At 38.2% G+C, this 261,802-nt stretch overlaps 12 protein-coding genes, 2 long non-coding RNA genes and 5 other non-coding genes across 25 annotated transcripts; 3 read left to right on the forward strand and 16 right to left on the reverse strand.

Moving 5' to 3' along the window:
* Window positions 1–27,748: 27,748 nt before the first annotated feature.
* On the reverse strand, window positions 27,749–46,480 carry eefsec (eukaryotic elongation factor, selenocysteine-tRNA-specific). The gene is made up of 7 exons (XM_028446769.1): window positions 46,177–46,480; window positions 43,025–43,232; window positions 42,738–42,834; window positions 41,113–41,277; window positions 39,322–39,966; window positions 35,707–35,863; window positions 27,749–28,479 (listed from the first exon to the last, which is right to left on the reverse strand). The coding sequence occupies exons 1-7, from the start codon at window positions 46,478–46,480 to the stop codon at window positions 28,304–28,306; spliced, it is 1,752 nt and encodes a 583-aa protein (XP_028302570.1). The 3' UTR covers window positions 27,749–28,303.
* ruvbl1 (RuvB-like AAA ATPase 1) lies at window positions 46,449–54,672 on the forward strand. The gene is made up of 11 exons (XM_028446770.1): window positions 46,449–47,330; window positions 49,196–49,282; window positions 49,381–49,513; window positions 50,217–50,368; window positions 51,445–51,534; window positions 52,165–52,314; window positions 53,165–53,228; window positions 53,303–53,501; window positions 53,574–53,676; window positions 53,764–53,855; window positions 54,368–54,672. Exons 1-11 carry the CDS (start codon window positions 47,190–47,192, stop codon window positions 54,525–54,527), a joined length of 1,371 nt encoding a protein of 456 aa, XP_028302571.1. The 5' UTR covers window positions 46,449–47,189; the 3' UTR covers window positions 54,528–54,672.
* Window positions 54,673–56,367: 1,695 nt separating this feature from the next.
* mustn1a (musculoskeletal, embryonic nuclear protein 1a) lies at window positions 56,368–57,811 on the reverse strand. 2 transcript variants are annotated; one of them, XM_028447350.1, is made up of 3 exons: window positions 57,656–57,811; window positions 57,450–57,573; window positions 56,368–56,857 (listed from the first exon to the last, which is right to left on the reverse strand). In XM_028447350.1, the coding sequence occupies exons 1-3, from the start codon at window positions 57,662–57,664 to the stop codon at window positions 56,760–56,762; spliced, it is 231 nt and encodes a 76-aa protein (XP_028303151.1). In that variant the 5' UTR covers window positions 57,665–57,811; the 3' UTR covers window positions 56,368–56,759. The 2 variants fall into 2 exon arrangements, with proteins under 2 accessions (XP_028303151.1, XP_028303152.1); XM_028447351.1 differs by having other exon boundaries at window positions 57,450–57,567; window positions 57,656–57,778.
* A 2,969-nt stretch (window positions 57,812–60,780) lies between these two features.
* rft1 (RFT1 homolog) lies at window positions 60,781–69,932 on the reverse strand. The gene is made up of 10 exons (XM_028447081.1): window positions 69,731–69,932; window positions 69,569–69,654; window positions 66,264–66,386; window positions 65,414–65,705; window positions 64,085–64,219; window positions 63,712–63,972; window positions 62,568–62,712; window positions 62,395–62,500; window positions 61,273–61,522; window positions 60,781–61,182 (listed from the first exon to the last, which is right to left on the reverse strand). Exons 1-10 carry the CDS (start codon window positions 69,791–69,793, stop codon window positions 61,018–61,020), a joined length of 1,626 nt encoding a protein of 541 aa, XP_028302882.1. The 5' UTR covers window positions 69,794–69,932; the 3' UTR covers window positions 60,781–61,017.
* A 1,193-nt stretch (window positions 69,933–71,125) lies between these two features.
* prkcda (protein kinase C, delta a) lies at window positions 71,126–100,978 on the reverse strand. The gene is made up of 18 exons (XM_028445782.1): window positions 100,827–100,978; window positions 92,687–92,834; window positions 92,381–92,580; window positions 92,234–92,300; window positions 91,893–92,049; window positions 90,015–90,046; window positions 89,772–89,857; window positions 89,167–89,296; window positions 88,973–89,073; window positions 87,261–87,357; window positions 85,141–85,271; window positions 84,888–85,061; window positions 84,725–84,816; window positions 81,140–81,202; window positions 75,813–75,951; window positions 75,368–75,556; window positions 72,594–72,722; window positions 71,126–72,514 (listed from the first exon to the last, which is right to left on the reverse strand). Exons 2-18 carry the CDS (start codon window positions 92,793–92,795, stop codon window positions 72,356–72,358), a joined length of 2,055 nt encoding a protein of 684 aa, XP_028301583.1. The 5' UTR covers window positions 92,796–92,834; window positions 100,827–100,978; the 3' UTR covers window positions 71,126–72,355.
* Window positions 100,979–103,097: 2,119 nt separating this feature from the next.
* LOC114462792 (uncharacterized) lies at window positions 103,098–108,992 on the forward strand. The gene is made up of 3 exons (XR_003674033.1): window positions 103,098–103,199; window positions 108,458–108,549; window positions 108,656–108,992. It is a non-coding gene; the product is annotated as an uncharacterized LOC114462792 (long non-coding RNA).
* Window positions 107,182–142,894, reverse strand: fgd5b (FYVE, RhoGEF and PH domain containing 5b). 4 transcript variants are annotated; one of them, XM_028445778.1, is made up of 21 exons: window positions 142,738–142,894; window positions 139,068–141,522; window positions 133,089–133,233; window positions 131,944–132,002; window positions 131,829–131,859; window positions 130,026–130,177; window positions 129,687–129,843; window positions 126,717–126,807; window positions 126,562–126,612; window positions 126,083–126,141; window positions 125,244–125,315; window positions 125,058–125,126; window positions 122,369–122,452; window positions 121,999–122,078; window positions 121,796–121,892; window positions 115,860–115,997; window positions 115,672–115,774; window positions 111,823–111,959; window positions 109,546–109,671; window positions 109,272–109,426; window positions 107,182–108,746 (listed from the first exon to the last, which is right to left on the reverse strand). In XM_028445778.1, exons 1-21 carry the CDS (start codon window positions 142,745–142,747, stop codon window positions 108,710–108,712), a joined length of 4,308 nt encoding a protein of 1,435 aa, XP_028301579.1. In that variant the 5' UTR covers window positions 142,748–142,894; the 3' UTR covers window positions 107,182–108,709. The 4 variants fall into 4 exon arrangements, with proteins under 4 accessions (XP_028301579.1, XP_028301580.1, XP_028301581.1 ...); XM_028445779.1 differs by lacking the exon at window positions 125,058–125,126; XM_028445780.1 differs by lacking the exons at window positions 121,796–121,892; window positions 121,999–122,078.
* On the reverse strand, window positions 116,909–117,018 carry trnal-caa (transfer RNA leucine (anticodon CAA)). The gene is made up of 2 exons: window positions 116,981–117,018; window positions 116,909–116,954 (listed from the first exon to the last, which is right to left on the reverse strand). It is a non-coding gene; the product is annotated as a tRNA-Leu (tRNA).
* On the reverse strand, window positions 117,855–117,964 carry trnal-caa (transfer RNA leucine (anticodon CAA)). The gene is made up of 2 exons: window positions 117,927–117,964; window positions 117,855–117,900 (listed from the first exon to the last, which is right to left on the reverse strand). It is a non-coding gene; the product is annotated as a tRNA-Leu (tRNA).
* trnal-caa (transfer RNA leucine (anticodon CAA)) lies at window positions 118,636–118,745 on the reverse strand. The gene is made up of 2 exons: window positions 118,708–118,745; window positions 118,636–118,681 (listed from the first exon to the last, which is right to left on the reverse strand). It is a non-coding gene; the product is annotated as a tRNA-Leu (tRNA).
* On the reverse strand, window positions 119,422–119,531 carry trnal-caa (transfer RNA leucine (anticodon CAA)). The gene is made up of 2 exons: window positions 119,494–119,531; window positions 119,422–119,467 (listed from the first exon to the last, which is right to left on the reverse strand). It is a non-coding gene; the product is annotated as a tRNA-Leu (tRNA).
* On the reverse strand, window positions 120,203–120,312 carry trnal-caa (transfer RNA leucine (anticodon CAA)). The gene is made up of 2 exons: window positions 120,275–120,312; window positions 120,203–120,248 (listed from the first exon to the last, which is right to left on the reverse strand). It is a non-coding gene; the product is annotated as a tRNA-Leu (tRNA).
* Window positions 142,895–168,719: 25,825 nt separating the features above from the next.
* Window positions 168,720–173,749, reverse strand: ccdc174 (coiled-coil domain containing 174). The gene is made up of 11 exons (XM_028447117.1): window positions 173,598–173,749; window positions 173,306–173,407; window positions 173,121–173,221; window positions 171,827–171,885; window positions 171,584–171,737; window positions 171,378–171,473; window positions 170,320–170,456; window positions 170,154–170,248; window positions 169,816–169,963; window positions 169,519–169,677; window positions 168,720–169,370 (listed from the first exon to the last, which is right to left on the reverse strand). The coding sequence occupies exons 1-11, from the start codon at window positions 173,634–173,636 to the stop codon at window positions 168,775–168,777; spliced, it is 1,686 nt and encodes a 561-aa protein (XP_028302918.1). The 5' UTR covers window positions 173,637–173,749; the 3' UTR covers window positions 168,720–168,774.
* A 1,154-nt stretch (window positions 173,750–174,903) lies between these two features.
* On the reverse strand, window positions 174,904–182,990 carry tatdn2 (TatD DNase domain containing 2). 2 transcript variants are annotated; one of them, XM_028447491.1, is made up of 8 exons: window positions 182,926–182,990; window positions 182,769–182,825; window positions 180,730–181,030; window positions 180,185–180,604; window positions 178,604–179,422; window positions 178,401–178,528; window positions 175,626–175,809; window positions 174,904–175,462 (listed from the first exon to the last, which is right to left on the reverse strand). In XM_028447491.1, exons 3-8 carry the CDS (start codon window positions 181,018–181,020, stop codon window positions 175,322–175,324), a joined length of 1,983 nt encoding a protein of 660 aa, XP_028303292.1. In that variant the 5' UTR covers window positions 181,021–181,030; window positions 182,769–182,825; window positions 182,926–182,990; the 3' UTR covers window positions 174,904–175,321. The 2 variants fall into 2 exon arrangements, with proteins under 2 accessions (XP_028303292.1, XP_028303291.1); XM_028447490.1 differs by lacking the exon at window positions 182,926–182,990 and having other exon boundaries at window positions 182,769–182,918.
* Window positions 182,991–187,461: 4,471 nt separating this feature from the next.
* vhl (von Hippel-Lindau tumor suppressor) lies at window positions 187,462–193,037 on the reverse strand. The gene is made up of 3 exons (XM_028447541.1): window positions 192,556–193,037; window positions 191,565–191,687; window positions 187,462–188,101 (listed from the first exon to the last, which is right to left on the reverse strand). The coding sequence occupies exons 1-3, from the start codon at window positions 192,740–192,742 to the stop codon at window positions 187,908–187,910; spliced, it is 504 nt and encodes a 167-aa protein (XP_028303342.1). The 5' UTR covers window positions 192,743–193,037; the 3' UTR covers window positions 187,462–187,907.
* A 2,166-nt stretch (window positions 193,038–195,203) lies between these two features.
* Window positions 195,204–196,841, forward strand: avpr2b.1 (arginine vasopressin receptor 2b, tandem duplicate, 1). Its single transcript, XM_028447540.1, has 2 exons — window positions 195,204–196,136; window positions 196,292–196,841. The coding sequence occupies exons 1-2, from the start codon at window positions 195,230–195,232 to the stop codon at window positions 196,501–196,503; spliced, it is 1,119 nt and encodes a 372-aa protein (XP_028303341.1). The 5' UTR covers window positions 195,204–195,229; the 3' UTR covers window positions 196,504–196,841.
* Window positions 196,842–200,441: 3,600 nt separating this feature from the next.
* On the reverse strand, window positions 200,442–218,774 carry crbn (cereblon). 2 transcript variants are annotated; one of them, XM_028448108.1, is made up of 12 exons: window positions 218,650–218,774; window positions 214,794–214,976; window positions 214,473–214,573; window positions 213,764–213,966; window positions 212,240–212,389; window positions 210,965–211,121; window positions 209,182–209,244; window positions 209,002–209,086; window positions 208,793–208,908; window positions 205,255–205,319; window positions 203,062–203,193; window positions 200,442–201,917 (listed from the first exon to the last, which is right to left on the reverse strand). In XM_028448108.1, the coding sequence occupies exons 2-12, from the start codon at window positions 214,873–214,875 to the stop codon at window positions 201,737–201,739; spliced, it is 1,335 nt and encodes a 444-aa protein (XP_028303909.1). In that variant the 5' UTR covers window positions 214,876–214,976; window positions 218,650–218,774; the 3' UTR covers window positions 200,442–201,736. The 2 variants fall into 2 exon arrangements, with proteins under 2 accessions (XP_028303909.1, XP_028303910.1); XM_028448109.1 differs by having other exon boundaries at window positions 218,661–218,735.
* Window positions 218,775–223,224: 4,450 nt separating this feature from the next.
* Window positions 223,225–226,136, reverse strand: LOC114463600 (uncharacterized). Its single transcript, XR_003674108.1, has 4 exons — window positions 226,086–226,136; window positions 225,958–225,984; window positions 224,156–224,178; window positions 223,225–223,551 (listed from the first exon to the last, which is right to left on the reverse strand). It is a non-coding gene; the product is annotated as an uncharacterized LOC114463600 (long non-coding RNA).
* A 2,743-nt stretch (window positions 226,137–228,879) lies between these two features.
* On the reverse strand, window positions 228,880–257,106 carry erbb3a (erb-b2 receptor tyrosine kinase 3a). The gene is made up of 29 exons (XM_028446438.1): window positions 256,757–257,106; window positions 246,471–246,628; window positions 243,733–243,919; window positions 243,262–243,387; window positions 241,628–241,693; window positions 241,377–241,495; window positions 240,639–240,780; window positions 240,419–240,532; window positions 239,200–239,317; window positions 239,043–239,116; window positions 238,853–238,943; window positions 238,714–238,731; window positions 237,300–237,520; window positions 236,403–236,535; window positions 236,226–236,319; window positions 235,164–235,318; window positions 235,025–235,078; window positions 234,800–234,941; window positions 234,599–234,712; window positions 234,406–234,504; window positions 233,448–233,633; window positions 233,186–233,341; window positions 233,030–233,105; window positions 232,771–232,917; window positions 231,730–231,827; window positions 231,453–231,635; window positions 231,278–231,346; window positions 230,927–231,188; window positions 228,880–229,954 (listed from the first exon to the last, which is right to left on the reverse strand). The coding sequence occupies exons 1-29, from the start codon at window positions 256,848–256,850 to the stop codon at window positions 229,191–229,193; spliced, it is 4,260 nt and encodes a 1,419-aa protein (XP_028302239.1). The 5' UTR covers window positions 256,851–257,106; the 3' UTR covers window positions 228,880–229,190.
* Window positions 257,107–261,802: the final 4,696 nt, after the last annotated feature.

Below are 261,802 nucleotides of genomic sequence, written 5' to 3' on the forward strand. Positions count from 1 at the left end.
TATTAGCAGACAGCATGTGCTAAATATTATTCTGACTCTGATGCTATCACTCTCCTATGTAATGAGATACAGGCACTCTTGAACACTCATATCATGAGCTTTTTCTCTTCCCCTCCAACACCTCCTGACCCTGCATTTACCTCAAAGTCAGTGTGTATGTTTGTGTGTCTGCATGTGTGAATACACCACGACACATGGGATGAAGGGCTTTTTCATCCTTGGAGAAACCATTAAGAAAAAAATATTGAGACCAGAATGAAAGAGAGCATCCATATTTCTATTGTGCATTTAATATCAGAGTTAGCAATGTCTCTGTCCCCAAGATACCATGAACTCATTTCCGTTCCAGGAGTTTAGCACCTCGTGGCTCACTCTCATATCAGCCTCTTGTCGATTTAGAGAATTATTTAAATGAAGGGAAAACTTTGTCCGATAAAGACCCTCAGATGTTTTTTTGAGGACCTTTGAAGGTTGCAAATGAAGAGGGGAATCCTCTGGAGTCGCTTCCTCATTAAAAATGTAAATTGAGATCTGGATGGGTCTGATACACTGTGCAACACTGAAAGTAGAGCCTGATCTAGGGACTCAAACAACCCACCATAGGTCATTAAAACAATATTCTACTATGTATGCAATAATACCTTGTTTTCTGGTTACATTAAATCAGACATGGGCCACTGGTAGCCAGCTGACCACATTCAACCCTCGGTCTAATTTTGTGTAGCCCCCAAAACAATACCCAAAATGTAAAAGAAAATATACAAAACGACATGAAAAATACACAAAAGGATAATAATACAAAGACAATGGGAAATTAGACGAAACCCTTTTGTTTTTTCCTGTATTAATGGTCAGATTGGTTATTATTTCTAAACGCTGACATAAATTTTGACGTATGTATGTATGAGAAAGTGGGTGTATATCTATGTAGGATGGATGTAAATTAAATAAATTATGTAGATGTACAGGTGTACATACAGTATATAGGTGTGTGTATATGTATTTATGTATATCATGTTTGTATTTATATATGTAGATATAAATATAGATATTTGTAGATTGGTGAATTACTTTTAGGTTTTTCCAATAGACGTGTAATAGGCCTACATTTTATTATCAGACATAACCATTTAGTCTAGGAAGGTTAAGAGTTTACTAATTCTTGCTCCTTGTCAAATATGTATTCAAAGTGCTATGTTTAAATGTTTAGTTTTATTCCACATTTTATCATTTTTGTTAGCATGTATAGAATAAGAGAATAATAAGACAATCCCAGTTTTGTGGCCTCCACGGTGAAAAAAGTTGCCCATCTCATTCGTTCTAGATCAAGTGCTGAAACAAGTATCTGCGACTTTCTTGAAGTGAACGTCTGCTCCTGATTGGGAGCTGATGTGTAATTTTTTCAGTCTCCTGTGATTAGTTAAAACTATGTTAATGACATTGTGTCTCCAATGAGGAGTGGAGAGGGGCGGGGCTACAAACACACAGCACGTTGTGCTGCACACTGAACAGGAGGGAGTGGGAGACGGGAGAAATATTTAGACAAACTACACATTCTAGGTGCTACCCACTGCTCTTTCACTTTTTATTTATTTGCTAATTGTTGTTTGTTCATGTGTGTTAATGTTTTTCCCCTTTAGTCAGGCCTGTGACATTGTGGATTTTGATAGGTTGTGGTGCCATATCAATGTTTTTTGTACACAATAACAAAAATTGGCAACACTTTACTATAAGGGTCCCTTAATTAACGTTAGTTAATGCATTCTTAAGCATAAATTAACAGTTTAATATTATGTATTAATAATTATAATGTATTACCTAACAAACCCTATTAAATTAAGGCAGTGGCTATCCATACGGTTGCCGTATCAATATACCGACATCCTATCCATACGCAGTGCCCCTATTTGGTCAGTTTAGGTCACATGACTAATACTAAACCTTACCCTAAACCTAACCGGAACCCTAAAAATTGTTGTGACATTGGGGTTATATTCTAACCCTAATCCTAAGATGCTACGTAAGTGTATTTCGGTAACCGTACCAATAGCAACAGTACAAATAGACACTTTCTTAAATTAACATATCAATTAAAGCTGATATCTGGAGTTTCTGAGAGGACGTCTCGATGTCATGCCCTCAACAGCCTCACTTCCTCCCCTTGTCTCCGCAATCTACCAGAAGCCACGCCTCTACTTTTTTGCACGCGGATCGCGGAACATAACGAGGTCACATCGGGTCGCATTGCTGTTGTGACGCGCGGCCTTGTTTCCGTGCACAGTTCCGCATTCACTTTGATTGACAGTCTCCAAAACAGGAAGTCAAAGCCTATTGGCTGGGCGCACTCGACGATCTTATCCATTTGTATAGGGGTCTATAGGACGAAGGATACATTAATGTATATGAATGACCACCAGCAGTAGACCATAGTAAAAGACTAGTTAAGTATTTTTTTGCATTTCAAAAGAATCATACATAAACATAGATTTCTCAGAAACTCTGGATATCAGCTTTTATGCATTAAATAATCAGTTAATTTGTGCTCCTTTTCCAGAATGTGAAGCAATGGGTTTGAAGATGTAAAACAAAGTGGTAGGAGGGAGTTTACAAGACCGTTGAATATACCCTCCAAGCAAATCCAAAGCCGAGCCAAACGGAGATCACACAGGCTGTAATTATGCAATGATGGAGCTGATAACACGTTACACGCCTCTGGGCTGGACCTAAAGTGCCGGTGATCCGAACCTCAGTTCACCAAATTGCCGCCAAGCTAGCGTCCTTGACTTCTTTCAAAGCTGCTTCCCTGATGTCACGCACAGGTCATGGGCAGGAAAGACTTGTGAAGTGTGCATGACAATCAAGACTTTTCATCTTACAGACGGCAACGGTTCATTTTCTGTGATTGTATGTTTGTGTTTGGGTGGGGGGGTGTCTCTTGGGCTGCAGCCATGGACAGCACAGTGTGCAGCCTCCGGGAAAAGAAACCTCTGTAGTATTTTTTTTTAAACAAATAAAAAGATTGGCTTGAGAGCACTTTATTTAAATTTAATTTCAGAGTTTGAATCATGTGCATGAAGCACGACATGAGTTCTCACAGCTGCTGAGTCTGTGGCTCATGGACTCTTACAGATGTAAGACGTTTTGATGCATGTGTAGTGCGTAACATCTACTTCACCCATCCTTACATCCATCTGTGTCAGAAAACCAAAATGACAACAAAAATGCACAATACAATAAAAAAACACACAGAGTGAAAACGAAAATACACAAACAACAGAAAAACAAAAGATGAAAACAAAAATACCTTAAGATACACAACACGTGAAAAATGAATAAAAACGCACAAACCAAAAACATAAGAAATACACAGTACAACAATAAAAATTCACAATATGACCCCAAAAAATTTTTGGCGATATAAAAAATTACAATATCGCCTATTATATCGATATATATATATATATGTACATATATTTTGAAATAAAATACTTGTCTTAGGAGTTGTTGCTTTTATACTTCTCAGAACAGCATTAAAAGCACAGTTTGATGGATTTCTGAGTGCATCCTACACTACAGAACTCACTCACACGTGCTGTCCCTTATAGCAGTCGAGTCTGTTAGGAGAACAATTTGTGAATTTGTCTATAAGCATGAAATTGGGCATATTTGCAGTTTTTGACCTGCTGAATTCAAATCTGTGTTTTTTCTGTTACTAGCCAACCAAAAGTCACATAATTAAAATCAAAAACACATTTCTAAGGTTCTAAATATGATGCTTATTTGACGGTAACCTTGACTGGCATGAATCGCCATATTGGAAAATCCAATATGGATACCTGTGAATATTTAACATTGAATATTTACTACCAAAAATGTCTTTATTTTACATCATATTTCTATATGCCTGACATATCAGATCAAAGTATCCGACCTTAATTTCTAAATTTATCAGAACATATTCGTGTGATATATAGTTTCTAAGGTAATTCAACGTAGATTATGATTTTACGTCACACAATTTCAATTGTTTTACTCGGTGGAAGCGAGTCATTTAACTGAATTCATGGTACGTTACGCGAAGCACCAGCCGTAGTTCATCCGAAATTGTTTTAATTTGACATCGTACACGTGTTCATTGTTATATAGTTTTATCACATTATACAGATTCTAACTAGGGTTGACGGCATGTAAATATTTGGTGGGAATTAAGTTGTTTTTCATAGCTAATTTGTGGCCACATTATTATTATTATTATTATTATTATTATTATTATTATTTTTTTTTTTTTTTTTTTTTTTTTTTTTTTTTTTTTTTTTTTTTTTTTTTTTTTTTTTTTTACCATGTCATGTCTACGATCTCGGGCTACGCAAAAAATACACAAAATACCAAAAATGCACAAACAGACAATTGGTCTCTAGTGTATTAATGCTCAGATTGGTCAGTACTGGTACTCTAATTTCTGACTCTCCTTAATGTGGCCCTTGGCTCAGACATTCTCTGTCTGACTTGTGGCTCCACACGAACACATGAACACACACGTACATACACACTGTGCACGCAGTCACAACTCACCTCAATCTCACCCCTCTTCGCTGGGTGGGAGTCCATTTCCGTCTCTTGATACATAAATAAATAAAGGGACATATAATGCCTTAGGACTGGGATGGAAGACACTGTGCAAAGGCAAGAAAGAAAAGAAAAGTGAGAAAGGGGGAGGATGGGGAGGAGACAGGGAAGTTGTAATTGTTTCCCAGTGAAGGGAAGTTCAGTCCTGAAGCGACTCAGGCATTTCTCCCCATGGAGCCCACCTCTCTCTCTCTCTCTCTCTCTCTCTCAGACCCCAGAGCGGGGCCTCAATCAAACACAAGAGCCACAGAACATGACCTGGCAAGTTCAGCAGGAAAACAGAGAGGAGGAGAAAGTTAGTGTGAATTGATTGAATTACACTTGGCCTAAAACACCATGTGTGGGGCTGAGAGCTGAGGGCGGGCAGACTGACAGGCTGTGGTTAACAAAGTCAGCGTGCACTGGGATTGCTTTAACCACCGCTTATTTAACTTTAAGCCAGCACTGTGTGAGTGGAAACAGAGGTAAATATCATAAATAGCTCAAAACTACTCATTTATGTGTTCTCAAAGTAACCCATTAAAAAAGACAAATAAGGTTAATTAGGTCTATTTAGCTTAGTGCCAATCTAATGAAGCCTGTTGGCTACAGAATGAGAAAAACACGAGCAATCTGTATTTGTTTTCTAGGGATCGGAAATGTCCTCCATCTCCTTCATTGCACCCCCTTCTTTCCTACAGAGGAGAATAATAGCTCAAAGCACCAAAAATAATTATGCTTCCAAAATTATTCTTCTAATTTAAAGTTTTCATCTGCAGAAAAGCGTTGTGTGAGGGGAGGTCCTTCTACGCTAATACTAGCTCTAAGTGTTGATCGTCGTCTTCCTCTCATCAGTTTACAGGAAAGAAGGAAAACTTAATCTGTCAGAAAGAAATGAGCTATAAGCAACAACAACAACAACTGCACATTAGTGAGGGTGAAGTAAAGGAAACTCCATATGGTCGGTACTCAGAATTAATGCTGTTAATTACTTTAGGTATAAAATGTCAAATCAACAAAAAATAGTTATTTGTCTCATCTCCCTTCCTAAAAAGTCTGTGGCCCAATTGAAAGCAAGCTAATCTGTACTTGGCCTCTGAACTGATTAGAGTTGAAGTGTGGAGAATATTTATTCTATTCATTATCTCATGCACACATAGAACTGGATCCATCGATTCTTATTGGATCGCAAGAAATCGTGCATGATGATGTTCCTTTACATTTCACACCATGTTGGTGCAACTCACCTGCACTACCTATTTTACTTAAAGTCCATGAGGCTGACTAACAGACTGTTAGTATATCACAATAGTAATGTAGTATAATTGGGATCGTAATTGCAACATGATTTAAAAAAAGCTATTGTGCACATCTACATTAGGTGCAATAGCTGGGTATTTGGATTCAAATGAGCCAATTTTTCTTTACTTAATGGAGTGTATATATAGGCAGGACAATGGGGGCGTCGATTGTATAGCTGGGCATGCTAAAATAAACATTTTGCAACATTTAGCAACAAACCATGTTTAAAAAACATGTGAATTTTTCTATGTTACTTTTGACCAGATTTACAGCAATATTTGTGATATTCTTTTCTCTCAATGTTACTGTAAATCTAAACGTTAAATCTAAAAGTTAAAAGTTAAAAGTTAATTGTTAAATCTAAATCTAAAAGTGAAATCTAAGTGTTAAATGTTGAATCTAAATCTTAAATCTAAATCTAAAAGCTAAATTTAAATCTAAATATTAAATGTAAATCTAAATATTAAATGTAAATCTAAATGTCATGGGTAAAACTAAATATTTAGCTAATATGCAAATTCACCATTTAGATTTAGTATTTAACATTTAGATTCATCGTTTAGATTTACATTTAACATTTAACATTTAGATTTAACATGTATCACTCAAATTTAGATTTAAATTTGGTCTTCACATTTATATTTAAATGTAACAATTAGATTTACTGTAGATTCAACATTTACATTATATTTCCATGAGAAAAAAAAATCACAAATTTAACAAATATTGCTGTATCTGGTCAAAGGTAACAAAAAATAAATTCACATAAATTTTGTAAACATAGTTTGTTGCTAAATGTCGCAAAAAGTTCCTGTTTATTTTAGCATGGGCAACTTGACAATCAGCGCCCCATACTGGACTGCATTTGTTAATTGATGATGTTTGTTCCTATTTATAGTCATTTCGATGTGATCCTTATGATAACTGGACAATGCTATAATGGTAAGGTGGTGTTAATGAAACATTTGGTGAGTATTTTTGTTAGAGGACGACCCATATGGGATTTTCAAAGGCTGTTGTTGCATTTTTTTTTTTTTTTTTAAATGAATGAAATAAATTAAATAAATAAATAAATAAATGAATAAATAAATAAATAAATAAATAAATAAATTTAAAGCACATTGATTATGAAAGCCACCACCATTATACCTAAGCTTTGCACAACCACAACATCACATCTCACTTGGGATGTAACAATTCACTCAACTCCCGATACGATTTGATTCACGATACTGGGTTCACGATACGATTTTCTCACGATCTATTTTACAAAATGGGACTGTAGACAAATGATGATTGAAAAATATTCCTTTATTTTTTGGGGGGAAAAGAACTAGAAAATACGGTACAATTTTCTTTTTATTTCACATTGTCAAAAGAATCCCTTGATAAACTATTCAAAACAATGCAATTTAACTAAAAAAAAATCTTGAATGAAATAAATAAAGGAATAATACAAATGAAGAAGAAGCCACTTAATTTAAATTATGGTTCAATAGTAAACAATGCAAAACTACATAATAGTTCTTTTTCTTTTTAAAAGTGCAACTGAAAATGTATTTTGTGCCTTAACAATTGGACTTAAAAAAAAAAACATTCTGCTTTGTATTTACGTCAGATATTTGTTTGGACCAGCAGAGGGCGCTGGTAACCCAGTGGTCGGTTGGGATGCAGCTATTCTGTGCAGTGAAGAAGAGATGCTATGCGCTAGCAGACAGAGCTAATAGAAAAACGCGACTTTTACAGATATTCACGTAATATTACAGATATTCACGTAATATTACAGATGTTCTTTCAGTGCTAAAGGGGTAAGGAATCATTTATGAATATGTTTAAGAGTATAAGGCGGACAGAAAGAAAGTAGTAGCAGATTCCGCCCGCCGCCTCAACATTTGGACAAGAGGATAAATATATAGCGCCCTCAGCTGTTTACAAAAAGAAAATCGATGTGAACCGTGATACCTATGAATCGATTTTTAACTGCCTTAGGATTAATCTTTACATCCCTACATCTCACTCTCACTTTAAAGTAATAAACTCTTCCTCACCCTTTCCATTTCCTACCTTGAGTCTCTCCTCTCTGTTCCCTTCCCCTTCACTTTTTTTTTTTTGGCCGACGGCCGATATTGAAAAAAGTCCATATATCGGCCCGATATATTGGTCGACCTCTAGTTTCCGTGTTCACCGTTGTTTTGGGGCGTGGCATGATGTTAGCGAATAGTCTCTGTGAAGGGCCAATCTATCTCAGTTTGAATCTGAGGAAATTAGAGAGAGAGAGGGAAGAGCAGCTGGAGCGGGAAAGGACACAGGGAGAATTGTTCCTTTGAGTGACAGTCCTTTTAGTCTTATCTCCTCCCGTTCCTCGTTTGAAAAACCGGGGGCGGCGGGTGGGGGGGGATCACTCACGTTTGGCTCCCACGTCTCTCTCTTATTCTCTTTCTTGTTCCACCTCCTCCTGTGTTATCTATATATTTGTTTTTAATCCAAAACAATGACAGAAGCCATCATTAGACAATAAAAATGTAATTATGAGTCGCAGATTGGGACCTTTAAGGGTCATGAGAATGACACAATGTCTGTCAGAGCATAATTTTTAACCCAGTAGTAAATATTACAGTGAAATCATTGATCATTAAGGATGAACACCCCTGTTGTGGAATTTAGTTAAAAATCAAAGAGCCAAAGATGAAGAGCCACTGGTCGGATGCAGACAGATGATTTGTTGATACAGTCCTGCAAGTACAACAAGCCCGCCTGGAGATCCGGCAATGCTGAACATGGCAGACAAAACAAGGGGAAGGCATTTCCTTTGAAGGAGTTGTAGTTAGTGCCACCTTAAATAGTGGCTGTTGTTTACATTGCTGGACATGTAGTCCACAGACGAACTAGGAGAAGGTTGAAGGTCTATCAGGATTGAGTTAGTAGTTCCAGATATTTGCTCTGGAATAAACTTTTAGCTCTTAGTTTGCACCTGGTTAATAGGAAGCATAGATAAATGGACATTTTATTGGCTTTAGTGGGATTCTAATATTATAGAACCAATTTCTCGAATCCTGCCAGTTGACTCCCCTGTCTTACATGTGTCTTAGACAATTAGTGGCTAAAAACGGACTTCAGCAATGTTGGGCGATAACGCGTTATTTTCTAATGCGTTACTGTCCCAATGTTACTTTTGACAGTAACTAGTATTCCAACGCAATAGTTTTTAAAGAAATAAACTCAGTTACTGTTACAATATGGTATGTTTGTTTGTTACTTGGCTGGCTGCAGTATACTTCCTGTTTACATATTTTTGTAGGTTGCCGTGCCAACTACAGTAAAACAGAAGAAGAAGAAGCATTGTCGGCGTGTCTCTGTTTACTAGAACGTGCGCTAATCATGGAGAGTCAATGCGAGAGCAGGACGAGCTTCTCACAGTGGAAATACACGCATTATTTTACGAATCTGCCTCCAAACGATACATGCATCAGTGAAGCTCTAAGCTAGCGCTGTGTTGGTGGACGTGAGGGAAGCCTCTGCACCGAAACAACAGTGGCTGGATTTTAACGGGACTGTGATTGTCATACAGAGACAGATCAGCAAAGTTGATGCTCAGTAGGTTGTTATAAATATGCAGCCTGTCGTTGCTGTGGAGACACCGCTTTCAGCAGCTCGATAGCCTGATATCATGTCCAGTGCATTACATTGTGTGGCATTGGTGATGAAGCGTTCTAAACTAATGAGAATGAGTTCACACACATTTCTCCCTATTGCCTTGAAAAGATTGTGTGATACATTTTGTACTGTTGTTCTGGACGTGAATTTCCCTGCGCAGTTTTGCAGACGTGAAGTCAAATGACGTTGACGCGGCCCAATACCGGAAATGAAAAAGAATGAGAAGAAGACGGCTTGGAAACTGAAAGAAGACAAGCACAGTGGACTAAACTACTGTTTGGTTTCACAGAGGCATGTGCACAGGTCTTGCAGTAAACAGTCACATGAACGGCGAGTAAATAAATAACCGTGTCACAGTAGGAGAACTGATAAGTCGCATTTTCTTGTCCAAATCCGACCCGACAGTGAAAACCCCATTTTTTTGAATGAAATGACATATTTACGTTTGTTTTAGTGGTAAGCACCAATTTTATTAACAACTGTTAATGTCAACATCAGATCAGCGCACGGGTAACAAGCGAAAGTGAAAAAAACGGGTGCAGGGCACGTAAGAGACCCATTAGATCTATTTACATAAACCATGTATCAAAGATAAAGATAATCCGTGTTATTGTGCAAAAGGAATGTTTCAACGGTGTATTCCTTTATAATTGTCCACTGCTTCATTCTACGTCCACCACGGATCACAGCTCTCACTGTTACAGATAAAGTTTCTTCAGGGCTACAGCTGCTGTGGCTACTGCAGCAGGAAAGGAAGAACGCTGTTTGCAAACGACACTATGTGACCGAACACGACCACCAGTTCTAAATATCTGTCTGAACTCGACCCGTCTGGTGCCATAGGGTCCGTTAGGGTTTGGTAGGGTGTCCATCCTCTATCCACAGTATCAGCTGTGCTCCGGTGATAAACAAACAGTTGATGCGCGCCCCCGGGGAGGCTTGGCTGATAGCTGCAGTTACACAAACCACGGTGATATACATCCCTTTAGCCTCAATCAGAGGACCAAAGTTGAAAAAGTTCTGTTTCCTCCCTCTCTTGCTATTCCACATTTTGTAAAAAGTCAGCTTCAAACGGGCGAGTTGGATTTTTCTCGCACTGTGACATCACATCACCGAAAATCCTCCTCCTGACAATCCTGGCTCCTCCTACCCTACAAGAATGTGAGCTTATAAGGTAGGTATCTCAAACTACATCACAGGTAAAACAAACACTGCAGTTTAATAAAGAATATACAGGTACATTATATGTTATTGTCATATATGTAAAGCTACATACACAAAATGTGTTCTCTGTATTTAACCCCTCCCTGAGGAGCAGTGGGCAGCCACGGTGTAGCGCCCAGGGAGCAGTTCCACTTTTAGGATCCGTTATACCACCTTGTATCGCATCTGACAAGATCTGACTTATTTGTGACCCAATGCGATGCAGCGGTTGGAGAAAACAAATGATTATCACCTTAAATGCACTAACCCTGTGGTTATCAGAGCTGAGGAGGAGAAGAAAGTGACTTAGCAGACACTTTGGTGAATGTTTGAAAGAGCGGAATTACCCCGCTGCTGCTGCTGCTGCTGCTGCTGCTGCTGTGATAAACACAAAGCCTGAAGCAGCTTTTGTTGGACTCACAATCACAATAGCCGCTTAAATAGCCATATGTTTTACTGTAATGTGCAGTTTTTTGGCTGAAAACAATAACAAGAGTGTGTGGATAGCAAAAGAAAATCGCTATGGTAATAAAGCTGTGGTGTGGAGTCTGCGTCTACAGACACGCCTACTCATGAATATGCACGAAGGCCCCAAAACAGCCCGTTTTTAGAAGTGTCATGAAAATGACTTTTCGGAGGGCTAAAACTCTGGAAAACAGGCGACTCAAATACTATGTTTTTAGGATTCTTAGAACAAATGGCGATGGGTGAAAAATAGCATAATACTGGACCTTTAATGTTGTCTTAATTTTCCTTGTGTGGACAAAGTTCCCTTTAAGTTTTACCAATAGAAGCAAAAAGCTTAATTTCTCCCACTACATTTTAGCATGCACACTAATTCAGTTGTGCAGACACAGCAGTAATTTTTTTAGACGTTTTGAGCATCACCTCCCTGGCAACTACTGTGAGACCCTACAACCATACTCCACACAGTCATTTCCCAAAAGACATCCTGTATTTGTGTCCTTTTGGAACTTCATTCACTGTCCAAGCAGATAAGGCAAAGCACTTGGGCGTCCCGCTTTGATACTTCACCCTCCCCTTCCTCTTTGTATGCGACCTCCAGGTCAGCTGGGAGTCGAGGGTCAGCGTCTGAGCTCCTGAATGTTTATAAATGGAAAACAGTCGCTGATGAACACAGATAGCACATAGTGAGTCAAATAAAGCAAAGTGCTTGGATTATTGACAAGATAGGGGAGGAAAATGAGTTTTTGGGCTGAGAAGGTTAAAAAGACTAATTATAGCAGCTGTTTAGAGATAAATGGTAGCAGCTTTAATTACTTTGTAACCAGTGGGAGATAGTTGGTCTCCTAATGTGCTTTCATTTGCTCAAACACATGCTTCATTAATATATATTCCTTTTTTTATTGTTTGGTGGCATAATTTCCAGCCAATGGTTTATAACCAGTAATAACTGGTTATAAACAGTCATCAGTCACTGAGCAATCAGTTCAATGCAGCAGCTGTTCTCACAGTATCACCCTCTCTATACAGAGGATATTTATTCCTGATTATTGGACCACAGAAGCCCCTCCATGTCATCAGTCAGCTTCATTGTACTAATGAGCACCGACACCGATAGGATCAAACTCTCCTCCTCCCAATCCTCTGAAATCTTGAATGCAAATATAATTAGCTGTGATTAAAATGAGTAGATTTTAATTAATACCTCTGCAGCCTTTTTGAAACCGACTTGTCCATTTCCGCTGCTGCTTATCTGTCTCCACCCTTTGACTGTTTATCCCTCCATATGTCTTTCCTTATATCATACACATTAATAAAGATTCATAGCCTAAATATATTCTTTCCAGGCAGGAGTTAGGCAGAGCTGGTTAATATGGGCAGCAAACTAATGTTGTGGCAGTTCCTGCCCTGAAAATATGAATAAATCTAAAACATTAATGGCCAAAAGCACAGGGCTAATTATACAAAACAAAGGGACCCGTAATACACACTGAAAATCTGTCTATAAAAAGAAAATGTATTTATGTTATAAGAAAGCAGCAAAAACATGGCAACTGCAGAGATGACAGAAAGAGAAAAAATTCACTTATGTACATAATGCCAAAATTGCAAGACCAATATTATTACAGGAATATAGTTATATAGTTATTTAGTTTACAACAATAGATATTTTACAAAACTGTAATATCAGAGTGTTTTAGCTAGAAAACTAAATAGTTTTGAAAGTTATAATAGTTACAATATTATATAATTGTTATAGAACATATATAGTTATAACAGTTATAATAATATAGTGTAATTTAAAAATCATAAGGGATTACAACATGTATGCAGTTGTATAACTATGTTGTTATAGTTATATGGTTATGGATATAAAATAAATAATACGATTGTTTTCAGTCTGTTACTATAGTTTAGAAAGAGTTAAGTCAAACTCTTCAATTGTGATATTTAAGCATGAATTAAATTATCAAATTTCTGATATTCTACACAAGGTAAGAGCTGATAATACAGTAAAAAAAAAGAAAATAACTAAAAATAATTTACATCACTATCACATAGCTATATTGCATTGATTACAAATGGCTTAACTTGAGGTGTATTAATGGAAGCAACAGTGCCTAATCAATACCAATGATTGTCGATCCCCCCATCTTTTTTTTTTTTTTAAAGATAGCAGTTTTTGTTTAAAATATTTAAGCAACATAAGGATTTTAATTCAATTTTCAACGAGTGTATTGATCACAGTGTGTACAGTCATTGCGAAAGGCAAAAAGCAGAAGTTGGTGTTCCTTGTGGAAGAGGAAAGCAACAAATGGATAAATGGTGTTTAATGTTTTATTTTAACATATGTAATATTTTCAGAGTCAAAGCTCGTTGTGCATCCCGTTCATCCTCCATGTTTACTGTTTCAACGTTAACTTTAACCTGTCCAGCAGGACACTCAACAAAACCATCTAACCATCTAACCATCATCAAAAAGCTTATTTTTCCTCCTGATCGGGTCAGAATGCCTGAAGTATCCAACTCTAACTATTGGTAAATATCAGGAATTTGGTTTGAGTTCCTGTGCATGGACAAAAATGTTTTCCATAATTATGTTAAAACAACATTGTAATGGATTTGTAGGAAAGGCCTGGAGCAGTTCCCTTCTCAGCGTTCTGTTACCGCTGACGGGACTTGGAGCAGCTGCCAAGACGGTCTCAAACTCAGGGTCCAGCTGTGAAGCCGCTGTAGGGTCATGTGAACAGCCCCTTACACTCTGGATGACCTTAAAATTGATGCCAAACTGTTTTTGAATGTTTTACTTGCAACAAACAAAAGTGCTGAATACTGATGAAAGTGCAGAAAACAGGAAAGTTGTTGACCATTAAGTTAAAAAAAAACAAAAAACAAAACAAAGCAAAGCAATAGCTGAATGCTTACATTTTGTAAAAAGCTGAGTAAAACTGGAAAGATATGTTATAAATAGTTATCGGGAATCACAGTTAGTGTCTCAATTCTGTTGTTTTGCTTAGTGATATAAAAATAATGAGCTGTAGGAGCTTTAGAAAGTCAATGTACGAGTTTTCCTAAAGGCACAATATTGGTCAGACATCCACCTCACAGCAAGGTGGATGTAAGCCCTGGGGTCATACAAATACAAAAACAAAATCACTCAAAAAATACACAAAATGACTCCAAATACACGGAAAAACATGGGGAAAAAACACAAACTAATTAAAAATAAATAAATAAATAAATAAATAAACCATGGAACTTTTTATACCTGTGCACTTATTTGGATGAACTTTTATTGATGAACTTTTTATTCTAACAGACTTTTACTGTACCTTATGTTGTTTTGGACTCTTTTAAAAAGCATTTGAAGACCGCGCTCTTCAGAAAAGCTTTTGGTTAAATTGATTTTTTGACTTTTATTATCCTTTTATGATGTTGCTACTGTTGTTTTAATTTCACCTTTGTTTGTACAGCACTTTGTGATTTTTATCTGCGAAAAGCACTATTTAAATAAAATTTACTTACTTCTTTTCATGATAACTGTGTCTGTTTGGCTTGAATCTTTGAAGTGTACTTAAAGGGAGGAGCATGCGCAATTGTGTTGTACTTTGAAAATAAAAGGATTCTATCTATTCTATCAAAAACAAGTATAGCCCACATTCAAAAAAGCTTTATTTCCCTTTTGTTTTAATGCTCAGATTGTCATACATGCTGACATGAATGTTGATAATGTGGTCATCAGATCAGTAATAATCACATTTCTCTGATAAAAGTTTCCTTTTCCTGATGTATATATACTGTGTTGGATTGTGTATGGATGTGAATGTGAGGTTGTGGGTTTTAGTGCAACACAAATACACAAGAAAAAATTCATAACGTCTCTTTCTGATTCAAACAGGAGTTTAGATTGTATTTATTTTTGCTGACCCTGTGTGTATACAGTTGATCATGGTCCGACTGCTGTGGCTTGTCTGTCTGGTGTCACCGTGTATGTGCAACAGCGCACGGATATCTGCATGGTTCTGATTTGAAGCCGTGCACTGACAGGTCAGCCCAAACACAGGGTGATGGGGCTTTTAGAGGAGCAGCGTGAGTGACAGAGGTTTAGAGGAGCTCTGACACTGCAGCCTGTCGTGCTGCAGTTTATGTTTGTTCGCTGGTCAAAGCTGTGGCCATTAAAACAATGGCGTGCTGCCCATCAGATACAGACTTCTGTGACGGTAACAGCTGGTTCGAGAGAACGAAACAAAGACGGAAACAGAGGAAGATGAGTAAAAGTGAAAGAGAGACAGCTTAGCAAAGTGAATATTCAAACCATGTGTGTGTGATGCAAATGTGCGCTGAAATATCCCCTCAAACGTGCTTTTAATCAAACTTTCTGAAATTTCCTTTCATCTTCGTTTGTGTCAACGTTTCTGCTTCTCACTGAAACTCCTGGATCAAGCTGAACATACTTTGGCCCTTCCACTAATCCTCTCCTGCTTTTAATTGGGTTTATTCCCTCCGACGGCCCCTTCAGTTGTCTTTCTCCATAATTAGCTCACATCCCTCTGGTTTGACAGATTGGCGATATTGACATGCCTAAAATCAAAAACAGAAAGAACTCCTATGACCTCGAGTATCACACTGATAAACTTTGCTCACTTTCAAAGAGTTTAAATTGCAGATTTGTTGCTTATTGATGCCTGTTTTTTTGTTTGAAATTTTGTTAGCTGCTAAGTACAGTGAAGCTAATATTTGTTGTGTTTTAACAGCAAATACTACACAGCTTGTTGTTATATCTGTAATGTCCCTCTAATCTACTTCCAGTCATCATTTCTTTTTGGTAAAGGGAAATATACTAGTATTTCAGCACATTAGGATGTTTTAGCTTTCACATCAGGATAGTCCAAGACTGTTAGTCACAGGTTATGGGTTTAAGTCTCGATAGTGCTCTTTGTTAATGATGTTTAGTTTAGTTTAGTTTTTTTTTTCTGTTCTGTGAGGTTCTAACTCTTAGTTTTGTCTTTGTCGTTTGCTGCTTTAAGTGCAGCTAACTAGCATGATAGCTTGTCCAGGCGGCACATGGCCATTGGGAACTGAAACATGTAATATAATAACAATAACGATATAATAAGTAACTAGTACTGTATATGCCAAGTGTAATGGCTGTTTGCTATATGAACTGCTATGTTGTGTGCCCCTACACTGCTGCTCTATACCGTTATATTTGTACTTGATCATTTCAGTGTTGAAGAAAAAGTCCAGGAGAAACTGCCTTTAAAAGTTCACATTTCAAATATTTTAATATACAGTATCAATGTTTTTTTGTTTTTTTTGCCTGCTTTCATTTATTTTTCTAATAATCCCCTCAAGCACAAGTAACATTGTTTGCCGTCTTTGATTTGCAGTCATGTTGTTTTCACTGCAAGCGCTAATTAACCTTCAAATGGAGGATTTATAGTTAATGCAGAAGGGGAGTTTTCACTGCACATACACACACAAATAGAGACACACATTCTTTTTCTCGTCTTCCATTATTTCACGCTCTTCCTTTATCGACTCGTGTCGGTGTGGAACCACACAGGTTCAAAGACGTTGGATATCTGTGTCCCGCTCACAAACAGTCCATCCTTTCACTATAGTTCACTCTTTCTGCAGCTTTTTTCGTCCTATATGCAGTAAGTCTCCTTCATGAGCGTTTACGCTCGCTCCTTACATCTTGTACGACATTGTACCCGTTTTGAAATGGGCTCTCATTAGCTGTTCAGTTTAATTAAAGAAGCTCATTCATATGAAAATAAGAGGCGATAGCACTTTCTCTTCCTAGCAACTATCTTTAACCCTGCACAGTGACTCTTAATTAGGAACCAGTTTGATTGACATCAAGCTTGCAATGTATACACACACGTACATGCATACAGGGACATTATTAGGGGTGCACTCATACTGGCAATACATGCTGTGCAAAAGCCAAATCACCTCCCTTCAACGTTCCACGGAACAGTTCCACTCAATAACCAAATAATCCAGACTTTAGGTGACAAACATGCTCATTGTGCCCTTCAGAAACAGAACAATAGGCCAGAGTAACATAGGTACTGTTAGAAGGAAATATGACTAAACATATACTGTAGCTGACGCTGTCAGTCTAAGTTGCCATGACAACATGAGAGGTTGATTTTATTTACGGTTGTCAAATTATTTAATTTTACAATCAATTATAAAATGACTGCATTGGTACTGTCATTTTAATGCCAAGTTATTATTTTATTTATATATATATTGCCCGTGATACTCGTTCTGTTATTAAAATTTATTGAGAGTGACATAAAGAATTTTACGCGGTGTCAATTCTTGATCCTTTCCCGGGAATGCTCCTGGATCCTTTAAACGCATGCGCGTAGACTACGTCACTTCCTTCACTCGCAATCTTTACGACAGAGCTCCTGGGACGTGATATTTAAATGTAAACCAACCATACGACATTTGGTAAATATTTAATAGTACACATGTAAATATGTGACCGTGTTTGTGGTGTTTTTAATTGTTCATTAAAAAAAAAGACAAAAAGGAAATACCTTTGCAAGACGCTATCTACAAAAATCGATCAAAACACAATACACAACATTGACAACCAAAAACCAAACAGAAAATAAAGTAAAAACAGAAATAAATCGGAAGTCACTCGAAACATAAATTTCTAATTATTTTTTAAATAGCAGGGTTTCAACCTTTTAAATAGTACACGAACTGCCAAAAAATAGTCCGACAAGATGCAGATGCGTTTTGCGAAAGCGTTGAAAGTATCCGAAACGATCAGGCCCGCGAAAGGATTGGGCACTGACGTGGATTTCAGCATAGAAAATATACACCTGCTGTTATATTTTGCTCCCTTTTTCTTTTGGTCAAATATTGTTTATTTAAAGCAACACCGTGTAACTTGTGGCCACTAGGGGCGCTAGACCTGTGACTTTCACATCAAGCACCCCTAGTCGCAAAAATCAACAGTCAGTCAGTAGGGCCAGACTCCCTTGTCTTTTGATTGTGTATGCAGACAGTAGTTGACATGTTGGTTGAAGAGAGATCATCGACTCACTATTAAAGTTAGTTTTATGTAAATAGGAATCTGTCGCTTGCGCAAAATGCCTGCAGCTCCTTCCTGCTCCCTTTTGCTACAGTGCAGACAGCTGCTGTGGAGGGCTGTACTTCACTTTATCAATTTATCAGGGCAAAATGATTATATATAACTTCTTGAATAAGCCTACACTCTGAGTGAACTCATCCTTTAGTAACTCCGTAAGTTGATCATTTAAATCGTAAAAGCGGAGCCGTCTATGATAAGTGCTGTAAACGTACGACCGGAGAAGAAGAAAAAGAAGTGATCAGACGTTTCCACACGCACACACACACACACACGCACACACACAGTTCCCTGGTTATCGCGTCAGTGGAGCGATAAAACGACGGAGTGGCCAAAAAACACTGAGTATATCAGAAAGTGAAACATTCTCTAGGGCACATGACCTGGCCAACAGCGGTCTGTCTTCGCCAAACTTATAAGAGCGGTATTTCAAGAGGGAAGCCCTGCTTGGAGCATTGATACTGTCAAGCGCTGTATATTGGCCTGATGAATCATTTAAAATAACTCATATGCGTAAACTTTTTGGGTCACAAAGTCCGCGGTGTTGTTTTAATATTTATGAGTGGTTTAAAATGTACGTGTGACATTTCATACGGTATGCTGTCTTGTTATTTCAGTTTTCTTCTGTAAAGATCAAACCTTTGAAAGGACATCAGTTTGTCTCGTAAACTTTTTCAATGACCGACAGTTATAGATATTATCACTATATTATGTCCTAGAGATCATTTTGGTGCAAGTTTTCACTTTTGTGCCACATCTTAAATATCTTCTGACAACGGGATACACTGGTTATACTCCTCCACTTTATTTGTTTTCCACTCACATCTACTTCTTCACCGAGTTAATTCATGCAGTGTTTACTGTCCTACAAAGATTCCCATCATGTTTTTTTTTTAGCCTGTTCTTCTTTCACCCTCTGCACTTCTTTTCAGAGCTTCATCACTGCATATTAATCATCAGGTGTGTGTGCACAGTGTTGTTTGTTTCACACACTTGTGAAACGCACACAGTATGGGGACAACAGAAGCAGAGACCGTTCAAGGGCAACAGTGAGCGGCAGATACAGCGAGTGATAGTGCAGAACAGAATATCCTGTTCTTTTACTTTAACACAATGGACCTGATGCTCTGCATAGCAGTGTGTGACACCAACGTTGATGCTTTTGATACAATGAAGTAAGTTTGAGGCACATCTACAGTATTATCATTACATATCTATGAAAGTTTGGTTCAAGCTATACATGTGAACTCATGCTCATGCAGAGCCACATACATACGTACATACATATGTTAGTTGTAGTAACAGTAGGTAGCACAAAGACAACTTCTATGTTATGAGTGTGTGTTATGTGAAGCCCCAGCACGTAGGATCCTTGCTGCCAAGGAAAGTTGCTAAATTCTCAATGAAGTTATTCTTAGAGTAACTCTCATTCTGAGATACACTCTGTGTGATATTATTACAGTTAAAGATGCAGGTTGGGTTCAACCTACACATAGGGGCCAGGTCTGTGACATCATTCAGATACAGTTATGATGATAGGCTTAAAAACTGGCAGAAATTTGAAAATTGCTTGTTTTTCACGAGTGAACAACAATGCAAACCCTTTATCTTTGTGTCCTTATAAACATTTTTAAATTAAAGTTAAAGACACTCTTTTTCTCTACTGCATATGATTGAGAAGAAGATTTTCGGTATGATTTTAAATGTTTAGTTGCCAACTTCAATGTTTTTATTGATTTTCAGCTGTTGAATGTTTTCTGTTGCACTTTTTGATCATGTAAAGCACATTGAGTAGCCTTGTGTAAGAAATGCACTATACAAATACATTTGCCTTGCCTTGCCTTATAAACAGGCTCAGGTTTTAGTCAATTCAGAACATAAATGGTCAGAATATGAGCTGAATGAAGCTACATTGTGTCATTTAGTATCTTTAATATTTAGTATTAGTTTTTTTCCTGTAACTAAAAGGTTGAAAACACCTGATTTAAAGAACCCAAGGAAATGTTGTCACTTTGGTTGAATTCTAAACAGCGGTTGCTATTATATGTCTAGGCCAGATATATATTAGGAGTACAATAGCAGACTTGTTAAAGATGTTAAGTGAGGTGTGGATCAAATATAATCAAACCATCAAGGCGTTGAACCATGGTGCAGAACATTTGCAGCTATATAAATATAAAGATGTGTAATATTAAACAAAACTGGCCATAATGACGGTTTCTGCTCAGCCTTTGTTTTTCTCTTTGGCCAAAAATTGAATATCATCTGATCTAATTAAGAAATTATGGTTAAATAGAGAGTTAAAGATGATTTTCATTGATTATCAAATTCCAACAAAATGTCTAAAACTATGTGTTTTTACATATTCAAACAGCTTTTACAGATTACTGTTTAGGGGATAATAAAAATGCCTTTGACTATTGCATGATTGAATAAACATGAGACGGTGGAGTGATTCTGCCACTGATCTTGTTTTCTGTAAACACCAGCAATGAAGCACCGGAGCACATTCTTCACCCTTTATTTTGAAAGAGCAGAAGCTGCCACATTTGATATGTTATGTTGTGTTTGTATCTTCATGGTTCAGCATCAGCCCTCATTGCGATAGGAGACGGAGGAATGCTTCCTGTTTAGTTCATAAACACAAAACGTGTCAATCTCAGCTTCAACCATTAAACCTTGTCCTTATGACAAGTGACAACGACAACAGTGGTTTGGGTTTTCAGTACATTATTATTTTACTTGATTAGATTTTTTCTTCTGCTGAATATCTTTTAAAGACAGTCTTATCTTTGAAAAGATAAAAGATTGCACATTCTCTATATTGCAGTAACCATTTTCTTTTTGTATCTCACCAAAAAATGTTAAACTACAAATAAAACACATCCATCAGTCCTTCCGGACACAAAACATGGACAAAAAATTCTTGACTTAGGCGCACATTTTTCCAAAATGGTTGCTATGATTATGCCATAGATACAATTTAAGTCATTTAAACTGTTTTGTTGTTTGTTGTTGCATGTTTAACAGTTGTTAATGTAAATTAAATAAATTGTAAGAATGTATGCAAAAAATAAAATCAAAACCTCTCAAACTCCCCACAATTTCCCTTTGGCTTTATTATTACCTTATCATTTCTGTTCTAATATATGTGATCACACATCTTGTGTTTGTTTTAAAGAAGAAGAATCACAATTGTTACCTTTTTGAATAAAGGTTAAATGTTTTACCTATTTGGTTTAGATTTGATATTTTTCACTCTACAAAGGGGGCTGCAATATTAAAGGTCACATGTCATGCTATTTTTCACCCATCTCCATTTGTTCTAAGACCCCCAAAAACATATTATTTGAGGTTTATTTTCCCAAACTCGCCTGTTTTCCAGAGTTTTAGCCTCTGAAAAGTCACTTTCTGAGTAACTCTACACAAACAGGCTGATTTGCAGCCTACTCATGAGTGGGCGTGTCTATAGACGAGACACTGACTTCCTCCTCCCCGCATGGTGACGTGGGGCCAGAGGACGGCCCACCCTCCTCCCACCCACTCCGTAGCTGAGCTCATGCTGCTTTATAAACATGAGACAGAGCGTGGGGGCGGGGCGTTCGCCGGTACTTACAACGACTGTATAAAATACATACATAGCACTGCCCGAAGGACGCTGAAATGCTCACCTTCGTGGGCGTGTCTGTTTACATGTCGATCATGGCAGAGAGCGTCCTGGAGGCGCGGCTTCTCCAGCTCAGTGCCAAGTCTGATTTGTCATCAAAGTGGGAACGCGTCATCAAATTGGAGCGAGATGTTTGGGCTCACCCTGTAGTAAGAAAGGAGCAAATCACCCTCTAACTAACCACTGAAGGAATCAATGAAAAAACACTTTGGGCATGTGTATGAAGCCCAAATAGAACTTTTATCATGTTTAAAGCACAGAAAAGTCGATTTAGCATAACATAGGCCCTTTAAATAGACATAAAAGTGTTACTTTGTAAACTAAGCATTAATCCAAACACTGCATATACATTTATATACGACTACTAAGTGAGTGTAGTTAATAATTATCGTAATGACTTGGATCTTCCATTGTTCCTTTACGTTCTCACTCTCAAACTACTGAAAATGTTCGTATGTCTGAGTGAATTGTCTCATTTCCTTCATTCTAACATGATGGAAGGAACAAAGTAATCCCACTGCAGGCTACAGACCAACCAACACTGAGTGTGACGGACTGTGTAGAAGGAAGGACACACATGAACAATTACAATCAACGTTCTAACTACTTTGATAAATTATTCCAGGACTCTAGGCTTTAAATCAGATAGTTTTTGTGATGAGTTGAAAATGCGATATAAAAATTAATGACTCACACCTGCAGCAATTATCAAACCTGCTGAAGAGATAAGGCAGTCATTAGTGCAATACGATCATTTTATGGCCCCACCAACAATTAGAGTGACAGCTCCTCAATGATAACTACATCCAATGCATTCCATGCAATACTTCCTCTTTTTAAGGCCTGTCCACAGCGTGTGGTGGAAGATATTGTGTGTGGGTCAGAGAAAAGGCAATACATGTTAACTGTGCCCGACATCCTCAGCATCCATTACTGCAGAGAGCATTGTGGGGAATGGATGGAGATGAAAAAAACTGTTAGATGAAGGCAATAAGATCAATAGTAGCAGAATGGAGGATTGATTCAGGCTCTTAGATTTTTCAGATTAGTGGCTTGATTGGAGACAACTATGGGGGCTTTGCAGATGATGAAAAGATTTTGCACTACAGAAAAAAACATTTACAGTTTGTCCGACCCAGTTTCCAATGAGGCTGGTGCAGTCAGTGTGAGTCAGTGGGCGTCAGTGCGTTTAAGTGTCTGTCAGTGCTCTTTATCCTACAAAAAATCTGTGCTTTCACTCAGACATATAAATATAGTCATATAATGTTTGACAACACTAAAACTGGCTAAATAAACAAGGTCAGCAACTGTTATAGCAAATGCTCAAGCATGCTTGCACACATACACACACACACACATTCAACTTATTGCTGACCCACGTTTCCACAGCAAGGGCCAACAATTAATCATAAAGGTAATGTCTTTCAATCTAATTTTAAAAAAATGACAGCACATTAGCTAATCTTTAGACAGCTTGAACTAAAAATTATTAGACATCAAATATAAATTTGGTGTGTGAATGCTGATGATCTGCTATCACATCTGATAAAGAAATGGACATTTTACTGAACCTAAACCAATCCCAGTGGATGGTACAGCATGTGATGCACATTGAAAAGAATCCCAGTTATGTGAAGGGTTAACACAGAGTGAAAGGTCAGTATGCAAACATCTGCACCACTGACAGGGTCAGTGTAACTATTAATCCACAATCTAATTTAAAAGTTATTTGGTCAAAGCCCCTATTTTATTAATTTTCAATAACTATGTTTTTCATGATTTAGTTCAAATCAAAGTAAGGTGGCTTCAATCAAGGAGAGGATTTCACCTATTTAAAGCTAGTCAACTTTGATTTGACTCATATCACCTGAACTAAATATGTTGCTGAAAATGTATAAAAAAGGACTTCTCTGCTTTTGCAAATGAACTCTTCATCCATAAATCCATTTTCCAATCCGCTTGCCCCTTTTCAGGGTAACTGCAGTCTGCTGGTGCCTATCTCCAGCTCTTATTGGGCGCTAGGCAGGGCACCACCCTGCAAAAGGGCACCCGTCCATCACAGGGCAACAAACACTATACGGAAAACCATTCATAATCCCATTCAGTCCTATGAAGCAGTCGGTGTCAATTCCATCAAATGTCTGTGCTGTAAACCCCGCCCCCACAATGTCCCCTTCAAAATAAAAGGGTTTTGATTGAGAGGCGCCTTGGATAGTGAAATGGCGTACAATGGCGACAATCATGTGATGACTGCTTTAGGGGTCATTTTGTTTCGACAGCCTCAAACTGTTCAATGCTTCAGTTGAGAAGAAAATAAAGGCTTCAGGTGATCTGCATCTCTCCAGTGTAAAGATGTGTCAATCAAATAATAAGCAAATACTTAATATGTGCCTGTAAGAACGTTATCTGTTAGCACTGTTTGTAAGAACTGGTCTGACTGGTGGAATAAACAATCTCAAGCATCAAAATAGAGATAAGAGAAGGTGTTCATTGGAGCAAAGTATATAAAATAGATAGCACTAACTCCTGAGAACAAATGTTACAATGTGATTGAAAGGTACAGGAAAATATAAACATGGGAATTCTAAGAATAGTTTCTTTTTGAGTTATGTAAAATGTAGGAGGAAGTGATGGACAGGATTTGGATATGACGGATTATTTAGCATTTCAAGCCAACAAGATCCTCCTTGTATGTACAGTACATGAAGTATGAATATTTATACAAGAAGGCTTTTTATACATTTACAGTTTTTATGCAAACATTCATTCTTACTGTCATGTCATTGTTCTACCCAAGTCATATGATTTACTAATTCAATCTTGCAGCACTGATAGTTTACTGAGAACTACTCTAAAACAAGCCCACAAAGCTAATTTCACTAGCAGAACATACAACTGTAGTATCACCTTGCTTACAGTCCTAATGGCAATATCTTTAATGCCACAAATATTTATTAACAGCTATTTTACAATTACCCATTTGAAAAGTGCCAAGAATCACAATGTGTGCTCCTTCTCCTGCAGCAAGAGTAACAACACTTCTGACTTATTTATCCATGTATTTCTGTTTGTTTGGCCATTTTTGTATTTCACCTTAATACCTTAAGGCATGCATACATTTTTAGAAAACTTAAGTAAAACACTTGATTATCTTTTAAATGTATTGGAGTTGTTTCTTCCCACTGTCGCTAAAAGCTTGTTCATGTGGATCTTGTTGGGTGTTTTCCTTCTTATTATGAATTTTATATTTTGATAGTGCTTTAAGATGACTTTGTTGTAATTTGCGCTATACAAATGAAGTTGAAAGTTTAATTGAATTGATGTTTCCACATACTACCATGTGTCCATATAGGGCCTGTGTTACTAAAGGTTTGCATACATAAAACGTCTGCAAACCAGTCAATGCTCACGAACACATATTATGGTTGATCTACTAACTTGATGAAACAGAGATTGTGTCTGTCAAAATGTGCAAAATACCATGAGTAATGAGTAATATCATGCAATCTATAGCGCTGTAACAAGCAAAATATTGAAAGACAGAAAAATTGATCAATTTAGCGCACAGTGATTAAGCAAAGCTGGAGCTGAAGGAGGCGCCCGTTTTAATACGTATTTAGCGCATTGGACAGGCAGGTCTTAATTGTCACAGCTTTTCTCACAGATGGCTACAATTATTGTTCGAGGAGATGTAGGTAGAACCAAAGGCTGCGGATCCTTTCTGCTGAGGCATCCATCCATTCATTTTCAAACCCACTTGATCCACTTGGGTTACGGGGGACTTTCCTTGGCCTGCCATTGTGACTGAAATCACCAGGTGCCGCTATGAAGAGAAAAAGTTTCACATTTCCAGGGGCGCTCCGAGGCAAATCCTCCCCGTCTGTGGAGGGGAGGTCTGTGAGGGCTCGCTGGGATGCGGTCCTCCGCCGTGCTCACATAAACAACTTGGAGCTGTCAGCGGTGTTCCGCTCACTGATCCACTTTCTTCCGTCTCTGAGGGGACATCATGTCCTGGTGAGAATGGACAACACCACGGCTGTGGTGTCATCAACTGCCATGGAATGTGGCCACTCTCTGATCCTGGTGGTTCCGCATTGGCTGACCACGCACTGGTTGGCAGAAACTTACCAGCTGCTGAGTGCTCCCCCCTGGCAGCTCCCGCTGCGCAGAGACCTGCTGTCGCAGGCGAGGGGCACATTTTTTCATCCATGCCCAGAGCTTCTGGTGCTGTGGGCTTGGCCCCTGAGTGGCTCAATCTGTCGGTCGTAGGGTTATCACAGAGCCTGATGTCTACCATACAGAGCGCCCAGGCCCCCTCCACTAGATCTCTTTATGATTGCAAGTGGAAGGTGTTTGAGGAATGGTGTCTCCAAGGAGGCCACATTCCCTTTCAGCACCCGGTAGGTGTGATCCTGTCATTCCTGCAGGGCCTGATTGACAAACACAAAGCCTTTTCCACTGTTCCAATGTGTGTATCATGTGGGCTTTGGGGACAAACCGGTGAGTCAGCACCCGCTGGTGTGCCGGTTTATGAAGGGTGCGCACAGGCTCCACCCCGTGTCCAGAACGATGGTTACACCATGGGATCTGGCAGTGGTTCTGGAGGGACTTAATGGTCCCCCGTTCAAACCAATGGGTGAGACGGACCTGAAGCTCGCCGCTCTTAGAGCTGTCTTGTTGCTGGCTCTGGCTTCAGCAAAGGGAGTTGGTGACTCGGTTCACCCGTCATGCGCTCAGCTTTTCCCAGGTGAAGAGAGAATCATTCAGAGGCCCAACCCGACTTTTGTGCTGAAGCTGGTGGGCTCATGTTCTCCCATCAACCTGCTGGCCTTTTCTGTCTTAGAGGGTGTGCGGCGGCCTCATTTGTTGTGCCCTGTTTGTGCGATCTGCACTTACATGGGCAGGACAAGGTGCCTCAGGAGGAGCGATCAGCTGTTCGTCTCCTAGGCCAATCCCCGTAAGGAGATGCCTGTCACTAAGCAATGCCTGTCACACTGGGTGGTGGAGACTATTGCTTTGGCTTACTCGTGTCAAGGTCTGCAGCCGCCTACGGGTCTGCGTGCACACTCAACTGGGGGTCTTGCCACATCCTGGGCTTTGTTCAGGACATCTGTGCGGCCACAAGCTGGTCCTCGCCCCTCATATTTGTCCGCTTTTACATGCTAGATGTATCTGCCCCGTGCATGGCACGGGCGGTTTTACTGTCCTGATGTAATCAGACTTCTGCCCTAAAGGCTGGTGTCGCTCAATAAGCCTGTCTACACTACGGGAGTTTCCATATCCCATAGTGAGACATCTCACAAAATATTATGAAATAGAATATAGAATTTAGGTTACTCTCGTAACCCCAGTTCTATGAGTAATATGAGAGAGATGTCTCACCAGACTATCCTTCTTTCTCAAACGAGGAGAAGAGATTTGCTTATTTGAAGCAGATCTCAGTGAATCCACCCTTCAGACATAACTGCTAATCTTTCAGGTCACATTATACTAAAATTATATCCTGGTATTGTTCTAATGGCTACCAGGAAACAATTTAAGTAAAATGCATGTTTTGTTTTTTTAATGCAATGCACGAGTGTTGAAATGAAAACACACAAAAAAAGGACTATTTAAGCGTGCAAACCAATGATAAGGAACATTGAACCTGAAATGGGTCACTTCACCTCTTTCACTGTAAAAATCTCCACCGACGATAACAGATGAATCACCACTCAACACAGCAGTTGTGAGATTAAACCAGCTTTAATTGTTGTTCTGAGAAATACAACAAACTGTAATCACAGTGATCGACTTTAAAGTTTAGAGTTTTCCACAATTCTGGTAAGACTCCTGTCTGTGTAAAGCAAGAGCTGAGATTAGAGGAAAGTGTGAGATTCCTGTAAAGCTAAAAGGCTGCGCTGAATTAAGGAACACCCAGAGAATAATTGACTCAGACTTTATCAAAGTAGTAAAGAAAAACAAAATAACAGATTTTTGAGAAAAGAAGAAAAATCAAACGCAGCAGAAAGCTTCGAGCCGCTTTCATCCTTGTGATGGAGCAAACAGGATTAAGTCCAACTCCTTACGGGAAGATAAAACAATCACCGTTTCACATGCGCTCAGCGTTCCACAATCCCAGCATTCATGTAGACTGTCTCCATCAAAGGGAAAGACGGCAATGAGCGCTAACATAGCTTTGATGGACTTGCTGCTTTACCTCAGCTGCACTAAACCTCTGAAGCTGCGCTCATTCTACTGCCTGTGCTTTAACAAAGCTTCAGTCTCAGGTCGCCCTGCAAAGGTCACGACTGAACCATCTTTTTATGGGGATCAAACACGTATCGTTTGAAATGTAGATGGATGCTAACAGCCTGAGCTTCAGCTCTAGGCTCATCTTCGGTCCCGGCAACACCCTTGGCTCCAGACTTGGCCTTTTTCTTGGAGGACAACAGCTGCTTGGTTTCTTGGCTAAGACCATCTGAAGAAGATACAAACAGTGATGAATTAAAACCATAAGCAACCCATCACATGAACACACTTTAGATAATCAGTCTAAAGCTGAATTGCAAAACTGTTGGAACATGGTGGAACACATAACATCCCTTTAAAAGTGAAATGTCAATATTTTGTAGATTTCAGTTAACCAGAATTCACAAATCATGTTCTTGCGCATGAGATGTGCTCTTTGCATTTCCGCTGTCATAGAAAGTCTATGGAGAGACGTCATTTCAATCTCACCTTTTAGGGCTTAGTTAGTTTGAGTCAGCCACTTCCTTGGACAGTAACACGTTATTCTTAAGAAGAATAGGAACATTATGGTGGACAGTTTTGAGAAGATCTGAGGCACACAGAGGGACTGTAAAAAGCCTTTATTCCAAGAGGGCTCCAGAATCAGTCTTTATCGGGGCAGTGATTACGGTGGACAGATTTGGGCGTTGGCATTTATCAGAAAACGGGAAATGGGACTTTAAAAATGTTGGTGGCCAAAGCATTTAGATGCAACATGTCATGCATGTAACTACAGATCCATGCATGCCTTCCTGCTGAACAAGGAAGATACCTTAAAACTGGTAAGTCTACATAACCACATAAAACCAGTTGGAGTTACATGAACGGTGCACTTCCTTGAGTAATCAATATGTCACAGTTCGTCAAACATGTCGACCTCCACAAGAGTGCATTTAAGGTACTTGTTGCATATGCAGCTTCTAAATTGCCTCTCATTCACACTGGTAAATAGTCATTTTAAAGGAGACATTTCATGCATTTAAGTCCTTCCTTTTTTACATATAAATCATACAGTTGTGGTCTATATAAAGCGGAACTGCAATGCTTGGGTCTGAATTCCTCATTATTATAGCTCCACAGGCCCCTTTTCTACCCCTTTTCTGATGTGCTTCTGAGAGCAACTTGTTTTGGTGCGGTCTCTTTAAACGCAAATGAGACACTTCATACCCCGCCCCCTCTCCAGGTTGCAGAGGTGACACTCGGTTCAACTCCACCCTGTTCGGCCATTTTTGTAGTTTGATAGAAGAGATACGATTATGTAGCGGCGCAGAAACTTTTTATTTTTTTCTGCGCCCCCCCCCCCCCCATGGACTGTGTAATTAAAATTGGAGGGATTAGTAGGGCAGCCAGAGGTGGGAGTGCCGCCCCCGCGCCACTACTTAGTAGCGCAGGCGGCGGCCCCCTCCACCCCCAGCCCCACCATCCAGCCCCCCAAGGGTTGGGTATGTGAGTGTGGTGCAACAAGTGGGTGAGCCAGACCAGCTGGGAGTGAGTGATGTGAAGTGTCCATGTAGGAGGCCTGTCTGGTAGGAGCCCGGCCCGTCCGCACGGCTGGCCACCGGAGAGGGCAGACGGCGCAGACGGGCACACGGCACCGCGGGCCCCAGAGACGCGCCGAGCAGCACAACCGGAGACCCCCCGCGGCACCCCCCCGAACCGCGGCGGCCATACGGAGCACGGCGGGACCCCCCCCCCCCCCCCCCCCCCCCCCCCCCCAGGCGGAGCCAGGCACCAGCCACATCCCCCAGCAGTCCAGGAGATAACCCCCGCCGCCAGCCGGCCCAGAGAGGACGCCACCAACCACCCAAGCAGGGCCACCCCGCCAGCCACGGACCGATAGGTAGGCGAACCCATGCTCCCCCAGCCAGGCACCGCAACCCCACATCAATGTCGCCAGCAGAGCCCCCCCCACCCACGGAGACCACCCCCAATCACCCCCGCGCCGACATGAGACACCCCACTTTTCTGTACTTCTAAACACTCTAAGAAGACAACAAAATGCATTTAAGGGCTAAAAAAGTAGATTTAGCATGATATGTCCCCTTTAAATAAATCTTTCAGTTAAGCTGCCTGTCTTCGTCATAAATACTCAGGTCGTGGAGGAGGCTCTGCAGTTCTCCGCAATGATTTCATTATGAACCATCATGTGCAGTATTTAGTGATATTTGCATTTCATTTTAAAGCACATGTCAAACTCAAGGCCCGGGGGCCAAATCCGGCCCTTTATTTCATGGGAATTATTTATTGAAATTAATTTTAAATCCCTATCATATCCAAACATAAACATTGGCATCCATGCAACATAATACACTTTAAAAAATGAGAACATTTTAACAGTTTTATTTGGAAGTAGAACTTTACAATTATTCAAGTGGAGTTTCAATGAAACTCTACAATATTTGCAGCGGTTGGCAGTTTCCCCATGCTTGTATAATACAATGGAAGTCATTTTTAATCTTAAATTGTTGAAATAAACCTAATTTTTCCAAAATCCTGCTCAATTCTCAAATTATTTGACTAAAATTCCCCAAATTAAAGAACTATAGTCACTAACTGTTACCTATTGCTCAGATATTGTAGGTGTAATGTCGAAATTGTTCGATTATCTACCTCTGTGGCCCTCTTGAGATCAAACTTATCCATATTTGGCACTTGAACTAACATGAGTTTGACACCCGTTTTAAAGTATTTACATGCAAAAACAAAAGAAACCCCTGCAGTTAATACACTTATCCTGGCAAGTAGTCCCTGAAGTACTCACACTCAATGTCATTCCTCAATCTAAGTGACACAAATTTGTTGTCTTTAGTTTTGTGTAAAAATAAAATCACAAGTCCGATTTTTTTTGTACCAGCCTTCTTGTCTGACTTTGCCTCTGGATCAGGACAATTGTACATGTTGTGGCTTTCATTGGTTTACACCCATCGAGTGTGATCTCACGTACATTGGCGCCAGCATTCTTCTTATCATTACGCCACTGTGACGGTTGTTATGGTTGCAGAGAGGCCAGATATTTTCTCTGTCTTATCTATGATCAGCTGAAAAAGTGTGTTTGCCACCACAAAACACGTTCAACTCAAAAATAACTTGGGTATGTGGACCTGACGATGAAGGCGGTTTTATAATCTTGGGTCAGAAGTCAGCCAGGATTCTTTTGTATTTGTCTGAGCATCTATTCATGACAAATAAGGTTTAAACTGCACAAGGAATATCACTGATAAGAATAAAAGTGAATGCATGTATGTATGAAAGGCCTACAGAATAATATGAAAAGCCTCAATTTAGTTTTAGGTTTGCGTATATGAATTCAATAGTTTAGTAATAAGGAGGGTGTGGTCTGTTCCACAGCTCCTGTAGCATTTTCTCATTCAAAACCAAATAATAAAGCAAGCAAAATGATAGCCGTGTGGAAAGTGCCAAGAGTCATTATTAAAAACTGCCAAGTCACTGTGATTTTATTAATGCTGCCCTAGGAAGCCTAGCTTCAGATGCTGCACAACTCTGAAACTGAAACTACATTACTGTCACACACACATTATACAAAGATTACAGTGATCATCATTTACATCTAGTCAAAATGAAGCTAGGAAAGAGGAAATGGAATAAAACTTTCCCATAATTCCAAGCAAATTCATGACAGTCATATTATTATGTTAGCTTGTTTTGTATTTGAAACATTTGATAGATTTTCACATTTATGTGATTAGTCTGCTGTACATGTTGCAGCGTTCAAGGTTTTTCTTCTTCTTTCTTCTCGATTTCTTATAGAACTCAAGAAGAAAGAGAAACTGTTGACTATATTTTTATGACACTTTTCAGGTTTCTTAAATAACACTCAACATGCACTATATGGAAAAAGGCATCTGCCCACACTTTGTTTTTAAAGGTAGGGTTTGGGCCCCTTATATCCAGTTAAGCACAATGTTAAAGCTTTTTGGACAATGTTATGCTTTCAACTTTGTAGGGACAGTTTATTAAAAGCCTTTGTTCATTTTGTTTGTTTAATTATCCCTGACCTGGACTCTATCCAGCACCTTTGGGAAAAACTGGAAAGGAGGTTGCGAGGCAGGCCTTCTTGTCCAATATCAGTGCCTGAACCCATGGATCCTCTAAAGCAGTGTTCCTCAACCTTTTTAGTGCCACAGACCACTTTTAGACCATAGTTTTCCGCAGACCAGAGAGTGTATGGCGCTGCTTCAACCCGCTCTCGGTGCACGCAAGTGTGCGTCTGTGAGCATGTGTGTGTGTTTGATGTAGGGTTGAACGATTTTGGAAAACATTCTAATTGCAATTTTTTTCCCCAATATTGCGATTTAATATACGATTATTTTTTCAAGTGCCTCTTGTCATGTATTTTTCAATGAACATAAGCAATAAATCTGTTTCATAATAAACCATTTCAGATGTATTTAAACTTTAAATAAATATAAAATATAAATTTTAAAGCACAGATTACAACAATAAAGCAAACAAATCTGTGGCTTTACCTCTTCAACATATCTAACTAACTTCACGTTTCATGAAACATGTAAACATGTGGACTGCACTTCTTAAACATTCTCTGAACTTAACAGAACAGTACAAGACAAGACAAGAAAAACAAAAAAAATTTGCAGCCTATGCGATTAGAAAATCACGTTTTATGATATTGCGATATCGCAAATGCAATTAATCTTTCAGCCCTAGTTCAATATGTGCTTGCGTCACACTCATCACAGTCAGAATGTGTGTATGTAAAGCATCCAGCCCATTTGAGGTGTGTCACATCAAGTGCAGGATTAATGATGAAGATTAAATCAGAGGTAGGATTTATTTTTTATTTTTTTAGCTCAAACACCCAGAAATTAGATACACATATTTTTCATTTAAACTTTATTCTTTCATTGTAGACAAAACCAAATGGTTGATAGCTCAGTAGCTGGGAAACACTGCTCCTCAAACCGAACGGACACAGTTTCCTTCAAAAGCACTCCAACATCTCATACAAAGCCTTCAAAGAAGAGTAGGAGCTGCAGAAGAACAAACTCATATTAAATCGTATGGATTTAAGATGCATGACTGTTGGTCAAACTGTCATTTATCCTTAAAGTGTGACATCATGACAGATAAAAAAATATATATCTTTTTGACTTTATTATTGATCATTATTATTACTTAATCATAACTGTTCTAAAATATGTGATTGCACATTTTACATTCTTTCCACGAGTTTTCAAGAATAGTCACAAAATTTTGAGAACCCCTGCTTTAGTCCATGTAGTGTTATTGTTTTAGATGCATGGCAGTCTGTGAGATGTAAAAATAGATTTTGTTTTGAAAAATGATAAATCACCCACATCACAACATGATGGAAAGCATCGGTAAAGAAAACACCATGAAAATCTACCTTTACCTGTTGAGATATTGTCCTTTCAGGCCAGCTAATGCTCATGCATGAACATACGTGTGCTCGTGTTTCAGAGCCTGTTGAGTTTGCAGAAGGGAGGCAGTAAAGAGGAGGATGTTGAAGAGGTTCTCTTACAACATGTTTTTGTTTTCTCTTCCCTCCCGGTGTGGATTCGTGGGTTTTGAGCAACAGAAGGTAAAATAAACATTGATCAGACTTCCACCGGAACACAGCCGATCCCCGGAGGAATCCCGGGAATGTGGTCCGGGATGTAAGGCCTACCGCTGCTACCACATCCTGAAAAACTGTCTGCATAGCCCCCAAAATCATAGACAGGCAGCCTTCTGGATGTGTATTGATTAGGAAGGAGACTTTTTTTTCATGTCTAACAAAACAAAGTGCTGTATCTGGACCAAATGTAAAAATAGAGTTTTCTTTGTGTCCAAAAATAAAGCTTTTCAAATGGATGTTGGGAACGAACTGTGTTACATGCAAAGCTATGAGAACATGTTATACTGTTAGGAGGAAAAATTCAAAACTGAGTCATTGTATTTAACAGATGCGGTAAATACTCCAGCAAGAAACCAGCATTTTTAAAATGGCAATATCAAAAAATGTCACCACCTCTCATTGTTTGCAGTTATGTGTGGTTTCCACTGTGTTCATACTTGAGTCGAAGTGCAGCAGAGTTTAGTTGAGGACGCATGGAGAGCCAATACCAACAGGTTTATGTTTCAGGATAAATTAGGGTGACCAGACATCCCAATTTACCCGGGTCAGTCCCAGTTTTTCAGAGTTACGTCCCGTGTTCCCCCAAACCATTGATTTGTCCAAGTTTTTCACAACCTCAGTCCCGTTTGTCCAGTTCATTAAGAAATGGATTGATGCTGCTGACAGAAAAGACCCTGAAAGCAACGGCGCATGTCGCTTAAAAACGTGATCTCTGTGGACTGTGAGCTGTCCATCACAGCAGTTGCCATAGTAGCGCTTGGAATATAGACCAGTTAAAAAACTTGATGGCTTTGGCAATATTACTTGTTCGCTTCCTCTCATGCTTTCTCCTTCAACATGTCGTTGATTATTCACAACACATTTATGGTAACTTGAAATGTTGCTTTTTTTTTCTTTTTTTTTTACTGATGGTCAGTTTGGCCACTTTAAATTTGGTTCAGTTGTTGCAATAATACATTTCATCCAAAAGGAAGAAATAAGAAATGTAATTTATGTGACCTTTTTTCATTAGCATATGAAAGTAGTTTCTTTTGAAAATCTGTCATCTTCTTTGGTTAATGTACTGTCCCTGTTGGTCACCCTAGGATAAATAGCTCCATTTGGAAATTGCCTCATTTGTTTCGCTCAGTTCAAACATTAGAATTAGGGCTGAAATAAAACGATTATATTTTAAAATGACTAATCTAGCGATAATTTTTTCGATGCATCGATTAATCTAACAATTAATTTTTCCAGTTCCATTCAATTTTATTCCATTATGGATTATCTCCCCATTACTAAAAGTAGTTTATACATGTTAAAAAACATGAATTACTTAACAATGCAATATATGTTTATTGCTCTTCAACTCAAAATTCCAAAATAAAGTTCAAGTAAGAATATAAAAGTACAAAATAATGCATTCAGAGTCAGAGGTAGCATTCAATAAAAAATAAAAAAAAAGGCAGTGTCTGTCATGGTGTCCTTCCTCAACCAACAAAATTTAAGATTGATGTTGAAAACACATAGGCCAAGCTTACTGAAAAAAGTGCATCGTTTAATTCTTCATTCACATGAAAATAACAACAACTTAGTAACAACAAGTAATACTCGGCCACTCACATTTTTCTTTAAACTCGGAGGGGCCACTCAGGTTAGTTATTCTCCAGTGTCGCCATCTTTGTTTTGGTCGGACGACGCATCGGCACACATATTTTGCGTCGACGTATTTTTTGCGTCAACGTCATTGATTGCGTCAACGTCATTGATTGCGTCAACGCGTTGTCCCAGCCCGAATTAGAAAGAAAAACAACTTCTTACCTGGAATACGAATCTTGAACTTCCCGCTCTGCCCGAAGCCGCCCTCGATCACGCCGATCTCACCGGTCGATAGCTTGACCTTCAACCCCACAAACAGCTGCAGGTTGGTCTCCTTCTTGAACAAGCTGCGGCCGATTACAGTATAATCATCAGTCACCTGAGGACAGAAGGGTGAAAAATTGCCTCATGAGTAGCATCCTTATTGTCGAACACAATGAAATCTCTGTTAAAAGGCCACGTTCTTTTTCTTACTGCCATCGTGATCATTTAGGGGAGAGGAGCTGATCGACTATCCTGTGCCACCATCAATCCTACTGTTCAGCTTCGGCCACGCTCTTTGAAACTCCTCGCCTGGATGTCTTGCGCTATGCCTTTGCATTTGTTAGTAATTCCTGCTTATCGTCTATCACTGAGACCATCTAAGCCTTCGCCGATTTGAAAACAGGAGGAGAGCAGCACTTTGTCTCCATCTCAGCCACAAGCTCTTTCTCAATCTTCTTTCAAACTTCCATTCATTGCTGAACATTTGACCCGAGCTTCCCTCAAGCGTGACTGATGCGTTTAGAAAAACCATCGGCTCTACACGTCTGACAGGCAGTATGGATAGTGACTGGATGGGCTTGTCATAACTCAACAATGCCAGTAATGTGTTCTTTTACAGTACGGGACAAAAAAAAAAAGCTTTAAACATAAAACTTAACAGCAACAGTCTGGGGAAGAGACTGACGAATGACAATGTCACATGACCATCGTCTGACCTCGACGTGTCGACATCCTGAGGTGCTGAAGCAGGAAGCTAGTTCACAAAGTTGACCCTCGACCTGAATGTGACCCCGACATGAAGATCCTCGCAGACAGATGTAACTACGATACACGGCATGGCGTGAGCCAACACTTTACAAGAGCTAAGAATGCAAGGGGCATTTTTAAGATAGTGATTCTGACGTCAGGTTTAGGTAATGAGAAAGATGGAAACCAGACTAAAAACATCTAAGAGGCGCAGGTAGGAAGTCACAACAAAACTTGGTACAACATTGCACGGCTCATTTGGTTTGAATGGCTGTCGTATCCTTTAACCCAGTGGTTCTCAAGCTTTTTTGGCTTGGTATTATTCTCTCTCGGTGTGTGTGTTTTTAGTTGTTTCTTATGTCATTTTGTATGTTTTCTGTTATTTTCCTGTATTTTGGAGTGATCTTGTGTATTTTTCTCTCATTTTGTGTGACTGTCATTTTGTGTGTTGGTAATGGTAAGTATCTTTCTCTCTTAGTGTGTGTGTTTTTTGTGCCATTTTGTTGTTGTTTGTCTGTTTTTTTTATTATTTAGTATATTTCTCTCTTATTTTGTGTGATTTTGTTGTCATTTTGTGAGTTGTTGGTAATACTCAGTGTGATTATCATTTTTAACTAAAAATAATCATATTTTCAATGCTTTCATTTGTTAATTTTCCTCTCGCTCTCTCTCAAGTACCCCCTTTAGTGCCATCGCGTACCCCCGTTTGAGAAACACTGCTCTAACCTTTCTACAAATTGTGTAAATTTGAGAAACCACTGAAACACAGTGGATTACACATGTGATCTGTGGGTTTACAGAAAACACTCAATCCCACAAAAGATCTTCGCACCTCGTGGGAAACAAAAACTACAAAGAGTGCAGATTAAGGCCGACCTGCAGCTATGATGTGGGTATTCCTGTGCCACTCAGGTGTGTCCAAACAGCGCCAGCCTCTGACAGCCAGACAGGACTCGTGGCGTCAGACAGCCGCCCACACACACCTCTGTCGCAGCACATGCTAAGGCATGCGTACCCATCCATGTCTCACACGCTGCTCACCCAGGGCTGCACATGCATGCTTGTTTGTGAGTATGTGTGTGTTTATGCATACACAATAGGGGCTCTGTCTGAAAGGTACGCTCCAGTGCTACCAGCAATGAGAAACATCCAAAGAACCAAAACCTGAAGAAGAACGTACAAGGTAATCACAAGGTCAAATGGCCATGGCAATGCTGCAGCTTTGAAACCAGTTAAAGCAGTGATTATCAGCTGGTTCTCCATTAAACAGGTAATGGATGAAATTTGGTATTTTTATAATAATCGGTATCAGCCGTTTTTTTACCGATAGCCGAGTAAACAAGTTTATTTATACAGTTGTCTCTCTCGACCTAAAGTCACCACGCTGTGTTGTAGGGGTGTTGAAAGAAATCGATTCGGCAATATATCGCGATATTACTTTGCGCGATCCTCAGATCGATTCAAAATGCATCCATATCAAAATTTTTCTTTATTTTTTTTAATGTATTTATTTATTTTACCTTTATTTAACCAGGAAAGTCTTTTCCACTGCAGGAGACATTGTAACTACACAAAGAACTGTGCTGAAACCTGGGCATGTTGACCAGCTTGTGTTTTTTCAATAAAATCTAAAAAAAAAAAAAGTACTAACTTTCTGCATTTATTTGTTGTTCTAGGCATATACCTCAGTTATGTTGCACTAAAGTCAAAGTTGGTTTAAAAACCACAGGCAGATTGTATGTTATTTTTTTATTTTAAGTTGTTTGCACAGGACATGTTAAAGCCAATGTTTTGAGTGTAAAATATGCCAATAAAATATATTTCATACATCATGTTCTGATGAAGGTGTACACATTTACAGATCAGTTGTTTCTTAAGTCATATATTAAAAACAAAAACGTTATAATGGCCTTAAACTTTAATATTGGGATATACTGTATTGTATGACCTACGTGTCGGGATACAAATCGTATCGCCAGATGCCAGGCAATACACATCCCTACAGTGTAACAATGTCCCACCAACTATTATTCTCACTACTGCACAGTGCTGTTCAGTTTTTACTTTGATTTTTTTCATTGATTTATTTCAGTGAATATTAAGAGCTCTCTACATTTTTTCGTTTTATATAATAAAATGAATTGCTTAAACCTTTACAACCAGGATTTGTGTCAGAGTTTAAGTTTGTTTGTTTTTTTAATTAGTGTACAAAGACAAACAAACAATATACTATATTCAGTCTAATCCAAATTCATTAATTATAAAGCAAAATGTGCTCAATCTCATGAGATTTGGTAGGATTTGAGTTTGTTTTGTTTCTAAAACAAAACAAAAAATACAATTATTTACAGCATTTAACTTATTTAATGGTTATTAGTAGGGGTGGGAGATGATGTGTTCACAAAATTGATGGGATATGATATTTTATAAAGGGAAAAAGGCAAAAAATATATATACTATTTTAATTATTCATGTATTTATTTAATATTATTATTCATTTAAAATGTATTGGACTTTAAACTTTGACTTTTCATTTTTAAAGTGCAAAAAGCTAAAACACCACTGCCACACTGACAATTCATGCCAGTCTGTAACTCGAACCAACATCACATTTTGATGCATGCCTCTATGTAAAATCAAAAAGAGAAAATCTACAAGATCTGATTACACAGTTTTAATGAATTGTGATAGTAATTTAAATGTATTATCTAAGTGCATTCATTTAACTGATTATTGTAATTTTGTTATCTTGTTATCAAGGAATGATGATGGGTCCCAAAGCCGAGTATGTGCATTGAAGCACAGTTAAAGCAAGTGTGAACTCACCCTCTCCACCTGTCCTTCCTTCTGTTTGGTTTTGTAGATGCGAAGTTGAGGCAGGGCAGTCTCAGCGTAGCTTTTATCCTCCAAACCATGAAGCAAACGACCTTGGAAGGCCAAACGACACGCGTTGGCATGGATATCTGTGTCGAGCTTGGAGCCGATTACCAGACAGTGTAAAGGACATGTGACTGGTCGCTCAAACTCCAATAATGCCCATTGCTGTGGGTCAGGTCTTAACGTGTCCTCTCCTTGCCTCGCAGCGTACTCATCCTGGTAGAAGTACTCCTGATCAAAGGTGAAGGGTGCATCCAGTGAGCACGGCTCTGTTGGTGTAGGCTTGGTATCCGATGGGCCCTCTGAAGGACCCACAGGTGGCAGACCGAAGTAGGTCACCCTTGCCATCACGGTCTCGTGACCCACTGTGATGTGGAACTTGGCTCTAGTGGCGAGGGACCCCTTAAAGTAGCCGATCTTCCTCACAGAAATGATGGCAGCAAAGAGTGTGCGTAGGGAGCCTGGAGTGCACACCACGCCGCGCTCCAGCAGCTTGGGGTCAAACTGTGTCACGCACACACCAACACGGTCCCCCTGCATGGCTCCGACCACCGGCTTTCGAAACATCTGCACAGACTTTATCTTCTTGGTGACCTGAAACAAAAACATCCAACCAACTTTAACAAAATGAAGAGTTTTGGCATCAGTTTAGCAAAAATACTGCAAACTTCTCAGGTGAGGTCGATGAAAGGGATTCCTTCTTATAATCGCCAATTAGCAGATAAAGATTTATTAACAAAATCTGCATCAGAAATGTCAATGAAAAGCATATCATCCTGAGTGAGAGCGGTCCAGCACAGTTTAGATCTGATATGAAGGCTGAAATGCTACAACTCAAAGCGTGAATATCACCGTCTCCATAAAAGAGGATTCATAGATTTAATCTTAGATAAAAATCTTTTGCAATCTTACAAAACTATTGAAAGTCCCAAATCCTCAAACAATACAGAGGTTCTCAACTGGCGGGTTGGGACTCCAAAGTGCATCGTGGAGCAGTTTTCAGTGAGTTGTGGGCATTTGTCAGGGCACAAAAAAAGCAAAATAACATGCTTTTATTTTGAAAAGGATTGATTTATGCAGCAGGGTACTGAATTTGTACAATTAAAAATGTGTACATGATTGTCCTACCACACAACTTTCCTATATTTACCCCTCATTAATCAAATTATTGATAATTAATTATATTTAAAAAGTATAATTTCTAAAAAAAAATTTTATCCTTTGAGACACTTTTTCCCCTAACTAAGATGCATTTGTTTTGTTTTCATTAAGAATTAGGCAAATGATTACTGCAGCATCATTACCTGTTTCTGATTTTGTTTTGTTTTTTTTTTATTTCTAATGTCCAAGTCGGAATTTTAAAATCTGCTCATTAAAGTAAAAAAAAAAAATGTTTTTTATTTTCATTTATTAAAACACTTAGTCAACCTGAGTTTGGTTGATTTGTTGTTTTATTTTTCCTTGATGTCCATCAGCTGATAAAATCCTCCTCACCAGCCAGACAAACAGAGGAAACATGCTGCCACCTAGAGGTCACTGAGATAACTACAACAACAGCTCCTGAGCCTGGACTTAAAGTTTGCATCTGCTGTGAATTACTTTATCTCCTGTTTGTGGCCCTCACACCCTGTGTCTCCTCATCCACACCCAACACTAAGTCGACCCCAGACTAAGTTCAAAACTTCCTTGAACACATTGGCACCACGATAGAATATCACATGCACAGTTGGTGAATTGTACCTTTAGTGCTGGTATTTCCACGGTGTCGTTGAGGCTCAGCGATCCCTGCAGAATGGTGCCCGTCATGACTGTTCCCTGCCCGCGGATGGAGAAGCAATGATCCACTGCCATCAGAAGGTCTCCAGCCGGGTCTCTTTGAGGGAGGTAAGTCTGCTTCTTCAACAGCTGCATGACAAAAACAAAAACTATCACACAAATGAAATAACCAAAACTTCACCCACACGAAACACCTTTTCCACTTCAACCATAGCTTCTGACAGCCTGACTGCTGCTTAGTGCTTAACTCGCTGTGTGTCCTTATAATCATGGAAAGCGCAAAACACCTCAGCTTTAAGGATTCATATAAGGTTACATTTTGAATTCATTTGAATTAGGGCTGGGTGATATGGGCAATATGGCTCAAAATTCTCATTTCGATATTTTTTCTCAAAATAATATGATATAAATTTTGATATTTTTAACTCAATAAAGTCTTATCAGAAAGAAAAACCTGAGTTATATTTGCTGATCCTATATGAGACAGTATGTGTGAGTGAGTTCTGTAGTGTGGCTTGTTTAGGGGAAAGTCTGGGTTAGAATGCACTCAGAAATCCACTTAACTGTGATTTTCATGCTGTTCTGAGAAGTAGCGAAAGCAGTGAATCCTGAAACAAGTATTTAAATATACTGTAAATTAAGCTACAGTATAGGAATATATCAATATAGGTGATATTGTAATTTTAAATATCGCCAAAATTGAAAACTCAATACATCTTGAATCTCGATATATATATTGCCCAGGCCTAATTTGAAATAACATTTCCCTGTCAATAATCCATTAAAGACACAAATGGAGATATTTCAGCTGCTCTATCTTACAGTATACAGAGACTATCCCAGAGAGAACCCTTACTAAGTAATTATATTCAATCATTCATCACACACATATTTAAAGGTCCAGTATCATGCTATTTTTCACCCTTCTCCATTTGTTCAGGGAACCTTAACAACATAGTATTTGAGGTTTATTTTTCCAAACTCGCCTGTTTTCTGGAGTTTTAGCCTCAGAATGCAGGGAACACATTTAGTGTATGTAGCTTTACATATACAGTATACAAGTCAGTAAGTGTGTGTGAGTGTTGAGTGTTGTATCCTGTCCAATCACAGCAACGATCTGACTACAGTCACTACCACTCTATGGACGGGTGCCGTGACACAGACTGTAACCGGACTAAATGATGGTCAGTTATAGACTCAACACTCACACGCGTGTGCACACCTGCTCGCCTGGACGCTTAACAATTTTTTCTAAGTGTTTACCTGTCACGTAGACGGTGCTACATAGTGAAGGTCACCTGATCGCTATAGCATCACTCACGCCACACCTGCGTCTACGTGTGACAGAATTTATGTTTGTTAGGTGCACATCCAGGTGTGGGGTAGGTGTGCATACGCTTTAATATGTGTGCACATTAAAGCATCTGCAGACGTGTTAACACGTCACGTCTGCATGTGTGTTTGCAGACGTGACTTGTGCATTGTGCCCGTGTACCCAGTCTAAGTCTATGGGAAATGTAGATCAGACATGCAGACGTGCAGGCGCAGGGTACGCTTTCATTTACGCGTAGTGTGTCTGTGTACTTTACCTCTATTAGCTGTGGCACTCCCTGTGGCTCCTCTGTGCCAGGAGCCTCGGGGCCTCCAGGCTTTGCTGCCACAGCAATCACCGGACAATCCTTAAACCTGAACCCCAGAAAACAGTCCCACTGGAATGACTTCATACTTTCATAATGAAGTGCTGATTAACTCCAACTCAACACTAAAACTTGAAAAAAAGTGGAAGTGACAGAAAGCCGTGAAGAGAGGCACAAACTTAGAAGCACTCGTTCACACGTCGTCCTATTAAATATTACAGGCAATATTCAGGGCAGACCTCGTGTTCTCCAGTGTTTTGTGGAGCCTCTTCGTCATCTTCTCAATGGCACTTTGTCTTTTGTTTGGTGGCAGCAGGTCAACCTTGTTCAGGACGACCACCATGCGAGGGCAGGTGAGTTCTCCAATCAGCAAACACTCTGCAGTCTGAGTCTGCACCCCTTTCACCACGTCCACCACCAACATCATCAGGTCAATAATCTGGGCACCTGGAGAGGAATAACAACAGCTAAACAAGCAGGAAGCAGAACTGTGAACTGATAATAGTAACGCAAACAGGACTGAATGCAGATGATAAACTCCCCAAAAAAAGTATATTAGCAGCGTGAGGAGAGAATTCAGATGAGAGCAAAATGCTAGAGGGTTGAAACCAGAGCCACCAGGGCTCACTTGGTTGTCATTCCTTTCGCTCATTTCTGTTCCTGTCTTTGGCAGACTCTTTTTCCTGTGCTCCCCTCTTCTAGCTCCTTCTATTTGGCTCCCTCTCTTTCCTGTGCTCTCCCCACTTGGGACAGAAAAGGAAGTTTGATACGCACTCAGTTTTCTTTCTCCCTAATCCACAGCATGTGCCACCAGGTCGGATTTACTGCGTTAGTTTGTCAAAACCACGACAACCGAGGTTTGTAAAGAAATCTAGTGTTTGTACAATGACCTGGTTTGATCATTAAATATCCCCCCCCCCACACACACACTTCTTACAAATTCCATGTCTCACCTGATTTGAATAATAAAGCCTTTAATTTAACACTCTTTCTCCACTTAAATCACATCATTCAAACAAAATGATGAACATTGTGTAAATCCAGAGGTAAAAGTAACAGATTACAAGTACTCACGTTACTGTAATTGAGTTGCTTTTATGGGTACTTGTACTTTTTTGAGTATATTTCTAAATCAGTCATTTTAATTGCACTTATGTATGTTTTAAAAGAAGTAAAGTAATCTGTTACATTTCTACACCCAACCATTATACCGAGTAAATTAAATTATATATTTTTTGTTTTGAAATGATCAACAGACATGGTGAAACTACAAAAAATAAAATAAAAAATGACCAGACGACAATCAAATGCATCACATCATAGCCAACCAGCCAGATTAAACGTAATGCAGCGTGCCAAAACAGCATTGAATGCTGGTTATTTTCTCACTTCATAAATGTAGCGATACTTAGAGCCTGAGAATTCTTTTTATTTATTTTGAATTGAATTCATTGGTTATTTTATTTTTTTATAAGAATTGTACATTTTGACAAACCTTTTATTTTACACAGATGCCTTTGTGGGAAATAAATTAAGTTCCAATTGAGCAAGATTTGGTCTCTTCCTTTTAAAGTTTATACATGAGATCTTTACTGTATGCAAGGGAACCGTGGGAAAATTTATTACCAAAAATAAACATGGGGGGTGAAAGTAACTATACTAACTTTTACTTTGAGCACTATTTAATTGAGCTACTTTTTACTTTTACTTGAGTATTTTATGTGCTACTTACTTGTACTTGAGTACTATTTCGATCAAGTAACAGTACTCCTACTTGAGTAAGATATATCAGTACTCTTTATACCTCTGGATAAATCTAAATATCACAACATTTATATACCTGAGCACCCCCTGCTGGATAGCATCATCACAATAATTGTAACAAATGTCTCACACAGTCATAAGACACACACAAAAATAAAACAGAATATAAACGAAAATGATTTACTAGTAGTGAGGCTTTTTGAGGGCAAACCACAGTTGCAGTAGATGGTTCATTAGATATTTTTGACATTTTATTAAAGTCAAACTTTCTATACTTTAATTTTCTACACTTAATTACTGTATAGGCTTGAGGTTGATTCTATATTTATCTGTGGTGATTTTAATGCCCGTATTTCTGATTTGAGAGACTATATTGACACGGATGATATTTCTCTCAGAGTTGCTCTAGATTTTACTCTGAATAAATGTGGTGAAGCTTTTGTTGAGTTCCAAAAATACTCTAAATGCTACGTCCACAACGGGAGATTTGCTCCCCACACAGATAATTTTACATCTGTATTAGTTAGGGGTGTCCAGATCCAATATCAATATCGGTATGATATCAGCCTGAAAATGAATATCGGATTCAAATTTCCCATTTTTTTTTATTTTAAATTCATTTTTTATCTATTTTATTCTGTTGTAGAATACTGTAGATATTATGATGAAGGTTAAAATGTATGTAACCAATTGGTTAATAATAAATGGGTCAGTTTTTCTCATACCTACTGTTCTCTGTTTGAGAAACATCACTTGATCAAGCTTTTTCTAACAATCTACACTACAAAATAAGTCATTATTATTTTTTATTAAAGAAAAAAAAAGTAACAAAAGTATGTATGATTCATGCTGATATCGGAGCAATATCGGTAGCAGCCAATACGCAAGGCTGCAATATCGGTATCATATCGGAAATAAAAACGTTGTATCGGGACATCCCTAGTATCAGTGAGAGGAAAAGCACTGGTAGATTATATTGTGATGTCACATTTTACTAATATCAGTCCCTCCAGGATTTCGCGATGTTGCAATCGCAACTATTAACGCAAAAATCAAGCAAACTCAGCGAAATCAGTGCGGCATTGCAATTTTTCCAAAAGCCCGCAACTGTCCCGCAACTTCGCTGAAAAAAAGCGCTTTTAGCGCTTTAGAGTAGCCATTATAGGAAAAAATAAAGAACATAAAAACCATTTATTTGGATGAATGAATATACAGTACAACAACAAAAAAGTTATAATAATAACAGCATGTGCAATGGAGAGGTAGAAGCCAATAGGCTTACAAATGAAAGGCTGATATAATAGGATAAGGATATAATATAATAGTCTTATCCTATTGAGGACATAATAGGATAAGGATATTTGATCAGGCAACCGTGTGGGCAGCTGCAGCCAACGCTTGACTGACGGAAGGACCCCAACAATTATGTCATGAGTGTATCAATTGTCTTTCATAATCAATGTGCCATATAAAAAAAGTATATCAGGCTCAAATATCGGCTTTAGATATCGGCCATCGGCTAAATTTCTTTTAAAAAATCGATATCTGCCGATATTTCAGGCCAATAGAGTGATTTTTAAATGAAATCAAATAACACAATCACATGGAAGTTGTTCTTACTGTTTACCTCCAATGATGGTCCTGATCAGTGATGCGTGTCCCGGACAGTCCACCAGGGTGAATTGCAGGCTGTCATATTGTAGCTTGCCCCCACAGTCCCGGAGGTGATCCGGCAGGTCCACGGTGAAGGAAGAGAAGCCCAGATCCAGAGTGATCCCCCTCTCTCTGGACTGCGGGTTCTTGTCGAAGGCAGCCGTGGAGGCGGTGCTGCTCAGAGCCCGGGCCAGAGACGTCTTACCGCTGTCCACATGTCCGAGGACCCCGACGTTAAAGTTTAACGTGTTAGTGCGGCCGTCGGCAGATTCCGACATTTTTCTGATCAATCTGATCAAAGATTAACACCCGGTGTAAAGGTCCACACCTGGAGCTGGACCTAACTCAGTCCGTCAACAAACAATACAGAAATTAACAAAGATCTGATTTAAATACTTTTTTTTTTTTTATGATAAACTACAAAACACAATAGCTCAACTTAACTGACAAAGTTGACAGAGCTGCGGAGCGTGGTTTCAATAATGTCTTCCCCAGGTGAACATGAGCTGAAGCGGAACCTTCGACACTTAACTAAAACAAATGTGAAAACAAAGTTTATATATATATCTCTGTAAACCGCACGGGACGCACTACAAACTAATTATTACGTAATAAAAAAACAAACTCAGAGTTAAGTGCGAAATCACAGAGTGCAATTACGAACACAGCCACACAAAATTATTCTTCGTCGTTTTGTTTTTTGGCGAGTGGCACATAAATTGACACATAATTGGCCAATGGGAGTTAAGAAAATATTTACACTATCCAATAGATTTTCAAAACAGCGCAGAGAGGCGTTACCTTTGGTATCACTTCCGGGTCTTTCCCCTAGTAACCCGCATGGAAACCAATTTCCCTGTGTTTTGAGTTTCGGCGCCGATTGCTGCGCGTGGAGCAACAGACTGGGGCACGAGAACCGCTCTTATTTGTCTTGTATTGCGTCTCGTATATGTTTTAAGTAGTACAGTGTCACGGAATAGCACAGCTATGAAAATTGAGGAGGTAAAAAGCACTACCAAAACCCAACGGATCGCCTCTCACAGTCATGTTAAAGGACTCGGGCTAGATGAGGCCGGTTACGCTAAGCAGAGTGCATGTGGCCTGGTGGGCCAGGAGGCTGCTAGAGAGGTAAGTCTACCTCTACCACACTGCGACCACATTTTATACTTGTACTCAATTAAAAACTGGTTTTATTTCCCACAAAGGTGGCTTAATTTAGCAGTCAGCTGAATGCTATCACTGCTAACACCGTTAGCACGGTGGTGTCGCTGTTTCATCCGGTTGTCAGGGCCAACAATTCTATGAATTCAAATCAAAACTATACAAAGTTACAGGGTCGCAAACATTATAACAATATAACTTAATCATAACCATGTTTGTCTTTTTGAATAGTATGTTATGGTTTAATTTATTCAGACAACTGTTACTACGGAAATCCACTTTGATCGAAACATGTCAAGTGATCAAAGTGTATTTCCTCAGAAACAGTTGTCTGAATAAATTAAACCATAACATTCTAAGGAATTAGAACTTTGTGACTTCAAATTTACCTTATATTTCAACATTCAACTTGGAAAAAATAAGTAAATTAAAAAAAGTTATTTCATTATTAGTGATGGCAGTTTTTAGGTCGTTTGGTTTGCAGTAAAAATAACAATTTATTTAGTTTTTGAGTTGACATACATTTGTCTGAGCTTTTTAAAAAAAAAAAAAAAGAAAGAAAAATAATAAATGTTATTCATAATCAGAAATGTGGCTGATACATTTAGATTATCAAGAAGAAATGCCAAATCCTTCTTATATAGAAAGGAGGCAATTTACACTACTTTCACTGGACCCAAGTACACAATACTGGTAATATTAAACTTTATATGAGAATATTGGCTTTCAATAATACTTTTTTTAACAAGTTGAATCTGCAATTGATCAGCACATCCAGTTTACCTTTAAGGAATACTCAACCAAAATTACAAAGAAAGTTCAACTGAAACACTATATTAATAGTTTAGTCTTTCTATTATATTACTATAATTAATATTATTAGCAGCCTTTACTTGTCAGAATGAGAGGTGATTTAAAAAAAAAAAAACATTTAAATGCACGCTTGTGGAGATCGACATGTTTAACAAACTGACGTAGTTATTACTCAAGGAAGTGCTCCATTTATTATTATTATTATTATTATTATTATTTCACATAACTTCAACAGGTTTTATGAGACTAGTTTAAAGGCAATATGCAAGTCAGATGAATTTATTTATATATATTTATTTATCATGTTTCCCCCTGCGACCCTAAAAAGGAGCATGCGAGTTGGAAAATGGATGGGTTATATTTCTGTATTTTCTCATTTTAGTAATTGTCCATGTATTTGCAGGTTCAGATCTGTTGTCCAAGAGAAGGAAGTGCATGAAAATGTAAATTTAGAAAAATCTGCTCATAAATGTAACTCTGTATTATTTGAGACTAAATATTTTCACTGTACTTGAACAAAAGCCACATTCAAAGCATTTGAGAACAATGTGTCACTGCTGTCATTAGGGATAATTTTTAAAAAAATGGCTAATCGATAAATCATAATTTATTATTGATGATAATGAATCGATTCCTACATTTCCAAAGATCCATTATTTACATATTTCAAATTTTAACGCAAACCACGTGAATCCTGCTTATTTGGATATTTCCATTACACTACTATACAATATTGAACGGGCTGTGAGGTGTTACTTAAAAGACAAGTTGTGTCATGAACAGGCTGACTAATGGTTAATGGAAGATCAATAATTAGCAATAATAATTGAGAATCTGAATAAATAATCGGTTCGTAATCAAATAAGACTTTAATAATCGGATACACATTGAAAATGGGCTGATTTACCATGCTGAGCTGTCATCAAGATGTTTGTTTATCAAAATGTCTAATATTTTGTATTGAGACTATTTCTGTACAATTTTTTTCTTTAAAAATTAATGCATTTCTGTATTTTCAGGCTTGTGGCATTATTGTTGAGCTGATCCGATCCAAAAAGATGGCAGGAAGAGCAATTTTACTGGCAGGCCCACCTGGAACTGGGAAGGTATCAACCCAGTGCTTTGTTCTCATGACACAGTGATAACTGATTGTGGCTACTACTGGTAATATTTACATTTTTAATTTGTAATTTTTTACCTTCAGACCGCCCTCGCTCTGGCTGTAGCACAGGAGCTGGGAAACAAGGTGCCTTTCTGCCCCATGGTGGGCAGTGAAGTTTATTCAGCTGAGATTAAAAAAACAGAAGTTCTGATGGAGAATTTCAGACGAGCCATTGGTGAGTGTGATTTAAATTGTAGATGCTGAGAAGTAGTTTAGCTGTATGTGCTGTGTTAGTTTCATAAAGTTGAATCCTTTTTAATAATCCTTTGTTTCTGCACCGTGACTGTAGCGTTTATGAGCAGTCAGTGTTGTATTCTGCTTACACTGACCTGTATTTAACCCGTGTGGAGAAACAGAAACAGAACAGGAGATATAAAGATGAGCTTTGATGAGAGACTGGTTGAAGAGGTCCCAAAGTAGAATTAGTAAGAATTTCTCTTTTGTAAAGCAAGCAACAAGAGCAGCTCCTCCTCGTCGTCAGTGAAGGACGCCATGATTGAAAATGTAAACGCCGCGCAAAGGATTGTGGGGAAAGAATTCTGGGAAATGTAGGATTTTAAGGGAATTTACCAAGAAACCACTATGTGATGTTCCGCTCCAAGTCCGCTCTAGTATATGAGGTCGGAGGAGTGCGGACAATCCGCCCGAGTATGTTAGAGCCTTAACATGGTTCCCCAATTTTCCATTAAATTACAATTGAGAATTTTTATAGAATTTTCATGGCAATTACAAAGTCAATTATCTAAACTCAATGACAATTGAATTGTGATTACAACAGCAACCGATTTTTTAAAATTTTGATTATGCAATAATTGTAATTAATTATCAATTACACGATAACAATTATAATTGACCCTAACCCTGCTGCCCACATTCAGGTCTGCGCATCAAAGAAACAAAAGAGGTATATGAAGGAGAGGTGACTGAGTTGACTCCCTGTGAGACTGAAAACCCGATGGGTGGCTATGGAAAGACCATCAGCCACGTCGTCATTGGCCTGAAAACCGGCAAAGGCACAAAGCAGCTGAAGGTGAGACCAAGAGCATCAATCAGGTTCTGTCCTCTTTCACATACCTGGTTTTAACAAACCTCTGTGAGGCTGTACGTTTAGTGCAGCCCAATCAAATATTACTTAAGAGACAACTGTACTCTTAAGTGAAATAAATCCTTATCTTACTAGGGCTGAACAATTTTGGAAAATAATCTAATTGAGACTACACAAAAGCCTGTTTTAGTGTTGTAATAAAGTTAATATTTAAATGAACATATTCATTGAGATATATAAATATAAAATGCACACAAGTATTTCATATTATTTATCAAATTATATCCTTAATTCCAACCATCAGCTAACATCCAAGCTAACCTGACTTTTTTTGAACGGCTTGGTCCAAAAACTTACACTCATAGACAAAGTTTCCCCAATTCCGTTTCAGGGTGAACTGCGTCATGTCCATGTGAATTTGAACTAAAGTACCAACAGCTAAACGTGTCTTTGTACCAGTGCCTTTCTGCCTGTTCTGGATTTGAATGCAGTCATAATAATCTGAAGCTCTTGTTTTTCACAACACATTAAAAACACTCTTCAGATGAAGCTCTGCATTCATTTTTAGTCACAGGATGACATGATCACTATTCAAACCGTAACAATTGGACGTATTTGTCCGTTTGCTACACTTGCTAGACATTTAGTCCCCTGTTTTTCAGTGAGAAATAGGATATAAATGTGTGCTATTACCCAAAACATACAATGGATATATTTCTGTGTTTTATCAGGGCAAGATTTTAAATAAAGAGGAGGGTGGGGGATGGTTCATATTGCTTTTTCTATTTTAAAACATGAATTCTGTGTTTTTCACCACTTCACTTTCTCAACGTTGGGTGTAAGCTACATACTCACAAGTATTGCTGTGTATGGAAAAAATCATATCATAGAGAAAGTTAAACAAACATTGGTTTTGCGTTTAAACCAGTTTACCACCAGCACTAACAGACTCACTTTGAGCATAAATGATTGTTTGGGTTTGTTTTTATCTTATAGGAAGGCTTATATTTAAAGAAAGAACAGTTTAAAATATGTGTGAGCCTAAACTGTTGTGTCTGTAGCTCGACCCCAGTATCTATGAGAGTCTTCAGAAGGAGCGAGTGGAAGTGGGAGACGTCATCTATATTGAAGCAAACAGTGGAGCAGTCAAGGTAAACACATTTATTCACACACTTGTTAAAAAGTAAAATGCAATGGATTCAAAATAGAAATGTAAGGAATTTATTGGTTGTTGGTAAAATTCCTCAACTCACAATGGCAGTTGTTTCCAGAGCTGCATGTGTTTGTCCTCTGTAGTCATTCATGGTGTCATGTTTTCATCTCTCATCTCTGCATGAAAGCTCCACTTCTTCTCTTCTGCTCTTTCTGGAATGAAAATCCCCTCATTCCTGCATCTCTTCGTGCTCCCTCTATCTCTCCATCTGAGTCTTTTCCAACAGCAGGGCTTGTGCCCCGTGTTGACAGGCAGCGATGATGGTTCCTTTAATCAGCTCAGGTGGGCCAGCGTAATTCAGAGGGCAGAGCACGAGCGCTCGCTGATACATTTGTTGCTGTTGAAAGCAGACTCATGACTCGCCTTCTTGGACTTCTTCATCCGTCAGCTGCGCCGTCGCCTCTCGGTGATGAACTGGCACGAGGTTCAATCATCCACCTGCTGGGCTTCCTCTCCACCTGCTGTCTTTACCGCTCCGCTCTGCTGGAGCTCTGGCAGCTGCTCAGTCCTGTCAGAAAGCACCGAGTTGTTCTTTAATCACTACATTTTCTGTTGGTCTGTTTCACAGAGGCAGGGTCGCTGTGATACCTTTGCCACAGAGTTTGACCTTGAGGCGGAGGAGTACGTGCCGCTGCCTAAAGGAGACGTGCACAAAAAGAAGGAGATTGTGCAAGATGTGACGCTGCATGACCTGGATATAGCAAATGCTCGACCGCAGGTACACGACTGCCAAATATACACAATGATTAACAATGTATATCCTCTCAGAGTTTGTATTTGATATATGAAAATGCATGTTTGTGTTAACAATGTGTACTGTATATATATTTTTTGAAGTTGTTGGGACAGTGTAATTGCTTTCATCATCAAAGGAATTTATATTTTTCTATATCATTTGATTGATTCTAGTAAAGCATTGGTTCCCAAACCTTTCACAGTCCCGTACCCCTTCAGACTTTGATCCTGAAGCCATGTACCTCCTACACCTGCATACCTAAAAACATAATAATGTCATATACAATGTAGCCCTACAGTGAAATTTGTCTCTATTCCTCAACAGAATCGGTAAAATTTAGTGTATGATTAAAAAAAAAAAAAAGAACTTCTTATTCAGAATTATCACTCAATTTGTTTATTTATTTGGCCTACGCAAAGTCTTGTTCTATATTTTGTTTTCATGTTTGTCACCACCGGGGTTGACTTACAGAGACTAATATATAATTTGTGGCAATGCATGGAGGCTCCTGACTACTGGTTAATTTATATTTTAGTTTCCAATGCTATCACGCTGTTTAAAAAAAAAAAAAAAAAAAATCCATGTACTCCAATGAAAATTTGCGTACGTTACTTTGGGAATCAAGGTAGTAAAGCACTCGGTATTAAATTTTAGTGTGTTGTTTTTGGTAACACACTAATACAAGAGTGTCTATATTAAAATGACACACAGTAGGTTGTCATAGTTTTGTTTTTGTCACGTTGTTTTGTGGCGGATGAAAATGGCAAATCATAGTTAAATACATGTAGCAAAGTAACATGGACATTCTTTGTGTGTATGTGTGTTCTCCTAGGGAGGACAGGACATTCTGTCTATGATGGGGCAGCTGATGAAGCCTAAAAAGACGGAAATCACAGGTAATGTGAACTGAATCCTCACACCACAGGCTGTCCATTCTGGTCTGTGACGGAGGGTTGTTTCATCTCTTCAGATAAGCTGCGTGCTGAAATAAACAAAGTAGTGAACCGGTACATTGACCAGGGTGTGGCTGAGCTGGTTCCTGGTGTTCTCTTTGTGGACGAGGTGCACATGCTGGACATCGAATGTTTCACTTACCTCCACAGAGCGCTGGAGAGCAGCATCGCCCCCATCGTGGTGTTTGCTTCCAACAGAGGCAACTGTCTGATCAGGTAAAGCAGGAAATGAGAGGGTGTCGCTCTTTAACGTGCACATGTGAACTTATTTACTTTGCTGTTTTTCAGGGGCACAGAAGACATCAGCTCACCACACGGGATTCCTCGGGATTTGCTGGACAGGGTGATGATAATCCGCACCATGATGTACACGCCGCAAGAGATGAAGCAGGTACGCTCAACTACAGGACTGACAGATTCAGCTGGTCAGTGTTTGATTGAGTTGCACACATCATATTAACAAGGCCTCATTTTCTAGATCATCAAGCTCCGCGCTCAAACTGAAGGGATCAGCATCAGTGAGGAGGCTCTGTCCCACCTGGCAGAGATTGGCACAAAGACCACCCTCAGGTACAGACATGCACGAAACCTCTGCTTAATTTTGGATTACTTTGTAATCCTTGCACATGATCCTGCTTTAATGTTAAGTGTTTGTTTGAAAATGAAAAATTACCAGCATCAACATTACTGAAAGAAATAAAGGTCCAAATCTTTTGCTCGTGGCCAAATTTGTGCAGCTTCAAATCATTTTTGAACCAACAGAAGATAAGCATCACATGAACAATGGTTCAAGGCAATATAAAAGCAATAACTTTGTGATCATCTATTTTTAATAGTATTGTAAAGAATTTGTATGAAACCTTCTGCATTAAAATTGGTTATTTTTAGTTTTCTAACAAAAAATAAATGAATTGATTTCAATTCTGAAAAATTTTTTTAAAGGGTCAAAAAAGTGTTTTTTTTTTTTTTTTAATGAAAAGAAATACAGCAGACGTTGCAGAGGATTTATAATATTTGACATGACATCAAATAAATTTGTGTTCGTGGATTTAAGAACTTGACTCCTTTCTCTTTCCTCTCAGATATGCTGTGCAGCTGTTAACACCAGGCAGCCTGCTAGGTCGCGTTCAGGGAAAAGAGGCGGTGGAGCGAGAGCAGGTGGAGGAAATCAACGAACTCTTCTATGACGCCAAGTCTTCAGCAAAAATCCTCCAAGACCAGCATCACAAATATATGAAATGAAACTCCTCATAAAGTTCTGTAACACCCTGTTGAGTATTTCCTAATATTATTTCTAATTGTGGCTTTGCTGTGCTGTCCATGCTGTGCGGACAGACATTCTCAGTTTGTGTGTAAACTTTTAAAATAAAAATACAATTTCAATTCATTTCCATTCTTTTTTTAATGACTTGTGACCAGGGATGCCAGGGTGAAATTGGTCAAGGGGTCAAATTTATTTAAGTGAGTCTTTAGAGGGTTGAATTACACTTTCAGCCTGAAAGACCAAACACTGACTCAGAACATGGATATGCTGTTTGAAATCATTCATAAAGGCCTACACATCAAAAATAAATTACATTTTCACCACAATAGCCTCACAATGAGGCCTACAATTACATATCAGCCTAAAGCAAGTGACCCTCTAAAAATGTAACATTGTCCTATTCATGCAAGTAGTCTACATTTGTAAATTAGAAACAAAATACATTTTATATAAATAACAAGTGTAAACTGTAAATTACTCTGATAATATTTATTGAAGACTTGAACATGAAAACATGCCAATGCATAATTAGGCTAATTAAAAGTAGGCCTAAACCAGTCACAGAAAGTAAGTGCCAGAATAAAGTAATCCAACAATAGACCAAGTGACTAAATATCCCGTAGGAATTAGTAAAACAAAAAGGTTCTTGAAAAAATAGCCAAATATGACTTATCTTAAAACATTGCAATGGCTCAATAACTGATGGCACATTAACTTTGCCAGTCATCACCAGTAAACTCCACCCACATTTCCACACACCCATGCCTATGGCACTAGCCTACTGTACAGCCTACATCAATCAACCCCACCCCTTTTATTCCCCTCCCACCCATATCACATAGAATTATGATAAATGTAGAGACAAACCTTCTTCAGCTACATTTTACTTGTAGAAGCCCAGACACCTTTTAACTTTCACCAGCTTAGCTCAGCTGCAGCTGAGGCAACAACAGACAAACTGACGGATTCCACCAAAATTAAAGAGGACATATGTATTATGCTATATTTCACCCATCTCCATTTATTCTAAGATCCCCAACAACATAGTGTTTGAGGTTTATTTTCCCAAACACGCCTGTTTTCTGGAGTTTTAGTCTCTGAAAAGTGACTTTCTGACTAATTCTAAAACCAGGCTGTGTGAGTGGGCGTGTCTATAGACGCAGACATATGACTCCACACAATAGTTGATTACTAGCGACTTTCTTTTGCTATTCACACACTCTTGTTGTTGTTTTCCGCCAAAAACCTGCACATTACAGTAAAACACATGGATATTTAAGCAGATATTGTGATTGTGAGTCAGAAAAACACTGCAGCTGCGCACACGGCGAGCTGAGTCAGCTGCTTCAACCTACGTTGCTTTATTGTCATCATCTCATGAAGACATTACAGGAATAGTTCATTCAAGGTGATAGTTCGCTGTTTTGCACAACCGCTGTGTCGCATTGTGTCACAAACACAGTGTTGCCAGATTCGTTGTTCATGTTTGGGCTGTTCTAAGATGTGATTGGGCTGGAAATTGTCCATCTGATCTTGCAACACTGATTCCCGATTTTACGTGTGACGTCACAAATGTAAAAAATTTGAAACGGGCAAATTTCTTTGTGTTATAAGACTTACACAGACCACAAAAAAACGACTGGATGGGTTTATTTCACATGTTGTGTGCTGGTGGACACAAAAATAACTTAAAACATTAGATTTTCTCTCCCCTCTCCCATATCAACCACAGGCCAGATGTGATGTTCAGTCGGGCAGGACGAGCCGTAACCATGGCAACCCTGGCCTAGACGAACAAAGTAGGCATTGACACGTTTATATATTTTGAACAATTTATTTTCATACTAAACGGGTTTGGAATTTGCAGCATTGATACATCAGTGTATGTAATTCTGTGGATTTTCCTTTGAAGTTTCCTTCTACTTGTTTTCTGGGTGTAAAAAGCTGTTTTTGGTTATGCTACCGAGTAAATAAAATCTGCACATTTACTGCCCTATAGGAAATAACATTACAAATCACTGGATCACACTTCATCATTGTATTTAGTGAAATGACACAATGTAATCAAGCTGAGTGTGATAATTACATTACCAATAGGGACAAGAGAAGAAGGCTATAATTCATAAATGGGATAAAACACCTGCAGACATGATCTATTATAGAGGTGTGTATGTTTGCATATGTCAGACGCCTTTCAGCCAGAGTTCCCTCTATTTTCTGGGAGGCTGGGCTGATCGTGTGTTGAAAACCGTCTCTGCTCCTGATCTTCCTCCACTGAACACCGATGGAGCAGCCTTACCAATCTTCTCTGTGGACAGACATGAATCATGTATGTTCTTATTACAAAGACAGAGACAAACATCTGATTGTTCCCTTACGGCGATGCTTGGGGGAGACACAAGTCACTCCAGCTCTCTCTCTCTCTTTCTCTCTCTCTCTGTATAAGGAGTGGAAACTGGACCATCATAGGTTACTCACTAACAGGGGTGGACTGGGACAAAAATTCAGCCCTGGCAATAAATGTATTTTTTTTCTTTTGTCAATTTTTGCACTTTTAAACACTTTTATAAAATTTTTGTCCTTTCTTTAATTGTTTTGGGCCACTTTTCATCCAAATATGCTCACTTTTGCCCAATAAATACCACTTCTTTCCATTTTTCACTATATTTTGTTCTATATTTTTGCCCTTTTTCACTATTGTTTGCCACATTTTGCCCATTTAAGTTACCAATAACACCTGGTTCCTCTTTATTTGCTTATTTTTGGCAGCTCTTGACTGCTTTTGGTCCATTTTGATTTTAGTCACTTTTCTCTCTTTTCTTGCCACATTTTTGCGACTTTAACAATCTATAGCTGATGTAACATGTGTTTGGAGTAAAATCATGTAATTGTTTCCTCACCACATTCCTCCATCACTTCAATAGTCTTGCTTTTCGCTGGCACACCAAAGCCCAGATTGGTCTTTGCTTCACTCAAGTCCTCATCTCTCATTTCAGGACGCTGCATCTGTTCTTCCTCCTGACTCTCCGGAAAAAAAGAATACAAAAAAAATGCTGTTCCAGTAGTTTCCCACACTGGAGGAACAGTAGAAGCTTTGAAGTCTTACTTTGGACATGATGGTTGAAGCTGGTTCTCCTCAGGGTCTGTTTTAGCACATTTACAGACAGCAGTGCAGAGGACAGTCGATCTGTGCTGAAGAAAATAAATGACGTACATGAACAGCCTCCTCCTCCTCCTCCTCCTTCTGTGACCCTGCTTTTCCTCAGGGGCTTTTTTGCTCTTTCTTTAAACAATATGAGATGAGATTACTGCTGCAACAGTCAAACACTCACTAAATAAATCCCAGTGAAGCAGGAAGAGTACATATGATTGTTTAGTCCATCAGTCTTTTAGATCTGTATTTAACAAGCCAACCAACAAAATATCTACTTTGGAGGATCTCATTCAAACCAAAGGCAACTTCCCTTTTAGAGACATTTCATTTAAAAACCTAATCCATTTGTTCAAATGTTCTAAAGACTGAGAGAAAACTAAACAAGTATTACCTCACAGTGTAAGAATGTGCCTCATTTCCTGTTTATGTTGCCAGAATTCCACCCTGGAAACACGGACTCAACTTTTTCATGTGACCTAATGCAATTGCATAGTGCGCCTATAGCCAGAAACACCAATTCTCTACCTGAAGACCACTGCTAATAAATATTCCACTTTTCAGGCCAGTATTTTTAAATGCTGAAGAGGGTTTTGTGTGAAAATCTGATGCTCACTTTGATCCACACATCCAAACAAAGCGGCTCATTATCCATCCAACCTATTGAGCTGTTAAGCTGCAGGACAATTTGACATTGGGGTGCATGGTGGCTTAGTGGTTAGCATGTCCGACCGTTAGAGGGTCCTGGGTTCAAGCCCTGGGGTGGACACTCATAGGTCATAGGTCGAAAGGGATAAAAAAAAAAAAGTAAACAAGCTCATTCACTCTGATCTCTGATATTTCCAACCTAACAGCGTTTGTAATTTATTTCCAGAGATCTTTAGCGTTTTAATAGTGTTTATATTATTGATATTACACATATTCAGACTCAAGGAGGGACAAGGGCTTTCCGCTGAAGCCAATTTCGGTTGATCCGAGCACTTTTAAAAACCAATGAGAACAGCTTAGCAGCAGTATTGAAGCAAGGCAGCCCTCTCGCTTCCACACAGGTGCTCTACCAGGGAATGTTGCACATATTTGAGCACTTTTTGTAAAACCGATGAGAGACAGACAACCCTTACTTCCACACTCCTTCTCCCAAGCTTTTAATAGTTATGATTAAGTATTTTTTCTGTTTTAACCTTTGTTATTGTTAGTTTCTTTTTTGACTTGTGTAGTTGTTTTAACTGTAATGTGTCTTTGAGTTTTTGAAAAGCGCTTATAGATAAAATGTATTATTATTATTATCATTATTATTGATGGGACAAGTGAGATTTCCAAGTATGAAAAGGACAGTATGAGTTTTCACTTTGAAAAGGTATATTTACGAGGTACACCATTCACTAACCAGGTCCGTGATTATTTTTAAGCTATTATTTTAATTAAATTTAAAATTTGCACAAGATGCACACTAAACAGACCAATAATTGAAACCGCACCGATCAGCTGATTGGTCACTGTTTCAAAAGACACAAAAAAACAGAATTTTCAGCTCGCGTTCAGCATTAGCTTTAACGGCTAACTCGGCATTTCTGCCTTGGAGACCAATACCACGTTTCTGCAAAAAATCTTTCAATGAACCAATGCTTTAACGGTAAAAGTAATCTAAATCTCTGTCAGACTCATTGTCAGCCAAGGCGACTTTATCCCTCTTTACCTTTGAACTCACACGCAAGAAGTTTTCCGAGTGTGTGAAAAGGCTTATTGGCAATATTGCTGTACTTTTTCTTAACATTCAATGTAAAGGATTACTCAGTAGCTGCTTCAAAGCAAAGCATTAGTCGCAAACATAAAAAAAACAATGAGAAAGTTACTGGTAAATACAATGGGTTTAAATATTAATGAATTATTTTCCAGCGATTGTTACTTGGTGCAAAATCTAGAACTAAATGTTACAGATGTTGCTCAAGTTCCTAAAGTTTAAAACCTTTCATCATCAAGATCCATAAGTTTACCTGCTAACGCTAACTTTTGTAATTGATTTGATCCAAAATTGGGACAAATCTCCGTAAGGGAGATGTATTGACTATATCAGTCGATTGGATTGATACACAATAATAGCAGAAGCCACTGTAGTACGTCTATGAAGATAAATATGATGAATTTATATTTGGGTCAACATTTGAATAATTCAATAGGGGTTAGAACTTCCTGAGGTGGACTTAATATTTTAAAGTCATTCATGAAGATGCAACACCAGGTAATCAAAACAACACCACATTACTGTATTTAAATTTGAGCAGTGACGTGCCGTGAGCACTAGGTTTGGTAGGCAGGGCGTTGCAAATCGAGACCACCAATGACAATTTCATATGTTTCTGCTGGTAAATGTTAATGAAACAAAATCAACATCCTAAAACACCATTAAAAAAACATAAACAATTATTTATTATAGCCTCCATACTCTCACAATAAGATAAACAGTATCTCATGACACGGCAGCCCATCCATTGTTTGTGTTGGAAACACGAAGAAAACAACTCAAAACAGCCTCAGTGAGGTGCACCCACAAACCCAATCCTACCTTTCACTGTAGAAAATAAGAACAATGTTCTGACTTTACCTTTGCTGAAGGTCTGGTAACTCAGGTGTTGGTCTCCCATTTTTCATCAAAAGAAAGTTTCTCCATCATCTCTAGCGCTGTTATCCTGCCTGTAGTGTTATCCCGCCCACGAGCTAGAGAATATAGCAACGGCCACACTGTATCAATTCACTAATGCACTGTGAACAGATTTAGCATAGCACGGTTATGTCTAAAGGCAGCGTAGAGAACGGCCTTTTTACATAAATGATTTTCATATTGGGGAACTGACTGCGCATGTGCAAACACAAACACGCTATGGGACAAGAGTCAAAGCTGCAATGTAAGATAGCAAGATAGTCATCGCTGACACTTTCAAACTTATAGGTACTGTAGGCTATCGGAAATTGAAAAATAAATAATTTATAATTATATTATAATTAAAACAAATATTCAAAATATCAATTCACCCTTGGGTAGGCACTGCCTACCTTGCCTACCCTGACTGCACGTCACTGAATACATTCAGCATTTTTATTACTTTGACCAAACCCTAAAATACAAAAAGCACAGCAAGTGATTTCATTTCCACACAAATTAATACAATATCTTTGTATCAGTTTTTTTTTTTCTTCATATAAACAAATACAACAAAGGAATGTTTTGATGTAAAACCCACTGTAGGTTGATTAAAAAAAGGAAAGAATCCAGTAACTATATCCCCTCTGTTTGCAGGGAATGTCCATGAGCTCCAGGGTTAACTGTGTTTCTGTCTGTATCGAGGCAGGAGCTGAGTCCTCACAAACTGGACGAGCCGAGTCTCAGTGAGAAGAATAGCAACGATGACGCCGAGCAGACAAACCGCGCCGACGGCAACGTGAAGCAGCCGTAGAAACCAGCCGCTGTCACAGCAGAACACAGCCTGCCAGCACAAGACACAGAGGCTCCAGTAAACAGGTGCTTTTCCACTTCACACTGAGTCAATCTGACATTTTCAGCTAAAAGTTGATACCTCAGACATGGCGGTGCTAACTGCGCTGACAGCGAGGGCCAGCAGCAGAAAGGGTGAGGGCAGCAGGCCACGCAGGGGTTTCCACTGACTGGAATAGAAGTATCTGTGTATGTAGAGCAGACTGTGGCAGATACGGAGGCCCATGTTCAAGCAGTTTGCTAAGATGAAGCCGACACTTCCAGCCCACCATGTCAACATGTAGGACAAGACGAGGAAGGACACAGACAGGGCCAGCATGACCAGGTTGTACCTGCGAATGACAACACACACACACACACACACACACACACACACACACACACACACACACACACACACACACACACACACACACACACACACACACACACACACACACACACACACACACACACACACACACACACACACGATATATATTCTAACTAACTAACTAATAATCTACATCAAACATATACATACATATATATACATATATATATATATATATAATCTACATCAAACATATACATACATATATATACATATATATATATAATCTACATCAAACATATACATACATATATATACATATATATATATAATCTACATCAAACATATACATACATATATATACATACATACATATATATATATATGTACATAACAATAATAATATACTATTTAATATTTACTCCACAAATTTCCTCAATTAAATTTTAAATACAAAATATAGTGTGGCAATATTTAAATTAATCTCTATCACAATACATACCTTTTATTATGTTTATTGAGTAAGTATTAATATATTATATATATATTATAAATTATTGCTGTCCTAGGTAAAACTGTTGCTCTTCTTTCTTATACTTACTAAAGATATATGACTTAAAAAGCTTTTTAAACTGGTTTATGTTGCTGCTTTGTTATGTTTCATCCTTCAGGCAGTTTCATTTAACCCCTGCTATTGTTATACTCGTCCTTTTCAGTGTTGTTCCACCATATTGCATCTTGAAATGTACTTTTCCTTATTATATTCCCCTTCCCTCTCTAAAAATCTTTTCTGCAACTCTTTTAGAAGTGCACCTTTGCTTGCTTTATATATAATTTGGACAGTTTTGAGTTGGATGACACGCCATGCGACACCTGTGTCTGAATTCTTACTGGTCAAGCTCCCGTTGGCTCATTGCAGCGAATACGAAACACTCTGTGACTCCGTTCACAGCGAGCAGGAGGACGTAGCAGCTGTAGCAGCGCAGCAAACTGGGTCCTTTAAGGAAAAACACTTTGCGTAACATCCAGGTGATGCTCAGTTTCCCATAATGTGCCTCACTCACCGGTCCCAGAGCTGAGCAGAGTGCCACCGTAAACATCCAACGCTAGGTGAGAGTATGCATATCCAAACACAGTGATGATCAGACCGATCACCAGCACCAGTTTCAGCAGACACTCCAGGACCTCCGCAGCAATGGAAACTTCTTCCTGTGAAAGGACAATCCACGAGTCAAAGGCTGTGATCAAAATCGCATACTAGGGGTGAACCGATCCGATATCGGTCCAATATTAGCCTGAAAACGAATATCGGATTCAAATTTTCAGATTCTCCCATTTCTTTATTTTTTCCCCAAATTCAATTTTTATTTATTTTGTTCAACTGTAAAATACTGCAGATAATATGTTGAAGATTAAAATTTATGTAACCAATTGGTTAATAATGAATGGGTCAGTTTTTCTCATACCTACTGTTACTGACTATTGTTGTCTAACATCCCTTAATCAAGCCTTTTCTAACATTCCACACTACAAAATAAGTAATTATTATTTTTTTTAAATGAAAAAGTTGTATCGGGCCATCCCTACTAAACACTACACACTCTATGAGTATATACTGTCTACTATATACTATTAGTATGGTGAGGAGGATTAGGATGATGACCGCTCCCACTGAAATAAACTTCCAAGTTTCACAAAAACAAAAAGCACACTGAGGCTAAATATCTCCGTTAATTCGTCACCTTTGAAAGTTCTTTTTCATTTTAAATGAAAAAATGACCAAGCAGAATATCAACATGCGGTCATTTGATCCATGAAACTCACGGATACACATTTCATTCTGACATTTTGGAGATTTTGGGAGACCCGCCATTGTGCACTTCAAATAAGAGCCCCATTTAACTAATGAAAGACAAGAAGAGATGCTTTTGTTTTGAAAAACTGATGTTTGACTTTTAGCTTGAAGCCCGTCCCAGGACGATTTTACATTCCGCAATGCATCATGTTGCGATTGAGTATGACTAGTGTTTCCCACCGTGCATACTTCAAAAATGTCCCAATATAGGATGTAATATACATCAGGGTATTTCTTGCATACTGAATCTTTCCATACTATTTCATGTGAACACAGCATACACATTTTGACGTCAGACTTAGTATAAGTAGTTCGTATGCCATTTCACATGATGTCGATTTCAGCGCACTGACCTGTTTCTGACTCTCCACATCCCGACCCCGCTCCAGGACTTTAGCGAAGAATATGTAGAAGCTTTCCTCGATCGGCAGGAAGACAAATCGAGCAACCATGGAGCCGAGATTATTGACGATGTCGTAAACGCCCTGGTCTCCAAAGCTGAGGACGCTCAGGAAGGTCATGACGTAACGCTCGCCCTCTGTCAGAATCTGCTTCAGGAAAGACTGCTTGAAGAAGCTCCAAGTGAGACGAGCCAGACTCCAGTCCACCAGTGGCTTTAAACACAGACATGGAATATTCACACCCAATGTAGAGCCAATCAGGGAGGGTTTCCTCATGAGATTTATATCAATAGTGTGTGTGTCAACAATGTTTTGGGAATGCTACCTCTCCTTCAGCTCTACTGGGCAGCAGATCGCTAACAGAACGCAGTGGGAAGCGTCTGTCTGCGGCCTCTTTGGATCCCAGGAAACGAGCAAAGTACACGACGTAGCATAGCACCAGCAGTCCTGTGTACACCAACTGAGAGGAAAACAGGGAACAACAGGGTGGCAATTTTAAATTTATTTTTTTTTAATTAAAAATTGATTTATTTTCCTGATATTTAATTAATATTTTTCTTATTGTATTTTTCACATTTTCATGGACGTGTGTTATTTTCATATGATCTGTTGAGATCAGTGTTTAAACTGATACAATAGGATAAATTATTTTTTCTTATTTTGTGCATTATCAGTAACTCGGGGTGATTTATCCTTAATGTTCTCAATTACAGTTGTTACAATGCTGTCATTATGTTGTCATGGTTACTTTTAGACTTCTACACAGTAGTTTCAGTGAAAAGAAACTTGTTGCACTTTATTTTATGACACTGCATGTTCTTTTTTTTCAGTAAAAATGTCCAAAAACACTAATAATAATAATAATAATAATAATAATAATAATAATAATAATAATATGCCCTGTGATGGACTGGCGCCCTGTCCAGGGTGTACCCCCGGCCAGCGCCCTATGAGAGCCGGAGATTGGCACCGGCAGACCCCCGCAACCCTGTTAAACGAGAATAAGCGGGTATGAAGATGGATGGATGGATAATAATAATAATAATAATAATAATAATAATAATAATAATAGTAATAAATAGGATGTTTTGAAGCAAATAGTTTTGACTCAATTTGTCCTCTGCATGATCAATATCTTCTGATGAACATATACAGCAACTTGATTTTTCATCTCTATGTTTAATTTTGATATTAACAAGGTAGAATATCGCGATATATCGCGATAATAGAGGATCGTGATACGTATCATATTGCAACATCCTTGCAAATACTCACCCCTAGCTATAAACTCTTTTTACAAAACATCAGTACAGTTTTGTTACTCATTGTATCATCCCTTATTAAATACATTCGTTTATTTCCCAACTCTAACCCACTAACTTGATATGAAACATATCTTAATAATTATTAACTACATGTGTGTAAGCTATAGAAAAGTAACATGGCTCCCCAGTTTTATGTCGATTAAAATGACTAAGTCAATTTTATCTGAACTCAATTACATTTCAGTTAAGATTACAACAACAAAATACAATTGGAATTATGATTACAATTATATTAATGCCATAATTGATAATTCATTACAATTATAATTGACCTGAACCCTGTTAAACACACATTCAAAGTGTGCATTCTGCTACAGAGGATTTCTTACATGTGCAGCAGAGAAGATGTAAAGGCCCCATTCTCCAGCAAACACCACCAGCACCACCGTCACACAGCACTTAGCGATCATGGCCAAGCTCTCAGCGACCACTTTCAGTCGGACCAACATGTGAGCCTGAGCCAGGACCCACAGAGGCTCCGCCAGAAGCTCCTGGACCCCCGATAAGGCAAACAGCACCACGGCCGGACCGTAGTGAGGAATTGTGTGAACATTTGGGATTTCCAGGAGCCACAGCCACACACAAACCAGCAGCGCTGCCCATAGCACACCAAGGGGAAGCCTGCAGTCATGGGAAACGACAATGGATTCGTAAAGAAAGTAAGAAACAATTCAGGCCATATACCGGCAGAATGCGGCCCATGGCCTAATTCTGTGTGCCCCCCCAAAATTACAAAAATGGCTCCTGAAACATGGAAAAGGTCAAGAAAAAACAAAAATAAACTACAGAAAAACACACAAAACAGCCCAAATACACGAAATGATGCTTTGGTCTGATATAATGTATGGGGACTTTTTTTATACAGGGTTACAATTTATTTTTGCATTCCTCACCCAGACCTTCCCCTAAAAGAGTCAAAGGAGAAAAAGCCAAAAGTGCACAATTTGTGCAGCTGTTTGTTTTTCAATGTGCATCAGCTATTTTAACCCAGAATTGTCTTTGTGGTAAGACTTTATTGAATTAAAAATATTGATATTCATATCATATATAGCCATTTTAAGAAAAAAGTTAGGAATTAAGGTCCATATTGCCCAGCCCTAATTGCGTGCTGACTGATTTTCTTGCAAATGGGATTGACTTAAATGCAAAACATTCCTAAATATTTTTTAGATCTCTCACGTGAGCCAAAGCAGGTTGATGACCTGTCTCCAGGAGTGCTTGGACCCGGACACTCCGCTCAGACAGGCTCTCCTAAAAGCCTCTCTGGATAGAAACACGAGTGTAGAATACAGCAACGTCAGCCTGGAGAAGAGAGACAGAGAACAATGAATATAGAGCAGAAATTCAATAAAAACATTCTATTAACTCTATCAGCCCACAGCCCACAAAATAATTGTTCCAGAGACCAGGGTGATTGTCACGTGGAGACAAGGTCATCTTTAAGGGGAGATACAGGGGAAAGATTTTTGGGGCCCATCCATAAAGTCAGCAAAATGATTGTTCTATGAATCTGTGATAATTCATTTATTTATCTGAATAAAATCCACCGTTAAGTTTCGTATAATTTGGGCCATTGTATATAGTCAAAAATGTAAATCCTCGTTTTAATCAGAAATAAAATGGGTTAAAAGTGACCAAAAATGGTGGAAAAGGTGGTGAAATGGGATTTTAAAAAACCACAGAAATTGGTTAAAAGTTGCAAATTAGTGGTTATGTAATTTAAAAAGTAGGAACAAATAGTTTGAACTGGTCAATAATTGGCATGACAAATTGTGAATGTGGTTAAAATGTCAAAAAAATAAGCATGGAATATGGTGAAAAGATGTTTAAACTGACATTAATGGGTTTAACCTAGTTTAAACTAGGTGAGAAAAGTGGTGGAAAGGGTTTATATATAAGTGCCGAAAATGTCTTGAAAGTTGAAAAAATGTGCAGAAAAGGCATTGAAATTTGGTGGAGAAGAGGCAGAAATTAGAGAAATGTAGCAAAAACACATTAAAAGGAGCAAAAACATGGCAATAAAAAGTGATTAAAATTGGTTAAAATATACAAAGGTAGATGTGGGTCTTTATTATCCAATCAAAAAAAAAAAATTTCAATCAAAAAAAAAAAAAAAAAAAAATCACCAATCAAAAAAACAAAAACATTTTCAATTTTTTTTTTATTTCAATTTTTTTTTTTTTATTGAAAAAGTTTTTTTTTTTTTTTTATTGAATAATAAAGACACAAATCTACCTTCATAAAAATAGGCCTTGGCTATTGATACAAAAACGTATGGATAAAGTAACAGTCCATTCATATGCAGCGCCCCTCATTGGCCAGTTTAGGTCATGTGATGGGTGCACCACATGACTTAACGATCCGTCAGTTTTATTTCAGCTCATATTTATTTTTAGCTACCCTGCTAACCCTTTTATTTTAGCCCTAACCCTAACCCAGGAAATACCCTAAAATGTTTATTTTTTTTTCGTATATGTATTTTTATTATTATTATTATAGTACATTATAATGAAATAAAATAAGAAAAAACATGTTGGATCCCAGAAAACCGAACAAAGCCGACATGAGACAAATACACAAATAAAATGATGGCCAATCAAAACATTACAGAAAAGTGTAGGTGACCCCCCAGTTACACAGGTATTTCTCTATGGGTAACCTTTTGATCTTTTGTATACATGTTTTCAGGAGTCAAATCAAGAAGAAACTGGCTCGGTGTGTATAGTAAATCAACTCCCAGAACCTTATCTATCTCCATTTTTACACCCCTCCAGAAAGGAATCAAGATTGGGCAGTCCCAGAATATAGTATGAGAAAGGTCACCAACCATTCCACATCCTCTCCAACATTTTCTTGCATCTGGGTGGTCAACAAATTTACAAACCTTATCTTTGTCTTCCAATCAAACTCCTTTCATGTGTTACTATTAATTCCTTTATGGCAACCACTACAAATTGTTTCCCACTCTCCATCCTCGATTATAATATTTGTCACGGCAAATTTGCGGTTGACCTCATTTGGAGACATGATTTATTGCTCTGGTTGAATGATGGAGTCCAGGCGAGGCATTGATGATTTTATAAAAAAAGGTTTATTATAAAACTAAATAAAAAGGAGTACAAAGGTGGACAAAATTAGTGACCGCCCCGGGCGGACGTCCGATGACAGAGTGGCACAGTTCTAACTCATCACGTATATTCCCCCTCAGCCCCCCTCCCTCCTCCCCCCAGGAGATAAAGAGGACAGGGTGGAGGTGAAAGAAGAGGGTGAAAAGAGACAGTTTCTTCTTTAGGTCAAAACAACCAGTTCTCTGGTATCTCCTGATTGTCGTGAGTGTTGGAGGTGTGTGCGTGTATGGTGTTTGTGTGTATGAATGGATGTGTATTGGGTGTGTATGTGTGACTATGTGAGTGTGTGTAGGCATGCGAGTGTGTCATGCCTCTGTGTCTGAGGGATAAAATGTGTTTTGGGAAGCTGACCTCGAGAAGAAAGCAGAAAACATGAAACAGCAGAAATGAAAAGTCTATGAGTAAATATGTTAATAAACATAACTAACAATTTTGCCCTGACATATTCAACTCCAGCTCCCATTTATTTTTAATATAATGAGTATTATCTGATGTGTCCAGTAGCAGGTTTCTGTATAAATGGGAAACATGGTTTTTTGTTGGGTAGATGATGTTTTTATTATATTAATCAGGTAAGTTTCAACATTTTGATGGGGTAGTTTTAATTGTATTCCAATTTTTGTGGTTTATGATATAGTGTCTAATCTGAAAGTAACAAAACATATGACTTTGGGGTAAAGAGAACTTGTCTTGGAGATATGAGAATGGCTGTAGAACGTCATCACAGAACAGCTGATCAATAACCTTTAGGCCTCTGCCTTCCCATCTCTTAAAGGTTGTGTCCACTGTGGAGGGGAGGAAATCTGGATTTCTGATAATCTGCATTGCCCGTGAAAGACTGGCTGTCCCTTTAATTCCTTTCTGGACTGTTGACCACACTTTTAAAGTGTGTTTTATCCAAATATTTTTTATTTCCAGTTTCCTATGGGACTGTTTGCCCAGAAACACTAGGGTGGACAGCTGTATACGTATTTTTAAAGGTGGAATTTGCCGTGTTAAATGTGTTAAAATGAAAAAATATATATGACAGAAGCGGGCTTCGAACCCACGGCAACGGAAGGAAGAATTCTTTAGTGCAGCGCCATTGTCCCAGAGGCTATAGATACGTTTCCGTATCAATAGACATTTCCATAAAAATATGGCAAGTTTGGTGTAGTTGCAGAAAAAGGGTAAAAACAAGCTCACATTGTTCAAAAAATATTCTATTTCTCAAAAGCATTTGGTGACCCCCTCCCAGTGTCTTGCGACCTCAAATGGGGTCCCGACCCCAAGGTTGAGAACAAGTGTAATAACTGATCAGGGACACACATTGGGCACAGAGGAGCAGAAATAGCACGTGTTTAAAGTTGAGATCACCTGACATTGACGACTCCGATCAGCTCTTTGGACACAAACCGCAGTGTGAACGCGTTGAGCAGGAAGGTGAGCACCCGGAACATCACCTGAGACCCCCACAAACACAGACATTAGCATTCAAAGGGACACCTGCAGCACTTGCTGTGAATTAGCCTCAGTTACCTGTAGCATCACATTATAGGAGGCTAAAGTGGAGGCACTGTTTAGGACCTCCTGAGAACTCATGTCGGACTCTTACTCCCCCCACCCCCACACTAAAGCACCGTGTGGTCCTTCATTCATGAGGGTTGAGGTAGGATGACGTTTACAGGAGAGGAGGACACTGTGGACACCGTGGAGCCACAACACTTCCGTACACACTGTGCAGACGTGTCTTGCGTGGTGACGTCAGAGATACCGCTGCCTTCTCAGAGTCACCGCAAGAGGGCGTACATTCTTTTTAAATCACTAACCCCTCCCCTCCATTGCTGTCAAATTAGATTTAAAAATTAAAACCTTAGAAAAAGACTTTAAGGGGGAAAAAGACTAAATCATTTTATGATAAAATATGAATCAATTTAATGTAATGTGATTGATATTTAATTTATTGTATTTACATTTATATAAAACTTATGGATATAGTAAGGTTAAAAGTGTTTTATTCGGAATAAGAAATAAAAGCCTTCCTTTGGGTATTAAATCATTTTTTAAAACTAAGAAAAGTATTATTTAGGAGGGGTTTATGTTTTTGAAAAAAGTAAATTTAGAAAAAAATGTTAAAAGATCTGTTTCTGTTTACGGTTTTAAAGTTTGGAATAATCTTGAGAATCACTTTAAGTTAATGAGTCCACTGTCTATATTCAAAAAATATTTAAAAAACAAAATGCTTTGCACCTATTGAAACATAAGTAGTTACTGCTTCAGTCCATTCCATTTTTGGTTGTTAAAATTAACAGCCAATTCCAACTAAATATCTATAGTAACTCATATTTATAAATTAAAGAGAATGTGAATGATTACCATGGAATTATATATGATTGTCATTGTAATTTATTTAAATTTTCACAATATTTGTGTTCCTCTATCTTCAATAATTTTTTTTTTCAAAATAAAGAACTCAATAATTTTAGAGGACTAACTTTTGCTATTGATTTGATTATCTTTTGAGATTAAACTTGTGAAATTTGTTTTTTTTTCGTCACATTTATTTAGATGAGCCCATTTATAAATAAATACAAATTAAAAAAAAATCCAATACAAGGGATAATGTAACGACACGGTACGATCATCATTAAACTTTATTATTAAAATTTAAAAATTTTGAATTTTAAGAACTCACATTCAGTTGCCACTCGCCAAACATAGCAGTCTACTTCTAAGACATCCCTTACACGTGTGACTGAAATTACTATGAAAACATCATATTGGATGTAAAGTTCAACATCTTAGCTTCCTGAAAACTTTAGATTTTCTCCAATAGCAACAATTTTGACGGAGATAATATAATGTAATACAAAATGCGCCGGCAACACCTTTGGTGAGAACACCGGACTTGTAAAAACCCTCTCATAATCCCACTGACTTTAAACAATCTGTTTTTTATTTTCAAAGAAATACAGAACAAAGTGTGTCACTTATTCATTCTATGAAGGATTTTTCTGTTTTTTAGGTGATGGTTGGCAACCTGATAGTGAACGCTTGGATGCCAGAATAAACCTGCTGATGTAAATTGTTTTATTTCCACTCTGATCTTAAAAACAGACAGAGATTGATTCTTTTTATTACCGTAAATTGAAAAATACAGACAGCTTAAAAAACCCACAAAGTAGCCCAATATACACGTCATAACAATATACATACACAATGCCTATTTACAGGAGTTGCAGTGACTTCCCACTCATTGATTGTTACACTAAGGGCTGCATCCAGTCCAACAGGATCTTTGACATCTCTAAAGGTGGTGGCAACTGTTTACATTTGATCTATATATGGCACAATTACAGTGTCTGTTTATTAAAACACTTCTTTTTGGTTAATCGAGTCCAAAGCATCAAATTTGAATTTTTTAAAAACATGTTTTATTAATTTCCATCTCATCAGAAAATTCCACAATCGAGTAACCTTCATTCTGCCACTCTGTAATTAGGGGAGCAACTTCCTGTATGTTAAACAAATAAAATACAAAAATAAGAGTCTTTGTTAGGTTAAACCAATAGCATGACTCTTTAAGTGCCTTACATGCAGTTACTGTAAATGCCTCACACGGACAACCAACTTGCATTTCTTGCCTTAAGCTCTGTCTATAGGCAAGAAATCTGTAATTAACCAAATAAACTACTATTATTTATTGGTAAAACATGATTAAATCACTTACATTTACACAATGTAGTACTAAAGTGGCCATATTTCAACAGCTACTGAATATATTAGATGGGAAGTTGCACCGATAATCATAAATACAGTAGAGCTTCCAGGGATAAAGTGTACAGTACAGATTAATTTATTTCTATAGCTATCTCCATAATTGCAAATGTTTACCCGCTAAGGTTTAAGATTCACAAAAATAAGGCCATTAAAAAGATGCCGATAGTAACGGTACATCAAGTGGAATGTTAATTTTTAACTTTCTGCCTCCATAACAATAATCAAATACAATTTCACTTCCTGACACATGATGAGCATGCAAACAACATCCATATATAAACACTACATGTGTACCCGAGGAGATCAGTTTATGCTTAAAAACACTGCCCAGAAATACGAACAGTACCATAAACACTACAGCAGAGAGGTAACCTCAGTCTTCAATCACTTCTCTATAAGACTCTCCATTTTGGGGTTGATGAATGAAAAACCAGCAAATGCCGACTGATCCATGGAGTCTATGAGGTTCTTATCGCTGTGAGAGAGTCTTGGCTTCTCGCTGAGGAACTCCCGGTCAAAGTTGCTGCAGTCATTTGGTGATTTCTGCAAAAACACACGCATAATAAATATCTATAGTGTGAGTTTTTAGACGATATCACTCAGTGAGGGGAGGGGGACGTACCACTTTGGGTTTAAAGGGAGGTTCGATCTTCCTTTGCTCCAGGGCCTGCCAGTTGAAAGGCTTGAAGAAGGAGTGGGAACGGATGTCCCCCACAACTCCCAGCCTGCGTGTCGGGTCTCTCTCAAATAACTGCAGGGAGGAGAATCTCAGTTAAGGAACAATTATTAGCTGTAAAAAATAAGAGTCAAACTCACTTTTAACAACTCATCTGTTGTAAATCAGAAGCAGTAAAAACACTAATTTTACTTGTACTTAAGTACGTTTTAAAAGAAGTAAAACAAGAAGACAGTCATCAACAACTTGGTTCTCACTATAACTAAGAAACTTTTCCTAAATGTCCTAAATCTAACTTAAATGTATCCATAAGAAAATATTATCACATAAGAATATAAAATTACTAACTATCTTAAATGCTTTCTAAGAAAAGCTGTCCCCTTTGAAGATACCTCGAACAGAGTAAAAAAAAAAACGGCACAAGGGCAATAACTCCGGAAAAGAGAATTGCACACTTCTCATTTTCGAACTCAATCAAGGTATTGATACCTTGAAGCCACAAACCGAATTTGGTTAACCTATCTTAAACAGTTTCTGAGAAAAGCTGTCCAGTTTAACTCAAACCTATATCCCCCTTCCACACATTGAGGATAATTGGTTACATTTCTACACCCAACCGTTACAGAGTAAATGATTATTTTTTGTTTTAAAACGATCAACGGACATTGTGAAACTACAAAAAATGAAATGACCAGACAACAATTAAATGCATCACATTATTACCGACCAATCAGATTAACCGTAATGCAAGGCACCAAAACAGCATTGAATGGAGGTTATTTTCTCAGTTTCAGAGTTGCTATAACGTAGAGCCTGATGATTTATATATTTTGAATTCAATTCAATTGTGCCATTTTATTTAAAAAAAAAAAATTGTACATTTTGACAAACCTTTTATTTTGCACAGATGCCTTTGTGGAAAATAAATGAAGTTCCTATTGTGCAAGATTTCATCTCTTCCTTTTTAAGTTTATACATGAGATGTATACAAGGAAACCGTGGCAAGATTCATCACCACAAATAAACATGGGGGGTGAAAGTTACTAGTAACTTTAACTTTGAGCACTATTTAATTGAGCTACTTTTTACTTGTACTTGAGTATTTTATGTATGACTTACTTGTACTTGAGTACTATTTAAATCAAGTAACAGTACTTCTAGTTGAGTAGAAGTATATCAGTACCTCTCTTGGTGCATGTCTAGACTTCTAGTTCGTGTCATACACAGCAGTGCAATGAAAACATGGCTCACACTTTTAGTAATCTGCTGTTTGTTCTTGATCTTTATAAAGAATAAATAAATTCCTGAGATCCAGAACACCTGCGGAGGAATGTTCACACGCTACATACAGTATGTTGCATATGTTACTATGCGTACACAACCAATTGTGTCGTGTTCAGGCAGGCCGTTTGTTCTAACCGTGCCAGCCAGGGTTGGGATCAATTATAATTTAATAACAATTATAATTGTAAATGGAATAAAAAAAAACTTTTGCTGTTTTATTCATATATTTATTGTAATTTACTTCATATAATTTACTTAGTAATTGTAATTGGCATGAAAATTCTATAAAAACTCAATTACAATTCAATTGAATGAAAAACTAAGGAATCATGTTACAGTTCTATGGCTTACACATACGTAGTTAATAATTCTTAAGTTTTCCCAATACCTGTCAGTTCTCTTGAGAATCATTTTACCATTAAAAAAATAAAAAAATGCCCACACCAAAAATATAAATACCAGTATTTTCATAGATTAGGAAGCCTAACAACGTAACCAAGAGATGAAAAACAAATTGGAAGATAGATAATATTTTTTAGTGTATTTTACAGATGATTTAATGGGTCAAAACTGACTCATTATCATAAGAGATGCTAACAGAAAGCTAACACAAGAGGAAAAGGAAGATTACATTTTATGGGCTTATTTATTATAGACTCAGGAATTGGGATTAATTGTAATCCAAATTTAGTAATTTAAATTGACTTACAGAGGAAAAGTGATCTTTGTAATTTTAATTTCTAAGTGGAAAAAATGCCGGCCACCTTAATGTAATTGACTTATATTTAAACATGAATAATTGAAAACGTAATTGTAATTGAAAAATGTAATTACCTCCAACCCTGGTGCCAGGTAAGCATTGCCGTGCTCAACAGTGACACGGTTTAACTCACAGTAGCCAAACAATCAAGACTTTATAGGTGACACATGTGATTAGACACTGCACAGATTACCTGATGGGAGTGTGCCCTTCCATATTTAATGGTTAAATCACTACTTATCACAAGGGTAAACCCACCTGTTCATTGCTAATTAATACATTTTAAAATTACAAATAACACACCAAACAACTAAATACGCAGATCAAACATATCAGCTAATGTCTAACTCCCAACGCTTGGTGAATTCTGCTTCACAAAGATATAAAGAACCAATATCAAAGGATCAAAGAGTGATGTTACTATGAATGCCAGTAGCCTAATCTCTCTGTGGTGGCCTAAAGAAGTGGAGTTGTAACCGTTGTTGGTTTGAATCTGCTGTGGGCCCATTAGAAAGGCATTTAACCTAAACTACGGTCGTCTTTTTGGTGAATATGATTTCTGACTAAAGTTGTAACTGGTGCTTTTTATGGGGTTTACAGGGATCATTACAGTAATAAAGGCTCTCTCAGGTGGATAAACGGTTACTGACTGCAGTGTAAAGAGTTTGCTACAGACCTGCTCGAGCAGATCTTTAGCCTCCTTGTTGATCCAGCGGGGGTAATGGGGAGTGTCCATACGGATGGACTCAAACAGTTCATCCTCGTCGTCTCCGTGAAACGGCGACTGACCAATCAGCATCTCGTACAGCAGCACCCCGAAAGACCACCAGTCCACTGAGAAGGAGTATTTCTGTCCCAGCAGAATCTGAGGGAACACAAACAGGCGCCAAAACACATCAACACCATCAGTTGACAGGAACGGGGAGATAATTGATCTCAATCCAGTTTATCCTGTTTACTGGTTGAAAAGGAAAGCAGTTCCTATTGCATATATCATTACAAGCAGAGCATCAACCACTGCAGATCTGTTTTTAAAGGTGTGCGTTTTCTTGTAATGAAAAGTGCATTACAAATAAAATGTATTCATGATTATTATTATTATTATTATTATAGATCTATACCTCTGGAGCAATGTAGTCAGGGGTGCCACAGAAAGTCGTGGCCCGATTCTCTCCGAACACGTTCTCCTTACACATGCCAAAGTCTGCGATCTTAATGTGGCCTTCTTGGTCCAGCATCACATTGTCCAACTTCAGATCTCTAGACACACAACATTCATGAAAATTAGACCTTTGATGTGTGATTTAACTAAGGTCATTACAGAGCAGCTCTGTTTTATCTTTCAGATCAGTGTCTCTGCTCTACCTCCCACTTCCAAAGTGCGCAAAAACTTACAGGGATTGTCTGTACGTGTGTATGTTTTGGTGAACATGATCCGTTTACCGTATTTTTCGGACTATAAGGCGCACTATCAATGAATGGGTCTGACCGGGTCTAATTTTCATACATAAGGCGCACCAGTTTGTTGTTGTTATTATTATTATTATTATTATTATTATTATTATTAATAAGGCTCATTAAGCGAAACACAATAGACAGAATTGTCAAACTTTATTCAACTCATTAACAATAACTCTCAACATTGTTCAGGTTTAACACATAAAATACAGAACAGTACACTCACTTTTTCAGTTCAGTATGTTGAAGCACAGTACTGGTACATATCACTCCATGAGGCGTCTGATTACGGTAGCCCTGAAGTGCCAAAAATCCATCAAGCAGTGCAGTTTCATAGTTTACCAAAGTTGTACTAAAACATTTTGACATATTCATTTCATACATAAGGCGCACCTGATTATAAGGCACACTGTCGATTTTTGAGAAAATTAAAGGATTTTAAGTGTGCCTTGTAGTCCAAAAAATACGGTAATCTGGCTACATTTTAAACATATGTACATGTCAGTGCTTTAGGCAGCAAACTATAATCATGGGATCAATACCTCCTTGTAGAAGCTTGACAAGTTGGTTTTAATGGAATTCAAATGAGAAAGATTCTACACATGGTTTGGGGGTTGACAGTAAACAGGAAATCCTGTTAACCAACAGATGCAGTGACTGCAGTGAGAAGTATGAATTATAAACAACATGATGGCGATGCACATAAGGAGCACGCCACAAAACGTTTCTCATGCTGAGAAGTAATGTAACTCGCCACACATTAGTAACAGACTTTATATTAAAAAAAAAAGAGATGAGTAATCTATGGATGGATGTCGCTCTGCGTGAATCAGCGACCTATCAGCCAATCAGACGAATGCAGCTCAACGAGAGCACTGCTGTATCTGTGATCTGACTGCAGCGACATTACGGAGAACGAGGATGCATGTACACACAAGTACCTTATTCATGAGTACAGTAAGCAGTAGCACCCATCCCTAAAGGCAGAACAGTCGCTGTGTATAGGGCCTCATCTTCTATAAGGGGGTCTAATTTTAAGCGATTGGACGCAGATGCGCATTGGATGCGTTTCGCACACATGCACTATAGGATGGTGCACGTGGAGGACAATTTGTTCTACGAGTAAAAACAGCACTGAAACTGCTCTTATCAAAGTGATCAATGACATAAGGTTGAACACTGATTCCGGAAAAGTATCTGTTCTCATTCTATTGGATCTAAGTGCTGCATTTGACACTGTAGATCATACAATTTTGTTGCACAGATTGCAAACATGGGTTGGACTAAATGGAAAAGTAATGCAATGGTTTAAGTCCTACTTGGAGGAGCGAAGCTATTTTGTAAGCATTGGAAACTTTGAATCTGACAGATTACCAATGTCCTGTGGGGTTCCTCAGGGATCTGTTCTTGGACCTCTTCTGTTTAGCCTTTATATGCTTCCTTTAGGACAAATTTTACAGAACTGTAAGGTTGATTATCAGAGCTACGCAGATGACACACAACTATATCTATCACTGAACCCAGATGACTATGGTCCCATTGAGGTGTTGTGTGACTGCTTAGAAAAAGTAAACTGCTGGATGAGTGAAAACTTCCTTCAACTAAACCATGACAAGATGGAGGTGATTGTCTTTGGTAACAAGGAAAAGAGGACAGCTGTCAGCAATTATCTTGAGTCTCGATCTTTAAAAGCTAAAGACCAAGTCAAAAACATTGGTGTTCTGATTGACTCAGATCTTACATACAGCAGTCAGATCAAATCTATCACAAAAACAGCTTCTACCACCTAAAGAACATCTCCAGAGTGAAAGGTTTAATGGCTCAGAAAGATCAGGAGAAACTGGTCCATGCTTTTATCTCCAGCAGACTGGACTATTGTAATGGTCTTCTGACAGGAATCCCCCAAAAGAGCATCAAACAGCTACAGCTGGTTCAGAACGCTGCAGCTCGGGTCTTAACCAGAACAAAGAGGTCAGAGCACATTAGTCCAGTTTTAAAGTCTTTACACTGGCTCCCAGTCAGCCTCAGAATAGACTTTAAAGTTCTGCTGCTGGTGTATAAATCTGTGAATGGGTTTGGTCCAGAATACATCAGTGAGATGTTAGTCAGGTATGAACCCAGCAGGTCACTCAGATCTATGGACACAGGTCAGATAGTGGAGCCCAGAGCTCACAGTAAACATGGTGATGCTGCTTTTAGTTGTTATGCTGCAAAGAAGTGGAAAAAACTGCCAGCAGAGCTGAAGTCAGCATCTAATGTGAGCATTTTTAAATCAAAGTTAAAGGCACTTTTTTTCTCTACTGCGTATGATTGAGAGATTTTTGGTCATGTTGTTGATGTAATGTGTTTGTTGATGATTTTAATTGATTTTACTGATGATTTTAATTGATTTTACTGATGTTTTTAAATGTTCTCATTGATTTTAAACAATTGAATGTTTTATCATGTAAAGCACATTGAGTTGCCTTGTGTATGAAACGCGCTATACAAATAAATTTGCCTTGCCTTGCCATTACAGGTTGATTTTTTTTTTTTTTTTTTTTTTTTAAATCAAACATCTAAACTACTGTATCTCTACCAGGGTTTAAAGCAACAAAAAAAATAAATGACTGAAATTTTTTCAGCCAAAATAATTCTCATGTAATTCATGTATTGATGTTATATTGACATTTTCTTATTCTATCATAACAAGTCCGCTTTATAGGTCTGTTTTTAAGGAAAAATGTCAGTGCAAAATGAAGAAATGTAACTGGAAAATGTATGCGAGACATGTGTGAGGGTTTTTTTCCCCACACATTAAAGTCGAAGCTATAAAAGGAAACCCGTGTATTTTGGTGTGGCTTATTTACACTGAAATGACAAACAATAAGCCTTTTCACACTATGGTTCGGTTCTTCTGCATTAGGTCAAAGGTCAAGAGGGATAAACTCGCCACAGCTGACGGTGAAGGAAGTGAGTCTGACAGAGATTTTGATTATTTTTACCGTTGGAGCGTTGATTTATTAAAAGATTTTTTTTTCTCAAACGTGGCATCAGTCTCCAAGGCAGAAATACAGAGTTAGCTGCTAAAGCCAATGCTGCTAAAGCTAATGCTGCTAAAGCTAATGCTGCACACGAGCTGAAAATTCCAGGTTTTGCCTGACGTTTGAACAGTGACTCAGGTTATAGACACATTTTGTAAACATGAATCGGCTGATCAGTGCTGTTTCACTTATGAAAATATTTATTCAACACCAACGGTTTAATAAAGTATAATATAATTAGTATAGTATGAACGGCAAAGAGCGGTGTATTAAAAAACAACAACACTAATAATGATAATTATACACATGCAGAAAAAAGGAGCAAGACCACACAAAGAAAATATGCAAATGAATGACCTGTCCATCATGCAATCCTTCAAATTTGTAAATTTAAATAATATAACAGCTAAATAAAAATAATCATATGGACCTGGTTAATGAATGGTGTACCTCATAAATGTAGTTTTTTAAAGTGAGAATTCATACTGTAATACCTGCCTGGTCCACATCCCTGGTGTCATATAATGGCTAGTTAATATATATATATATATATATATGTACAGTACATGTCTGTGATATGGATCAATTGTTAGTCACTAACACATTAATATTAGACCAAGTCAAGCCGATACATATATTCTGTTCTTCGCTGTGTATTTTCACCATCTCACACTACCATTACTATATGCTCAGTTATAATTTACAATATTAAACATTATAATACATAATTTATAAATTGTATTCACACATTCAGCTAACCATAGATTAATATGGGCATGTGGAAGCCTGCTAAGTTTGGTTCGGTTCCGAACATGGCTCGCGCATCACAGTTATTACCTTTAATGTTTTAGTGGCCTAATAAGCCAGGTAAAAATGTGTGTTTTGTTTAGTGTTAAATAGCATATCTTTAGTCGACCAGCTTGTTCCCGGCTGCTCTTTTCACTCATCCCACAGTCTTTCTTTTCCTATTATTATGCTCTTCAAAAGCTCCATACACGAGGCACCCACTACATATTATATTTGTCTTAGCGCATTTGACCAAATTTGTCCGATCTTTTCTCTGTGTGGGAGCGCAAAACAATTTTCTGTGGCTCAGCTCAGGCTTCTTTAGATGACTGGTAACATTAAGAAGAGGCATCATTTATTATAATCATTATACATATATATTGTAACGGACTGGGTCCTATATCATGAGTTATGTTCCACATGTAGTTTATTCAATGGTTAATAGATGTTGTGGTTTCCCATGGCCATGAAGGCATCATTGTTACATGCAGCTTTTTCTGCCAATATTAGTTGTAGTTTACATGTGTTCTGCGTGTTGATTGGCTGGAAGGCTGGGGAAGGGTGACCGTAAGTGGGGAACATTCTGTTCCCACGGGTGTTGAGCGAGGTAAATGTCAGAGTAACACCGTTCCGTTTGTGTCTATATTGTTTATTTTGGCGCTGACTACGGCCTACAGTCGTCGGGTTGTAACGACTTCCATTAAAGGCTGATGAACCTTTGATGTGGCTCGAGTCACGTCTTTACATTATTTTAAAAAAAATTTTGTGTATGAACTGACGGAAATTTTCCTTCAAATTCTTTAATTGACGGAAATCCGTTGTAGAAACAGAAAACTTTAAACCCTGATCTATACTTACAGTACATTAGTTAATTTAGCACAGATGATACATTAGGGGTGGGGTGAGTTGGAGGGCCCAGGGATCCATACTAATTTACTTTAATTAAAAAATATCAATTCATTAGTGTTCCCTTAACCACATTTTTTAAAAACAATTTTCTGAATATTCTTTGTACACAAGTTATGAAGAAATGTTTGAGAACCTTGTAAAATGTGTCTAAACGTGAAAGATATTGTAGTACCTTCAAGTCGAGTTCATAAGTGAATAAAACAACTAAATCTATGATTTTGAAAACATTATGTCTATGTGTTCAGTGTTGCGTCTCCCGTCTCTTTCCTGACCTGTAGATGATCCCTTTCGAATGCAAGAACTGAAGGCCACAAATGATTTCAGCAGAGTAAAACCTGGGAAGACAAAGGGCATTTTAGCAACAATCATTTAATGAGAAGCACAAAGAAATGAAACATACTGCAATTATTTCACTATAGAGTTCACAGAGTAACTTTGGTGTCCCAGGAGACTGATGTAGTCCTGAATTATTGAGAGGGACATTTGTATACAGTAGGACACAGGTGAATAACATTGATAATGTGAAACCCAAGAGCAGCAGTGAGCCGTGACATTAGGGCATTGCCGACAAGTTTCCCTTGACGTGTGTGTGAGGTGTAGCACACAGAAGCCCTCACTCTCATCCAGTGGCTCCCCAGGATCTTCTTATTGTTACATAAACATGTCTTTCATAACACAGATCAGTATCCATATGGATATCTAGGTCTAAATTCACCAATGTCCACATATATTAGGAGTGTTTTCTGTACCTTTATATTAGCAGACCTCTCAGCTTTAAGGGTCACCTTTAAGTGCAGCTCAGACTTTGCTTAAATTTGATTGTGAATTATTAAATACTAGCATTACAACATTAGTACTGTTTAATGCATTACAAAAAAATAAAAAATAGAACACTTTAGAGGTATTTTTCTGAACTTTTTTGGTGGCAGAACTGATGGAGATCGTTATCTGCTGCGAGTAAACAGTGTTCTGTTGGAGGACAGCATTTCAGAAGTAAACAATACGACTGTAAGTCCAATGAAATGCGGTGTGAATAATTTTTGCAGCAACAGATGGATAACGCTGGTAAAGACAGTGATCATCACATTCTTGTGATTCCCAGGAGGAAAATGCAGCTTGAGACCTGAATGACTGCAGATAGCCATCACCTGGTGCTGATGCAGGCACGGCTCCATCCTGAGAGCTGAGTGTTAATGTTGCAGAGAGCATTAATGTTTAGCAGAGCGCTTTGAAGGCTGCATTCCATCTGCATGGATATGTTCCTTGCAAAGCGTCACTTAAAAATTGGCGTTTTTAATGTGCATGTGAAACTAATGATCATTAGCACTGGTTTGCTCTAATTGTTTGAGCGTGCATGTGTCATCCAACACACTTATATTGTGCAGGTCAGCATTACAAAGAAATAGGTGGCAATTGCTACAAACTCAAAATATTGAAGATGTTTTCATTATGCAGATTAATAATGATGAACTGTGATGATAATGAACTTTCCCATTGCGAAGACGGAAAGCATCGCCATCCTTACATCTCCAGGAACCTAAGGTATGTGGGTAAGATCACAGCTGAACCTCTACAACAGGCAGTCCCACCATGAACTCATCCCTCCATCTCAATGTCTTTTCACCATGAATATAATTCATCATTTTTACTGCCTAATGTTTTTGATCATTTTTATTTGTCAAACCAAAACTTGGTGTTTTGGTAAATCCCCTGTATGTGCAAAGATACATGGCAAAAAAAAAAAAAAACTTTCTAATCTCATTAATTACAAACTAATGTAAAAAATAACATTGGTAGGGATAAGTAATAACAACTGCAGAATAAGAGGCATTTGGGAAGGAGGAAAACCATTCAAATATTAAATCCAGAAACTGAGTTAAAAATGTTAATATGATTAATGATTAGGATTATAATGTTTTTTTTTTTTTACTTGGGGATACTGGTACTTCCTTTGAGTATGTACAGTACCTATTTTAATCAAAATGACGTTTTCAAACCTTGATTTTAAATCATCTTCAGTTTTTAGCTTAATTTGAAACTTAAAATTGAAAAAAAGAAATTTTCTTTTATTTAGAGATTTATTGCTCATTTCCTGTCGTTCTCTTCTTGCCTGCACACATTGGTTTTTTCTCAAAGAATCTAAAGTGAAATACAGAATGTCTTTGTGCAGGAGTATTATGTAAAAGGACACCTGATCCAAGTAAACAATAGGGAAAAAAAAGCTGAGACAGCAAAAGGTCTTCGCAGGGAGAGATAATGGAAAGCTGGAGGGTTCAGGTTTAAGTGCAGTCCTGCATTGAATGCAGTAGCTTGTTGTAGTAGTAATAATTATTATGCTTTATACTTAGCTCTTGATAAAACATGGAAACTATCTAAATGTGCTTATGTTCCACCTTGTTTAGTGAGAATAAAGTTAGAGGATAAGGTATTAGGTGTCACAACAGGATCAGGTTGGTGTGTTTAAGTGATGAATGAGTTCATTTACAGGTCGGGTGTGTGGAGAGACGCCACTGACTAAACTACAAGATCCATAAAGGCAAAAGCACACAAAGCAGTGTTTGAAATATTTCATGATATGACTTCATAAATGCAATTGTAAACAGTCCTTTTCTTTTGTCATACACTAAATGTATGTTCACATCGATGAATGCAAGAGTGGTTTAAACCTGGGAAGACTTTTTTATTTTGCCCTGTGTGAACACGTAACTGAAATCTAGAAGCAAATTGTAATTCGATTAAAAACAGCGATCCTGGAGAAGTTGCAATGATTTCGTAGAGCTGACTGACAGGCAGCAGCGCAAGCAAAGTTAGAAAAAACAAACACCCTAAAAGACTAAAAAATGACTAAATAAAGCAGTGAGGAGGGGCATGTGATAGCTTTATCAAAAGCTGGCAAAATGCTCCGAAACTTGATGAGAAGCCAGTCAGGGAGTTTTTATACAATGAGAGTTAGGGGTTTTCTTACACTTAATTGACTTTTCTGTGCTTTAAACATCATAAAAGTGCTATTAGAGCCTCATACACATGCCCAAAGTGTTTTTTTCATTGATTCCCTCAATCTTTAGTTAGCCCAAACACCTCACTCCAATTTGATGATGCGTTCCCACTCCAGGAAGCTCTCTGCCGTGATTGACATGTAAACAGACACGCCCACGAAGGTGAGCATGTCAGCATCCTTCGCGTAGTGCTTCCACAGTCTCTCGACATGATGGATCGTTGAAAAAGCTTATTGTCAGAGTACCGCTATGTACCGGCGAACGCCCCGCCCCCACGCTCTATCTCGCGTTTATAAAGCAGCATGAGCTCCGCTACGGAGTGGGTGGGAGAAGGGCGGGCCGTCCTCTGGCCCTACGTCACCATGTGGGGAGGGGAGACGGACTCACACTCAACAGCAGCTTAAATAACCATGTTTTTTACTCTAATATATCACAACTGTGTGTATATGGCAAAAATAAATTAGCTTTGGTGATTACTGATCCCCCTCGTAACAGAGCGAGACATGCAGGGAAGTCAGTATCTCATCTATAGACACGGCCACCCATGAATATGCATTAGTAGGCCGCAAATCAGCCTGTTTGTAGAATTGCTCAGAAAGTGACTTTTCAGAGGTTAAAACTCTGGAAAACAGGCAAGTTTGGAAAAATAAACCTGAAATACTATGTTTTTTGGGGTTTCTTAGAACAAATGGAGATGGATGAAAAATAGCATGATATGGGACCTTTAAGTGTAAAATGTTCTCAAAACAAAATTATGCAGAATGACAGTTGCCTCCTGAAATGGAAAAAGTTACACAGCATGGATTAAACCCTCAACTACATGAATGTTGTTCTATTATCATGGCTGTGTGTATTACTCACGAGGCTCTGTAGAGCTCAAATCGCCCTTTCTCCTGAATGTGAAACATCAGGTCGCCTCCATTCAGATATTCCATCACAAAGAAAAGATGCTCCTGTAAGTGAGATTTCACTTGTATCACTGTGGTAAAGACAACTATAGTTATGGGCAATAACTGAGGGCTACCTTGGTCTGAAAAGTAGAGTACAGGTGTGTGAGGAAAGGGTTTTCCCAGGCCAGGGCTAGGACTCGCTTCTCAATCATGGTGCACTCCACGTCATCGTCCATCAGCACTACATCTTTCTTCAAAGCCTTCACAGCAAAGTACTCTCCACGGCCCTTCAGCTCAGCCAGGAGAACCTGAGGGAAGGAGAAACGTAGGCAGGATTAACGGTTGACAAAAGCTTCACTAAAGTGAGTATAGTCAAATGATGGCCACCTTGCCAAAGCTGCCTTTTCCTAAGACTTTGTGGAAGACAAAGTTGTCCACGTTGATTCGGGTCAGGTGGGGGAGTCGAGTTGATGGTCGTGGACTGGACCCTTCCCACAGTCTGCCATAGGGAGTCCCGTCTATGAAACAAATGAGACCAAATAATATTTTCCTGCATTTACTTGTAATAATTCACTACTAGAGTTACATGTACCATCATTTCCAGACAATAAGCCGCTACTTTTTTCTCACGCTTTGAACCCTGCGGCTTAAACAATGACGTGGCTAAATTGTGGATTTTTCCTGGTTTTATAAGCTTCATTCCACCACAAAACTGAGCTCCGTCACATTAGACCAGGTGGAACAATGAAATTGTTAACATTAAATTGTTCTTGCTTGCACTGAATCATTTTGATCACTCATTTTGTCATGATGCACACTGCATCGTCATAGCAACGACATGGAGAAATGTCAGAGAGAAAGAGCGCTACAGCGGCAGCAGCGTGGATGAAGTAAAAGTCAGCCAGTTTGTAATAGAAAGATAAACAGCATAAAGTTGTTAAATCACCGCATTAGGTTTGTTCAGAAGCGGTCGCGTCCGTATTCTGACTCAGTCCAACTTGCTGTGATCGCTCTGCAGTAGTTCACGGTAAGAAGAGCAAACGAAGCAGTGTATCAGTCTGGTTCCAGTAAAAAGTCACCACATTTGGGCCTGTCGGGTCGGGGCCCAGCCCCTCTGTTGATGGTTGGGCCACCGTGTAGAATACAAATACATCAGGATGGTGTGGGTAGGCATTAACGGGCATGGGGGGTGTTGCTGGGGGCTTTCTTTGCGGGGTCTCTCCGGGCGGTGTCAGCCTGGCAATAACTAAGGTGTAACTTGATAGAAGGTGATCTGGGGCGGTCGATCAGAGCGCCTGGGGGCCGGCGGGCGACTTCCAGTGTCCCCTTGGTGCCCTAGGCGGCCGGAGATGTGGTCATCATCCCTGGGTAGGCTCCTCCCGATGCTGCTTCTATTCCAGGTCCTTCTGGTCTGGGGTCTGGTCCCTGCTGGCTCTGGGCCCGCCGGCTGCCCGTTCTGCGCAGCCCTGGCAGTCTGCTGGGCGTGGGCCTTGGCTCCTCTGCTAGGGTCTCAGGCGGAGCACTTTGTGCAGGGGGGCTTGAGGTTGGGGTCGGTGGTGGGGTGCACTGGGTCGTCGGCTCCTTGGGGCTTTCTCGAGTGTGTATGTGGGGGGCGTTGGCCGCATCTCGGCTTGGGATCTTGGGGGCGTCTGGGGTGCTGCTCGCCCGTGGGGGCTGGCCTGGGGCTCCCTGGCCCAAGCTCTTTCTGCTGGTCTGGCTGCATCTCCGAGTCTGGGGCAGCGCTTGGGTTTGTAGTAGCGGTTCTTACACATACATTGGTCTACGATGAACTGTCATGCCTTGGGCTGTGGGATAAAACTGATACTGGGCTTAACCTTAGACACGTTGATCCCAAATACCTGTTTTAGGTATTACCACTCACTCCTTCCCTCTGTCCTCAGCCACCACCATTATAGCTAAGCTTCACACTTGTCACCAGACTGGCTTGATTACACAACACAATAAGCACAACTACAACTTCACATCTCACTCTCACTTTAAAATAAACAACTCTTCCCCACCCTTTCCATATCCTACCTTGAGCCTATCTCCTAAATTCATTTATTTATTTGCAATAACAAAACATGCATTGCGGTCTTAAAAAGATTGGACTTCTTGTAGTGTTGACCTTTGACAGCATGTGCAGACAAAGAAAAAAAAAAAGTCACCATAAAAAGCTGTAAATGGACTGATATGTAGACGTGGGGCAGTGAGGAGGTGACTTCATGTAGTAAAAGAAACTTATCAGTTGAAACACGGACATTTCCGTGAAACCAAACTTGAGTACAGCAGCTCGCCTACCTGCCCGTTCTGATTGGCCGAGTTGTCTGAAGGGCACCCTCATCAGCCAATAGAGTGCGGCCTATCTTAGGCTGCAGCATTTGTGTGGATTTTTCCCAAAAAAATGCTAAATTATTGTAATGCAGCCAATAAAACAGCGCGTTTTATAGCCCGGAAATGACGGTAGTACTTGTAGTATATGCAGAAGAGAGAAATAGCTCACTGACCGTTGATCTCTAGTCCCGCGAGCTTGTTCACTTCATCATATATTCCGATGTCGGTCAGATTTGGCAGGTTTGGATCTGAACGGCGGGTGGACGGTCTCTGAGAGGAAAGAAATTAAATTAAATTAAACAAAACAAGACGACTTTGGAGAGTTTGCCTCTCCAGCAAAGAATATTTTATTTGCTTTTAATCTTGAAGCTCTCGAGTTATTATCAGGGAAAAAAACAGACAGCAGTTTTACTAAACTAAGTCCAAGTGGGTGATGATACGAAAAGTTTGAGGAAAATAATCTGGTTTAAACCCTAAACCTATCGAATTAAATCAACTTCCCATGAATGGAGCCCTTAGTCACTAAGGCAAAGATATATTTCAGCATTGCTTTTAAAACATGAAGTAACAGAAGGGAAAGAAGTTTAATTTAGCAGGTATGTGTAAACATTGAGAGATGTTTTAAATATGAGATGTGGTTTGAGTTGGATTTGTTTGCATAAAGCATTGCTCTGTAAATAAAACTTTATATTTATAGTTTAATCACTGAGCTAATCCAAGCTGCGTGCAACTAAAGGGAACTTGCCCAGTATTTTCTCCTATAATGGATCACAGGTGTTGCTGGAGCAAAGCAGATTACACCCTCCTAAACAATAATAAGCTAATAGTCTCACAGCTGTATAGGAGACACACACGTTGGGACACTGACAGCAGAACAATCCCTGCACTAAAATGCAGTTTATGATAATTATTGCGTCATAAAGTGAAACGGAAAAACAGGCACTAGAATAGAAAGCAGAGTGTCACAACAACAAAGATTTTGGAAGATTTGTAAACCAAAATTTTTCTTAGCAAAATATTGCCAAGTGTAAATGTAATGAACATGTAGGATTTGCTTTGATAGTACTTTTGGGATGTGATACATTCAGTTATTCTAATACATTGGATCAGGGGTTAAACTAGGGCAGACCTGTTAAACCAGTGCTTGCAGTAGTATTTGATTAAAAACCTAAAGTAGGAAGCTTTGATCATCTGTGTGTGCAGGCTTTTTAAAATGCTAGATTTGACCAACTCTGTCCCTCTTAATTCAGTCTGCTGTGCAATTTCAGATAACATGAGGTAACCTGAAATCCTGTACAACTACTTGTAAAGATAATCCCCTTCTGACAGTGCCTGGTTTTGTGATCATTTCTCTGACCTACTGCACTAATTAAAAGTGATTCCCATCACTAGATTCGATGACTACTCTTGTTTTTGTAGTCATTTTAATGATTTCTCCAAATTTTGGCAGTTTAAAAATTGTGTTCATGAAATTCTGTTGAAAAAAAAAAAAAGACCTTGTTGATTTTCTGCTACTTGCACTTTGACTTTAATGTTTGAACCTTTTAAAACACAGCAGAACTAAGGATTAAGGTCGGCTACACTCAATTTTAACTTTTCATTGAAAAATACCTGTCCTAGTCATGTTCACAACATTAACCCTGTTTCATCTACCAACAATAAACAAAAGACATGCACATTCAATACAATTTAAATAAAAAAACACATTTAAAGTACTTTTATGAACAATTCTCCAAATTTTCTGCAATAGCTTTTTATTTATTACTACAGACTAGTCGGCTGCATTATTTACACCTAGAGAAATGATAAAATTCCTCTATTCTCTTTGCAATTGTTATAAGTTACACTTTGCATTGAATGACTACAGGCTCCTCAGGACACTTACCTGGCCGATTTGTGTCAAAGCTTCTGCTAGTAGTTTCTGGTTGATGCCACATAGGTTGGCTACTTTACCCTGACATTTGTGATGGACATTCATTCCACAATCTGCCAAAAAAACAAATCAAATCCATTAAAGCACACACAAAAATATAACCCACGTTCATGTTCAAAGCGTGAGTAGCTGTTATATAGCATTACCTTCACATTTGAGGCCTTGTTTGACCAGGCCCCACAGCAGACTCCCACAGTGGTCACAGAAAGTGGGGCTCATATAATTGTGGGTCTTGAATCGGTGCGGCATGTCAATTTTAAAGCGTTCTTTCTGAAACTGAAAAGACAGGAATTTGTTTAGAGCATCAAATAAACCTTTACCAGTTTCCTGTAACTCCTCACTACCTTGTGAAACTAAATGTTTTTTTCTCTCCGTGTCCTTTGTCTTCTGTTTATTTAGATCCCACTTAACTTTAATTTATATTCAAATACAATCTATTGTGTATCCATGAAGTGAACACACACTGGCACATCACATCCACACCTCTGTGATCAGTCACTAGAACTTTTATCATATTTATCAACTTGTAGCTCAATAGCCTCTGCTGTGACAAAGATTGCTTTAAAATAAATTAATTTTCATTTTTCAAGATCCTGCCACATTCATTAGAAATAAATAATTACAGTGCTTAAAACAGACCCTCAATAACAAAAACGAAATCCAGATTATCCCGGTCAAACAGACCTGCTGCCATATGGCGTGCAAACACAGAGAGAGAACAAAATGTACTGAAGAATCGGATGCTACGTACCACAGTATCCCGACTGTTGGCAGCAGTGCCAGTGCATCTGCCGATGATTTTTTCTATGCATTTCTTGTGGATGGCTGCATTACATTCTATAAAAAGCACATAGAGATAAACAGAAGGTTGAGTCAAGTGTAAAAACCTTTTTTTTCTATTTTATTAACCAGAAAAGTGGAATATACATATAGCAACTTTAAACTGGGCAGCTCATTCAAGACTGACACAAAGGTGAAGTAATCAAACACTTACGTCTGCATTTGTATCCCTGTTTGTTGAGTCCCCTGAAAGAGAAAGGCTCACATTAGGCTAAACAATAACATTAGTTAGAATTTCCTGCTTAATTTATTTTTTTAAAGCACACAAGCTCCAGCAATGTCACAATCTGTGATCATCAAAAACCTTAAAAAGGACTTTAGTCAGCAAATCAAAAGAGTTCTATAATCTATTTTATTATCATAGAAGCATTGTGTCCTATACTATTTTGAAGTGTTGGATTTGACTCACAAAAACATTTGGATCATTGTCAAATGTCCGGAAACATTTTCACAAAAAAACACAAAAGTAATACTTAAATGGTGCAAGTAAGCTCAATGATTTAAGTATTTTAGTTGAGGTTCATTTTAACTATTATCCATGAGGCTTCATCAATTATAAACTGCCGCGTCTAGAGTTTATGAATGATACCATAGCCTTGATTTACACATTTTGTGGTCTATTATCTTGTATCGGTTGACTCAGGTATATTGGTGCTGAATTGTAGAGTGAAGAGATTATAGATATTGGAGAGGTTGTATCTCATCCTCCCTCCTCTGTTGAAAGATGAGCCCTTCCTGTTTTATCAAGATACCTCTCCTCCTAAAGATAACAATGCTCTGCTACCTTCAGATGTAGCTGAACTGCTGACTCCTCACCTGAGGTGTGGGCTCTCCTGTGATTGGCCAGGTTGTTCCTTTCAGCATTGGACTGCATTGAATAGGTACACTGCCATATTTAAGTCTGAATCTTTGTCCTTGGAGGGGTGGTGAGACAACCTTTCTCAGATCTATAATCCCATGATTTGTTCACTCTCCAAACAATTTAGCACCAGTCTACTGCAGTCAATCAACACCATGGGACCCTTTATTAACCTAATGGGCCACAAAATAGCTTAATCAAGATAAACTCCACAACTTGACAGCATAAACTCAGAGTTCCAACTTGTCAGTTTATAGAGAGAAGCCTTTTGAATGAGAGGCGAAAAGTCTTCGAGCAAAACTCAAGTCCAGTTGACTCAACTAAGATACCAGATTGAACAAAACCAGGATGACTAAGAACCTTCCCAGACCAGAAGGCCTCATTTTTCTCCAGTGAGCGATTACATAAGGAAGCAGATAAATGGGTTTTGAGCAAATGATGTATCAATCTAACCAGGTAGTCTGTGGTAATTCCCAATTACAGCTGTGTCAGTAGCATATTTGTTGCACTGGTACATCAGTCACTTTCCAAAAAATTTTGTTTGGATAATTCTACAAATAAGTCCCTCTGGGCTATAAGTTAGCATGTCAGTATGCTACGACTGCTTCAAACTGGCTCGGTGATATGCTGATTGACTCCTTTTTTAGCCAAAAACATGCCTATTTTCTTAAGAGCTGCACTACTGACTGAAAATGCTGCCAATCATCAAATGACTCAACCCATCAGAGCATGCCTGGGTCCAGAATACATTTTTCTACAAACAACCAAAAACCCATCCTTATGTTCAATAACTAAATATCTCTCCATTTAAAGCGTTTCATACAATGTTTTTTTTACTGTAATTGTTATGCTGCTAGCTTGCTATGCCAATTGTTTGTTAGCTTTACTTTATCTGATAAACCGGTCTGCATTTCCATTCTGCTGCAGAGTGCAATCAGACATTATTTCCAAAAGTTAATACCGTATGCTTTCACTGTCGCACAATGTGTTTCACGTTTTAAAGAGACTCACAATTCAAACTGTTACTCACTAGATAGTGGAAACCACATTTTCACAAGTTGTTTCGCCATCTAAGTCGCTTCCTCAATTTTAAATGAAATAAGTACCACGGAAAATACGGTAATAGTTCTGCTGCTACAAAGGGAACTTGAAGGAAAAGTAGAATAAACTAACCAGACAAACTCTCTGCACACGGAGCAGAAGGTGGGCTGTCTGAAGAATGTGGCAATAAACTCGTGGTTCTTAATGAAGTGAATCTTGGCCTGTTTGATGGCGCCTCGTCTACGGTTGAGAGTGGGAACCTCTTCCTCCTTCGTAGGCTGCTGACACTCTTTCAAATAAAGAGCAACACAGACCAGTAATTAATCGTCAAACACAACATACAAGATATGTATGTCTTTGATGAATTTACCATTATAACTGACAATATGATTGATCGGTATACAGTACATGTTTGTAGCCAACAGGGCACAACATAAAGAAAGTGGAGAACGAATATCTAATGTAATTCTCACCTGCATCAGCACCTTCAAGAAAATACTGCACGGCCATCATCACTTTCCCAGAAGGATGAAGATCCACCTAAAGAACAAGATACACACAAGGTGAAAACACACTCTGAGATACACCTTTGTCAAGAACAATGACCTGTAAAATTTTACCCAAAACTCTGCACGTCCATTGGCTTTCTTGCAGCGCTCTGCAAGGACCGACACACCAACAGTGACCTCAGCCAGCGACTCTTCAGACGTCTTCATCAGCAACACCTCGAGGACCCGGCCCTCGTAGATGTGTGCATCAAAACTAGACTTCCAGGCTGGATACATGGTGGGTTTACGCTGAACCAGGGTTTTTCCTCTTTCTAAGAGGAAGGAGAAGAATGTCTAATTTAATTTTTACTGTTGGGGCAGAACATGGCCACTTCGTTTCCCTTCCAATGTTTGGTTTTACACCAAAGATCGTCTCACCAGTTGTCAAAGCTTCCTTCATTTTGATTGCACAGAAAGGCGGGTCGGACAGCTGAGGCAGGAGACCCAAATCATACGCGTTAAAGGCAATTCTTAGGAAGGGAGCCATAGTGACCGAGCTGCAGGATCACCTGGACACACCGTTGACCTGCGGGAAATAAATAAATATTGGTTAAGTTCAGCACTGCCATATTACATTACCCTAGATTTTTTATCCAAAGCGACAAACAACATGAGCAGTGAAGGTTATAATATCAATGTTAAACAGCAGGAGAGGTTCCAGTTCTCCCGTGATCACGGAACTGAGACAGAAAATACAGAACTGACACAGAAATGACAATATGTATTTATTTAAAAAAATATATTTAAATTTCCCTAAATGAAATCAGGCCGAAATGGCAATATGACAGAATATATCCTTGCACGCATGCTTAATTGGGACTATATGATGCTAAATTAAGGACTTCACGTCCTGGGATTGAAATATATCTATGACAGGGATTAAATCATCCTCACCTACATGTTTTGGGACAATAGTAGCACACACATACAATATTCTTCCCAGTAAAATGGGTGGCTGAATGTCTGGTGAAAAACAGACGGACATGTCAAATCTAGAGGGATTTTAGTTCCATTCTTTACGCTGAAAGCGTATATTTATTATATATTATATAACCCTGAAAAATATGGAAGGATGGGAATATTATGACAGTAGAACCTGGAACAAGACTGCAAAATGTTGCAACTTTTTTTTTTTTTTAAATTTAAGTTTAGTTCTCTTCTTAGGTAATGTCGTGTTAGTGCACTTGTGGCAATATGTATGTGGAGTTCCTGGGAGTCCTGCATAACTATAATGAATTGCTCAGAAATCTACACGTGTCCTGTTCTCAAAATACCAGTAATATGTTATAAATTTGCAGCAGTGAAATGTCCCATTTCCATATTTTTTGGTTTATATGGGTTAATACACCAGTAATGTGTTTATATGCTTTTATGTTTATACCCTCAAATTCTGGGTTTTACTCGAACCCCTCATCATCACGTCTCTGCAGAAGAAGACCCTCCGCTGCACCTCAGCACTTTTCAACAACTCACTAATTTCACAATTTAAATACACTATTTCTACCTTTGTTTTTCTGTTTGCATGTCATTTGCTTTGTATTTAATAAAATTGGTTCTCTAACAGTTGGTTAAATCTACACATTTCTACTGTATATAATACACATACAGGATGATGTGTAACAATAATCAGTAAAATTAACTGTAAACACATTTTTTAGAACTAAATATAAGATTATGCTGTGAACAGAAAGAAAGGAAGGTGAGCCAGATAAGTTTAAACTTTAGAATATAATACAATCATAACTTTTAATCATAAATACGATTCCTCAAAATAACAACCTTTGATATCTTTATTGTCACACAATATCTAAGCTTCCAGTGAATAATTTACAAATACAAATTACAATTACAATTTTTTTTATAATTTGTAAATTATTCACTGGAAGCTACTCCGGTGGCATGTGCAGTGGTTGTTGTTATTATTATTGTATGAAGCCAACATTACTGCAGCTCTGCACATCTCTGTTGTCCTGTTAAAGTATCTTTATACAAAGACTTAAAAACAATCTGAAATTAGCGGCGACTCAAGTAAATCAGCTTTATTATGCATTATAACAATCTGTCCTTGAAACATATCATATAGTTCTTCCTCAAGTCTCTAAATTATTCAAACAATGAAAAATATCTCCTAGAAAATAAAGTTACAGAACATTAAATAATCATTTAATATACATTTCAATAAATAAGTGCATCCCATGGTCCCATGTTGACTCTGAGCTTTATTCTGTCGGTTGCCTGTGGGAGTGATGGGTCTAAACCAGATGATGGAAACTAGGATCAGCTAATGGTTTTATGCCGGGGAGGGGCGTGTCCACTCTGTATGGACTTAAAGAAGAAGAAATAAAAGAACAGTTACATATTGTCATGTTCATCAAAAGGAAAACTCAAAGTAATGGAGATAAATACGCACGCACGCACACACGCGCACACACAAACTCTGTCCTAAACTGTCTCACACATTAAAAGCAGCTATTCACACTTACATTAATGTACACAAAGACTAGCTCCACAAAAGCAGAACGACATTTATTGATCCAGAAATTAAACTGATCTTACCTTTATAGGCTCAGTTTCCTCCTTTGATTTTAAATCCCTTTGAACCTCCATTCATGGTGCTTTTTATTGTCAGAGAGAGTCTTTCATTTTCAATAAATCCACTGCTATTTGGTCTGTTTTATAATCTCTTTCTTTCTCTCTCTGTTCCTTGTGTTGATTCCGTCAAAACAAAGAGGCATCTTTCATGTTTCCGTTACGTGTGAGTAAAATTATCGCAATTAACTGGTGGAATTTCTCCGATAGAGCAAATATGAGCAGAGTTACGGTCATTTAAATTAACATGTTGCATTCAGGGGCCCTGGGAAACCCAGTCCGTTCGCCCAATCTAGCCGTGAAAAGAGCACGAGTCTGGGTAAATCTTGAAGTATAGTCACCCTACGCAACAAAAGATATGAAATTAACAGCATGTACTGTCAACAACAAACCCAGAGTCGCTTAATGGTGACGTAATGCCATACGTGTGTCATAAGTTAACGTGATGACGTGTTTGTCTGTTGAGCTGGTGATCATGTCCCTTCTACCGTGCCAGAGGAGGGACGGGGAGGGGGGAATTCCTGCTGTGAGCTTGGAACGGCCCGAGCTGGCAGTATGAGTACACCCTAAGTGTCGCTCGTTACCCCAACCCCACTAAATCCCTCCACCTAACCCAAAAAATGCCAACATAGCTCCAAAGGTGTCATAGTTTAGTGAAAGGTGTCATAATGACTAGAGGTGTCCTGATCCGATATCGGATATCAGTCCGATATCAGCCTGCCAATTCATTTTTGATTTATTTTATTCAACTGTAGAATACTGTAGATATTATGTTGAAGGTTAAAATTTGTGTAACCAATTGGTTAATAATAAATGGGTGAGTTTTACCTCATACCTACCGTTACTGACTATTGTTCTCTGTTTGAGTAACATTACTTGATTGAGCCTTTTCTAACATTCCACACTACAAAATAAGTAATTATTTTTATTTTTATTAAAGAAGAAGGAGGAAAAAAAAAAAAAGTATGTATGATTCATGATGATATCGGATCAATAGCGGTATCGGCCGATACGCAAGGCTGCAATATTGATATCATATTGGAAATGAAAAAGTTGTATCAGGACATCCCTAATAATGACACTTAATGATAGCCTTCATAACACCTTATTCATACTAATGACAGGTAATGACAATGTATTGTCAGTCTTGTGTAAAAAACGTCAAATAAAGTGTGATCAAACTAAAACACCTCCACGCAACATTACAAACTTCTTATGTTTCATTGTACTCTTATAGTGAGGCATCCTCATTACATCATGTCTACGTTTGGGCTTCAATCAGAGCTCCAGAGTTTTCAAAAAGTCCCCATCCACCACCAAAGCCCTCTTCAAATGCAGATTTCAAGTTGTGGCTTCACACTCCCTCAGTCACACTTTTTTCGTTTCTTGGTCAATGTGGCATGTCTGAGTTTACAACACAATCTGCAGCAACCGCACTCTATGGCTGCTTGCTACTTTTTCAACAAGTTTCTGTTGAAACAGGAGGCGTTTACTTCAACTACAAAGTCAGCAAGCTTCGACATGTCGCCACTACAAATACGAGCACGCTGTGCTCAACAGTCGGCCTCAGTGGAATTCACAATCCTAAATCCCTTCCCGCCCACACTCAGACAAAAAAAGTAAGACGGGAGGAAAAAAATACCATGCACAGAGCAGAGAGGGAGGTGAAAAAACAATGCTCACTCAGTTACAGTAACTGCTGCTGTGATGTCAGGGTTTGGATGGAAGTCAATCAATGGCACATGCACTGTGACAGAGGGTGCTGATGATTGATCACTGAGCAAACTGTGCTGTTATACTAGTCCTGTGTGTTGAATTCAGTAATGATCAATGAACTATTACACTAGAAGTTAATAACTTCTACAGATTTATTTTTTACATTGTTTTCTTTGTGTCATGGTGTATTTAATATGCTTGATTAAAGCTAGGGTAGATCTCCAGATACACTTTTTAGGTTTTTGGTTGAAATTTTCTTAATGGAATTCATATCTTATGAGCGCTGAAAAAGGAACGAAAAAAAATCCGTCAACTATAGCAGCTGTGAACCTGTAATAACTTCGACCAATGGAAAAAAACAAACTGTTTTTTTTTTAACCAATCACGTCTCCCTGCTCGTTCTCAACACCTCGTGTGCACGAGCCCACACTCAAAGCGCAACACCGGTGACGGACTTAAAACAGAGTTACTTGCTGCTGAATGAGACGACAAAGTTTAAACACAATACAAACAATGAGTTTAGATGCGCAGCAGCAGCCCTGCTCATGCACGTGAGAGGATGGAGCACAGAGGGGGGAGGGGGGGTGAAGGCGGAGCCAACCAAAAAGCTACATTCAAAAATCATGCTAGCTTTCAAAAATCCCCAATCCTACCTTTAAGACTTTAAAAATACTTTAATAAAATTACATCATATTTTAAATTAGACCAGTGCATTCCGTGTATATAAAACTGCATTTACACCTTTATTGACATCCTGTTCATGTGCTGTTATATGAGTCCTGTGTGTTGAATTCAGCAATGATTGATGAACCATTACACTACAACTTACCAACTTCTACAGATTTACTTTCACATTGTTTTCTTTGTGTCATGATTTAATATGCTTGATTAAGACTTTAAAAAATATTTTCATAAAATTACATCATATTTTCAATTAGGCCCGTGCATTTTGTGTATATAAAACAGCATTTACACCTTTATAGACTTCCTGGTTTTAATTCAAACATAAAGAATAGATTCACACCAATAATGGTGTGATGGCTAGAGTGCATTAAGCTCACTTCCACTATTATATTTGGTGTCAGCGCTACTTCCCATTTTTGCTCAATCATGACACAAAGTGTGTCACGGTCTCAAAGTATCACCAGTGTTTTATTTCAAACACCCGTGAATGTTAAAAAGCAACACTTGTGACAAAGGTGGTCACTTGTGAATCCTATCATGCACAAAATGACAAAATTAGTCATGTACTTGTTGCTTGGATTTTGTAATTGCCTTTTTTTTAATATCATTTATAAGTGGAAGTGCAAACTAGGGTAGAATAATAATGAAACAGCTCGTTGTTCCCTCCTGGTTCGGCCCACTTCAGAACAAAGTGGGTCGTATATTATAGGCGGAGGAAGAAGGTTGTGAGTGGAGGAATATTATACAAAGGAAAATGTGTATAATAATTATATACCAACAATGTTGTACACATTTTGACCCAACCATCTATACCTAATATTTTAATAGAGCTTTGTAACACAAATGATAAAATGTGATAAATACATGCCTGTCTATTTGACTTATACATATGCAGCAGCACAACATTGTACACAATGGCTGCAAGGTTGATGGATTGATTATATAGACTTAGACTTTCTTTACTTAGACTTTTTCACTTCCAATATGATACCGATATTGCAGCCTTAAGTATTGGCCAATACCTATATCAATCCGATACTATATCAGCACAAATCATACATTCTTTTATTACTTATTTTGTAGTGTGGAATGTTAGGAAAGGCTTGATTATTAAAAAAACAGACCCATTTATTATAAACCAATGGATTACATATAATTAACCTTTTAGAATAAGAATATTCTATGATTGAATAAAATAAATCAAAAAATAAAATAGAAGTTATTGAAAAAAAAAAATCCAAAAAAACAATTTACATTATATCGGAGATTTTAGATGCATAGATTCGTTTTCTGGCTGACATCGGAACAATATCTGACATCAATATTGGAAAGGGACACCCATATTTATTGTCATTCCAAATTGAACTTTACAATACAGATAAGAACGAAATTTCATTGCATTGGTTCGTATAGCAGGATAATAACTGAATAAACAGTACTTACATAAGTTAAGTTGTAATAAAAAAAGAGAGAGATACGGTGCAGATATAAATAGATAAAGAGGAAAAGCTATGTGTAAGATTCCGATACAGATAAGTATATTGCACGCTTTTTGATGCATGTTATATTTTTCCAGTCGTGTAAGATTCCTATACAGATAAGTAATTTGTTATCAATTATCAGTAAAACAGGATAAAAACAGCAGCAAGTATTCACATAAAGTAAGTAGTATTTAAAAAAAAATAAGTTGCAAATATAAATACATATCAAGAGGAAAATCTATGTGTAAGGTTCCTATGTAGCTAAGTATATTGCACGTTTTTATTTATTTTTTTGATGCATGTTCTATTGTCTATTTTTTGAGTCATGTGTAAGTATATTGCATTGTATATTGTTTTATACCAGCGAGCAGATATTATCATTACACTAAATAGATAATCATAGTCTTTAGCAGAAGCCACAGATATTTTTATGCAGGAAAACACCTAAAAAAATGTAACAACTTAACAGCTACATTCTATTTAGTAATACAGATAACATTGTTACATTAAGATGCCAGGGGTAATATCTAGGAGTGTCACGATATCCTGATACGGCGATATATCGCAATAATTGTTTTTTTTTCACGATCAATTATCGATATGCTTGTGCTAAGTATCAATTTTTTTCTTGAATTTTTTTTTAAAAAACCTTTTCTGCTTTTTCACTAAAATGTGCAGGTAGGTCTTCACATGAATAATCTCAGTATTGTCATATCGTGATATAATTGTTATCGTGAGCTTTTAAATGGAAGATCACTAATCAGCAATAATCAAAAATCAAAGTGATATTTGTTAATAATTGAAAATCAGTTTCTAATCTAATTCAGACTTAAATAAATGGAATGGAATTGAATAATTGGACAGAATAACCACCCCTAATTAAATCTCCCCCTTTTAATTTTGTTTTTTTTTTTTTTTTTTTTGGGGGGGGGGGGTCATGTCCCCCTTAGCCCCTTCCTGTCTAACCCACTGAAGATTTTGACACTTCTGTTCTCGCACTAATGTTATTTTTAGGGGAGGCCCAATGAGAACTTTTTCACTTCCGAAACAAAACCGATACTGCAGCCCTGAGTATTGACCAATATGAGCATGAATCATACATACTTGTATCACTTATTTTCTAGTGTGAAATATTAGGCACGGCTTGATCAAGTGATAGTAAACAGAGAATAATAGTCAGCAACAGTGGGTATGAGGAAAACTGACCCATTTATTATCAACCAATGGGTTACATACATGTTACCCTAAACATAAAAATATTCTACAACATAATAATATAAATATTTTTTTTAGAAGAGCCTGAAACATAAAATGAATATATGCAATAAAAACTAAAAATGCACATCCTTAAAGTGCAAAATAGCCACTAGCTTAACTTAAACTGAAAAATGTTCAATTGAATAGAAAAATCAATAAATAAATAAATAAAGATGACCCTGAAAAATAACCTCCGAGTCTGGAATGGACAACTCGTATGGGAGCTTATGTCTGTGATTTTAGATGCAGGTCGACATTTATAATCGGATCCTATAAGTAATTTTATTTTTTCCAGCTGATATCGGACTGACTTCTAAGATCAATATCGAATCGTGACACGCTAATTGTTATGATTCATGTGGGGCAGTTTAGTGACATTTGCTCTTTCACAAAGCAGTTGTAGAATTATGGACGCTCCAATCTCATAACAAGGGAGAACAAACTAATGAGATGTTAACAGTGCAGCAGGTGTGTGTGTGTGTGTGTGTGTGTGTGTGTGTGTGTGTGTGTTTTAGGTATTAGATGTAGTCGAACAAACCTCAGATCGCACTGCTTACATCACTGTCAGTGGGTAAAGAACTAATAACTGGAGCAGCTTTACAACGAACACGAAATGGTTCTTTATAACAGCAGCAGCAGCAACACTTTACCGCAAACGTCACATAGTTTCTCGACACTTAACGAGAAGCACAGAGAGAACACGGCTTTAGAACCAACTTTTCCAGTAAACTCCACTCGGTGAGGCTCGGTTAAAGTAAAGGAATAAAGCAGAGTCATGGCGGCAGCCTCACCTCGTCCACCGAACACGATGCTCGCGGTGCTTTTGTCGGTTTCCAGCAGCGGCTCGTGGAAAGTCTCTCTTTCTCTTCCTTTTCCACACCGTCAGTAGATTGAGGAAGTGTGGCGGGCGCGACACACACTGGCTTTCTGTGCAAGCTGTGACGTTTACCTGGCGCGCGCACGCACACACACACACACACACACACACACACACACACACACACACCCACGCGCACACACACACATACACACGAAAGGAAACACGCTGCTGTACTCATAACAGTAGCCACAGTGGAAACCACATTTCCAACATATTTTACAAGCAATCAATGCACAGTTCGAAGGAATCAATTCACTTTTATGTGTGATAATCAGTAATTTTACTTTTTTTTTTTTTTTTTTTTTTTTTTTAAAGTAAAGTAATTCATTACATTTCTACACCCGACCATTACTGAGTTAATTATTGTTTTTAGTGATTTTTTAAAAGAAATTCCATTTCATGGTGTCTTAGTGGCGTAGTGGTTAACACGTCCACCTCACAGCAAGTTTCTAAAGCATAAAAAAAAAAAAAAAAAAGTGTAGCTCTAACTTAGCTCTAACTTAGCTCCAGCTCCAAACGAAAACTCTGATTTTAGTGGAAAAGGCCCAGACGCTCCTCAGAATCAACTTTATTTGTAATTGCACACGTTACAGAGCAACAAAGCAATGAAATTTAATTTCAGTTTCATCCCATCCAAGAAAAACATGAAAGACAATCACATTTATAACGCTTATTACGTGGGGAGACAGGAGTGGGAGAACTGTGGGACGCCACAAGAGTGGCGTCCCATATTTAGATGAAAAATGGGGTAACAACAGGAGGATAGGTGAGGGGGAAAAGGGCAGGTTTTAAACTGAATTCCCTATTGTGGAGGTCAGCGTAAAACTGGGGAAAAAAACCTCCTCATCAAACATGCACAAAGCAAAAACACAGTCACAGAAAGCACGTGGGCAGGGAGGGTTGAGTGGTGGGAGCAGGGCAGAGAGGGAAAGAGGATTTCTAGCCACTGAGGGGAGCGGGCGTGCAACAATCAATTGATCCACGGACCGGTACCAGTCCGCGGCCCGGGGGTTAGGGACCTCTGCTTTAGAGCAAGTGTCAAACTCAAGGCCTGTGAGCTAAATTTGGCCCACCAGAGCATTTAGTCTGACTTTAAGAAATATTTTGTTCAAAGTAAAAGTTACTACTAAAACATGACTCTTTGTAAATCATGTAAGTTGTACATATCTGACTCTCTCCACTTTCCCACATTAAATAAAACTTGATGAAAATACGATTGGGCTTGCAGTACAACTTTATTTGCAGTAATATTGATTTTTTATTTTTTTTTTCTAATACCCGGAAAATTCTCACAGATTTTTCCATAGAATTCTTACAAATTACATTGCAGATATTGAGCAAATTTGTTGAAAAGTTATGGAATTTTGACAAAATTTTATTGTAAGTCACTTTCAATATTTCTTACCTACTAATTTTCACAGACAATCTCACAAAACTGTGTCCAAAAAATGAAGGACTCCTGCAGGGGCCGATACAGTATCTGACACTTATTGCTTGGATATTGTTAGTGGCTCGGTGCTTTGCATATATTTTGTGTGCCCGGCCCGCACTAGAGGCTAGTGTGACAGCAAGTTTGTTTGTGGTCAGGACAGAGAACTGGCACCTCACCCGCTTTGTTGGAGGTTTTAGCAAAGCCACATTCCACAGGACTTCTTTGTGGCATGAGTAGTACGAGGCCGTATCGGGGGCTTTTCTCTCTACTCGTACAATATCAGTTTAAACAATGTAGAAGTAGAGTTTGGTAAATTATAAAACTCAATGGAGTACTTTTTACACATATTTTATTTGAATTATCTAATTTTACCATTTTTTAAATGGACATTCCCCCAAAAGCCCAACCTTCAAAGCTCCACCTGCTTATTGTTTTTCTTCTTGCACTCATGTTTCACATGACTGGGACTGTAGTCGATGAAGGTAGCTTAAAGCTGGTGAGAAGGTGGCAGATTTGGCTCATGCATTCGAAACAAAGCCTTTTGTTCTCGACGCACTCAGTCCAGATTGCAGATTCGTGCCTCACGATCTAAATATACTCTACATTCATGGATACAAAGCAAAGGACAAGGAATGTTTCTGCCAAGTGATCTACTCCCCTCTGACTACAGCAAAGCAACAAGATAGTGAGGATTAGACTGGAGAGTTCCCTGTAGGATGAGTCATAATTAAAAGTGTATGTGCTGTTGGGGAGCAGGTTGAAATGTTCTTTAAAATCAAACCCTGGCAGCAGGTGGATGACGGAGCACAGGTGTGTAGGAGCTCCTCACTTCGCAGAGGACTTATATAACAGGTAAGGCTCTGAATCAAAGCTGCAGACACAAGATGTCCACACACACACACACACACACACACAGACAGATAGAGGATGAGACATCACTGATTGATGCTCGTTCAAAGCCAAGGGATCCTTCTTTTCATCCTCATCCACATCCGCCCTGGGGATGCTGAGGCAGGTGGTGGTCGATCAAATAACCTGACTAACTGAGGAGAAGTTTGTTGTAGCCTTTCTAATAGTTGTGCCTGCTGGTGTTCGAGAAGTATATACGGTATTTAAATATGGGATTCCATAAATTATGATCTCAAGATCTCAAAAGAACTGAAGAAATGTCATCTTTGTAAATGGCTTTGATCCCGTATTAAAAAAAAAAAAAAAAAAAAAAAAATAGGACCAAATGATAAACGATAAAAAACTAGAAAGTAAAAAAATAAAAAGTAAAAACATTTACAAATGCGTATGGACTTTTTGTATAGTGAAATTAGCTAAATGTAAAGCAGCCACCATGACTTCAGCAATTTGAAAGAGAAAGATTAAGATGACTTTATTATTTATTTATCATTTATTATTTATTGTTTATTTATCACAAATAACATTTAGGAAAGGCAGTGGTACAAATACTTTCCTCTATTCTTAAATCCTTCATTGTATGTAATTATTCAAGTCCTTTTATTGTCTTTGACATTTGTAAAAATGTCATACTAATCACTATGATTTTATTCATAGTGATTACTATGAATAAAAAATATAATAAAAAGTGTCAAACAATAATACGATTAATAGTAATTATTGATTTTTGGTTCAGGGAACTCATGGCTGTAAACACAAACAGCATTAAACTGTCTGGGCTGGAGAATGACCTTTCTAACATGTTCCCTTTTTTATGTTTGGATGCTGGTAAACCTTAGCATGAGTTACGAACAGAAATTAATATCAGTATGAAGCTATGAACCCTGAGTCTGGATCAGAAGGATACAATGCCAGTAGGTTTCTGCCCATCCAAGTCAGAGTCATTCAGTCAAAACCCTCAGCAGAGAAGATCAGAGTGAGGCAAACGGTCTTCATATGCCATGCCTCCTCCAAGCCAGAGTGTAACCAACTTATGTTAAATTAATTTATTTTACACATTTTATGACCGGTCTAGTTCTTTCTGTCAAAATAGCGACAAATTTAGCGATTTTTTGGGGTGTACAGTGACTCTTCCGTGTGCTTCCTGCTCAGTCATGTTTAAAGTAGGGGTGTCACTTTAATGCGTTAATTGCGATAAAATAATTACAGGAGAAAATAACGCACTAAGAAAAATAATTGCGTTAATCGCTTCTTCTTTTTTTGCTCCGCAAACAACGCGGAACCTTTCTCCATAATACTGATGCACCGGCTACAACGGTAGAAGCTGAGGAGTCTGAGGAGTCTTGGTGCGCGTTAATTTTAGTTAAAAAAAACACCGAATGGAAAACGAAAGCCCAGTTGTCTGCAAATTGTGGAAGAAAGAGTTTGTGGATCAGCGGAGGTCTTCTAGCCTCCAGCTGAGTTTTTCCACTTCAATGCTAACTATGTAGCAGCTAGCCTTCGGCCCTTTGGACGGTACACTAGACCGAGCAGACAGAGTGGCCCATACAATCCACACTGGACAAGATGACAAGGTTTGGAGCCAAAATGAATAAATTGTATAACTGTGTTTTCAACCTCTATTTTTGATAAAAATGTGGGTCGGCCCCAAGGTGAAACGAGTATCTATGGGCCAGTCTTCAGCTTGGGGTATGCAGAGTGTAGTCACAGGAACAGGGATGGCTGCGGGGTGGACACATTGTTTCAGCTGCTCGATGAAAAAAGTAAAAGTCACCACTAACACCACAGAAAGTTCCAAGATTTGTTGCTTTCTTGAGGATAAGTCACTGAAGGGATCCAAGATAATGAATATACCCACAAAAGTGCACAATATTCCAATGCTGCTGACCAACAGGAATTCTGGTCTGTGTCACAATTTATATATGGTCATCCCCACAAAATTTGTAATTAAAATATGAAAAATGTCTTTACATAACTTTGTTAAGATGACATGATGAAAGATACTTAGCAGAGTCAGTATATAATTTGATTTAACATCCACCTAAAAATAGTTGTAGGGACTTTAATATTGTATGATGTAAAATCAAAACAAGGCTGCCTCAGATGTCTGCACACAAACACTCAGTTTACATCCTGGTTGACGGATGCCAGGCCTGTCCTGCTAACAAAGTGTTTGTATACTCTCAACAGACACATTCTGATGACAGAGTTTTCAAAAAACGGAAAGCCCAATGCACGCTCCATGTTTAGGCAAGAGGGATAACACATTTTCACTCAGTGGTGCGGAGTGTGCTGAAGGCTGCTTTTATGTTTTCAATTTGTTCCGTTGAGGCAGCGTGAGCTATTTAAAGCTTCTGGTAAGGTGGAATAGGTGACTTGGTAGTGTAGGCTGCAGAGAGTTTGCACATTGCCTCATAAGAATCGCACAAGCTTCCCCCTCTCTCCAGATTACAAACATTAGGGAGAAGCAGAAGTGTCAAGTCAATGTCAAGAGGACATATATACTTTGTGTTTAGTTATAGAATACATATACTGTATGTGATGCCCACACTGTGATGCTACTATATCTCTTTTTATGTTGATGTTACTATTGAGACAAAGAGTTTTATTTCCAAGTTCGGATTACACCATTTTAACGTTTAAGATGTTTAAAAAAAAGGAAACAAAAGAGGAACTTCAGCTCAGTTACTTTCTTTACGTTGTAGCATCAACTGATCATTTATACACCAAGCCCAGCTGAAAGTATCTGACCTCAATGAACAGGCTTTGTGAAGGATTGATTATTTGCTTCACTCTGCATCGTTCTTGCCTGCGGTGATGTGGATGTCGAATGGGATTATGACACTGTTCTATCGCCATGCAGAGAACAAGCCTTCATGATTGTTGTTTATTTTACTAATTCATAACCTTAGTGCGGAAATAACAAAATGGGACTGGACTTCATCTATCAACACAAGTTCACAATTTCCTGTGTGTAGTTCAGTCATTTAGATATGTACAGTTTACCTATAGAATCAGCTTAGAATCAGCTTTATTTTGTCATTGCACATGTTACAGAGCAACAGAGCAACAAAATTACATGTCAGTTTCATCTATATATACAAGAATAGCAAGTGCTAACGGTTACAAAAAATCTTAGTCTTAAAGATACTCATGAATTCCAAAACCTAAGAATTTCTACTTTAAACAGATAAGAAACAAGAATCTACAGTATGTGCTCGAGTGTGGGAGAAACATGTATTACATCTTAACAAACCAAATCCTAGATGCTTACATTTTCTGAGATGGTTGTGAGTCACCGTATGTAGGACTTATCAACCACTGGTAAAAATATTGCAATATTGACCTATTTTAATCTTCTGCTTGGAAATCTTGGCAAATCAATGCAAAATGCTCACTGGATCCTACACTTGGCTGTGCTGTCCAGGTTGCAGGGCACAAAGTAGGAGGACAACTTCTCTATCTATCCATCTAGCTTTCCATCCATCCATCCATCCATCCATCCATCCATCTATCTATCTATCTATCTATCTATCTATCTATCTATCTATCTATCTATCTATCTATCTATCTATCTATCTATCTATCTATCTATCTATCTATCTATTTGGTTGGCAATACAATGGACACTCACAAATTCACTCTTACCCTCATTTTCTTTTGTTCAGTTTAGGATTTTAAGACACTTACATTTGATGTAAGCAATTTGCAAAAGTTTGAGATTTTTTTGTCAAAAGAGTTACTTTGAATTGAATGAATTTGGCCAGGGGTCTCTCTGGGTCAAACTGGTGTGGATTGCTGCCTAGCTGGTGGACCCCAAATTTGTCCATTAGGCCCTGTGATGGAGAGGGGTTTACTCTACTTTACCCACAATGTTAGCTCAGAAAGGCGCCCCAGTGGCCCTGTAAAGGATAAGCAGATACAGAGGATGAGAAGAGACACATTTGGCAAGTCCATCAAAGGACAAGACACACACGGGAGGAACACCCAAAGAAGCTCAAAGAAAACACCTGCAAAGGAATAATAGAGCCACAAAAGCTTCCTCCATAGTTTGGCCTTTAGTAAAACACTAAAGTTACAAGACAATCTCGTGTTGAAAATAATGAACTGTATGAAGGAATAGTGTAATTTTCTCTAACGTTTTTGCCACTTGGGATTTTTTTTCTGTTGAATGTAGAAGTCTCTGTTTCTTTGTCATATAAAGGAATCAAATGTCCATTGAACTGAACACACAAAGGTTTAACAAAGACGATTTCCAAAGGAAAACAAAAGAGCAGTGAGAATACAGAACTAGGGCTGGGAAAGAAGTGATAAACGATCCATCCCATATGTAGGCCGCGATGACTGTAACTTTTAAGGGAGCCCCAGAAAGCAAACTCTCTGCTTGATATTATACTGGGTCAGGAGGCCTCAGGGGGAGATGAGAAGCAGAGCAGGCCTGGCCTTTCTTTGGCCTCACTGCACACAGACCTCAAACATACCCCGAGCCTGCTGTCGCACCAGAAAAATGACAGCAGTGGTGTACAAAGCAGAGCGCGGAGGATTCAACAGCACAGATGCATTAAAGGCTTCTCATGTGCAGTGACACTGTGTCAGGAAGTTCATGACAGCCAGTAGTCTGTTAAAGTTTAGTACCTCTGCCCTCTACAGGAGAAAATAAGGATAAAATGTAAACTCAGAGACTGGTTCATCAACAGAGCCTTATTTACTTTAATAATACATTTATGTATTTTTAAAGCACTTTTCTAGACACTCAAAGATTTATAAACCATAAGAATTAGTATAAAGGCACTGATAATGTTCATGCCCACACATCTCTGATACAACCCTTTATACAAATATGAATTTACATAGTCATATGGATACAAACTTTCTCATTTAAAGTATCTTAAGAACATTAGGTGAGGCTTTGTATGATACATCCACCAAAATGCTCATTTACAAGATCATGTCCAACAATACAGTACTTTGCAGCTTAAATAATGCACATCTAAAGTGAAAATGTTGTTCAAGAGCTTATGACAAATCAAAACCACAAAAACATGTGTTGCAGCAATAACGTGTGAGTTTCTGCAGCTATCAGGTAAATAAAGTAAATACAGTTATCTATTTTTCTATTTCATTCTAAATCATTTTTTCTTTCAAGCACTGATAATGATCTGCAGTCTTTTCTTATCTCTTGGATCAATGTCTGTCTTCTGCAGGTCACATCACACCGTGCTCCTCGCAGGCAAACACTCCTCTCCTCTCCCGGCATCACACCTACTCGAGCAGCAGGACACTGGAGGTTGAAAAAGTAGGTGATGGTTGTCTCTTTGGAAGGAACTGAGTGTTTTCTCCAGGGCAGCTCAGCAGGATTCGTTTTTACACTCTCGTTCTGTTCTTTCACTTTTCCTTTTCAGTCGCACAGGCGGTTACAGAAAATGCTCCAGTGTGGATTCTGATCTTCTGAGTGACTATAAAACCGTGGCTTCCTCCATTGCATCGACCCACCTGTGCATAAAGAACACTTTTAGTAGGGAGACAAGCTTTAAAAATTAGGAAAGGATTAGGATCTGGTTCTGAGCATATGGACAACAGACGGCTGCACGATAAACTGAGCTTTTTTCTGTTTTGTTATGAAATCAGCAAAACCAAGACAATCTAAGAAGTTTGATGAGGGATTATTCTTTTTTCAACAAATATTACACAAATAGAAGTTGTGAAGATAATAAATAAAAGTCTTTAAAGCAAATTTACAGCAGCAACTATAATACTTGCATGACTGTGGTTAGGGTTGAAATTGCAGGTACTGCCTATACAAAGTGTAATGAACCGTGTAGGTACTATTTTCATGAGAAAGACGTCGTTGTCTAATGGCAGGTGCAGAATAATGATGACTATTAGGGTTTTAGTCAATCCTTTAAACATATGTGAATTATCCTAATAATATGCACACAAATTTCTGAAGAACATCAGGTGACCTGAATAAAGTATGAGTTTGGCAGAAGTAACTTTGAAATGATTCTCGTGTCTCACCGTTGTGCCGTGTAGTTGTCCTCAGCTTTAAAAGTGTAAAACAAGGTGTTTTTGTGGTAAAGCTGGAAGATGTTGGTCTCATGGTCTCTCTCCATCCTCTCAGGCAGCTTTACTGTGAAACCCAATAGAGGTAAAGTCTCTGACGCTACCCTCTCCTGTAAACACAGCATTCATCGGAGGGAAAAGAAACATTAACCTTGGTTAATACATTTAAAGGTCTCGATAATGATTTCCTGTTTGAATGTGAACATTAGCTATTCTCGCTTCACCTCACCTCTTGGCCTCTATAGGTGTAAAGCACCTTGTCTTTAAGGAGAAACCAAAGTCTCTTCCAATTCCTTTTGCTCTTCTTGCTGCGATGCAGAGTCCCACTGATGGATCCTTCTTCTGACACTGAAACCTGCAGTGACGATAACACTGGTGTTTTCAACTTTAACACAAAGCAGATTCCATTTCACATACCATACTATTCAGCGTATAGGTCACAAATTTTTTCATGCAGAATTGAGGACGCAGCTTATAAGGTGTTGCAACCTTCCCGTAGATTAACCATAAAGTGAGTGTGAATCCCTTTCTTATTCTTATTTATCTTGGAACCTTGTTTACATTGTATTTTTGAAAGTAACATGGTGACTAGCATGAAGTATCCAATACATGGCACATTAAGTTTATTAATGTCTGTTTGCACTCTGGGGCAGAACAAGTGTGACTGAGGTTTCAACCCAGTAAAGTAGAGCTGATAGATGGTTAGGCTATAGCAGCAACTCAGATACAGTAAACAATGACCATAAAATACTTTAAATTGATTGAAATGCAGATGTGGAGCAGTAAGGAAGAGCAGGTATGTGTAGATGCTTCTAGAAACTCACAAGAATGCAGCGGAACTCAGTTTATCAGGGAAAATATTACCAGAACCAAAGCCCACCTCAAGGCTTGCAATGATTAGCTGAGTCAATTGATGATTGGCACTGTCTTCAGCCAACAGTGAGAAAATGGCATGCTATTAACTAAACAAAGGTGCCAATCAGCATTGCACTGAGCCAATCCAAAACAACTTAACATCAGGGCATGCGACTTATTGGCTGGAGCGACTTATCTGTGAATTTTTCCAAAAAAAAAGTGAATTCTTTAGAAAGTCTATGTATCATATTTTCTGTTTGTTATAAGTTTATGTTATTAGAGTTGATATTTTTACCTCATTTAAAAAATGGAGAAATTAGTTGCGATTCTAAAATGTAAGAATTTTATTTTCACTCTTGAACATCAAAGGGTAAGATTATTGGGAGACATCATAGGTCAAGCAATTCATAAGCCCTTGCTTTGGGCTGGACCTTTCTAAGTTATCCTTATATGTGTGGTTATACTGTATATGCCTAAATGCATACATATGTGCATGTATGTCAGTGACGTGCCGTCAGGGTAGGCAAGGTAGGCAGTGCCTACCCAAGGGTGAATTGATATTTTGATTATTTAATTATAATTATTATTTTTTTTATTTATAAATTATTTATTTTTCCATTTCCAATAGCCTACAGTACCTATAAGTTTGAAAGTGTCCGCATTTTGTGCGTTTCATAGCCCAAATTACTAAACAGCGCTGTTTCCTGGAACAGCTGCACAGTCTTTTTTTTTCTCGCTCCACTGTAAGGCAGAGGGAGGTCACGCCCCCTCCCAAAGGCACGTCGCTCTTTTGCCTCCGTTCTCATTGCGTGATTTTACGTGTTTGCGCATGCGCAGTCAGGTCCCCAATGTGACATCAATTTACGCGTAAAGGCAGCGTAGAGAGCTGCCTTTGCACGTAACTGTGCTATGCTAAATGCTATACGTAAGTTCACAGCACATTAGTGAATAGATGACACGTGACTGCTGCTGCTACGTTCTCTAGCTAGTGGGCGGGATAACACTACAGTGTGGATGACAGCGCTAGAGATGATAGAGAAACTTTGTTTTGAGGAAAAACGACAGCTTTTAAAAGATGGAGACCAACACCTGAGTTACCAGAGCTTCAGCAAAGGTAAGGTCAGAACATGTTTCATACTTTTCACAGTGAATGGTACAAAGGAAGGATTGACTTTGTAAATGCTCCTCACTGAGGCTGTTCTAAGTTGTCATTTTCTCTGTGTTTCCAACACAAACAACAGATGTGCTGTCGTGTCATGAGATACAGTATATCTTGTTGGGAGAGTATGGAGGCTATATCAAATAATTGTTTATGTTTCTTTTATGGTGTTTATGATGTTGATTTTGTTAGATGGCTAAACACTTGTTCATGTGGATCATATTGGGTTTTTTCTTTCTTATTATGAATTTTATATTTTGATAAGCGCATTGAGATGACTGTTGAAAATTGCTTTATACAAATAAAATTGATTTGAATTGAATTAACACTTGACAGCAGAAACATATGAAATTGTCATTGGTGGTCTCGATTTGCAACGTGCCTACCCAGCCCTAGTGGTCACGGCACGTCACTGATGTATGTACAGTATGTCTACATAATACTGCATTTCTTTTATTTTGTAGACTGACTCAAATAAACAGAACAGAATACCTGCTGGTTGAAGTAGAGTGTGCCTTTTCGATGTCTCCAGATATTGGGAGGATGAATATTTTGAAAGACAGCAGATAGCGGTCGAGTGCTGCGTTTGATCTGAGGACTTCTTTCATCTGACAATGCAGAGTCATTGCCTGTGAGAACATACATAGAATATCTTATAGATGTGTGAAGAACCCACGAAAGCAAGCATAATATGTTTGCAAGCATATATGAATAACAATATAGAGCGTCAGAAGCTAATGTGAATGGAAATAATTTGTGGTGTTGCACATTTGCACTGTTACCATTAACCTTTCAATGCACATTTCTGGAAATCAGAATCGCACATGCACACTGTTCACATACACAGGAGTACAGAGGCTTGTGTGAAACATTGAGGCAATGCTTTGGGTCAGAGGTTAATAGGCTTCACCTCAGAGTGAGATAAGATGGATTCACTTCCTGACTGGAATCTCTTCATGTTTGTGTCTATTGTGATTGATTGGTGACCTGGTGTACAATGTCCTGAATTCCAATTCCAATTCCAATTTATTTAAACACAAACAAGGTTTGACCAAAGTGCTGTACAATAAAACATAATATATATGCAAGAAATACAACATTAAACATTAAAAAACAATATCTGTTCAAAATGACATCGACTCACACGGTGTTCAAAGCCACAGCAAACAAATGTGTTTTTAAAAGAGATTTAAAATTGGGAACAGAAGAGGTCTCTCTTATATTTAACGGTAGCTCGTTCCATAGCCTTGGAGCTGCCACAGAGAAGGCCCAATCCCCTCTGGACTTCCTTTTTGTCCTCGGCACAGCCAAGAGCATCCGTAAACTGGGATGAATCCAGCATGGATTGGGAGAAAGGATCAGTTGTACAGGTTTTATAATGAAAGTAAAGAGGCTCCTCTGGTGGAAATGTCAGAGACAGTTCTGGGAAACCATGAATAGTGGGCGTGCTGTACATTGTATATTTAGTTCTGTGGTTTCTAAGTCTTCAATGAAGGGCTTTTTTGCCTAATCTTTAAAGCCATTATATCAGAGCTGCAATGAAGCCATGTGATGAACATTAACAATAGATTGACCTAGACAGACTTTACTCCATGTATCCTTGCTTTAACAAAAATTTAAATCTTTTTTTCAAGTGATCTGGGAACAAAATTGGTCTTGATTTGATTTCCAAAGTGGAGCATGTTCTTATGCTTGCATGAATTTCCTTCAGTTTCTTTGTCCATCAAAACATGAATCCTTGACTTTGTTCAATGTTGGCCAAATGTGGTGTGATGCTCATTTAAATCTGCTTAGAATAAACCCCTGTACTCTCTGACCTGAAAAATAGTTGTAAAATCATCATTATTCAATAGAACTTATTTGCAATTTATAATAGTATTAAGAAAGACTTATGTGGTGCTTCATTTGACAGATATCCAAAGCTTATTGGTGGAGGTAAGCTATTTCTGCAGCCATAACTGGTCTTAATAATTAGCCTGACAGAACTGTGACTGCATATCTGCATCCACAGCCCTTCTGACCATAAATATTAATTTGCCTCTTACAGGACGATGCTAGTAAGGTGTTTTGCTCACAAGAACAATTAAATAATGACGGGGTTCAACTCTCCAATCAATCGGTTCTCTATAGACCCCTTAATGGCCCATGTCACTCGTGTTTTTGCTGGAGGCAAAAACAGGAAACGCCGCTCGCTAAAGCATAGATATATATACTGTAAATACTAGATTATGCAAGTGGGATTTGCCAGCGTAGCTCAACAGTGGCCATCTTACCTCAGACAACTGATGTTCTGAGATTCTGACGCACTCTACGGTAGCTGTTGGAAGGTGAGTGATCAGCTTAAACAAAAATACCCTTAACTCGATGAAAAACGTTGAGTAAAGGTTTGCCTTATAACAAACCTTATTATACGTAGGTATAACATAGGATGCTTGTACATATTGAAATTGCCGCTTCTCATTAGAAAATTGGTTGAAAATTGAGCAAATTAGGGTGTCTGACGTAAAAGATGACCGCCACGTTGCTACGTCGCTCCCCATTGTCTAACAGCCCAGTTAGACTATGGTGGTTTGCCTCCAGGCTAAGCCTCACCCAACAAAATACGTCAACAAAGTTTACAAACAATCAAATGGTCGATAGACATAGTTGCTTTTCTTAGTTTTCCCATATATGAAGAACATGTTGGATTCATCACAGTGTTTGCATCCTGGATGGTTGAACGGATTCATGTATGGAAGGAAGTAAGGAAAGATGAACTAATGGATGGAAGAATGGCTGGATGGATGGATGAATGCTAAACTAATTAATTTCCTCATTCAATAATAGATTTTAACATTTTCAACAACATTTGTGACATTAAAAATATGTTGGTCTGTGACAATCAAAACATACTATTAACAACTAACCCTTCAGCTCATGGGAAACAGTTGTTATATCAGTCAGTGTGCGGACAGTTAGGCTGAGTCAGCAAAACTCCTTCTATCCATTTTTTAAATATTTAAGTGAGGAGAAAATGAGTTGCCTGATGTTTACATCCTGCACTGCTTGATCCTCAGTCATCTTTAGATTTGAATCACACACTGGTGTAATCTTGGTGAGATGAAGCTCATCCTCCAGCAGAATATCCTGGATCTCTTCAATAGAATTGCATCGCACTTTATATTTATTGATATTGCTCTTAACAATGCACCTTTTCTTTCTGTGATTCTACTCAGAAACTAATCAGAGGACTGCTGCCTGCTGCCACTCCTTCATATCCTCCACTTTTGTTTTTCATTAAGGGAGGAGAGGGAATTCGCGGATTGCAGACATATTCTTGTCCAGGAAAGCAGAGGTCCTGGGCTACAAGTCATGAGATAGAATTCTAACACACATGAACTCATTTCAGAAAAAAAGTATTGAACTCCCAGAGTAGGGTGCAGTGAGATGCCATAATACGTCAATAAATGCTGTTTGTTAAATCTCTGCACATGGTTAACTGATGCAGATCTTTCATATACTGAAATTACAAAGTTTATTATGGCTAGATGAATGCATATTTTTGTGAAGGTGATGCTCCTTACAAAATACAGAACATTAAGGTTTCCTCTTATATGTAGAACCGTATATCTGCATAAAGTACAGCTAAGAGAGGAGAATGGCTCTAGTCATCAACTAAGAGACAAGTTTTCTTTTACAGAATTAAATTATAAAAGGATTGAAAGAAAGGCTGTAAAAAGTGTGTGAATGAGACAGATTCGAATCATTGACCTCACAGTGAGGAAATCGCACTGAGCATCTCTGGGTGCTTCTGGAGGTTGTTGAGCTCTGATTACTTTAAGCTCTCTTTGTTCCCCTGTTTGTCTCATTACCTTCACTGACCATGAAGGCTTATGCTAAAGGTAATTTCCTCTTTATAGTCACTTGTCAGGTGTTGACTTTAGCCTCTCAGGTCTGCTGGACTCTGTGTGGCTCCCATGATGCTCTTACTGTAAACTCACTGGTTTCACTCCCAGGGTTCCTCCACAGTGGTAGTAAGGAAGTGATAAACTCTGCTTGTTTCATTTTGCTGCCTGGGGTTTTCCCTCTGGTGTAGGGATTAAACCAGGGACCTAAACCCTTGGAACAACACTGCAGAGAAATGATGATATAATAGCTCATGAAGTCCCTGCTGTCAGATGTTATCGAATGCTTTATTACACCATAAGGGAAATAGTAGATAACATGGTGGCCTTTTATGTGTGGAGTCTTCATTTCTTCATCTCCTAATTTTCTCCCCAAAAAATTAATTATAACTCTTCATCGTTTCTGTGATTTTGTGGATGGATGGATGGATGGATGAATGTAAAGGGATTTTCTCACCTCTCTTGTTCAGCTCACTGTAGCAGTGATCGCAGACTTTGGCCATGCGATCTTTCATATATTTCAGTGGATATCTGTTCCTGGAGCAACTCCGGCAAACAATCTGTGCCAAAAAACAAACACCAAATATAGATACTGTAAGGAGAACCCTGTCTCTTAATAAATGTGTTGATTTGTGTGAGACTCACCCGTCCACAGCTGTGACAGTGGTGCCGGCGCAAAGTGAGGCTAAAGTCAGCCGTGCAGTTCATGCACATCGTCACCTGAGAGACAGGAACAAGCGTCGGAGCTTTTTCTCCAAGAGAAAACCGATGAAGTTCTCTGGCCTGAAACACAAATATGCAATTGTCATATAGTGAATTTAGGGTTCAATTCTCCCATGTGCGTAAGTTAGTAAAGCCATGCAGCGGGGTTGTTTTTGGCTGCGCGCTATTCCCCTACTGTACTTAAGTCAGTCACTGCACGCCTCCATCCCAGTTACGCACTCTGGGTGGAGCGGCCCTGAAATGTGGGCGTTCCCATTCAAATCTGGCCTTGTGCGCATTCTCTCGTCTGCTTAAAGGGATCGTTCATTGTTTTCACAAATGTGGCCTAAAACCTTGGAAATGTCCTTATTAGAATATCTATGCCTAACAAAAAACATTATTTTGCACCAAATTCATTTTATTCACTTTTAAAAATGCGACTACTTTACCGTTTGAGAGCCTGTGCGCCATCATGTTGAAACACCTAATAACGGAGGTAAGGCAATAGTAAGGCAAAAAAACGGGCGAAAAAATTTCAAACACCTCAAAACGGAAGTAAAGCTAATGTAAGGCAAAAAAAAAGCAAAACAGGCGAAAAATTTTCAATCACCTCATAACGGAGGTAAGGCTATAGTATGGCATAAAAAAGGGCTAAAAAATTTCAAACACCTAATAACGGAGGAAAGGCTATAGTACGACATAGAAACAGGTGAAAAAATTTCAAACACCTCAAAACGGAGGAAAGGCTAAAGTAAGGCATAAAAACCGGCTAAATAATGTCAAACGCCTCGTAACAGAGATAAGGTCATGTGTGGTCATGACTGTTATCAAAAATGTTTGAAATGTTATGTGGTGAAAGTTCCTAAACATACGTACATATTAATATTCTTTTTTTTTTGCTATTTTCCTTGTTTTTGCATTCCTATTACATTTGCGTCTTCCTCCAGTTTTTGATGAGTATTTAGAAAGATCATATGACAACAAAAAAACATTGTCAGAAGTGGGATTTGAACCCACGCCTCCATTTGGAGACCAGAAGTTCCACTTTTAAGGAAGGTATGAACCTTGAGTCTGGCACCTTGGACCACTCGGCCATCCTGACAAATGTATTCACAAGATGTGAAAGCTTTCGTAAGGCATGAAAATGGGCGAAAAAATTTCAAATGGTTGGAAAGAAGGTAAGGCTACTGTTAGGCAAGAAAATGGGCAAAAAAAATTTCAAATGCCTCGAAACGGAGGTAAAGCTATAGTAAGGCAGAAAAAGGGCCAAAAAATGGCAAACGCCTTGAAATGGAGGTAAGGCTACAGTAAGGCCAAAAAATGGGCGAAAAACTTCAGAAGCCTTGAAACTAAAGTAAGGGTATAGTAAGGCCAAAAAAACAGGCTAAAAATTTTCAAACACATCATATCGGCGGAAAGGCAAAAAAAACGGGCTAAAAATTTCAAACACCTCAAAATGGAAGTAAGGCAAAAAAACGGGCGAAAAAATTTCAAACACCTCAAAACGGAAGTAAGGCTATAGTAAGGCATAAAAAAGGGCTAAAAAATTTCAAACACCTAATAACGGAGGGAAGGCTATAGTAAGGCATAAAAACGGGTGAAAAAATTTCAAACACCTCAAAACGGAGGAAAGGCTATACGAAGGCCAAAAAATGAACGAAAAATTTTCAAACGCCTTGAAACGGAGGAAAGGCTAAAGTAAGGCATAAAAACCGGCTAAATAATGTCAAACGCCTCGTAACAGGGATAAGGTCATGTGTGGTCATGACTGTTATCAAAAATGTTTGAAATGTTATGTGGTGAAAGTTCCTAAACATACGTACATATTAATATTCTTTTTTTTTGCTATTTTCCTTGTTTTTGCATTCCTATTACATGTGCGTCTTCCTCCAGTTTTTGATGAGTATTTAGAAAGATCATATGACAACAAAAAAACATTGTCAGAAGTGGGATTTGAACCCACGCCTCCATTTGGAGACCAGAAGTCCCACTTTTAAGGAAGGTATGAATCTTGAGTCTGGCGCCTTAGACCACTCGGCCATCCTGACAAATGCATTCACAAGATGTGAAAGCTTTCGTAAGGCATGAAAATGGGCGAAAAAATTTCAAATGGTTGGAAAGAAGGTAAGGCTACTGTTAGGCAAGAAAATGGGCAAAAAAAATTTCAAATGCCTCGAAACGGAGGTAAAGCTATAGTAAGGCAGAAAAAGGGCCAAAAAATGGCAAACGCCTTGAAATGGAGGTAAGGCTACAGTAAGGCCAAAAAAAGGGCGAAAAACTTCAGACGCCTTGAAACTAAAGTAAGGCTATAGTAAGGCCAAAAAAACGGGCTAAAAATTTTCAAACAAATCATATGGGCGGAAAGGCAAAAAAACGGGCGAAAAAAATTCAAACACCTCAAAACGGAAGTAAGGCTATAGTAAGGCATAAAAAAGGGCTAAAAAATTTCAAACACCTAATAACGGAGGAAAGGCTATAGTAAGGCATAAAAACGGGTGAAAAAATTTCAAACGCCTCGTAACAGAGATAAGGTCATGTGTGGTCATGACTGTTATCAAAAATGTTTGAAATGTTATGTGGTGAAAGTTCCTAAACATACGTACATATTAATATTCTTTTTTTTTTGCTATTTTCCTTGTTTTTGCATTCCTATTACATTTGCGTCTTCCTCCAGTTTTTGATGAGTATTTAGAAAGATCATATGACAACAAAAAAACATTGTCAGAAGTGGGATTTGAACCCACGCCTCCATTTGGAGACCAGAAGTCCCACTTTTATGGAAGGTATGAACCTTGAGTCTGGCGCCTTAGACCACTCGGCCATCCTGACAAATGCATTCACAAGATGTGAAAGCTTTCGTAAGGCATAAAAATGGGCGAAAAAATTTCAAATGGTTGGAAAGAAGGTAAGGCTACTGTTAGGCAAGAAAATGGGCAAAAAAAATTTCAAATGCCTCGAAACGGAGGCGAAGCTATAGAAAGTCCAAAAAAACGGGCGAAAAAATTTCAAACACCTCAAAATGGAAGTAAGGCAAAAAAACGGGCGAAAAAATTTCAAACACCTCAAAACGGAAGTAAGGCTATAGTAAGGCATAAAAAAGGGCTAAAGAATTTCAAACACCTAATAACGGAGGAAAGGCTATAGTAAGGCATAAAAACGGGTGAAAAAATTTCAAACACCTCAAAACGGAGGAAAGGCTATACGAAGGCCAAACAAAAAATGGACGAAAAATTTTCAAACGCCTTGAAACGGAGGAAAGGCTAAAGTAAGGCATAAAAACCGGCTAAATAATGTCAAACGCCTCGTAACAGAGATAAGGTCATGTGTGGTCATGTCTGTTATCAAAAATGTTTTAAATGTTATGTGGTGAAAGTTCCTAAACATACGTACATATTAATATTCTTTTTTTTTGCTATTTTCCTTGTTTTTGCATTCCTATTACATGTGCGTCTTCCTCCAGTTTTTGATGAGTATTTAGAAAGATCATATGACAACAAAAAAACATTGTCAGAAGTGGGATTTGAACCCACGCCTCCATTTGGAGACCAGAAGTCCCACTTTTAAGGAAGGCATGAACCTTGAGTCTGGCACCTTAGACCACTCGGCCATCCTGACAAATACATTCACAAGATGTGAAAGCTTTCGTAAGGCATGAAAATGGGCGAAAAAATTTCAAATCGTTGGAAAGAAGGTAAGGCTACTGTTAGGCAAGAAAATGGGCAAAAAAAATTTCAAATGCCTCGAAACGGAGGTAAAGCTATAGTAAGGCAGAAAAAGGGCCAAAAAATGGCAAACACCTTGAAATGGAGGTAAGGCTACAGTAAGGCCAAAAAAAGGGCGAAAAACTTCAGACGCCTTGAAACTAAAGTAAGGCTATAGTAAGGCCAAAAAAACGGGCTAAAAATTTTCAAACACATCATATCGGCGGAAAGGCAAAAAAACGGGCGAAAAAATTTCAAACACCTCAAAACGGAAGTAAGGCTATAGTAAGGCATAAAAAAGGGCCAAAAAATTTCAAACACCTAATAACGGAGGAAAGGCTATAGTAAGGCATAAAAACCGGTGAAAAAATTTCAAACGCCTCGTAACAGAGATAAGGTCATGTGTGGTCATGACTGTTATCAAAAATGTTTGAAATGTTATGTGGTGAAAGTTCCTAAACATACGTACATATTAATATTCTTTTTTTTTGCTATTTTCCTTGTTTTTTGCATTCCTATTACATGTGCGTCTTCCTCCAGTTTTTGATGAGTATTTAGAAAGATCATATGACAACAAAAAAACATTGTCAGAAGTGGGATTTGAACCCACGCCTCCATTTGGAGACCAGAAGTCCCACTTTTAAGTAAGGTATGAATCTTGAGTCTGGCGCCTTAGACCACTCGGCCATCCTGACAAATCCATTCACAAGATGTGAAAGCTTTCGTAAGGCATGAAAATGGGCGAAAAAATTTCAAATGGTTGGAAAGAAGGTAAGGCTACTGTTAGGCAAGAAAATGGGCAAAAAAAATTTCAAATGCCTCGAAACGGAGGTAAAGCTATAGTAAGGCAGAAAAAGGGCCAAAAAATGGCAAACGCCTTGAAATGGAGGTAAGGCTACAGTAGGACCAAAAAATGGGCGAAAAACTTCAGAAGCCTTGAAACTAAAGTAAGGCTATAGTAAGGCCAAAAAAACGGGCTAAAAATTTTCAAACACATCATATCGGCGGAAAGGCCAAAAAACGGGCGAAAAAATTTCAAGCACATCATTTTGGCGGAAAGGCAAAAAAACGGGCGAAAAAATTTCAAACACCTCAACACGGAAGTAATGCTATAGTAAGGCATAAAAACGGACTAAAAAATTTCAAACACCTAATATCGGAGGTAAGGCAAAAAAATAGGAGAAAAACACCTCAAAACGGAAGCAAAGCAAAAAACATCTCAAAACCTTTTTTGACAGAAAAAGCTGCTAAATGATCCTGAATGCTTCACTCCTATAAAACTCAATGGAGCGATTGGCATCATCCATCCATCTTCAAACCCGCTAATTCCCGTTTATCAGGGTCGCGGGGGTCTGCCGGTGCCAATTTTCGGCTCTCATTGGGCGCTGGGCGGGGGGGACACCCTGGATAGGGCGACATAGACAGACAACCACTCACTCTCTCATTCACTCCTATGGGCAATTTAGAGACTCCAATCAACCTTACAGTCATGTTTTTGGATTGTGGTAGGAAGCCGGAGTACCCGGAGGAAACCCACGAAGCACGGGGAGAACATGCAAACTACACCCCAGGGCTTGAACCCAGAACCTTCTTGCTGTGAGGCAGACGTGCTAACCACTAAGCCACCATGCTGAGTTAGCACCATGCTATCGCATTTTTCAAAATTAAAAATAGAAAATGTGAGGAAACCAGAACATAAAGGTAAAATATTAAATAAAACAAAGTAAAATCAAAACTGTGGACCATAATGAAAACCCTGGTGGATTCAGGAAAAGAAATACATTTGAATGAAATTGTGCCTTATACACTATTTTTGAAATGCATTTAATCACATGTTCATCATTATGATGCCTTTTGATCTATGTTGGCATTTTTTGTGTTAGGTGGAGGAATCTAGTAAGGTTAGGCAGGGTTAGGGTTAGGGGTTAAGATAACAAAGGGTTAGAGTTAGGGTTAGGGTAATGAACGACACTTAATGATTTCATGACACCTTATTTATGCTATTGACAGGTGTCATGTCATAATAAATAACAACGTAATGTCAGCCTTTATCTATAAAACTTTAAATAAAGTGCTTCCAATGTTTTATGTTTTATCTTAATCAATGCCCAATACTGATAAGCACAGCTGCAAATATAACCAAAATTTAGTGTTGAATCGAGCCATCAGACTGCTCACCTCCCCTGAGCTGCAGATGAACGCTGCGGAGCCTCTTGTGCGTTCAGTCACGCTCCGATTAAGCGTGAAAAACCAGTCCTCTCGTTCAATGAAGGAGCTACAAAAACACACACTTCAGCTGTGATGTTTGACCCTTTCCAGGTTTTTAAATTGTTGTGAAGATGAAGTGTGCCAGTGTGAAATGACAGGACACTGTGACCAACCTCGCAGACAATGTGATGGAGATCTCAGTTCCTTCTATCCTCAAGGCATTTTGAACGTTTTCTATAGTGGGCTTGCTGACCTGGAATATTGATGAAGAAGAATATAAAATCAAGAAAGCAGTGGCCTGATAGTTAAGGAGGCGACCTTGTAACCCAAGGGTTGCTGGTTCTATCTTTTGAGGCCCATCACTGTGGGACACTGAGCATGTCCCTCAACACTAACTACTTCCAGTACTCTCTTGAAAAAGAGATTCTCAACACAGTCATTGCAGCCATTAGCCTGAAGAGATTTGAAACCCTTAAACTAGCATTGCAAAGAACTGTGTGGTTCGTTAGGCTTTTGTTAAAATGAAACAATGAGGAAATTCACCTTTAGCTCTGAGAGAGGTAGATTATTCTTGAGCCTGTATTTCCCATCCTGCTGGGGGTATGTATAGAGCAGCACATCATTCATCTGACAACAGATAAAACAACAAAAAGCATTAAAGAAGGAGACAAACAAGACCAATATAACAAGCTAACACACCAAAAGTGTTCAAAACAGATGGATGCATGCACAAGATTATGCCACTGACCACAGATGAGCCAGCTATAAAAAAAAAATCCAATATAATTGATCAAAACAAACAAAAGTTTACATTATCTTATTTTTATACACCAATAAATATAATAAATTAAACTAAATGAAAACTATAAAGTATTTCTAATGGGGACTCTGGGATCTCCAGATTTGGGAAGTAACAGAGTACAAATACTTGCTAAAGTATGTTTTTCAAATATCTATACTTTAAAGTATTAACATTTTTGTACAAATTGTACTTTCTACTCATTGATTTTTAAACACTGTACTTTAACCACATCTGATGAGCTTAATTATCTTCAGCAATTAAAGTATATTCAACTTTTACTCTTTGTGTGTACAGCTACTCTCCAGCAGATGTCACTGTATTCAAACATAAAACTCCACAACACAATTTTGCCACAGTTTTATTACTTATATTGATAAGATACAAGGATACTGACACATGTCAGTATGAGTATGTTATAATATAGTAAAATGATCAAATCAATGACTGATCATTTCATTTATAGCACACTTTAGATTCATTATCCTAAGTGTTCCAAAGGATTCTTCATTACCCCTAAGACCACTTAGTAAAACAGCGCTCTGGTAATTGTCTTTATACCACTTTTAGATTGTTACAAAGCCAGTTTACTTCACACATAAAACCCAGTAAATAGTGGAGCCATTCAATTAAATGGCACTAATGGTATTTTTGGATAGGATGCAAAAATAAAAGACCGCTTTAGCCAATTCTGTGAAATGCATTCAAACAAGCGAAGATATGAGGAAAGAAATGAAATCAAATCATAGTTTTCATACTTCAGTTATCAAGAATCGTCAGAAGATCTTTTAGAATCTAGAAGATTTGACTACTGACCAAAGAACCATCCTGACAATGAGTACAAGAGCCATAGATCAAACCCAAGCTGCAGGTTGTGCAAAGAAATCTCAGCACATAGTGCCAGGGTGTAAGATGCAAGCAGGCTTCAGCTACGTGGAGAGGCACAACCAAGTGTCTGGGCTAGTGCACATGAACGTCAGTACCCAGTATGGACTGGGAGCTCCCACACCCAGATGGGTCACACCACCAAAGGTGATTGAGAAGAGCAACGGGGCCAAGATCCTGTGGGACTTCAGCTTCCAGACAGACAAACAGCTATTGGAGAACCAAGAAAGCAAACTATAGTCGTGGTTAACAAACACCAGCAGAGAGCAGTGGTCATAGATGTATTGATACAAGCTGACAAAAGTAGAAAAGTGCCAAGAGAGCAGATGTGGAAGGTCAAAGCCCACAAGGTCCTCAAGTTAGTAGGAGCACTCGGGGCAGTGACCCCCAAAGTGGCTCCAACAGATTCCAGGAACAACATCTGAAGCCTCAGTCCAGATATGTAATACAGTAAGAAAATACACTGCATTAACGAGTCTTTAAAATCTGTCTGGAGGGACCATATCCCCGACCTTGATTCGTAATGATGCCACATGACGGAGATACTTCAGCAAACAGATATCAAACTGCATCATTAACCTCTGTATGTTTTCCTTTTTAATAGTTCATTATATTACTCACTCTGCCTGTGTGTTTTACTGCCTGCCTTCAGGAGACAACCTGCTCCTGCAGATTTGTTTTATCACCCTCTTCCTCCAACATTATTAGTTGGTAAAACTTGATCAGACTGAGTAGATTAAGCATCAAAATTAAAGTTTGCCAGTGATCATCGTGAGCGTTGCTGCACATAAAAACTTTACAAGCTTTTTTTTTTTTTTTTTTTTAAGCGTCAAGCCCAGACCACAAATTTTAACAACACCACAGGAGATGAAAACAACCCCTTGATGATGTTCTGTAGTGGGTTTGCGAAGGCGTTTAATTCCTTATCGTGCCTTGATTACAGTATGTTACACCTTTTCTATACAGTAATAATGCTAAAGCTAATACTTTATCAAGGTTCAGTGTTAACATTGTCATTAAATAATTCCTTTAAAAAATGCAGTTTCTGGATAATAGCTATGGATAGGCTAATAATGAATAGGTTGGACTTTATCGCCTTGCTTAACTGTTGTAAATGAAATGAATGATTGTAAGCCTGTTGGTGTTTTTGATCACTGGAAAGAAAAATCTTTTACACATTTTCCAACTTTAAAAATATTTTCAGTCTAATGCTAAATAAGGAAAGAGATATTCAAGTGATAAGCATTGTAGAAAAAGGATGTGCTTAGAGTTCTACTTGGAGACATTATCCCAGCTAAAAAAAAAGGTCTACGTGGGTTTCTGAGCTGGTGTGAGACTAATGTTGACCTTCCCAGCGCCGTCAGCAAAGAGCTGATTCAGGAAGTCTGCATTCAGAAACATCCTGCTCCGGAAACCCTGCTCTAAAACCCATCATGGAGAAAGAAATAAACCAAAAATGTGCTCACTCACTTAACCCCAAGTGAATGAGTGAGGAATATTCTTTTTGTGTGTTGTTAAACATGCCATTATCCATGGGAACATGTTTACCAGAAAAAGATGGCGCGGCTGTCGACACTTCCTGCTGACCTTCATCAGAGTACCCTCCTTCACAAATACCTGATAAAGAAAACACAGCATAACCCAAGCACCAATCCTGCTGTATTCATTGTAATTGCAGAGTGGGGATTCCCAGCAGGAATATGTGTTGGAGCAGGGCTGTTAGTGGTGACGTACCCTGCCAGGCTGCAGCAGGTCCCCAAGGCCACGAACACTGTACTCTATGTTGACCAGACGCAGTAAGTTCTTCTACAGCATGAACAGATTTAATGAAGGCAAAGGAAGAAAGGAAGAAAAATCACCATTACATAGTTGTATTGCATCAAACCTCAGCTGAATAACAAACAGGCTTTGCTTCAGAAGCCTCTCAGAGGGTTTAATCGCAGGTTTATCATGGATTCATGAAGTGGCTGTCACGTTGAGTGAACAAGTATTTGACCCTTGATAGCCACTGTTTTTCGATTGCTATATTTGAGAAAAACAAACAGCTGCCGAGCATGTCATGTGATCTCCTCTAGTTACTAACTGTACTGGCTACCTAAATGAAGTTGGGTCTATCAAGCACATTTATGTTGAGATATTTCAGTCATAACCAACCCAAATTAATAATGGCGTTGTGGGATTACTTGCTGAATGAAATTGAAATTGGGTTCCTTAAAGGAAATAAACTAACTTTTTCAATTGTTCCAAACTAACAAAACAAATCCCATCAGTTAAAAGAGGTTCTTCCTTTTGATGCTTAATAACTCAAATTGTACAGTGTGGATATGATTTTCAGCAATAAAAAGAGTTAATAAGAGAAACCAGTTTAACAATTTTCCTATAACCAATCTTTTCTCTAAACTTGATTTCATCCTCATACAATTTTCATTTTGTTTTTTCAACGTCACATTTGAACTTGAAACAGAAGGCGCTCATTTTGATGTCATATTGTATCTTGGTACAGTGATCATATACCTTTAATTCGAGGTAATCAGTAACTACATTTGGTTGCGTAAATCATGTGCCACGCTTACCCCATGTTTTAGGCTGTCGTTTACTTGATCTGCGATATCCGACACGAATGCAAGAGCCGCTACATAATAAAAACATGAGCAGAAACAAAGTGGTAAGACACATGAATATCAGTGAGTTTTCATTCAAGGGTAAAATACGTGGGTCTCCTGTGGACAGTAAAGACTGAAGTCTGAAGGTGTCTACTACATGTTTGGACTGGTCTCTTTTCAGAGATACAGCCGCAGATAGAGTCCAGAGTTGCTCTAACTTGCCTTCTTATGAATTGCACATCAGAGCACAGAGCACTCACGCAGAGGAAAGCAGGAATGACTGCCTGGTGGCTTTCCACCACCAACAAAGAAGTTCAACTGGCTCTTGTGGCTGTCTCTTTGTGCCAAATGAGCACAAATGAAATGCACAACCGCACACAGAAGACTCACATAGGAGACAGAGTGTGGACCGGGCACTGATTTTTGCTCATGTTACACATTTACAATACCTTGGGTGTCTTCATATTCTTTAGAGTCAGGAGATAGGTTGTTCAGGTAATCTGTAGGAGAAGTCAAAGAGCCGTATGCATTTAAAAGGTAAGCGATTTAACAAACATCCTTCTCATTCAGGAAAAACACTCTCTGTTTTGCACTTTCAACTCACCAGTGAGGACCATGCGATACTGAGCTACCCGCACAATGATCTGCAGGAGCTGATGTTTGAGAGATGTTTTCTGCCCAGACGGCTGTAGTACCTGAGACAAAATACCAAATCAACATGATCTATGATTCACTCCTGCAACATACTGTACAATGTGATATTAACGTCTGTCAGATACACTTCTGGTTCTGGTTTAGCCGTTACTCATGCTTTTCATATAGGTCACTGGTGGCATTGGCCCTTTTAGCCAAAATCATACGTCTTAAGAAAAGAGGCGTGTTACTGCAATAAAATTATGCCAACCAACTTTCCTGAGCAACTTATCTGTGGATGTTTTTATGGAAAATAGTACATTTTTTGGAAAGCCACATGTAATTGGTGGATTTGAAGTGACTCAAATACCGCATTTTATAACCATTCACAATTAAATCATCTGGTGGGCTGGATTGACAGGAAGTAAAGCATGGGTTTCCTCTGGGTATTTCAATTTTCTCCCAACATCCAAATACATTTACTGTATGTTTGGTTATTTTGAGTCCCTAAATTGCCAATAGGAGTGATTGGAAGTGTCTGAGTAGTTGTCCGTTTACTAGTATTTGTCCTCCGATGGACTGGCACCCTGTCTAAGGTGTTAACCACACCTGGCCCCATTGAAACAACCTTATCTTGTACCAAGTTACAAGTCTGCTTGTGTATCTCCCAGCACACATCGGGACAGGACACCTATCCGTCACAGCTAGGTAAATACCAACATCTAGAAATACCTCCATCACTATACCATAATCTGAATTATTTAGAGTTTTGTACAGATGGGCATCACAGCAAGCAGGTTCATATTTTGAAACTACATACATATCACTTTAGTTCAAGTAAGAATAGGTCAGCAGGAGACAAAGAAGAATATAGCCTAGGCAGTTTAATATAAAGTGCTAAGGAGAATCTGAGGGCTTTTAAAGTGTGGCACTCTTTAAACTGAAGGAGAAAACTGCCCAGCTTTGCAAAGACTTCCTTCCAGCCTGTCTCCTAGGTGGTCTATTAAATGTAGGCAAAATATTGAAAAAAAAATTGTCCATAAATCAAATGTAGAAACACACATTGCAAAACGTCTGCTATGCCAAAGCTGTCTAAGCAGTGAAAGCCTCCGGGCTCCACAGCACTTCATTATCATCATTCGTTAATACATCAGACTGTGCACAGATCCATGACTTTTCAGTTTTCAATCAGGATAGGTGTTATCCTTTATATGTTTAATACCCTAAACTTTTCAACTCAATACCTTCTTTCACCACATCTCTTGCTGATGGTTTGGGAAAATGCCGTCTCCGACTCGGCTCTGTTAATAGAGGCTAATTATAACGGTGCACTTAAGTGCATCTGTTGTATGTTAAAAAGCTCAAAACCGCTGTGGGGAGATGCAACCTACGTAAACGGTGGGAGACATGTGGTGTGTAAATTGTTGTTTTGAAAGGCTCAGACCGAACGCATTACTTCTTAATGTCTTCACTTTTCTTCTGGGAGCTGCAGCAGCTCATTTTCCAACATAGCTATTGTTTTAAATTAAACCCTCTCTTTTTTTTCTCTTCCGTTGCGCACGTTTCATTTAAGTTCTTTACATATTTGCAGAAACTCTCTATGTGCACACAAATCAATTTTCAGTGAGTAAGGTAAAGAGGAGAAGAGATAGAGCAGATGGCGATGTCTCCTGATGAATTTGAGCTACAGCTCCTGCTCTAATTAAAGGCTTTGACTGCAAGGGAGCTATCACACAAGTTTTGGATGTTTTCCTGCTCATCACAAGTACTGGTCATTATGGAGGGCATCAAAGATTAAGTAATAACTAAACTAATTAATATGTTGGAGTTGGCTTTCAAAATTGCCCGTAGGACAAAGTAAATGGCCTTGATTGTCTGTGTGTTGGGTCAGTAATAGACTGGCTTCCTGACTGGGTGCACCCTGCCTTGTGCCGGATGTGAGCTGTATTTGGCACCAGCAAACTCCCATGAGCCCCTCCTTTATAAAGCTGGTACAGCTATAGATACAGAAAGGGAGATAGAACACGTCTGGTATTGGTCGTTGCTCAGAATGGACCAAAAAGGCCACCATATTACTACAGACTAACCACGCATAGCAACACAAAGCTTCTGTCCACGTAAATAAATAGAACAACTATCACATCCATCACTTTAAAGAACAATATCTAAGACTTGCAGTGTGGCTGTAAATGGCAAACCAAGTGTCGAGTAGCTTATTGTACTACATGATTATAGAGACATATTTATTATCCCACACCACAAAGTGTGGAAGGGGGATATAGGTTTGAGCTCCGTCTATCCGTCCGTCTGTCCGAGTTAAAGGGGACAGATTTCTCAGAAACTGTTCAAGATAGGATAACCAAATTCTGTGTATGGCTTCAGGGCATCAATACCTTGATGGAGCTCGAAAATGAGAAGCGCGCAAATATTTTTTCCGGAGTTATTGCCTTTGTTCCGTTTTTTGGACTGTGTTCGAGGTATCTTCAAACGGGACAGCTTTTCTTATAAACCGTTTAAGATAGGATAACCAAATTTGGTGTGTGGCTTCAGGGTATCAATACCTTGATGGAGTTCGAAAATGAGAAGCGAACAACAATTTATTCCTGAGTTATTGCCCTTGTTCCTTTTTTTTCACTGTTCGAGGTATCTTCAAAGGGGACAGCTTTTTTAATTTTATATTCTGATGTGATAATATTTTCTAATGTATACATCTAAGTTCTTAGATTTAGGACATTTAGGAAAAGGTGAGTTATAATGACAACCAATCTGGCGATCTCACAGAGATCATGTCCATTGTCCTGTATTTCTATGGCTGATGCTTTCACTAAGAACATTAAAGAGCATTTCATCCAAGCAGTAAAATTACCCATCAACCAGTCAAGCTGTCTCATTTTTTCTGAGTTTTCTGTGTTTGAATGTCTATAATCCCTGCAGCTCTGACCTCAAACTGCTGAACGATGGCTGCAAATGCAGGTGAGGTCTGGCAGCTGTCCTCCAACAAACTCATACTGCGGTCGTAGTGACCTATGTAGGTGGTGAACACCAGGAATTCTGCTTTCCTGGACAGGAATATGTCTGCAATCCGAGGACTTTCCTCCCTGAAGGAGAAAACAAAGTGGAGAATATGAAGGAATGGCAGCAGGCAGCAGTCCTCTGATTGGTTTCTGAACAGGATCGCATATTGAAGGGAATACAATATCAAGAATAACGATAAAGTGCAATGCAATCTTATTGAAGAGTTCCAGTATATTCTGCTGGGGGATGAGCAGCTTCATCTCACCAGTGTGTGATTCGATTCTCCAGCTGAGTGAGAATCATGCAGTGCAGGATGTAAACGTCAGGCAACTCATTGAGGATCTCTCGAAGTCTCTCCTCACGTAATACAGGCTCTCCCTCATCTCCCACGGCCGACCCAACAACTCGTCGAAAGTCCTGGCACATGATGGATGTTGAAGATTGGGTTTAAACTTCATGTAATACTTAGAAATCTTCCTGCAGTTCTTCAAAAGTTTAAAATTCATGTGAAACAATCCACTAGCTTGGACTGTTGAATTTTATTACTTACTGTATATTTATTTATGTATGTAAATATTGTCTTGTCATTTTTATCTTTTCTTTTTCTTGTTTATGCTGCTCACTTGTGTTTTAAAATTGCCCCTCAGGAACAAATACAGTTCTCTGACAAACCAAAAGACCACTGCCTGTTTTCTGCTGTACAGCAGCAAGGAAGGAATAAAAGGAAAGACTAAATGTGACAAATGTATCATCATAATCAGGATTAAAAGCCTAATTTTACCACCCATCCATCAATGGGGGTCAAACATGGTTCTGTCACATACTGGGACTCATATGTAGAGACAATAGCACAAAGTCACACAGTGGATTTAGGATTCTAACAAACATTTTTTGTGTGTGTGGAGATTTGGATCCACAGGATGAAAAACAGGCCTCCACACAGTAAGCCTATCATGTCATCTACCATTCCTCTTTTATATCAGTGGATCTCATCTTTTCTCTGCAGTGTTGTTCCAAGGGTTTAGGTCCCTGGTTTAATCCCTACACCAGAGGGAAAACCCCAGGCAGCAAAATGAAACAAGCAGAGTTTATCACTTCCTTACTACCACTGTGGAGGAACCCTGGGAGTGAAACCAGTGAGTTTACAGTAAGAGCATCATGGGAGCCACACAGAGTCCAGCAGACCTGAGAGGCTAAAGTCAACACCTGACAAGTGACTATAAAGAGGAAATTACCTTTAGCATCAGCCTTCATGGTCAGTGAAGGTAATGAGACAAACAGGGGAACAAAGAGAGCTTAAAGTAATCAGAGCTCAACAACCTGAACTACAGAAGCACCCAGAGATGCTCAGTGTGACTTCCTCACTATGAGGTCAATGGTTTGAATCTGTCTCAGTCACACACTTTACAACTTTTTTTACAGCCACTTTCAATCCTTGTAGTTCAACTCTGTAAAATAACATATGTAGTTAACAATTATTACAATATGTTTCAAATCATCTTTTCCCACTACCTGTTACTTCTCTTCAGGAACATTAAAAAATAATAATAATAATAATCGAGGGGTATACTGACACAAAAAGGCACAACAAAAATAATACCACTATGTTCATGGATAAGTGAGCCTAATGATGAAAAACAAATTAGATGATAGATAGATATTTTTTAGTGTATTTTACAGCTGATTTAAGACATGGGTCAAAACTGATCCGTTATCATGAGAGATGCTAACAGAAAGCTAACAGAAGAGGAAAGATAAGGTTTATGGGGTTTTTTAATAAAGGGTCAAAGTTGTTATTAATTTTAGTAATTGATAATGTAATTGCAATGAACATTCAGGGGGAAATAATAATTGTAATTTGAAAACATGCTGGTCACTGTAGTCAAAATTGAATTGTAATTGAAAATGGATAATTGATGACATAATTCTAATTGAAAAATGTAATTGACTCCCATCCTGGTTATAAGCCTTAACCATTAGGCCACCATTGCCCCAGACATAGAGGATTTATCACCATAATTTGAATGAAATCTGAATAAACAAACAGATGCTCAGATGCTTCACTCACCTCCTGAAGCAGCTTTAGGGCTGCTGTGTGTCTGTGGATGAAGAGATCAAATAAATCAACAAGAAACTACAGAAATACATTGAATAATTCAAAATGTAAAATATATGGAGCTTACAATCTTTCAGTGTCCATCAGTTCTTTGACAATGTAAAAGGCTCTTGATCGACCATCAACCTGTAAACCATCATAACATTTATTTTGTGAAGCTCAGCAAAAAGAACAGCATGGATTTGGCCTGATCTGCCAGCAAATATCATTTTTTTGACATATATGGGACAGCTTTAATTTAGGTTTCACACCAGTAAGGGATGGAGAGGCTGTGACACCATCACTTTGGCAAAAATATACATTCATCTTGTCGTAATAAATGTTAGGTATTGGCACTTTTTGGGACTGTTTGTACTAGGGGTGTCCCGATCCAATATCGATATCGGATATCTGTCCGATATTAGCAAAAATCGGATATCCGATTTAAATATCCGGATTTTACAATTAAAAATAAATAAATAATAAATTCATTTTTTCTTTATTTTATTCAATTGTAGAATACTCTAGACATTATGTTGAACGTTAAAATTCATGTAACCAATTGGTTAATAATAAATGGGTCAGTTTTTCTCATACCTATTGTTGTATGTTTGAGTAATATCCCTTGATCAAGCCTTTTCTAACATTCCACACTACAAAATAAGTCATTATTATTTTGTATTAAAGAAAAGAGAGATAAAATATAATAAAATGAAATTAAAAATTAAAAATAATAACCATTTTTTTTAAATGAATAAAAAATATGTATGATGGGGCGGTGTGTAGCTCAGTGGGTTGAGCGCCCGCCCCATGTACCGAGGCTGTAGCTCCTCACCTGCAGCGGGTCCAGGTTCGATTCCCGGCCTGGGACCCTTTCCTGCGTGTCATTCCCTGCTCTCTCTAACCCCCTTCCTGTCAAACAACTGTCATATAAAGGCCACTAGAGCCAAAAAAATCCTTTAAAAAAAAAAAAAAAAAAAAAAAAAAAAAAAAAAAAAAAAAAAATATGTATGATTCATGCTGACATCGGATCAATATCGGTATCGGCCGACACGCAAGGCTGCAATATCGGTATCATATCATAAATGAAAAAGAGTTGTATTGGGATATCCCTCGTTTGGACAGAAAAAAGCTGCTACTGTGTGTAGACAGGTGAATAAACAGCACTTATTCAAGCCATGATGTTTGCTAATATTAAGATTTGTTAGGCTGAAACATAAACCTAACCCTAACCTGTCGTTCATAGTTGTCCGTTACGCCTTCCTCTTCCTCAGAGGTGCGACCATGGTCTTCTTCAGCCATCCTTTCACCAGCGCACACTGGGCTTGTCGGTGGAGCAACAGCTGCTGAACACACATTATACGCCTCTGTGTAAGCACTATTGGGGAGAGTAAAGATCACAGATATAAATCACTCAGGGAAACAGTTAGAGACCAATAACACAGTACACAACATATCCTCACACGCGTGTGCCACTTTCTCCCTGAGAGTAGATTTCCATCACAGTGATACAGAGTTACGCTCTCGACACAAGGGTTTGTATGCCAATGATCTATGATAGGGTGGCCATTTCCATAACACAAAAAGGATAAAAACAGAAAAATAATTGCATGCTGTCTTCACCCATACACTGCCTCCTTAGAAAACTATGAACCCAACCTGGCAACGCAGCTCCTGCAGCTGCAGCTTTAATGATTGTTAAGTGATCTATTTTCATTTCAGATGAAATAAAAAAAATAGGGAATATCACAAAAAGAGGACAAATGAGCATCCAGCATAAGGCTGCGACGGTCCCTTTAAAATAAGGGACAGTACTATACCGAACATAGGTTTATGATGAAGTGATTTTGGACATCAATGGCATTTTTCAATAATATGACATCAAAGCTCATTACAGGTCTTTCCAATTGGAAATATCAAATCAATGTTCAGCAAAAACCAATGTGAACCAAAGCGGGAGGGGAAGTAGAGAAAAAAAAAGAGGTGCTAAATCAGTTTTTTAAATTTCAAATGGATGATTATAAATTATTATAAACATTGTACTAGTACGAGAAAATAAAAAAAAAATGCATTCATTTCACCCTTATCCCTAAAAGATGAACACACCAATGGCACTTATTTTTAGCAAAAGAACTGATGGGATATTGATAATGAGCAAAGTTGGCAGCCAATCTGTCAAAACTAATGTTTTCTATTTATTTTTTCATATGTATGCGCTGTGGGGTTAATGGTGCAAACCAAGGAAAAATGTTAAATTCTCACATTTATTTTATGAAAACATTGAGCCGTTTAAACCAGAACGTAATACTATAGATATTAAATATAAATCAATAACTAATATTAAATCCTAAAAACACAAGGTAGGCAACAGTCTTATATATTGTATACAATATGTAAAATACTGGAGGAAAAAAACAACTGCATTTCATTACATTAAATACAAAAAAAAAAAAAAAAAAAAAATGTGTATGTAGTAAATTTCCATAATTAAAAAAAAATATTTTGTCAATTTCAAGTACCTAATTGAGCATTGACAGCACTGCATTAAAATAACCCCCCCTTCAAATTAAAAGCATAAAAGCACTTCTTTGGGGCCAATAGGCAAAAGCCTGCACCCACTTTTCTATCCCAACCCACAACTTGAGAACCTATTTGACAAATAATTATCTTTAATTATAGTCAAACTGAAATAAACAAATCTATTATTTACTTTGACAATTTCTTATTAAATGTAATTTGCTGTCAAAATGATTGACAATATTAATGCTGACCCAATGTAATCATGTTCTCTGGCTTTTTCTCCTGTTCCTCTTTCATACATTATGTTTATTGTAGTAGCTCGTGGCTGCACAGTAAATATGACTTTGACGACCACTGTTCGCATACATTTTCATGTGGCTCTCTCTTATCTCGGCGGTGTTGTGTGTTTTTTTATTTAACTTCTGTGTTCACGTTCATAAGAGAGATTATCAGTTTACTATTCAAACCCACTACATGAAACTGTACAGTCTAATAATCGGAAGGGCCTCTGTAATAAAAGTGTTCAGCAGGAATGATATAAATAAACAAATAAAAACCTTCCAGGTCAGCAGGAACCAATAAAGTGATCCTGAAGGGCTTGTGTTGACACATGTTGGTGCTTTACGCTGTGAGAGGATCTTCTTCAGGGACCTGAATGAATATGTTAATAGTTGGTGCTCGGTGGGAAATGTCAACCATGCAAATAAAAAACACATTTTTAAGTTACGGTCATGATGCAGACCTCTACATGACCAATGGCAAGTGTTGCTCCCATGTTTCACTCCGAGCACCGATGGCTTAACCCCACTGAGATGCAAATTAGCTACGTGAGAACAGCATATGTGAGCTGTGCGGATCACAGCGTCACACACATTAGGGCTGCATGGTCCATTAGGGCTTTACTAGATCAAACTTTGGATGAGATACGACGAGAGTAGAACAAGAAACACTGTTTTTTTCTTTTCTTTCAATTACAACAGTTGCCAGTGCATGATAATTCAGTCCAAGAATCACAGAGATAGAGGACACAATACCAGTCAAACGCTGTCTAAAGAAACAGTTTTAGGTGAATACACATTTTTAATGACATTGGGTGCAAACGTGAAGGCAAAGAGTGATGATATGACATGCAAACTAGACACAGAACAGTCTCAGGAAGGCTTCACGTCTGAGAATCAAACAATGCGCTAGCTGTAGCTCAAGCTGTAAGGCAAAATATTCTTAGTCCTGTCATATTGAATCATTCTAGTGACTAAAGAAAACTCTATCCATGTGTCTCACACATGCAGGTGATGCTGTAAGCCATTCAGTGACAATAACACTGAAAAAATCAAATATAGGTCACACCAGTGTATAATTTACTCCTTTTATTTAAACTGTTATAATAAATATTAATAGGGTATTTACCTCTTGTTTTCAGTTTGGATATATTCAAGTTAAAGTCCGTATAAAGCAAATTCTGACATTTTCTTCTAAACACATTAAATAAGTCATAAATGTATTCCTTAACACATGTAAAAAGCCATTCAACCATTTAGAATTTAATTGTGGAGCTAGGCTTCCAAAACTGTTCAGGATTTCATGCGCGGGTCAGAAATCAGGGCCGCATTACGTAACGGAGCCCTCATTAGCATAAACCCGACCCCGTTGCTGAAGAACACCAAACTTCCGCGGCCTGCAGCGGGCGCAATTCGTCCCCTAGCCAAAAACAAATCACATATTCGGACAAAGGGGAAGAAAACGCGTCCGAGTACTTTTGGAAGCACTATCGACGCTGGAGCCACTTTCACATTGCTCTCTCCCGTAGACACAGTAAGGAGGCGGTGCGTGGGCGTGGTTCCAGAGCCTCTAACTGACACGCCCCCAGCTTCTCGGACCAGAGAGATGTGCTTGTTTTTCCATAATTTTGGGACCTAATTTTATATACTTAGCGATTTTTTGGCACAGTGGTCAATCACACATGTTTCTGTGGTGTGACAAACTCATAACATAAATTCATTTCTGCTTTACACGGACTTTAAACTATAAAACTTTTATAATTGTGAAGGTGAATAACACATTTACCAAATGACTCAAGAACTGTCACGACACAAAGGCATTTTTTCAAACAAGTACTTTTCTACAAACATGTAGAAATCAATTTGTAAGTCATAGGTAGAAACATTACAATCATAACCTTTTGGTTGTGTTCTGCTGCTGTTGTGTCATTGAAATATAAAAATTGCAAACATGAACAGAGGAAAGCTCTGCAGTGAACAACTGCTGACTACAGAGAAGATTGTATCAGCCTGTTCTACTCGACTGGCCGGAGAAGAGCGATGCCTCCAGAATGCTCTGACTATTAATCATCTTGGGCAGGCAGTATGATATGGGCACAGTCTCTGGTTATGTCGGAGTGGGGGGGGGGCTTACCCTCAGAGAAGCTAGATCAGCCTAGGTGATCGTACCTACAAACGCCACCACCACAGCAGCAACAAAAGAGCCTGTGCCTTCTGCATCAGCCCCAGGAGCCTGTTTCACACCTGAACAGATGTTTCATGAATAAAGCCAGATGCTTGACCACCATCCCACCAGCATTTCTTCCAATAGTCCCAACCAGCATGCACCAACAACACGTAGAGGCATTACGGCGCAGGTTTATTAAATATCACAGGAACGCTGGAGGGAAATGGATCACCTGGTCCGCTGTGGTTACAGCATCAGGAGGACCTACATAATAAATAGTTGTAAATCCTACTCCCCACGGATGTTGTTAAACACACAATGGCCAAGGAGTAATGAAGGAGGAGGATGCTCAGTACTATTGTAGCATGAATCAGTAACAATAAGTCCAACAGCATCAATCTTGATGAAAACACACTAATACTGTCAAATACAGGCATTGGTCTGATATAAATCCACGTATTTGCTCATGTAGATCTTTTTTATGCATACACAATAAAAAAATCTCTTTCATTCAGGCAATATTTAATATTTTTTCAGCAACGTCTGCACATATAACCCCAATCTAATTAAAACCTAAGAGGAGATCCTAAAGGGTACCTGTACCTGTACCATGTGTTATATATTACCAATAAACTAAACATCCATCCATCCACTTTCTGAGCCACTTGGTCCTTTTTTAAGGGTTGTGGGGGTCTACAGGTGCCTATCTCCAGCTCTAATTGGGCATTATACAGGGGTACACCCTGGACAGGGAGTCAGTCCATTGCAGGGCAACACATAAAGGCAACCACACACATTCACGCCTACAGGCAATTTAGAGATTACAATCAACCTAACAGTCATATTTTTGCATTGTAGGAGGAGGATGGAGAACATGCAAACTCTGCACAGAAAGGACCCAAAGGTTTGAACCCAGGATCTTCTTAATGTGAGGGGGACGTGCTAACCACTACATCGCCTTGCATGAACTAAACATGTTCATTTTTCTTTTTTAAACTTAAAAGTACTTTTCTGAACATTTATTCCTTGAAACACAACCAAAAGGGGAGCACAGATGTGACATACCCGCATTGTATCAGGTCCAGTGTTTTACATCATCTCCCACCTACTTTCTTTGATTTTTGTCTTTTTTTTTTAGGTTACGTTAGTGCTTTTCTTCATATTTTCTTTAATGTCCTAATTATTCATTACTCAACCAACAAAAATATGTGTTTGAGCAACTTTTGTAATGTCTGGAGCTGTTATTGTCACATCTGTAGTGCAATGAGCCGGGCACAGCCTGCAGTTAGCAGCAGTTTTATACACTAAAGAAGCGCTGCAGAGCACTCTGCCCAACGGGAACAAACCTAAGAGAGTCTGGACGGAGCAGAAGGAAAAAATATTGTAGTGATTTAAAGGAGAAAAATTAACAAGAAAAGTGTGTTACAGATAATAGGTCCAATAAAACACAGTTACGTTACAATTAGCCTGTGAAGTAGGCAGAATGGTGCTGACAGTGATTCTCCAACAACCTGGCATTTTCACTTCCTGGTAGCTTTACAAGGACTTGTGAAGAACATTACCTGCCTAAAGCTCTAGCATTATACAGGATATTATACAGGATCTTTTGATAAAGCTTGAAAATGAAAATGCAGTTACCCTTTAAAAACAGCATTACAGAGGTGAAGGCATACAGTATAATGGACTTGATTTTATATAGCGCTATATGTCACATAGTCAGGTACTGGGATCGAACCCCCAACCTCTCGATCAGAAGACGACCCACTACCACCTGAGCCACGGTTGCCCATGTAATCAATTGCTTTATTTATTAAAAAGTAGCATAAGAGGGCTTCTGTAAATTGTCACAAAAAAAAGTCACTTACTTTCCTGCACCTATGCAGAGCTCTCCAACATCAAGAATGACTACAAACTTAACAGGAGATAACTAAATTATTCACCATTAATCATTTTTAGTTTGATTTCAGGAAGTTTAGTGCACCATGAATGACATCAACTCAGGGAAAGCTCATTAAACAGAAACAAAACGTAATTGGGAATAACTTGAAATGAAAAATTGGAGGCTTATATATTCTATCGTGGTAGAAAGTAACCACAGGAAAAATAAAACAGAGGAAAAACCAACATATCTGGCCAATTTCTTGTTCTATTTATATGATAAATTAACAGATTTTAAACCATTGCCTTTACTTGACTTGACATTATTTTAGCATCTATTATTCTTGCATGGCAGTCATATTTACGTACCTCTCTGCCTCTTGTTGAGATGACTTCTTCTCGAACCCCGGGAGGCTGCTCATGTCCACGTATCCATCTGTTTCGTTGGCAGAGGAAAGCACCCGACAGGGGCGATCAAAGAAGTCTGTGAATTGTGGTTGACAAACAGGCCTTTGCTTTGGGACCTGAAGGTTCTCATAGTCCGAACTGATGGTGGGAACGTTCTCGTAGTCTGAGGTATCTGTGTTGGGAAATGAAATGGAGCGAGGTTTGGTAAGGGGAAGAGGCAGAAAAGGCACGCGGGAGCGGTCTTCAAAAGACTCCACCCGGATCACGCTGCGAGTGAGGAAGGCAACAGAATTTTCCTTTCTTCTGGTTTCATTGGAGAATATTAGGTGTGAGGTTGGCCCCGGGGAAACCTGGGGCTTGCACGCTAAGCGAGAGCTAAGTTGAGGAGATGTACTCACACCGTGCCTGTCAGAGTTCAGCAGTCTTGGTGTGTGACTGTTGGACCCTCCTGGGGGCTTAAAGGAGGATGAGTTGGCACCTAACGCAGGCTTGTTTTCAGTTTTCCACCTTAGCTTGAGCATCAGGAAGCGCTTGATGGAGGATTTCTTCTTCCTGTTTTTCTCTGCTGAGTCACCCTCCATAAGAAGTGAGGGTGAACTCTTAGTAATGGGTCTCTTTGTGATGTAAGCTAGCTCGAATGGAGGAGGAATATCCACCACAGAAGTTGGCGTAGACAGACCACTGGAAGAAAGTGGTGTACATCCAGAGAAGCTATCAGAGGAGAAATGGTCAGCTTTCATCCTCAGAGATTCTTCTCTGTGAGCACACAGAGCTGTATCTTGTCCTTCCATGGACAGGGAGCGTGGATACAAGGACAAATAATGGGGTTTAGAGTAGCTTAAGTGTCGCACGGAGCTTAACATTGGACTACTACTGAGTGAAGTTTGTCCAAATCCCCTCATTGGCATTTTTGGAGTGAACTGCCCGAGAACGTCTTCCCTGTTTTTTGTTGAGCATTGAGAGCGAGACCTGGTTTGAAAACCAGCTGCTTTCCTATCAAGAAGAAAAAAATTCCCAACCCCTGAGCTTTTCCTTGGCTCCTCGTAGACATGATCATCGCTGATGTCCTCTTCTGTTTCAGGACTGTCCAAAAATGGAGCAGTGTGACCGTCCAGGTCGTCCTCAAAGACAGAGTCATTTGGGGACAACAGCTGGCTTTCTGAGAGGGAAGAAGTCAGCGTGGTGTCAGTATCTGCTGAAAACTGCCTGAACCACTGCTGGGAGTCCATGTGATTCAACACTGCTCTGGCGTCCTCCTCAGGTTTGGCACATGTTGCTTTTTCAGATTCTTTGTTTTTAGCACAACAGTTGTCACCAAAGTCCAGATATTCTCCAGCTGTGACAGAATCATTCAGTGTATTTGCTGCTCGCTCGTGTTTTTGGATTGAGAATTGAAAATTGTTTTTAGAAGAAGTCTGACTATCTATGAGTGGCCTCTCTGATAATCCATATGTATTCCCATTTCTCAGCATTGATTCCCTATTGATAATGTCCTCTGATGAGATGTAAAAAGGTTCCTGGGAAAGGTTCCCCTCTGAAGTACCAAGCAGCACCGTGACCGGTTGTGGATCCTTAGTAACAAAGCCTTGAGGACAAACATTTTCCTTTATCCTATGACCACACCTTAATGATAAGATGTTACATGTAAATCCACAGTCAAAGGCTGATTCTTCATCCTCTTTGTCATCACTTAGAAAAACCTGACGGTCTTCTTTGATGAAATGACCCTCATCATCTCGCAGTAATTCAGCTATCTCTTCCGTCAAACCGTGAACTTCTTTGACTTGCAGCCTTTTCTGATTATTTTCCTTGTCTGGATTTTCAGCAAAGCCGCAGCCTGCATCCTCATCAATGCTGTTAAGAGAAAAGTCTCCCACGGAGAGGCCATCTGTGTCAGCCAACGCCTCGCCCGCGTCACACTCCTCAGCATCCATATCCTCGGTCACGTCCGTGTCACTTATCTCTACTGCCTTCTCAGGGACAGCTGTCAGTCTTGTACCACTGACCCAAAGCACGTCCAAAGAGTCTGCTTTCCCAACAAGCTCTTTGTCATTTCGTCTCCATCCCTCCTCTTTTATCTGAATCACATCCTCCTCCTTTTCTCCATCTGACGCACCATTCAGACTAAACTGTGGTGGCTTTAGGATGAAGGAGTTTGATTCTTTATCCAATGACAATGTTTCTAAGATCACTCTGTTTCCATTGTTCTCTATCTGATGCATGACATCAACATCAGAGGTGAGGAAGGTACCATTGCTGCACCCTCCCTCATTGCCATTGAGGTGAGGTTTAACTTTAGGTTTCGGGGCTATTGAGGGTTTCAGACCCTTGTCTGCAGGCATGAGAGGCGGGGGCTGCTTCAGGCTGGCGTGACAAACAAACCGAGGCTTTGGAGCGACTGAAGGCTTGGAGCTGTCTGAGAGAACAACAGGAAAAGGAAACTGTAAGATTGTGTGCTTTAAAATAGCTTACAGGTCATTTGTATTGTGTGCCTGTGACCTAAAGCTCAACAATGATCCACGTGTCATGAAAGCTTTACGACTGTGAGCAAAAAGTTTAAGCAGAGACATTACAATTTGAGCATAAAATCAACCAAATGTGTCTGAAGAACAAACTCCTATTGTGCATTGGTGTGAAGCCTTTGATTTACTTTATAAAGATACAAAACAGAAGCCGCTTCATTTGTAAATAATGAAGTTCATGAGACCCTAAAATGATTAACTTCAACAAAATTTCATAAAAGAATTTATAAAAAAGAATCAGAGGGATTTCCCGGACTCACTTCCTGTGATTCAAGTGTGAGAAACTCCTGTCAGGCTACATGTACAGCTGATCAACAGTGAACACGAAGCAAAGAACAAAGGCAATGAAGAAATATGTACAGTTAAAGCTCACCTGATCACTTTAACACATGCACAACTAAAAGTCAGTGCAGCATTTAGAAAATATAAATACAAATCTGAATAGTTTTCATCTACATGAAAAGAGGGGACTCTGTTAACTTCATAGGAAATAAAACATCTCTGTACAAAGTCATCTACAAAGCCTTTATAGGCTAACTTAATCAAAGCAGCATTTTCTATATTGACTTTAGAAATTAAAACGTCCCTAAATGTCCATCTATATGAGTCAAATAGGAGTGAAAAAGTATATGAATAACATGACATGTTGTAAAGTCAACAACAAAAAAATTTACTGAATAAATAATCTCAGTGATTTTTGGTCATATTCATTCCAGAGTTCCGATTAAACCCTGGCAGAATGGTTGTGATGTTTGGACGCCAAAAGCAAAGAACATTACCAAAAAAAAACGTGTATTTTATAACGTGATAATATTCAAATTGAATAGTTGATGTTAATGGGAGCCTGACATTAGTTTTTTAATGGGGATAGATTGGTAATACTCACATGTCTGATAGTTTTCTTCCCATTCTGTTTAAACCGCGTTATAACATAGGCTGGCACTAGAGAGGACTATGGGAAGGACCGATGGGAGTCCGTTTAAAGACATAATAATAATTTAAAAAAAAAAAAAAAAAAAAAACTACTTTCCTGTCCGTGCACTTGTTTAAAAGTCCATAAAGGTCCACAAAACACACGGACGCACTGCTGCTAAAGCGACATTTCTCACCTGAGTTCATTTTTACGGAGCTGGTGTCCGCAACATGTCCTCTATCATCCCAATCCCACACGGACGCTGAGGCACTGACCGTCTGTCCCCCTCAGAAGCACCGTCTGTCTGTCTGTCTGTCTGTCTGTCTGTCCTCAGCTGAGCGCAGGACGCGACTGAAAACCAAACCCACGATGAGCGCACGCAGCCGGACCCTCCAGTGAAACATAGAGCAGGTCATTATTACGTAGAACCCTTGAGATGCCGAAGTCCGCTTTAAAATGTGCGTTTTTTTTATTTTTTATTTATCTATTGTTTTTATTATTCAATTTTATGTAACTTTTCCTTTTTTTCTGTTATGAAAAAAGTAAAAAAAAATTTCCTTGGCATTGCACTGTTGTTCATTTTATTTATTTAATATATGTATTTATTTATTCCGTTTAGAATTCCGATCATCTTGCAGTAGTGGCTCCCAAGGAGAACATGCAAACTCTACACAGGAAGGTCCAAACTAAGCCCTTCCTGTGGAGCAGCAGAAGACCTATAAACACACGTGTGTATTTGGCCCTGAGTGAATAATCATATTATTATTATTATTATTATTATTATTATTATTATCATCATCATGGGGGCATCCACTAACCAAAGTCATTGTCGTTGTGTCCTTGGGCAAGGCACTTCACCCACATTGCCTAGTATGAATGTGGTGTGTGAGTGAGTGTTGGTGGTGGTCAGAGGGACTGATGGTGCATATGGCAGCCTCACTTCTGTCAGTCTGCCCCAGGGCAGCTGTGGCTACAATAGTAGCTTACCACCATTGTGTGTGACGTGAAAGAATAATGCAAATCAATTTAAAGATCTTTGAGTGTCTATGATAAAGTGCCAAAAAAATTCAAATGCATTATTATTATTATTATCATTATCTGATTTATCATTTGGATATTTTGACAATTGAAAAGAAAAGGAAAGTTTTAGTCGTACTGCTAGAGGTAATCTACATCTGTAGCCACAGCTGTGTTGAGGTCTAAAAGAAGCATTACTGTCAAATTGTACACCACAGCCACTTGTACAAAAAATACTGCAATTTCAGACAATATTAAACAACAGCCTCTTTACGAAGCTAGTATTACAGTCTAATAAAAGAAAATGTAAGCATAAGTATATATGTATGTTTATTTTCTATCTTGGACAAATAAGCGTAGTAATGCCAAATGAAACGAAAAACATAAACAAATGAAGATAAAACAAATTGAATGTTTACATTTGTCCACTAGTCTATTCATGCTGAATTTTTACATTTACAGTTCAAATACGGAGACGAGAAGCACATTGAGGCAGCCGTCTGAGCCTCACCTTTTTAATTGCACAGTATTATTGTAACCAAACTGCTGCATTCTTGGACAATGGAGAGGAAAACCTCATTTTGAATGGCAAGAAACCTCCAGCAGAACCAGGCTCAGGGGTGGTGTTAGTGGATAGGAGGAGAACAAAACAGTTCATCAGAGCATCACAAACTGGTCGAAACCTACGTAAACCACAGATCAGCAACTGTCAGCTCCAAAGCCAAGACAAGAAAGAGAAATAAAGAGGAGAGGGGAGAAAGCACAGACTGCAGAGAGAAAAACATGATCAGTTCAATACATTCAAATGTAATTATACTTTGAAGACCTATTTTGGTCTGCCAGAAACTGATGACATCCACATTTTAAGTTTCTAGTAAAGAGTGAGCAGGAGAGGACCTACAGAGGACCTCATGGTGGAGAATCCAACTAAGGCTTAGTGCCATTGTTAGGGAGTTCATGTAGGAACAAAGAAGAATATGGATAATGGAAGACCAACGCCAAATGGGACAAGTTTGATCTTTTGGGTGAACTAGTATAATTGGTTTGATGGGTCGCATGAAATGTCAACAAGAAGATGCAAAGCCAATCATAATATGCAATGTTTTTTTTTTTGGCTATGTGAAACTTAAGTCAGAGATTATCATCTGTATGCTTCATAGACAGTGAGAAATGATTCTAACTGTCCTGAAACTCTTCACAGCTTTACGGCCTAGAAAGATTTTTCTGTTCCTGAGGCAACAAAGTTAGTCTGGCTTCTCACATTTATTAGATACAAAAAGATCAGTGGACAGATCATTCTGTCATAAGGGATCATAAGGGTTGCAAAAAAGATTTTTAGGGAGAGAAGGGGAATATATTTTAAGAGGAAAACTGAATTTCAAGATCCAATATGCTAGAACAACACTGAAAAGGATGAGTATAACAATAGCAGGGGTTAAATTATGGCACTGCCTAACGGATGAAATAAAACAAAGCAGCAACATAAACCAGTTTAAAAAGCTTTTTAAGTCATATATCTTTAGTAAGTACAAGATAGAAGAGCAACAATTTTACCAAGGACAGTAATATATACTGTATATATATATAAATATATATATATGCTTTTTATTAATTTATATATTGCCACTTTAAATGTAATTGATGAAATTAGTGTCATAAATATGAAATAGTATAATATTATGTACATGTCATATACATTCATGTGTACGTATGTATATATGTTTGATGTGAATCTATAAACTGTATATGTAAAACTTGTGCAGAATATCTATTGAATGTATGTTGTGAATATAGTAATATAAGTTAAATATTTATTGTTTGTGATATTATGTAGAGAACTTTATTTTGTTTTGTTGTGATAGGTACAGTATATATAAATAAGCTTTGCTTCAACCTACACCCTTTCAGCAGAATAATTGGACAATTGATTGTTGTTTGTTGTCTGTACTTTTTTTTTTTGTTGTTTGTTTGTAAATTTGAATTTGTATTTGTAAAATTCAAATTCTCAACACTGAAAAGACTCAAAACACACAGTCGGAACATTCATTCATTCATTCGTTTATTCATTTTCAGACCCACTTATTCCTATTCAGGGTCGCGGGGGTCTGCCGATGCCAATCTCCGGCTCCCATTGGGCGCTGGGTGGGGGTACACCCTGGACAGGGCGCCAGTCCATCGCAGGGCACAGTCGGAACAGGATGGATCAAACATAACTTTCTTCCCTGCTATTTATCTCTAATGAGAGACAATAAACAGAGACTAGCCATGGACCTCACCACACGTCTCTGGGTGGTGAGGTCCACCCTGGACGGGACGTCAGTCCATCGAAAGCAAACACAAACAGACAACCACTCACACAATTTAAAAACTTCTAAAATACATGTTTTTAGATAGTAGGAGGAAACTGGAGTACACAGAGAAAACACACACAAGCATTGGGAGAACATGTAAACTCCACATAACAAAAAACACCAAGGTTCACCCTAAGGATTGAACCGAAGACCAACTTGCAGTAACGCGCTGTAATGCAGTTTCAAGCATGAATACACCAAGGCTGTTTTCCAGGACACTATGTATGCAACAGGTTATTTTTTCCTTTTTCTCTTTGATTTTTTGTCTCTGAAAACAGGAAACTTCTCTCCCAGCTTCACATCCCTCAGAGCCTATTGAACATTATTTAAAACCCACTGACTGTGACTGCGTGGGAAACAAGAAAAGCCATTTTTACTTTTAAAATGTGGTCAACTAAAGAAGATGTATTACAACACCCCAAACCCACAGACCACATACCACTGCTACAAACAACATCATCTAAGGCTCTGCATGGAGTCGGTGGTCCTCTGTAGATGGAGCAGCTGATCAATAACTGACACACAGCAACACTTCAGTCAGTGTTCGATGACTTATGATCAGGAGAAAGACGTTGCATTTAAAACACCAAGATACCATTACACATACAGGCACAGGCAACACGGGTGGGGACTGGGTGCCTGCATGGAGTCTGTGTGGAGATTGCATGTTCTCCCAGTGCTTGTGTAGGTTCTGCCCGCATATACGTCCTCCAATAATTCAATAACATGTATGTTGCTTAACTTGCTCGTAGGAGTCAATGAGTGTGTGAATGATTGTCGGTCCATATGGGGTTCAATTCAATTAAATTCAACTTTATTTATATAGCGCAAATTACAACAAACTCATCTCAATGCGCTTATTAAAATATAAAATTCAAAATAAGAAAGAAAAAAAACAGAGATTCACAAGAACAAGCATTTAGCGACAGTGGGAAGAAACAACTCCCTTTTAACAGGTAGAAATCTCCTGCAGAACCAGGTTCAGAGGTGGTAATCATCTGCTTTGACTGGTTGGGGTTAGTGGACAGAAGGACCAACAGACCAGGATAGAACATCAGAGTGTCGAAGACTAGTTGAGCCGTGAGCCACAGATCAGGAACTGTTATCATCAGCTTCACCACACCTGAAACAGAGCAGAGAGAGAGATGGGCGAGGAGAAGGCACTGACTGCAGTAAAACATGATACAGTATTATCAAGTCAGTCAGTCTTGGCCTTGGGGCTCACTCCCAATGGCCTAGTCAGCACTTATTATAAAGGTGACAAATATCCTCCCGTTTATTGGTAAGCTAACAGCGACTCCAAGGTCTGTAAATGCGATCGTTCACAGACGAGCCCATGTCCGCTCTAGCGATTAGGTTATGTTATGATTCTGTCCTGTTTATGCCCGACTGTAAATCATAACCAGCTACATCAGAATTTGAATCTCTTCCTGTTTATTGAACCAGTGATGTGTGGTTCTGTGACTGAGAGTCAACATGTACAGTGTTTAATCTTCACCAGGGTTGCCAACCATCCCTTAAAAAACGGAATCATCTTATAAAATAAAAACAACTTACCTGTCTCTTAATGATCTCAACGCACTTTTACCATATTTCTCTGAAAATCCAAACAGAATGTTAGAAGTTAGGGGGATTATGAAAGGATTTTTCTAAATCTTGGCAAAAATCCAGGTTTCCCATCATAAGACTTGCCGACATATTTTAGATGAGTTCAGCTCACTTTCTTATTTAATTGCATTATTGGAAAAAATCCAATCGTTTATGAAAACTAAGATCTTGCACTGTACAGCCACTCCAGCCAATATGATGTCGTTCTTGGTCATTTCATTCACCTGTGTGAGGGAAGGCTTTGTTTGGTTACAGCATTACCTACTATACTGTATATATTTCTTACAACAGATTCTCATTGTGTGGGATGGGCCCCAAAATTTGTTCGCAGACTAATTTTCAGTGTGTCGCAGACAAAAAGCAATTAAAACCTGAAGTTCAGTTTTACAAATTTAGATTAAGAAAAGTTGATTTTCTATCTATCCATTTTCTGACCCGCTTGTTTCTTTTTTTTTTTCAGGGTTACGGGGGTCTGCTAGTGTCTACCATATCTTCAGCTTTCATTGGGCGTTAGGCAGGGATACACCCTGGACAGGGTGCCAGTCCATCGCAGGGCAACATGCACAGACAACCAACTACTCACACTCACATTCACATTCACTCCTACGGACAATATAGAGACTCCACCCAACCTAACAATCATGTTTTTGAATTGTGGGAGGAAGCCGGAGTATTTGGAGGAAACCCACTCAAGCGCGGAGAGAACATGCAAACTCCACAACGTGTCCATCCCAGTCCTTGAACCCAAGACCTTCTCTCTGTGAGGTGGACATGCGAACCACCAAGCCACTGTGTGCCCTTATACTCATTATTTTATCACCTAAATTCCTCTTTGTGAAAAATGTATTTGGAATTTGGAGATAAAAACTCCACTTTTATAAATTAAGGAGTATTTTGGTAAAATAATGATAATATTGTGACTATTCCCTATGGAACTCACTCCCACAACCTATCAAGAAGTCAGACTCATTACAGAACTTTATTAAAACACTTGTTTGAACTTGCTTTTCTTTAACCTTTCTTTTACTTTCATTGTTATGTCTTTATTTTTCTGTATTCTGTAAAGAAGCTTTGAGTCCCAAAAAAAGCGCTTGATGCATATTATTATTATTATTTCCCGTTGCCCTGCTGTGATACTCAGTATTGCCTTCGCAAACTATTCCGCATTTTTATTTATTGGTTTTGAAATTGAATTTTTTTTTTCTGCCCAATGTGAGCTGGAGATAGACACCGGCAGACCCCTGTGACCCCAAGTGCAGGAAGAAGGCTTAACTTTAACTTTTGCATTATATCTGTTAGTTCAAGGATGTTAGATGCAGGGAGGGAAGATATTATGAAGCTGGTTGGTGTTTGTAGTATAGAGATGAAGGTCCAGTCATACTTCTGACATCTGTGGAGGACGTATCAGAACATACAAACATCCTGTTTTGACGTCTTCACTACACTACGACGAATAGTCTCATGTTTTATATTCTTCGCCATCTTTCTCCAAGTACAAAAATCAATCGTCTGCCACACCAGGCAATAATGGACGTTGTCAGTGGCCGTTATCCGGTGATTGCTGATTTATCATCTGTGAACAACTCACTGATTAATTATAAGTGAGAGGCATCAGCATAAAAGACAAACCTTTAGTAATCACTTGTTCCAAAAGCAGCAGAATCACATGACTCTAGTCTCAGGGACGACATATGATGCTGTCAGTGAGGAGAGTTTGGCTCATTGAAAAACATTACATTGTTTCACCTCTGAACCCCTTTTTGTTGGTGCAATAATCATCTTTTCATACAGTCAATAAAGGGGAGGATGCTGGGCTCAGTATTCTGTAGTGTGGAACCAAACAGACACAGACATGAATATTTGTTTATGTAATAGTTTAAGTAAAAGTACAGAAATAATTGTTTAAGTAAATCAATCCAGCCTGAATCCTTCTTATAAAACACTAACTTTAGCTTCTCCCGCTCTATGAATTCAATTACTGATTTGCTGTGATGCTAGCTAACAAATGTGCTGGTGTGATTAAACTTGGTCTTTTACTCAGCCATCACCTCTTCTCAGAAGCTGCCTTTTATCAAAACATAAATTATTTATAATGTCCTCTTTGTATTGTTCATGTAACCGGGTTCAAACCCTATTCACGACAATGTGGTCAATTATTGTGAAATAAAAGCAAGTTTTATTACACTGAAATAAATGTTACATTTTGTTGGATTTAATTTGATTTCATTGTTGTCATCTAATTAGTGAAAACAGAGACATATTTTTCTATTTGTATACCAGAATGAAGAAGGGAAAAAATTGCTCATAAATGCTTCAGTTGCAGTACTTTTGTCTCTTTCATTCAAAAATGTTGACTAGATTAGAAATGATTTGGTCTTCCTGTTGTGTTTTGTTCTGCTTTAGTTTGGTCCTCCAACAATAACTGCAGCCATCTGTGAGAAAAGCTGTGACAGGTATCACCTGCCTATCAAACGTGCTAAATTATTACACACAAAGAACCTCAACTCCTGCTTTGCTAAAATCACATTGTGGTAAATTGATCTGTTTGCATCACCACCTCCCAACATTGTGTGTCTTCCCTGGCAATTATTGCTAATGAAAGATAATAGAGAGACTTTTAAACTATAGGAACAAAGACTTCATAAATGTCTTTATTTCCAAAATGAAATCAATCAAATGGTAAATGGGGCGATATATTGTGCCACTATATATTTACTTTTTTCACTTCCGTTATGATACCGATATTGCAGCCTTGCATGTTGTCCGATACCAATATTAATCCGATACAATATCAGCACGAATCATGAATACTTTTATTGCTTATTTTGTAGAGTGGAATGTTAGAAAAGGCTTGACCAAGTGATGTTACTCAAACAGAGAACAATAGTCAGCAACAGTATGTTACTATGTTGGAGTGTGAACCACAGTCACCTATGGATAGAAGAGCAAGAACATTTTATCGGAGCGTTTATATTGGTGATTTTAGATCCGATAAAATCTGATATTCGTTTTCTGGCTGATATCGGAGCGATATCTGATATCAATATCTGATCAGAACCCCTCTAAATAAAATGTCACAAGATCTATGGTTGATGATATCAGTGGTATTGCAATATCACGAGGGAGTGGGTGGGGGGATGTCGGGGAGGCAGTTCTTTCCATTCCTACTACATCTGCAGTTGTTTCTCCCCACTGTAGCTGATACATGTTGATGTGGATTTGTTGTTTTTTTTAAATATTTTTTTCATTTTCATTTATTTTCATAGCGCTTCGAAATGAGTTCTAGTTTGCTCTATATAAAAAAAGTTGAATTGTAATGATTTTTTGTCTTGTCCCCTTTTCTAAAAATATACTGTATAGTTGTGAGTCCTTTATTGTCTATCATAGTGTGAACTCCCCTCCAGTAAACAGGCAACATACAATATTTGTAAATCTTATTCTGAAATTGTTTTACTGCGCGTGCCTAGCCATCTGTGTGGAAGGTCACCCTGGACGGGACATCAATCTGAACACAAACAAACAACCACTCAAAATGTATGTTTTTAGATAGTGGGAGGAAGCTGGAGTACACAGAGAAAACCCACACAAGCATGGGGAGAACATATAAACTCCACATTAAAAAAAAGGTGCCAAGGTCTACCTCGGGGCTTGAACCAATGACCAACAGTCTGACGCGCTGTAGTGCAGATTTAAGTTAAGAAGTTTGGTGGCATTTCCTGATAAATTCCTGGTCTGCATTTCATCATCTCAATATAAATATGTATTTCCTTCTGTCTCTAAAACATATTTGTAATCTCAAACATAAATGCACCACAGTCATTTTCACAGATAATAACCAATTATACAGCAATTTATTTCAATGGCAATTACCCTCCATGCCATTACTTTTAATGAAAAGTTATTTCCTTAAAAGGGATACAGTTTTTTTTTATTAATATGTACCTGGAAATGTGCAACATACAGAACAAATATACACATATAAACAGTGCAGACAGGTTGTGGTGTACGAATACCAGTTTGCAATGCACAGTGTGAACCCTGAAGTCCGTCTCTGTCTTTGTGTGTCCTGTTTGTGTCGGCTGAGGAAAGAGAGTGTCTGGTCATCCTCTCTGCTGCTGCGGGGTGAAACAATAAGACTGGGCTTTAAAAGGAACTCCATCGTGATATACTCCTTCCGGTTACTGTTCTCAAATTTTACAGCAAAACTGGAGCACACTGGGTGTAGCCGCCAAACGGGGGATAGTTCCAGCCATTTCCAACATAGGCCTCATTGTTTGACTCTAAGATTCAAAGACCCATCACGTCACTGAAATCATTGTCTGATATTCAGTACAATTTTTTTTTTTTTTACATTTCCTCTCATGTCTTATGACTTAATTATATTAACTAAACTTTCCATCTATTTTTTTTTTCTGAAGAAACGATTAAAAATCTCACATTGCTTTTGTGGAGAACAAATTCTTAGGTTTTCTTCTGAATTTATAGCTGACAACACTTATTTGACAGAACTGTCAGGTTATCAAACCAGCATGAGCTCTTGCTTATGGGTGTTTAATTTTAGTTTCCCGTCATGTTGTGACAAGGACACAAACGCAGCTGGGGACTTGTTTTTGTTCTCCTGTGAGAACTTTCACACAATGGGACGAGTTTCCACATCGGAAAGCTGAAAATATTTTTGTTCTTGCCAAGAAAACACTGCATGTAAACTATTTTGACATCAAGTAAACCAGAAATTTACTGTATTTTTATGTATTAGTATTAGATAATGCTTGCAGTACCGTCAGGGGCAGATTCACTAAAGGTTTAGTGGTATTAAAACGTGTGGAAACGTCACTCCACGTGCTATTAAGGAGTACAAAGCCCAGGGAATCAGGAGTGCACCGCAATTAATATGCATAGTAGGTGGATCTCTCAGGGGGAGCAAAAATACTATATGGGAGGAGGAAATGCAAATAAAGTTATGCAGGGGGAACAATGCAATTCATGAAATCTGGAACTGTTTGCTGTGATAGTTTAAGCACCAGAAAATAGTACGACTGAAAAGCAGGTGCAAACACACACGCAGAGATGATGATGATGACGGCTTGGATTTATATAGCGCTTTCTTCGAGGAGACTCAAAGCGCGTTACAGAAGCCATTATTCATTCACACCAGTCACTCACACAGTCATACCAGTAAGCTACAATGTAGCCACAGTTGCCCTGGGGCAGACTGACAGAGGCGTGGCTGCCATTTCGCACCTACGGCCCCTCTGACCACCATCAACATACATGCACAATTCATACTCACTCATACAAGGCAATGTGGGTAAAGTGCCTTGCCCAAGGACACAACGACAATGACACGGTTAGAGCGGGATTTGAAACCCCAACCCTTCGGTCACTGGACAACCCACTCTACTACTGAGCCTGATCATCGCTGCAGTAAATGTGGACAGAAAACAAGGCTCTGTGTGTGTGTGTGTGTGTGTGTGTGTGTGTGTGTGTGTGTGTGTGTGTGTGTGTGAGAGAAAAAAAGCTGGGCATGTGTCCATCTCTCCTTGGCGGATCACTGTCTCACACACGCACGCGATCAGCCACGTGCATGCACCCATCCATCACTCAGAGCCACATCCACGCTCATTTCTTCACTGTGGGATAAATAAAGAATATCTATCTGCTGTAAGTCATCCATTTTTTTTTTAATTTGTTTCCTCTACTAACACCTCCAACTGCTTCACATTTTTATTTTTGCTTCCTCGCACTCATGTTCACCCTCCATGTTCAACACAACATGTACAAACCGCTCATTTAAATAAGGGCGGTCTGCACCAGTTCTGCATGTTCACTAATCATTGCTGAAATCTTAGTACATTCTGCACAGCATGTGAGGAAACTGCATCACTAAAGGATTTAGGGAAACAACTGAGATCTTAGTGAATCCGTCCCTCAATGTATTTTATTGTTTGAGGCAATCTCAAAAGGAAGTTTTATCTGTTCAAATGTTGCCTCCTTCACAGGCTTGAAGTAATGCTCTACTGGATCTTCTGTCCCGCGCATCTCTGGAAACATTTTCTACCTCTGAATCACTAGAATGTCCTCTCCAACTTGTCCACCTGGATGTCTGCCTGTCTCCTGCTCGCTCCTGTTGTGCAAAGTGATCTGCGAAACTTCCTGAGTGTAAATGTCAGGCTTCAACTGCTTTGGTGCAAAACAGAAGTTCCAGTAACAGCTCTCAACACATTGAAAGTAGCTCCAACAAAAATCCCAGTGCTTTCTGTGGTCATGAAGAAAGGGATATTAAACAAAATGGAGAAAAGCTATGAATAAGGTAAATCATTTTGTATTTGTAATACAAAAAAACCATGATCTATGTTGTAAGCATGACTAATAGCCTTTGTTTTTTAAAAAAAAAAAAAAAAAAAAGCTTTGAGATGGAAAGTGATAGGCTGGCAACAAAATGTTCAAGTCTAACCCTAACCAAATAATGTATTAGGTAGATGATGCCACTGTGGTGGATCTCATTGACAAAGCTAAGTCAGGTTTCCAAAGCTCCTTCTCATCATGGAAAAAGCCCACAAGATGTGAAGAACATGGTCCTCCACTGCCATCACCAAAACAGCAGCAAGATCACGGTACTCACCTCCTCCTGATGATGGGCGTGCATAACCAACACTGCATCAAAGGGCATCATCAGGGACCTTCATCATCCATCCTTCAGCTCCCGCTCCCTCCAGTTATCAGACTGAAGCTATAGGAGCATCAGCTCTAGGTCGCACACCTCTCTGCACAACCTAACCTTCAATGTACGATAAACATTTTGAACAATTGATGCAAATTTTGTGTGGGCACGTTCTAATGGGGGTGGAGGGATTTATGGAAAATTGTTCATATCACCACATCTGTATTATATGCAAATACTAAAGAAATGACATTTGAAAAGACATAAAAATGTATTGGTGTACTGAGATCAGTTAAACACACTTTTTACTTGTTTCATTCATGTCTGTTGCCTAAAACATGCTGGAAAGGGGCCTTCTAGGACCAGATGTTGAGCAGCACTGGTGTAGAGGTTGTCTGTGAAGGTTCTCACTCATCCAGATCACGTTGATTCTGATCATTTAGTCCAAGTCCAAGACCTCTCACCACTTATCTATGAGGTTTCTTGAGTTTGTAAACTGACTCGTAGGTAGAAGTTTCCTGCTTCGTTTTCTGCTGGAGGATATTTTTAAGCCAGGGAATTACAAGCCATTTATTCTAAAGTTTACTCCAGGTTGGTAAATAGCCATTTAGGATTCATTAGAAGAGAAATGCACAGCGGTTTGCTGCCTGTTTTGTGTCTTTTCTTTTCTTTAGGGGAAACATTAATCTTCTACGGCGCGACACATTAGGATGCAAGAAGCTCTTTAATAGCCCCCTATATGTCTAACAATCAATACTTTCCATGGTATACTGGGGCATGGGTAACACCTTCACTGCCAAGAGAGATCAGGGCCTTTATTACAGCATCTAAAAAGAGGTAACACCAATTTAGGTCAATTCATACTTAAGAATGCTGCAAGATGAAAATTTCTGCATCTAGTTTAGAAAAAGATTAATCAAGATTTTATCTCATTGTTAATAATAATACATTTTATATACTGTATAAGTATATAAATGAGGTGGATAGGGGAGTATGCTATAATTTGAGGGACCAGGTAGAGTTGGTGATGAGAAGATCAGACAAATCGAGATGGGCAAAGTGGTAAACGGCTTTAAATATGGGAAGAAGCGATTTTGATCATGCTGAATTTATTTGGTGTAGGCCGACTGGGGAAGTTCTTGAAGGGCTTGAGTGATGGGTGCCGTGAAGTGTATGTAAGGATGGAGAGACAGTTAATATCAGATTGTAATAGACAGGTAGAGGTTTTGTAGGGATAGGATTGTAGGGACATTAGAACTAAAACCATATCAAAATGAGGCAGATTTTAGATCATCCATGAATAATAATAGTGTACAATTATAACAATGATAGTCATTTAATTTTCATTCAGTGCTTTTAATCAAAGCCCTGTTAAGTTTGTTGAATCAGAAAACATTTAGAAAAGTTTCAACAACTCATGGCACATAAGGGTAAACAAGTGGGTCTTTAACTTTGCTTTAAAACATCTACAGTGCATCTAAAGAAAAAAATGTCCAACGCCATTTACTAATTTACAAGTTGACAAGAGTGGTGTTTAAATTAAATTGTTCCCATTTACATGGGAGCTTTAATAACCCTTCAATTCAGAATAAAAGTGAAATCCTCTTGAAACTGACCTTGTAAACACTTCATTCTGAATGCAAATGTAATTCCAAATTGAACTTAAATCCAAATTAGGTGGCTGGTTTATTCCGATTTTAATTCCAAATAAAAGTCGTCCTCGAGCTTGTAAACTCTTAATTCCACTTTTAAGTTAATTCCGGTCATTCTGCGCATGCTTGATCTCTCGCAATGACGCGCTGGTGACAACATAATCCAATAATTAAATCCGAATCAAAAAACATCATGTAACCGCAGCCATTGATGATGGTGACCGTGTCTGACGGTGCTCTCAGTACAGCAGTGTTCTGTGCCGGTGCAAGTTTCTACACCATAATTCAAATCATTTTCTATTTTCTGTATGTAACTACATGTCATTTAGTGATTTCGAATGGTGGTAGGTTACTGAGCTTGTGTTACCATAATATTTTGAAGCAGGTCTAGAGTCAGGGCAGTACTTTTCGACAGCACATGTTGGTTTGAAGCTGCCTGGGAGCGAGGGGACTGCTAATGAATCAGTACCTATCTGTTCTTTTTGCCTTTCACATGGGCAACATTTATAGGGCCATTAGCTGTGTGAATGTAGTGTCAACAGTGCCCAGATAATGTTGATCCAGCGTCAAAGGGAGCAATAGGAGAGGCTGTCAGAATAGGCCAACCAGGAGAAAAACTGCCTCCAAAATAGCTCAGAAAGGAGCAACTAAAACAGAATAACCACCAAAAATAAAAATTAAAAAAAATCAATAATTTTTCACATTTTAAACAGCTGGCAAGTAACTGTTTAACTCATAGCAATACTTCCATGTTTATTTTATGGTTGACTGTTCCCTGCAAGCTACCATGATACCTCTGTTATGCTGCGTTCACACCGGCTGCGTTTGTGTGTCCAGATTACATACAAAGTCAATGGATAGATGCGGCCCAGAGGCTAAATCTTTCCTATGCGGCAGTGCTGTTATATTCGCAAGAGTTGAAAATATTGAACTCCTGCGACTGTTTTGCATGACGAAAGCCAATCAGAGTCTTTGTTGACGATGACGTCAGGTCGTCAGCACGGACACCGGTCCGTTCACTCATTCAACCATGGAGTAGAAGCTGTGCGTGACCACCTGAAGCTGTATGACACTGCCTTCATAACCGGGACCGGACTAGGAAGGATTTGGCGTGGAGGAGAATCAGCGAGGAGGTGGTAGTAGCAGGTGAAAGTTCTCTCTGTAGCGCTGAGCAATGATAGCATTAGCCGCTAATCACACCAGCTTTTTTCACTGGTGGTTTATGTTTGTAAGAGGAGAAAAAGAAGTGCAGCTCCTCGCTTCATCAGGCAGTGAAACTCACAAAGTTGGATGTGTCGCTGGTGGGCGGGGCTTCGCTTCAAACACGCAAATGGGGACATTTTTTGATCCTGCAAAACCTGCATAACGTTTCGTGCGGCAGACGCATCCGGTGCCACAGAAGACGCATTTGGTGTGAACGCAGCATTAGTAAGCTAATGTTAGACAATGTTAACATATTTCAAGAGGAGCTTATATGAGCCCCTCACTTATTGTATCACATTAATGCTCAGACATTGTGAATTCTATTCGTGTAGATACTTTTTCAAAAATCAATACACTGGTGTCAGATCAGATACTGGTCTTTGGAGGTATACGGTTGGCTGATTATCCCGTCTATGAACGAAAATCTCAGAAGTTTTGCAATGAGTTCATGCTTTTACACAGTATGACTGCGTCCGAATAGTCCCTCCCATCTTCTTTCCTATCCACTGTTCTTTAACCCCCGGAAGTGTTTAAGTGGTGATAAAAGAGCGTTTAAATTGCGCACATGCAGAAAAGTAGAGGCGTGGCTTCTCGTAGATTGGGAGAGGCATTAGGAGGAAGTGAGGCTGTTTAGGGCGGGACATTGAGACGTTTCTCAGAAACTCCGTATATCAGCTTTAAGCTGAGGAAAGGAGACGCGGCCGTCGGATTATTACATCGGCGAGTGGAAGTGCGTCTGATTGTCAAAACAAACGAGATCACCTTTTCCTAACTCCTATCCTAACACTTTTCCTTAACCCTGTGGCGTCATCCATGGGGTTATGGAAAAGTGTATAGGAAAGGAGATAGGAGGGACCATTCGGACGCAGCCTCAATGTCAGTTCTTATCACAAAAACCTGCCAGCATCTGCGCCGCATGATGGTAGCCACGATGTCTGTCAACAACAGTCTTTCTCCTGACCTTAGGAACACTCAAGCCAAGTCCCCCGTATCTCCATTAGCATACTTCACCTAACCAAACATTCTCCTTCAGAGAGTTCCTTTACTACAAAGCGAGATATCAACATGCTCAGTTAAGCGAGGTGATTTCAACCAGGCTACGTGCACGCTCCTGTGACAGGGGTGGAGATTGCAGCATCAGACCAATCCCAAACACGGAGAAACTGTAAAGCAATTTACGTCACAAGGAAGGAATAATTCTTCAAAAATATGAAGAATTAAAATCCATAATTCAGACCAAAAACAACACTGTTGTTGCAGAAAAAACAGGAAGAAAAGAACACAGGCAGGAAACTGCCGACAATGCAAACGGTTAGCGCTCTGATCAGTGTTAGAGTGCTGGCTGGAGGGGCCTGGAAGTCGGTGGTCCGTTCGTGTCACATTCATTAATCTACAGATGGACTGTAGATCAGTCCATCAGATGTAAATCTATACATTTCCTAAAATATGTCATCAGTAAATGAAAGGACTGCATTTATACATTAATAATCTTTATTTCCCAAGTGCAGCTGTCAAATCAGCGCACCAATCAGGATTTTTAAACAATGGGCAGGTGATTTTCCAAGAGAACTGATTGGTCAGGAGGCGGGACTTTTGTACTCGCTCAAATCTCATCCACTTCATAACCTGGTTGGGACCAGGTTATGAAGTGGATGAGATTTGATGTTACCATGACGATTTAGCCCGGTGAGAAATATCCACTGCCGTAGTATACCACACACCAATTAAATCCCAGAAGTTAGCGCGATAAAGTAAATCCAGCTTTGTAGTACAGGCCCCCAGTGATTTTGAATGGTGGTAGGTTACCATAATATTTTGAAGCAGGTCTAGAGCCAGGGTAGCAATGGTTCTACTGAGGGGAACAGGTGGACTCAAATGCCAAACTAAAATCGGAGGCAGAGAGGGGCGAGTCCATTTAATATACGCTCAAAATCGAAGAAATGTCCCAACAAAGTAGAAAAAAAAAAAACCAACAAGGAACAAAAGGTACTCACTGGTAAGACAAAGCAGCATGGAGCTGTTAATGGAAGAAAGGAACACTGACAGGAACAAAGTCTAACAACACACACTCAGTGTTAAAGTGCTACTTAACAGGTGAAGGTAATTAGAGGGATGGGCTTCACCTGTGAGACTCCTGTGGGAAAGATAGATCTATGCTCGCTGTACTTACACACTGAAAAGACAGGGGGCGCATTACACAAGACAAGAGCCACAAAGAAAGACAGAGACCAAGAAAAAAAAAAAAGACAGTTATCACAAAATAAATCAGAAACAAGCAGAAAACCAAAATATTAAAAAAAAAAAGTGAACACAAGGATTTGAACCTGGAACCTTTGACTTACAGGACTAAAATTAATTCAATACACCACAGAAATTAAAATTTTTAGTTACAATTATGTCTTCAATTATCCATGTTCAATTACAACTCAGTTACAATTACATTGACCAGTATTTTTTCCAATTACAATTAAAATTACAATTATTTTCTCCCCCTGAAAGTCAATTACAATTATATTTTCAATTACTAAAGTTACATTACAATTAACCACAATTACTGAGTCTTTCATAAATAAGTAACCTTAATGTTGTGTTAGCTTTCTGTTAGCATTTCTTATGAATGATTAAGGTTCAGTTTTGACTCATGTATTAAATCAGCTGTAAAATACAATAAAAAATATCATCCATCATCTAATTTGTTTTTCATCTCTTGGTTACCTTGTTAGGCTTCCTTATCCATGAAAATATGAGTTTCTTTTAATATTTTTGGTTGGGCATCTCAGCCTTTTTTCTGTCATATCCCTAGATTTAAACTGTATATTTTAAATGGTAAAATTATCGTGAAGAGAACTGAGACGTGGTGGGAAAAGTTGATATGAAGCATATTTTAATAATTATTAATTACGTATGTGTAAGCCATGGAACTGTAACATTGTTCCACAGGTTTGCATTTATACACAGATAGAAAGTAAATGATCTTAACTCAATTACAATTCAATTACGATTCCAACTGCTAAATATTTTTTTTTTCACCGCTCTATCCAAGTCATTGTCGTTGTGTCCTTGGGCAAGGCACTTTGGGGTATGAATGTTGGTGGTGGTCAGAGGGGCCGTAGGTGCGAAAGGGCAGCCACGCTTCTGTTCGTAGCTTACCACCACTGGTATTACTGGTGTGAATGAATAATGGTTTCTGTAACGTGCTTTGTCTCGCTATTTATTCAAGCTATTATTATTATAATTACATCATAATTGTAATTTATAAACAATTATGTAATTACAATTATAACTGACCCCAAACCTGGAACTTAAACACATCAGACTCCATTCAACCAATGTAAATATCCCCTCACTATGGATCTTCCATTACACACATCTCCTGCTGTGTTTTCCTCCCCAGAATCACAATGTGACAATTTACTGTCCACACAAAAATGATTCTTCTCTAGCTCCAACACATTATCATTCACACCCCATTTCATCACAGTTATTAACCATATTTGTTACTTCTGAAATGCTGTCCACTTACAGAAACACTGTAAGCCTGCAGCAAATAACCTGGAATCAAACCTTCCACTTCTCAGTGTAAATGAGTGCTTCTGCCCCAATTTCAAAAACCCTCGAGAAAATACTGTGTTAAGTGTTTGTTTTTTTTTACATAAATGCATCAGTCTTTTTGTTGATTAGTAAAACCTAAATAACGAATGATCTCGTCATTAGTGCAGTTATAGTTTATAATTTAATAAAAAAAAGCCACAAATTGAATAGTGGGCTAAAATATGCATGTAATACTTGTAATGAAGGAATTATTTCTCTTGGAGTGACGAGCCCATGTTGAGCAGAAAGCAGACCCTGTCATCAACGACTCCTCTGGGTTTGGTGCAGATTGCAGCTCATACCATTAGGCTCAGCAGCAACAGTCTGTTTTACATGTGGACATTTGACACATCCCAGCGTGACAGCATCAGCTCTCAGCAGGGCCAATAAGACACTGCTTAGAGCCGCGTTACAGGATGAGTTCACACTCGCCGGCTGCTTAGACTGTTGAGCATTATCATTATTGTGAAGACACCCAAGAGCAGACATACATAGGCTAAGAAAACAAATATCTGTTGGTTCTAACATAGGAGCTTCTCCACAAATGCCAGCACAGGTAAGAAACACCTCAGGTTCAGTATCTTGGTTTTTTCCTTCCTTTATCATGAGGCATTTTTAGCTTTTAGTGTGGGTGAATAAATGAGTCATGCACATTTTATTTAGACAACATTTTATAATGCATGACGTATAAAATGATGATGATTTTTAAATCAAATATTGCACCAATTTGAGCAAAAAAAAACCGCCCACCTCTATATTTCCTGGTACCAGCACTTTTTATATTTAAGGTTAAAATGTATGTAATCCATTGGCTCATAAGAAATGGGTGAGTTTTTTTTCATACCGTTGCTGACTATTGTTCTCTCTGTTTGAGTAATATCACTTCCTTTAATCCTTTTTTTATCATTCCACACAACAAAATAGGTCATAAATGGATATATGATTCATGCTGACTTTATATCAGATCAATATCGGTATCGGCCAATACGCAAAGTTCCAATATTGGCATTGTAAAGGAAGTGAAAAGGTTATATAAGGACACCCCTACACTACTCTACAGAACATAGATCACTGCAAACTAGGTCAGCAACAGCGACAGGAACGTTAATTCAAATAATAAAAAGAGACAATTTCTGATTACTTTAAAAAAAAAAAAACAAAAAAAACAATTCACCTTACTTTTTGTATTCTAGGCTAGTGTGTTCACACTGGCAAATAAAGTCTAAAGTGGACCAGGCAGGTGAATACAAGAGCGCTTGTTTTGGCCGTAATCAAAGCGTTTCCAATCAAAGTCTAGAGCAATTCATGTCCGCTGTGAGCACAAATGCTTTGGGCTCAGAAAGTATTGGAGATGACGTACCAGGAAATGCCATGAAACAAGAAAACGACGTTCACTGAAAGTTGGAAACGGCGTGCGTGAAAATCCCGAAGAGAAATGACAAACAATGTGGCAGGACAACTAACATGCATGACAGTGGCTCAGTGACAGTGCCATGACATCATGACCGTGGTGCAAACAATTAAAAAAAATAGTTGTTCTGGTAGCTGGAGAGGTGTCAGGGTACTTCTCGAGCACTGCCGAGATGCCCTTGAGCAAGGCACTGAACCCCAACACTGCTCCCTTCATTGCAAAGCGACTTTGAATACCCAGAAAAGTGCATTATAAAAAACTGATGCATAAATTGATGTACAAATTCAATGAATATAAACTATAAATTCTAACTAATTAACTCCAATAAGTGGCTATAGTTGAAGGGATAGAGCTAGTAAATGTGAGGTGTCTACCCTTCAATTACCTCACTGTATGCATTTACAAAGAGAAAAAACATATAATCTATGCTCTGTTCTTATTCAAAAGATTATTTGTTTGTGTCACATTCTAATTAACTTGGTAATAAAGTGATCGAAGCAAATTCAGACCAAGTCATTCTGCTGAAAAACGACATTATGAAATTTAAAAAAAAAAAAAAAGGCCATTGTGGAAAAGGACATTATGAAATAAAAATGTACTTTGTAAAAAAAAAAAAAATTTTATTTCATAAAATCTTGGAAAATAAATAAAAAGTCATTTTTTTTTTAAATTATGACATTGTTAAAATAATCATTATGAAATATTTGATTATAATAAAATAATGTTTTTTTTAGATATTAAAGAATAATTAAACTTATTTCATAATAATTTACCTTATTTAACAATTTAATAACCATATTATATTTTTTTCTGTTATTTATTAAAGGGTTAGGGTTAGTTTATTTAATTACGACTCTTTTGGGCTTCCATCAGCCCTTTAAACAACTTCATTATATATTACAGTATTAGTTATATGGTTGATATCTTAAAATGTGTACTGACTGTATTTTGCATCTGCCAAAACAATCTGGTAAACATAATTTGCATGGTTTGGCATTTAATTAAAACTGAACTTTTCCGTTAATCCACACCATGTATTTTTGGGGAGCTCAGACAACAATCCCTCCTTCCGCTCCTGCAGAGCCCCCCAGCCAGGAGAGAGTGAAGTCTGTCCATCTCAGACCCAGCAGTGCAGAGGCTGACATTTGATCAGATGTATAAACACGTATACATGTACAACATCACATCCATTCTTGTCTTTCAGCTTTTTAAGTGGTCGTAACAGTTCAAACGTTGTCCTGAAAGACGTAAAGCTTCAAACTCTCATGTGTGGCGGGAAGAAACTGAGTTTCCTTTTATCCATCTTTCTTTTAAGCTCATGTAAAAACATCATTATGCTAAATGACTTCTTTAAATGAGTCATTTTGGCTCAATATAGTTAATTTTACTGATGAAGCCTTTATGGCCACTTCTTCCTAATGGTGGCAGGATGAGTATTATCATTGTTCCTCTCACTTATTTGATGGTTAATGTTTTTGTAATTTACTAAAAACGTATTCTGAGGAACGACTGCATGTCTTCTACTACTGCTGTGCTATCTTTAGAGACACTTTGGTGTAGAAACACAGGTTTGTGTGATCTTAAAGTGTCTGAATGGACAAACCGGTGAGTTATGAGTTTGATTCCCTTCCCTATAGTTTGAGGATCCAGTTCCCAAGTGTATATTTTATAGCTGTGGATCATAAAAGTGTCCTGAGGATGGAAAGGGGGCTCATGAGCAAAGGTATTTTCTGAGACAAAGCGCAGTGTTATTTTCACTCGTGAATCCATTATTGTCTTGATAACTTTTCACAGACAACCATCCACTGAAACTAGCATTTAATGCAAAGACAATGGCTTGCAAAACATTTCATACCCTTTGACCTTTTTTTGTAGATCGTTGTCAACACTAAAAATCCCTATTCTTTGTTTCACACTTTAATTTTTTATCCACTTCTTGTTGTATTTTATATAAAAAAAAATAAAGGTTTTTGCTCCACAGGATGTGGATGTAGTCATCACAATTTGGGAGCTTACGCTGGGATAAACTGGGATGGTTTGCATTGCACTGGGAAGTCTTGGTTTAATACTGCCGTGCTAAAAGCTTCCAGCAGCATGGCACTGCACTGGTTAGCAAGGAAAAGAAATCCTGGCGAGGACACTTACAGTAGGTCTTTTCTTTGTGGAATTTGCATGTTCTCTCTGGTTTCATTCCTCTATATCCAAAAACATTTATGTTAGGTTAACTGTAGTCTTTCTCGCAGGCTTAGGGTCAATTACAATCCCAATTACAATTAGGTTTTTAATACACTTTGTTCTATAAAAACTCAATTACAATTAGTAACCAGCATCGTTATTCAATTACAATGAAATTCCATTTGTTTGTGTTTTTTTTTTGTTTTTTTTTGGTGTGAATGTCAATTACAATCACAATTACTAAAGTTCAATTACAATTAACAACCCTGAAATAAATTCAATTTCACTCATTATTTTGAGCCTAATAAGAGTAAATGTACAATTGTATTTATTATGATCTTCATTATAACATTATTTTATATTTTTGAAATAAAAGGAAAATTACTTGGGCAGCTCTCAGGTTAATGCACGCTATGATATACTGTATATACTAGGGGTGTCCAGATCTGATATTGATATTGGAAATCGGTCCAATATCAGCCAGAAAATGAATATCGGATTTTATTGGACTGCATCGAAATTCTTCGATATATATTATATTACATCTATTGAATTGTAGAATACTGTAGATATTATGTTGAAGGTTAAAATGTATGTAACCAATTGGTTAATAATAAATGGGTCAGTTTTTTTCATACCTACTGTTGCTGACTATTGTTCTCTGTTTGAGTGACATCACTTGATCAATACTTAATTAAGGCTGCAACATTGGTATCGTATCGGAAGTGGAAAAGTTATATCCCTAATTTTATTATTGCAAGATATAGTGACACAATATATTGCCGCACCTTTAGTATTTACCGTTTGATTGATTTCATTTTGGAAATAAAGTTAAAAAAAAGTATATATATATATATATATATATATATATATATATATATATATATATATATATATACTGTATATATATAGTTTGAGCTCAAGCATCCCCATAACCAGGCAAATTTTGTCTCTTTATAACTCTTTACATCACTGTGAAATACTAAAAAGATATAATTTACTTCACTCTAAGAGCTTGACACATCTTTGTTGTCTCACATTAATTTTCAAATTCTCACACAATTAAGCCCCAGAATCTCTGTCAAAGGACATTCAGAAATATACCCCTAATTAATTTATAAAATAAATTACAAAAACAAGATTTTTCCCAATTTTTCATGAATTCAATTGTAATTCATCATGTTATTTGAATGTTCTTGTCAATTACAATTACAACCTCAATTATCTGAACACAACCACAATTCCATTACAATTATATCTATTATTTTCAATTACTTTATTTTCAAGTAATTAATGATCACTTACATGATTTTAATCATAATTGACCTAAAGCAGGGGCTGCTGGACCCTGGTCCTGGAGAGCTCCTGTCCTGCATGTTGAAAACGCACTTGATTGAAATGAAATAGTTGATCACACCACATGATTTCTACGGGGGAAAAAGCAGCTTCCCGCCTTGTTCATCCAGCAGAATGAAAGTGTCACATCAGAATGCAGAGGTCATTTCTCAGGGTGGTCAGTCTGTGTGAGGGGGGCACATCTGTCAACAGGACACACACTCTAGTCTCTCAGAAGTGATCGGGCTCCTCTGAAAGCTGACAGCAAATCTAAATGTGTCACTGTCCTCTAGTCACTGTTAAATCTAAACAGTTTCGTGGCTCTCTGTTTAAGGTTTGTGAAGGGAATCAGTGTTACTCATCCTCCACTCTGATGTCTCTAATTCAACGGAACTCATTCAAATTAAAGATCTTACTTTGACTCTGGAAGACACCTGCTAATGAGCTATTCATCACTCTGGTAAGGGGGCGTGGCAGAAGTCAGAACATTCATCTGCACAGAAAGATGACCCCATGTTTTTTTCCTGCTTATAAGATCATTAGGTTCATGTGATAATAATGCCTTCTATGTTAGAACTGACTGTGCAGAGTTGATATATTATCACATTTTTTGAGTAGGACAGTCTCCTGTTTAACCAGAAAGACAGTTTTGTCACCATTATTAGAATAAAAAAATAGACTGGGAGTGTTGTCTTTTCCCCTAAAGGTCAAACCAAAGGCATATGAAATCCTCCTGTGTAAAAACAGAGAGAAAGCTTATAGTGTAAGTCAGACATCTTATGATTTAGTTCCTGCATGCTTTGCACATTCATTAACACTGTTTGGTTCACTTCTGCAAACACAAAAAAAAAAGAATGATTGTTGAGTAGGGATCTAGTCAGAATTAAAATAGGTTGATAACGTTGCTCTGGTGCCCAGAGTTGCTCAAACTTTGGTTTAAGCGCCACCTAGTGACTACATGGTACATGTTTGTTTTTTTACAACACAAAATACACTAATTAATGGATTGTTAATGACTTTGCTGTCTCACTTTAAATCCAAGCATGGTACTGAGCTTTGTATTGTTGTGGCGATTTTGAATGAGATGAGACGGAGTCAAGTTGAAGGGTTAAAGGTCAGATGTGGACCGGTCTGGGATTCAAAGGTGTCTGTCCAGTGTGTGTCCAATGAATCTGTCGCTGTTCTGTGCTCTCAGGGTTTTTGTATGCTGCTGATAGTGCTCAGCATAACAATGGCAGAGTCTCTGAAAGAGACCTTGGTAATGTGATCAGTGTACGACCAGTGTTTGACCAGAACTGACCAGGAGAGATTGTGTAATCACATATCAGCATGTACAGACCCTTTCCAAAAAATAACACAATTTAAACGATTTCAAGTATTTATTTGTTTATTTTTACATAATTTGGGCTTCCAGACCCCATTTTTTAATCACAAATTTCTGGCGACCCCAGATACTTTATTTCTCTAAAACTAGTTTTTTGATCATACAGTATTAGTTTTACTGTGTTACAGAGTAGTAGGGATTAGTGCACAGAGTGAAAACATTCATCAGCTCAGTTATTTTTTACACTACTTGTATTTGAACTGTATTTATATTACAAAAAGTGAAATAGAGTACATTTGTTTGATATTGTGTGGTGTTTTAATTTGAAAAAGAATAAAACATATTTAAGCTCTGGGCTTTCTACTGCTTCCTGCATGACTGTATGTCTATTTTTAGTTGTGCAAAATAGAAAAATAAAAATGAATAAACAAAAAGGTAAAAATAAAAAATTTTGTCAGTAATTTATTTCATTATATTATTAATAGAGGCTTCAGGCGACCCCACATTGGGTCGCGACCCCAAGGTTGAAAAAAACCAAAACACAGTCATTTAGTCAAAATTTGGAGCGTTACTTCATCCCCTTGCTGATCAGCTAGCGTGATATCCTTAGTATTTGTTTATTCTTTAGGTTCTCGCGTTTCATATGATATATGTATCCCCTACGTTGCATTGCTCACAGACTCTAACAGACATAAGCAACTGGCAGACCGGGGGCCACATGCGGCCCTTGGTCTGATTTTATACGGCCCTCAAAGCGAAGTTTTAATTCTTGCAGTTGAAAGTTATATAACGCCCAACATAACCTACAGAACTCCACAAACACATAAAACAATAGCAAAATGCACAAAATGTCAACAAACGAACACAAAATGATAAAGACACACTAAAACACTTTTAAACACAACAAACACACACAAAAGAACTTCAAAGACACACAAAATGCCAATTAAATTACACAAAATGAAAGAAAAATACACAAAATGACAAAAAATATAACTAAAAAAGACTCAAAAAAACAAAAAAGCAACAGAAATTTGCCATATTGACAAGAAAATAGACAAAATAAATTCAAAAATACACAGAACGTCTAAAAACTCAAATAACACCAAGGAAACCCACACAAAAGGACTACGAAGATAAAACCCTGTTTTTTTTCTTGCATTAATCATTTTTCTAAATGCTTTTTTATCTTAATCAAATATTATTATTGTTAAAAGTAAATTGTAACATATCTTCATATCTTATCCAGGTATTTTTAAACAATTTTAAACCAAGGCTTTTTGAAGCCTGTAGATCATTCTATACGATCTGAACTTATTTGTATTTCACATTAACCAAAAGTACTTTTCACTACACAGTTAACATGGCACTTGAAATAAGCTTAGTAAATCTTTAAATTAAACACGTAATACAAATAATAATGATTGGGTTTATATAGCGCTTTTTTCAAGGAGACTCAAAGATACCAATCATGCCGGTGGTGGTAAGCTACATTGCAGCCACACTGACAGAAGTGTGGTTGCCATTTTGCACCTATGGCCCCTCTGACCAACATCAATATTCATGCACAATTCATAGCCATTCATAAGATGCAATGTGGGTAAAATGTCTTGCGCAAGGACACAACAATGACCTAGAGCGGGATTTGAACCCCCAACCCTTCTGTTATTGGGACAATGCACTCACAATTTAATATATATACATTAATAAATAACAATATAGATTTAATATTACAAATTTAATAATTGAATATATTTTCAATCAGTAATTATTTTGTAATCAATTACTAGACCATCAGGGGACCTTACATGGGGTTAGAACCCCAAGGTTGAAAAACACTGGATTAGACATTAAATTCCAAAAGTTTATTAAAATATTTAAGTGTTAACAGTGATGAGACAGCTTTCAGGATGAGTGCCTGTAGAAGGACAACATATCGTTCAGATTCTGAGGAGGGGGCTGGTCTTGGTTCGGGTCCTGGTCCTGGTCTGCAGACTGACTCTGTGCTGCAGCAGGAGGTTGAGGAGGAAACTGGTAGGAATACTGGTTCGGAAACTGGGGGGGAAACCGAGGAGGGAAATGAGGAGGAACTGTGAAGTGATGAGGGGGTGGAGGAGGAAAGGTGGGGTAAAAAGGAGGAGGGGGAGGATAATGGGGGTAGAAGGGTGGGGGTGTTGGAGAGGAGGTGCCAGGTGGAGGTGGCTGTGAGGGTGTCACAGGGTTTGGATGCAGCTGGGGGCGTAGAGGGGGAGGAGCTGCTGGAGGTTGAGGTTGAGGTTGAGGTTTTGGTTGTTCTGGTTTTGGTTGAGTTTGAGGTTCTGCTTTGTCATCAAAACTTTTCTCTGGACTTTTCCTCCACATAAACGACTGCTTCTGCTGATACTCAGTCTTCATTGGTTTCCATTTCTTCTTCTTGTCTTCAGCAAAATATGCAGAAGGAGGAGCAAAATCTTTGTCTCGCTCATCTCGACACCGCGTTTTCCACTCGCTGAACATAAACTCTGAGGAAGAACACAGGTGACATGATGGAGGTCAAAGCTGAGCTCTCATAGAAACCTAATGTGCTAATGAACATGTTTTTTATCTAGAACAAATTTAAAAAAACTAAATAAAAAGAATACGTTTTTCCTTTCCTATCATCAGACGTACCTTTGCCTCTGTCCCATTCCCTGACGTGAGGTACTCCTGGTTTGGTATCCTTCCTCTCCTGGATCTCCACCTCTACCTTCTTCAGGATGCTGACCTCAGCACATTCCTCTGGAAGAGGGGAGAGTCCACTGGGTTCAGTGTCTTCTTCCTCTTTAACTTCTGTAACACAAAGTCCACAACCATTCAGCAGCCATTGACTTGCTCCTACTTAAGAAAGACAGTGATAGATCTATAGCTGATAGATCTATAGCTGATATATACAGTATATATATATGAAATAAAAGGAAAGAGACTAACCTTGGTTTTCTTCTTCTCTCTCTTCTGTTTCAGTGCCATCGAGCTTGGCCTTTTTCAGCTTGCGCTGCCTCACCTTAGCCAGTCGAGCTTGCAGGATGGCCTGCCTCTTCTCCTTCAACCGTTCTCTCTTAGTGCGCTGATCTGTCGTCTGCAAGACAGGGACAAAGAAGTGGGATCAAAATAGGAACTTCATACTTTTTTTCTTCCACTCATTTAAAGTAAAAGAAGTGGAACATTTTAAATTATTCCAACAAAGCACCAAAGACTGCCAGCTTATTTCCGTTATCTGCTTTGAAAAATGTCTCAAACAATAAAGGCATAGATAATGTGCAGCTTGCCTGGTCTCTGAGCATGTCCAGAGTGGCTCTCTGTTTATTCCTCTGCTCCCTGTCCTGTGAGAAAGCGAAGTAGCCCACGCCCAGCTCTCGAGCCTCTGCAGACAAAAACCTTCTTCAACACCATGTGGCTGATGGGGCCGAGGACAGCGTTCACACCGAGGCTTACCGTGCTCTCTGATGTCCTCATAATGAACTGGTCCAACAGGCCTCTTCATCGCCTCCTCTTCCTCCCTCTCCCACTCCTGTCTCTGCATGTCCCGCCGCATGTCATCAGACAGCAAAGTCTTCTCAGTCGAGACATTTCTGTTTGGAACAGACATAAAAAACATTTGAGTTTCTTAAATTACACCAACATTATGTAGATCAATGATTCCAAACCAGTATAGGTGTCCACCTCAGTGTCAAGGTGTGTGTGTGTGTGCACCCTAGGACCAAAAGTCATATCTCAATATTTTTTTTTCTCAAAATAACAATATATGATATAAATCTTGATCATTTTATTTCAAATGAAATCTTACCAGAAAGACAATTCTGGGTTAAATTAAATGATCCAAATGCCACACAGGCACATTTATTAACAAACAGCTGCACAATATGTGCCACTTTGTTTTTTTCTCCTACAAGGGACAGCACGTGTGAGTGAGTTCTGTAGTGTGGCTTGTTTAGATGAAGGTCTGGGTTAGGACGCACTCAGAAATTCATCAAACTGTGCTTTTTGTGCTGTTCTGAGTAGTAGTGGAAGCAGCGACTCCTAAAACAAGTATTTTAAAACAAAATAAGCTATAAAAATATGTATATTGATAAAGACAATAGTAATTTTTCATATTCCAAAATTAGAAAACTTAATGTATCTTGAATTTCAATTTTTTTGCCCAGCTCTAATGCACCCAATAAGATTTCTACCAAGTCAAAGATGAACTGTGCAATGCTGCATCGCAAGATAAAACCAAATTTCTAAAATGACAGTAATAGATGTTTAAATAGTTCCAGATTTGGTTGGGACTGGGACCCATTTAACCAACGCTTGTAGGCTTTTACATGTTCAAAAACTTCTGTTTGCCCTTTACGAGCAGATGGCAGTGATATTATTTTTTTTTTTACTATTGGGCTGTTTATTTAATAATAACAGTAAGGACTTTGCTTTTTTTGATTGCAGTCTTTGCTTGATTATCTGATACACAATTAGAAACAAATCACATGACACTAAACCAGGAGAAGGCTCACCCTTTTCCTTTAAACTCCTGGTCCATCTTCTGGTAATCCTGAAGATCTTTTTTCATGCAGCGTCGAGATCGTCCCAAAGCATCCACATAGTCCACCCTACAGAGGAGGGACAAATTAGAATGCTTTAACTGAATAAACAAATACATGTATGTAGAGAGTATGAGCATTAAAATCCTTACTTAGCGCTACACTAGTTCTGGGCTTACCATTCCTCGTCTGGATTCTGCGGAGGAGGAGGCGGTGACAGCCTGTCGCTGTCCTCATCCTCCGGCTCTGCCTCCCTGTGAGACACAGCTTCCCTCCGGTTGTTTAGAATCTTTTGCGTGAAGTCCACAAGATACAGTCCCTCCGTCTCTTCATCTGATTCATCACAACACAAGTTTAATACAAAGTAAATATACTCAAAGTGTGGTCTCTCACATCGATGCTTCACACTACTTTGTACAAACCTGGGAAGTCTCCCTTGGTCATCTGCTCGTAGAGCTTGGCCTTTTCCTCCAGTCTGCGCCTGTGATCAGAGGATAGACAGAGTCAAGTCTGTGGCAGCGTTGCCAGATCACGTGACAGAAAGATCTAACAGATTGTGTAGAAAAAAAGAGGAGGATGTTTGTCGTCATATATTGTGAGATTTAAAACCTGAAACATTTTGGAGACAGAGTAAACACGTCCCCATACAGCATGCACAGGCTGTAATATCACCAAGTTTATCATTTTACCGGTTGTTAGAGCTACTATCTTTACCAGGCAGCAAATATGTATCCCTGATTATTGTTTTCCGGAGTTAAATTCTCGCTTTATTTACCAGCATATTTACAAGTTTATAATATTATTTTATTATTGCTTCATAGTTCCTGTTTTGAACATATACATAGGCTACATCTGAATGAGGTAACTTTTGAAATAATAATAAATAAATAATAAAAAAAAAATACAACTGGTTTCCATGTGTTTCCGAGAAGTAGGAACTAATCACTGGTTTGTTATACTCTGTCTCCAAAATGTTTCCGGATGTTAACAGGTTTCAGTATCTCCCCCATATATCTTTGAGTGCAATAAGTCAGTCCAGGTAGACGAGCTAGTACGTCAATGTGTGAGCAGCTATTTTTAGCTAATTTGTTCTATTTGTCGAAGTAGTGAAAAAATTGAAATTGATAGTATTTTGGAAGTGTCTATTGATACGAAACGGCCATTTTGGAAGTGTCTAGTAATACAGAAATGTATCAATAGACCCTGGGACTATGGGTATGTTTTCAGGACCTTTTCTAGATAAGCTTAATGTGCCGGCATTTTCACCGAGCCAGGAAGGCAAATGGTCTAAGGCGCCTGACTTAAAAATTCTGCCTTCTGCTGCCTTGGGTTTGAATATTGCTTTTGTCGTATATAATTTTTCGTTTTAACATATTTAACACGGCAAATTCCACCTTTAAAAACACGTGAAAAAAATAAACATTTTAGGGTATTTCCTGGGATAGGGTTAGGGCTAAAATAAAAGGGTTAGCGGGGTAGCAAAAAATAAATGAGCTCAAATAAAACTGACGGAACTTTAAGTCACGTGGTGCACCTATCACGTCACCTAAACTGGCCAATGAGGGGCGCTGCGTATGAATGGACTGGCAGTCTATTCATACTTTCCCATTTTAATAGCCAAGGCCTAGTATTTTGTGTTTTTAGTGCTGTTTCAAATCTCTTTTGTGGGATTTTCCAACACATGGTAACAAAGCTGCTGTAAACCTCAGGTCTCACTTTGAAGTAATGAGGTTGGTCTGCTCCTCTTGCAGCTGTTCAGTATCTTTTGCAGCTCTCGCAGAAACTCCAGCGTTTTGTTTAATCCAGATGTTTGGCTTCTGCACAGAAACATCAGGCAGACTTTAACACGTGGGGAAAAACAACAATGTGATCCAGAATAGACACAAGCACAAATACTGCACCTTAACGTCGGATTTAACTCTAAAACCACCACTTTCTTGTCCCAGTTTCTCTTGTTTGAATTTTTCCTGCTTCCTGTACAGCTCCGCTTTCAGGTCCACCAGCTTTCATCAACAAAAAGGTTAGAGGAAGAACAGACTTTTAACATAACAGCTTGTTCATGGCACTGTTAATTATAGTTCAATTTGTGAGCTAGCCGAGCCTGTAAAAACAAGTTAGCTTAGCGTTGTTAGCTGAGTAAATCTGTTATAAACAGATTGTCATAAAGTCTGCTGTTGCCTGTTTATTACGTACCGATGAAGCGGTCACGTTGAAGGGTTTCTTTTTGTCCATGTTTGAAGTTTATCGCATTTTAACCCTCAAAACAGACTGTTTGCTAAACGTTCTTCTTCTTCTATGTTGAGTTTATGAGTTCTGCTAAACGTGAGCAAATCTTCTTCGTTGGTATGAATTGCTACTGCGTGCGCTCTATCGCCACCACGCGGCGTCTTTCAGGAACTACACGAGGTTTCACATTCAGGATGCACTTTCATCCCAATTGTAAAAACATCCAAGGTCGAATGAAAGTTTGATTAAAAAAAATCAAAACAATATCGCAATCGTGAGATTGATTAGCTGGGCTCAAATTTCCATAGACAGTCAGTGATAGTTTTACTCAAAATAAAATATAATTTAAGGAATAGTCCAGGAGGATTGTCAAACTTATTCTAGCTCAGGAAGCACATTCAACCCAGTTTAATTTGAACTGGGTCAGACTTGACGGTCCTTGTTTTCATATAATTTAAATCAACAATTTTATCACTATTCAGCTTTACGCCATCATGACTATAGATTAATAAGTATCTCATCAAAAACAAAGAATTTATCTACAAACATCAGGAACATGTAAGGTTTTCTTTCATTTATCTTCTTACCCTATATTTCCTAGTGGCAGGGATCTGATGGTGCCCGTATCCAGCTCTAGGCCCGGAGTACACCCTGGACCAGGCACCAGTCCATCACAGTGCAGAAGAACACAATGTCATTCAGTCCTATGGCTAATGTACAGACTCTAACCTAACAAACAAGAATTTAGACTATGGGAGAAAATTCTAGTGCTGCGAGAACATGCAAACTCCACACTGAAAGCACCAAAGTGTCTCGCACGGGGCTTAAACCCAGGACTTTCTTGCTTTTTTACCTATGCCAGGGGGTTGTATGACACATGCATTATTCGTTGGTTAAATCACCACATAGCTCAGTTTCAGATATCCAAAACACCCAAGGAAATATAAATTAATGAATATACTTTCTTTCAGATGTGTGAATTTAAATAGTAGTAGTAATAATAGTAAAATTGCACTTATGGGTAATAATAAAAATAATATGCTATGCCAAATGTGGCCCCTATAATAAAATGAAAAAGCAACACATCTTTAATGGTACTTTCTGCTATAATGAAAAGATTTGACCATAAACACTTTTTTGTTACATTAACATTAGAATCAGAGAAATCCAGTTTTTTTTTTCTGGCGTTTCCACAAATGTCCTGATGGCACACACAGGCCGTGAAGCCAAACAAGGTCAATCATCCTGAAAATTAGAAGCAATTCAGCTGGCAAACAAGCTGCTAGTGCAAAAATAATGAACCATCCTCACTTCCTCTGTTAAGTAAACATCTTAGCCTACAGTGGTGCAGCAACACACATGGCCTCACACATTTGTAAAAAACAACTTTAGAAAAACATGTTAAATGGATAAAATCGAACTAACGCTTTTTATTGCATCCAGAGAACACATCAGCTGGAGAAGGTAAACATGACATGCTAATCACACTAAACAAGCACCACAAACTGGAACAAGGCAAATAAAATTATTTACAAGCATTTCAAGAAAATGTCAAATTTGAACTTAAATAAAACATGACCTGACAAAAAGTCCTCCGCAGTGTATGCACTGGACCTTTCATTAGTAACTATGCAAGTGCAACTGAAAGCTGCATCTCCACTGATCCTGAGATGCAATTATTACAGGTAGTTTCATATTCCGTACACTTGAGTCGTGTTGTTTTGAACGGTGTTAAAAACCGTGACCACATCCTCTCCCTTCAGGAGGCTCAGCTCCTGCAGAGTGTGGAGGCCCATCCCAGGATGGGAAAACTGGCAAATATCCCTACTGACCTGGATAAAGAAAAAGATGCACACAAACATATCAATAACTATCATGCAAGGGAATCAATTCTTGCACTTTGATATGAAAAGGTGCAATAACTTTAGTTGTAATCAACCTGCTTAAGCACTAGAAAGTCTGTACATGTATTAGCTGAGGGCACACGTACTGTACCTGTCTTGGTAGGAAATAAGGGGCATCCGTCTCCACGACAATGCGGTTCAGAGGGATCCTGGTGGCAGCGTCTCGGGCTTCTGTGGCTCTTGTGTAGGTGAGAAGTGCTGTGAAGCCCACGTACAAGTTTGGGAACTCCGTGAGAAATGGCTCGATCACGGAATATTTGTTGGTGAAGCAGTGCCTTGGGGAAAAAATAAATAAATAGAAAAATTACAACTTCAATTCTTGCAAAGAAATGCAATATTATATGTTGTACAGTATGTACACAATTACAAATGTTATATTTACAGCTCAATTATCCATGCTAAGTGCTATTTAAAATGTATGCATCCTTAATTCTCTTCTTTAAAATGTCACTAACAATTTCTACTAATCTTTGTTTTTTGTCTAATCTAAGTTGCACTTCTATAAATAATATAATAATATCTGCTTTTATAGTTAGTTTTATGAAATATATGTAACCATTCCTAGCATCACCGAGCGTGAATGTGAGGGCTTTTGTTTAAACAACATTTAGACCTATTTTGTTTTTGAAGTTAAAAACTACACCAAATTACACTGTTCCATTTGAGCACAGTTTATTTGGTTTGGAGAATGGTTGTGATTTATTATGATGTGCTTCAAATTAAATATATACAAAGACAAATAAAATATCTTAATTGATTCAATGCACAACCAGCAACATTTTCCACCAAAAAAACTGTGAAATAATTCTGAAGCTGCTGGCGGCAATAACTAATATTTTTTTAAATCGTACTTGTATTTTATCTAAAAGTTTTTCCCAATAGTCAATGACACCAGTGTGCTCCCAAACACACTGCCAAAGTGACTTCCCAACGCATTTTTGGTGTTTTCACAGACTGAAAGTTGTGGCAAAAACAATAGCGAAATTGTGGGGTTTTTTTTGATGGCTTTTGACGAAAACTGCCAAAAATGTTCTGTCTTGCGGAGTGATGGCATATCAGGAAATAACCTAAAAAAAACCACAACAAAATGGGCGTCGAACGAATTACTGTCTCCTTGTCTGGTGAAGAAACACAGGAAATCATAATAAGAACGATGTTTATGAGTAAATCCGTATCAGAGGATTTATGACCACAACTTTTGAATGACATACCGGTCAGCTTTAAAAATGTTAATTATCGTCTCAAGCAGCTTTAATGGTTATTGACTATTGCAGTGATCTGCACACCCCTACATTAACATTCATCAATAATATACATCATTTCAAAGTAATAGGATAATGTTCCTAGGGGCGGATTCACTCAGATCTGAAATAAAAGGTGGTAAACCAGGTGCATCCCTAAATCCTTTGGTGACACAGTTTCCTCACTTGCTGCACGGAATTCACTAAGATTGAAGCAATGATTAGTGCACATGCAGAAGTGGTGGAGACCGCCCTATTGAAATGAGCATTTTGCTCGTTCAATGTAGAAAGGTGAGTGCACAGTAGCACAACATGACATTAGAAGAAGTTCAATTGGAGGCAGATGGATTTCTCTGTCTGCTGCACAAACATTATTAATGTAGAAAACAAAATAAACAAATAAAAATGTTAAAACAACAACTTTAAAACCTAACCTAAAAGCTATATTCTTTTACTCCTACTTTAATGTGGGTGCTCTGCTAGGTCCTGTAACTTTGCTCTTAAAACAGGCAGATTGATCTGTTGATGCCACTGATCTGAGTTAGTGCAGCAACAGAGTCTGTCAATCAATCAGTCGATTAGTACCATTTGAAGATGATCTATTGAGCATCATCCAGCAGGTCGAGCTCCTAGTCACGCACACTCTTTTGTGAATATTGCACCATCGCTGCGTAAAATAAGCATGCTGCTCAGCTGATTCTGGCCTGACGTCAGACTCGTGCCGTCAACACGACACGAGAGTTTTATGGTCAAAACATGGAGAGAAAAACAGAGAAGGTCATTGGAGTGGTGCATCCAGACTCCACAGCGACATTTTTGGATCTCCGCGCACAACATCCAGTTGACTCCACACTCGCTGCCACGGGTGCACGTCCAGCTCTCTCTCTCTCACACACACACACACACAATATTGACTATGGAGTCTTTTTTTCCATCTCTGCTGTGTTTTGTGTCAACATTTACTGCAGCTCATCCCTGCGTGTGTGTTTACACCTGCTTGTCAGTCGTACTATTTTCCTGTGCTAAAACAATCACCACAAACAGTTCCAGATTTGATGAATTGCATTGTGCCCACTGCATTAATTTATTTGTATTTCTTCTTCACAATTTCTTGCTCCCCTTGTGAGATCCGCCTACTTTACATATTCATTAGAGGGAAACGCGCTCAATGGATTGAATTTGCATTCTTACGCGTTGCAGAGGCGCAGTCCAGATTCCCTGGAGTTTGTACTCAACACGTGGAGTGATGTTTGCACACGTTTTATTACCCTAAACCTAGACGTATTAAAAGACAAAGACAAAATGCTAAAATGAAAAATTTACACGAAACTAAAAAACTTCATAAAACTGATGACATATGCTGACACAGAAAAAACCCACCATTACAAATATAAATACGGTTATGATATATTGAGAAGGTATGCCTGATTTAACAAAATAGATCATGAGCATAACAGACACTATTAACACTATTACCTCATGGGAGACATGCAAATTTAGTCTTGGTTTAGTTTAATGAGTTGGGGCCAACTAGTCCACAATCAGAACAGTGAAATATCTACTAAAAAGTGATGTGGGGCAGTTGTGACCAATGTAGAAATGATACTAAATACATTTGAACCCACCGGTGTATTTTGTAATCCCTGGGAACAACCTTCTTCATGATGGTCAGGAGATCGTCGTCTGCATCTCTGCAGTGGATCACCACAGGTTTCTGCATGGCCACAGCCAGACGTAGTTGACGCTCAAACACCTTCATCAAACAAAACAACAAAAATGAGAATATTCTATGCCAATTAATCAGGCACGTACCAAACAACTTCCTCACCTGCTTTTGTTTACTGTGGTCAGTGGAGTTTTTGTGGGAGTAGTCGAGCCCCATCTCACCAAAGGCCACTGCTTTTGGGTGCCTCAGCGCATTCAGTATAGTTCCTTCCTGAACATTAGAATAGTGTGTGGCAAAGTGGGGGTGGCATCCAAAGGCCCCCCAGACCATATCTTCTTCTAGCAGCCCTTGCCAGATGGCCTCCTTCTTCATCAGCCTTGGGTTGCAGAAGTCTGTGATGCAGCCTTTGAACTCTGGAGGAAAGCTGTGGGCGTACTGCTGTCTGAAGTGGCTGAATGAGCCAGTGAAGCCCAGTTTCCCATACAGCATGTCCAGATGACAGTGTGTGTCTATGAAGCCAACCTGACCATCCTGGTGTTGAAACCTGTTCCACAAAGGTTTAGCTCCATGGGACCATCTTCCCTTTGTGCCACCATGATGCACAGACCTACGTGAGTGATGTGCGGTAAAGCTTCCTTCTGAGTGCCTGCGTGAGGCCAAAGGGTTCAGACGAGGACTTTCACTGAGTTCTAAAGGCAGAGCAAAAGATTCTGGATCTCTAAATGTTGTAGAGGAACTTCTAATGTGTGGAGAATGCTTCTTGGGTGAGACAAAAACAGTTCTCTGGGGTGAAATAAAAGACACCTCTGGGTCCGTGTCCACATCGACTTCATCACTTGACACAAAGGTGAAGGAAGAGGTTGTGGGAAAGCGGATAGAGACGGTCCTTGGCAAAGAGAAGGGTAAGTCACTGTCTTCCGTGTCCTGTTCAGATTCTGGTGTGAATGAGGCATTTTGGATGTTGGTCTTGAGTAGAAAACTCTGAAAACAATAAAGTAAAACAGCTAAAAATCAATCAGCCAAAGATGTTGCATTAAATAACCTCTTTGTGAAATTTGTCCTTTCCTCCTACAAAATATGTATTGCTGCTGTAACGACTAATTGTCCCTTATTATAAGTATTATATTATCTCATAGGGCTGCTTAATTAATCAAAATTTGATTGCAATTTCGATTATTACACCCAACAATTAGAAAAATAACAATCGAGAAAAAAACGCTTACTTAAAAAAAAAATATATATATATATATATATATATATATATATATATGTTCTATTCGCTAAATAAAACAAACCCACTATTTCGGACATCTACAAATAATAAAGCTTGGCACACATGTTATTAATTCTAACTTTGAGTTGTTTAATCCATGCACATGCAAGCTCCGCCCCTCCCCTCTCAATGCTAAAGCTAGCCTGCAGGCCAACATGAGGAAAGTTGTTGCTAGTGGTTTTGAAACATGGCAGGAGAAACGCAGCAAAAACACTTCGGTAAACAAACAAGTGGAAAGTCTAATTCTCTCCTATAGACCTATAGAGCAAAGACATGATTTTAGTGTTTGAAGGATTAAAATGTTTAAAGAAAATGTTTTGTGTTTTTTGGTACAAAAAATAAATAACTTTTTGGTTGAATAATAATCATTTGATTAATCGTGATTTCAATTATGACTGAAATAATCGTGATTATTTTTTCTATAATCGAGCAGCCCCATTACCTCATCAGTTATCTTGGATTAAACTCACCCTTTTGATGGACTTGACATCTGAGCTGTCACTGTTATAGTCTGTGTGGTCACACATGTACGAGGCCCAATGATCTTCTCCCAAAGAGTACTGATCATCTGACTGATCAGATTTTAAAGAGGAGAAGCTTGTGTCTGCAAATTTTCTATCCAAGAAAACTCTACTGGTTGACTCAGTCTGTAGGGGCAAGGAGGGAAAATCCAAAGACTGTGTACCAGGATCGGGCTTGGGAACACTGGGAGTGCTGGGCTGTTTTTCTGTGCTTTCAAAAGCAGCGATTAAAGCCTTTCTGCAGATAGCCTTTGACGCCTCCTCTGGTGTCCTTGGTTTATTTTTAAGGAAAGGAGATGATTGAGTGAGCGATAACTGCTGACTGCCTGCAGTCTCCAGCTCCTTAGGTGAGATGTTTACAGGCTCCTCCTACCCAAAACACAAATACATCTGTTATCACCATTCTCTTTCAATCTAAACCTAAAGTTAAAGTCAAAAACACTAGGGACTTACTCTAAAATGTCAGAGTGTCAGGGTTCAGAACAAAAACATACCTCAAACATTTGGAGGGATGGTGAACTCTGACTGAAAAGTTTCCTCTGCTTTGACTTAGTCACTGATGTTTGGCTTTGACAGGGATCAGCTGCTTTCCTCTTCGGAGAATCCAGACTCAGAGTCCCAATAAGGTCAGTCCTTGGAGAGCCACTCACAGGCCAAGACCTTGATGCTTTACTTCTCTGACGAAAAGGCGTGGATACAACAGGTACTGTATCCTGATACTGTGTGGGTGAGGTCCCTGCAGAGTGCAGCCACTTAAAGGAAATCTTCTTCCTGCTTCTGTCCATGTCTGACACCCTGAGAAAACAAGTGAAAATGTTACTGTTACTGTTCAACAGGGTACAGTCTTCCTCATTTAGTGTACAGATGTGTGCTCATTAATATGAATGCTTTAAAGAATAAATAAATAAAAATATTTATTTAGCACTGACATTACAAAAATGCATATATATATATATATATATAAATGAAAAAATTACCAAATATTTAATTTGACCCCACTCATGTATACATTAAATAATAATATACAGGCCTGGCTGGACTGGTGAAAGGGAGTAAAATAATTATGTTCCCATAAAGAAACAAAGTGCATTTAATTTCTTGATGAAGAATGGCTTATCTGCTTTATCACAGTGAAGTCTATTCCTGTTGTCATTAAAGTGCAGCACTGAACGCTAACAGTGTCTCAGCGCTTTGCTCTGTGCACGTCTCCTAGTGGCTTCTCTGCATGGAGTGAATAATGCCTTGTGTGCGCTGCTTTAATCTCACATTCCAGTAATGATCTTAGTAACTAGAGGTGTCCCAATCCGATTATCAGATATCAGTCTGATATTAGCCAGAAAATGAATATCGGATTTTATCTGACTGCATCTAAAATCACCGATATAAGTGCTCCAATAAAATTTTCCGCTCCAGCACATGTATCCATAGGTGACTGTGGTTCACACAAAGTAACCTACTGTTGTTGACTATTGTTCTCTGTTTGAGTAACATCACTTGATCAAGCCTTTTCTAACATTCCACACTACAAAATAAGTAGTAAAAGTATGTATGATTCGTGCTGATATCGTATCGGCCGATACGCAAGGCTGCAATATCGGTATCATATTGGAAGTGAAAAAGTTGTATCAAGGACATCCCTATTTGTAACGTCGATCAAGTACAGTTAAGATGAAGTGTAGAGAATTACAGTGAGGGCCAAAACAAGGTGATTTCCTAATTCAAGGGCCATATTATCAACCTTTGTCAGCATTTAGAATAATGACCAATTTCATGTATTTTTGTAGTCATTTTGTATGTGTCTAATTTTGTGTTTTTAGAGTCATTTTGTGTATCTTTTTTTGTAAGTTTGCAAATTCTTCTTTCATTCTATTTGTTTTAGGTGTCTTTTTTTTTGTCGCTTTGTATATTTATGGAATCATTTTGTGAATGTTCTTGGGGGTCCGTAGAAAACACCCATGCTGTTCTGTTGTAACTCATGTGACTGCAAGCTGACAAAAACTAAAACAAAATACATTAGGAAGAGAAACAAAATATATATAATTTGTTTTATTTACATAATACTTACATTGTACACACAAAGTACACTTGTCTATGGACTACCAGAGCATCCAATGGCAGTGTATTACAATGAAATATGGGCACAAAATGTGCATTATTTACTGCACCGCTTCCTTGCATGTGTTTTAAAACTATAACTAAGAGTCTGCATTCAAAATAAATTTAAATATTTATATATTTTTTCTTAGAAATACATCATTCTTAAAAGTCACTTAAAGCTAAAACTTGTGAAATTGTTTTGAACTTTTATAATTATTACATAGAAATGTATTGTTGTCTTTTAAAGTTGTCTAAACTTGAGACTACTTTCACCGGGACAGGTGTAATGAGCTCATGGTGGGTTAAATGTGGGTGAAAGTGTGTCGGGCTGGTTATGGTTAAACCCGGGTTGTTAGCTAGTGGACCATCACAACCATAAACTAGCATCTTCTTAATCGCCATTGAGAGTGACTCAGACACGTAGAAACACACGTACCGTTAACGTCTCTCTCTCTCTCTCCAGATAGCAGACCTCGTAGTTTCAATTACCTTTCTAAGAAAAACAAAAGACGAAACTTGACTTGTTTAATTATTACTGTTTTTTAAGAACCGCTGAATCACGCCAAACAGTTGCACTAATGAGTGTATTTTACCTCTTCCTCTGAGTGGCGGTAAATCACAGTGGGAAGCCAAGTCTCGCGATACTATTTCAATGAGCGAGATTTTGCTAATCAGCGAAGGCAGGTGAGTGTTTTCCCTGGTGCAGCGTTTAAAATCTACCCCTAAATTCATGTTGAAACACAAAAAATCGTTTACTTTGACTTATAATGTATTATGACGACATGCTAGTGTGAACTGCAGATATAAAATAAAACGTAATGTAGAAGTAGTAGAAGTTTTATTTCAGATCTATAAATATATATCAGCAAATTAAGTGGAAAAAAAAAAATCAAATCCATTCCGTGAAAATAACTTCACTCATAGAACAAATATATGAAAATAAACGACACAGATTATTATAGAAAATGGAAACAATAAAAAGGTTTGAAAAAATAATTAAAAAAAAAAAAAAACTTTTTCGAATTTTTTAAACTTTTTTTATTGACCAAAATCAGCCCACTATACTGTACATCGAAACATAGGAATACAGTTCACCAAAGAGTAATACTAACAACTCAGTGAAAATCAGTGGAAAAAAGTTTGCTTTTTAATAAATTATTAAATTAGTTTATTTATTCAGGAGCATAACTATCAGTAATAGCTAGATACTGTGTCTCTACATGTTTCTTACATTTATTTAACATACATTAACATTATAAATGTTCACATTACTGATAGTCAAACTTGGTAATAAAAATGAATAAAAAAAAAAAAAAAAAAAAAAAAAAACAATTAATTAGTTTTAATTTTATTAAACCCATTCCACAGACCCAAACAACACACTGATACACACATAGGCCTATACTGTTCTTTTGGGGTTTGAACACAATGTTTTCTAAGTTAAATTATTCTCTCAGGTTGTAATTATTACCTCTTCTCTGTCAATAAAAATGTTCCATGGCTCTGTCGTGATTGTTATTGTGCTTTTAGCATATATTGTGCAGATTTACTGTGTGACTTTATAAACAGTGTGTTGGTGTGTTCTCTGTATACCACATCACTGTAACTATTCTAATTGCCTTCTTTGGTATAGAAATGTACGTGAATTTTTTGCCACTATAATAAACTTTTACATGACGATCCTTTTTTTTTTTGTTTTGTTCTGAACCAAACTAAAGGATTCAATACCTCATAGAACACACAGTCATTTCTGTCAGTGTTAAATATTTGTTTAATTTGTTACATGGAGAGATATTAACCATTTTAAATTGATTCTACTTCTTATGACTACAATAGTTTCCTAGGGACCGTCTTTGAGTTAATGTTTTCTTTTTAATGGTCAAGGGAAGAGGCAAGGCTAGCACATTTATTTGTATAGTATATTTAACACAAAAGGCAATTCAATGGGCTTTACATGATTACATTTAAAACACATCAACAATAAAAATACTAAACAGTTTTTTTTTTTTTTAAATTACACATGCTGTGAATAAGATAAGAAAGAGAGATTTGTTTTTGATTATTCATCAGATTTACTTTTATTCAAGATACACAACAAAACTTTAATGTTTAAAAGTTTTTTTATGCGACTCATACAATTTTAACAACCCGATTTACCCAAATCTTCGATGTTTTGCCTTATATTCTCGGTAATCCCAGATAAGTGTTATGTGAACCCATGCTGTGTCCTTTGCCTGAAGGGGAGAAATGTACATCTATTAGATTTGCATGGCGTGTTCACAGAGTCATTCAGAGTATCAGCAAATACAGAGATTTAGCACATATTTGTCACTATATAATATAGCACGTGTCAAACTCAAGGCCTGGGGGCCACATCAGGCCTTTTAAAGCATCCAATTCGGCCCACGGGAGAAAGTATGAATTGTGTAAATGACCAACTAATTCAGTTGTAGATATACAGTCCCTGCAGTTAAACAAATGCAATGAAACTCCTCTTTTCTCGTGCTTATATCACATGAAGGCAGTCTTTTTTTTTTTTAAATCTCAAGTTGCTTAAAAAAAACAACAACAAAAAAAAACCCTAATTTGAAATTTTTCTGTAATTATTCAAACCATTGTCCCAAATTAAATAAAAACGTATTTTAAATGTATAGTGAGGATACTGCAGGGACAGATATATGTATGTCACTTGTTTGGATAAACAAGGGCACAATAATGTTCAAATTACTCATTTTCCTGCCTAAAATCTGCTGCTTCCTGGAGATCAAACTGGTCACATCTGCATGAATGTGATAAACCTATACATGGGTGAATCATAGGTGAACCATAGGTGATGATATGCAGTAATAGCTGCTTGGATCAGCACTCACATGTTGAATGTTTCCTCTCCACGAGCCAATAACAGAAGCCCCTCCTGGCCCTGTCGTTGTACACGTTTCTGTACTGGGGCACGTTTTGAGGTGAGAGGGCAGGTTTAGTTGAGCCTGATAACAAATGTGAATTTAGCAAACAATACAGGATTGAACAGTTTGACTTACGGTCTAATGTGTACGTACAGCGTGCTCGCTGCACAGAGGAAACATGATCATTAGCAGCAGAGTTGGTGAGGGGTGGTAAGCTCCTGGTGGTGCCATTAAGAGTAGAGTTACATTCTAGTGATGCACTCACTAAAGCACAAAAGAGCAAAATGGAGATTAGTTTCCATATTATCAACCGAGACACAAGAGATTTTTGCTCAAAGAAATACAATGTACTTTCTGTTGATCATGTCCAACACTAACATGTCATATCATCAAACCTGTGTCCTTCAACAAGGCAGCTGGAAAGGATGTGAGATATCCTGGCACCTGGGTGGGAAATAACAGAACAGGGTATGAAATCTGCAGTTTGTTGGACAGTAGATGAGATTTCTACTTCAACTCTTACTGTCGTTTTCATTTTGCTCCAGTGATTGGTTTGGAGGTGTGGAAACATGACTGGGTGATTCCTTGGCCAGAATGACATACTGTGAGATAGATGGTGAAATGAGATGTGAGTACAGAACAAACAATCGTATCTCATAGTGACTTACGGCTCTCTCTTCAAATAACGACAGTCCTGCATGTTTCTCCCTCCTGCGGCCTGCACGTCCCTGATATTACTGCGGCCAGCTCACACATCAACACACTCACGGATGTGTTGCTGGGCAACGCATTGGGTGACAGTGTCATTAACAAAGTGCAGGAGGTAGTCATTTCATGCTCTGACTACTTGGATTTAACATTCTTCTGTTGAGTGTGTGTGAGCTTGTACTGCAGGCTTACTGATAACTCTGTCAGGGCTTTACACTTAGATGACTCAGCTGTTTCATACTTAAATTAAAATAAGTCAAACACTTATAGCAAAGAACCAATTCACATTCATTATTTAGCTGTGCATCCTGATCATTGGAGGTTGTTTCGGAACAGAATGGATGTGTTCTCACCAGGGTTGGGGTCAATTATAATTGTAATCGCGTAAATGATCATCATAATTACGATTATGGCATAATTATAAATGTAATTTTTTAAATCTGTTGCTGTCATAATCAGAATTAAATTGCAATTGAGTTCAGTAAATTGACTTTGTAATTGTAATTGCCATGAAAATTCTGTAAAAATTGTAAATTTTAATTTTACACAAAGCTGGGGAACCATGTTTCAGTTCTATGCTCAGTTCTACACATGTGTAGTAAACAATTGTATAGTATACTGTCACAAAAAAGGCTCAGATGCCCACACCAAAAATCTTAAAACATATATTTTCATTGATTAGGAAGTCTAACAACGTAACCAATAGATAGGAAATAAATTAAATAATAGATATTTGTTTTTAGTGTATTTTACAGCTGATTTAGGACTCGTTATCATAAGAGATGCTAACAGAAAGTGATTAATAACTTTAGCAATTGAGAACATGATTGTAATTGACTTTGTGAAGATTAAATATAATTGTAATTTAATTGTAATTGGAAAAAATACTGGTCACTGTAATCATAATTGAATTGTAATTGAGCATGGAAAATTGAAAACTTAATTGTAACTGAAAAATGCAATTGACCCCAACCCTGGTTATCACAGTAGGGCTGGGCGATATGCCCCAATATTCATATCTCGATATTTTTTCCTCAAAATTGCGAAGTACAATATAAACCTCCATATTTTCAACTCAATACAGCCTTACCAGAAAGACAATTCTGGGTTAATTATCCTGATGCTGAATGCGACACAGGCACATTTACTGTATTAACAAACAACTGCACAATATGTGCCACTTTAAGCTTTTTCTCCTCTAAGGGACAGCACGTGTGAGTGTGGCTTGTTTAGAGAAAGGTCTTGGTTAGAACGCACTCGAAAATCCATCTAACTGTGCTTTTCATGCCTATCTGAGAAGTAGAGAAAGCAGCGACTTCTAAAACAAGTATTTTAATACAAAATAAGCTATAAAATCAAATATATCATTATACAGTATGTTGTAATTTTCTATATCGCCAAAATAGAAATATTCATCTATTTCAAAACTCGATATATTGCCCAGGCCTATGGTCCAGCATATTGTCTTTCATCATAGATGATGTTCAATCATAACAAGAACACACGTTAAAGACCAAATGAGTAAGAATCATGTCTTTCGTTTTATTATGCAAATAAAGAGTAAGTATGAGACTTAATAAAAATCTTTGGATTTACATGGGATTGATAAAAGAAAGGAAAAGTGACAAAAGCCTTTTTATACAAAAAAAAAAAATCATTTATAACAACTTTCTTTAACTTTACTCAGATTTTAGACACCAAATCTATGACATTACTGTTTAAACAGTAATGTAAAACAAGTCTAATGAACCATAACCATATACACTACTTGCATATATCTCATAATTTATACATTACCCAATCTTTTTTGGTGTAAAGAATCAGATTTATGACAGATTGTACACAGAGCTGCTTCAAAACCAAATAAGTGTCTTTCAAGCAGCGTCACAACAGTTATCTGGTCTCAATGTTTTTGTAACGTTTCCTCTGTGTGAGTTTAGTCTCTGGTCCATAGATGTCACGTCTCATTCCTCCTGGCCCTGGATCCTCTCCAGCAGATGCTGCTCTACTCGCTGGTTCATTCTGTGGAGATCTTTTAACACACTGGGCCGATCCTCCAGATCTTCGTGGAGACATCGAGCGATTTCCAACTTCCTGTAGTCCTCTGGACGCACAAGGTGACGTATAACCTGTAAAGCTCTATCCTTGAGGGTGTACACTGTTGGAGAGAGAAAAACAGCATGTTTGACAAACCATATAGAAAAAGCCTATTTCTTCCACAAATCCTTTAAAGACAATCCAAATTGAACTGTTGTTTTATCCCCAGATAAAACATATTTTTGTGATTAATTACACAAAATTATTATTATTATTATTATTATTATTATTGGGTTTTAAAAGACAGAGCAGGCAAAGGAAATTAATTTCTGGAGCAAATTGTTTAACAAAATAATTAAAAAAACGCACATGCACACTTAATTTTCTGGTATATAAAATACAAAAAAAAAGTCAATTTAACAATTTAACCAAAATTAATTAAGAGAAAACAATCCTTAGTCCTGAAATTATCTTCTTCAAAATATTTACCTTGTAAATCTTCCTTTTTTGTCAATTCAAAGTGTTTCGATAAAATGTTTTCTAACTTACGATAGATAGATAGATAGATAGATAGATAGATAGATAGATAGATAGATAGATAGATAGATAGATAGATAGATAGATAGATAGAGGGTCCATGATAACCATACAAACAAACACAAAAATACTGTACATAAAAAGGTCTAACAGTCTAATTCTAAAAAGCACTTAAAAGTGCTTCCAGAGCTGAGACGTGCAGCGAATGACATTGTTTGTAATGTTCACCAGTACAAGAACAATGTCATCTTCTGAGTCATTTAGCCGACTGATAAAACTCATTAGATGTCTCAGTACAGCTTGGAGAGTCACAAACATTTCACTGGCACTAGTCCCTACAGGCATTTTTAACAGTATTCTCAGTGCATCATTTTAGACCACTTGTATTTTTTGAAGGCTCACTTTTTTAGACTTAGTCCACAGATGTGCAGTGTACAGAGGTGTGCAGAACGTTTTCAACAGAGTCACTTTCACTCTAACGGTGCAGTGCCCGAATTTACGAGAAATTACATTAGCTTGTACGTACAGTGTGTGACACTGACGATAAATGTCTTCGTCATTGGTCAGCTGATCTGTGATCACATGACCAAGGTACTTCACTTCACTGCAGGTTTTCAAAGTGTTACCTGCGTGAGCATCAGCATTACAAAGACAATGGCCTAACCAGGAAGTAGTGTGCCATGCCTCACTTGTGTGTGCGTGTAGCTTCCAGATGGCAGAAGCTCCTGGCTGGAGAGGATTAGACTATTATCACTAATACACTTTTAGATGGTTTTAATGACATAGCAATATATATATATATATATATATATATATATATATATATATATATATATATATGACATGCTGAATAGGGGTGTAAAGTTGTTTGATCAATGATTTACTCAAATTGATCTAAAGTATAAACATCGATATCCATCGCCATTTTAACTTTTGCTTTCTTAAAACACCAAACGTTAAGATTTTTCATGTAAATGCCTTAAACAGTCAGGCAATAAAATTCTCAAAATAAATCAATATTGTGTTTTTATTCTTTGATGTGAAAAAACCCCAGATTTTTGACCGATATCAATCGCAGGCCTCTAAATAGGCAAATATAGAATAGTTGTTCTGATAATCGACATCGTATCGGAATGAAACAGGTGATTTACACCCCTAATGCTGAATGAGTCAAAAGAAGTCCCACCACTTCTCCAATAAATAGCTGACTATACATTAATATTTGTTTTTAGGTTACAATTTATTTCATTTAAAATTGAGGGTGCGGCCAATACATCAGTACATTCTTCAGCTTGACAGCACATGTGTGTCCAGTGAAAGCAACTGTCGGAGTCAGAACTGTTTATTACCGACCATCATCCCTGCAGAGGGAGGGCTGCACTGCCACTGAGCATCTTTGTGAAGTGAACGTTCAAATATGAGCTTCGAAAGTTGTGTAAAAGTGATGCACTCATAGCACGCACAGCTATAACACAGGACGGATTAAACTTACATTGGAGCGAGTGACTGCAGAAGCCATACAACTGTTCTGTTATATATTTGTTTTTATTCTCTATGCCTAAAATATTTGCTTAGATTAAAAAAAGCAATTTCCGGTAATAAATTGAAGTTCCTGGACTGGGAAGCGGTGCAGGCTTGTATGCATTTATGGCAGGAAGAGAGTAAATTAAATTGTAAGATATCTCAGCCAGATTGTAATCGTAGGAAATAATAAATGGCCTAAAGTTGGCAAATCACCACATTAGGTTTGTTCAGTAGGGATCGGTGCTGCTGGACTGACAGAGAGTGCGGAGCATCATACCAGTAGGATGGTTACAGTAAAGATCAGCCAGTTTGTAATAGTAGGAAACAATAAATGGCCTACAGTTGTCAAATCACCACATTATGTAAGATTTGTTCTGGAGCGATCGCTCCTCTCTGAAGCTGACAGAACCGACAGTAGGAAGAACTGACAGTGTGGTGTTAGCTCATGTGTAGATGGAAATTTGTCAGTTAAAACTCATCAGAATACACGTGACTGTCTGAGTCATTTGAAGGGTACCCTCATCAGCCAATAGAGTGCGTCCTATGTGACGTAGCGGCTAATCGGAAGAGTTTTAAGGGAAAATGTTCAAATTCTTGTACCGTGCCAATATAGCGGTGCTCTGTATAGTAGTGATCGACTGATTCATCGGCCAGCCGATTTAATCGGCCGATTTTTGCGTGTTTTACGTGTATCGGCATCGGCCGTTGTGCGCTGCTGCGTTCGCCTATCGACTTTTTTAACAGAGCGGCTGCTACAGGCTGCTCCTGTTGCTGGAGACAGAGGCCGCACAGTGCAGAGCCCCTCCCCTCACTAGCAGAGCGCGAAGCAAGCTCTTCAACCCCAACGGCAAGTTTTAAACTTTCAAAGCATCTTTTAACTGTTTAACTTAGCGGTGTTCTGTGGTTCCACGTGTTGTTGTCGTTGCACTTGTATTTAACAAGCAGCTGGCTGGAGGTTTGGTGTGTATGTGTGTGTTTCTCTCTCTCTCTCTGCTTCTCTCAGCGCTGCGTTGAGAAGAAGTTTTTAACTTTGAGAAGCAGTTTACTACTTGTTTGAATATTTATTCTTGTTAATGTTGATGCAATTTAGAACACAAACTTGAACAATTTGTTGCTTAATGCGCATCTGACATCACGTTATTTTCCTCTGTTAATTTATGTTCTGGGGTTGTGTTGGAATGAAATTATTCATGGTTGCTTTGTGTGTTTAGTACTATAATTATGTATATTTATACTTAATAATCCTGTTAATAAAATATATCTTCAGTCAGGCCAACTTTTATCAAAGCTATTTTCAGGACAAGGACAAACAGTTCTCTTTCATAATATTTAATTTTTTTTAATTGTTCTTGTTTTACATCACCTGTTTTTATTATTTGTTAAAAAATCTGTATCGGCATCAGCCCTAAAAAACCCATATCGGTCGATCCCTACTGTACAGCACAGAAAATACAGTAATTTGTTTGAAATGATGTCAGTAACTGAATGTTAATCCACATAGCAAGCACTTTTCAAAAGTCTACCTGGCAAAGTGATGTTGGCCATGACTGCAGCTTCACCCTCCACTGGTGTAGCCAGAAACAGCTCTTTGCTGTTCACTCTCAGAGGCTCATCAGTTTCTGCATCTCTGAACACCCACGGGTGACCTGAAAAAAGAGGACAGCATTTAATTTTGCTGATAATTTATCCACTAACTTTGTGTTCTCTCCAGACTTAGATGTAATCTGGGGATCAAAAGTATTAAATTACCATCTGTGAATTTCAGTACAACACAACAGCAATATGTAATCTTCCTAATGGAATAAGAACATGAGCTGATGATGAGGAATTACTTCATAGCACAGTATCATTAACTTCAGCAGCCTGCACACTGTGACACAATGATGAGGTTGATGGGTTTTATGACATAACCATTATGTCATAAAACATTATATTGCGGGTAGTCATTTTATTCATTTATTAACACAAACACACAAAAATAGGTACCGTTGAGTACCGATACCGATGATGGTGCTGTTACTTAGTATCTGTGGTGGATCTAATAGGACTTATGACAAACGTTATGTGACTAAACCTCTAGTATTGTACACTATATTTTGATACAGCTTACAACTAAATTCACTAGCGATAGCGTTTAATACTTTAAATTTAAATTGGGGAAAAACTCCATTCTTTGTTTTTTAAAAGTTGTGCCCTAATTATTATTAAGGCTATAGCTGTAATTGTTTTTTCAAAATATTAATCTTTTTACAAGTCATCAGACAAACACACTTGTATATTTATTATGCCTGTATAAGTATAACTGTTGTGGCATTTATTTATCTACTTAGGTGTTTGTTTAACTGGTGAAACTTGTCGAATTTCTCCATTATGAGACAAATAAAGTCACAGGAGGAAGGGCACCAATAACAAAGAGATAGCGCCCCCTGGAATAAGGCAATCACGTTTATCTTTATGATAGCAGAAAATTAAACAACAGCTTTTGATAAACAGTATCCATAAGAAACGTGTTACCAATGAATGTGGTGATCTTTCGGCCTGTGCCCGGTTGTAAATCCAGGTACGGCTGAGGCAGTCCCCGGTAGTCGATCCACAGAGGCCGTGCGACCCTCAAACTGCGGTTATAGAATACGGTGTTGACGGGTACCCGACTGTTCAGGGAGCGGACCAGAGGCAGAGCCTGCTCCCGGTCCTGAGGCATCGCTGCTGGGCGCACTTTACGCGGATGTAAGTTAGCCCTGTGGCTAACCTTAGCTGGCAGCTGGACAAACGTCAACAATTAAAGCACATGGGAGTTTAAAATCCTGTCCCTTATTATGCCCCGTTAGTTCGCATAACAATGAATACAGACCACAGGCAAAAAAAATGTCAAATAATCCCCCAAATTGATGTATTTATTGATTTTTCTGCTCTATTGTTTTTTTTCTTCCTTTCTTTCTTTTCCTGCTCTGTTTACATCCGGTCGTGATGCGTCACGCCATTCCGTGCTGTGATTGGTCGAGGGTTGTGACGTTAGGACTTCTTCTTCTTCTTTGGGGTTTAATGGCGGTTAGTAAACAAACTTAGGACTCATGTACGTGCAGACCGTGTGAATTTATTAACAGGGCTGTGGTAATTTGATCAATTTCGTCACAGTTTTTGTTGACAGTTCTTTTTATTCTCTCTATCTCTGTTTCACTTATTTTATATTTAAATTCATGGTTTATACAGTCTTGATTACAAACGAAAAATAATTATACAATTAAAGACACATTTAATTTGTTCTCGTAAGACCAAAAAAGTCACAGTAACCTACATGTTAACGCATACATTTTCTCTCCTGCCTTTACATATATACTAGGGGTGGAATGATACACTTGAGTTTACAATACAATACAATGAATAGATAATAACGATATTTTTTTTTTTGTGAAAGGAGAATCAATTGCAGTAGGAAAATAAGCACGCCTTTATTTTACATTAACACTTCAGGACAATTAAAATCTGGCATGTGTAGTAGATTTAGTATTTTATTTTATCCTCGCAATACATCATGTGATGTTTTAATATCTCACTATCTTATTGCACGTTCTATCGTAATTTATTTGTACAGCGCATTTCGCACACACGTCAATTCAGTGTGCTTTACATAATTAAAAAGTGCGACAGGAAACATTAAACAGTTTAAAAAACAATAAGAAAATAAATCAACAATAATATGATTAAAATATATCAGTCATGTGCAGTGTAGAAAAAAGTGCCTTTAACTTGTATTTAAAAATGTTCACATTGGATGCTGACTTCAGCTCTGCTGGCAGTTTGTTCCACTTCTTTGCAGCATAACAACTAAAAGCAGCATCGCCATGTTTACTGTGAGCTCTGGGCTCCACTATCTGACCTGTGTCCATAGATCTGAGAGACCTGCTGGGTTCATACATGACTAACATCTCACTGATGGATTCTGGACCAAACCCATTCACAGATTTATACACCAGTAGCAGAACTTTAAAGTTTATACTGAGCCAGTGTAAAGACTTTATAACTGGAGTAATGTGTTCTGACCTCTTTGTTCTGGTTAAGACCTGAGCTGCAGCGTTCTGAACCACCATTACAATAGTCCAGTCTGCTGGAGATAAAAGCATGGACCATTTTCTCCTGATCTTTTTGAGTCATGAAACCTTTCACTCTGGAGATGTTCTTTAGGTAGAAGGTTGTTTTTGCAATTGATAGGTAGTCCATCCCATTCCTCATACTTGCATGGTTGGGCATCATTTAAATTTTCAACGTCTCCTTTAAGTAATTAGGGCTGTGCAAATGGCTATTTTAAGAAAGGAAGTTTGACAACACAACAAAAACTGCAGCGGATGATCTTTCATGTCACAGCCACAAAAATAGTGTTATCCATATACCCATGTATGGTTTGCCACTGTGAAAAAATATATATGGAAAACTTTAACTGTTAATAAATAAATACATGTATACGTCTAAAAATAAATAAATAACTGGGGCACAGTGCTGTTGAAAGTGTATTTACTCTTCTTTAAATATTAGTGATTTTCATGTTCCAGCCCATTAGAGATTAATTAGACAGTCTGTGATCAAATAATAATGTTTTTTTTTTGTTTAAAAAAAAATCTGAGGCACTCAGAGAGACTGTAGTTAAAAAGCCTTTATTCCATGAGGGCTATTTAATCATAAAAACCAACATGTTTCAGCCTAACAGGCCTTCATCAGGATCCACAAAATGAAGAGCACCAGGGAGATAACACATTTTTTCAAGCAATTTTCATGCAGCACTCTATGCAAAAGATTTTTGACTGAAGAATTATATATGTATATATATATATATTTAACTGGCCATGAGTTAAACAACTCAATAAAGACGATCCCTTCAAAGTCTCATCTTTGGACTTGTTAAAGGTGAATGTATCTGTACAGCACATGTCATATGGCAATTCAATGTGCTAAAGGTCAATAGTCTCTCAAATATCTGAAAACTAATGAGCCAAAGGTGTTTTTTTTTTCCTCCTCCAGACATGATTAGTTTCATATGGTCCACTAACCAGATTTTAGTCCAGACTAATCATTTTGATGTGAGCTCCACCCAGTTTCACTCTCATGTGTTGCCCCTGCAGCAGAGACCATTAAAGCTTCAACACATCTCAAAAAGACTTGATCTAATCCCTACTTTTAAGTGTTCCTGCTCTCTATGGTGAGAGTTGTAGTTCCACTGAAACGTTTTCTCTTCATTCCTGGAGCCTGGTGGACGTCCTGCACAATGCGCCCTGCTGTGAATGACAGCGACTACTTGATGGATGCTGAGGATGTGGAGAGAAATGAAAGTTTGGCCAAAGTGGAGATCGCTCTCCTCGCTGTTATCTTCATCAGCGCGGCGATCCTTAACTCGGCCCTGCTGCTGGTCCTTTGGAGACAGCGCAAAAACATGTCCAGGATGCGAATGTTTGTCTTCAACCTGTCCCTGGCGGACCTGGTGGTAGCGTTCTTCCAGGTTTGCCCGCAGCTCATGTGGGATATCACGGACAGGTTTGTCGGATCGGACCCGGTGTGCCGCCTGGTCAAGTACCTCCAAGTTCTCGGCATGTTTTCATCCACCTACATGATCGTGGCCATGACAGTGGACCGATATCAAGCCGTGTGTAACCCGATGGTGAAGTTTCAGCGCGCGCGCAGCAGACTGAACGTGCCCGTGTGCATGGCCTGGGGGGTCTCTGTGCTGGGCAGCCTCCCGCAGGTCTTCATCTTCTCCAAGGTCGAGGTGGCACCAGGGGTGTTTGACTGCTGGGCTCAGTTCATCCAGCCATGGGGGCTGCAGACCTACATCACCTGGACCACGCTGGTTATTTTCGTCTTTCCTGTCATCACTCTGATTATTTGTCAAGTGCGCATTTGTAGAGCCATTCAGACGAACCTCTATAAGAAGATGACGAGGGGGGTGTCCCTGCCATACAGAGCCAGTGGGGTGCTCGGGATGTCCAAAGCCAGGGTGAAGACGCTGAAAATGACTGTGGTCATCGTGCTGGCTTACATTGTGTGCTGGGCTCCATTCTTTACTGTCCAGCTGTGGTCCGCCTGGGACACTCACGCACCCAAAGAAAGTAAGTTGTTTATATCTCGATATAATATTTTTAACCATGAATATGTCATTTTTAGTTTTAGTAGTTTTTCTTATCTTCTCGATTGGCGCCTGCAGTGCTTGCGCCTCTGTGCGTATTTACGCACAGATGATGACACTGTTTTCTTCCTGTTCCAGCTGCTACTTTCGCCATCCTGATGCTGCTGGCCAGCTTGAACAGCTGTGCCAACCCTTGCATATATCTTCTCTTCAGTGGACAGTTCCCTAAAAGGCTGGCCACCCTCATGCGCCGGTGGCACTCCAACAGGGACTCGCTGTACGACGAGGCAACACTGGTCAGCACTTTGTACAGGAGCTTCAAAAATGTCTCCTCTGATTCCAAACAGTGATTCATATGCGCATGAACATGGAACATATAAAAAGTATTAGGGCTGCCATTGCAGAGCTCCGTTTGAAACAATGCCTTGATGGATGAAGGCATGGCGTCGATGAGAAACCCAGCGTGTTAATTCAATCATGGTGTGTAGATGAAGTAGATCTTTGCCAGAGCAAAAGTGAAAATGATCTACCAGTGAAGAGTGTGGTAAGATGACTTTAACTGCTGTGATTTCAAATATGGCATCAAATGGAGCAACTTGGACAGGTTTACTAAGGCAGATGTGTCAAACTCAAAGCCCGGGGGCCAAATCTGGCCCTTCAGAGCATCCGATTCGGCCCGCTGGAGAAAGTGAAAATTACAGAAAAAACACCAATCATTGTGTAAATTACCAAATAAATCCTGCAGTTCCACAAAATTTCCCCAAATTAAATAAAAATTGGTCAAAAATAAAGAAACCAAAGGTAATTTAAGTATCTGCACTTATTGCTTAGATATTGTTGATGCCTTCCATAGTGTAATATATAACTGGAAGTGAAAACTTGGGCACTTAAATGTCAAAATTGTTTGTTTTCCCCGTCCACTTGTAATTGTATTTGGCCCTTGAAGTAAAATGAGTTTTGACACCTCTGACTTAAGGTGTCAAACATGTAGCCTGCAGTCCAGAAGTAGAGCAGCTTTAAGGTAACAGTAAATATTAAGGAGAGGTGGAAAAGTGAAATTAGAAAGTGAGCTGTTGTGATGGGTTTAGGTGATGAGTATCTGTGACACGTACATGTGTAAATAATAAATTATTGATATTATTTAAATCACAGTAAACACCATTTGGCACATTTCAAATATAGTTGCCATTTAAAAATGTAATGCTGTTGTATGATTGTATGCTTTAAAATAAAATGTTATACAGTTAAAACTATTGCTGGTTATATAACCCGCTTATATTATATACATATATAAATAATCTAAATAATCTCAGGGATTACAGAGGAAATATTGTAAGGCTGTTAGTTATGAAAAAAGTAAACAAGTATTCATATTTATATGTAAGGGGGGTGGGTGAATTAGTTGCTTGTGTTTTATTGCTTAATGTGTTTGTGGACAGGTATGACAAGTGTTTAACCGTTAAATTACACAGAGTTTTAATGATAATATTTTTTTACTTAAAACAAAAAAAAAAAAAAAAAAAAAAAAAGAAAAACTCCTCCATTTAGGTCAGTTATTCATGAACGTGAGAGAAGAAAAAAAACAAAAACAGAGGTGCAGTGACTCACATTGTCATTGTAATGCGTGTTTAATTTTTGTGAAACACATTTATTAGTATTGAATATGTTCCCTGTGTTGAATAATTGCTCTGTTATCACAAGCGAAACTGAACATGTTGTTATTGCCACAAAACAATAAATAAAGCAACATGACTTCTTCTGTTTTGTCTTCAGCAGATTGCTTTGTATGCTTTATCAGAAAAATAATATTAAATCATAGGCAGTGGAAACATTTCCACCCATGCACCTCACTGTTACTGACTGTATAAACAAAGTTCACATTGTCTATAGTGGGTGCATGTTTCTGTGTTGGTCATAGCTACCCACATAATGAGATATTATCCAGTGACAAACATTGTCTAACATCCATCTTGCAGTTCAGCACTTCAATAACAAGCCTCACCATAAAAGCACAAAAATGCCAAAGAGAAACATAACCAATGTTATGTTATGTTATGTTATGTTATGTTACCCATGCATCTGTCAAAATAGCTTCATTATATTTTAATGATGTTATAACCTTTTGGTTTACATTAGATTAGAAAGGACAAGGGCAGGTAAGACATGATCAACACCAATCGAGCTGATAATAGTTGATCTATGAACATATTTTGTTGTACTGTCTAAAAAAAGCATATTATCAAAAAGCAGGATCTTACATTTAAGGCATCTAAGACTAAAACTTAACACTCAGGGTCAATAAGCATGGGTGTTAGAGGTGGAAAACATATCAATTTACAATGATTTTTAGTGACAATATTGCAAATCATTATTTTTCCAAGAATTGACTGTTTTTGTAAATCTACTTATGTGGTCATAAGTTAACACTATGTAGTAATTGTAATAAATACACATTACTATCGACTCCAATACTCAATAAACAATATATGCTATTTATTTTCTTTAAGAACATTTTAGTAATATTGTGACACTGTAAACTTGTTTTATGTACTGCTGCCAGGACTCAATTGTAAAATAGAATATTGATCTCAATGTGGTTCTCTTGACTAAATAAAGGCTAATGAAATTTAAAGAAAGATAAATCGAATCGGCACCCATGTAATATTGTGACAAAACATATCGTCCTAGCCCTAATGAATATACAACCATGCACAAATAAATAGCTACATAAATAATTGGACATGATTACGTCACCACAGACAGTGTAAACACTAACCATAAATAATTAAACTAAAATGAGCAAATAACAAGAAATAATTAATAAACTAGCACATTGGCTGTTAATAGAAAAAAAAATGAGTCAGGTATAATGTAAGCTTGAGAGCAACAAGTTGAAAAGAAATTCATTTTCAACCATTTGACAATAAAATGAATTAGGAATGGTTTATGGAGAAGAAAAACTGGTTTCTCAGTCTGTGGGATAATCATACGCTATGAATAAAAAAAAATTAGGAACCTTCTGCTAACATCTGATAGCCAGGAAATACAATGACTGCTAGATAATTAGTGATTTTACTTCTCAAATTTAGAATGAATTGCAAATAGAAGTAAAAAAAAAAAAAAAAAAACAGGACTTCAGATAAAGGTTTGTGGTGTTTGTGTTCAACTTTTCATTCCAGTGACAATTCAGAGGATGCTGTAGATCAGAGGTGCGCCAGTCTGGTCCTGGAGAGCTTCTGTCCTGCTTGTTGTAGATGCTACTCTGGTCCACCACCCCAGCCGTAGAGATAGAGGACATTAGCCAAAAGAAATGCTGTGCTCCAACTTAGCTGCTGAGGCAGAGGACGTAGGCTGGAGAATGAAGGTGTGCCGAGTGAAGATAGGGCGTAGGGGCTTTGGAGTCAGGCAGGCCATCAAAGAGCTGTCCAACACCGCAGAGAGGACGAGTCATTGGCTGTGGAGGAAGAGGAGCGACAACCATCTGAGCAGCTAATCGCAGGACAAACACCCAGGCTGGATCAACCTGTGGTGGGACTGCCTCAGCAGAGGGTGGGGCCGAAACACTGTCTGATGAGGTACACAAGTGAACATGTGTCCCTGTGGTAGCAGCCATCACTATAGAACACTCCATTAGAGGTGGTGTAACAATTTCCCTAAACCTTATTAAATTATAATGTATGTTAAATTAGAATTACTTGTCATCACTTACAGGTACAAAAAAAAAAAGAAAAAAAAAAAAAACATTTCAGTGAGCAATTTTCCTATAAACTGTGGCACAAACTCACTGAAAAATAATAAAGGTTAGTGAAGAGTAACAGTGCAATAAGCTGTTGATGATCACTGAGAAGACTGCAACATTGGGACGTGAACTTTTAGCTTGACATATATAAGACCTCGTGTTTCACTCAGACACACAATGTGCCCAAAGGACAAATAACATCTCAACAAACAAGCAGACTCACATTACAGTACAGTATGTATCAATAGATGTGAAATATACTCCTTAGGTCTATTTTAAGTATTGTATGCAAACCAGTTGTAGATAAAATAAAAGTAGAAAAAAGAAAAACACAGGAAAGTATCAGCATAAACATTTAATTTGATGAAGATAGTCAGACTTTGAATGCCTTTACTTGACAAGCTGAAAGATAATCTCGTAGTTCTCTCAGACAGGTGATGTTTAAACCATTAAATCCTACAGTGGGTAGTAGAAGAGTCACACCTACAATGAGCCAGTACCCTGCAACCAAAGACAAAACTGTGAACTATAAACTCAATAGTCCTTTACTGAAACCAAACAAATCTTTATGATATTTATCACAGGTATACAGAAGAACTCAAATGCAACGCAGGAAGGAGTAAACGGATACTGAAATATCTAAATAAGATTGAAAAAACAGGCCCCGCACAAATCCAGGAAGACAACTGAAATATTCCCCACTCAGATTTGTTATTTAATAAAGAACTCAGATGCCACACTTAATAATCAAAAACAGGAACTCTCAATTCCCCACTCTAATAATCACACTCAGGAACTCTCAATACTTTCTAGGAGTTTGAAGTCTCTCTTAACGGGTTGACCATCTAGCCAGAGACTGACAGAACAGAGGGAGTATAAGTAACCTCCTCCAACTTGACGAGGGAATAAGGAGCAGCTGTGGAGAGCAGGAAAACTGGGCAGGCAGGAAAACATGGACAGGAACAGGCAAAATCAAGGAACAGGGAGTGAATAAGGAGGTAAACCATAACTAACTAAGCAGACTCATGACAATATTAATGTTGCACTAACTTGGATTTTTAAAAACTAAAGAGCGGACACAAATCTTGAGTGTAGGCAAGCGTCAACACGCTGTGTATGAAGAACATGAAGAGAGTAAGAGCACAAGGTTAAAAGCTTCCCCACTCTTTGATTATTCCATCTGCATCAAGTGGACAGAACTTTAGCTTATGCTGCTGGAAATTCAGCATTTTCAGACGAGCTTTCTCCATCTTTTATTTACTTAACAGATACAGATTATGTTGGTATATGATTATCATTGATGCGTCTTTCTTTCTACAGTGAACTGATATTTCTCCCCTTGAACCATGCGCGCGCGCGCACACACACCTCTGATCTCCAGCAGCTGAAACTGTACAAGTGAAAAAAGGCTTAAAGTTGCAGAAAGTTCACCGTGAGCGTGAGTTTTACAGCACATTGCACAGAGCTTTTACCAATGCTAGCTAGAACACATCCTGAATAGGAAGAAGAGCACAAGCCCAAAAGCAATTAACACACCTTCTGTGCCACAGCTCCTTCCTGCAGGCGTGCAGATGAAGCAAATGCATGTGAACTTTAAGCAGGTGACAGAATCAGTCCATCATCATCATCCCCTTATCCTCCATCCTAAAAGCATCTCGCCACAGTCTGAAACAAGCACTTCAACCCTAATACCTGCTCTCAGAGTGTTTATTGAAGGTTAATGGATTTGCTGCTGGGAGAGTTAAAGGTGCTATGTGTCATTCATCGCAGCCAGCGATGGCAGCATGTTAGCGGAGGTTTGGCAGATTCTCTCTTTTCACTCAGGGTGACTGGCCCGTGCAGCATCACAAGCAGAAGACGCGCGAGTCGTTCCTTCCCTCCTCGCCCTCACCCTGTGGAATACGAGGGAGCATAGCAGATCGGGTCAGACCCCAGAAACGGGGCGGAGACAAGTCTTTGGTGGCTGTGAACTTCCAGCCCATGTGAGAGCCACATGTGCGACACTGAGCAATGGTCCAGGCGTACCTGAGGGCAGCAAGAGGGTCACAGTGAATCAGTTTGGTCCTGTAGACCCGTCTTAAAAGGAAAAAAAGCCAGAAGTGACAAAGGTGCAGAGCGTACTAATATATCCTCCTCAAATAGAAGTACTGTTACTTGATTGAAATTGTACTCAAGTCCAGGTAACTCATACATAAAATACTCAAGTACAGGTAGAAAGTAGCTCAACTGAACAGTACTCAAAGTTACTAATTACTTTCAGCCCCCATGTTAATTCTTGGTAATAATGCTTGCCATGGTTCCCTTGCATACAGTAAACATCTCATGTATAAATTTAAAGAGGAAGAGGCTAAATCTTGCACAATTGGAACTTAACTTATTTTCCACAAAGGCATTTGTATAAAATAAAAGGTTTGTCAAAATGTACTTTTTTTTTTTTTTTTTTAAATAACAACACCAATGAATTCAATTCAAAATTCAATTAAAATTCTCAGGCTCAAAGTATAGCTACATTTATCTGTGATGTGATGCATTTGATTTTTGATTGTTGTCATTTTATTTTCTTGCAGTTTCACACAAAAAACAAAAGAATTATAATTTACTCAGTAGTGGTCGGGTGTAGAAATGTAACAAATAACTTATTTTAAAATGTACTTTAGTACAAGTCCCCATAAAAGCAACTCAATAACAGTAACATGAGTACGTGTCAGTCCCACTTCCTAATGCCTTTGTTTACCCTGACGGCTTCATCATATAGGCTGCTTCCAAATGCGCTATACATTTGCCTTGCCTTGGTTCACTTTGAAAAATACTATGTCGTATTCATTGACGTGAATGCTGGCTAAATTATTTTGTGGTGTGCTTAGGTCAGTTCATGGTTTGAGATGCATTACAATAAATCCATTGCCTAAGTTGTTATAGGACAACCCCCCCCCCCCTGTAAAAATACATGTGTGTGAGTGAACAATAATCCAGGTGGTTTAATCTGGTTGGATTCAGACAACAGAGTAGGTCTTCTTCTCCTGTTCATCTTCACAGAGGACAGATGTTTTAACATCGTTCCCCAGCTGTTAATAAGGAATGAAAAACATGCCACCAGCAAACTATGCTGATGGGGCTGTGGTGTGGGAAATCTGACTAAACAGTGTGTAATATACATGCCACCACTTACCCTGGAAACCAGCTGTGCAGGGTGGATGGTCTCCCAACCAGGTTCAGGTTGTTTGCTTTGTAAACGGTGAGTGTTTCGTGGACGTAACCATGAGGGTTGACATAGGCAGCCATGGGGCCATATAAGGACAAACTGCAGAGATGGAAAAAAAAGAGGGAGAGAGAGAATTAGTAGGCATCGTTTGCATGTCACAATCAAAAGACTGAAAATAAATTTAGAAAACAAAGGTGGGTTCAACAAGATTAAATAGAAAGAGTCAAAGCAGCTTTTTGTCTTCTCTAATCTTTATTTCTTTAAATAAATGCTCCCACCACCCAGGGTCTTCTTGTGGTCATGGAGAAAAACTAACCAGTACCATACCGTGCTGCTCTGATACAACAACAATAAATAGCAGAGTATAAGACTTAATTTGGTCTTTATTTTATTTTGAACTCCTCGTAGCAACACATCATGTGTGTTAAAAATGAGCACAGCATCATTAAGAACAGCACCTTGGGTCAACAACTAATCTTTTATTCCCAAATAGAAGTTCAGATAATCATGAGTGTAAAAATGAACAATATAAAAATGTTTAAATATGAAAAGTGACTCTACTTTATGATCATGTAATAATCTTGAAACTCAAATTAAAAAGCATTTTTAAAATGCATGCAAGGTTAATAAATTTGCAGCGAGACATTCATGCTTCTTAAAGGACTGTGGTTCAAATGCATTTTAGATGTAAACACTGAGCTCAGGTCTGGACAGCTTCTCTACTGTTGGACTATTTGTGCCAGTGTCACTGCAAAAGGAAGACGTCAACCATGGCACGCTGCAGACAGAAAGCAGCCTTTCATAACACAGTGAGGGAGCAGATGATCAGGTGATCTGCTACTTGTGATGTCAGTAATACAGATTGGAACAATTCATTCAACTTTGACAAAAAAAAAAAGATTAGAATCATTTCTATTTAAAGAGAAAAAAAAGAAGCAGTTTGTTCTCTACATGCATGACTAATGCCTTATCAAACATCTGCTTTGTCTTTCATTGTGTATATAACCCAATCATCAATAAAAGATACACCATTTGCTTTTCTTCATCAATACTTCCCTCACCTGCTGCCATTGGTAATGTGTTTTTTTGTTTCCAGTAAGGAGAGAAGAAATGAATTGGTAGATTCAATATTAAACTCATTTTAGCCACTTTGTTGTCAGCTGTACTAAATGAAATCCTCACAGCTAGGAAAGGGCAGTAAAGACAAACCTAGAAAATAGTATTTCAACCGTTATTACTGGTTTAAAAAAAAAAAAAAGGTTATTTTATAGAGGTTATTTAGAAGTTACAAAACTGAAGAATATACAAAAACTTATGTTACAAGGGAAATGAAAAGAGGAATGAACTGAGTTGGTTAAACTTGTACTAATATTATTTAGTAGTTAATTTGTGGTTAGTTTAAGACCACATTAGCTAACATCAGAGTAATGCATTCTTTGGGAGGCTTAGACTGTATGACTAGAAAACCCAGCATAATATCCTCCAATTATAAACAACCTCATATCATGTTTTTAACAACAACATAAAGTATTGAGTGTCAGTAAATCTGATTACACAAAAAACATTGTTTTATTAAGAAAATCACAATTTAAACAAAATTGTGCCCAATTAATCACTTAGATATTATTACTCTCAGATTGACTGAGACTGAGGTTGTGCAAAGTTCAAAGCATAACATTGTCCAAAATGCCTTGGGGGCAGATTCACTAAGACCTGAAATAAAAGGATGGGTATTTTCCCCTCACATTTTTTGCTCCCCTTGTGAGATACATTACATATTCATCAGAGGGAAACGCACTAAATGGATTGTGGGCACATTGTGAACACACGCAGTCCTGATTCCGTGGGGTTTGTACCCCTTATTAGCACCTGGAGTGACTTTTACACTTGTTTTAATACCCCAAAACCTTAACTGTATCTTCCCCTTGGTACGCTGAAGCATTAAGATTCCACTTTACTGAAGATAAAGGCCCGAAATCTTAAAAAACAGGAGTGGCCAAATATGAAAGCTGATTAAGATTGTTTTATTATGTAACAAAAACATGAACTAACAATGAAAAGGGGGAATTAAATAGTGTGCACCTTGCTACGATTACTTCTCACTTTCTCCTTAAAAATCACTAAAGTTACTGGACCATTTAAAAAAAAAAAAACCCATACCTGAAGATTTCCTTCTTCGTGGTGATTTCTGTGTCTTGGCACTGCTTACAGCACAGTGATGTGCACTGGAAAGGAAAGACAACTGTAAGCAGTGCAATCTGTGCTAAGTATGTGCAAGTGCAGACCTTGAAATGACCCATTACGTCATAACAATGCATTTGTTGTGGTTGTTATTAGTACATTGGGATGTGTATTATTGTGTTTCATTCTATAATTGCTGCAATTTGGTTGATTACTGAGTGGCCGCTTAGTCCAGTCAGTTGAATTTATATTTTCCAGTTCATCTATCTGATAATTTTCAGGTTTGGGTAATGCTGTTGCACAAAGTTTAAGTTTAGTTAGTTTCTGAGCCCTCTGTGGTTTGTCCAAGGACCCTCTAGCCTGTCTCTGCTCCTTCCCAGTCCAAAATTCTTCAGGTCGGCTCTGCTTAGAATGTCACAAGGTTTGGCTCTTCCAACTCAGTGCACTGTGCTCTAGTCTCCAGCTTCTACCATCCTCTTTACTGGCAAAGTCAATCCCATGAACTGTGTAAAACTCAATTAACTGTTTAAACTGGTCTGCGAGTCTGCACCCGAGCCTGGTTCCTGTCTGGTAGTCGTGACAATCATGTAAAGATTTATCATGTTTAGGGAAGTTGTTACATAATGCAGCTTCACTACATCCCATGGTGTTATACAACTTTTGTATAGACCGATACAACATATTTCAATCTAAATCTTTGAATATTCAGCACAAATGAGTTGTTGAACCAATAATTTTTGTGCTTCAGTTGAAAACGTTCTCTCTGCTTTTAAGTGGGAAGTCAGGGCTAAAATACCAACTATACTCAACTATTTGCTTTTGTTAGACAAAGTCGTCTGTTAGAAACTTAGAGATATATTCAGCCTAGTAAAGCACAAATACAAACAGTGGTTCTTGTCACGCAATGAGAAGAAATTTAGTATTTTTCTGGAAAAATCCACAGATTTCATTTCATTTCATCAAACTCTTCTCAGCTTGAGGCTCCCCAACTTAGCCAAGCCAGCTGACAATGTGGACGTCTTTAGAAGACCAACGAGATCGATCACAGATTTTTTGTAATCTGATTAAACAGCCAATAGAAACCACTGCTGATACCGACAGGACATGACATCATCTGCTACTGAGCAGCGAGAAGAGAATAAAGGAAGTTTGAACATTTTAAAAGTAGTAAAGGGATAAAGTTGGCGTTATTTAGTCAATTTATCATAGAAAACAACTGAAGCATGTGATCACACACTGATCATGTGAGTTTGATGAGTTTTTTTAATGCCTGTCTGTGTTTAGAAAAAGACAATGCAGAACTGATAATGAAATAATATATAAATTACGAGATTTTATTTATATAGCACAAATTTAAAAAAAATAGTAATCTTGAAGCGCTTGTGAGTGTTTGATGAATTATTTCTTTGAACTAGGCACTTAACATTAAATCTAAATGAACGGAGGGAGGAGATCAGCTGTAAGCACCGCTGGATGTCACGTCCATCACTGCAGACGCTCTAGGTGCATGTGAGCAGTGCACAAGAGGTGTGAGCACTGCCCACCTCCCTAAAAGCAATATAGTTCCTGTATTTTGTGATTGGGGAGCATTCACTCTGCCCTGTGACTGTCTCTGAACAGCTTCTCCCTCTCTGTATATTCACAACTTTCTTATTATTAATCTCTGGATCCTCAATGAATAAACATATACTGTATCGTGCCGTGAATGGAGGCGATTGATACGCACATATCCTTATTTAGACGCAATACTGATGGTTTAAACACATGGAGACTGATCATCTCATTAAAAATATGGTATACATTAAACACGCACTAAGACTATGATTCTATAGTCATTTGAATCGATTTAAAATCATAATTAAACAATTACCATGATATTCTGTTTAATTTCCTTTTAAAATACAGCATTAAAGCACTATTCAAACGTATAACAGAAGAATCATTTTTCCTTTTGTAGATCTTTGTTGAGTGTTTTAAAGCATCACTAAATGTCTATGAAACAGCAGAGTTGTTTATTAAATTTCGGTAAACAAGAGGTTTACATTGACTTTTTGCACTTTTACTGAGATCAACCCAAAGCAGCACAAGTTGTTATTTTGACTGAAAAAGCTGCTAAATGATCCTGAATGCTTCACTCCTATAGAACTCAATGGAGTAAAAGGGGCGATTGGCGTCATCAATGACGTAATTTCAATATGGCTGCGCACAGGCTCTCAAGCGGTAAAGTAGTCCCATTTTTAAAAGTGAATAAAACGAATATGGTGCAAAATAATGCGTTTTGTTAGGCATAGATCTTCTAAGGACATTTCAAAAGTTTTAGGCCACATTTGTAAAAACAGTGGAGGATCCCTTTAAGCCAATAGTGAAGAATATTGAATCAACTAAGCTAATTAAATCATGCTCTAGTTCTGGTCATATGTCTCTTGATAAACAAAACTTCACTGTAATCTGGTGAGTTTCTACAAACATCTACAACTTGCATATTATGGACTAGTTCTATGACTAGTTCATACTAGTTCAAAGCTTAACCACATGCGCTTAAAGCACAAGGAGAAAACAGCGAAGACAGAAAACAGGCAGTCTCACATCAACTGATTTGCTAGCCCTGTTAGCAAACGTCGTGAAGATTAGCCTGCTAATAATCAAAATGGTAACTGGAGATATGCTACCATTAAGTTTTGTGGAAGGGGAAGGCTTAAGAAAGCTGATGGCATTTGTCGAGCCGGAGTATAAGCCACCATCACGGAGAACAACAGCTACGAGAGTGGAAAAGATGTATGAAGAAAGGGCAGCAGAACTGAGGTGTTGTATGGCTATTTATTTAGATTTATGTTTAAATATTGGATGTTTATGTCATTTTACAGGAATGAAAAATTACAACTCCGGTCCGTGAGCTCCGTGTCTTGTTTGCGGTTAAAATTCTGCGAGTACTCGTTCATGAGATAATTTGAGTAATCGAGTGCAGGGATTAGTGTAAATTCCCATCCCTATTAGGCATAGCAGTGCACCCCAATACATAGAACTGCCAACAACAAAGAGTGACATTGTTTCACTTGTGGATAACACATTTATGCAGTTTTGTGTGGATAGATTTTTTTTTTTTAAAACAATGATGAGGGAATGTAACTTTTTTTTTTTTTTAATGGAGGAGGGTGGATATACGTTTATAAAAATTCCCAGCTACATATGGATAATTCCTCAGACTAACTGACAAACTTAATGTGGTGGTTTGGATAATTATTTGCAGTACCATATTATTTCAGAAATCTAATGTAACAGGCTTTCACTGGGTTCCTAGCTCAGTAAATATGCTTTTGTTTTCACACAAGTGATTAACATTTTAATTTCATTGCTGCCAACCTAATATAGAATTCACAGATAGGTTGCCTTGTCATAAGTGGCTTCCTCAACTTTAATTCGAAAAAAAAGTGACTTATACCTTAAAAAGTGAGGTACATTCTAGAGGGCAGACAGGACAGGATGTATAGCTGTCAGGTGAACTGTAATCTTTACATACCCGGTCCATGATGTCCAGCTCACAGCGAAGTCTCTGAATGGCGCTACCAATCTTTAGCAGCTGGAGCCGCAGAGCGTCGTCTATGGGCAGACAGGCCGCCACTCTGTAGGAGAAGTCTGACACAAAGCAGAACAAAAGTGGGGTGAGAGTGAGACACAAAGAAAACAAACAAGTGCATGTCCCTGCATGTCTGCATTAAACTGACTGACCCACGGCGTTGGTGGGGAGGGAGTCATCCTTCAGGTTCTCGTCCCATTCGTGGAGCTGTCTCTTCACTCTCTTCATGAGCGTCTCCTGCGAGAGGAAGCACAGAAAGCAGAAACTGTGATTTACAATGACTGCTATCAGTTGTTTATATAAAGAGGAAATCCTGGCGTTTATGAACTTACAGAGTCGTAGAGCGAGTAGACCCAGGGTGGCCAAGGTGTCAGACTGGAACAATGAAACTTACTCTGTGATGGACAACAGACGCACCAAATAAGAAATGTAACTTTTAAAGCTTGGCTACCAGTAACCAAGGTTATTTATTGTAACAAACACTTCATAATAAACACAGATTTCACAGTGTTACGCTCAAGTAATGTTTAAATTAAAATGCACCAACTGCATCCAGACCTTAAAATGTCACAGATTTTACCTTGAATAACGACAGACTAGACTTAAAGAGTAACTAAACCCTTAAACCACTTTTTTGCTATTGGCTAAGAACAAGATCATATAATGTTTTAGGACCATCTTGCATCACAAACAAGCATTGTTAGCCCCGCCCCTTTTATAAAAAAATGAGCAAGTGCATTGAGAGAAGTGTGAATAGTGAGGTATATTGAGTAATGTGTAGCTAGTTAACATAGCATAGATTGTTCATTGGAGATTTTATTGTATAAACAGGGCGTGTCTTAACTGCTCCAGGAGCCTCGCCCATAATCATGCCATTTTTTGAATTTTCCTCCTAGTGGCAGGTCAGGAAAAGCAGGGGTTTAGTTACTCTTCAATATTAGACAAGAATAAAAACATTTAAAAAAAAACTGGGATAAAAAAATAAAGGGAGAAGAGATGTATTTGGAAGGAGGAAATATAGAAGAAAAGAGTAATCTGGAATAAATAATAGCATAAAACAGCAAACAGTGATAAGAATAAATTACATGTAAAAAATACAGATAATCCCAGAAATATATAACTGAAAAGCAGACAAAGTGAAAAAAGTAAAAACAACTATGTTAGGGAACACTTTACTTGAAGTTTTATACATAAAGACTGATATTACGCTGTCATTATTATGATAGGTCACCGGTCAGTAGCATTAATTAGTTGTCATGAAGGTCATTTAGTGTTGTTCATTGCCCTAATCTTGTTACCATAACCCTTATCCTAACCCCATTAGATCCCTCCACCTTACCCAAAAATTGCCAACAGAGCTCCAAAAGTGACATGACACTTTATCCATGCTAATGACAGATAATGACAGCGTAATGTCAGCCTTATGTATAAAACTTCAAGGAAAGTGTTACCAAATGTCTAAAAGGTCTACATTTACATTAATGTGGGTAACATATGGCAGCAGGTACCTGTTCCCCTGCTGCTATGTCAAAGATCCTGAATCAGAGTCGATCAGATCAAATAAAAACCCTGCTTTCAATAAGTTTAAAGATTATATGAGGGCTTATTGGCCCTACATGTGCAACAATTACATGGTAAAATGTTAATAATAACCTATGCATCACCAAGCACGTCCCAAAATGTAGATGTGGCTTCTTAGGGAGTCATCCCAGAGATGTATTGCAATCCTTTTTTTTTTTTTTACATATTTCCAATTAGTCATAATTAATTGTTAATGAATTGTATTAAACTCTTGTTTGAATTTTACATTTGTGTAATTTGAAAAAAACAAGTTTTATACATAAAGGCTGATATGCAATTTGTATTAGACATAGATACTGGTATTCAATCCTAGAAACTTACTCTGAAACCGACATTTGGACCATATGTAATGTCTACAATTACGGTTCAGAAAGAAAGATCACACATACATTGATTTCTACTTCCAGTATTTGTAAATAACCAAATCATCAGAATTATTACATTGGAAAATTCTTAGCTGGTTTTCCATTATTGCATCGTAACTAAATTGTTTTGCTGTTGGAAGCCTGAGCTTGTGTTGTTGCTGATGCTGACCTGTTGATGGTTACTCCACCAGCACTGGGCTCTCTTGCCGCTCCCAGTTGACTGTTTGGGTGAAGGACACATGTGGAGTCTGGACAAAGGCTGCACGGCAGAAAGCGGGTCAGGAAGAATACGCTCTGGAAGAATCTGGACTTTGGCTAGTCTGATCCTAAGGAGAAGAACAAAGGATGATGGGAACCAAGTATCAAGTTTATTCAATAGAAAAAATAGCAACAGACTATAATAATTGTTCAATAAAGTTACAGGTTAGAAGACTATCACCTCCACCAGATCTTACACCGTTTTCTACAGCTTATGAAAACCAGAATATGCATGCCTGTAGGAGTTTGCTGGTTCTCTACGTCCCTACAATAAAGAAAATAACGTTGATCCATGTTGTGTGTAATTCTGCCCTCTAGCTGTATAACATATGATAAACTAAGTGTTTCAAATGGAATACCAGATTAATCTCATTAAACCCTGGGTCCTTCTGAGTGGGCATTAAGCTTATGGGAGACTGTGTGTTAATCCAATCCTTTCTCAGTGAAAACATGTATTATGAACAGTGTTTGGAATAACGGCGTTTTTTCTTTTTTCAGTAACAGGGTAATCTAACTAATTACTTTTTACGCCATTACAACACCTGCTTGCTCGAAGTATTGGGCCTGGAGTCGATGTCCTAATTTGGCAGTTCCGCTGCAAATACTGTGATGTTATTGTTCAAAAAACGTAATAGAGAATAGAAAAATCGAAACAGATTGAAAAATATGACCAAAACAGAATATAAAGATATCAACGAAGCACCTGAAGAGACTAATTTGAACTTTTCTGTACTTCTAAACACTAAATATACAACAAAATGCATTTAAGGGCTAAAAAAGTGGATTTAGCATGATATGTCCCCTTTAAATGAATTGTGGTCAAAGGCAAGAACGTGCATGTGAAGTGTTCATTATATCCAGGAGTGAAAACTTTGTCGACATCTGTTGTAAGCAACTCAAATTTAATGAAGCACCTCACAACGACACGCATCTAAAAAAAAATCTGAATTCTTTGACGTATAGCAACTTTTTTTTTTAACAGTAACACAAATAGTTACTTTCCTTGGTAATGAGTTACTTTTATTATAGAGTAATTCAATTATTAACTCAGTTACTTTTTGGAACAAGTAGTGAGTAACTATAACTAATTACTTTTTTAAAGTAACGTTCCCAACACTGATTATAAACAGTTTGAATCAAGTGTAGTCTAAGGTCTTCAGTTGAGAGTGTATCTTTTTCTACTTACCCGTCTGCTTGACTTCTTATCTCATGCACTTTAAACCTTTGTCTGCCCACAGCTTTCACTTTGACGGTTTCAATGCCGTACTCCTGCTCCTCTCTGTAAGCATAGATTTCAGCAGTTGTCCCAAACTCCGGCTCTGGCTCACCAGAATCACTGCAACAAAAAAAAAAACACAACAATAAATATAATCCTTGAAATAAACAAGGAAGCACAAAATAGACTTCAAGCCAATAGAATAGCCAAACCAGAGTAAAGCAACACTGACCAAAAAAAAAAAAAAACAAAAAAAAAAAAGGGAATTTATTCCCTCGCAAGTAGATCAAACTGTTAAACTGTCAAACTAACATCACATTTAAAACCCAGATACATCAGAAGAGCTGGTAAAGTAATTTAAAGGCACAGCTGCTTAAATTCTATTTGCCATCAGTGTGGGCCATGAGCCAGGTCCTTGACCTTTAAATGCTCCTACGGTGCTTTATAACAGCCGCCTACAACTCATTAGCTAAAACTCAGCTTTATCTGAATGGAAAAAGACACATTAAAATGTTCCCTACTTGCAAGTTCAATGTATAATATATCCACATGTATAAAGGCCTTTTTGGTAACTAAAAAAATAATAATAATATCTATAAACTGTATACATTATTGATGCACAGAAATTCCAGCCACCAGATTTTTTTGTAAATGCACTTTCAGGCCATTTTTGTCAAAAACACTTTTCTGACCAATAAAAAGCTGACCAAAACAGGATATTGTGATGACGCGTTCGGGCCAACTCCATCAGTGGATTAGCGGAGCGGATGTATTTCAATACATCTGAGCACTAAAGTGTCGACTGAGCAGAGTTGACGGAGCACGCAAGTGTGATTTAAGTTTCTGTCACGTCGTCACTTTAGTAACGTGTGGCCTTCCGTTAACACGGACCACGCGGCAGTCTGATGCACGCCGCAATCAAAGCACACAGAGACGCACATGCTCTGTGATTTAAATGCACTTTGTTTTAATGAGAACATATAATTTGACTCTCTTCCAGCAGCTCAGTCAGTTATAAGCCTTCACAACATTATTTAATGTATGAGTGGGGACACGATAAACATTTTATTTTATATTGTGCATTGTTGGAATGTCAGTGCTCAATAAATATTTTCATATTTTGAATTGATTTATTTATTATACAATTGCAATGTTGTAATTTTAGCGGGGTTAGTACAGATCCAGAGCCATAGAGTAAATAATGTAGAATATAGAAATTATTTATTTCGGTGTTTCGGTTTTCGGCAGTGTTTTTTTCATTTTCACATCTCAGTTTTGGCCAAGAATTTCTATTATTTTTGTGCATCCCTGATACATATTGTTACTAAGGAGAGACTAAGGATGAAGCCATATTCCATAAGCATGAAAAGAAAAGCCCAGATCTGTAGAAAATCATTTCAGCAATCCTATTCATAATCGCTCCTCAGAGGACATCGTCTGCTCCATCTCCACCCTACATGTCAAAGACTAAGGTGTACTTCTATGCTCACTCACCTGTGTGCGAGCACAGCAAATGTGCGATCTTTCTGGATAATGCTGCGCATCATGCTGACCTCCTGGGGCCTGAAGAGCTGCAGAGGCAGCGTCTGGCCTGGCACTAGCATCACAGTGGTGTGTGGCAGCACTGGGATGGTCTGACAGCTGTCGTCGTCGTGGACTGTGCGGCCATGAAACTCCTCCATGTCTGAACCAAGGTACTGTCACCCAAAGGATTAAAGTCCACAACAAAGCAACACTGACAGGTGTACAATCATCCCTTATAGTTACGCTTGTTCAAATGTGACCCATGAGATTATTATTTTGTTATCTTTCATGTGTTTCTTTTTCTCTCTTTTTTACTTTATTTATGAGTTTTAACATTTTACATGTAACACACTAAGACAGAGAAAGACATACAGCCAGGCACATAGTATACATGAAAATACAGTAGTAAGTTTAGATCCTAAACACTAGTAGACCTGGATAAACAAACAGACAAAATCACTACACAAAACAACAAAATACACAATACTAACAATGAGGCTGTTAACATTGTGTTAAAATATCCACAATTTAGCCACAAACAAATTGAGAGTAATGGGGGTCATTTTCTGCAACCTAGTTCTTGCATAATGTAACCTATCTTTCTTGTATTACTTGATATTAATTAAAATATTGTTTTAAAAATCTACCATTGACTGGAGGTAGGTAGAGTGTCACTCACTGCGTGTGATGTGGGCAGACTGGGGTCAAAGGTGATGGTGCTGGGCTTGTCTGCCTCCTCACTGTCTCTATCCTCAGTCTCCATGTCGTCTTCCTCGTCGTCTGTCGACACACAGCGTGGTTAGCTTAGCCTGTGTTCACGTGAGCTAGAGCTAAGCTAGAGCACTATGTTCCTAATAAAAAGTGAAAGCGAAGCCAAAGCAGCGGGTGGAGGAGTGTAATATAAGGATGTGACGAGGACCAACATCGGCTGGCAGTCAGCAGCAACAGCAGTTACACACGCCACCGGTCACAGACTGGAGCACTACCGCTGTTACTATACCTGGTACGAGCTGTAGCTGGTTGCCCATGTCGTTGTTAATATTGTGGTTAATGTCGTCTCCTTCGCCCCTCTCGTCAGCCATATCCTTGTGTTTACAATCTTATCACTCTTCTTCTGCGGTGTCTTCACAGTGCAGCACCGACACAGGACGCGAGCGCCCCCTGCGAACGTCTTCAGCTACAGCTGAAATAGACCGATATTTATTATTTACACAAATATTGTGTGTTCTGTAAGGTGAGGTGTATTGACTGCTTCACATGTGTGGGAAATAAATCATCTAAGTTGAACTTTGACTGAAATACTAGTCTCAGCATTGAGGTCAGAAGATCTGTCTCCCTCTGTGAAGTGCAATGTGCACCAAGGGGGGACCCTTTCCCCTTCCTGGCCAAACACAGGAACAGTAGAATCCATGAACAGTTTTGCCTCTGTTATCACCTCTCTGTTATACGGAAGCGTAGAGCTGCCACAGTTGAAAATATATTTTTCGTACAATATAGTGATCAAAAATATATTTTCAACTGTGGCAGCTCTACGCTTCCGTACTGTTACATTACGATCAAAAGGAAACAATCAGTCAGTGTTTACATGCTAAGTTTTCAAACTCTATTACCCCCAGAACCCAAACCAGAGGTCACTCAGGATGTCGGAATAATACCAGCTGTTTGTTTCCCTCTCTGATGAGAACAAAGAATATGTAATTGTTTGAAAAGCCACAAAAGGAGTATTGGAATGGTTCCTGCAGAAATCTAGATTGCAAATATTGTCTGTCTTATGCCACTCTTCAGATAATTCAAGAACCAACAGAATGTTATTTTTAATCATAATTAATATTCTCATTCATATAACCCATTATCAACTACCCTCAGTGACGTGCCGTCAGGGTAGGCAAGGTAGGCAGTGACTACCCAAGGGTGAATTGATATTTTGATTATTTAATTATATATATATATATTTTTTTTTTTTAATTATAAATTATTTATTTTTCCATGTCCAATAGCCTACAGTACCTATAAGTTTGAAAGTGTCCGCATTTTGTGCATTTCATAGCCCAAATTACTAAACATGTTTGCGCATGCGCAGTCAGGTCCCCAATGTGACATCAATTTACGCGTAAAGGCAGCGTAGAGATCTGCCTTTGCATGAATATGAGCCTGTTCTAAAGGTGCGTTCAGTCTTCAGTGACAATAGTGGCTTAAATCACCTGTAATTAGTCACACTTTTTGGTCACTTCATCACTTTATTGCTTCAGTGACGTGACGAGCGGTGAATAATATGAATAAAGTGTGTCTGAGGAGACGTGTCAGCAGCATAGGATGGCTACATAGAGAGCCCTCCTGTTACACTGGATATAAAGACAGTGGCTGCTGCTTCATATCACATCATTTATATTGATTCTTAATGTAATATTGTTGGTAGAGTCATCTCAACGTCCTAAAAAATGTCGGGACGCGAACCCACAACCCAACGTTTTCAAGAGCAGCGTCACACTTCACTGCGCCATCATACCTTAAATGATGTACTATCTACAGATTTAACTGTATAACAATATAAAACAGTCATCGAGCCTTAAAAGTTGATTTATTTAAATGATCATCTCCTCCTTTATATTATCCACAGGCTTTTATCCAGTGAACTTTACTACAGACGTCAGTAGATGTTTTAATGCAGATCAACCTCTCAGTGACTTTCACTTGATGATCTACATCTACAATGTTATAAAGAAAATTACCGTTATCACAAAAAAAAAAAAAAAAAAAAGACGTAAAGCAACACAACATTAGTAATGATGTGAACACGTCTGTGGTGTGTGATGTTACTAATGTGTTTCAGAGAAAAGTGTTAAGGTTTATTAAAGTGTTCAGAAACGGTGTTCAGGTGGGCCAGCCAAGTATAAACCCAGGGTTTCTTTGATAAAAACCTGCCAGCGACCAGGTTTAGTTCACGGACAATGTTGCCATGGTAACATACTCAGAGAAGAACATACCTCGCTTTTTGGAATGGGATACTCAGAGTTTCCCTCATTTGAGCCTGAACATACTCAGAGTTTGAACATAACCCGCTTTATGGAATACCCCTCTGCACATCTGACTATCAGGAGATACCAGGTGACAGAATGTCTCGTCCCAAGGGAAACTGGCCTCTCCCTCCCTCTCCTTGCTCTTCCCTTCTTTTCCTATCTCTGGTCGGGGGAGGAGGGGGGAGAGGGACACTGGGGTGGTAATGTGTGATGTGTAGAACTGTTGGCCAGTCTGTCTCTAACCTCCGGCAGGAGGGTTTCTCATTTTTGACCATCCTACTTTGTACCTTTTTTCATTTAGTTTAGAATAAAATCATTTTTTTTATTAATTCATCAACTCTTCAGTCTGATCTCCTTCATTTGCCAACGCAGAGGGTGTTTACAAAGAACTGGTTGCATGTGACGTTTATATGGCTCTCATTTAAAAGTTAAGGATTGAACTGACATGTACCAGCATTAATTCTAATTGGGGATATCACAGAACATATAGGCTACTTGTCTCTTTTTGGGAGGAGAAAGCCAGATTGCCTGGAAAAAACCTGCACTGCTCTTCTTTCTGCAAATCAGATGTAAGAATCTAAAACTAAGTCACTGTTTCTCTCCTTTTTTCACATTTTATGTTTCTTATCGAAAACAAAATTTAGATCCATACAATGCATTAGATGTGTCCCTGCTCCAACAGACCTGGTTGAAACCAATGTGTTGTCATCAAGCTCTGCTGAAGCAATGATAACCAGCCATTCATTTGATTCAGGTGTGTTGGAGCAGGGACACATCAGGAATCCGGCCCTCGAGGACTGGAGTTGGCCACCCCTGCGCTATACATATGCATTTTTTGATGGCAAAATCTTGTCAGTTCCTGAAGCTGACTCGCAGTTACTTCTGCCTTTTAACACAACCTCTCTGTCCATGCAGCAGTAACTCAGAGAGGCACAATGTTTATCGCGTGTGTGCAGCATGAAGCTCTAAGCGCGGCCTGTTTGTGAGGAGCGTTCGAGGACAGTGCAAAATCAAGAGTGACGAAACAACCTGGGTTACAATAATATAATTGGAGTTAATTCAATTCAACCAAACTTGTGTGTCAGGCACTTCAGGCTTGTCTCCATATACACATCACTGACACATCCTGAATGGCATAGCCCTGGGATCAAACCTTCAACACTATAATTGGAAGATGATCACTCCACCACACTAGGGCCACAGGAGCCCACAGCCGGGTGGACACTGGGGCTCTCGTATCCATCAGAGGAAGATGCCTCATAAACAACATCATCCTCCAGGTTTGCAAACCCAGGATCATCCGTAGTACCACAACAGGCTCATTGCTCAAGTGTTCACTCTTCTTCTGAGTTCATTAATTAAGGTTATTGGTTTTTTTAAAAGGGGTTTTTGGTTACATGTGGTCGACAGTGTTAGTGTTACCCAACCACGGACCGGTACTGTTCTTTAGACCATTTAGTTATTTTTGTAAAAACCTCTCACGTTTACCCATCACTTTCCCACGATCCCTTCCTGACTATTCAAGTAACACCAGCATCCTCAATCTGTCTGTCTGTCAGATATACAACCGTCACCTTCACCCTAAACCTGGACCATTGAAAAGCCCATGGACAGTAGAATAATTGGAATACAAAGTGTCATACTGGGTATGAAATTAAAATACCCAGACCTTCATGCTGGCAGTATACCGGCAGTGTGAAGGTCTTGACCCATTCTAGAGAGTCGCAGCGATAAATAGTACCAAGGCGAAGATCGCTGTTAAGTAGAACGGCGAACCAAGTATCTCAATAATAAGACCAACAATTGAGAAAACAAGTTTGAAAGTTAGACGAATAATACCTTTAACTAACCAGGATACTTTGCCAGCCAACCAGGTTATCATTGTAGAGACCGGAAATCGGTACGTCTGCTCATGGAAGCCTCCAAGCCTCCAAAGGAAAGGTGGCTTTGATGTCGATCAGAGTTCTGAAAGCGTGACATCATCGTTTTGCATGTCGCCATGATGAACGTTCCTCTGATTTCAGTTTTTAAAACCGCTGCCTTCCTGCAGGGGGCAGCCTTTAGCTTTAGAACATCCATCAAATGCAGCACCATTAAAAGTATCAATAGAAGGATCTCCAACATTATGTAAAAATAGAGTTTTATCATAATTCTAATGATGCATTTTCTTCAAAATTATTATTTCTTCTTCTTTTTAACCATTTGGGTCAAATTATATGATTATAAGCTATTTTCTTCTAAAATGATATTGTGCAAACCAGTATGTACAGGGGTGCCAAGTGTAAAAATTTAGTATAAAAGTTGTAGCTAACACATTTTCATTATTTATCTCACTTTTCTCATATTTAGTACATTTTTCTACATTTAATACAACATTTAACCATATATATATATATATATATATAGAGGTAAAAAAAGCATTAAATCTAAATCTAAATGGTATGTAATATCTAAATTTTAAATCTAAATGTTATGTTATATCTAAAAGTTAAATCTAAGTCTAAATATTTAATCTAAATCTAAATGTTTAAATCTAGATGTAAATATTATATGTTAAATCTAAATGTTTAAATCTAAATCTAAATATTATATATCATATCTAAATGTTTAATCTTATATGTAAATATTAAATGTTAAAGCTAAATATTAAATCTAAATCTAAATCTTAAGTCTAAATCTAAATGTTAAATCTGAATCTAAATGTTTAAATCTAAATGTTAAATCTAAATGTAAATGTTTAAATGTAAATGTTAAATCTAAATCTAAATGTTAAATGTTAAATCTAAATGTTGAACCTAAATGTTTCGCACATATGCTAATTGACCCCGCCCCTTGTATCCTCAACCAATAAACAAGCAGAGACACACACAGCCGCTCCCACACGCCTCTTCACCGATGCTTTCCTGGGTGATATGTATGGCTGGTTCTCTCCCGGCGGCGGATATCGAGCACGAGGTCATGGCAGGTGTACGAGCTGCACTTCACAGTACACTCTCAACACAACAGTGCAACACAGTTATTAAAATGTATTTCATTGCTGTATTTTTTCAATGTTTGTTAATTTAGTAAACCGCTGGCTTTATCCGACGATGCAACATGCTGTGATCGCCTACTTTTCATTTGGTTACGGTAGTTAAATAGGTAAGGAAGTTCGCTTGAACGGAACCCACCACGGGCCACCTTTCTTATTACATCTTTTTTGGGATGTCTAGAATACGTCTGCTGAGCAGACCAACGTTAAAACGACGTGATGGCCTGAAGTTGAGACGACGTCTCGGGCAGGTGCAGAATGAACATTTTTACAACATCCCAAAAAAGACGAAATAAGAAAGGTGCTCATAATTATGAGTTAGAAAGACATAATTATGAGAAACAACGTCATAATTATGAGTTAGTAAAGTCATAATTATGAGATAGAAAGTCAAAATTATGAGTTAGAAAGACAATTATGAGAAACAAAGTCATAATTATGAGAAACAAAGTCATAATTATGAGTTAGTAAAGTCATAATTATGAGAAACAGTCATAATTATGAGTTAGTAAAGTCATAATTATGAGTTAGTAAAGTCATAATTATGAGAAACAAAGTCATAATTATGAGTTAGTAAAGTCATAATTATGAGAAACAAAGTCATAATTATGAGTTAGTAAAGTCATAATTATGAGAAACAAAGTCATAATTATGAGATAGAAACATTTTTGGTACATCCACCCATGGCACTGACCAGAAGTTTGTTGTTCAATAAACGTGCTACTTCAGCCACATCAGTTTTATCCTTTCAATGCCAGAGCCATCTCTCAGCGTCAGCTACTCACCACATGAGCTGCTGTAAATGTGTTAAAGTATCTCATAATTATGACTTTACTAACTCATAATTATGACTTTCCATGATGACCTTTTTTTAGTGGCGGAAATGGGCTTCCATAATGGATAGCACAACAACATTCTGAAATTACTGCACTGCATCACTGTAGGTATCCAGTTATACTACACAACTATAAACAACAGATTGTGCGGTGTTTATTTGCAATTATGAGGAAAATTATAGAGATTTTTAATATCGTTCCTTAGGTAAAATTTTGACCGAGTCATTTGTACTTCACTCAAGTAGAAAAAGGACAGTACTTGGTCCACCTCTGCATGGATATGCTCACCATTTGTATATCAATCGATCCCAGCGTGGTGCAAGTCCTGAAAAATGATGTACTGGAGTACAGAGAGCATCCCACCAGAGTTGCCCTCTCTCTGACTCCCTCTGTCCATCAGACCACTGCAAAGAAGATGGCTTATACCACCAAGACATCTGAGAAAATCTTGAGCAAAATCCTGCTCAGGTGGAGGTGGCTCTGGCCCTCAATGTCCAGTTTGTCAAGATGAACACAAGTACACGGTCTCCAACCTACTGTAAATGATTCACCTCAATAATTACATATTTGATTTAGAGTTTATGTAGAAGTGTAATTACATTGAACAAAAATAAAAATGCAATTTTTGTTTTGGCTCCCATTTTTCATGAGCTGAACTCAAAGCCACATCTGTGCAATAATGATGCTGTCTAATCAGCAATAATATGCTACGTGTGAGGTGGGATGATCAGGATAATCAGGACTGCAGAAAAGATTGTTGGTGTCGATCTGCCCTCCATCCAAGACTTATACCTGTCCAGGGTCAGGAAACGGGCAGGTAACATCACTGCAGACCCCTCACACCCTGCACACAATCTGTTCAAACTCCTCCCCTCCGGCAGACGCTACAGGTCACTATCACTCTGATCAACGCTAAACAGTCAGAGTGTCAGACCTGTTTCTGTGAAATAACCCTGGAACTAAACATAACAACCCTGGATCAATCTGTCACTGAGAATGTTCATGTACATACTATTTAGATGATGGTGAACTTCTACAGCTCCATCATCCAGTCCATCCTCTGCTCCTCCATCACCATCTGGTACACTGCAGCTACGGCCAAGGACAAGGCCAGACTGCAGCGTATCATCCACTCTGCAGAGAAGGTCATCGGCTGCAATCTGCCCTCCCTCCAGGACCTGTACGCCTCCAGGATTTTGAGGCGTGCAGGAAAGATTGTGGCCGACCCCTCCCACCCCGGTCATAAACTGTTTCAATCTCTCCCTTCTGGAAGGAGGTTTTGGTCCATCAGGACCAGAACCTCCAGACACAAAAACAGCTTCTTTCCCTCTGCCACCATCCACATGAACACACCCCAAGTCACCCACTGAAGCCCCCCCCCCACTCACCACCTCCATGATGACATTATCTGCTGCACTGTATATATATATATTTATCCTTTATTTATCCCTCATCCTTTATATTTATCATTATTATTGTTGCTGGGTTGTTCTTTGTTTTTTTTGTTTGTTTTCGTGCACCAACTACCAAGACAAATTCCTTGTACTGTCCTTAAAACTGTACATGGCCATTAAAAACATTTCTGATTCTGATTTAATTGAAATGTTCACCTGCACTATTGTCTTATCATTTTATTTAGTTTTGCACATATTAGTCTACTGTTTATATTTATTTTTTTTCTAGTTAATTGTTATTTAATGTTTTCACTATTAGAGAGCACAGTTTAATCAAGTCAAATTCCTCGTGTATAACGTACATCACATGGTCAATAAAGTTGATTCTATTCTACCTTGCAAAGGAGCTCACTAACAGCTGTGTGAACAATTGCGAGAAATAGGTCTTTTGTGTAGTTTTAGATTTTAGCTCATGAAAAATCGGAGCAAAAACAAATGCGTAGCATTTATATTTTTGTTCAGTGTAATTATCAATGCCTAAGGCAGTTATAGGCAAGTGGTGACCCAGCGGCCACAAGCACCAGTTTAATTTTATGCAGCATTAAAGTTCACTCAAAGTGACTCCCAAAACAAACTGAAGTGCTTGATGAAAAAACAAAAATGACTACAAAAGAAACAAGCACTTTGTTAAAACTGCAACAAATCCATTGCCCTCTTAATGAGAACCTGAGACCGATGGCTGTAGCAGCCTGCTTTGACTCAACCTACTGAGCGTCACTATGTTGAAACTCATACTCCATACTGACAGTATTGGAATTGATAGTTTAGAAGAATGTAATATGTGAATAAACTGCTTTTAGCAGCCAAAGGTGAAAATGCAAGTTTTTCAAAAGAAATTTGAATGTTTAAGAGTGAGAATTAGGCATTCCATACGTAGACTGCAAGTATAGTACAGACCTTAAGGTCTAGCTTCTCTAGGTAAACTCAGGATTCAACTCAAATCTTTGGTCTCCTATTTAGCCCTGCTAAGATGTTGATAATTACCATGAGGTCACCATGTATTATAAACTTTAAAGTATAGGTGAATTAAAAATCAGCTTTATTAATGTACTGCATCAACTTGGAGAAGTTGAGACTAAAAGTTGTAGTCAAATTAGGATTTAAGATTTTTTATTGTTCAATACACCACATGACAGATGTCAGCAAAGGAGTCGTTTCATGGTCCATGAACATGGCAGCTGTGTTTAAAGATGACATCCATCCATTGTCGTTGCCTTGTTCCAGTCAGACATTCACAGCTGGCAACACGACAATGTCATGTAAATCCAAAGTCCAGAGGCTTTAATTCACTGATGTAAACATGACACCCCATTCAGCCACGTGCACCATGTCGTCAGGGACAGGCTCAGACAGGAGTCACAGCTGGGTTGATGAGGCTTACTTTGACCTCTGCCTCATCTTTCGCCTTTTACGCTTCAGCCTTTTGAGAAAGAAAACTGTCGTTACTGGAAGTGGGGTGTTTGAACTGTGCAACAACTTTTCACCTTTACAGCAATAAGATGCAGCATTACTGAATCTAAGTCAGCCAAAGATCTCTAACCAATTCTAGAAATAATGTATTCTCTAGTACAGGACTTCCTGAAACTGAATGTTAATTTTGTGTAACCCTATTCCAGGTCAAAAATACATCAGAAGTCATTTAATGCCAACATATTGTGAAAACCAGCGTCAGACTGGACCGTTACAGTAATTATTAATACAATCTCAATTTTGTTGTTACCCACAAAGCTAGCGCAACAAAATGTGAGATTATTGCACTGTATTCACTAGTGCAAATAATTAGCACTGCAATCAAAGCAGAAGTAAAATCTGCAACACCGGTAGACACGCTGCTGCATCTAGATTTCATTTAAGTCTATGCTTTCACACCTCATGATCTATACAGATCACAGAACTTTATACCCAACTAGGAAAAGTACTTTTTATTCAGGACTCAGAAATCTTAAATCAAAAGGCAATGCATGACACTAGGTTAGGCAATAAAACAATAAACTACAATAAAATCACAAAATATAAATTCTTACCTGCGCATACGCTTCTTCCTCCACTAAAGAACAAGAGAAAAGACATTAATTGCATGCATTATTTGATTGTATCGGTCATTCCCTTTAAATAATACAAATGCAGTTTGTTTATTTTAAACCCAAACAGAAATACAGAAAAAAAAAAAATTAAGCTAAGCATCGGGCTTCTGTTTTACAATCAAAACATTAATGACAAAATCTGGTTCCGTTTGGTATTTGAATATTTACAGGGAACAGATTTGATCCTACAGACTTGAGCCAGGTCAAAAAATGAGTAATGCATTAAGTCAGGGGACAATCTGACATACTAGTTGATTGACATTTTATTAACACAAATTTAAATAAGATGTGGAGATTCAAACACTAACATTTTTGATTAAAGGAACCACAAAATTATTTTTCAAAAACTACAATAATGTTGCTGAAACATTGTGTGCAGAGTTGATAGGATTGTTTAAGACTTATTTTAGTGGTTTTCTGCTTCCACTTCAGTTTTTATGTAATCTGGTAGTTTCAGCTCATAAAAAGCCTTATTTAATGGTGTTATGGTCCAAATAGAACACAAATAAACTGGTGAACAATCATCAACTGTGAGCCTGGTGCAAGGCAAAATATTGATGAAAAAAAGAAAATCTACTATTAGAGACTTTTGCAAAAATTGAGTTTTAGTGAGAGCAGTCAAAAAACACTTTCCATGGGGTAATACCTAGTGCAGGGGTCAGCAACCTTTACTCTCAAAGGAGCCATTTTGCTTAATCTCACCAGGATTAAAGTCCTTCTGGAGCCGGAAAAAAAAAAAAAAAAAAAAAAAAAAAAAAAACCTTCTCAATGCAAACAATACAGTGTATAAAATTCTATAAAGTTGAAATAATATCAAATAATTTTATGAGTTAATGAATTTAATTTCTTGCAACATATCAAGCAATCTATTTTCTTCCAGAATGGTCTTTTTGTTAGTTTTGTTATCTTACAACTTAGTTAGCCACAGGTGCAAGTTATTGCACAATGTGATTTATTTTTAGGTTAACAAATTGTTTTTATCCTAATTTTATTTGAAGTTAATGTCATTATTCATCAATACCCTCTGTAAGAAATAATAATTAATTATTTATTAAGTTTTTGGAAGCTATCTAGAGCCATTGCAAGAGTCAAAGAGCCACATGTGGCTCCAGAGCCGCAGGTTGCAGACCCCCGACCTAGTGTAACCAATGGACACAAAAGTTGATCCCAACAGAGGACCAGTAGATACTTAATTAACTTGTTCCTTGAATCAGATATGTGCAAGTATTACAAAATTTGTTTTTATTCATGTATTCAGAAAATTTTAATTCACCAGTATCCAGAAGTTTCACCCTAATGAATCTTAGTCATAACTATTATTCAATAATAAGTAAGAACGCTGCTCATCTAGTTTTCAGGTCCTGTATTTCCATATTGGTTTTAAATCAGCACATCACGTTTTTATTAAATAAATTAGTATCCAAAGAACGAACAATACACGTATATTAGTAAATACACGTGCAGGCACCAGCGTGGTCCTGGTGCATGCACCAGTAGGCCTTTACGCTAAGCTAGCCTTGAGGAAAACTACTTATATCCAGAAACACGCAAATAAGGTTAATTTCGTTGAGATAAATCGCAAAACCATAAGGTTAATTTCGCTGAGATAAATCGCAAAATCATCTACATAGCAACAAGAAAGGAGAGACACGAGTAATTTTGCTCAGGAGTTAAAAGACACCAATCGGTGAAGCGACTGGCGGACAAACGGCATAAAGAAGCTTAATGTCAAGATTTCTTACCTTAGCTCTCATCGTGTGGAGAGATGTCTGTGAAATAAAAAGAAACAAATGGTCAGTACCTGCAGATGTTTACGATTAATTAAGGATTCGTTTGGATTTCATTTTGCCGGCGCTGAAAATGTACGCACCTCAAACTGAGAAGAGCAGCGGAAAGAGGATGTGACGGAGCGCAACTGGAGTATTTATATAAAATATGACGTCACGAATCCCAAGAGCACGATGGGACATGTAGTTTTACAAGAGCTGTGGAGTCATTATAATCACTGACCGTAGAGGACCAGTCTGTGAGGGCCGTGTACTGATACAATAGGTTGTCAGATGTGATGGAAAAGAAGGATAAAAAATAAATACACGAAATAAATTGTAGTTTTAAATAACTAGTGGAGTGCCCGTATGGAGTATGTATTGCTATAGAAAAGTGGGAGGTTTAATATTTAGCACTGTAATATACACTATGACACTATTTTAGTGCAACATTTCTGTAAATAAGTGTCAACACACCATTGTAAACGAATAAGTATTTCCAATAGTGCTTTCTGTAAACAAAAAATAGGGTCTTTCTTACCAGTGACACCATAATAGTGCAATATTCCAGTAAACAATATAATGGTTCCTTCAACAAACAGTGATAACATTTCTGTGAAGACCTACCTGCACATTTTAGTGAAAAAGCAGAAAAGGTTTTGAAAATAATAAAATACATCTTAAATAAAAAAATAAATTAAAAAAAAATATATATATATATATTTAAATCGATACTTAGCCCGAGCATATTGATAATTGATCGTGCAAAAAAAATATCATGATATATCGCCATATCGAGATATTGTCACACTCCTATGTGTGTGTGTGTGTGCGTAGTGAAAGCCTATTTTAATTTTTAATTAAATTTTTTTTTTATTATTATAATTATTACTCACCTTAGTTACAAACATTGCTCACTGAGGACACCTGCTGGTTCATGTTTACGGGGTGTTTTTAAAAAATACAATATTCAACCTACTTTAGTCGTTTTTAAAAGCCCTATGTGCAGTCACTCCTGTCGATTCTACCCAACTTTCAAATTATCCTAAGTTACCATGACTACAACGAGCTGTTCTGCATAGCTTCTACGCAGCTTTTAACTTATCCTGACTCTCTGTCAACATTGAGCTGTTCTGCAAAGCTGCATATAAGACAATTTTTTGAAATAATGAATGACGGTATCATTGCAGTCCAAACAAATCCAATGTTGCACACCCTTGAATCAAGCAGCAGCCATGTTGAAACTCTCAGGTCAGTCTGATCCTGATGCGCTGAGATGTTTGAGGAACAGACACACATCTTTCCTTTATAGATACTACTGCAGTGCCTGTAGAAAGCATGTTTTGCTATAGAAAAGTGGGAGGTTAAGTAACCTTTTCATGGATGGTTTACATGGAAGCTTTAATTCGTCTTTAATTCAGAATAAAAGTTAAATCCTCTTTAAACTGACCTTGTAAACACTCAATTCTTAATGCAAATTTAATTGTGAATCAGACACACACACACACACGCACACGCACACACACACACACACACACACACACACACACACACACACACACACACACACACACACACACACACACACACACACACACACACACACACACACACACACACACACACACACACACACCACTAAATGCCTAAATGCTGTAATTTCTCACCTAAGTTGGAACCACCATTCTGTATGTGGCATTTCTTTATTTTAAATCTCTTTTTAATTTGGCTAACAACTTTGTTTTATGTGTGTTATGTTTAAATGTAATAGGAAATAACTTCACACAGTGTGTTTTGTTCAGCCTGTGGATCTTGGCATTTGCTTTGAAATAGAAAAGTTACTAGTTTCTTTCAAACCAGTGATCTTTACATTTGCTTCAATAACAGACAGATGACAAATTACAGTATTGTTTGTTTTACAGTGTTCAGATGAGGTTTTCACTATTCAGACCTCCAAATAGTGTCAAAATCCACTACAGGGAAAACATTTTTATTTCCTTATGAAATCAAAGCAATCTGAGACACTATCTCAGATGGCACCTCTATTATAATATTCATATCATTGATATTTTCCCTCCTACATCTGTAGCTGGTTTTATTGGGTGGTTTGGTAGTGTGGTAAAAGCTTAATCAGTTATTTAACTTGTGGTGGCTTTTTTTTTTTTTATTGAACTGTAATACCATTGTTTAAATGATTAAAACTTAGCTACTTGTCTTGTTTTATAATAACTAAACTCCTTATGTAAAAAATCCTTCAATCTTGCTCAGATTGACATGGATTTCCTCACGTTGCCCAATCACATTTTTGTGGCACCTAATATGCTAAAAGTTGCTGATCTCATGCTCAGTAATTGATAATATACATTTGTGGATCTAATAAAAAAACAATTGATCAAATGTGTTCTTTCCCAGAGCAATTTAACTGCAGATGTTTTTACCAAAAACAACTAATTCCCTGGAAATCACCTATAATGCGGTTCATCTTATAGTCTGGAAAATACAGTAATTTGTGAGCCTGCGCACTGGCACATTGTATAAATTAGTTCAAAATATTTGATTAAATAACCCAAAGGCAGCTCGATAAATTAAGTGAGTAGATTTGTTCTCTTCATCTGAAACAACTCTATTATGGTTTCTGCAAATGAGCATTAAAAGTGCTGAGTGAGAGTCAATGTAGATATCGGGAATTTAGCGGGACCACCATATTTGAATGACGCTTCAAAAGTTTAGCCAAATAAATCATCACAGCTCCCACTAGTTTGAAATCAATCTTGCACCAAAAGTTGCTATTCAAAATATCTTTATTAAGTAGAAAATGTTGTTTTTATAATTCTCAAAAAACAAAACAAACAAATGCAGTAGTGGCCTACTTCCCATACTGATATACTGATACAACTGTTTAGAAAATACATCTTGTTTATTCATAATGTAAACGATAAAATAGTATTTTTCACGACATTGTTTTCAAACATGTAATTACATTTAATGTAAAAATGCCCAAAATGAGAGCTTGTACTATAAACAAAAAAGAGATACTCTCTCTCTCTCTCACACACACACACACACACACACTCGCACATGCACACACACACGCACACACACTATTGTACACAAATGTTACATTTAGGCTTATTTTCTTGTATCTTTTATAGCTTTTTCTTCGTCAGATCCTTCATGATTGTAGCTGGAGGGAGGAGTATAAGTGTTCTTCATGTGTGTACAGCACTGGGCTTCAGGAAGATCCTGCTGTGCCAGTAGCCGGGGTTGTCAAACGACCTATCACCTACTACACGCTCCCCGACCCCAGTGAGCACATAGTCAGACTGATGTGGCCCTGCCCGCTGCACTCCTGCCTGCCTCTGCATGTTCTGGTACACCTCTGGATCTGCAGACAGAGGGGCAGCGAAGTAGTCCATGTCCTCATATTCATACAACTCCAATTGGTCCATCTCTTGTAACTTCAGCTCTCTTTGGTCTTGAAGAGCTTGCCGTAGCTTTGGCTGCCTGTTGGTGTAATGATGGTTACTGTCCTCCACATATTCATAATCATCCACCACATCTGTCTTCATTCGTCCTGATGCCGGAGGTGGAGGTGGTGGAGGAGGAGGAGGAGGGTCATGTGACGGCGGGCTCTCGTCTCTCTCCGTGCCTCTGATATCCATGTATTCATACTCTACTTCACCGGAACCCTGCTGCTCAGAGTCAGAGCTTTCCTTGCTCCTTGAAAGCCCTCCTCCGATGTCCACAGATAGTGCCGTGTCATATGAGTAGGCTGTTGTTTGGGAGGATAAGGAGCAAGTCCGTTTCTTTTTCGGCTTCAGCCAGTGATTGGCTTGCCTTGGTGAAACAGGTGCTGTATGGCGCTGCTTGTTCATGTACTTGTACTCGTCCTCATCTGGGTAGTCAAAGAGGCTTGAGGAATGAGATTTCCTCATTCTGAATGGAGGACCTTGCAATGGATGCAGCAAAGTTTCTGAGAAAGATCAGAGAAAAGTACAAGTTTGGGTAAATTACTACTTCAACATAATCTGTTGTTATCTTCAGAACAATAGGACGATGTTAGCTGGTGTTCTAGTGGGTACATCAAACGTATTGCAGTTCTCTTAAAAGACTTGGGCTGTGTCCCAATACCCATACCCTTGGTTGGGTGCTCCCGCTGAAGGGTGCAAGTGTGTAGACTGTCCCAATCGTATGAAGTGTGCTTTAGCTCCGCCCACTATGCCCCCTTCATGCAGACTTGTGCGAAGCGTGCATGCAAGCGGACTTCGATGAAGGGAATTACCCATAAGTCCTTTTGTCATGGGACGTTCCAATTAAAAAAAATAAATAAAATCGATGGCGGACAAACTTTGACAATAAACCCTGTTGGCAGCAAAAATGGCAAAAAAGTGTATGGTATCAATTATTTCAGTTCTGGAATATGTACGTATTATATTGAAATAAGTTTGGTAATACAAGGGCTTTGGTACATGTAGTTATGTTCCATATATTTCCCCAAATTCTTTGTAATCGTGAAAATATGAACTATACATGAAATGGCTGATTCATTTTAGAATCTTTCTTAGGAACAGATAAAATTGAATTTTATTATATTCATTTGAGGGCAGAAAATGACCAACTTTTCATAGGCCACTGAAATGATTCCACAGAAGGATATGAGTAAGTTATTTTAATGCATTTTTTTTGCATCGTTCTAACAACAAAAGCTAAAAAAAAATGTAATTTTAATTACTTTAAATATTTTGCCGTCACCATTGATGACGCCCTGACTCAGGTGGATGACGTAACCGCAAACTGTCCCAATTCTACTCTTTCAGCACACTTGTTCCCTTGCACACATTATATTCAAACTAGACGCACTTAAAACAAGTGCACCCTTGATGGAAGTCCGTAGGGCGTAGTGTGGATATTGGGACGCAGCCATAGTTGCAAGTGGTTGTCTCACCTCTCTCTGGAGTGCCTCCAGGAAGCACATATCCATTCTGGTCTTCTTCTTCTATCTCTGGTGAGGGAGTCTCTGAGGGGCCAGCGGACAGGCTGTCCCTCTGGGACACATAAGCGCTGTCCTCACGATGGCGTCTTCTACTCAGACTCCCTGCCAGAGAGAAGTCCTCATTCATCTCTTGGTCCAGGGCTGTTCCGCAACCTTCTGAGCTCTCAGACACCGTGCGGGCCGAGTTTAGTCGAGAGCGGGACTGCCATGTAGCCTTCAGAAAATAACAAAGCAGATTTTGTTACAGCTGACACTTGTATACATAAAAAGTATCTTAACGTCACAAATATTTATTTCTTTTACCTGTGCTGTACTGTCCACTCCCGGGGTCATAGGCAAGTATCCAGCTACGATTGATGGACTCACAACAGCCTTTACACAATACCAAAACAAAGGAAGGAAGAAAAAGAAAAATGACTTCTAGACTAAAACTTTAAATAAACAAGACTTTAAACGAGAAGAGTGTTGTATCTCTCACTCGTTGAGTGTCCATCCGAGGAAGGCGACTGAGACTCCTGGACAGATATTGTGAGTTTGGGGCGAGGTTGTCTATCCCACTATCCACCACATCATCCTCCAGATCGATATCTAGATCATCCAGATGATCTGCACTTCGCTGAGCAACCTCATCTATCACTGACTCTTGTTGGCAGCAGTCCTCCTTGCAGACAGAAGTGAAACATGGATTGTTAGCGGTCACAGTGCTTTCTTTTACTGAAGCTCTACATTCATTGTCATTGGAGGGCTTCTCTTACCTTGATTACCAGGTAGCGAGGTGGGTCTCTGGCCATTCGGGTGAATTCATTGGCCAGCTCCTTGAATGTTGGGCGAACATTTTCATCAATCATCCAACCTGAACGAGTTAAAAATGATTACAGTTTGCCTCTGATTTAGGGAACATGCAGCATCTAATCTTTCATCACTTTCAACCATGTAGGTTCATATTATGCAAGTAAACTACATTTAACTAACACCACATGAAGGAACAATCTTTGCATAACACTTATATTTGAGCCCTTAGTTGTTTGGTTCAGGTCTTTCCGTGACAAGTTTCTCCAATATTTTTCCTTTTTATTTTCTTACCAAACATCTTTGTGATTCAGACATTTTAAAAATAATTTTGTGTCACTTTCAAGTGTATCTGAATGAGTTGTTGGAGCAGCGTATGACTATAATTAAGATTACTCTCATTCATAAAGGATGTTAGATATATTTGGAATTAACCATATTATGCATTAAACCTTTTTTTAAAAAAAAGGCTTAAAAGAAGTAAATGGAGATTTTAGTCACAAGAATGCAAAAATAGTCTAATGGACATCAGCAAGGTCACACAGATGAAAGAGCCTATTAAGGGTGCACACACCAGCCCTCTTTACCTCGCTTAAAACACGCTAGGGTTAGATTCCCCACAAAGTCTGCTTAGTTTGCCCAAATGAGAACACCAAACCTCACTTAATGCAGACGAAGAACTCTGGACGATTGCAAAGTGTATAAATACAAGGGTAAAACGACTCATATGCAGATGTGGAGCCGTGAGGAGGAGCAGGCACGTGTAGATGTTTGTAGAAACTCACCGGAATAACAAGGTTTTTAAAATAATTATCTGATAGTAAGCAGATATTTTAAACCCAGAACTTATTTGGGTTTAATAATGGTTAACGCTTATGGAATCATTAGTCTAGTCTTATCTATGTAAGTAAACTTGCCTACATTGTCCTTTAATAAGCAGGAATATGCTAAAGAGGTTTATGTACTTTTATTTAGAATTACGAAAGGAGAATTTCAGGAGCACTCACATTTAACCATGACCATGTACACATCAATGGTACAAATCTGAGGCTGTGACAGACGCTCGCCCTTTTCCAGCAGATCAGGAACATCTTGTGGACATATCGATGCATACGGTTCTGCCCCATAAGACATCATCTCCCATATTGTCACACCTGAATAAAATGCAGGGAATGAACATGGCTACCACATGCCCTTTCACAACAATGGATAAATACATGTCGAGAACGTCATCATCAGGCAATCTGAATTATTTGAAGAGCTCACCATAACTCCAGACGTCACTTTGATGTGTGTTTCTGCGAAACAAGATACTCTCTAGAGACATCCACTTGATTGGCGTCTGTCAATCAAGCCAGAAGAAGGATTGTTAAAGTATTAAAATAAATTAAATGCATTATTGAGTCACCAACTCTAACTGACCTTGACCTCATTGTAAAAGTATTTCTTGTCATCGGGGTAGAGCAGATCTGCGATGCCGTAGTCTGAAATCTGTGCCATGAAATTATTATTCAGAAGCACGTTTCTGGCTGCCAGGTTTCTGTGGACCATCCTGTTGTCCTCCAGATAATTCATACCCTGACAGGACAAGGACATGTTAATCAAACAGCCAATGAGGTTTAACACCATATGTTTATATTTGTGTCTTTTCCTGGGACTTCATTAAAAACCTAAAAAAACCAACCTTTGCAATCTGAACACACCAGTTGAGCATCCTTTGTGGGCGGAGTTTGTTCTTGTTCTTTCTGACGTGTTCGAGGAGTGAGCCCTGGCTGCTGAGCTGGGTTATGAGCTGCAGACTTTCACCAGGACAGATCCCCAGTGTCCAGACGACGTTTATGTGGTTTAAGCTTCCGATGGACATCATGTGCTGCAGGTCAGAATGTGACAAATTTAATTATGTCATCAATGAAAGAAAAAAAGATTGAATGCCTTTAGCTTTAGAAATCCTCTCTGACAGATCTGGTCCTGGAGAGCCCCTATCCTGTGTCTGTTGCATCTTCTTTTTTAGAGGAACATGCACAGGAGTCAGCCTACCTGTCATCACCATAGGAACTTAATGAATTACTCGTTTAAGAGAAATAGTGTAAATGTCCCCCACTGACCCCCCCGCCCCATCACCACCTCCATAAAAACAATACTACCTGTAGCACTGGTATATACTGTATGTATATATATTTATCCTTTATCCATTATAGTTCTTTGCACCAACCACCAAGTTAAATTCTTTGTACTGTTTTTAAACTGTACTTTTCTGATTCTGATTGTAAAGGCCAGCTCATTATCAGGCTTTCGTGGAGAGCTGCACGATGACATCATCATTAGGTTCAGGTGTGTTAAAACAGAGAGACATCTAAAGCATGGTGGACACAGTGTCATTAATGTTGGCCTCATTTCTATCAGAATACATTTTTTTTCAGATGTCAAGTCAGTCACGGAATAGTAAAACTGAACATTTTATTCTAACACATCTACTGAAGGTGCTTGTTTACAAAGACCGGCAGTAATCTTACATTCCGCAGATCGACTGAAACCAAGTCTGTTACAAAAATGTCTCTTACCTATGATGTGCTTAAGGTGTGAGGATTACATACTGATATGACACATTAAATAATGCACTAATTAGAGTAACGTTCTCTTACGTCCGTCAGTTCACAGAAGTTCTGTCGTCCAGTCCGATCGTGTATTGTCTTTATGGCCACAGGAAGCTTCACGGTATCTCCTTCAGGAATCCAAATACCCTGTGAAAGATGGAGTGACAGGGATATACATAACTATTCATGTCGACTAAAATGAAGAACAGTATATCATTGGGATGGTGGAGTAACAGGTTACCTTATGGACGGATCCAAACACTCCATTACCCAGCAGCTTGAGCTTGCGCAGCTCGGAGGACTTCAGGATCCGAGTATGGACCTTGGAACCTTTCTCCTCAAGGGGCTCCAAGCTCTGAAGGGTTGCAACGTATGTGATTACCTTAAGTCCAAATGAAATATAACAACACACTCAAACCTAAATATACACATTCTGACGTACTTCTCCGCTCGCCATGTATCTTCTCATTGCTCGTTTGCGACGGATGGCCAGACCACGGCGGTACAAGATAGTCAGCACGAATACAGAGAAGGACACAAAGATCAGGGCGATGACCCCCAAAACAATGAAGGTGGTCGCTTGTCTAAAACAAAAAAGGTCATCCGTTAGCTCTGAATAGAACTTATGATATAAATGTACTTCCAGTACATCAGACTGAGTGCTTACCCTGAAAGGTAACGAGAAGAGCCTAAACAGTCGCTGATTTCTGGACCCGTGCATCTAAACACAAAACATCCAAAGGGTCAGCTTAGAGTAGCAAAAACCTGAGTTTGTGCCTGATCTCAGATTCAGTCCTTTTTGTTACCGTTGAGTGCAGTTGACGTGGCATGGTTCACAGTGGCCCTGCTTGTTGGGGTATTTAAAGATGACACCTTCCCCTCCCATCACACCATCAGGACAAGCAGACACACAATGTGGACCATCCTGGTGGCTAGCACATGCTACACACTGATCGGCACCCTGCAGAGGAAGAGAGGAAGGTGAGTCTTATAAACAACAGCACATATTATAGAAATAAAATAATATTTATAAATATAAACAATATAAAACGACCAAAATCCAATCACATCTTCAACCGGTGAGTGCTCTGCCATCTTTAACAAGTTTGTATAACTTAAGCCAATAATGAAAAAACAATAGGACATGACTAATGCAGCTTTCAAAATAAATCAATCAAAAATATTTTAAATGAAGCTAAAAAGTTTAATGGGTGGTAAAAAAATAAATAAAATAAAGACGAGTGACGACATCCACACCCTGCATCATGCTTGTTCCATCCATCCATCTAATTTCCAACCTGCTTGTTTGTTTTTTTTTTCATGGACACGGGGGTCTACTGGTGCCTATCTACAGCTTTTTTCGGGTGCTAGGTGGTGGTACACCCTGGACAGGGTGCCAGCCCATCGCAGGGCAACACACACAAACAGACAACCTCAAACGCTAAACTAGAGACTCCAACACCTCGCGGTCATGTTTTTCAGATTGTGGGAGGAAGTCAGAGTACCCGGAGAAAACCCACGCAAGCATGGGGAGAACATGCAAACTTCACACAGAAAGTATGTAACACATGCTGAAGCAATATTTAGCAGCAGCAATGTAACAAAGCCAAAGTTTGATTATTTCTATTATTTCCTTGACTATAATGTTGAGCATCGAGTTTAATGTAAAACAAAATGCAACAGAAAGGGAATCTTTCTACTGTCGCCACAATCTGCATCAATGTGGGAAAACCAAAACAAGAGGTGTATTGTATTTCTATTTAGTTTTTTACTCTAATCTTATTACTATTTGCTGCTGGCTCTGAGGGATTTTACATGTGGAACTTGTAAAATGAAGACGTTGAACTTTGAAAGTAAGGAAACCATACCGGTCCTTTACAGGTTAGCTTCCCTTCCTGGACTTTACACTCTGGGTGACAAGCCATGCACGCTCCTGACTCTGTCGCAAACTCCCTCCTCTCACTGCATTCAGAGAAAAAACACAAACATTAGAGAACATTAAAACACTCCCCATTCTTAATGTTTGTTATAATGCAAAGACTTACCCAGAAAAGAACATACAGTCTGGAACACACGTCCCTTCTCTGCTGTACTTCTTACAGGAAACGCACTGATTGGGCCCAGGACCCCAACATCCATTCGAGGAGCACAGAGAGTCGCATACGTGACCCTCTTCAACTGCACATACAGCAGGAACAGGAATGATCGCACAGTCACAGCTTAAACCATTTAAGGGCCCATGTTACGCTAAATTAGCTTTTCTGTGCTTTAAACAAGATAAAAGTTCTATTTGGGCTTCATACACATGCCCAAAGTGTTTTTTTCATTGATTCCCTCAATGGTTAGTTAGAGGGTGATTTGCTCCTTTCTAACTGCAGGGTGAGCCCAAACACCTCGCTCAAATTTGATGACACGTTCCCACTTTGATGACGAATCAGACGCGGCACTGAGCTGGAGAAGCCGCGCCTCCAGGAAGCTCTTTGCCATGATTGACATGAAAACAGACACACCCACGAAGGTGAGCATGTCAGCGTCCTTTGTGCAGTGCTATGTATGTATTTTCTACAGTCTATGTATGTACCTTTGAACACCCCGCCCCCACGCTCTGTCTCGAGTTTATAAAGCAGAATGAGCTCAGCTACGGAGTGGGAGGGAGGAGGACGGGCCATCCTCTGGCCCTACGTCACCGTGCGGGGAGGAGGAAGTCAGTCTCCCGTCTAAAGACACGCCCACTCATGAATATGCATAAGAAGGCCGCAAATCAGTCTGTTTGTGTAGAGTTGCTCAGAAAGTGACTTTTCAGAGGCTAAAACTCTGGAAAACAGGCGAGTTTGGGAAAATAAACCTCAAATACTATGTTTTTGATTTTCTTAGAAGAAATGGAGATGGGTGAAAAATAGCATGACATGGGACCTTTAATATTGACAACAAGCGACACTCACTGCACTCATTTAAGGGTCGGTTTTCCTTCACGTCGATGAACTTTTGGCGCTTCTGTGAACGAGCGCTGCTGCTGCTCAAAATCCGTGTCCAGTTGACTGTATGATGGTAGCACAGCTTCTTGTTTCCTGTGATGTAAACTCCACCATCGTTTATCTTCCTCAGGGAGCGCAAACCCAGGGAGTTCAGAGTTTGGATCTTCATCACCAGGAGAGCGTAACCTCTGAAACAAGAGGAACAAGGTTGAATTATATTGACCGTGTTTAACAGTAAAGTGATTAAAAGTTTAACTTGTACCCTGTAAGTTAAGTATAATGTTCATTGTGTTTGAAACCGACAGCCCCAAATTAGAGTTAAGATTATATTCTGACATAAGCAGTGACGCTACTGCTTTTTCTATGCAGGGTTTGTGAATTCAAGCTCGAATCTCTGATTTAAACACAGCAGTCTTTTGTAAAAAAAAAAAAATGTAGCACTCTACTGTCTTATTTTATTATTTTACTTATTTAATATATATATATATATATATATATATATATAGTCAATATGGCACACAGTTTGTTAGCCTGGCCCTGGACAAAAAGCATCCATCAGAGGAAGAGTCCATGGCTTTTCTGCCACAATAAACAGAATACAGTAGTTACGGTAGATCAAAGATGGGCAACTTTTATCACAGTGCAAACCAGAAAATGTGATTGTCTGATCTTAGGGACACATTATCACAACTCATGTCAGCATTTAAAATAAGTCCGGTCTGAACATTTAAACAGGAAAGAACAAAAGACTGTTTTTGGAGTCATTTTGTTCATTTTTCTGTCAGTTTGAGTGGTTTTGTTTGTTTTTAGTAATCGTTGCACATCCCTCAATGAGATAAAAAAAAAAAAAGATGAAATTGTGTTTTTATGTATTTTAAAGACATTGAATGCTTTTTAGTGTGATAGTTCTTCCTCAGTCAGGGATTAGGTGCTGATTTGGTTCCCGGGCCACTAGAGGGCCTCAGGGTGCTAATAAACGTCATATACACCTATAATAAACATGACACAGTTTGTAATAGGAAAGTCAGTAGGAGAAATGTACAATTACTTGTAGGTGACCTGTAAAGAAGAATGAAGTTGTTGCCTTTTATTGATTTTTTGTTTTTCTGTTATGAAATGTTTCATTTCGGAGTTTTTCTCCATTGCGATTCAATCCCGGATTTCATGCGCAATTGTTAAAAGTTGAACATAAAGATTAAAACCTCTGTAAACACAGATTTGATCTTTCAATTCACCCTTAAATCCCATTGAATCTGAAAGAGTTTTGCCCATCACCATCACAATCACACAATCCCTCCAAAATACCAAGAATCATTTCTGGAAACCATGCAAGCATTAAAAAGAGAGACGGAGACGTGAGCATGCGTAGTGTGAGCCCTACCTTTTAGAGCTCACTCCTCTGCAAAGTGTAAAAAGGAAAATTAACAAAACAATAAGGAGATACACTCAAACCAGTGAACGTAAACACATCGACTGCGGCATGTCGACACAAAACATGTCACATATCGACATGGACTTACTTGTAAAGAGTTCTGCCTTGAATTGTTTGGAGGTTAGAGAAGACTGACAGGTCGGTCATGTTTTCAGGCCACGACTGAATGCTGAGCATGTCTGTGAAACAGGAACAGATGACAGGGGCTTTCAACGGGGGACTTCAGTATGTCAACATTAAAAAAATAAAATAGAAACTCTCAAAAAAAGTAAACAAACCTGTGATTTCTCGCACCGTGTTGAAAATCTTCAGTTTTTCTGGATTGAGCGGTGGTATGTTGTTAAAAGGATCACTTTGAGGGGTGAAAGACACTACGTTAAAAGCGAATCATTGGATGATTGCACTGTTTGTGTTGTGCTGCGAGCAAGACTTTACCCTTCAATGCCTGTCACCAGGAAGTGCAGACTCCCCTTGATTTTGGTGCAGTTGATGAAGCTGTCAATGTTACTGGCATCCACAGTTTGTCTGTTCATACTGCCTGTGCCGAGGCAAGCTGGAGGGAAGCAGATGAAGAGAAGAGATCAAACTGAGAAGGTTTAAAACAACAGAAGTGACACATTTCCAACAGGGCTGTTGCTTTATAGGCAAATGTTAATAGCACCATCAATTTGGAATCGTGTTACAAACTACAGATTTTTCACAGTTATGACTAATATTTCCTAATGTGTGAGCCACATATTAGTTGAATGGAATTACAGACCCTTTCCAAAAAAATTGAATATCATGGAAAATGTGTTTAGTTTCCAATATTTCATTCAAAAAGTTAAACTTTCATAGATTATAGAATCAGGGCCCACAATTTAGACGATTTCAAGTATTTATTTGCCTTTCATTCGGGAATCAAGGTCCAAGGGTTTGGAGGAAGACGTGTGAGGAACAGAACCCAAGCTGTTTGAGTTCCAGTGTGAAATATGTACGGTCAGTCATGATTTGGGGTGCAATGTTCTGGTCTGTTCCTCACCCGTCCCCCTCCAAACCCTTGGACCTTGATTCCTCACTGAAAGGCACATTTTACTTTCATCAAAAGAGAGGACCTTGGACCACTGGCCAGCAGTCCAGTCCTTCTTCTCCTCTTTTTGTTCTGCAAAAACTGAAGTATATGATGATTTCTTCACAGTATTCTTAATTTTTGAATTCCTGTTTTTTGTGGGTTTTATGAGCTGGAAGCCCAAATTATGTAAAAATAAACAAATCAATACTTGAAATTGTTTAAATTGTGGGCCCTGAATCTATAATCTATGAAAGTTTAACTTTTTAAATGGAATTAAGAAAATTAAACAACTTTTCCATGATATTCTATTTTTTGGAAAGGGTCTGTACTTTGACATACTATAATAGTTAGAGAAGCGCTTCTACGAGCACAAACTTGCCTGTGCACAAGAGTAAAAAGAAAAAGAAAAGAACAGGTGGATCAAAACTAGCAAGATTAAGTCATTAAAGTGTCCTCTTCAGTACAATCTAATACAATGTTACAATATTAAAACCCAACCACATCGACACTACGAGTGTGACTCCTGCAACCTGAATTCAAGCCAGCTTCTCAAAGCAAGGAATTATTAAACGTTGAGAGATTTTATGTCCCTTCGATACAAACCTTTGGGACAGAGTCCTCCACAGGATTCACATCTCTTCACTCCATTTTTCTCCACATCCGTTTTACCCGAGGGGCAGTTACTCACACAAGAGCTTCCGTCCACCACGAAGTTTGCTGTTAATAAAGATTTCGAGGTGAATGTAATGAAATGTGGTCACCTGCGTTGCGTAACACAAGCACATCGATGACAATGTATATGCCAGTTTGTGGGAGCACTCACTGGGACACTGGGCCACACAAATTGTGCCGTACTGGTACTTGGTGTTGGGGTTCGGCTCCATCTTATAGGCTTGTTTGTTGTAGATGAGTGCCTGAGGGCACTGAGGCATGCAAGAGCCCGAGTCATTGAAGTTCCGACAGGCCTGTAAAATATGTATATATTTTTTAAAAACCCATTGAAACCACAAAGGATGGATGTTTTTGATTAGCTTCTGACACACAGAGGTAATAACAGGCCACTGCAATGATCAAAGCACTGATTTGCACCCACAATACTCTCCATGTGAATGTGCTACTGATCATTTTTACCATAGCTTTTGTCAACTCCTCATCCTCAAATGACTAAAAACCAGACCACGACCAAATGCAAGCAGATGCAGTTGTACAAAATTAGGATTAAATGCAAGTTTAAAAAAAAAAAAGAAATAAAATTAAAAGAAATAGAATCTACTTCAATGTTTAAAGTGGCACGGGGAGAACTTGCAAACTTCACACAGGAATAACTCAGTGTCTTGTCTTCACCCTCTTAATTAAGAATTGGTTTCTTGGAAATTTTGTTTGAAAAATGAGTTTTAACATATCAGTTTTAACACATACCATAGGCTGATACAATTACCAGTGTACTGTAATTCTTCCAGTGATGAACACCAGAGGAATTACAAGAATTCGTTTGTTGGCATTTGTATTTATGTCCTATGACAGGTCAACATGTAATATTGTTTTGATGCCACCGACTCACAAAGCAGTCTGTGTCTAGGGGTCCAGTACAGCCTCCAGCGCATTCATTGTGACAGCAGTCGCTGGGGTTTCTGCCAAAGCATCGTCCACTACACTGAGGGGCGCACACGGTCTTTGTCACTGTAAAGAGTTCAGAGAGTCTGTGAATGAGTCTCACAACGACTGACCAACCTGTGATATATGTAGCTAGATGAATGTTGAGTCAATTGAATTGGTGTATAAAGATTGTATTTAAAGTCTGATGTCACTCACAGATCTGGCACCTGTCTTCTCCTGGACCCCAACAGGGCACCTCTCCACAAGCTTCATTGCAGGGCTCTGAGGAAAAAGACCCTCATCAGCATCTTTGCTATTTTAAAGCAGATTATCACAAACATTTGAATTAAAGATAGGGATTGTCATTTTGGTTTCTGTCTGAACTTCATCCTTCTGTTTTAATCACCTCTTTAGAGAGAGAGAGTTCACACATACAAGAAGAAGAACTAAATTTGGGATTACACACCTCTGCCATGAACCTGTAGTAATAAAATACTATGAGGTGAATGATGTTATTTCTTCAAATTCCTCTGGTTTTGTTTTTATAGATTTAGGTGAAAGTAAGGAACAAACACCACAACACAAAATAAATGATAAAAAGGCACAAAAAAAAAAGAAACTTTTAATATCAAGTCAAGTCACATAAATGACTCCATGAATACATGAAACAATAACTAAAATACACAAAATCTAAGTAATAATAGACAAAACTACAACAAAACTTACAAAAAGACAAAAAACACACAAAACAGACAAAATTACATCAAAATCACATAAAACCCCCACCAAGAAACACTACAGAATGAGAACAAATCTACAACAAACACACAAACACACACACACACACACACACACAAATAAAAAAAAATACCTCAAATTACAGCAAATACTGAGGTAAAATAAAACACACAACATGATACAAACAATTCACAAAACTGCAAAATTACAAATAAAACATACAGTACATGGCCCCAAAAAACACAAAATGAGAATAAAACTGTAACAAAACTCTGAAAATGACACCAAAAGATATACAAAACCACCACAAAACACACAAATGTACATTACAAATACAAAAAAACAACACAAAAAACACAAAATAAAGACGAATGACGACCCTCATGACATGAAAAAATGCCAACAAAATGAACAAAAATATACATAAAAATCCACAAAACTACAACATAAATGCATGAAATGATGCCTGTGTGGTGCAGACAGAAACACTAATATGATGTTAGTGCAAATCCTTCTCAATCTTTTGTGCAATGTAAACATTTTTAAGGCTCTCAACATGACATTCTTGACCTTTAACCAGATGTCGTTGACAGAGCTGCTGCACTATCAATGCCTCAGTGTGTCATAGGAGACTTTGTAATACTCTGAACTAGGGACGTCCCAATACAACGTTTTTATTTCCGATATGATACCGATATTGCAGCCTTGCGTATTGGCTGATTAGCGATATTGATCCGATATCAGCATGAATCATACATACTTTTTTTTTTTTTTTCCTCTCTCTCTCTTTTTTCTTTAATATTAAAATAATAATTAGATATTTTGTAGTGTGGAATGTTGGGCTTGATCAAGTGATGTTACTCAGAGAACAATAGCAACAGTAGGTATGAGAAAAACTGACCATTTTATTATTAAACAATTGGTTACATACATTTTAATCTACAATATAATATCTACAGTATTCTACAATTGAATAAAATAAATGAAAAAATGAATTGGAAAAAAAACAACACCCCTACTCTGAAGTACTTCACTGAGGAACTTTCTGTCAGAGATGATACAGTATTTGCTTCTAAAACAGAGATCTGAATCCATTCATGCTTTGCACTCACTTTCTGGCCCGTTGTCCTCGATCTTTATGTCAGACGCCCCATTTTTCACAATGTCGAGCCAGTTCACCTGTGGAGCGTAGCTCAGGTACTTGTTCTGGATGATTTTGACTCCTCCCTCCAGTATCTCTGTTAATAGTAAATATGCATGTAATGGGGCAATAATGAAAGAAACAAGCCTGGACAGGCCCGTGACTCGTCCTATCAAGCTCGGCCATTCACTGTTTACTACTCCGCATGCATCTCACAGGGTAATGAGCTCGTGTTCGACTGGCAGTTGAGCCGTTGGTACATTCCTGGGACTTCACATCACTGCATATTGCCACTCAATGACGACCAGCATTTGTGAAGGTGCGGTTGCAGTGTGTGGGTGTGGGAGTGCCAACAGTCGGGTAACTGAAGTGTCACATGTAACCGTACAGAGCTTATCTACTGTGGTGCAGCCACCCACACGTCTCCTGGTGTAGCCTATACCTGTGAGGTGTGTCAGGCCCAGCTCCTGGAGCCCATGCTGCCCGTCTTTCTGGTAGTTGACCATCACAGCCAAGGCGTAGCGCTCCTCATACAGAGTGGTGCCTCTGATCACCCTCAGGTGGTCAAGTGGGAGACGGCTGAACTCGTTTAAAGCAAAGAGGATGTATCCCGTCACCTCTTTGATGGACTGCATGGAATAAAGATATATAAATAAATAAATTTAATTTATAACAGGCTAAACATGACACAAGAACGTACAATAGCTCTATATCCTTTAGAATCGATCACATTGAAACAACAAATACCTGGTGGAACACAATGGCACAACCAATGTTTACCAGCATCGTAACTGATGTACAGTAATAAAGCTATCAAATATTTTTTCATTAATTTAACTTGACTAAGGAACCAATCATATTCACTCTAGTTTACATAACATAACATAATTTAAACACAGGTATGAACAATCACTCGTGGTGAAATGGACAGCTGAATGTGTGTTAGAAGTATTCATGCATGCACAGTAAATACCAGATAATAACACCTGCACAATATCCACAGTGCATGAATATTAGAGGTCGAACGATATATCGGGCCAATATATGGACTTTTTTCAACATCGGCCATCGGCCAATTTTTTTTAAATTTTTTACTTTTTTATTTAGCACTTTAGAGTATTCATGAAAGGCAAAAATAAAGAACATAAATAACATCCATTCGGAAGTATGAATATACAACAACAAAAAAGCAATAATAATGATAATATGTGCATGGGAGAGGTAGAAGCCAATAGGCTTACAAATAAAAAGCTGATAAAATAGGATAAGGATCTAATATAATAGTGCCTGATCAAATATCTTTATCCTATTATATCCTTAATAGGATAAGTATTTGCATGTTACTTGTAAACGGGTATATTTAAAGTTCAATAAATGTTAAGAGTTCTATTGGTGTATTTAATTTAATTTCTAATATATACATTTATATCATATGAGTGTTTCAATTGTCTTTCATAATCAATGTGCTTTAAAAAAAAGTATATCGGCCTCAAATATCGGCTTCCAAAATCAACTTTAGATATCTGTATGGGCTGAATTAAAAAAAAAAAAAAAAAATGGGTATCTGTATCGGCTTTTGAAAATTACATATCGGTCGACATCTAATAAATATGCTTGTTGGAGTCTCTGTGTGTTTAATCCTGATGCTGCTCATACCCAAAGTCAGCAAAGTTAGTCAGTACCCAAAGTGGTGATCCAGGATAAGTGAGTATATAAAGGGTGTGTGTGTTTCTGTAATATATTTTTGGAGTCACGTCAAGTCAATTTGTCATTATTTTGTGTATTTTTGACGAAATATTGTGTGCTTTGGTTCTTTAATGTGTTATTAAGTCATTCTGTGTGGTTTTGCTCTCATATTCTGTCCTTGTTGTCATTTTGTTTGCTTTGTTGTTGCTGTTTTGCGTGTTTTGAAAGTAGTTTTGTGTGTTTTTCTGTAATTATGAATATTTTTCTTGTTTTGAAAAAATATTGTTGTGCATTTTTGTTCTCATTTTGTGTCATTTTGGGTTTTTGTCGTTATTTTGTCCATGTCTGTCCTACACTATACTTTAGTGTTGAGCTGTTGATTTGCCCATGAAATGTTTTTAATTAGCACGATACTTGGTGTTTTTAATAACAAATGCGTTTAATATTTCTCATGGCTATAGTTAGTTAATATTTGCTGACTACAGTTTATTTTTGATAGTGACCTTTCAATGTGACTGCATTTGCAAATCAGCTGCAAGCTAAAATCTAATACATAGAATTAGACAGAAACACTGATATTGTGCATTGTCCCTTCATGATTGAAAATAAACTTCAACTTAAAACATAAAAGATGAATTTAATAATGAATGCTAAAAACAGCTTCCAGTCCTATTATGTGCCACTTCTTGAATAGAAAAATATTATTATACTGGTTTTTATTTTGGTTGCAAAAATGTTCCGGTCCACACACACACTTCTTTTGAAAAGGTTATTGAATTGACAAGGAAAGTTATCTTTTTATCAGTACAATAAACTGAACAATATTTCCACCTATTCGATATCTATAAATGTATGACTTGTATAAACCCACTGCATTACTGAAAATGATCTCCCTGAGTAGAAGGTGTTAAAGAATAGGACAAAGTCAATCACTTGTGAAATTTTTTTTGGTAATTGTAGAATTTTCCCTCTAAGTTCCTTAGTATTTAGTAGGGGTGTTGAAAATCGATTTGGCAATATATCGCGATGTTTCGTCGCGTGATTCTCGGATCGATTCTAAATGCATCCATATCGAATTATTTTTAATTAAAAAAATACTTGTGTTTTTTTTTATTTAATTTTTTAACCTTTATTTAACGTGGAAAGTCTTTTCCACTGCAGGAGACATTGTCAAAGTTGGTTTAAAAGCCACAGGCAGATTGTATGTTCTTTTTTTATTTTAAGTTGTTGGCACCAGACATGTTAAAGCCAATGTTATACAGTAAGTGTAAAATATGCCAATAAAATATATTTCATACATCATGTTGGTGTACACATTTATAGATTAGTTGTTTACTAAGTCATATTAAAAAAAAAAATCACAATAATCGCCTTATGCTTTAATATCGGGATATATCGTATCGTATCGTGACCTGTCGCCAGATGCCAGGCAATACACACGCCTAATATTTAGGAACTATTCCTCTTCAGACGTTGTGTCGTTCGAAGTCTCACCTGCAGGAAACTGAAGTCCCGGCTGTGCTCCATCATGGTGATCTCCAGGTTTCCCATCACAATGTCACAACCGGTGTACATCTTCTTCATCAGGTTGTACTGGATCTCGGGGTTTCCGGTCATGCTCAAATCGTTTTGGGTGCCAGTGCAGACGACCACTGGAAGATAAGAAATAAATGGCTCATTGTTAACATCACCAACTGTTTGTCCATTTCTTTGCAAGTGTTCATTTTCTGTCATGACCTGCGTTCTTCATCCCCTCTGCTAGTTTCATTGTTTGACTGAACAGACTCTGCTGTTCATGGTCATGCCTGGGTTCGATTCCATCCCAGGCCCAGATGCACCACAGTACAGGAAACGCTAAGTGTAGGGATGCTCAAGTCTGGTCCTGGAGAGCTTCTGTCCTGCTTGTTATAGCTGTCTCACTATTCCAACACACCTGAATATAATGATGGTGCCATCGTGCAGCTTTACAGAAAGCCTGACAGCAAACGATCCTTTACAGTCAGCTGTGGTGAACCAGGGTAACATCTAAAACATGCAGGACAGAGGCTCTCCAGGACCGGACTAGCCCCCCCCCCCGTCTTTATGGATGAACACTAAATCAACCTTTTCTTTTATTGTTGTGTCACCTACCAGTGTTATTTTCATCGACTGATAGTTTTTGTTATAGTTCTCAATGACACCTCTTCTACAGCTGACTATAACTAACACTAAATAGAAAATGAATCAGTAAGATTCAATCTGTTTTTAAAATCATTATAAAGAACAAAAACTATAGGTAATAACTCTTTCAATGACTAAATAATAATATAAGCTCATTTCTTCCAGTCAGTGGTTGGACAAATAAGTGTGAAGAGGCAGGAAATGATGATAAATGAGCCAATCAGAAGTCATCTCTGTGTGGGAAGCGAATACACACTAAAACCAGGTCAATAATAGGAGCAGAAGTTTAAAATACAATAAGAAAAAAATATAACTCGTCCTCACCGTCATCATTTAAAATATTTAACACACATTTCTAGCTTATGTGTGTGGATGAGAGTTATGAGATGATTTATTATTGTAGTTAGTGCTATGTAAATATAGTTGAATTGAATTGCAACGTTTAAACACATTAATGCACTTTAGATCAATGTTACCCAACCACCGGACCGTGGACCGATACCATCTCGTGCACTATTTGGTGTCGGGCCAAAAAAGAAAAAAAGAAACTTAAAAAAAATGAATTTCCTTTCATTTTTTAGTATGTTCTAGTAATTTGATTTCATAAATTGCCACTTCCGCTTTTGCGTTGACATCTTCTCTTCACTGTATTTAAATACACCTCTCAAGTTTACATACAGTCTTTCTGTTGAGTTGTATTCGTCCTGCCCTGACTGATCGCTCGTGTACCAAACCTAGTCTGAATAAACAAAGTAAACCTGCTGCCTGTTAAACATTTGATAGCTATTCTAAATATTGGTTAAAGACATCTATAATTCATTTCCTCCAAGTCAAAACAAACATTGCAGATATCCACTATGTCTATGGGCTAAATCATTAAACATTAAAGCCTCAAAGGTGATTTTCACAAGTCAGAAAGAAGGTTAAAGATATCTAACACGCTGTTGAACTTGTGATGGCACCTAGACCATCACTGGTGCTATCTTAAATTATTGCATCAACAATACAATCATTATGTCCCAAAAGGAAAGCATTAATTTATAAATACATGCAGCTAGATCAATAACATCCTGATATCCACATGTGTGCGTGATAAGTGTAAATTCCTACTGAACCTTGAACGCGCTATAGCGTGTAAGAGAAGATGTGTGACACTCTGATAAGCCAGAGCTGCTTCATAGGTGTACAAAAACTGCATGGTATATTAAATAATCAGATTAAAATTGAACATAGGTCTGTCATTCTAAATGTGTGAGTCCAGCAGATAAAGCTCTGCTTAATTTACCTGTCTATCCACTGCTAAAACATCAAAACTCCAGTTAAAGATATGTATTTAAAGTCCCCTCAGTTAAAAAGATCCATATTGCTAACTTTGGATATCAGAAATGATGTCATTATTCAGCAAAAGAATGTGTGAAGCAACAGTAATACTAATTTCAAATAAGAACATGTAGGCACTAGGGCTGGGCGATTTTGCTGAGAAAAAAAATCTCAGAATTTTTTAAGAAAAATTCAAGTTTCGATTCGATATTCGATTTTTTTTCTTTTTTTCTTTAATGCACTAAAAAATGACTGCAAACATCAAATATATTGTCAAAAGTGCAACTTTATTGCTGTGATTGTCCTCAAGAGTTAAAATGCATAGAACAATCGCAAAATAAACAGTAAATGAGGCTCTGTCATTCATCAATTTCAAGCTTTAACCCAAGTTTAAGCAAAAGTGCAACAGCAACTTCACAGTAGCTTAAATTTTCTGATTAAGAAATCAGATAACTACATATTCTATAACTTATAACATTACAGTTAAAAAAATAATTAACTCTTCCCTTAGCATCTCAGCATAGTGCGAATAAAAAATGAAACATGCCTGTGACACACATATACGTAGCTGCTCAAAGGGTAAACACATAAACAAAGAGGCTCACATCGGAACGTGAAATAGTCGGAAAAAACTGTGGTGTGAAAAAAAATAAATAAATCAAATTTGATTAATCGATTCAATCAATTTTTTGCCCAGCCCTATTAAACACTAAATGTTCAACTGGTTTGTCATATACATGAGTGCAGGAGCGTGGTCAGAGGGAGGCTATTGGGGTGGTAACACCCCTGGGCTCTTTTTAATTGTTATTACAGATAAAAATGAGTGACATCCTTAACCATTTCATTAAAAAGTCACAATCATAATACAAAATGATTGTGTTTTTTAAAAACCACAGATGCAATAACTCTCAGAAGATGGAAGGCCTGTACGCTCATACAAAGCCTGAGTGTGTGTGGCAACACACATCACTGTATGTGAATGGCTGTAGTGTAACATTGTGATACAAGCCTGAGATTGTGTACAGGACATGTCCTCCCTCACAAACATACCAGGCCTTGTTTATAGTCTGTGGGAGTAGAGCTTCAGAACGTCAATCGAGGGCTGCTTTGCTATTCAAATATCAGACAGAGGAGAAACAGCGGACAGAATAGCAATGAGGACAAGGAGCTGAATGTAACCTATAGATTTGAACTGCTCCAGTAACATTTATGCATGTCCATTACAAAAGCCCCTCTGTGCACAGCGCAGTGCAGGTTTAAAGCTCATCAGCCACATTTCTCTGAGAGTGACCTCGCTCAGCATCTTTGTGCTAAAGTAAATGTTAGAACATCACGTTTACCTTTGTCATTTAAAGAGCGATGATCAAACGAGGACAAACAATCTTATGAGAAACATGAATTATAGTTGCAGGTGTTGCCAATGACATCTTGTGTTGTGTTGTCTAACTCACAGTAAAATAAATATAGTTTTTTGGAATAAAAACACCAAACTCACAAATATTTAGGGCCAGACACATAATGTAGTATGTGATTTATGATTTTCGTATATTTTGAATCTCATATATAGGGAATTAGCTGATGTGTTCGCCTGTCATACAGTCGTATTTGTGAAAAAAAAATAAAAAATTAGTCCTTGAAGTAAAAAAAAGAAGGTTCTTTTGCTGTTAGGTTTGTACGTATAGTAGACTACTTAAATGAAATGAGCTCTCAAAGATGTAGAGGTGCATTGTGCTTGTCATTACGTGGACAAAGGAGTGTAATGGTGTGTTGAACATTTCAAGTAATAGATGAAGATAGAGACATTAAATGCAGATATATTGTTTTCTGCAGTTTTTCTTGATAACAACGGAATGAAGGGTCAGATGAGAAATATATAATAAATCATAACCATTTCTAAATAATATGTAATAGATATTGAGATTTTAGACTTGAGGCTGGAAAGGGGAGATGGCTTTTCTTAACACGAATGGTCCTAAAAATGTTTAAACATGGTAGGATTTTATATGTTTCTTGAATTGTAGTTAGTCTGAAATCTAAAAAAAAAAAAAACACACAAGTGCAGTAACATCATACGATAGCTGAACCAATGAAAAACAGTTATGTGTTTGTGCCCAAAAATCTCAACAACAAAGACTAAATACTTAATTGAACTAATTTTTCCCAAACCTTAGCAAAATTTGTTGGTTTTTTTTCTTTGTATTAAGAATTTTATATTATGAAAGAGCTTTGAGATGACTTTTGTTGTAATTGGCGCTATATAAATAATGGGGTGGAAGGTTTAGCATTCATGTTTATTGCAAAATTGGTCTTAAATCTTACTTCAAGGTCTTAAAATGTGTTGAATTCAACTTTGCTTAAGTAGGAATCCAACGTTGTTGTTAGCCTCTCAAGCCACTTTATGTTCATTGTAATGGAGTTACTTTAAATGCAGTCAAAAGTGAGTCATGGTTACAATTTACTTTCTTTTTTTGGCCTCTCTATCAGTCTTCTCAGGTTAAATAAAGTTAAATACATCCATGAATAAAAGGTGTGTATATAAACTGTCTGCATGAACAGAGAAGATCTAGTTCTGGTTTAATTTGGTGTAAAAGAATAAATCTTCATGATATGTTAGGGGTCCATTAAAAAGTAAACCTCGCTAACACTCTTTAGGCTTTTGTGCTACTATGCATGCGTGCTGCTAACCTGGACTCTGATGTACCACAATAACACAAAACACACTGCTTACAGTCACACAAACACATTCCATCAAAGCAGCAGAAAGCAGAACAACAAGATCGACGAGGGCACATAAAACTAATGATTATTAACCTGAAGGCACAGGGAGAGCAGGCGGGTCACAGCAAAGTGTTTGTGTGTCCTTTGTCTCTCTCTCTCTCTCAGCTCCACCACACCAATAGAAAACATGTGAACTCATTTAGAGAACACTGAGTTCAGGAACCAAAACATGACACCAACACGTCACAGAAATCAGTGCTGGAAATGGTGCGACTTTGAAATACGTGTGTAGCAACAAGAACAAGACAAAGTCAGCAGCAGAGAATTTATCTTCCACAAATGTTAACACTGACGTTATTATCTGCAGTGGAATCCTGGCGGGTGGGGGTATTTCTGTAACAATTCTGACCATGAGACAAACTGTCTCATGGTGTTTTCTACGCTTGAGGGCTCAAAACATTATTACAAAATAAAAGCCTGAACAGCCCTAAAAGCTTTCTGCACAGACAGCAGATAGATAATAAGCAATAAGTTACAATTAATAGTTCAAAATTTCTTGATTTTGACAACAATTTTCATAGAAATTGCAGTGTTTGTTGGATTTTTTTTTTTTTTTTTTGCGTTAAATTGCAATGTTTTAGAAAGATTTTGAGCACTTGCAACAATTCCTGCTAAAAATGCTATTTAGTAATTCAGCTGCCTTATATATTTAATAATAATAATAATAATAATAATAATAATAATAATAATAATAATAATAATGCATTGCATTTTATACAGCACTTTTTTTTAATAGATACTCAAAACGCTTTACATTGATGTGCATTATTCTTTCACTCCACACCCGGTGGTGGTAAACTACTACTGTAGCCACAGCTGCCCTTGGGCAGACTGACAGAAGCAAGGCTGCCATAGTGAACCATTGGTCCACCACCAACACTCACTCACACACCCCATTCATAGGCAATGTGGGTAAAGTGCCTTGCCCAAGGACATGACGACAATGACTTGGATAGAGTGGGATTCAAACCCCCAACCCTCTGGTTATTAGACGACCCACTCCACCACTGAGCCATGGTCAGTGTCAGGAGTCAGGATTTATTGAATTTGAGAACTTGGAGTAACTGTGATAAAAAGGGACTGAATAATGTGCTGATTTAAGCAATGAGGCCATTTTAACTCTAACAAAATTCTCCAAAAGGCCGAAATGGTTCCCCTGTAGGGCCGGATTTGGACTGTGAGCCTTCATTTAGATTCTTAGAAACTGCAACTCATGTTTGTTTAGAAAGAACATTGAAAGCTCACACACTTAGAAAGCAGAGCCAGCGGGGCATGAACCCACAACCCAGAGACAGTTTCCTGCTGCGTATGCTCATCAGATTCACCCCATGCACTCAGTGCCACTGGTGTCACAATGAGCTTATATATGTACGACAAATGAACCTCACAAACTGGAAGGACTGGTGCTGAGGAGCAGGGCATTGTAAAAGCTCCTTATCAGCCCTGCCCTGCTTGAACCCAGGGAGCAGCTCAGGGTTATCAACGGGTGCTTTAGGCTGTTGTTCGCTCTGAATTGCCTGTTGGGAAATAGTTGTGAAGACCTCAGCAGGTGCTATAGGTTCGTACCTTTCCACCTGTTGGCATGCAGGGTATGCACAGTGTGAAGGCTTCTATAGGAGGGAAAAACCAGATTGTGCACATGACATGTGGAGCTCTGTGACAGAGTGGCAGGTCCACCTTTTACAGACCAGCACAGTCAGTACACGCTGCAGCTGTGGGGGCAGGAGAATGTCTGTGTGAAAGGACGAGTTCACTGCAGAATAATGTGGGAGGAAAGGAAAAATGGGATGGCTACACACACAGGAATACACAATGGGCCTATTCTAAATGAGGGTCGGCGTGCACTCATTTGTGCATTGGCATCTGTGTGTGTTTGCATTGATAATTGACTCCCTTTTACGTCTTTACACTCAAACACTGCAGCTCGTCAGCAGCACTTCATCCTCTACAACACACAACAACACTCTCCGCAGTGTGCTGTCATTGTTCTAGAGCGTAACTCTAGCCATGACGAAACTGCTCCACGGGTCGTGTTCGGTTTTTCCTCATTCTGTTCTTGCAGTTTAAAATGGAGGATATGGAGAGAGAGAGAGGGAGAGAGAGAATGAAAAGAGGAGGAGGAGGAGGAGAGATAGAAGCTCAATAAAGCAGGCAAGCCGATGACAGGTAAACAGAAACTTGGCACAGGTTGGTCACAGTTAGCTGCATACCATGCAAGAGCGTGCCTGCGCACACACACACACACACACACACGCACAATCTAAGCTACATCTCGTAGTAGGTGAAGGCTGAGCGGGAGGGTTGTTATTTTCATCAAAGCACTGATTGGTTGACGACGTGCTCTTTGGCAACGCGATCAGCCTTTGTGCTTTTTGACACTTCTGTTGTTCTTTCATAAATCATTCCCATTAATGCACAAAGGAAGGTCATAGTGTTTCCACCTTTGGATAATAAGTTAGATTGACTCACAGGTGAGATAATGGACACAGATAACATTATTCCTGAACCTGGTCTCACTCCACTGGTGGACTGGGATCAAAATTCCTCCCTGGCATGTTCTGTCCAGACCAGCCCACTACATTATCAGAGGACACCATGTAGAGGCTGTTGTGAAGTCAGTGATGCTCAATAATTTTAACAACTTTAACCCCTTTTTACCTTTTTCCTCTAGCCATTTTGCAACTTCCTATGTCTTATTTTTGCCTCTTTTCAAAACGTTTTTCAGACTTTAGCTACTGTTTACCAATAAACATCCTTTTTGAAACTTTATCCACTTTTTGGCAACTTTTTAATCCCAATAATCTACCTTTTGTCCAATAAATACAACTTGTTTCCTTTTCCCCGTACATTTTGTCCCTTTTTGCTCTGCATTTTTGTCCTTTTTCCACTATTGTTTGCCACATTTTGCCCATTTAAGCAACCTTTTGCCATCACATACCACATATTTTTACTTTTACTAGTGAAGTAGTAAAAGTAAGATATTATCTACTAGTTGACAAGTCAATCATTTGCAGCAGCACTAGTAAAACTAGAGGGGCTAAAAGTGTATACTAGGTTACTAGTTTAAGGAAAAACCAGCACTAGTTAACTAGTTACAGAAAACAAAAGATAATTATAAGGTGGGAGGAGCAGTTCAAAATGAAACACTTTCCATAATCTGTTGTGTGGGTCAGTCTGCTAGCTCTACTCTGATTCTTTATGACCTTTTCAACTGTTTAATACAGTTCAAAACTTGTATTGTATAATAAAATTACAAAACAACTGGATTTTAAAGTTTCTCATGTTGAAAAACAGAAAACTGATTTGCTCTATTTAAAGTACATTTAGATTATTATTATTATTATTATTAATAATAATAATAATAATAATAATAATAATAATAATAATAGCAATATATTTGATTTATAACCCATTTTAAAGCATCTTTATAAAAGAAAAACTCAAAGATACAAAAGCAGCTTTGTTCCTGCTGCTGTTAAAGCACTGAAAGTTATTTATTTGCTGTTATTTATTTATTCTGTCTTTTTAATCCTTGTTCTTCAATCCTTTCAATTTGGGGAAGCTGGAGTATTTTAATCAATGCATAGGCTGTTGAGGTTTTTTTTTTTTTTTTTAAACTTTTTTTGTTTTGGGTGAAAAGGATGAATTTCACTTTTTTTGCAAAACAAATCTACCTACATGTATAACTGAAGTCGCTGGAATCTAAACCTGGAGTAAATAAACAATAAATCTGACTCAAAGGACAAAACAAACCTGCAGGAGTTTCAGTCACAAGATGTGAAACACATGTTTTTTTTTAACCTTGAATCACAGCCTCTGATTCACCTGCAGCCAGGTGGCAAAAACAAACCCACAGGGTCAAAGTTCACAATGATTCAAATCATGACATTTTGCTGCTGCTGTGGGGAAATTACAACGCTAGTACACGCATCAGACCTTTTACTCCAATCTGGTCTCCACGTGTACAGATTTAAGTTACTATGAGCCAAAATTATGAAATGACATTTCAAAGGTGCCTTTATATCAAACATAATCAACTGGCAGTCCGGGGCCACGTGCGGCCCTCGTTCTAATTCTGTGTGGCCCGCAAAGTAAATGCACAGAATTACAGAAAAATACAGAAAACTACACAAATTCACAAAATGACTCTAAAAAACATACAAATGACAGGAAATAACACAAAAAGACAACAAATAAAGACAAAAGAACAACAAAACCACAGAAAATACCTTCAAAAAACAGACAGTATGCACACAAGTATCCACATAAAGAACTCAAAAACACAAAATGAGAGAAAAACCAACAAAAACACACCCTATTTCTAAATGTTAACATGAATGTTGATAATGTGATCCTTGGATCAGACAGTTTCTCTAAAAATAATTTTTTTCTTATAGTCAACTACACCAAAGGCTTATGTCAAACACCTCATGAGATACGTGAACATCAGACGCAGCTGTGTTTAAACACAATAACACGAAAAGTCAAACCACTTTGAACATTGTGAAGTAAAGTACGTTGAATCAAATTGCTGAATATAATGGCATATAATGGTTTTTAATGGAAAACTCATTGTTGGGTTGAGCACAGACGTGCCTGACCTGACGTAAGTGCTGATGAGTGTACATTTTAAATATAATGAACTCGTTTTTCTTTTTGTTATATTATATATTCAAGCAGATGAATTGTGGAGGTAAATTTATGTCTTTAATCAAAGAAAAAAATCACTTCGAAAAACAAACAAACAAAACAAAAAACCCATTTCAAATCTTTTTTTTTTACTTTAATCAACGAATATTTATATTTATATATATATATATATATATATATATATATATATATATATATATATATATATATATATATATATATATATATATATATATATATATATATTTGAGAACCAAATAATTGCGTTTGAACACTTTTTCTTTGATTTAATTAATCAAAGAACAAAATCACTTCAATCACAAATCAAACAAACAAAACAAAAAAAACCCATTTCAAATTTTTTTTACTTTAATCAAAGAATATATATATATATACCAAATAACCAAATAATTGCGTTTGAACACTTTTTCTTTGATTTAATTTTCTTTCATTGAATGATTTTATTTTATTTTATTGAAAAGTTTTTTTATTTTTATTCTTTTTGATTGAATAATAAAGACACAAATCTTCCTGCATGATGATTCGACTGAAATGAATTACAGAAGTATTACTCAGGTTTACAAAAAAAAAAAAAAATAAAAATGAATCAGTGAATATATTTGAGCTGACTGTTGTTGTCACAGGCGGTGAAAGGTTGAGCCACCGTGTGTGTGTCACAAACCTTGAAACAATTGAGACAAACACGATAAAGAGCAGCTCAGAGCAGAGCAGAGCTGGGAGAGGCGCAGGTGACTCACAGCAAACAGGTTGTGCGTGTGTGAACAGTTTAATCCATGAGAAGAGAACAGGTGCGTACCTGTCTCTCTCTCTCTCTCTCTCTGTGTGTGTGTGTGCGTGTGTGCGTGTGTTACCTCCTTGTGTCTGCGCGTGGCCAGTCTGTAGCGCGCACAGACTCAGCATTAGGACGCACACCGTCAGATGCACCGGGTTGAAGAGAGGAATCATATTATATTGTTTTTCGTTCCGGTTTCCAGTTTAGTGAAGTTCAAACGCACATTTCCATAATGGGAGGAAGTAAGAAAATCGCTGCTTTACAATCCAAAATAGTCCCAATTCATCCCAATCCAAGACTGTAAAATCAGGACCTCTTCCCGATTTATTCCTTCTATTGTTGTTTCCTTGTGTAATAATGTCTACAGTGAGGAACAGATCTGATGTGTTTTCCCTGTCTGACAGTTTAGTGAGTACTAACTTTTAGAGCCACTGTGTCACCCTGATCAGTGCGGCTCTGTGATTGGAGCATTGCCTCAGCCAATCAGAGGGAGGAGCGTCTTTTCCAGCAGCACAGATTTATGGAGGAGGATCCAGCAGCCTGTGCAGTCTGATGTAGTGTGTTTAGATCGGCCTGCATATCATAGCCTACATACAGATTTGTGATTTTGTCTTGCGCCACCAAAAAATAAATAAATAAATGAATAACTTTTTCTTCTTTTATTTTGAAGGGGATTTAATTAGGCAGCAGGATACAGATGGTTAAATGACTTATTTCTTCTTCTTTTTTTATTACATAGCTTTAGCATGGTACTTTTTTCTTGCAATTGTCTCTTTTTGTTCAATCATTATAAAATGTATGGATGAATCTCATGCATAAACTTTGTACACACATACTTTTCACAGTAAAAATATGATAGATAGGGAAAGAATACTATTCGGGGTCAAAGGTGGTTTTTGTACCTGATATTTTTGAGTCCCGAAGCCTGAACAGTTGTTTATAGCGTTTGTGATGTATAGGCTAAATCAAGCTGGACTTTTACTGATATGAAAAAAAATGAACTCTTCAACTTCATTTTTTCCTTCTCAGACTTTAGACTTTAGTCCTACAAGGAACCAAGTAATTATGATTAATGACAACCCTCAAGGAGAATCCACCTCCCATTTTAGAGATTAGGCACAAAACTATAGGATCTTTTAACTTGTCTTATTTTGGGGGAAAGGAATTAGAACACAAAGCAACAGAATCCTATATTATATATGGATAAAAGCAGCCGTGCTCTCACACAGTAGTTTACTGTGATTGCGTATAACAAAGATATATGCAATATGAGCTTGTATGTGTATGTGGAATGTGACAGCAGAAAAACTGTTTTATATAAATAAATAAATAAATAAATAAATAAATAAATAAATAAATAAATAAATAAATAAATAAATAAATAAATAAATAAAAAACTGACGTGAAGGAGTCAGAGGAATAAACATTTTCACAGTCTACAAGGACAGGTCCACTGGTAAACAATCACTTGCTGTTGCTTTCACCACAAATGTTAATTAATTTATTAGAACGCTGCTGTCTTCTTCCTGGTGGCTGCTTTATGTGTAAACAAGTTTATTATTACAGTCAGACCAGGTGAGTGACTTCCTTCTTCCTTGTTCGAGGCTAGGAAACTTTTTTAAACGACTAAGTCAATAAAAAAAAAAAACTTGCTCGTTTAAAGTCCTATAAAAAACAATGCCAGTAATTCTGAAGCAGCTAAAAACCAGAAGAGCGAGGCTGTCGCTCATGACTTGCTAACTTGTTGTTGTCTGACCTGTGAGACTTTGACCATCTCCACTCCTTCATGGTGCAGAGGTGCATCATCACACTGTCATTTTACTGCCGAACTTAATGTGTGCAATCAAGTTCAACAGCAATGCACATTATTGCTTTTACTGTTGTGCAATTTTTGTTGTTCCAAGTTGTGCACAAAGTAAAACAGACTTTTGGTTGTTTGTTTCTTGACTCTTGATGCAGAAAATCCTCAGTGGCAGTGAGAGCTGGCAGGCAAGACCAACTGTTCTGTGCAAACTGGCTTTGCCTGCACCTCCAGTCTGTCTGGGAAATGCATGCACTCACACACCCTTCTGTTTTTCTATCCGATCAGGTCTGATCGTACACGACACCTGAAAAACATCTCCAATGCACAACAATTAATATTCGTACCTTTTGTGTAATATCGCAAACATTCTCAAATTGACGTCCACTATCACCACTTGCAGAATGTTATATTCTGAAATCTGGAAGTCTGAGGGCCACATGCAGCCTTTGTTTTAATTTTGTGCAACCTTTGAAATACAGTAAGTGCACCAAATTACTACACAATAATACACTAAATGGCAACAAAAATACTCATAACTAACAAAAAAGAAAAAAATAACAACAATACACAAAGGGACAACAGAAATACACACACACACACACACACACACACACACACACACACACACACACACACACACACACACACACACACACACACACAATACAGAGGTACACAAAACAACAAAATATAAGAACAAAATCACAGCAATAACACTCAAAACAACTAAAATTTACGGAATGACTTTAAAAAAAAACATGCATACAGACAAAAAAGTACAAAAAACAAGTGCAAAAATACACAAATCAACCACAAATTATATAAAACAACAACATGAAAGAACAGAAATAATGAGGAGTGGTGACCCAGTGGTTAAGGAAGCAGGTTTGTAATTGAAATGTCACCGGTTCAGATCTCACCCGTTTATTATTATAAATAATGACACAGAAAAAAAACCCAAACAACAACTAAAATATAGAAAAAGACGTTGAATAGTAAACACGACACAAATACAAAAGGAAACAACAGAAATGCACAAAGCAACAATAAAAGTCTTTCCTGAAAAAGCTCAAGTAAAAGGATTTGTTCTGTAAACATTTGGGTTTTATTTCATTCATTTGTTAATTTTTTAAAAAGATGAATAATAATTGAGTTTGACGGTCATGTGACTCTAATGAACATGTGGTTCTTACTCATGCAGATCTTGTCTGATGGGTTTGTTGAGGCAAGGACTTTAGGTGTTATTTTCAGATGATTCATCTCTCATCTATCTGCTAAGTGTGACACAACATCTTAAGTGTGAAGTGTCTTTGGCCCAATGTAAACTCTGAATGCGAGTGAAATGAAGTATGTGTTATCCCTGATGGAGTGTTCAGGGTGAAACAATTTTTTTCTTACCTGAGGGACTGCTTGGTTAGGTGTATTGTTGAATAATTAAGGTAAAATGCTAAAGACTGCCCCCTGCTGGATGAAGTTCATCAGTGAAAATCCTTCAAGGGTTATTTAATCCTGAGTTTTTAAAAAAAAAATCCAATCAACAGCAAACATATAAAGGTAGACAAACACTAAATATGTTAGATCCTGACCAAAGTCTAGTTACTAACAGACTTTTTATTTTTTTTATTTAATTTTTTTTAAGTAAGTAACGTAAAAGTAAAAGTACCCTATAATAAATAAACAGGTCTTGACTATATCATTTGTAGTTGTTTGTTTGTTTATGATGGATCCCCATTAGCTTCCCCATAGCGAGAAGCTAAATGTATTGTCGCAGTTTTTCACTGTGACAATACATTTTACACATTGATATTCTTTTCACATTATGCAAAACATTCCATAACAAATATCATATTAACAATAACTACTTTTTTTGTTTTTACCTAAATGAAAAAAAGAGGAAAAATACATTAAAAAAACCCCACTTTTGATAGTTACATAAAAAAGGCCCATATATCAGTACTTACTTAAGTTTTCCTGAGATAACGTTCTTTTTTTTTAAATGTATACAGTGCTTTGTTGTCTAACCTGACCTGGGAGGGAGTTTCATTCCAACATGGCTCTGCATGTTACTGAGGGTTGAGATGCTGATGTTTTTTTTTGTTTTTTTTCTTTCACTTTGTCTGCACATGCTGTCAAAGGTCAACACTGCAAGAAGCGGAATGCTGATGTTCTTGACTGAGGAAGAATAAAACAACCTCCCACAGCATGCCTTGTGTGTGTCGGTCCTGAAGGATTATCTTCTACTGTAAATAAGTTAAAAGGAGTTTGTGTTGTTATTACGTTCCATAAGAAAACCATCAGTGAATGCGATATTCTATATTTTTAACTTCCTTCATGCAGTTTAGTGCAGCTTTATTCTGGACCAGTTGCAATTTTTTGATATTACTTACTGAAATACTTGAGCAGACCACAGAGCAGTAATCCAGGTGAGAAAACACTAACGCTTGAACAACTTGTTTAATTGTTTGTTGTGTCAAGTTTTTTGCACACCTTTTGATAACAGACAGAGTATTTCCCATTTTTGTTACAACTTTCTGTACATGCTTGCCCCATGGAAGTCTACTACTACTGATCCAGTCTCTCTAAATTATTATTAAAGTCACTGACGTTTCCGTCTGCTAAATATATGGTGGAGTCATCAGCGTACATTGAGATACTTGCTTTTTTTTAAATACAAAGGGAAGATGTTTCACAAGTTTCATATCTGAAAAACTAACTTCCATCAAAATATACTGACTGCTTTCTATCAGTCAAATAACTTTTCTTTTTCAATACTTGAAATGTATTAGTTTTTTTTGTAAGAACAAAGCAACATAAAAACAATAAAGCAACAAACAGTAAACAGTGTCACAGTGCATCTACGTTGACAATCATTATTACATTTCTAGGCCATTGACATTCTTACAGTGTTTGGTAAAAGGGAGTTTTGTACAGCATTTTGAGTATGTTTTATTACAGTGCACGGGTAGTGTGCGGGTGGGGTGTGGAGGGGATCTTATATCTGAAAGTATAACATTGGTTTTGTCCATTTTGCAGTGTACGACTCCTTTTGTAGGCGTAGTAAGAAGGTCAATCTTTCCATCTCATGAATCTCCCTGATAACTTCAACCCAGTAATCTACCATAGGTGCAAGTCAAATAACTTTTCATCCACTGTAATGCAGTTTAAGAAAAACCATAGCATTTCATTTTTTCTAGCATTCATTTATGATCAATAATATCAAAAGCTCCATCAATCAAGCATTATAACACCAATATTTTTTCTTGACTCAATATCCTTAGTCCAGTCATCAAACATTTGAGTCAGGGCCGTGGCTGTCAAGTA

Source organism: Gouania willdenowi, chromosome 5 (genome assembly GCF_900634775.1).
Source record: "Gouania willdenowi chromosome 5, fGouWil2.1, whole genome shotgun sequence".
Classification (NCBI taxonomy): domain Eukaryota; kingdom Metazoa; phylum Chordata; class Actinopteri; order Blenniiformes; family Gobiesocidae; genus Gouania; species Gouania willdenowi.

Coding starts and splice junctions, on each gene's coding strand:
- eefsec (XM_028446769.1), bottom strand. CDS start 46,480: ATGTCGGAATCTGCCGACGGCCGCACTAACACGTTAAACTTTAACGTC. Junction 35,864..39,321: donor AGGAAGGACAGGTGGAGAGG/GTGAGTTCACAC, acceptor TTCTGTCCTCAG/GTGACTGATGATTATACTGT. Junction 28,480..35,706: donor GTTCAAGATTCGTATTCCAG/GTAAGAAGTTGT, acceptor TATCTTCTTCAG/ATGGTCTTAGCCAAGAAACC.
- ruvbl1 (XM_028446770.1), top strand. CDS start 47,190: ATGAAAATTGAGGAGGTAAAAAGCACTACCAAAACCCAACGGATCGCC. Junction 47,331..49,195: donor GCCAGGAGGCTGCTAGAGAG/GTAAGTCTACCT, acceptor CTGTATTTTCAG/GCTTGTGGCATTATTGTTGA. Junction 50,369..51,444: donor AAGGCACAAAGCAGCTGAAG/GTGAGACCAAGA, acceptor TTGTGTCTGTAG/CTCGACCCCAGTATCTATGA.
- mustn1a (XM_028447350.1), bottom strand. Junction 56,858..57,449: donor TGAAGTGATGGAGGAATGTG/GTGAGGAAACAA, acceptor GTCTGTCCACAG/AGAAGATTGGTAAGGCTGCT.
- rft1 (XM_028447081.1), bottom strand. CDS start 69,793: ATGAGTTCTCAGGAGGTCCTAAACAGTGCCTCCACTTTAGCCTCCTAT. Junction 63,973..64,084: donor CCAGTAGAGCTGAAGGAGAG/GTAGCATTCCCA, acceptor CTGTGTTTAAAG/CCACTGGTGGACTGGAGTCT. Junction 62,501..62,567: donor TCTGCTCAGCTCTGGGACCG/GTGAGTGAGGCA, acceptor TTTTCCTTAAAG/GACCCAGTTTGCTGCGCTGC.
- prkcda (XM_028445782.1), bottom strand. CDS start 92,795: ATGGCTCCCTTCCTAAGAATTGCCTTTAACGCGTATGATTTGGGTCTC. Junction 89,858..90,014: donor ACAGGGATACAAATGCAGAC/GTAAGTGTTTGA, acceptor TGCTTTTTATAG/AATGTAATGCAGCCATCCAC. Junction 75,952..81,139: donor TCGAAAGGGATCATCTACAG/GTCAGGAAAGAG, acceptor TTGTGTGTCTAG/AGATCTGAAGTTGGACAATG.
- fgd5b (XM_028445778.1), bottom strand. Junction 132,003..133,088: donor CGGACAACTATGAACGACAG/GTTAGGGTTAGG, acceptor GATGGTTTACAG/GTTGATGGTCGATCAAGAGC. Junction 131,860..131,943: donor CTGATGGACACTGAAAGATT/GTAAGCTCCATA, acceptor CTTCATCCACAG/ACACACAGCAGCCCTAAAGC.
- ccdc174 (XM_028447117.1), bottom strand. CDS start 173,636: ATGGACAAAAAGAAACCCTTCAACGTGACCGCTTCATCG. Junction 173,408..173,597: donor TCAACGTGACCGCTTCATCG/GTACGTAATAAA, acceptor TGTTGATGAAAG/CTGGTGGACCTGAAAGCGGA. Junction 170,457..171,377: donor CAGGAGTTTAAAGGAAAAGG/GTGAGCCTTCTC, acceptor TGTTCCAAACAG/AAATGTCTCGACTGAGAAGA.
- tatdn2 (XM_028447491.1), bottom strand. CDS start 181,020: ATGGACAGAAGCAGGAAGAAGATTTCCTTTAAGTGGCTGCACTCTGCA. Junction 180,605..180,729: donor CATCCCTCCAAATGTTTGAG/GTATGTTTTTGT, acceptor TGTTTTGGGTAG/GAGGAGCCTGTAAACATCTC. Junction 178,529..178,603: donor ACCACAGTAAACAAAAGCAG/GTGAGGAAGTTG, acceptor TGTTTGATGAAG/GTGTTTGAGCGTCAACTACG.
- vhl (XM_028447541.1), bottom strand. CDS start 192,742: ATGCCTCAGGACCGGGAGCAGGCTCTGCCTCTGGTCCGCTCCCTGAAC. Junction 191,688..192,555: donor AAAGATCACCACATTCATTG/GTAACACGTTTC, acceptor CTCTTTTTTCAG/GTCACCCGTGGGTGTTCAGA. Junction 188,102..191,564: donor GGCCAACATCACTTTGCCAG/GTAGACTTTTGA, acceptor TCTCTCCAACAG/TGTACACCCTCAAGGATAGA.
- avpr2b.1 (XM_028447540.1), top strand. CDS start 195,230: ATGGTGAGAGTTGTAGTTCCACTGAAACGTTTTCTCTTCATTCCTGGA. Junction 196,137..196,291: donor CACTCACGCACCCAAAGAAA/GTAAGTTGTTTA, acceptor TTCCTGTTCCAG/CTGCTACTTTCGCCATCCTG.
- crbn (XM_028448108.1), bottom strand. CDS start 214,875: ATGGCTGACGAGAGGGGCGAAGGAGACGACATTAACCACAATATTAAC. Junction 212,390..213,763: donor TTTGCTGTGCTCGCACACAG/GTGAGTGAGCAT, acceptor TTTTTGTTGCAG/TGATTCTGGTGAGCCAGAGC. Junction 201,918..203,061: donor CTGCACAGCTGGTTTCCAGG/GTAAGTGGTGGC, acceptor TGCTGCCCTCAG/GTACGCCTGGACCATTGCTC.
- erbb3a (XM_028446438.1), bottom strand. CDS start 256,850: ATGATTCCTCTCTTCAACCCGGTGCATCTGACGGTGTGCGTCCTAATG. Junction 239,117..239,199: donor CTGGTGACAGGCATTGAAGG/GTAAAGTCTTGC, acceptor CACCCCTCAAAG/TGATCCTTTTAACAACATAC. Junction 231,189..231,277: donor GAGTGGACAGTACAGCACAG/GTAAAAGAAATA, acceptor TATTTTCTGAAG/GCTACATGGCAGTCCCGCTC.